Source organism: Clupea harengus, chromosome 5, assembly GCF_900700415.2.
Source record: "Clupea harengus chromosome 5, Ch_v2.0.2, whole genome shotgun sequence".
Lineage (NCBI taxonomy): Eukaryota > Metazoa > Chordata > Actinopteri > Clupeiformes > Clupeidae > Clupea > Clupea harengus.
The window spans coordinates 20,774,390-21,062,747 of record NC_045156.1 but is presented as its reverse complement, the minus strand read 5'-3'; the positions used below and the strand labels follow the sequence as shown (position 1 = coordinate 21,062,747).

The 288,358-nt window shown below is 41.8% G+C and overlaps 11 protein-coding genes, 1 long non-coding RNA gene and 1 other non-coding gene across 23 annotated transcripts; 6 read left to right on the top strand and 7 right to left on the bottom strand.

The window, feature by feature from the left end:
• Window positions 1-8,732: 8,732 nt before the first annotated feature.
• On the bottom strand, window positions 8,733-25,035 carry nr4a1 (nuclear receptor subfamily 4, group A, member 1). 2 transcript variants are annotated; one of them, XM_012824939.3, is made up of 7 exons: window positions 24,691-25,035; window positions 12,121-12,941; window positions 11,808-11,937; window positions 11,495-11,658; window positions 11,187-11,389; window positions 10,849-11,027; window positions 8,733-10,690 (listed from the first exon to the last, which is right to left on the bottom strand). In XM_012824939.3, exons 1-7 carry the CDS (start codon window positions 24,722-24,724, stop codon window positions 10,428-10,430), a joined length of 1,794 nt encoding a protein of 597 aa, XP_012680393.2. In that variant the 5' UTR covers window positions 24,725-25,035; the 3' UTR covers window positions 8,733-10,427. The 2 variants fall into 2 exon arrangements, with proteins under 2 accessions (XP_012680393.2, XP_012680395.1); XM_012824941.3 differs by lacking the exon at window positions 24,691-25,035 and adding an exon at window positions 14,633-15,011.
• Window positions 25,036-30,265: 5,230 nt separating this feature from the next.
• On the bottom strand, window positions 30,266-44,329 carry dgkab (diacylglycerol kinase, alpha b). 2 transcript variants are annotated; one of them, XM_012824922.2, is made up of 24 exons: window positions 44,222-44,329; window positions 42,268-42,371; window positions 41,938-42,014; window positions 41,363-41,495; window positions 40,967-41,041; window positions 40,792-40,841; window positions 40,317-40,391; window positions 39,455-39,571; window positions 39,136-39,253; window positions 38,842-38,930; window positions 38,584-38,694; window positions 38,375-38,473; window positions 38,120-38,191; window positions 37,868-37,941; window positions 36,496-36,570; window positions 36,162-36,247; window positions 35,867-35,956; window positions 35,440-35,600; window positions 34,739-34,803; window positions 34,336-34,426; window positions 32,540-32,720; window positions 31,985-32,105; window positions 31,811-31,871; window positions 30,266-31,172 (listed from the first exon to the last, which is right to left on the bottom strand). In XM_012824922.2, the coding sequence occupies exons 2-24, from the start codon at window positions 42,344-42,346 to the stop codon at window positions 31,092-31,094; spliced, it is 2,181 nt and encodes a 726-aa protein (XP_012680376.2). In that variant the 5' UTR covers window positions 42,347-42,371; window positions 44,222-44,329; the 3' UTR covers window positions 30,266-31,091. The 2 variants fall into 2 exon arrangements, with proteins under 2 accessions (XP_012680376.2, XP_031423910.1); XM_031568050.2 differs by lacking the exon at window positions 44,222-44,329 and adding an exon at window positions 43,849-44,197.
• Window positions 44,330-44,678: 349 nt separating this feature from the next.
• Window positions 44,679-51,734, bottom strand: LOC105897930 (E3 ubiquitin-protein ligase NRDP1). Its single transcript, XM_012824924.3, has 6 exons — window positions 51,457-51,734; window positions 50,548-50,662; window positions 48,541-48,812; window positions 48,109-48,244; window positions 47,733-47,836; window positions 44,679-47,462 (listed from the first exon to the last, which is right to left on the bottom strand). The coding sequence occupies exons 2-6, from the start codon at window positions 50,635-50,637 to the stop codon at window positions 47,108-47,110; spliced, it is 957 nt and encodes a 318-aa protein (XP_012680378.1). The 5' UTR covers window positions 50,638-50,662; window positions 51,457-51,734; the 3' UTR covers window positions 44,679-47,107.
• Window positions 51,735-51,794: 60 nt separating this feature from the next.
• Window positions 51,795-53,870, top strand: nabp2 (nucleic acid binding protein 2; the record flags this gene model as incomplete). Its single annotated transcript, XM_031567184.1, has 6 exons — window positions 51,795-51,961; window positions 52,457-52,597; window positions 52,802-52,940; window positions 53,052-53,123; window positions 53,533-53,608; window positions 53,763-53,870. Coding segments are annotated over exons 2-6 (474 nt in total), but the record flags the coding sequence as incomplete, so codon positions are not given.
• Window positions 53,871-53,876: 6 nt separating this feature from the next.
• LOC116220537 lies at window positions 53,877-55,666 on the top strand. The gene is made up of 2 exons (XR_004163729.1): window positions 53,877-53,967; window positions 54,430-55,666. It is a non-coding gene; the product is annotated as an uncharacterized LOC116220537 (long non-coding RNA).
• A 583-nt stretch (window positions 55,667-56,249) lies between these two features.
• LOC105897827 (SAM pointed domain-containing Ets transcription factor-like) lies at window positions 56,250-63,498 on the bottom strand. 3 transcript variants are annotated; one of them, XM_031568048.2, is made up of 6 exons: window positions 63,189-63,498; window positions 59,679-60,098; window positions 58,526-58,723; window positions 57,927-58,007; window positions 57,615-57,746; window positions 56,250-57,200 (listed from the first exon to the last, which is right to left on the bottom strand). In XM_031568048.2, the coding sequence occupies exons 2-6, from the start codon at window positions 60,094-60,096 to the stop codon at window positions 57,022-57,024; spliced, it is 1,008 nt and encodes a 335-aa protein (XP_031423908.1). In that variant the 5' UTR covers window positions 60,097-60,098; window positions 63,189-63,498; the 3' UTR covers window positions 56,250-57,021. The 3 variants fall into 3 exon arrangements, with proteins under 3 accessions (XP_031423908.1, XP_012680261.1, XP_031423909.1); XM_012824807.3 differs by having other exon boundaries at window positions 57,927-57,974; XM_031568049.2 differs by lacking the exon at window positions 63,189-63,498 and adding an exon at window positions 60,708-61,588.
• Window positions 63,499-65,225: 1,727 nt separating this feature from the next.
• snrpc (small nuclear ribonucleoprotein polypeptide C) lies at window positions 65,226-67,928 on the top strand. Of its 2 annotated transcripts, none has more exons than XM_012824846.3 (6): window positions 65,226-65,370; window positions 66,019-66,061; window positions 66,677-66,785; window positions 66,934-67,023; window positions 67,155-67,259; window positions 67,457-67,928. In XM_012824846.3, exons 1-6 carry the CDS (start codon window positions 65,363-65,365, stop codon window positions 67,579-67,581), a joined length of 480 nt encoding a protein of 159 aa, XP_012680300.1. In that variant the 5' UTR covers window positions 65,226-65,362; the 3' UTR covers window positions 67,582-67,928. The 2 variants fall into 2 exon arrangements, with proteins under 2 accessions (XP_012680300.1, XP_012680299.1); XM_012824845.3 differs by having other exon boundaries at window positions 67,137-67,259.
• Window positions 67,929-68,543: 615 nt separating this feature from the next.
• ankrd52a (ankyrin repeat domain 52a) lies at window positions 68,544-99,617 on the bottom strand. Of its 2 annotated transcripts, XM_012824873.3 has the most exons (28): window positions 99,391-99,617; window positions 95,102-95,185; window positions 93,800-93,878; window positions 93,617-93,687; window positions 93,314-93,514; window positions 90,978-91,065; window positions 90,516-90,658; window positions 89,925-90,137; window positions 89,290-89,368; window positions 88,765-88,879; window positions 88,362-88,444; window positions 88,082-88,199; window positions 87,387-87,455; window positions 87,143-87,283; window positions 86,596-86,655; window positions 86,288-86,399; window positions 85,987-86,058; window positions 85,638-85,839; window positions 85,344-85,431; window positions 84,687-84,804; window positions 84,236-84,455; window positions 82,968-83,055; window positions 82,777-82,860; window positions 82,435-82,580; window positions 82,253-82,335; window positions 81,318-81,400; window positions 80,769-80,860; window positions 68,544-80,523 (listed from the first exon to the last, which is right to left on the bottom strand). In XM_012824873.3, the coding sequence occupies exons 1-28, from the start codon at window positions 99,415-99,417 to the stop codon at window positions 80,306-80,308; spliced, it is 3,177 nt and encodes a 1,058-aa protein (XP_012680327.1). In that variant the 5' UTR covers window positions 99,418-99,617; the 3' UTR covers window positions 68,544-80,305. The 2 variants fall into 2 exon arrangements, with proteins under 2 accessions (XP_012680327.1, XP_031423907.1); XM_031568047.2 differs by lacking the exons at window positions 68,544-80,523; window positions 80,769-80,860 and adding an exon at window positions 80,954-81,020.
• A 3,674-nt stretch (window positions 99,618-103,291) lies between these two features.
• Window positions 103,292-109,779, top strand: coq10a (coenzyme Q10A). The gene is made up of 5 exons (XM_012824875.3): window positions 103,292-104,039; window positions 104,837-104,983; window positions 106,989-107,181; window positions 107,324-107,425; window positions 108,103-109,779. Exons 1-5 carry the CDS (start codon window positions 103,906-103,908, stop codon window positions 108,268-108,270), a joined length of 744 nt encoding a protein of 247 aa, XP_012680329.1. The 5' UTR covers window positions 103,292-103,905; the 3' UTR covers window positions 108,271-109,779.
• Window positions 109,780-120,051: 10,272 nt separating this feature from the next.
• asip1 (agouti signaling protein 1) lies at window positions 120,052-121,502 on the bottom strand. Its single transcript, XM_012824806.2, has 3 exons — window positions 121,263-121,502; window positions 120,823-120,878; window positions 120,052-120,572 (listed from the first exon to the last, which is right to left on the bottom strand). The coding sequence occupies exons 1-3, from the start codon at window positions 121,426-121,428 to the stop codon at window positions 120,405-120,407; spliced, it is 390 nt and encodes a 129-aa protein (XP_012680260.2). The 5' UTR covers window positions 121,429-121,502; the 3' UTR covers window positions 120,052-120,404.
• A 12,543-nt stretch (window positions 121,503-134,045) lies between these two features.
• LOC105897949 (eukaryotic translation initiation factor 2, subunit 2 beta) lies at window positions 134,046-146,497 on the top strand. Its single transcript, XM_012824947.3, has 9 exons — window positions 134,046-134,220; window positions 134,997-135,177; window positions 135,285-135,391; window positions 139,604-139,730; window positions 139,932-140,032; window positions 140,236-140,384; window positions 140,464-140,520; window positions 140,841-140,926; window positions 146,151-146,497. The coding sequence occupies exons 1-9, from the start codon at window positions 134,206-134,208 to the stop codon at window positions 146,324-146,326; spliced, it is 999 nt and encodes a 332-aa protein (XP_012680401.1). The 5' UTR covers window positions 134,046-134,205; the 3' UTR covers window positions 146,327-146,497.
• Window positions 139,218-139,353, top strand: LOC116220625. The gene has a single exon (XR_004163787.1). It is a non-coding gene; the product is annotated as a small nucleolar RNA SNORA47 (small nucleolar RNA).
• Window positions 146,498-154,150: 7,653 nt separating the features above from the next.
• On the bottom strand, window positions 154,151-227,158 carry raly (RALY heterogeneous nuclear ribonucleoprotein). Of its 5 annotated transcripts, XM_031568044.2 has the most exons (12): window positions 225,719-227,158; window positions 221,859-221,937; window positions 220,701-220,775; window positions 174,430-174,705; window positions 167,985-168,057; window positions 167,498-167,545; window positions 162,760-162,917; window positions 162,469-162,546; window positions 162,069-162,185; window positions 156,524-156,663; window positions 156,331-156,375; window positions 154,151-154,390 (listed from the first exon to the last, which is right to left on the bottom strand). In XM_031568044.2, the coding sequence occupies exons 4-11, from the start codon at window positions 174,683-174,685 to the stop codon at window positions 156,334-156,336; spliced, it is 912 nt and encodes a 303-aa protein (XP_031423904.1). In that variant the 5' UTR covers window positions 174,686-174,705; window positions 220,701-220,775; window positions 221,859-221,937; window positions 225,719-227,158; the 3' UTR covers window positions 154,151-154,390; window positions 156,331-156,333. The 5 variants fall into 5 exon arrangements, with proteins under 5 accessions (XP_031423904.1, XP_031423902.1, XP_031423903.1 ...); XM_031568042.2 differs by lacking the exon at window positions 220,701-220,775 and having other exon boundaries at window positions 154,152-154,390; XM_031568043.2 differs by lacking the exons at window positions 220,701-220,775; window positions 221,859-221,937 and having other exon boundaries at window positions 154,153-154,390.
• Window positions 227,159-288,358: the final 61,200 nt, after the last annotated feature.

Sequence of the window (288,358 nt, the reverse complement as noted above, 5' to 3'; positions counted from 1 at the left end):
GAACACGCTGTGCATTTATCAGAACTGCACTGCTGGATGGCTTAGTTCTGCCTGCAAAACTTTGAGGACGAGGTAAAAGATATATGAGCTGAGAACTCTATGTTATGACAAAAGTAATGACAATTGCAAAAAGGGATGACAATTTACAAATTAATTTCGTGAATTCTCACACACACCCCTTTACACGCTAATTCAGTAACATGCTATAACACACTATAACTATAACACACACAACACACACAAACAGAGATCCGCTTTGAGCAGGTGCCAGTGCTGTCCTTCGACACCTAGAGTTGGAGGCCAAATGTTAAGGTCTTCTACATGGCAAAATGGCACCTGATCCCAACCTGCTGCCTGACCCCAGCAGGGATACAGGGGCTTAGCATTCTCCTCAGAGTACTTTGGGATGCCTGGAGCCATTGTGCACAAATCTCCCCAAATATAGCATCTACGCTACCTCACTACATTCCAAACCACATATGATCTACCCCTGTAAACAGCAAACATTTCCTCACCAAAGTTCATAATTATGTCTTTCAACGCATTATGTGTGGTCTATCTTTTACTACTGAAATGAACATGCTACCTTCTGCTTGACTGAAGCTTTGGATGCCCCACAAGCCAGTTGTGATACCACTGGATCAGGGCCTAATGATCTGTGCAGCCTTGTCATAGCTTCCATAATAAGTCACATTGCTCACTTCGTCTGTAGCTTGGAGCCAAGGCTGCCGCGTGCTTGTCAGTACTATCAGGAACAGAGTGCTTGTTTTAAAGTCACTCACACTTTGCAGACAATGTTTTCCCCCCAAACATCTTTCTACTTAGAGAAATCTCTACTCATGCTAAGCAGGCATACGCATACTGCCAGTATGATATTACATATTATAATCTAATATTTACCTTAAATATGAATATTGTTTATTGGGTCAACATTCCTGTTCTGACCTTGAAACATCAGCATGTGAAAAAACAAACACATCAGTGATGTAGTACGAGAGCATAGCACATGTAGAGGGCCCAGAGCTAACGCAAGTCCTCGAGTGCAGAGGGTTTATTTTTGTCATGCATTCTGATTTATGGTCACGAGGGAGCCTGGAGTGTGGACTGTCCTGCTTGTCTTGCACAAAATCATTCTTGGACATACTATATCTCCTAAGCAGTACACATGTGTGCCTTCATAAATCAATTTGGCTGTATCGCTTGGACACCTGAATGTGTCGAACACAAAGCGTGTTCCCTGACTCCACACTGTCCCTGGGGTGAACCGGGTTAAGAAATTAGGCTTGGTTATGACGGACACATTCCGGTCCTCACACCAGATGTACCACACCAAAAGCCGAGCCTGTGGACCTCAATTGTTATTGTAAGCATACCTAACGTGGCATTCGCGGTGCCCACGGAAGCGCAATTAAATCAGTGTCCTGTGAAACCCAAGCTGCTATCCACCTGCACTCCACAAATAAAGCACGCTAGCCTTTGTTCGATGTGCTGTACAGAGGGGGCACTGTTATGGCATTGCCTCATTAGACAGCCATAATGCAGCTTCATTATAGTTTCCCCCAATCTATACAATCAGTCGCATCTGCAATGATATTTCTTTCAGCATATTGTGCATAATGGCATAAATTACACAACTGCACAATCTTTTTTAATGACCTCTGCTGAAACTTTTGTTTGCTGTTTCCGACATTTGCGTCAGTGAAACGGCAACACTCTCTCTTGTCACTGTAGGAAGAATTCTTTCCCTTGCTTCTGCTCAAGAGCCCATTCAGTTGTGCCTTTCGTCTGCAGCACGCTCCAGTGCGGGACCCGCTGTGCCCACACTCTCAGAAATGTCTCCAAACAAGAAAGGAGGGGAGCGAACAAAACCCTTAAAAATGACCATTAAAATGGGGGAGGGGGAAAAGACTAGGACCTCTGTGTCTGAGACAAGTTCTCATTGGGGTGTTGTGGGTTTTCTTTTTTGTAATGTTACTGTGAACGTGACCTTGATTGTTGGCCCAGGCTGTTTTGTGTGGAGCCCCTGTTCTGTAGTTACTGAGGGATGGCGTGATTTTGGTGAATCAAGCTGTTGTCCTACTACGTTGGCCCTGTCTCAGGCCCCCTAGATCTTTCCACTGAAAAGACTAATTTCAGACTCAAGGCTAAAAAATGAAATTTTGCCTGGCTAATTCACATTATGAATTATTTTGGATTCCAGCATAATTCTTGATTGACTTTAACTAGATCTATCTTCTAACCTCTTCTAGGTTAGAAGCTCTTACACACAGGTATATACATGCATCAGGTCATTTCTGAAGTATTTTGAAGACAAAAAGAGTCACACAAATGTTATGATTGCTGTTTAAAAGACTAGGCAGAACAGCCATTTCCGTTCGGTATTGTCATACCAGATTCCATAGTACAGACTTCTGATCCTCTCTGTCAACCCCTTCATGTCAAAATTCACACAGCTGTCTGGCCATGTTCATCATCCCATCCAGTGAGCACCAATTACGTCTCACAGTTCATGTTCAGACAAAGTCTCACCTGCACCTGATATAACCCTTGCTCTGGGCCCTCTGTTTGGTCAAATGTTGTTGCATAAGGTTTAATCATGGGAGAGGTAGTGCTGTCCTCTAACCAGCACACATTACATGTCATGTAGTTAACAACACATATTAGACACTTTTATTTCGAGGTAGGCTAAGCTCAGGATTTCTTCCTGTTAAAACTAGCAAGCTATCTAGCTAACAGCCTACAGGTTTGCCTTGCAAACTTCAACAATATCACAGTTTGCACTGTTAAAAGCTAGCTAGCTTGCTAACCAATGTATTTTCTTACAACATATTAGTGATGCCATGTGGTAAAAGTGTTTCTTTAGAGCTTTGTAGGGTTTCATGCCTGGAACACAAAACCACATAGTGACTACAGGGTGGTCAGAATGACAGGTGGGTTTATTTTTCTTTTACATGACCATCAAAATGAATTTGAAGATATGAAAACTAGCTACCTTCAAGAAAACGTAATTCTTATCATCTCAGAAACGTGTTACATTAGATACATTAAAAACATGACATTGTACTGCTTGTGCACCATTCAGTAGTAGTAGTAACTTTAGATGGACTAATATGAAGATGTGATTTCTCTTAGTCTTGGAAGGAAGTGAGCCAACCTCAGGAGTCACACAGAGGTCAAGGTCAGTTTTGCATGTGTGTGTGTGTGTGTGTGTTATTTGTGATCATGTGTACATGTGTGATATGAGCATACGTTCTCATGTAAGTGTGTCTGAGGGGGACTAAAACAGCTGGGGTTGCAGGGGACATCCATCCAAAATTAGCCGGGTACTTCCTGTCCCTGGAGAGGCATGTTGCCGTAGCAGCACAGACGCTCCTATCCTACGTGAGTTGGTGTGCGTGCTCTTTAGCAGTGATGCTCACACGAAGCACATGATTTGATTAGATTATATGCTACTTTGTTGTCGTGTGGAGTACAGGTATGTCACCAATGCAGGCTATGCGACTTCAGGAAATGAATATAAATCTTGTCTTTGAAATAACAACAAATGTGACACTATCTAACATTACTTATGTACTTTTTAAAATAAGAGGCTCACAGAATATTTATGAATGAAATGAAATATGAAATATGAAGTGTCATTCGGAAACAACAATGCATGTTAATTGACTTGCAGAGCGATGATCCCTCTGCAAGACATTTCTATTGATTAAGTAATTGAGATTAAAATACTGATGAAGTTTTCACAGATACACTTTTAGCTGGTAGCGCCTGATTGCTCTGACCTTGCTCTTCAGTCTGGGATTTCAGGAAGGTGGGGATGGTGGAATGGCTGGTGCTTAGGGGGTGGGGGAGGTTGGCGAGAGGTTGCCACTCTGTAAAAAAACTCTCAGGCATACAGCCAAAACCTGTCATATTCTAGTGACACCCAAGCCATCCTGTCACTCTTGTTTTGTAATTGTAACATTATCATGTTCTCATGAGTTAGGAGGATAAAAGTTTCAAGTTCTGTGTGTGTGTCTGTGTGTGTCTGTGTGGTGTGTGTATGTATGTGTGTTTGTGTGTGTGTGTGTGTGTGTGTGTGTGTGTGTCTCTCTGTGTGTGTGTGTGTGTGGTGTGTGTGTGTGTCTGTGTGTGTTTGTGTGTGTGTGTGTGTCTGTGTGTCTGTGTGTGTGTCTGTGTGTGTGTCTGTGTGTCTGTGTGTGTGTGTGTGTGTGTGTGTCTATATGTCACTGTCTATGCTCCTGAACCAGGCCTCAGAGCTGGCAGAGGGTAAGGGGGTTGAAACATAATCTGTTTGAAGATTAGAAATCTGCAGCATGTCTCACGAACTGATCAGGATGACAGGGAGAGTTGAGAGGAACATTCTATTTTCTCAGCTGCAGCTCACTCTCTATCTTTTTTCCCCCCTGGGTTGGAAGTTGGGGTTGTCCTCCCCTGGTAAGCCCCGGTATGAAGAGGAAGGACAGTGTGGACAGGGCAGCAGGGTCTGGAGGAGTTTCTGGTTTCCTGGGTGTGTGCCTTTAGACAGATTGACCGTCAGGTCACCTTGAGCTTCACACCTCCCCTCACCCAACTCTACTCTTCTGCCCGGCCTGTGCCATAGAACTATTGGTTCGGATTTCTACCAGAAAGGGTGCTGGGCATTCTCTGAGTGGGAGACTGGGACTGAATTGGCAGATTGGTCTGATAGTGACCATCTGTACTAGTCATGCCACCATGTCTGTCAGTTTCTATGTCTCTTTCTAGGTCCTCTTTTCACCTCACACCCTTCTTCTCGTCTTTCTGCACAGCCTCACCTGGGACGCTTATCCACTCACTGTAATCCACTGCAGGTTCATGTCCGTACTTATAGCTTGTTATAGTGGCAGATAGTTTAGTTTAGTACCATTACCTCCAGTGGGTACATCTATCTCTGAATCTACAAAACAAAGCTGAGCACGTCTCTTCAGTCAAAATAGCAATTCCAGTGGGTTGTATATTTATATTTAATGTATAATATTTAATTTGTTGCTTATTGAAAGTGTTTCTGTTCCTTTAATAGTTCTTAGTGTTGAGGATCCATAGTTCTTTTAATAGTTCTTAGTGTTGATCTGGGGCCTGAGATGGGCACATCCAGCAGTATCTGATCTATTAGCACCAGGAGCTTAAGAAACAGATATTGGTTCGACAGTGACCATGGCTGTGGCTATGGAACAGCAGAGGGTGTGTGCCAAGCCAGTGTAGGGACTCAGGTTACGTTTCCATCACCCAACAATGGCCAAGGCTAAAAATACCCAGCAGGCCACACCAAGTGCCCCCGAAAGCTGGGTACACTCTCTCTCACACACACACACACACGCACACCCACACACACACACACACACACACACACACACACACACACACACACACACACACACACACACACACACACACACACAGACACATACACACACACAGAACCACAAATAAACATGCTTATGGGACACAGTTTACAAATAAAATCTTACATGCAAACACACAGTCATGTCAAGAGTCTGAGTTTGCACAAAACCAGTTGTGTGCTGAAACATACATACATTAATTTGCTCAGGACCGACACAATACACAAACAAATTATTGCACCACTCCCCAATTCCACACACACACACACACACACAAACAGACTCACGCACGCACACGCACACACACACACACACACACACACAAACAGACTCACGCACGCACACACACACACACACACACACACACACACACACACACACACAAACAAACAGACACACACACACACACACACACACACACACACACACACACACACACACACACACACACACACACACACACAAGCACACACACACACACACACACACAAACACACGCACACGCACACGCACACGCACACGCACACGCACACACACACACACACACACTATTTGGGGTTACATATAGAGTTGGCCTTACAGGGACCCATAAAGTAGCCTGTTATTTACAGTGAAATCTTTCAACCAATAACAGGTGCTGCATCCCTACAAACATGGCTCTTCATTAACTCTCCCATCCCATTCCCCCATTCTCTCACACCTTATCTGTCTTCCCTCTCTGTCTTCTCTCTCCGTCTCCATATGTCTCTCTCTTTCTCTCTCTTTCATCCTCTCTCACTTTGTGCTTGAATATCAGGCTTAAAATTAATATAACTAATAAAGTGCAGTTCTGCAAAAAGCACTTAATAGTAAAAAGGCATTTGCTCCAAAGTCAAAAGGACTTTCTTTCTTTCTTTCTTTCTTTCTTTCTTTCTTTCTTTCTTGTCACACCCCTCTTTATCAGTGTTCCCTCCAGTCCTATTAATGTCTTTGACCACCCATACAGAGTATCATGTAACATCAAAGAGCACAAACACATACACCCAAATGCTCGTACACATAACACATTAGCTCATCCCCATCACTTTGCAGTCACGTGACATGGTACATGTGTATGTGTATGCATGTAGTATGTTAATAACAAAGTATGTGCATGCATGTAGTATGTTAATAACAAAGTATGTGTATGCATGTAGTATGTTAATAACAAAGTGTGTGTATGCATGTAGTGTGTTAATACCACTCTGACAACTGATGAAAGTGAGTGGACACACCGCAGGAGATGTGAAGCTCAGTCACATTTGGAACTTAGTGATCGCCTTGTGCATGTTAAGATTGCCAGTGCTTGTACTTTAGACCCTCTGCTCCCTGGCGTCGGTCACCAAAATGTACACCCTGACATGCGACACACCATTCCCATGTCATGTGTAGGTAACAGCAGCTGCGGTCTTCAGTGTTTAGTGTGTCATTTTCCCCACCCGTCTTTGAGACCTAAGTGTGGGAGGATCTGACATAGGGTCACAGGCCAGGAGGCTTCAGATGCTCTGGCTAGCACATCTCCAGATTTGGAATATTTCAAAGAGGGGGAATGGATCACTCTGCCCAGGGAAGATGGGGGAAGTGCATACCGCTTGTATTTTTGGCCACAGGAGGTCAGGTGGTTCACTGCATTTTGACTAGTCAATTTATGACAGAAAGCACACAAGAACACTGTTCTGTTCTCATCACATGTTCTCACATAGACCTGCCAGGGCACATGCCTATGACATGGGGTTGGTGTGGTGGGAATGGCTTGTATTGGTGACCAAGGTCAGGGAAGTAGTGATCCTGCATAGAAAACACGGAGCACTGCACAGAGATATCGCAGAGGTGACGAAACAACACGCAAACAACTTGATGACTTACTATACGTCTAAATCATATAAATAAATAGTAAAATGTTTTTTTGTCCTCTTCCATAGCCCACAAATGCACCAAAAACCTTTTTGTTTTCAAAAGAATGAAAATGCTTCTGTTGATAATGTAACTATCTGAAGACATGGTAAACAAACTAGGTTTCCCACGTCTAAACAGAAGCTTAATTCCCTTCTCATCGGTTTGTGCTCTCTTCCAAGACGTAGTAGATTAATAAATCCAACATTGAAGTTTGGTGTGTGTTATAGAGGGGTAGGTATCTGGACAGGGCAGCCTGGCTGTGCACACGTGGAGATGGGCAGAGTGATGTATGATATCAGGGGCTGGCTCCGGCCTCAGTGATATCAGCCTCATTGCTGCACCTGCCTTCTTGTAAGCCTGCCCCCCTCAGCTCGGCTCGGCTCGGCTTGCTGCTGTTTTCCACTCCCCCTGCCAGGGCCAAGAAGCCCATTGAATTCTGCCCTGCTCGATTTTGTATATTTTTGTGATTTGTTGGGCCGTCTCAAAACATCTGCTGAAGAATGAATTTAAATTTTTCAAAAACAGTTAAGACGCAAGGAGTCTCTCCGTCCAAAGAGTGTGGAGCATATGCTTTGCTCACTTGAGTGCAATGGCCAATAAAGGGAGAAACTGAAGACAGATATTCTCCTGTGAACAAGATGTTGATATTGAGTGGAACTCCTCCTCCAAATGTTACTGATGCGGCCCGCAATAGCTGTTAGATTTCACAAGCAAATCGACTTGCTCACATGTTACTCCTAGTTTAAAGCCATTTCACACCCACTGTATATTTTTGAAATTACAACTGGTCTCTGACGCTGCCAGAGTTGACACATTTGCAAGTTGTAGACTTCCAAAAATATTTGGCTCAGTGAACTCCAACCTATCAGGTTTCAGTTGCTACCAAACCCTGTATTACTGTGGCTGAGTATTATGCTATTCCTCATGGAAAATTGTTCCACCAACCAGCAGTAAATTATTTCCTAAATAATGAGACATACGTCACACAGAACATACAGGATAGAAGCTCTACCTTCATCAAACTCTGCAGATGGCTGCGGTCTAACGGATAGCAAAGAGAGGCTTCCTTTCAGTGAGTCATTGCCTCCTGCCCTTTGACTTCAATCCAGACTAGGTAAATCTTAAAGTCTGAATCTAGCTACTGTCCCCAATAATGACGATCTAGTTTACTGATTCTGAACACAATTTTCTTGTGCATTTTATGCCATAATAATAAAAAAAAGTTTTTTAACATCAGTGCGTTTACTCACTCTGAAAGGGAGACAGTGAAGCAATGAGGGTGATATCTGGGCGGCTTCAAAACAAGCAGTGGATAACCTGTTTTCCACAAGGACAAGTACTAATGGATACGGGATGAGTGAAGACATTCACAACAAGGCGCCAAATATTGCATTTCCATCATTTTAATATGAAAAACTCTAAACTCTGAATATAATATCAGAATATAACACATTATAAAACTCACAAATATAAAGTATTTATTTTATAAGTTTACATACATACATGACAAACATAGAAAAGGGAGTAGGAATAGCCCGTCTGGAAACACAATAGAGAGTAATGGCAAAAAATCCATAGCTGCTCATATCTTCACATCTTACAGTGAAATCATTTGAGTAAAATTGTCTCACTAAAACTTAAAGTAACAAGATAGTACATTACACAGTATGTCTTCATCAAGGCAAATACAGTATTGTAAGGCAAACGGACCAGAGATTACACTCTTATGCACAGGAGGGTGCGGTATGACCCTGCTCATTGGGACAAACCACTTCATCAGTACCTTAGAACCAGTCAGTGGAGACTCACTACAGAAAACATTTTCTTTTCTTTATTCAGAAAGACAAACAGAACTTCATACAGTTGTGATAAAATGCAATGTCAAGCACCGGATGTGTGGAATAATAAAATTAAATGCCTTGAAGTATTGAAAAATGGCAAAGGATTTCGTACCATGCACATTTTCAATATCCACTATGAGTTGGTTTGTCACAAACAGTTCTGACGGGTAATGCTCTGCATTTGAAAAAAAAAATACAATTTAAATGTAAAGATAAACATAATGCAATGAAATGCCGTAAATGAGCCAAAGTATGTGATGTGTTGGTAAAGGCACGGTACTAATGGGGCTGGCAAAAGTGTTCTGTCCAGACTGAAAAATAGAATGTGCTCAGTTTTAGTGCAGTAACCTTTGACTCATAGCTGAATAGCTGCCAGTGGGGAATTATGTGCCCTTTATTCTAAATTAATAATGCTGGCTAATTAGCAGGAGGTCTGTCTAAGGCTTCTGGGTGTTGCTGTACTCCATCAGTGTGTCAGTAGATTTATGTACCATGTCAAGTGACACAAACAGCTCTCCTTTGGTCCGAGAAATGTGATGTTGTGTGAGGCATCATGGCACATATATGACCTACAATGCCACCTTGTGAAATGAGGGACCAATTTGTGTTTGCTGCCATGGTTTGAGGAGACTTCTTTTCGTTTTGGTCTCTACTAATGTAGTTATATGTCTGCACTAATAGTACAACTGTAGGCCTCTACAATATCCCGGGATTGTAATTCAAAAAACAGCATTGTGTTAATAGGTTTCCATTCCTATAACCTCAGAAAAATCCAACGTGCAAAAAGTATACTAAAAGACATGAGCACATTTTGCATAGCACTGAAGCCACTCTAAAATTACAAACACGCATTCATACAAAACAGACAAAAAAGTGTAACTGAAATGCCCTTTGATGTCACCATTTGCTGTTTTGAATTCGCACAAAAAGGACGAGTGACAGAAAACGCACTCTTGGTGAACAGTATGCAAAGGAAAAGAAACTCATTTGTAAAAAACAGAAAAGGTCTCAGTTCACACTTCTTGTTGTCTCTGGGACAGGAGGCATGATCAAAAGGACCATCTGTCAATCATTCAATGCACTGAAACACACTAGAGACGACACTAAAGTACTCCATGACCTATTTGGCTGTGTTCGCTTTCTTTTCTGGGGGAGATTTTTTTGTGTGTTTTTTTCCTTGCAACCAAGTCCAAGACAAAAGTCCTTTCCCATCATAGGGAACATACATTAATATCTCCTGTAAAAACACAGAACTTTCATTCCTTCTCACTCCTTTCACTCTCTGAAGTGTTGTTCTGTTGTCTGTCCATCAGAAAGGAAGGGTATCCATGAATATTTTGTCCACAATGGGTGGTGGTGGCACCAGGTCTTCCAGCTTTAAGTAGAAGATGCGCTGCAGGCCCTGTATGCACAGTGTCCGCAGTTCCGGAAGCTTCCCTAGCAAACGTGACAGAGAGCTGGGCTGGGCTTGGCTGGAGTCTGCATTGGTGTTGGAAACATGATCTCGGAAGCATGCTAGCAGGCGGTTCTGAAACTCCTCGATACGCTTAGGTTCTTTGAGACCATGGCGATCTGGAACAGACAAATAGATTGAATTACAATTTTGCAAGTGCAAGGGGCAAGGGGTAATTCATAAAAAGCAACCGGCGGCACAATATTTGACATGCTAACTGAACTGAATAAATGGACCAATCAGTTAGTCCATTGGGGCAAATCACTTCGGTCCTCACCTGTAATAATGACTAGGGCAGCCAGGCAGGAGAAGGAGGATACATCCAGGTTCATGCGGTGAAGGCTCTGGGAGAACTCCATGATGGAGTCAATCCAGTCACCAAAACCACGAACACACTGCAAGCGATGCAGCACCACACCATTGCAGAAGATTAGCTTGTCTTTCTCGGGATTTGACCTGGTGGAACACATAAAAAGTCAGCCTGTTAATGCTGTGTTCAGATAATGACCTACCACAAGACATCTTTGAGGACTTTATGTGTTTATCATAGCACATGTCTACCTCTTCAGGCCCCTATGTAAAACTTAGTCAACTGTTTGAAACTATGGATCGTACCTGTAGGCCAGCCGAAGAATGAATAGCTCCACAAACGCGGACTCCAGGAGTAGCTCCTGGTCTTCAGGGCAAAATGCAGAGAATCCTGGGATTGTATCTGCCCATTTTCGTATGACATCCATAGTGCTTGTGAGCAGATCATAGAACTGTTGGATGTCACTGGCATCTTCTTTTTCTGATAGTCCATCCACTGCCTCCTTGTACTGTTGAGGAGGAAAAGAAGTTTTAGATTAAACCTGGTCACTTTACACCAATGTGGCTTATTCTCTAATCATCTGAGGTGATTTACGAGTGTGTTTGATACATACCCTGGAGTAATCAAGCTTGCTCATGGTGGGGTTGGAGTCTATGTGGGCTCTGACCAAAGACGCGATGATATTCACAGGAGGGTTTGAGGTGTTTGAATCCACAACATTCTTTGGCTTTGAGGGTAAACGTCCCCGACGACCTTTAAGACTGTCTGTGCGCACCACTGTGGGAAAAGAAAGAGGGTTCTCAGTTTACTTGAGTATCCTTAACCAAGTCTTCCATCATCACAGAGAGCAAGAGTGTCACCATCTGTTCACGGGTGCTTATGTTAATGCCTGTAAATGTGACTGAGGTGCAGATGCATGTTCTTACCTTCCTTCACCATGCCAACAGCCAGGCACTTCTGGAAACGGCAGAATTGGCAACGGTTCCTCCGCCGTTTGTCAACTGGGCAGTCTTTGTTGGCTAGGCACACATACTTTGCATTTTTTTGTACTGTTCGCTGCAAATGAAAATAGAATGACGTCAATACAAGGGAATGGGAGGAAGAAGATGACTAATCACTACTTACTTACAACTACAATTGGATGTGGTATTGACAAAAATTACTCTGAAAAGTAATACAAACATGCCAAGAGTCGGAAGATGTGACAGAGGCCAAACTTTACACATTTGTGATTCTCACCTTGAAGAAGCCTTTACATCCCTCACACGTTCGCACACCATAGTGCTGGCAGGATGCGTTGTCCCCACACACTGCACAGCGCCCTTCGCTGGACCCTGGGCTTCTGGTCTTGGGGGAGGCATGGGAGCCCTCCATAAAGAGTGGGCTGTCCAGGGATCCCTGCTCCAGTCCCAGGTGGCCGAAGGGCTGGGGCGAGGTGTGCTGGGGTGGCTGGGAGAATGGGTCCTCCTCCGCCAGAGAAGGCTGCTGAGTGGTGTCCAGAGGTGAGGGTTGCTCCACCGGAGTGTTAAAGGTGAAAAATGAGGGGGCCTGCGGCAGGCTGGGCTTGTCTGATACCCAGCAGCCGGGGCCAGGGGAGTAGGAGGTGAAAGGAGAATCCCAGGCAGACACTGGCTGTGTCTGGTAGCCTGGGGTGGGGGGAGAGGCCGCTGCCGACAGAGGACTGCCGTAGTAGTCGGAGCCACAGGAGGACAGGGTCTCATCAAGGTAGCTGAGGGCAAATGTTCCTGGGTAGCAGCCGTACACCTGGAGGTCATCCAACTTGAGGGGGGACTGCTGGTCATGGGGGCTAGAGGCCCCAGCGCCAGCCTGGGCCGAAGTGGAGGTGGCAGGTGGGATCTGGCAGGCAAAAGCGTCAAACTCCCCGGAGTAGTCTCCCACCAAGGTGTTGATACTAGGGAGAGAGGCAGCAGAGAGCTGGTCCGTATGACTGCTGAGGTCCATGACCAGCTTGGCGGTGAAATCTGGGTTCAAAAACTCAGAGTTGAAGTAGGTATTTTCATAAGGCAAGCTTCCATACTGAGTTTGAACGCAGGGCATTGCTGTAATATAGTAGAGAGAGAACGAGAAAGGTCCATGTTATTACGGTACGCTTCAGTCTTCAAGTTATAACAGGGTCAAAAACATCAGAATATGTAAATGCGGTGTTTGTGTTTATGCACAAATTGTGTTTATATATTATTAGACTTTTATGAAAGTGAGATATGGGGGTGAGTAAGACATGCGTAACAGCAGTAGTCAGGGAACAGCAGATGGCATGAATATCCACTTGCCACATTTTTAATCTCTTGAATAAACAACACGTCCGAAAACATCGACATCAAAGGAGTAACCATTTAGCGCCTATGTCTAGCATCTCTCTTCCACCTGCTGCGCCCCCTCTTCCGTGCTCCACCACTTCCCTTGCACCTAACTATGGGTCTTTCTTCCTCAGCCCTCTGAGATTTTGAGAAAGGCTTAGCTGGCAGTCTGTGGGAGGGCAGTCTTGCTGAGAGATATTGCGTTACCGCCCCTTAATGCCATGAAAACCCTTTCATTTATAAACACGGCGACCCAGCCCCCTAAGGACTGACAGTAATAAGGAGTAGAAGGGGCTGGATTTCATTGACAGGCATAGAGCCAGCTAAAGTAGGGATGGAGGGTGTGAGATAGCACAAGGTGTGTGTGTGTGTGTGCGTGTGTGTGTGTATGTGTATATGTGGCTACGGGGGGATCCTTATTACATATGAAGCAATACTCTTTCAAGGATTACTTTCTAGAAACTTGTAGCGGTAACTGTGGTACTAGTTCTATTCTGCTTTGATAAAAACTGCAGAAAACTACCAGAAGTGAAAGTCAGGAGGTTGTATTAAGTGAATCATCTAAAAGCTTACTTTGAATCTGAATAAAGATTTAAATGTTTCACTCATATAGAAGCAGGCCTTTTCAGTGCAACTGCCCAGCTGTTATTATGTTGTCTTAAACAGACCACGGGATCCCGGTTTGAACGCTCGTTTCTGTGGTGTTGGCTTGCATATCCAAGCAAAGAATATGCGAACTAATGTGAGGCACCTGTTGCACACTCACTAAACTCCAAACTAAGGAACATCATTGACCTACGAGAAAGGCGCGAACATCATGAGGTGACGATTTCTCCTTTGCACCTCACAAGGAACATAGTCGAGCACAAATATGTGAACACATAATAAGCTGAGGACAAGAATGACACGCGAGAAGGAAATCCGATGCTGCCGTGTCCACCTAGCTAGCAGACAGAGAACCGCCCCCTCGCACCACCTGTCTTCGTAGGGAAGATCTAATGCTTGAATGATAACACTAGTATTTGTTTGTCTAATGTCCAACAGTAGGCCTGTATTTTAAACAACGTGTCAAATAATAATGACGACATTTACAGTGAAACCTGCTATATAAAATAAAACCAAAATGAAAAACGCTCCCTCTCTACAAAACTTGCTCAGACAAAATCTGTTTATAGAGGCAAGTGGTCAAATCGCATAGCCTAACTTCGGTATGCTCCCCAAAACAAAACGCGATTAAAAGTAATAACACGAATGATTAAAAGCAGCAGACTTTTACAGGATAAACAACAAAAGCCATTCTTAGCATGCACATACTGTGTACGGTCTACTTATCAGTGTATAACATACACACCCCCCTTCTGTCGAGCATTGACACAGTACCAGATCAATTGGAAACAGATACAAGAGTGTTTACAATAAATGCATTTACTAACCTGCTTCATGTATATCCAATTTTCAATGTAACTGTCTTTTTACTTTCTTTTATTCCACGAAGGCAGTAATCATAAATTGCACCAAGGGCTCACTGTCATCTCCAAACACAGTTTGAGCTCCTTGACTGAAGTAACCAGTGAGATATATAGAGACAATTTTATTTTGCCGTGACGTCTTCAAGGGGCGTTTCTTTCCCCATATAAGGTGATTGGGGCGGATAACTTTCCGGCCAGAACCACGCTCTCACGTCCTCGTGTATGACGCACAGGGATTCCATTGACGCAAACGCGAGCGGATTGTGTGATCTAAAAATAGGCTCCGAATGACAACGCTACTCGCGGTGGGCTATTACTGCCTGGAATAGACTAAAAATAGACACACAATGATGACATTTATGGCTAAAGCTAGGCAAAAACGTCTGCTATCAATAAAGAGGAAAACTAAAACAACTAATTTGTGAAATGATCAAATAGGGAAATTAACTTTTTGTCTTGTACAGCAATAGTTTTGGTCTTACATTCCCACAAGACCTGCCTGGCATTGTGTGGAAATGCTCTCTAATGTGTGTGTGTGTGTTTGCGCAGACACACCCACTCACGCTTGTGTGTGTGTGTGTGTGTAAGAGCGAGAGAGAGAGCAAGAGCGAGAGATGGATTTACCCAATGCCTTCCATCGACAAATCCACAGAAGGTGGACATCTTCAGCACAATTAGCCATGAGATAGGAAGTGTCAGATTTAAAATATATATATATATTTTACATAACATATTTTATATAACATATTTGACACAACATTAGCATATATATGCCCCAGCCACCCCACTGATAGCTTTAATAATGGTATTAATGCCTTTACATGGTTTACAATTCCTCATGGAAACTAATGATGCAGGGTCTATGATGCAGAAACTATGATGCAGGGTCATCTCTTTTGTCCTGACCGCTACATGCACTTCCCTTTTAGGAGCAGAGCTACCCAACTTCGGCTTCCAGTATCTCTCGCTAATAATCACTCATAAAAAGTTGTGTAATTCTGCCACTGTGGAATGCGTTAAGCGCTCAGCCTTTAGTGCAAAATCTCAGAGGTGTGACATGGGTGCGGAATGCTGCCTCTCTCTCTCTCATTTACGGGTAGCACTGGGCCTAGCCCAGGAGCCTGGGGCATCAGTGGTGTGTATAGCATGCCAACCCCAGAGCTTGTCAGGACAGGTAGGCACGCAACCATTCAAAGAACCAAAAAAGGAGAGCTGGAACATTATGTGCCGAAAAAGCAATTATAATCTGTTTAACACGTTTCTGAAATTGCTTATTTGAAATAGCTTTAACTACTTCAAACGTTAAGTGAAAGAGAACCACATTGCCAGTTGAAAGCCCCCCATAAACAATTATGACAATCGATCACTGTTTGTATTAAACAAATAAAACAATATATTACTATATAATACTATAAAGTGTGTTGGAGTGTGACTGCTTTATGCTGAGCACCAGGCACGTAGCTTGGGAAATGATACATAAGATGTTGCACACAGAGATGAACATGGCAGAGATGAAAAGATAATGTAGTTACAAGCAGCACCAGAGGGGATTTGGCTGAGGGTTAGGAGACACACCTGCTATATCTGTCTAAGCCGGTACAGAATGTCTCTCAAACTCATTACACATAATTAATGCATGAAATCCCTGCATACTGTAAAAGGAAATAAATGCATCTGAATATCCATGTTTGTTGCTATTCAGTGAGAGTGAGAATGTTCAACACAGAATAGATTATATTAATTCATTTATTTGGGTGAATTTCAGAGAGGGATCTCAAGCTGTTCTGTGTGATTGTAAGGACTAATTAAAAACAACCAGGAGAAGCCACACTCACTCCCTCCTCCTCAACCCTTAGTTCCCCCCTCCTAACTCATTAGTTCGGCCATGTTATGTAAAGTTAGCTGGACACCAGAATTATTGATAGACATTGCGATGAATCCCTGCAGCGATCCTTGCAAGGCGATTGGGACATTTAGTCTTATAGTAGCCTGGCTACTCATGGAGAGAGCAATTTTGTCTGCTTTACTGATAACTGTCAGAATGTCTAACGAACACATACTGAAACTAGTAATTATGGTGCATTCAGAAAGTATTAAGACCCCTTTACTTTTTCACATTTTGTTATGTTGCAGCCTTGTGCTGAAATCATTGAAATTCATTTCCCCCTCATCAATCTTTACTCAATACTCCATAATGACAAGTAAAAACTTTATATACATTTTTAAATGTATTAAAAAGGATAAACTGAAATTTCATATTGACATAAGTTTTCAGACCCTTTGCCCACCTTTGGCAGTGATTACAGCCTAGAGTCTTCTTGGGTATGACACAACAATCTTTGCACACCTGGATTTGGGGATTTTCTGCCAATCTGTCATCTTGTCAGGTTAGATGGAGACCGTCGGTAGACAGCCATTTTCAGGTCTCTCCAGAGCTGGGTCACTCAAGGACATTCATCGAGCTGGCCCAGTCTGAGGCCCAGTCTGAGGCCCTGAGCGCTCTGGACCAGGTTTTCATTAAGGATATCTCTGTACTTTGTTCCGTTCAGCTTTCCCTCAACCCTGACCAGTTGCCCAGTCCCTGCTGCTGAAAAACACCAACACAGCATGCTGCTGCCACCACCATGCTTCATGCCAAGCTTAAGCCCAATTTATGGTCGTCCGTTTACGGAGACACGGAGACACGGAGACACGGAGAGCCCTCTCCGACATTGCAAACCCTCTCCCAGCACCTCTCCGTGGCCTGACGTGCACCTCCCAAATTTTTTAACTATCCGACTCCGTCAATCCATCGCTGTTTACCTTGTGGGTAGTAGTATGCCAACATTAGATAGCTGTCTCAGACACCTCGCAAATCCCCTCAGACGTATTTTTCAGTAACAATAACGGGGTTTTTACATTGCGTGACTTTCAGACTTGTCCGTTGCAATGCGTTGATCCAACGGATGACACAGGAGGAATCTGGCGCATGGGGTTGTGTTGATAACGGAGACGTTATAGTGAGATTTACAGGTCAACAAACCAATCACGGTGCTAGCGAGTTGTTTACCTTGTGGGTAGTAGCATGCCAACATTAGATAGCTGGCTCAGACACCTCGCAAATCCCCTCAGACGTATTTTTCAGTTACAATAACGTTTTTTTTTACATTGCACAGTGTCTATTTCTTGGTAACTTAAAAAAAGTAAAACAAAAAACTAGGGCTGTCAATAGATTAAAAAAAATTAACTAATTAATCTCACATTTTGAAATTCATTAATCTAGATTAATCGCGATTAAAAGTTTGTTTGTCTGGTTTTTTTTTTTACCTCCAATGAAAAATATCTCAATTTCCATACATTATCAATCAAATGAGCTGTGACACCCAGGTAATTGTCATTGCTGACTGATGTCCAGTGGTCACCAGTAAGGGTGACGGTGGCAGCTTTCTCGAGGAGCTGAATTTTTCGTGCTCTCTCGCCGTCATAAAAGGAATGTATGCGTGACACACTGGTGCCCCTCGACAGTAAATCGTAAGAGTTGTCTCCTGAAGCAATTCGAATCACCTCAGTCAGCCCAACATCCTTAACTATGTTGATGGTCCGACAGTCACCGGCAACCCAAACTGCTAAAGCGTTGGTAACCTTTTCACGGACTGGTCTAGTTATTTTACTAGAGAAGTCGTAGAGTGTGGGTTGGCGACCATCTAACCTGGGACTGCTTTCTGTCGGGTGCTTTGCATTAAGGTGATAACTTAAAGACGAGCTGCTTCTGTGATAGCTAAATTCAATTTGACAAATGCTACATACAACTTTAGTTTTGTCGATTGTTCTGTAATTTTGCCTATTAAACAGAAACTTTCCGCCCAACAATCCCTCAGCTCTCTCCATTTTCAACTACCGCAGTGGTTGTCAAACTTTTTCTGTCATTCCCCACTTTGAATAAGGGGGGCTATTGGTAGGCCAAGCCCCCTACTTACATTGCCCGAGGGGACACAGGTTCAAGTCTGGCCTGATGTAATTTCCCAATCCTCTCCCCACCTCTTCTCCGCATCGCTTCCTGTCATAATTTCATAACTATCCAAATAAAGGCATTAAAAAAAAAAAAATGTTTTTAAAATCGCGGCCGCATTAATCGCATAGATTAACGCGTTAACGCTGACAGCCCTAAAAAAACCTTTATGTACAAATACGACCATCTACAGAGTTTGGTCTGCTGCCTTTTTTTTTTTATTATTGCTTTGCAACACCCACAACCGTCGGAGAACCATAAATGAAAACGAGTCCGTCGAGGCAACTACGTGACCACGGAGTAACGGAGTCGTAGAAGTATATTTCGGCCTTCAGACGTGACCGTTGCAATGCGTTGATCCAACGGATGACAGAGGAGGAGTCTGGCACATGGGGTTGTGTTGATAACCGAGACGTTATAGTGAGATTGACAGGTCAACAAAGCAATCACGCCGCTGGCAAGCTGTTTACCTTGTGGGTAGTAGCATGCCAACATTAGATAGCTGGCTCAGACACCTCGCAAATCCCCATAAACGTATTTTTCAGTTACAATAATGGGGTTTTTACATTGCAGTGTCTATTTCTCGGTAACTAAAAAAAAATCTAAGCAAAAAAAAGGAAAACAAATAACTTTTATGTACAAATACGGCCATCTACGGTGTTTGGTCCGCCATCTTTTTTTTTGGAGCTTTGCGCTCTTGAGACGTGAGCATAAACGCAATCTGATTGGCTAGCGCCTGTGCTGTCGTATTTTCATGAAAGGCGATTTGATTGGCTGACGCATGCGTTGCCTCTCGAAGAGTTGAACATTTTTCAAATCTCGCCGCAAGCAACGCAACGGAGCCCTAATTCAGTTCGGCAACAGATGACGTCACCCCATTCAAAGTGAATGGGGATCCGTCAACGATAACGGATCAACGCATTCCAATGCAACAATGTGAGCCAAGCGTCACTGTTGGAGTGGTATTGGGCACGTGATGAGTGGTACCTGGTTTCCTCCAGACATGACAGAATTGAGGCCAAACAATTAAATGCTGGTTTCATCAGACCAGATAATCTTTTTTCTAACAGTCTGAGAGTCCAAGCAGGCTTTCCTGTGTCTTTCACTGAGGAGAGGCGTCCGTCTGGCCACTCTGCTATAAAACCCAGATCGTTGGAGTGAAGATTGGCAGGGGAAAAATGTATTTAAAGGATTTCAACATAAGGCTGCAACATAACAAAATGTGAAAAGAGTGAAGGGGTCTGAATCCTTTCTGAATGCACTGTTTATCTCTCTCATCGACTAATTAAAAATGCACTGTTTGCTCACCGTGTCTGTCCCAGTGTCACATATCACATTTTACACGGGCACATTATTGCACATGCAGTGCTGTGCATCAGACCACTTCCATAGACAGCGGAACACCTCCTAATGCCAGTCTCAACATTAACCACTCTGGGTGAGGGAAGCATCCCACAACATCTCTTGGAAAATCAGCATTCTCTCTTAAAGCGATAAAACAAAATAATGGAATAGCCTACCAACCAAACTCATAACATGCACACATTTTCACACTTTCATTATACAAAACATGACATACATGTCATATAGAACAATGGATTTTAAACCATTTAATTTGCACAGTAAATGAACTGTATTGTAAGCGATACGTGCTACTTTGTTTGGGGATAGGGGTAGGTTTTTATCATATGTGACAGTGTATTGTTACTGTCTATATATGCTGTACTTATAATGTCTTCATGACTTCTGTATGCCTCCTTGTGCAGGGACTGCATTTGAAAATAAGCTATTCTGTGCGGTGCAGTTCCCCTCTTCTTGTGTCTATGAGATTAATGCTTTTGCCATATTCCCCCTCCTAAATGAACAACTACACTAAACACACAGAAAGGCTCAAACCTTTATAATGGTGAAAATTTCAATTAAATTACAGGTTTTTAGTACAGCACATACTTTACTTAAATGCAGTTACACAGTTTAGAAGACCTAGGGTTAACACGCAACTGCAAATTAAAAAGAATGCCTCAAAGACAAAAATATTGACTGATTTGTTCCCCCAAAACATAGTCAAGATTCAGAAATGTAACATGAAAGATTGACATAGCTGTACAAGAATTTCCCTACATTTTTAAGCACTATGATTTTTTCCTTTTAATTTTCTCTACTTTGAAGTGCCACATCTGAGTACCTTCTCCAGTGCTCTGCAATATACCATAGAGTACACACACACACCACCTGTTGCATCAAGTTTATCAGCAGGGCAAACCTGCTGGTACTTATGTAAGTGGCCGTTTACTACCAATAGCAGGGCCGGAGGCACTAATTACCTCTTCACTCAAGAGAGGGTCCCCACATGCCGAGGCTGAGGCAGGATCTTATTTTTGTACAATGAGAAGGGCAAGACATCTTCTGTCTAAGGAGATGTTAAATATACACACAAAACACAAACACACTCGTGCATACTAGTCTCTGAGGTGTGTGGCCTGGTCAGCCGGTTGTTCCCCAGTGGCTGGTGAGGTAAGACACAGGGATAGCATAGCACCCGTGGCTCTGAGGTTGGTCCCATCCGGCCATGACTCTGGCTACAGACAGTATTGTTTGCACTAACATGTCAGCACACTAAGCATAGACTGAGTGATACATGTACACACAACAGCTGCTATAGCACAGACCCTCTCAGTCTCTTGTAACTACTTCTCTCTCCCTCTCTCTTTCTCTCTCTATTTCTCTCTCACACACAGAGACATGCACGCACCCACACGCCCACAAACACCACCTGACTTAAATCCATTCCTCCATGTAAATTCTACAGGAATTCATTAGGTGGTGCATATGAAGGGCAGTCATATTACAGATCCCCTCCTCCCATGATGCATACAACTAATGAATAAGTAAACTGAGAATGTCAGAAAGTCATGCGATTCATACACTGATACATGACCTGATAAAACAAATCAGATTATAATTGTACTTTTTAATAATGTAATAATCACAATTAGAGAGCTAGTAGACAGTAGACATATTCACCATAACATTCAACAAAGCTGTAAAAAGGCTGCCTATTTTTACACAAAGCTTCAGCTGTTTTACACAGAGCCTTTCCCAGCCCCAACTGTATCTTATGTCTCTGCTCCTCTGGGGTCTTTGTTTTATAATACTGTTTTCCAGACTTCAGAGTCCGGGGCGGCCCATGGCATAGGTCACACAGGCGGTTGCCTAGGGCGCGAAATATCCGTTGGGTGTGCCACAGAAGGGTTTTTAATCTTTTTTTTTGGAAGTACGCCCTCTCATAACAACTATAGAGTAGTGTTGCCCTTCTACTCAGTTACTGAGCTAAAGCCCATTTCTATGCATAGCCTCTCTGCTGCGTGTGCACACTACCCCTTCTGAAGACATTTTGAAGGGTTTGTTAATATTAGTCAAGTGAGTGACTAAAATCTAGGATTTGCTGTGTGGTGGGTGGTCTGGAGGGTTGCACATCATGGCTTACACCTCCAGAGACAAGAAGGCCACTAATACATGTTGTGAGCCTACATGTGTGCTCGATAACTCCAGATGGCCACGGAGTTTCTCACGCATCAACAATGACAGGTATGCATCCTTATACTACCATGTGTCTTGTGTGCTCAGAGTAACAAATGCAACGTTATTCCACACCAGAAGAAGCTGTTAGGGGGTTACCACCAACAGTCCAGCAGCAAACTGCCTCTACCTAAAACCTGAGCTTCCCACTGGGCCCAACAGCCACATGAAACCCTTAAGAAACAAACACCAGAACAGAAGTCTTGGAGTTGCCGTACACACTATGAGCTCACAGACCCTCATCCAACTCTAAGCTATGTTCAAACTGTCCACTCGTCCACTAAATAGTGCACTGTATAGCGAATCAGCCATTTTGTAGTGCTGTTCGAAATCACAACTATAAATGTACTATATAATGCACTATAAAATTACCCCACGTGGGGTTATTTTATAGAGCCTGTCGTTCTACAGTATACCACAATTCATTGCAAGATGAATGAATTGAGTAAGACCAGACATTTTTTGGTTACATGTTTAGTCACCAGTTGGATATGCCTAAATGATGCCTGAAACTTTACAATTAAGCTTTGTCTGAGAATGTTTTGAAAAGAGTCCACCACAAATTTAATCGTGCTTTTTTCTGTTTTAATTTGACTTATCTTATCTAAATGAAAGCCACATTAAACCTTTGAAAATCATGGAAAATATAGACTGCATTTTAGCTAAATATCACGTTTGTTGCCTTGTAATGGCATTTTATTTATTATAAAGAAGGTAAGCAGCTCCCTTGCCATGTTAGTGTTACTATGTTGCTGTTACCGATATAGAATGTAGTGTCCGGAGTCTCCCCTTGTTTCTAACGTCTGATTCCCTACATGGTTATGGTTATAGTATTTAGCATTACGAAAACAGATAAATATTAAAAACATAAAAAAGCAGTAATACTATTAAATACTGTTACATTTTAACTATTGACTACATGGTGAAATCAATAGATTTTTCTATATAGTAAATCAGTGAGTGAGTGAGTGAAGTGGAGAATCCGAACACAGCTTAAGCCTGTTGTCCGGGTGTGTGCCACAGGATAAGAGAACACAATGCTAAGAATAGCCTCTCAACAAAGTGCAACACCTTCACATACCACTGTGGTGTTAGTCTGCATGGTTCAACCGACTGGCTTTACAGGTCCAAACAGGAGTTCTCCACTAGACAGAAGTGATGTAGCCAGTTGTTTTTAGCAGCAGCCAGTTAAACATCCCCAGCAGGTGCTCACAGGGAAGTGGTAAAGCATAGCCATAAAACAGGCTAACTGACCCTTTGCATACATCATTATTAAGTTGATGGATGATGACAGCTATGCTGACCTTCCCAGGTTTCACCTGTCATTATTGTGGTATCAATTCAAGATATTCATGTGAGAATTATCCCTACCATTTTACAAGGATAAGCCTACATCCACGATGGTTTGCATCAGTGCACAGTGTCTTTCGGAGTTAAACAGTGGCTGTCACAATTCAATGTATCAATATAGGGGTGGTCATTGGTCACACTCCAAACATTTGATACAGTCACATTAATTTACAGGAGGAATGGAGTTCGTACGATCAATTAGCCTAAACATGGTATTGGGTCTAAACATTATTTTTGGTGTTTGGTATCAACAAGTCAACAATTAGCCTAAGTGATATCCACAGATACAGATTTCTGGTAACCTTCTGCAGAGGAACTTGCGCATAGGCCCTTTAAGCTAGTCTATACCCCATGGTTATAGTCCTGGTTAAATTTTGCTATTTTATCTGTCTGTTTTTTTCTTCTTTGAATACTTAGTCTAAATTTCTAAATGTTTTAATTCAATCTATTATAGTGTGCAGGGAACAATTTATCTGTGAGAGATTACACACCCTAACAAAAAAAAAACAGCATGAGAGAGACTTCTGTTAAATCTGATGTGTCACAAATGCACCTTTACAGTGGTCTATCTGTCTTCAGGGAGGGGGCTGAAAAGCCATTAGTGGCAAAAGAATCCCACTCAGGCCAGCTCTCCAGGGTACAGGGAGCAAAGCCTCAGACCTTACTCTGGTTAAAGAAGTCGTTTATCCAGGAGGAATTAGTCTTTACGTTTTTTTCCCAAACCAGCTGAGTTCGTACTGAGTAGCCTACCAAGTCAAAATACCACAACCACTGGCAAAACCCAATGTAAAGAGACCCGTAAAACCATCCCTTTCTGTCATTCACCTCGTCACGCCTCCCTACTTTGGCCACCTGCAACAGACTTCCACTGTCGTTTTGTAGTGCAAAATACAGTAAATGTTTAATCGTAGCCCAGCCTATTTCTAGGGTATAATATCTGAATATATTACGCGTAAAATAGGCTATTCAGAATAATTCGTAATACAAACCAACAGTGCGCTAGACAAGTGGTGCTGCTCTTTTATTTATTGAGGACTGATAACATTTTGACGTCTCTTATTTCGAGGTCGTACATCCATAATAATAATCTATTTGAGGGACTTACCTGCGTTAGAGACACCTGTCGCACGTGCTTTCATCAGACTATCCCTTCACGCTGAGTACTTTGGCTGCGCGCCGCTCGTTCTCAATAGCAGCCTTGTTCATCACCTCAGTCCAGCACCATCTCATACAAGCGAGTTCGACTTTGTGATAATGACCGTGTCTTATATGCCTCTCCTTAAATTTCGAGGCCATGGCGATTGGAATCACGGGGAACCCAGCTTACTTACAGAAACAGAGTGGGCTTTTTTCTTCCTAGAAGCCCTCTACGCAATGCGATACCCGTTTTCCAGCCAGATCTACTTCCCCCCTTGTTCCACTCGGCTATTCACTTACCATAGAACAGCCGATGCTTGTCTCGAGCAGAACAACGGAGGCAGGTCCCTCCGATGACGTCAATCAGAGGTACCCATTGACGTAGGTGGAATCCCTGCCAGTGACGTCAGTTCAAAACGAGAGATCCGAAAACAAAGAGGGAAAGCGGGCTTCTAAAAATAGAAAGCGGAACAAAGGACGGATGAATGAGACCTCCATGTAGTTAAAATAAGGACTGACTCCAGGCTTTGTAGAGCAACTTTAATATGTCTATTCCTAGGTCTAGGCAAAGTCATTTCCGTTAGTTGTATTTGTCCAAGAACTTTTAGTCTGAGCTTGTAACAAAGGTGTTACACAACTATGGTCTTGTAACTTCATAGCTCCTGCATTTTCTTTCAAATGTAGACGTTGCTATGGCATAGGCCAAAAGTTGTACTCCTCTGGTCAATTTGGCTGCATAACTTTTTTGTGCCATTACCTATGTGAGTCACTTTGAATCACTGTACCTGGAGGCTAGTTGTGCAGAAACAACTATCATAATAAGTAAGAAGATAATCACGTGGGCTAATTATAATATTAGTTTGCATTATTCAAAACCCATTCACTATAAACTCACCATGTCCACCATAAACATGTCAGTTATGAACATGTTATACATAAGTTGTCTTCCTTTTCTCTCCATGATTTCTCCTCTGTCTCTTCCTTGAAATACATGTTGGGATACTGGTAAATAAACACTTTTACAGACCCGTCGCCTAAAATAGAATTGAGGATTGAGGGGCTGTTCTTACAAATCAGAATGCTTGTACTATGCATACATCTCAAAGTGTTAACTGTGTTGAAAACATGAAGGGTCCATTTAAACAAAAGACATACAGTATCATGAAGGATGTTGCTGGGGGTGGTGGTTGTCTAAAATGGAATTGCAGTCTATGCCTAAGCATGTGTAAATCAGGCAGGTTGATGGTCAGAAATGGGCAGCTTTGGTTAAAGCAACTTCCCAGTCTGAGCACCCGATACTAGCTTGGTAGAACCGGACACAAATACGCTTTGTGAATATACTCCCAGCAATAACTGCACACGTGCAGATGCAAATAATCTTGTTGAAAACAGAGTTGTTTCCGATATGGGGCGGCCTGTTGCTGGGGAAATAGAACCATTCTCCATGTATGTATCACATACATACAGTGACAGCATCTTTAAATTGAAAAAGTGGGGGCATTATTATTGATCTGGGCAATGTCTTTTTTTATATACGGTCATTTTTCTCATGCTTTGCATTTTACCTCACTTTAATTTTATCTACACACTTTATAACATATTTGATGGTAAGAAATATCACAACAATCCAGAAATGGGATCAAAACCCTGGTGCATCATCAGGGGCGAATTTAGGTTCCCACTTTTGGGGGGGCTAAGCCCCTAGATAAAACCTAATATTTGTCCTGTGACCCAGCAAAACTAGGGGGGTTTGGGGGCATGGTCCCCCATAAGACATTTTTGAAAATATCCTTTTAAATAGTGTCCTCTAGTGGGTTTTAGGAAGAACAATTTACAAATTAAGATTTAGAAATATGGCACAACAATAAACATATTGAAGACATCTGCCGACATAGGTGCTAATTCTACTGTAGCACAATAATTTCCAATGGTAGGGTGAGTAGGTTAACGTTGTAGGGTAGGGTAGGGTGAGTAGGTTAACGTTGTAGGCTAGAGTTCACTAGCTAGTTATAGCTGGCTGAGCTACTGAGTAGGCTAGCATACCCACAGGATCAATGAACTGGCATGATAAAAAAGAGCCACGACGACATCTATAATTAACTCGTGATGATTTAACCATTTCGTTTCTTTTACTATTTTAAACTTCATGTGCTATACCTTTATATCCAGCAGCTGATTATGGCAGCTTATACCAGCTTGGGTCGGACAGTCGCTCCCAGTCTATTTACTAGACGTTATCACCGTCTGTCTGCACGCTCGCGACCAAACAGAGCCGTGCGCTTGACACCACAGTGTCGAACAGGCGGGATTCCTGTGCTACTCGAGACTATTTTATTTCTAATTCTAAAAATGAAACAAAATAAGTTCACTAAATCGGTTGTTTGGTGTTAATTTGACGATCTCAAAAAATAGGGCTAGATACGCCACTGTGCATCATGTAGGATTTGAGAACACTATCTGGGCCTGGTTTGGACAAACGTCATTAATAGATTTGAATGGTGTTTTAGCCATTTTTGTCAACCACTTTAAGTCACACAGCCTTTTGATTTAACCCAAGTCAGTGTCTTAATACAACGCGTATTTGTTTGTAAAATATATTCCTGTATTTGAATAGCCGTCACGGGAGGTCTTATCATGGGGGTCTGGCTAAATGATACAACTTCTACATGACCCGCTCCCAGCTGACCACGGTATGGATCGAACGTCTCAGAATGCTCTCTTTTCGTGCTACGTTCAGTTTCAGTAGCTCAGCTAACAGGTGCAAGTCATATCAATCATGTTTGTGTGGATTTTAGTCTTGGAAAACTGTCAAAAAACGAATAACTTCGGCAAATAACCTCTGTATCCGAAATATTAACTTCTTCTTGAACTATATTGACACCATTGAATGCACTGTATTCTAACGCCCATTCGGTGTGTATTTCACCTCTTTACTAGAGCCCGACTTACCAAAAAAGCTCACACTAGTTCCGTATTGGCTATTAGAGCCAGATGCGTTCCAGACTGTGTGTGGTTAAATCAGGATGCCCAGCGCCCACATGAGTACAATACAAGTACTGAAGCTGTTAAGTAAAGTTATCGCCCATGGATGTGGCTTTGTATGTGGAAGTTTAGCTGGCCAATATAAATTTAAGTCAATGTAATACAAATGAAAAGGGAATGCCTCATTATAATTATAATTTGTGCTCACCGAACCTAGCGAAATGTAGACTAAAATCACATGAAATCACTCACATGAAATATGTTCACACATATAGTGTGGGTTCATCTTTCCAGTAAAAAAAAAATAGGCTATTGAAATAATAAAAATAAAAATGAAATGAAATGAAAAAGCAAACACCTAGCTTAGTTCCATTTCTTTCCCTCAGCAGTTCAACCTGTCAAAAAATGAAAACCTCAAAACTCACTCAATGAAAGTGAAACATATTGTCATATCTAAAATTTACCATGATAAGTCAAATTGAAAAACTATCAAAGGAAATCAAATTCAACCTTTCAAAAATAACATGAAAACCCAGCACTTGCATTCTTACTTTACATAGGTTAGCATTAAAAGACAACCCAGGTAAAGTGCGTTGTGGTATGAGGCCCTACGCTAATTGTGGAATTTCAGGGAATGGCATACATCACCCATCACCCAGGAAAGTTATTGTCTTCCAAAATTGAAAATCATTCTTAGTCAATGGCTACATTTTTTAATTGAGCTTTTCATGTACTACTGTTAAGATGTCGGCCTTCTGGCTCAGAGATTGTGAAAGTAAAGTACAATTTTATGTTTGCAAAATGTTAAACTATTGAACTAACACATGACTTTTTAAAGTTTTAGTTATACCGTCTTGCTAGGACAGTGTATACATTTTTTTTACAAAAAAAAAAACCTGTCTTATTTACTACAGGCTAGTTGACCTCTGAATAACCGGAACCTATTTTGTAATGCAGCCATGCTTGAATGACCACCCCTGACCATTTTGGTGTATATGGCTGTATAGTGCAAAGTCAGTAAGCATTTCATGTGTAATCCAGGCAGTGATTGCACGAGGTACGGATCTTACATTACACAACTGGGGGTATTTCCCTCTCTTCAGCGCTCCTGAAGACGTGCCAGCGCTCGGCAGGCTGGGAGGGGGGAGTACAGGGTGTTGGTTCCACATCACATGATCCTATAAAAGCAGTCCTGGGAGTGTTGGAAATGTTAACCCTCAGTTAAGCGGCGCTACACTCTAACCTCAAAGGCCTTTACTGGCGCGGCGAGATGAGATCTGCGAAGGGGCACCTAAAAGGGGTCTGGTTTCCTTCCAGGACAATCGTCATTATTCAGACGGACACAAAAGTAAATCAAAAAAGAGTCTTAAAAAGAGAAAGAACTCTCAGAGCTGCATAGTCTTTCAGTTCCAACTAGACGTACAACATAACGGAGCGTAATATGACCACCGCTTGAGAGAATGAGCAAGAATGAAGTGAAATAAGATATTTTCCATTCCAAGAGAAGTGTTATCTTGAATGGTTACGTTTCTGCCCAACAATAGACTCAAAAGTTTGTTGTTTATCTTAGTTCCTGAAAATCTAAGGAACTAGGCCTATTGTTTGTGGACATGACGGCTGTGCACTGATAGGGTGTGAAGCAGTACCTATGAGTTAAGATATATTCCTGTGCTGAATTTGAGCATTTTGTTAAGTTTATATGTTTACATAATCAACAATAGCCTATGAGCTTCATTGCATAACTGTACTTGGCATTTCTTTACATTTTGAAAAATATGCATGTGTATATAAAATGTGGGATATTAGTTGAAGACAAGAATATGTGTGAATACAATAGTAAATGTAGAGTGAATGCTACATACTTTGGGAGATTTGAGCAATGTAGCCAAGTGTAAGCATACACTTAAGCATACATTTTAAAAGTTTATCTTAAGCGGTTCTTTAGATATTGAAATGTGTCAGTTGCATCGCCCTCTATGGATGAAATTTCACAAAATCTGGCATGCATCCAAAGAGTATGGTAGAGATGCAGGGTAAGACATTTTGTGGAGTTTGAACATTTACATCACAGGATATTGGCTAGAGATGTTCGAGATGTTTGCTTTGACCATTACTCAACAGGTAGCGCCACTCCACAAATGAATCGTAATGAGCTTGGGAAATGCTTCCTAGAGGCAAGCTTGCCATCAAATTTGAGAATTTACGAACTATTGTCCAAAAAGTGTACATATAGGATATCGTCGACCAAAAATTGGTGGGCAAAAAAAGCAAACCCCTACATCTACATTTAGGAATCAGGAATCAGTAGAACCTGAGAGATTAAGTTCCACAATAGTTAATCAAAATAAATGAAAAAATGGTCTTACAATTAAAGATAAACTTACTTTCTTTTAGTAGTATTATAAAATAAAGCACCCCCATATTATGACGGTCATAATACTATTACAATAGAAAACAACACACCATCAATCTGATCATGAACTAATGAAGATTCCTTAGATTGGGCTATTCCAAATGATCGTATTGTTTTGAATTATAATAAACACCTATGTATGTCAAAATATAGTTATCAAAACCACTTCAGTATCAGTTTATTATGAATGTTGAACACATTCCCAACCTGAAGATTAGTAGGACAGACTACACAGGTTAAAACAGAATAAACATGTCTCTGTGCAAATACAAACAGCAAACCTATACATCATGTTCACAATGTGACTATGTTAATAAATACTTTCTGACCATATTGGGGAAAAGCATGCCAGAATTAGTAAAAATTTAAACATTTGTTTGTTGCCAACGGATAATACAAAAAATTAGAGCGATAATGGAGTCTTAAGCCATCAGAGTGGCCTCATATGTTTTAGTGCTAGTCCTAGACTTACCACAGAGAGAATTTGTCCCCTCCCCTTCAAGCTAAAATTATATGTGCCAACAAGTAAGCCACAAAATGTTAAATGCAATCCATCTGAAGAACTGAAATAGGATATTTCTCCCTCTTTAACACCAAATGGTATAATATAACACCTGTTGAAAATTGAATTGAAAAGTACATTGAAATTAACCGTGCTTGGAAAATGCCTGTTGAGGAGTGACATTTGCGCATGTTTCAAGTCAAATCAATTTCTCAGTGGTTATTAAGAGAACAAGGAAATTGTGGTTGATGATGTGATACTTCCTTTTCGAGAAAAGAAGCATGAAAGTCGTTTGGACAGACAGACAGACAGACAGACAGACAGACAGACAGACAAACAGACAGACGGACAGACGGACAGACGGACAGACAGATAGACAGATAGACAGGGTCGGTGGTTGGGGGGGTGGGGGGGTCGAAGCAGAAAAAGCAAGATCAGGTAATAGACTTCACAGGGCACTCAAGTTTCTTCTTTATTTGTGGTGGAAGAAGCCAGATGATTTCACAGGAGCCGCCATCAGCATGTTTGCTTGGTTCTTGTGGCTGATGTGAATCTTAGGTGGAGAGATTTGGAGAGATATAAATAAACAGAAGATATGTCATATCCCTGTATTAAAACATTTAATCTCAACAGTCATGGAGTATTGTTCAAGATTTTCTTTTTCAAAATCCCTTGGTGCTGAGAAGTCCTTACATTTTGACTATGCTACTTAGATATACTCCAGACAACAGTCTATTTGCTCCTTTCTGACAGGTATGTCATCCTGTGTTTATTCCAGACAGTCTTATTTGTTACTTTTATGCATTAAAGCAATACTATTCAACAATTTGCCTCTTTCTGAGGTATGTTTTTATGATTTTTGGTATTATCTTCAAATTTTGATTGTATATGGTCATGTGAAGGACAGATTAAATGTACCTGTCATTCCCACGGGCCGTTTAGGCTGTGCACTATGTAGCTCTGTGGTCTGGGTCAGAGCACCCCGTGAATATGTCAGAAAAGCTTTCACAGCATGACATCACCCACATTAAAGGCATAATAAGACGCAAGTTAACATGTTAGCGAACTTTTAACTGCCAACTAGGCGGTTGGTAGTGTTTGCATGCTTTTTAGGCAGGTAGCTTGCTAGTTTTAGCCAAAACAACAAAAAAACTCCATAATGCTGCATTAAGCTGTTCCCTTTCAACTCACTGTACTTGGTGGCTGCATCCATGGCTCTCCGTCTATCTGCATGGGCAGAGCTTTCAATGTCCTGTTGGGGAAATCAGAGATGGCCGGAGTCAAAGAGGGCTTAAGATAATCCTACAAAGGCACATCCAAATTGTAGCTGTGAAAGGAGCAGTGGCTGCTAGTCTGCATGAGCACCTGATTGTGAGGTGGGCCGTCTGGGCCAGTCTGCGGCCCATGCTCTTCAGGCCCGAATAGATCTGACCCATCTCCAGAGCTCCCTCCAGCCCAACCACCTCCAGGCGTTTATCACTCAAATCTGGAAAAAACAGGACCGTTTTGAAGTATGTCCAGTATGCCTGTGAGTAGACCGAGTATATGTTCTAATGCATGTAATAGTCTAGCTCAGTGCAACACTGAATCACACCTCTAGACAGAATTAATAAACTGTCAAGGAATAGGGTGAGATGAATGAAGGGTAATTGGAGTATATAACATTGACAGTGGAGTATATAACATGTGCCATAGTAAATGAGGAGCCGTACACTGCGTACTACCTCTGCTCTCTGTTCAGACATATTCTGATTCCAAATGGGACCCTCTATCAAGTCAAAATCAGCTTGTTTTACTGTGGTGACACTAGAGTCCTGCACCTTTGAAAGTGACGTGCGTACGTCTAGAGCCACTCTTTTATGATATACTTCCTGCATACATCTAAAAGACACCTCTTTAGGATATATATTTCATGCGTACCTTGTGAGCTACTCTTCAGAGTGTCATGATCTGTAATGACTTCGGGAACGTTTGTGTCGCTCTCTGCCTCGTCCTTCCGTGATTCCCCCCACAGGTTAGAGCCACCGTGCATGCTGGGAATGTTTAGAACAGCAACACCCTGTAGGTCCAGACTACTCAGGTCCAGTGGAACCCCACAGCACTACCAGGGAAAGAACAGAAAGACAGAGAGATTACTGACTGTCAGGAGGGGGTGGAGTGGGGGGTTAAACCAGTAGGAAGCTTGCAGTGACAGTGTGGTTCAGTACAGCAGAACCACATCATCATCATCATCATCATCATCATTTATTCAGGGAGAATTGACTGAGCACAGGGCTCTTTTTCAGCAATGCCCTGATTGAGGGTACATAATACAGATGAACAATCAATAAACAAACCATAACAAAACAAAACAGACAAGATAAATAAACAAAACACATTATACAACTCAGAAATTAAGTATAAAAAAAATAACATATAGTAAAAAATTAAATAAAATCAGAGAATCATTTAAAACAACAGCACTGAGGCACATCTTTAGCATCTAAAAGGCTCTTAAATTGGTTGACAGATAAATACTTAGTTTCAAGTCCTCTTGAACAGTGTTCCATTTATAGGAAGCAAAGAACTTAAAAGCTATTTTACCTATATTAGTTTTGGTAAGGGGGATTTCAAGGGAGATGAGGCTCTGTGATCGTGTGTTATGACAGATGGATTTTAATTTTAAAAGTGACATAAGATAATTAGGCAGTTTTCCCACTAAGGCTTTACAAACAAATAAAAGACAATGTTTTTCCTTCCTGTCTGCTGGAGGGGACCAACCAACCTTCTTGTATAAGTTACAGTGGTGGGTCCTGAAAGCGTCTCCTGTGACAAAGCGAATAGCACTATGGTATACAGAGTCCAGGTGTTTTAAGGTAGAGGGTGCAGCATACATGTAAACAATGTCACCATAGTCAAGAACTGACAAAATTGTTGATTGCACTATTTCCATTCGGTTTTCAAAAGTAAAACAAGATCTAATTCTATAAAGAGAGACCAGTTTAATTTTAACCTTCTTAGCTAGGTGAAGAACATGTGATTTAAATGACAGCCTATCATCTAGCCAGATACCTAGGTATTTATAGCAAGGAACTTGCTCAATATTAGTTCCAGAATGGGTGCAGATCCTATTGGTGGAGGGGACATTATTTCTACCATTGGAGAAAATCATGAATTTAGTCTTCGACTCATTCAGCATCAATTTGAGGGACTTTAGGGATTCCTGTACACAATCAAAAGCATGTTGAAGGTTTGAAACGGCTTGATCTATAGAGGGCGCTGAGGCATACAAAATTGTATCATCGGCATAAAAATGGGCTTTGCAATGTTCTAGAGCAGGGGTTTTCAACTGGTTTTGTCCCAGGGACCACCATTCTAACTAGAAAGTAATTTGCGGCCCACTGATGTGCCTGCACGCTCGTGCGTGTTTGTAACCGCCGCCGCCACGCCCCCTCCCCCTGCACAGATATTCTGCCTGTAACACTTAAATATGTGAAATAATCAGGGTAGATCACTAACCGCCGTCACCACGCCCCCCCGTGTTCTATCCGTGAAATAGTTTTTGAACCATCTAAGGGAGACATTATCAAATCCCAGGGAGTCCAGTTTGCCAAAAAGTATCTCATGGTTTACTGTATCAAAAGCTTTTGACAGGTCAATAAATAAAGCGGCAAAACATTGTTTTATAATTCTATGTTAACATAATGTTGTAGCATTTAGAAGTGGCAGTCTTTTACCTCAATAGAGAGACAATCCGACAGTTTCTTGCAAGAGGCAGAGATGGTCTCAGATGTGGCCAGTTCGAAATAATACAGCTTGTTTTTTGCTCTTAAAGACAAAAAGAAAACAATCAAACCATTTCTGTGGTGTCTAAAAGATGTTGTCTAGACTTAGTTTAAACTAGCTTTTACTGCCGTTAACCCACACTATAGTATCCTTCAAATTATCCAGTTAAGAGTATTTAGCCCACAACTTGTATCTATGCTGTGATTTCTGTCACTCTTCAGGAGCAAATACTGCGTAATTTTGGGTTGACTTCAACATTTATTTGGAACATCAGCATGACCTAGGACATCAATCCCCCCCATGACCCGATCCTCCATTTAAAAGATGACCAGAGATAAAGAACTGCAGACTTACCTGCTATTGAACTTCTGTGGGTTCTTCTCCCTCAACGCGTGGAATCGATGGGCAATGGATGCATCCTGAACATAGTAATACTGTGTTAATACCATAAAACTATTTTTTTTTGTATGACACCTCTACCAACTGTCAGGGAATTCAAGCATAATCCTCTATCTAGTCTATGTAAACAGAGCATGGGTTCAACTGGTAGAGAAAGTAGCAAATCTTGAGCAGAAATAAAGGAAGTCTATCTGCCTCTTAAAGATAATAATGTACTGTGAAGGAATATTTTGGCATTTCTCATCCAAACCTTCAAAAAAGCTTTTAAAATATCTTAAGAATAGCTTATCTCACTGTGTCTATTCATTCATGACATGACTGCGTTTTCTGGAGTATCTCACCAAAAACATTTTTTGTGACGTTTGAAGATTTGAATGGTAAAATTCTCGGTCCAAATGCAATTGGTGTACCTGCCGCTATACACAAGTACAAATAATAATAAATCATTTAACACTACAGATGTGAAAGAATGCGGAGCTATTCCTTCAAGCATAATGAAACTGTTCTTTTTTTAGAACTGTTTCCTACTGAGGGGCACGGGGGTTTCACTGGCTCACTGGAGCTGCTACATTTGGGAGGACAAAGCGAGTTGTGTCACCTCATTCAGCTCACTGATGTGTTTCTAGACTCCTTCCTCTCACAGGGCCTAAACTCACCACCCCAATAGAGAAGTAGTTGTTGATAATCTCGTAGGGCACGGGGTCTCCTTCCTCCTCAGGGTTGTCGGGGATGACCTGTACACTCCAACGGTCCATGGGAAGCCCAACCCCCCCTTCCACCTCCTTTAGGATATCACTGAGGTCTGACCCTTCATATCCTTCACACACACACACACACACACACACACACACACACACACACACACACACACACACACACACACACACACACACACACACACACACACACACACACACACTCAAACACACACACACACACAGACACAGACAGACTTTTATCAAATCCAGCCTATACCCCTGCAAGACTTAATTGAGTGCAACATCCAGTGGGCAATGAATAGATATTCAAACGACACACACAACCCATGTTCTACAGAAATGTGAGAGACGTGATGTGTCTCACCTCCTCCCCAGCGCAGACAGCGAGCGAGGTCATTGCCTGTGCCAAGGGGCAGCACCGCCACTGGGGGGCACACTGGAAGGTCGGCTTTGTCTGCCAAAAACACACACAACAGTTAAGCATATTGCTGGCTTGGCTGAGGAACATTAATATGTAACTCTCTTCCACATCAACAACATTTGGACATACATACACATGCATTAGATACTAATCTAGAGTACTCTATTTTAATGTGTCTGCAGGTATCACTGGCATTCTGGCATTTTGTGCCGTTGATGATTATGGCAACATTCCTTACCAATAGCGTCTAGGATCCAGCCAACTGTGCCATCACCACCACACACCAAGACTCGGTACTGCTGAACGTTTCGGAAGAAGTGAAGCCTGACAGTCCAGCACACAATAAAATACAGCAATTGATAAATATATAAAAAATAGCAGTACAAATTAGTGTCTGACTTCCACTTGAGCTCAATACTCTGAGGTATAACCAGCATGTGGAGCAAGGATGAACATAACTTTAGGGTAGGGACCACCCTAGGATGCACAGTGCAACCCAATGCACCATATGCTGACTGCTTATATAGGGACTCATATATCAAAATGACATTGTTGGTTTATGCATGCCTCACCCAGGGCTTGGGCCTCCATTGTTGAGGTTGAAGACTTGTCGTGGATTCAAGAGGTACTGCAACTTCCTCATGACCCTTATTTAGTAGAGATAAACAAAAAGCAGAACAACAAGTCATGACTAATGTAACGACTGATATAAATCATTGTGAAACTCTGACTATAATCAAGTATGTCTGTGTGTTAATCATATGCCTTTGTGTGCTGAAACATGGCTTTTCTGTTTCTGTATGCCTTTAATTTTTAAGCGCTGAAGTTTCTATCTCTGTATGTGCGCTTTAAAGCGTACCTTCTGTGTGTACATAAGCGAGGGCTGATAAGAAGAACTGGTAGTCATTCTTTTCTGCCTTGCTGATGCACACGTTGCAGAGAGCATAGCGAGATGACCTCGGACGTGGAGTTAACCCACCATGTGGTTATCTCTGCTGACATAGTGCTTTGGTGTCAAATGCCAAATTTAACCTATATAAACCTTGTGTGATGTGTTTAACTTTGCTTCACTCTCATCTGCCAAGTTGTGGGTGAGCCCGATAAGCTTATTGAATAAAATATACTTATACACAACACCGGAGTCCGAGGTAAACTTGAGTGTGAATTTTCACCTAACAACGACTTTTACTGAACTGAGCAATTATAGTGCTACTTGTTTAGAACACCTTCATATCAACATTAAACATGGTATAGTACCACTACTATATTAATTCTATAAAATCTCTTAAATAAAAAATGCAGAGTGGTTTAAATAGGTCTCAGCCGTTTATCTTCATGGTCTGAAAGGTCAAAACTGGTTAAATTTGACTGAACTTTGAGCACAGTGACAAGGGACAAATCTGAATTGTGTACAACGCCCAAGACATATCTTGCAGGTGAAGCGATATCACTATCTTTAAAGGTTAAAGGGCTTCACCAGTACTCAATAGCACCACAGTCCTCACAAATAACTAATCACTTTGCTACAACACAAACAGGGTTTTATATATACTTTTATAGAAAAAAAGTATATAGAAAGTGTATATAACTGTACTTTGAAACACATCAATGCTGGTGTTGATATTGACAAAATTAGCATTTCTATAAAAGCATGTTATTGGTTGAAAATGGCTCAACACGCCATCTGCCAGGCTGATGCTGATGCTGACTAACAGTCGACGATTTGGGACTTATCCGCGTCATGAAATGGCTACCCACCTCCCCCACTCCCTGCCTGCAGTATGAGTCTCATTTTCATCTGCTAATCAGGACTCATCATTCACAGGAGTTTATGACCTGATGAGTTTATGACTTTTTTTTATAAATGATGCAGTGGGTGTAGTTAGGCTCAGAGCTGGGGGTGAATCCTTTAGTGTGCCGTGTGGAGATTTCATAATTTCTCACCTCTCTCCCTGTTTCCCTCCACTTTTTGGATTAACGAAAACTAGGAGAGGATGAGTTTGTGGTGGAGGAGTGATCTGAAAGAGATAGAGGGTAAATTCATTTTCCTGATGCTTGGAAGTTGGTTAAAAGATGTTAACAAGGCCTGATGTTAAACATAACTGCAGCAGTCAAAGGGGTGTACTAATGTTTCAGCTAGCAAGCCTGGCAAACTAATCAGTGAGCGCCATATGAAGTGTGGAGAGGGAACCTTACGTGTAATTGGGTTCCTTCTGATGTCATATTCATCAGAACGCTCTCCCCACATGAGCTGTAGCCCTCATCCTCCTGACAGACACACAGACACAGACACAGACACACACAAACAAATTTGTCACAAGGTCACTGTTACTTATGTGCCACGTGTAATACAATGATGTTAGAGAAAGCAGTCCCAGATGCAGACACTCATTTAAAAGTATGACACTGTCATGTCTGGGCGTTAATTAATGATCAATAATTAATAATTACCTTGAGAAGGGGGCTGATGCACCATGGGGGCAGGATATGGTCTCTCAGAGGTCCACAGTCACACTCAGAGGAACCCTGAACCGCACACTCATCATGTCGCTACAAAATAAAGCATGTCAGGTCCTGTTCTTCATGTGCATTTAATCTTTCTAAAAAGATCAAGAATCAGAATATACAGTAGCATCAACATAGAAACCCTGTCTCCTTACTATGAGGTGGCACCACGCACAGCGTTTCCCTGCCAGAGTTTTAATCTTCTTTTGGCAAAAGTCACATTTACTAGAGTCACTCTCTGTCCTGATCCAGTCATGAGCGGGGACCTGAGGAGACCATACACAGCCAGAGAAAAACACACACACACACACACACGCACACAAACAAGTACAAGGTGATGTGAGATACAAACCCACAACCCCCCCCCCCCCCAGAAAAAAACAACTTTAATCAGTTCTCCCCTGCAGCCTCACCCCGATCTCAGCCTTGCTCTTGACGTGGGTGCGCACACAGGGGGCAGTGCTCTTGTTGGCACAGCGACTGTGGACTGTGTACTTGCAAACTGTCAGCACAAGAAAGAACAGAACACATTTGAACCATTTCAGTTCACCGTGGACCGACGACAGTCTTCACCGCCTAAATAGTTATTATCGCATACAGTATAACGTAAGCAGGCAAATCATTTTAATTCATTTAAATTAAGTATGATGTAGTAATGTAGCTTGTGTCTGACATAGAGACGTGGCCCTCTGCTGGTGGGAACTCACCACTGCAGCAGAGGCCCTGTTTGCGGAGGCCCATCAGCATTCCATCACACACACAGCAGTAGGTGGGCTTGGTGAAGTTCTTCATCCTCCATGTGTGCTGGCTGTCCTGCTCCGCGATCTGACTCCAAGCCAAACAACATGTGGACACATTATTTTACAGGCTGGCTTGGTGTCAGGTTAGGGGCTTGTGGCTTTCTTTAGAAAAGAGCTGACGCAGCAAATGTCCTGTGGAAACGCTGAGCCAGGGCTTCTGAATTTCAATGCAGCTTTCCGGGTATAAGTCAACACAGCGCATGAGTCACTCAGTGAGTAAACTTGCCTTTAGACCAAGCAGCACTTGGAGAGGAACGTTGTTCATCCCTCCCAGAATCCACTCCTGTTGGGTCACTGTCCCGCTGCTGTCCGCATCTATGGCTGTCATTGTGTCCTCTAGAACCTGGGTATATTACAGTCAACTGTGAGCAACCGTGCACTCACACAAAACAATGAGAGGTCAGAGGTCCTGTTTCTGACCAGTAATGATAAACAGTAAGATGGCCTTTGGAAAAAGATTTTAAAGACACTATGTATTCATAAAGCACTTCCTTCCACAATGAAACATATTCTGAAACAAAACAAGATACTTGGTTGAGAAGTAACTTAAGACAGGCCTTGATGTTAAATAAAATCACTAGTTGATAGAATTTGTGCCACTCTGTCTTCACTGCTCAAGCACAAGAGTTGTTTTTTTTTCAGAGGTGGAAAAAAGTAACTACATTTTGCAAATCTATGAAGAAAAACACCTATATTGAAAAAGCAGAACTCAAATGTGAACTGATAACTTTTGATTGAATATTAAAGGTACAGTTCGCGATTCTGGTCGAAAGGTTGTTGATATTTAAGCTCAATTGCCAGTCAATTTACACCCATCCCTTCTGTGCTCGTAAAGCAATGTGTTGATTGGCTGGAATTGTTTATGGCCTGGTCTGAGCCACTGTTTGTTTCCAATTTCGAGAGCCAGAACTGTGTACGAACACCAGAGTTATTTTGAGCGCACACACAGAAAGGACAGTTTAAGGAGCGTGAGGAGAAATTCGCTGAATTGGATTACAATTGCAGACTGTACCTTTAAATATGAAATTAACTTTTGCAAGAACACTTTTTTTCCAAGTACGGTCGAAGGAAATAAAGCGGTCCTTTACCGGTCTAAGCTCTGTCACTTCCCAACCCAGGTAATCTGCTGCACGCATCATCTGGGTTATTATAGCGTCCACTTCCTGGAGTAATTCACACGTATTTCAGATCAGTGAATCAAATATCAGATAGGATTTGCATATAATTTGCAAAGGTAAATGTACAATCAAAACATTAGCCTTAACTAATTAAGTGCCTTAACTGACCTCCTTTGGAATCTATGCGATTCCAATGAACAGTTCACTGTGTGAATAGTTCACTGAGCAATATGTGTTCACATTATTTGGATGTAGACTATCTACAGACCATCATGTATAGACCATGTATAGTCCATCTACAGATGTTCAGAGTATAAACAAACCATCTGTAATTGGTTACCTCTGTAGGTTACCCAATACGTTTAGATTATAAACAAACCATCTGTAAAGTCTCTGTACGTTACCCAATATGTTTACCACTGAAAGGAATTGGGATATTACTTACTGATTTATCCAGATAGCCATTGCCATCTTTGTCATATAGTTTGAAGGTAACTATAAGAGCAGCGAAAAGAGAAAAGACGCGTCTTTCATAAGTTGCGATTAGTACTACGGCCAAGTTCTATTTTTTCCCACCTAACGTCATATGAAACAGTCATTAACACCATATCAAGACTCACATTCCAGTTTATCCCTCGGCTTGCCCTCTTCCAACACAGAGAAGTAGCAAGACATTGCCTTAAGACAAACATAATCTACAAGAGAGGCACAGAATGGGCAAGACAGACAAAGAATCAGCATCCACTCAATACACAAGGCTATAATATTGCATGATTTATCATATTTCAAATGTTCATTAGCTATTCATCAGCAACTGCTATCAAGACTGTTTAAACTTAATTAAGCCTAAACCTTGGTGGAGGCAATTAATTAACACAGTAATGCATGACAACTTTGGTGGCCTAATGTCTAATGTCCACAGAAGGAACAGAAACTATTCTTGAGGAAGGATTGCAAAAGCTATGTGTCTACAACAGACAGCTTTCATGGCCCAACATGGTTGCTAGATATTTTACCGTCTCTAGGCTTTCCTTTGCACAGCTCAGAGTCCTGGAAATACTGAAAGAGATGTTGACAGAGCTCGGTGGGTAGGTTGTCTGCTTCCAGGTAGCTCTTTAGGAAGAGAGAGAAACCAGTCCTGTCGACATGCTGCAGCAGAATGTGAGTTGGAGGGAACATGAGCCGAGAGGAGAGGAGAGGAGAGGAAGGACAGGAGAAAGGAGAGAGGAAGGAGAAAGGAAAAGTGAAGGTGTGAACAGAGGAGAGAGAGAGAAAACAGAGGAGGAAGAGGAGAACGAGAATAGAGTGTGGGAGAGGGGGGGACACACACACACAACGGACATCAATTGATCAGACACTAAAAACAGCTCACCGAAGCCAGACCTTTCTGTAACAACAGCAATTTCATTAACTTACAGAGATGTTATAATAACTGAGAGAGAACACTATGTTCTAAACCTAATCTGGTGATTCTGCCATGTAATGCCCTTTAGAACATAATGGCAGTTTTATGATAATTACAGGATTTGCCAGAAAATGTTTGATCCAATTTTGTTCAAAGCAAGAGAGCAACAATATGTAATGTACTTACGTCTCCAGACTTATGCTGGACCAGCTTTCCTCCTGCATTGAATTCCTTCACAACATCTTTCACCCTCATGCTGCTGTCTGTTAAGTAAGGCACATGCAAATGCCAATTACTCCATGTTTCAAACAAACAATATGTGGCATCAAATGACTGAAGACAAGCTTGCTGGGGGCACTGCACCTATGATATATTCACAACTAAAATGCCTTGATACGCAAATACCCTACATATCAACATGCAGATGTGAAGTGCCGGCTAGATGAGAGGCGTTACGCCCACACAACGCACAGAGTGCTGTCATTATCACAACACTGCGACAGGAAGGACACTCACACTCCATGTACTGCTGCAGCTGGATGAAATCAACAGGATTCACCTCGGCCCCGCAGGACTCAGCAGCCAAAGAGGTCATCTCTGATGTCCACTCTGACTTAAAGCTAAGAGACACAGAGACAGATAGGGAGAAGAGACCAAGAAAATCAGAAACTGTGAGACAGATAGACAGATAGATAGATTAGACATATACTGGTACAGAGAGAAACAGACATTAGCCTCCTTGCCTATATCCGAGAGTATATAAGGTCATGGAGAAGAAATGTGTGTTACAAACAACTTCAAAAGACAACGTTCCTGTTTGGGAATGGTTCTGAACCTTTCAGCCACATCCTTCAGCCCATGAATGACACAATAGCCTGGAACAAGTTTTTCCCCATTCCAGCGGAACTGTCCTCGGAGTGGAACGTCAATTTGCAGATAACATATACCACATGGTAGATAACACTGCAACAATGTCTACATGAAAACTTCCTTGAAAACCCTCACAGAACCAAGTGACCAAGGCAAACAGTGCTATGCTTCATATCAGAAATCATTAACCCAATTCCAAATCAATATTCATAACAGCAGTATTGAAGGCACACTGGTCTGCACTTAAGTAGTCCATATTTTGTCTCACTAATTTTGATTGACAAGACTCAGAATTTATCATCGAGCAACCATAAACCACAAATGGCAATTATATATGGTTTCCTCCATATGCCAATGGATTTGTTGAGATTTCTAAAAGGAAATTTCTCCTACAGAAATGTGGCCTTATATAGTAGGCTACTGTACAGTGTGAGAGCATGTAGATGACCTGAACTGTGAGGTGGGGTTTCAACCTCACAAGCGGAACAGGTGTGGCCCGCTTTAAGCAGGCCACACATGGTGTCTTTGGTGTATTATGTGACTAATACTGCAGGATTTAAGATGTGGATGTTTTTATCTGATGCTGAACATCAGAAAATAAGAGATACAATTAGGAAAAGATTAAATGAGAGAGATTAAGGTACATCAAAAAAAGATGTATTACTAGAATTTGAGGTTATCTTTTTGGTATTTCCACAGACCACATTGTTTGGTTAAATATAATTTATCTGGGACTAATAAAAATGTCATGCCGATTAGATTTATGGGCCTAAACCTGCATTAGTCATTTATGACTGCACACAAGGCTAAAAGTATTCGCGAAACAAACACATTTGGAATTTCAGATTTCTCCAATCTGTGTATTGCAAAAACAGAAACAAATCCTTTTTATACTGAAAAAGGTTCATTTCTGTGCCAAACCGTCTACGGCTGCTGACTCATAGATTTGGCGAAGATCTGTCAAACTCGATCCAGAATCAGCGGCTGCCTGAGTTATCGTCGTTACGCTTTTGACAGCAATTATTTGAGAAAATAAATATACATTTGTCAAGTCCTACCGTTTTACTACTTACTACAGAGGATCAAGTTACAAAACTAAGAAAGCATGAACTGAAACGCATACGCAACCTCTGAGATCTTATCATCCTGAAGTATGACACCTGATATTTTCCGTGAGCTCTTTGTCAGTGCCCTTTACAAAATGTTATGTATGGATATTAGCCTTACCTCATTAGAGTGAATGTAAAAGCCCAAGAGCAGTAGACCGAGACACTTGCTACAACGGCTATGAGTGAAACCAACCGATTCACAAGTTGAGAAAAACAAGTTCACGATGCCGACTGACACGTCCAAGCCTTACTGAAATCGTCGGTTTCAATCAACCTTCCTCAATTACTGCAACGCTTAGTAGTTTAATGAGTCTTTTCAACAACAACAACTCTCACAAGAGTCAATGAGGCGTTAAGTGACAGCAAAATCAGCTTGCTGCAAACGCTTAGAGATGGCATATGATCGAGCAGAAAACGAAAATACGAGAAAATGTACATTTTCTTTACATGAGTTTCAAATTCAAGATAGGCGAAAAATATGAACTACTTACGGAGACAGTTGTGCTCCGACGTTCAATAGGCTAGTGACATGACCGGCCTAGCCCGAGTGTAGGAGGATTAACCAAGCATTAAATGGGCGGAGAAAAATAGCAGCAGAGGATCGTCACAGTGCAGAAGCGCCCTCCTTGAATCTTATCCAATTCATTTAAGAAGACTTGATTTCATATGCTGTAATGAATTGTGTTGGAAATTTAATGAAAAAGCATGTTGTTTTGAAAAACGGCATAATGTGATTGGTTTGGTCGGAAGTAATGACATAATCCCATGAACATTATGTCCCGGCGCTTTGACGCGGAATAATCGATGCTGGGTGTCTGTTAGCGGTCCATTAACCCACTTTCAGATTCAGACCTCTGTATTTTTCTGTAGTCATCCCAGATAGCAGCTTTTTACACGTCATATTTCAAAGGACTGTGCATTCAAATATGAGCACAAAATGGGACTACATTCACTACTGATGTTTTTCTTTTAATTCTGACGGCACATACAACAATGTAAATCTCGACACTGGTATGTCTGTACATGCACTGCCATCCAAACATTCTTGAGTGACTTTCCTCTAAAACAGAGACCTACTGGCCCATAGGGCTACAGAGAGCAGTGTGGAGAAAGATCAATGTCTTTACAAAAGTATTCTGTAGGTCTATCTGTTAATAGGCCCAATGTTTCTGCTTCAATAGAATTTCATGTACAACACATATGCTGAAAATCCTTCTAAAGATTAGATGAAATACTCCACTAGGTCCACGTTTGGGCCCCGAGTACGAGATCAACACTGGAGCCACCCTCACACAAAAATAATGTCTCAATGCTTAGCACGTACAGATATACTGAACCTCACAAGCTGTGCCGGAGACCAGGAGAGCTTGCGAAAAATAAGTTGGCTTCTCTCTTTAATTGCTGAGCTTTCCACTATGGCTGCAATCCCAGAATTCAATAGGAGGTCTTACTGGCAGGACACACTCAGACCTGAGCTAAGGCCACACAGACCGATCCAATTCTGTGGATCCATCAGTCGCTGTACATCTGGACTGTAGTAATTAACTTAGCCTCTCCTAGTAGAGGTGGATATCAACACATACACACAAGAACACAAATATAATTCATATCGGAGTGTTTACAGGGAATATCTTCTTCAATGGGTACACAGACATTATACAATATTGTATACAATATTCTGTATACAACTTGCAACACTGTCACAGAGCAAAAATACTGAAAGCAATCAGAACACTCAAAGAAAGCAGGAAGATAAGTAAACAAAATCTTGGATGAGTGACTCATCACTTCCTGAGAGCCATTTTAAAAACCCACATTCATTAATCATGCATTAAACATTTACCGTCAAACCATTAGAACACTTAAAATAAAAATAATACATTTTCAAAACCATTAACAAGTTAGCCATTAATAAATCAGACCACTGCAGACCTGAACATTCTACTGCATTTCAGGGAAGTCTAAACTGCTTCACTGTGTATAAAGGTGTGTTAATACATCAAAGCAACACTATTCAACAATTAACCACTTTTTTGAGGAACTGTTTTATTGGCACCTACTTTTGGTATCATCTTCAAATTCCTTATGATAGTCTATGGTCATGTGGGGCACAGATAAACATACCTCTCATCCCCACTAGACGCCCAGGCTAAGCACTACATCGTTTCTGAGTTCCGAAACAGAACACCCTGCGAAAAATGCAAGAATAGCCTTTACAGCACCACGTTGCTAACTCTAAGGCCAAAAGACATCAGTTAGCATGTTAGCAAGCTTATCAGTGCCAACTGGGCTTTTGGTGTGTTCACAAGGTTTTGGGATGTTTTTAGGTAGTGAGCTCGCTAGTTGTAGACCAAAACTCCACAATGTTGCTTTTATATTGCTTAAAACGTTTTGTTTTTGTTGGCTCTTACAATGAACGAGAAGAGGAAGAAATACTTCACTGAAGTTATTACAGTAAATCATTTTGTAAAAAATAAAAGAATGTATTGAAAAATTAAAAATGGAAATTTGATCATTGAACATAAGGACTAAAAGCAGACCAGGTCAAGCTTTGCTGAAGCTGTGTCCAAGGAACTACCATTATAGATTATGCTGCTGAGGAGTTGGCTAAGATGAGTTCTAACTCCTGGGAAAATGCATGCCCCCAACATTGAAAAAAACTTCATAACAAAAATAAGTTCAGCACACCAACTTCCATCCCCACTTTTGGTATACTGTCTAACAATGACCAAGCCTCTATTCTAAAAAAAAATCACAAACCCTTGGATTGCCTTGTCCAATTAACATTGCACATTTTTTTGTGCGAACCACACAAAAACATAGTGAGAAATATGTGAGGTATTCTAATGTTTGCAGTGCCGTATTTGTTGTTAGGAGACAAAGGCTATTTGAGATGAACACGATTATGTTTAACAGCAGCTTCAAATTCTCCAACCCTTTTGCTTTTTTCACAGCACAGAAGTTGTCAGTTGTGTGTCAAAGTACATCAAGAAACCTTAACCAGATACAGAAAAGTTGCAGAGTATGTGTTAGTGATCTGAGGACTTCAGCAACTTCAACCACAAAACACTTCTGCATTTCACACCAGCCTGTTAAACCAATATCTCACCCAATGCAACCTTAACTGTTGACTGTACAGCTCTAGCCTATAAGTGGCAAAAGAAAATGAGCATTTACCAGTAGGTCAGTCAGTTTAGCTGAGAAACAGGGTAAACTGCAAATGCCGTTAAGCCACACACTTGCAGCGTAACTACATAATCAACTGAGCGACTAAGGCCACACTGTCCTCCAGTGTCTTCCAACACAGGTTAAACTAATACCCTGCTCAGTTTACCCTCACCATCCAAGGGATGGCTTATATTGCTGTTGCACTCAGACTATAAAATGTCCTCCACTCCGTGAGCAAAGACCATGACAAGCCCAGGCTCAAGGATCATGTCTTCAGCCATGTGTTGGTTCTCACAAGCCAATATCACGACTGCCTGTTTCCCAGGGATGCGCTTTGCCACATAGAGTTCGTAGTAGTGGCGGTTCATCTGCCGCGTTTCCAGCGTGGCCAGTCCACCTGGCCAGTTCCGCTCATGTGCGTTCTCGATTAGGTCAGCAACGATGGATGGAGGGCAGCCGCTATCTAACAGTGAGCGTCTGATGACCGCTTGTAGAACAGCGTCTGGTGTGGAGATCATACCTCCCCATCGGGTCACACGGGCCGGCTGCAATGAACCTACCCACCTGCAGGGGGCAGTGTTAAAAGAGAACAAGTCATTTTAACAATAAGGTCACTACACAAGGGTCAAAGAGTATTAGATGGGAGCAGGGGAAATTACACATTAAACATATATTGTAAGTTATTGTAGAATTTAGGTTTTTTCCAAGTTCAATTTATTTTGCTAGTATAAGATTAGCCAAATACTTTAATGTTGAATTGAATACTCAGAACCTGAGAAGCTGAACAGCACCTTAAAACTTTCCCCCTCACTCGAAAACAGGTGTGATACTCACTCTAGAATCTCATTGTACTCAATGGTCTCCTCCAGGTTCTGTAAGCTAGGGTTTGTCGTGCGAAGGGCTCGCATGTAGGCCTTCAGTAACCGGATATCACGTTTCTAAAACATAACCATAAAAATCCTGATTTAGGAGCAAGGACACAAAATACACATTTCCAGCTGGACTGTGTGAGGGTCAGATGCTCCCCACCTATTATATACTACCTTCCTTCAAGTAATGTTTCTTGGCTTTCCTGGTTTTAGAAATGCCATTTATGGTTGAAGTTGTTCTATAACTACCTGCCCTATAACCTAGTATTTAATAGTAATGTTGCACTGCTAATCCATTATAAAAAGATGATTTGCCCTGCAGTACAGGCCATGGACCAGACCTGTTCAGTCAGTTGATGTTTCTGTTCCGCTGCCATTTTCTCAAGGTCTGCGATCCTCCCTTGCTGCTGCTGGACCAAAGAGCGCAAATGTCCCACGCAGTTGTGTTGGGCCTCCTCATCCTTGGGTATTTCCAGCCTGCAAAAAGATCATGGAAAGAAGACGGATTACATATGAGAACTAAATGGGGCGGATCTCTTTTGAAAGCAGGAAACAAAGCAGAGCTTCCATCAGACACGATAACTCTGTGTTGTCTTGACGAGGGCTTGATCTTTTAAACAGACTGCCAAATGACATTAATTACTAATATTGATCTTCTTGTCAATGTCAATACCAGCATACAGAGTTAGGCTGAGTCCATGTCTGGGGGAACCAAGAGGGAAGTAGTTGAGGATCTGGTCACTAACCTACTTCAAACATGAAACGCTACTTACCCACAGCCTCGCTCGCACATGACTGGTCTCTTGGGGTTGTGTTCGCACTCCCTGAGATGCCCCCGCAGCTGGCTGAGACGCAGCACGGCTGTGCAGCCAAAGGCACTGTTGTCACAGGTCAGCAGCAGCTTGGACAGCATGTTGCGCATGATGCGTGGCACGGGCCGCAGGTGAGCCAGCGTGACCTGGGAGCGATCCACTGGGCAGGTGCTCTGCTGGCAGATCCACTGAGTGATGCAGGCATTGCAGAAGGCGTGCTCGCAGTCTGAGGCCTGCAGAGGGTGACACCAGAGTCAGGCATTTCTGTGATGTTTCAGCAACATCAACAGTTTTTTTCCCCCGTTTCTTTTTAAACGCAAGGTCTCCACAGAAAACCTGCAGTAGAAGCATCCCTAGGTTGCAGCTCCTGTTATTCTAGGTGACTAAGCCTGTCAGTCCTATATCACTCAGTGTCTTCTTCCAAGCAGTCTGCCACTCAATCATTTGGGCACTGCTGTGCTGCAGTGATCACACCGTGTGGTGTTTCTCACAAACCTGCAGGGATTTATCTTATCTTAGCATTACATCTGTCAATCTGTCAATGCTACCCCTCACAAAGGGCAGAAGGACGCATTTGTACGTAAACACACACACACACACACACACACACACACACACAGAGACACACACAGACACACACAGAGCACAAATGCACACGCATGCGATCCCATACAGACACAAGGTCGGATGAAGTGCGCTGGAGCAGAAAGTCAGTATGCGCGTCTCAGTTTCAGCCCATCTCTGCACAGTGCCCCTCTGTCTCTGGAGGTTTAGAGCATTATTGATTGTAAGTGGTGGCTGATGCCAGAACAGTATATAACACTCAGCATATATACATGTGCACAAACCAACTCTCCTCTTTATTAACCTAAGTGCAGCTATAAAGGGGCCAGACTCCATCCCACTGATTTCCCAGGGAAGTGCGACTGTGCTCTGCAATCAGACTCCTGTATGACTGCCAACCCACTGCGCAAGTTCTCATACTGTTTGAACGAAAGGGATCATGCACACACACTGTTAATGCTCTAAGAATAGCATCAAACTTGATGGAATTCTTGACCTATGCTCATACACACCCGTAAACAAACACATTACCCTGTGCACACAAAATCACAAACATAAACACTCACCTCTCACTCACTTACTTACTCATACCTATCGAACTTCAGATGTTATCACTGTTGAAATATTTCTGAGCAAACAGTTCTTGCATCCGGATAGCCGTTACATGTCTCATCAACCTTCTCAAGGATGACTTAGCCCTGCACTCAAATCTGCAAGGGAAAAGCCATCCCTGTCGGCCACTTCTCATCCTCTTCCTCTCCTTTCCTCTGCAACTCTGCTCTCCCTTCCCTTCCTGTGTCACTGCATCCCTATTAAAAACGACCCGTTTCTCGCTCCTCTCCTTCGCTCTCCCTCTGCATGAGGACTCTACTCATCTGTCAAATGACCCGGTCGTTCTTTTAAAAGCTTTGAGAAGCAGAGCTCTACCCATTATGACCTGAATAACATTACACCCAAGAAAGGGATGAAAAACATCTCTGTGGGACAGAGATACCTACAGCTGGCAGTTGGCTCAAGATATGCTGAGTCACATCATCATCATCACAACCCCCCCCCCTCCCCCGCACAAGCAGGTGTCTGTGTTTAAAGGGGAATTCATTCCATTCTGCTTTATTCACACAGGAGGCATCACAACTCTAAGGAAACAGATAGAATGGCCATATAATAATTAGAGCATTTTAAGTATATCAATATCATCAATGTGTATAATCTTGCTACCCAAAATGATCTTGAAGTACAAATACAATTAAAATAAAGTTCTGCTCAAAATACCAACTATGACTGTCTGTACATGTAAAGCCTGTGTGTTTTGAGTTCCTTTGCACACTGAGATCAGAGGGACATCTGGAAAGGGACATCTGGAAGGGGACAGAGGCAGGGCAGGGAGGTAGAAAGGGGCTATACCTGCACAGGCTCCTCCAGTACGCCACTACAGATAGGGCACAACAGGTCTTCATCTACATGCCCCTCGAAGCGGCTAGTGTCGTAACCCATGGCACATCACTTGGGCTGCCACAGCCTAGGAAGACAGATACCGAACACATTATTATTTGAAAGCAAAGAAAAATCAGGAGATCGTTTACACTGGTGGCGATTTAATGTGACTACGATTTAATGTGTGGACAGTGCATGAGTATATGCAGTCTGATTCCTCTATGGCACAAATGAATTCAGATTCAGCAAAACAGAAGGCAAAGGACATGTAAATATATCTGAAACGTGCCTTACTCTATTCATGGTTTTTAACCTGAATATCAAACACCTTCATTAATGTATGTGTGTGTTCATTTATCTAAAAATCTACCACACATGATTTGTATGCTGTAGTAGTTTTCTGATCTGATGTCAATGTATTTACATTTTCTGAAGGGCCATCACTAATCTTTTCATCATCACCCAAGACACTCCACGTGACTGATGGTACTGATGGTCCAAATGGTATAATACGATGTATCTTTCTCTGTCAAAGATCTACGATATTGACAAGCTCATTTCTGGTAGGCCTAGCGTTACAGCTTCCACAGCATTTATTGTAATGATAAAAACGATCGTCATTTCAATATCGTTTTGAATATAAGTGTTTTTAGAAGAAAAGATACTTCTGTTTCTTTCAAACCTTACTTAACCGCCACAGAAAGGATGACAATAAAGTCAGAGTACAGATAGGGTTAGCCATTTCATATCACGGTTCAAACGTTTGTCACATTATTCCCTGACCTGATAGATCAGCAGAATTAGCTAATACTGGCAGAATTAGCTAATACTGGCAATCTGATTATGCAATTTATGGTCAAAGTTTAAACCATGTCTTACCTTAACTCGTGTAGTTGGTGTTTTTGAGTTAGCCACTGTCTGTATCAAAAATTGCCTCATCTGCATACTTGGAGGCAGTAATTGGTTGTCATAAACAAAGTAGTCGGAGACGGCGCTAAAACCAAATTGCCAGGGAGTCAAGCTCCTTTGTGTATGCTGTTGACATTTAATGTTGACTGAAAATCCAAGCCTCGTAGGCTTTCTTTACTAGCCTGTTTCCAAAGTTATCCCGTTATGCGTCTATCCTTCCTGTTTGCTTAACACTTATGCACACGTCCCTAAACACATGATCAGCTTGAACCATTTTGGTTGGGTAATACCTTTGATGGACATTTGGTTTGACCAGAGGAAGTCTTCTGCCAGATGTTTCCGGTAGTGTAACATTATTTATGCTATGAAAAAAGAATAAACATGATTTCATCAACGCACTGTAAAACAAGAATTACTTTGGATATCTTCCACTAACTGTACGAGTAGGTTAAAATGTACCATTGACCTCAAGGAAGTGAGTGTATTTTTACTCTTACGATTGAACGTTTTAGCTAGATAAATTGCTTCAGCTCTTTGCACAGCAATTGGTGCTAGCCTGCTTTCTGCCTAGCTAGCTAACAGGTTCCAATCGCTAGCATAGTAGTGAATGCAAACGTTACTAGGTAATTCAAACCCAGTTTGCAAACATCAGCCTATGACATGAAAGGTGCACGGGTATTCCCGAACATGTTAGAATGCTATCACCAATATAATTTTTGTTTTACTATTAACGGGTATCAAAATACGAATACGATATTCAAATATGTGTAGCTAACCAGCAATTTGACATTGCCAATAGCATTTGCTAGCTATGTCAAAACAAATTGAACTAGTTAGCAGCTAAGCCAGTTGTCCTGATGTACAAGCAAGTCAGTTCTGTCAAAGTTGTACTATTTGAATGCGTTGCTTGGCAGTGACCATTTAATGTGTTGCAACCTTTGAGAAATACTGTTTCCCTTATTTTTCGAAGGTTTGGCGGGAACTTGACCACAACCTCTGTCATCTCTAGAACTTAAATGTTGTTCTGCAAACATGACAACCGAGACCTTCGTCAAAGACATCAAGCCAGGACTAAAAAACCTAAACGTACATTTTATTGTATTGGAAACAGGTACTTGTTTGGGTTGTCGTCTTATGCATATTGTCGCATTTTATTCTTTATTGATTGCTAGGTTCAGTAAATACATTTTTGTTACCATTTTGATTAATTTGCATGCTGTAAGGCATTCACTCTGTGCATGCCGTATGCTCATAAATACTGTGCATAAAGTAGTAAGTAGCAATGTGTTAAAGAGTCACACCTATAATTTTATAGGACGTGTAACCAAAACTAAAGATGGCCATGAAGTGCGTACCTGTAAGGTGGCCGATAAGACAGGCAGCATCAGCATCTCTGTTTGGGATGAGGTGGGAGGACTCATTCAGACAGGCGACATCATCAAACTTACTAAAGGGTGAGAGTAAGACTGTTTCAGAGATTCAATGGTTCAAATGCTGTGCGAAATTTCATCTCAGTCTTTTGTATTGACGTAAGGAGTGATGTGTGTATGTGTGCTTGCTTCCAGCTATGCCTCTATTTTCAAAGGCTGCCTAACGCTCTACACTGGAAGAGGAGGAGAGTTGCAGAAGATTGGAGAGTAAGCTGATTGCATGTGGAATACTTGAAATGCAAAGTGTCAACACAATGCTACACATTGTACACAAAAACAAAATTGCAGTGCAACACAATGTCAACAGAAATGTAGCTATTTTAGAGTTTACACCACTGAAATGATAATAGATTTTACTGCAATTAATTTCATATTGAAAACAAAGAATCTTTCAGAAATCACTATTCTTTTGAAATATATATGTAATTTGACTGAATTTACAAAAATGTCTTGTCACATTAAGATATACCGTGCATATATAATTTGAAATTCTCAGTAGGTCAGAGGGTCATGAACAGCCATTGTCCAGTTACATCGGAAAGGGTTTTAACAACGTGACATGATTTGTACTCAAACTATGGCCTGAGGTCGGTAACATGCACCTGGGCTATTGCAGGTTCTGTATGGTTTACTCAGAGGTGCCAAACTTCAGCGAACCTAATCCTGAGTACCTTGCCCAAAACAACAAAGTGGTAAGAGAGATCATTCCTGTGTTCCTTTTCATCTGTCCTTATCATGGTTTCACTTCTTGTGTGGATGATCTAAAGCTTTACTCTAATGTGTACAGTTCAGTGTTAGCTAAGTGTAGCCATCCGTGTCATTGTTCAAAGTTGCTCTTTTCACCAGGGCTTAAATGACAATGGGAACAACAGTGGGAACAACAGTGGAACCAACAGTGGGAACAACAGTGGGAACAACAGTGGAACCAACAGTGGAACCAACAGTGGAACCAACAGTGGGAACAACAGTGGAACCAACAGTGGGAACAACAGTGGAACCAACAGTGGAACCAACAGTGGAACCAACAGTGGAACCTCTGCTGCCCCCAGTGGTGAGTCTGTTTGCATCTGAATGATCCTGTATTGGTTGCTTCATCATTGCGCTGTGAAATTCATGTTGTAAGTTGTGCTTAACCAACCTCCTGATGAACAGGGCTCACCACAGACAGCTGAGACACTTTACAATGTTCAGATTGTTAGGTGTCACATTAGAGTCAACTTTATGGAGCTTGAAGAGGAGAATAAAGGATGCTATTTGATGCTACTGAGAAGACGACAGTTTTTGTATCCCTTCTTAGATACTTTTTAGGTCAGCATCCACCTTCACGTTCTTGTTAAGACAGTTAAGCATTCATTAATATGTAAGATACACAAAAATAATTACAATATTGAAACATGAGAAACACTTAAAAATGTTGTTAATAGTTATGAACAGGTTAATGAATATGCTGTGGTAGGTGGGTTGTCTCAGGCTGCTTTTTTCAACCATTTGTGACTTTTCCCTCTTCTTTAAGGGAATGAGATAGCAAATGGAAATGGAGTAAGTTCTCAAACAGCTGGCAGCTCTACTACCTCCCAGACAGGAAGCCGGGCAGGTGGAACCAATGGTAATAAGGTAGTCAGTGCTGGAGGCAACTCTATCAGCAATGGGAAGGAGACTCGACGCACAGGCAAAAGATGATCATCTTGCTGCACACTCATCACAGCCATAGACTGAGAAATAAAATGGCCACCTCAACAGGTTTTATCTTCAGTTCACCCCATGGATTGGTCTGTGCAAAAGCGCTGCTAAACATGAATGAAAGTTTGGACTACGTACATTTGTGATTAAAATGAAAGCAGATAGCTGTTAAACAGCTTCTAAGATGACCCAACCATTTGTCTGGTTCTCTCCAGTGGTTTGACCTTGGCCTTTGGTTCTGGATATGAGTCACAATTTTGGTTTGCTTAGAGAAAACCTGCAGATGAAGTAGTCAAAGTGTGCTGTGGATCCAGCTATCTCTTCCTCATTCTTTTCCATGGAAAGCATTACATAGGCCACTAAGAAAAAAGCTCATTCTGTAGCGAAAAGTAAAAGTCATTGAAGGTACAGGTTTTCTCGTTGGAGTGAGATGTCCTTCCTTTGTATATTTACCCAAACATGTTGTAATGTATTTACACTGTCCGTAACAGATACATATTCAGTATGATTCTTTTTCTGTTGTATGAACTACCTGCTGATGCCAGGAAAGAGTGTAATGTGTATATTGTAAACAGTGAGAATGGTACATCCATGTCATATATCTGAAAATACATGCAAATGTAAATATTAATTTCTTTGATATGAGTTCTAGGGGGATTTCCTTCTGGGGAATATCCTACTCTATGATTTGAGGAAAGGACCCCAGAAATAATTGACTTTACAAAACTGCATACCAGTTTATTTTTATAACCTGTTTCAAAATATGTTTTGTCATTTGTGAAATTTGATCAAATAGTAATTATATCTGTGTAAAATACAAACCATTTTCAGCTGAAATTGAATGTGAATATGTCTGTCTGTTATAGGGAATATGTAGTATTTGCCAGAATAATGTCAACATATTTTATATTAGACTCCTTTAAATGTGTAAAGAATATAGTTCTGCATATAGTAGAAAACCATGAGATCGATCTGTTTCGGACTAAATTATGCGGCCAAGTTAATTGGTTGCTAGTGTGAAAGCAAAAGAACAACATGATTTATTATTTTACTAAAGATTATCTTAAACACATATTTTCTTCATTCACTGTGGAATAATATCTTTGCCTTGTTTAGATTGTGTTTGATCTTTGCAACTAATAGATCTAACTAGCCTGGCTAATCATGGCTTCCGCCTAATAAATTAAACTAATAAATAAGAGCACTTAAAGACAAATCAGACAGCTTACAGCAAAATCAAGGCATTCATTTGATGTCTGTGTAGTGTGAAATATACACAGCAACCCACAGCAACCCCCTTGAACTAAACTAACTTTGTAGGAGGGAGTGAGGGCCACAAAGCATTAGGAAGCTAGCAGCGTGTTGTGTTGGCTACAAGTGGAAAATCTGCTGGGTAGAGCCAAAAAAGACATACGATACAATGGTCTATTCAGCTGATGTTCTTTTAATATCAGATACTTGTATGACCATCATTCACGAGGCCTTAATTTCACTGCACACATAGGAACTTGAGCCTTGACTTCCACCAGTAGCCAGAGCTCAACCACAGGGCTGGAACTGGGATGACCCATTGTGGTCTGATCAAAAGTGAACAAATGAGCACGTTTACAAACTTGGAAGTTGTGTACAGTAAAAGCATGCCATTCGCTTTTTTTTCCATTTTCCTTCATGAAGTAATTTACAAAAATTAAGAAGGACAAAACACGTTTAACAGCAGTTTTCATTGTGTTCTTGTTCTCAGAAGTATGCCAGTGTATCAACTACTCAAGGTATCTACTAGACAAGATCCTACAAGATTAGTAATAAAACAGCTTCCTAGGTCTACATAGCGAAGCAGATTAAGCCATAGGTGTGTAAAAGTAAAACATGGCACAGGATCTTTTCTGCCGTGCAAATAATGTTTATAATGTTTAAGGTGTAAGCTCAATAGTTCTTATTGAAACTATTTTGAGTTTACCTGGATGAACACAACTATTTTAGCAGATAGATTTGAAGCAGGTGTTTTCGCATGCAAGTACTCACTACCTTCATAAAGTACTGCACATTTTTCCATTTCACTCTTTCATCACTATATCAAACATTTATAAACCTGGCTGAGACCAGTTTGAGTGATTGCACCTCCGTGCATTTGGCTGCTTGTCATCTGTATAAAAGTTATACCTTGTCATTTGACTATGATACTAACGCAGAAAAATAAATTATTTGGAAGAAGCATAGTTCCAAACGACTTTCATGTTTATGAGCACACAGGGTAGATCCACCGAAAATACAAAAAAAAAAACAACAGCCATGAGTGATAGTCTGAGCTGAGTGAGTTCTCCTGTGGCTCACAAGTCTCTTAGGAACGTACTGTCAGTGGATCTGTTGAAGTGTCTCCTCCTCGTCCACCCCCAGTAATGGAAATGGCTTGCTCCTTGTGATATACTCACACAGGATGGACAAACTGATAGACCAGTCTTTGGGACATGTCTGGCTTCCGTATGATACCCTTCTTGTAGTACTGCCTGATGCTGCGACTTAGCTTGTCATAGTTCATTGCTGGCCGGTTCTTCCTTTGGCCCCATAGGCGAGCTACCTGAGCAGAATCTTCAATTTTGAAGATACCTGGTAATGCCAGAAAGGGGAGAAAAGTTGACCTCATCTGCCTCTACTGAACCTCCATGATTTCACAAAGAAGGCATTCCACTCTCTTTTGATTCTTGTGTCAACTGATTTTTTTCTTGGAAAGTCAGACATAAAAGCAATCTTAGGCTAAATCAATCAAAATACAAAACACTTGTATGGCTCTGTTAACTAAATCTATATGGTTCATTAATTACCACTGACCAAATAGCAGTTAACTTGCACACAAGTGGGATGGTGTCTGTATTATGCTACTAACATTGACATCTAATTGAAAAAGTAAATTGATCGAAAACTACATTGTTTCAAAATATGAAATCTTTACACCTAACTGTAGGTGACAGTATTATTGAAATTGGTAGAAAGTACAGCTACAGCACTGAATAGGCCTCTCACCCTTGTCCTTGTTTTGCCAGCGGATGTAGCGGCTGTAGTTGTGCGGCTTGAGCAGCAGCTCTCTGAGAAACTGCCACAGGTGCACTGGCTGGCCAGAGCAGGAAGAGTCTGCCTCCGGCCACACGTTCTGACCTGAGAAGAGAAGCACAGAGAAGGCCTTAGACTCCCCAGGCTGTACAATGTTATGATCCAGGCTCATAATGGAGCTTGATTTTAGGAGTCGGCATTACCATTACATTTATTTAATGATACATTTAATTTAAATTGCCCCCATGGTACGATATGTGGCCGGTTGGTAGAAAAAAGGCCTACCTGTTGTTGGGCTCTCAGTCACTGAAGACCGTCCATGCATCCAAGCAGCTGGAAGAGGCGAAAGATGACATTTAACAATGACTGGGTGTAAAAAAAAAAGGGAACGGTTAGAAAGCTTGCAAAATGCTTGTACTAAAATCCCACCAAAGAGACCGCATTGCCTGAAAGTGTTGCTTTGATGAAGAACACACACAGGGCACATGCATACCGTGGCTGCAATGAGACTGGGTCCACTGGACCACCTCTAGAGGAAGTATTATTTACAACTATTTACAACTATAGACACAATCCATACAGGGACTGGAAAATTGCATTGCGTGCATACTGCCTGTTGCAAGGTGGACAAGACACAATGGAGACAGTGTGGACAATGAACACAAATATTCAATGCTAGGTGGATAAGCTTTTGGCTCTCCACATAGAGGTTGCACACTTAAGTAAGGTGTGAATGGACCTGATGTGCACATCTTACACAAAACATTCTAATTGTAAACATTCTAATTCTAATTTCCTTCCATTTGAATTAAAGTGCTAATGGCTGTAATCAAAAGAAAAGTATAAGTGTTGTCTCACACCCCCACACCTCTGCCGGACTGTACCTGACTTCCATATGTCCAGATGGGCGTAGAGTGTGTCACTGCACCCTGGGCACAGTTTGTGGAAGTCCTCTTGACTCATGGCACACAGGTCTTTACCGTCCAGCTGCTGGAAGGCCTGGCCCACCGAAGGCAGCTTGTATAGGTGCTCCGTCCACAGCAGCCACTTCTGGACGTTCCCCATGTTCCAATCTACAGGGTCTGAGGAGAGTCCAGACTGGTGTTCAGGTATTGTCCCCAAGACATTTCCCCAACTGCGCTCGCCATGACTTACACCATCATTTTTATGAAGATATTACAGTACAAACAAAACAAAAGTGGACTGGGGTACATTTAATTACAGACCCAACCATTTGTTGTGGTCACAAAAAAAATATTTACTAATCCTTAACTGTCATTTAATCCAGTGTTTCCTAAAATTGCTGTGGCAGTGATTAATTTGAATACCTCCTAGCAGTCCACAACTTTACTTAATATGATTACAGTATAAATGATAAATGATAATAGGCTACTCTCAGTGGTAACTTTGTTTTTAAAGGGGGTTATATGAGGTGAAAAGAGTAGGCACAGAAAGGAGAGAGTAATCCAACTCTTGTTTGCGCAGGGCGGTACGGCACACACTGGTCTTCATGGAGGGCAATTTGCCATAACACTCCACACACACACACACACAGAAACACATGGACCATATGTTTAGCGTGAGGCTCTGCTTGCTTTGTGTTTACAATTAAAAGGTGTAGTGCATCACAGGCCCAGCCTCCCAGGCCATGGGATGGCAGCTCAACATGCAACCAATATTCTGAGATATTACATCAGTTTTTCACTTAGCTTGAATTGAAACCGTGAATGCATCTCAGTGTGTTAGTCGGTGCTAATATTTTCTGTTAGCCTCTCAGCTTACTTCTCTGATTCTGTGTGGTGAATGGTGACTAGGAGATCCACCGTTATATATCTTTTTGAATTATATCTACATAATTGACTAAAAATCTAAAAATATCACACCTGTAGTCTTAAAGGATAATAGCACCAAGCAAGTGGTATCCAGAATTGTATCCTTTCACAAATGCACAAGGTATATGACAGTATACAAGAGGGTTTATCATTGAATAAAGTTGAATGAACACATGTAGTGTCACTCTGCAGGCTGGGCCTTTACCTGGTGGGATGTTGAGCAACTTGCAGGCTGTCTCAATGTCCTTTAACACCTCCTCTACAACCATGGTCTGCATTTGCTCTAGGGAGCGTTCATCGTCCTGTCCCGGTTGCAGAGCTGAGCTGTGGACCTGCGGGCACTGCTCTGGCTCCCCGTGACTTGTTGGTGAGGCTGGGGCAACCTCAGGGGTGGGAGTGGGCTCCCGGACCTTTCCCAGCCAAGTGGTCTCATCAATAGACAGAATGTCAAAGCTGGGCAGATAGAGGACCTGAAGGCCTCGCTCGTTCAATTCCAGGCTCCAGGTCTCCGTGCTGTCAGACGCCACGCTCGCTCCCTTCTCTGTGGTCCCAGCTCTCTCAGACAGGGTCACATCAGTCAGGCATACAGTGCTCTCCACCTGGCTTTCCTTTGGACTTGACATGTCTAGACCCCAAACAGTCAGCCATTGAAAAGAAAAAGGTAACTTAGTAATTGAACAACTTAAATCGCATTCAGTTCCTCTGTTTAGTTCAGTTTCAGTCAGGTCAAACAATTAAAGTCGGCAACGATGTCTTCAAATTCGAGTTGAAATGAATATGTGGCTGATGTGTGTTACAATGATAAATACTCTAACTTTGTAAAACAAATTAGAAGGTAATAAAATGAGTGCTTCCTTATGTATTTCAGATAAAAACACCAGGCAGCCATGACGCAAAAGGCAAGAATCCAGGTCAGCATTGTTAAATGATAAATAATGACTTTGAATTACACCCAGTGTATGACCTCAGTGTTTATTTATCTGCTGTGTAAAAGTGCATCATTGTTTAAATTAGCTAATATTTTTACCACCCATTCAGTTTCACGTATTATTCAACACTACTCAATCACTTATCAAACTGTCTATGTTCCAGAAAGTTCACATTAAGTTCACACTTCGAGTGTAAGCTTTCCCAATATAAAAATGTTACATCATTTCATAATAACCTACAAGCATCTAGGAACACATTTGGTAAATAAATTGATTTTAAAAAGCTGGAAAAATATATACTCTACCTTTTACATAATCTGCAATAAGGCTGAGATGACACACACCAAAGCGTTCACCATGCACAGTGTTATCTCCTCCATTCTACGGTGAACACTGGTCTTAAGGTTTCCTGGGAGAGTTGTATTTGAGGGGTCTACTGAATGCTTAAAATGCCCTGAACCCGACCAATAGTAGGTAGAAGAGGAGGACTCCTGAAGGAGTCACGGTAGAGCAGTGGTTGGCATAAGGCAAACTGGATTTTCCTGAGTCACTTACTTGCGGGTCAGTACTCTAGAATAGGGTGTGACGCCGTGGTAAGTGACAACGCAACACCCTGATCTGGCTTTTCAAAGAGCCGCTTCTCCCCTGTTCTTTATCAGCGTGAGTTTTTAATAATGGAGGTGAGCATGATAGAGCGCTCGATTCAAACGCAGCATGACATCGGCACCCTTGAAGGCCAATCCACCACTGGCCAGGAAAAATGCTTTTTTCACTTTTCCTTTCCTTTTAATGTCCCACAGGCCAGTCCCACAGGTACGAATGAGCTCATATCGATCAAAGCTTGGAATTGATATACTGAAATGGGAAGGTGTGCTGTATGGTTTGTGGTGCCATCTCTTCTGACGTGTGTCACGTTCTTGCTTTTACACACAATCCTCTAATGCTGTTGAGGGCAGTAATTAAAAGACAGCTGCGTGTAATAGGCTGGCAGATTACTGTTTTCCTGGTATATCGGCATACACAGCTGGGAGGCGAGGTGAGCTGTCACGGTCGTGACTGTGTGGGGCTGTCGCATTGCACATGTTCAGGAAGAGATTCTTTGTTTGTTTGGCCACAGAAGGCATCACTGCCATTCATAAAATCTTACAGCACCACACCCTGAGAAAGCAGCAGAACACTAGCGCTATCATGTCACTATTTGCCTGTGCTGATTTGGGCTTTAAAACAACACAGGATGTGCTTTTCAGATTATTGTCATGGTGGGTTGGATCTCTTCCTCATAACGTAGTGAAAAACAAAACAAAAGGCTGAGCGAGGCTAAAGCTTTGATGGAGCTACTGTGGCCAAAGCAAAGAAGATGAAGTTATCCTTCAGGATGACTCCCAGAGTGTCTGAAAGGCTCTCATCACCTCATGTTATGTGTGCTCCCCCTCCTTCCAGCAGCCCCTTCCACATTCTCACTTTCATCTCCTGATTCCCCATGAAAGGTCTGGGCCATCCACGGCCTCTGCATTTATCGGGGGTCAGATTAGAGTTGCTGTGTGTTCACTCCCCCCCCCCTCCTCTGCAACAGCTTGCGCTAAATCCATTACCCTAGCAAATTTAGTTTATTTCCAGCAGAGAGGAGGCTTTAGAGAAGGGTGCAAACATGCCCCCTTAGCAAAAGGATTTAAAGCTCCACTGATCTCTAAATGAGTCTGTTGAAGACTTCAGTGCTCATTTCAGGAGAATTAGGAAACGGCAACATTTACGGGATAGTTTATCCCATTCATTGTTAAGTAAGAATGTTTCAGAACCTCCCCCATTTAAAAGAAAGAGAGATGGCACCAAGAGGTCTGGTTACTCTGAAGTGAGGACTTCCCTGTTGTCTGCAGTAACTTATATTTAAATTAGCAATCATTTAGTCAAGGGAAATAAAACAAACTGCATTGGAATTGCATAGTTTCGCAGAAAAATGCTTTGAAACTCCATTACTCTACCTTGTGTTGGGTGTTCCTCATAGCAGATTTAGTAGCCTGTTTGTAACTGTTCCTTATTTTCACTGTTTGGACATCCAGAAAATGAGCTGATTAATCAGTTCATTCACTGAACTATGAATATGGAAATACCAGGAGAGAGGGTGACCTTTTTTTAAAAGTCTGAGAAGCCCATGTCCTGAAACCTTTATTAAGCAAACACTTTCATCATATTTGGTCGGTCTTTAGCTGTTTAGAGTTTAGACTTTAGTTGTCAACAAAGTGTCTAAAAACAAGATTTAGGATTTAAGGCCAAGAAAGTAAACCTGGTATTTCTCAATGCTCTATGTGTGATGTAAAGCATATCAAAACATGAGTGCATGTATATTACATCATATCATACTGCGACAAGGGTCAGCCCATGCTATGTCACCTCGAACATATTTTACTTGGATTGAAGTCCATTGTGGAATGGAAATTTATATTCCCTTAGCCAGATTTTTTATAAATGTTATTTCCGTTTATTTGTTTCCAAAGAGGTGAACACTTTGGAGGATATTGTATCTGAGGTCAGTATAGTGTTGATATCCACAACATGTCTGCGTTAGTCCACTACTAGAGCACAGGGACTCTTTGGTTTTATTTCAAATTAAAAACCTGTGAGTTAGATTTACCTCACATATTAGCCGGTTAAGAATGGGCTTATAAAGAAACAGAGAGACACAGGTGAGTTATAGACCGAAACAGAGAGACACAGGTATGTTAGAGACCGAAACAGAGAGACACAGGTGAGTTATTCAGAAAACATAACTGTGATGGGCTAAGTCATACCTCACTGGCGACTTCTGGGATCCAGTGCTGATTACTCTCCGATGGTCACAGGACCTCGTCAGCGGTAGATTGGCAGTGAAGACCCTCCACCAGTTCTTCCCATGCAGGTTACTATTACACAGCAAGCTGATATTCGTGCTGCTAAGCTTCCTCAAGTAATTTCCTGAAATTCAAGACATTCAATAGTCTAAAGCCAGTTTCTCGGAATTACGGTTCTTAACTGGTCTCTTTCACAACTCTACTGTAGTGGTGACGGGGTTTTCTTCCCTATTACACCTGCTCTGGGTGTGTACCAGTACCCAAGTGACTGTGTGTGAAGGAATGTCTGCTCCATTGACCATGGGGTTATATTTATAAGGAGTTCTCATTTACTTAAGTAAATATTGGATTGGTGTGTGACCACAGGTCACATAGCCTCAGTTATCCATGTGCCCACTAAACAATCACAAAGAGATGCCCGATTTCTGCAACAAGATTACTTAACACATTAAAAAAATTATCTATTATTTGGTATATTGTTTTTGTGATAAGACCAAATATTTTGAGAGAATAACGGAATGGTACAAGTGCCCAAACCTGATGCCATGCTTACTTGAGGTCATGAATACCCTTAAAAGCAAAGGAACATCATACAAAGGTACACATGATGAACTTGTATAGTCTTTTTGAGTATGTAAGAGCATATCTACTGGTATATCCCCTGGACTCTTGGACGTCCCTCTGTCTCCTTCACAAATACTATGCCTAAGCATGGTGACTACTGTAGGGGGAAGTTGTAACCATGTAACCATGGTTAAGGCACTAGGGTTGAGCCTCCTGTTAAAAGAAAGAACCAGTTGGGTCTGCTTTCTCCACAGAAAATAGGATGCTGGAAACGTAATGCTACACAAATATTTTTCTAAATAATTTGCGTATTTGAAAACAAACAGAAGATTTGGGGGCAATGTGGCATACACAAGTAGGACAGCAGTTAAGGAAATGGGAATTAAACACCTTAGACACAGAAACCAAAGTAGGGGGACTGCATGTACTGCATACCGAACCACGAAGGACACTGAAGACACTGAGAGGAAGTACAACGTTTCAATTCCATCTGCCATAAAGTTGTTCTTTCTGCTGACAGTCAAGGGTTAAATGCAGAGGACGGTCAAAGGAAAGAGTAATGAGAGACAGAACATTTTGATTCGTTTTCAAAAAGTGAGTGTTCATATGAAGCCTACTGCCATGGAGCTTCTTCATGGTGACTACTTTATCACATTCCTTTAATGAATGAAGTGCATTATTAATATCATTGATTATAAATAGATAGATTGATAGATTGTTTATTAGCCTCACAACCAAGGCCGGTGGAATTTGTTTTCAGTACAGTATGCTAAACTCTGCAGTACAATGCATACATGGACAGCAAACACTTCACATATTATCACACTTATTACATACAACACATACATAGGTGAATGGTATGCATGACAGTGGTGTGGGGTGAGAGGGCTAGAGAGAGGAGCTCAGAGTCCTGATAGCTTTGGGGGGAAAAAGCTATCTGTGAAGCGTTGCCTGTGCCTCCCTGATGGAAGGAGCTGGGAGAGGTGATGAGCAGGATGTGAGGGGTCTGAGATGTCCTTCTTTGCTTGCTTTGCAGGATAGTGAGTTCATAGAGATTCAACTGAGGGGAGTGGGTTGCCTATGATTTTCGGAGCCTTGTTGACAATTCACAGTACTTTTCCTTTGTTTGATTGTCCAGGCTGATGGCTATGAAGAACAGGTGATTGATGATGATTGACTCAGTATATTTTAAGCGTATTATTTATAAAAAAAAATATTCTCTATGAGTTATTATTTTTTAAGCTTTATTATTTATAACAACATATGAAATAATTATGTATTTTATAACATAATGTAATAATAATAATTCATATTTCAGAAACAAGAAACCTGAGGAAATTTGTGATACATTGTAACCTAATAAGATTGAATGTGGCTACTTTTTCCTCTGAATGGCAGATTTTCAGGTGCACGTGATAGCCTACATATTACACTCCGCCTTGAAAGGTGGCGGTAATGCGCCTGGGTAATTTTATCACTCCACAGATCAAGAGGGAGGAGAAGAACAACACTACAACCGGTTATTCATTTAGCTAACCAGCTAGCTGTGGCAACGTGTGGGGTTGTGGAAAATGCCCAAGTATGTGTCTTTTATTTATGTCCAACCATCGTGTTTGTTTAGACATTAGGGCATAAGCGTGTGTACGTGTTTCCTTATGGCACACATTTGCCATGGAATCATAGAGAACATTGTGAGCTGCCGATGCTTTAACGTTATGTGAACTTAGCATTATCTAGCTAGCTCACTGTGTCTGTAAGATACAAGTAGTGGTGTTTGCTAACGTTATGTAGTTAACCAACGACATATGATAATTGAGCTAAGGTTACTTTTTACAGTGGACAGATAAATTCGGTCAGATGATGTATTCCACCACAGCCATTTGAAAGAATTGTGGAAAAACGTGACTAATACAAATACGCTGTGCTCAAGATTATTGTAGTTGGCTAGCTAGCTAACGTAGTCTGCTGGAGGATTTTACCAGTTAACGTTAGCTATCCTGGTTTAGTACCGTCGAAACGGGAACTGTTAATATTCTGATTCGTAATTAGTTATTTTTACTGTCTGGAGTAACCTTGTGTTAGTTATGGAAATGGAAGTGCTTTTACCCTATGGTTAAGCTAGACCGGCAGTGCCTTTTCTCTTTAAGATGATGTTAGCAGGTAGCTAACATTCGCTAACATTACTTTATGATCACTTAACTAACCAGTGTTTCTTCCCTTGTGCAAGGTTTTACTGTGACTACTGCGACACATATCTCACCCACGATTCGGTAAGAGGTTATATGTTCTCCTTCAATGCTACAAACTACTAAAATAACATCAAGAATGTAACAGTAGCCAGTTTAAGAAAGTCAGCTACAGTGCCTTTTTTTTAACAACAAACCAAAATTGACACACATTCCCTTTGAGTACTAGTCGTCCGTTGTCCAGACAAGTTTGACTGACTTATTTATTAGATTCACTTATCTAATTTTATGAATTGATTTCGTTTAATTTATTAATTTATCTGTATTGTTTATGTTCCTTTTTACTGTTAAGCACCTTGAGACAAATCTGCGATTTTTTTGTGTGTTTAGAAACTAATTTGATCCTGTTTTCCCTTTTGGTTACCTCCTTTATGGAGAGGAGTCCCAATAACTGCGTTTGTCAGAATTTTGAAGGCCATGCAAGTTGTATTGAAGCAGTTATTAGAAGTGTCCGGGTAATGGCATGGAAATCTTAAATAATTTTTCAGGACCACTGAAATGCCAGCACACAAGATAAAAACTGCACTGTGCGAGGCTAAGCTGTTTTTTGCAAACTGTACTGTTGTTCCCCATTGAAAAGAGCTGTTTGAAATTTTACGTTATGTACTTATGGATAATTATCTTACTTGCCTTTGACAGCCGTCAGTGCGGAAGACTCACTGCAGCGGTCGCAAGCATAAAGAAAATGTGAAGGACTACTATCAGAAATGGATGGAGGAGCAAGCACAGAGTCTTATCGATAAAACAAGTGAGTAGTGCTTGCCAAACTTGATTGTTGGGCTTGGTTGTTGTGGATTATGAATTTTGTGAAGGTCTATTGTGTGCAGATCCGTGCGTGTGGCAGCTTTATCATCCAGGCCTTGTGTGAATAAAATTCTACTTTTTTTCTTTTTCAGCTGCTGCATTTCAGCAAGGCAAGATCCCGCCCACTCCGTTCCCAGGAGCACCTCCACCTGGCGGCTCACTGCTTCCTCATCCAAATATAAGTGAGTCCCTTTACTTAAAAGTGTATTCAGCTGTGGTTGCATTCTAATCAACATCTTCAGTCATCTGTGTCAAACATTACATGAGAATGCAGAGGCTTTATGCCGTTGCGCTGATCCTCATCTCCTTCCAGGTGGACCCCCCCGGCCGGGCATGCTGCCGGCTCCCCCGATGGGTGGACCTCCCATGATGCCTATGATGGGTCCTCCTCCACACGGAATGATGCCTGGTGGACCAGGTCAGTGGCCATGTAGCAGATTTGTGGAAATCAAAATTTAGCTGAAGAGTACTTTGTGGAGGAAGACAGTGCTGTTGTATCTGGCTTGATTGATGGAGTGGAGATGGTTGTATGTTGGTTAGTTATTGAGGAGTTTGAATGTCAAGGTTCCGCTAAGTTTTTTTTTCTCTTTAACAAACGTCAAATTGCCTTAACAGGTCCTGGTATGAGGCCTCCAATGGGTGGCCACATGCAGATGATGCCTGGACCCCATATGATGCGCCCACCTGCCCGCCCCATGATGCTTCAAGTTAGGCCAGGGATGGTGCGGCCTGACAGATAAGAACGAACCTTTCAACCCCTGAAGTAACATCCTCACCCCTCTACCCCGTCAGATTATGCCATTGCTCAAGGTCATGCATGTGGAATTGTGGACAAAAGTTTTTGTTGTTGGGTTGAGATTATGGATCACTGCTTTTATTTTTTAATTTGATTTTAATTCTCAGTTGGCCAAATTTGTCCTCCTCCTAATGTCTTTTGACGGCACTGGTCTTGGCAGACAGTGACATCATCGCTGGTGCATAACTCGCAGATCTGATGTAATGGTCCTGTAGATTTGTTTTCCATATGAGCACGTTTTTTTGTAAGCTATTGTATGTTTGACATTTTATTAAATACAATTTTAGGAAACTAAATGTTTGTACATTTTCTTAATGGTAATTCATCCTAGTAGTCCAAGCAAACACTCAACACTTACAATCCAAGATGCTGAATCTTGTAATCTGTAGAACCGGTGTTTAAAATATTGAATGGTGTTTGAATGCCAAATGTCTGAGCACATCTCCTTTTTTCATTTGTTGCTTCTGGACATGGTTAAAACCTACATCCGACACTCTGAACATAAGATTTCAGGAAGTATTTCTTCCATTACGTATGCAGCCGTAGTTTATTGTGGACTAAGATCTAGTTCACCTCGACTGAAGAGATCAGTCATATTTACCTCTGAAGTTTGTGTAAACCTTTTGATTGTCACTTGATCAAAGGTCATGTAGGCCTTGTGGAAGTGAATCATTTTTTGCATTCTGGGCTCTCAGTTGAGTGTTGGATGTAAATTAAGCAAAAAGTAGTTCACCCACCATTGCAGCTGGAGTTGCGTAGTAGATTTAGGAAATGTCTTTGAGGGCCTCAGATTTGAGATGAGCATTTTTAATTAATAGTTTATGAAATTAAAGACAAACTAATTTGATTTCAAGTATAAATCCAATTCATCCAAATTAAACAACTGGACACAAAGAATACACACAGTTTGATATTAAGCGATAGCACTTTATTTAAACATAACCAATTCTAAGCCACAATACTGAATAACAAGACTCAATGGCTGCAGCATACATTGTAAAAAAAAAAAAAAATCAGGTTTGAATGCCTTAGTTAATGGAGTTTCTCTTGTCCTGTACTTGGAGGTCAATGCAAATTTGAATCATATTTAAGTGTCTTAATCAAATTATAGTTCCTTTCACTTTTTTTTTCTCTTTAAAAACACAAATGTAACATTTTGCAACATATAACCATTCACTAGCACACGTTAGGATTTAACAAGGCAAAGTGCTTTCAGAGATTGCATTGTCACAGAAAATCATGTACGGCTTGTCTCTTTACCCATTTCTTTTAGGTGGGTTTGGGGAAGGGGGGGGGGGCAGGGTTTGGGGAGGGGTCTGAAGAGGTCCTTTTGCTTAGTGGGAGCCCTGCCTAACATCTGACCTCTGTGGTGGGATGCATCTGGCGGTTTAAGGCTGGATACGATAAATGTGTTTCCTTCAGACGGAGCGCACCGCATGCACCCTTACTCAGCCTGAATTGAACCAGAGCTGCTGTAATTTTGTTGCTTTTGGAGTTATGTTAGTTTAAGACGCAGACACATGACACACCAACTCCACAGTCAGACATTTCCTATAACACAACAGCTGTAAACGTGGTAACATATGGCTTGATGCGCACACACACAACATACACAAACACACCGTCAGGATGTGGAAAAGGTGACGTCTGCTCACTGAGTAAAGGGTGCTTTTGATGGGCTCATTGAAGCTGATCTGTCTTTGATAAAAAATTCTCAAAGAAACTGCTGCACTAGGACCTAGGAGATTTTGTCGGTCTACTTACAGCTTGGCTTAGACATTCCTGTCGTTGGTTGTGACTAATCCTCAACACTTGAATATGACAGACACAGTCACTCATTTTGAACTTTTTTTTTTTTTAAGATAGAAAAAATGGAAATATTTCTCCATCTTTTTTTTTCTTTTAACCTACAGAAATAGGTGGCTATGCACTTAGCAGACAAAGATGACCTGTACAATATGGAGGTAGGCACAACAGAAAAACCATACTCAGTATTGTAATACTAATACCTTTTTTAACATTTTTTTTTTTTACAATTCCCCAAAATAGCATGAATGTGTGTATTACAAATGAAGCGTAAATCCACTTGAAGATGAAAAGTGTGGTCAGTTCTGTATTTATTTCTGTCATTGACGTTTTGAGGTAATTAGGGTTTCATATTGGATCTACTACATCGCTGCTTACGTCCTCTAAGCCTTACTAAACACCTGCTTTCTCTGACAACAACAACCAGACACACACACTCACTCACTCACTAGTAGGTGGCAGTAGTGAAACACCAGTGTGGGTGGGACTCGGGTTACTGCCAGACTTCAGGTATGGCATGTTCTCTGCTGCACTCCAACGCCTGTGGGCTAATGCTAACGCTAACTGGTTCACCTCTTCCAGGTCTCTACACACAGCTGAGCAGAGGGGAGGGGAGCTGTGAGGCTCACTCTCTCTCAGGCTCTTTGGGAGGACATTGAGAACTTCTGATAATGTATGTTTTAAGGCAACCAACAGCCTTATTCCAGATACAGATTGGAAAAGAATTCAAGCTTTCACTCAAAACAGTGTTCAGATATCCTCTTCAAAGGGTTAAGTTCACAAACATGTTAGGACACCAAAACAGTCTATCAAACTAAATACAAAAAAGCCCACAAACTTTTAAAGACTAGAAGTACCACGATCTTACCATAACTAGAAGGGAATGTATTTTTTTTTTTAAGGATTGACTAATTGGAGAGCAGAATCCTTGGGCTTCTGGTAGTGTAAACTAGTCGTGTGTAAAGTATGCCAAGACATGGAAAAATACAAATTTCTTACAAAATATTCAGCGCCACGTAGTGAGGAGCACATATCCTCAGTCTTCAAATGGGAAATGCTTGAGTACATTAAGTCATATACACACACACACACACACACACACACAAAAACTCACATAGCACATGGATACGGACGTCCTAGTACCAAAAGGTAGTGATTGCAAGGTGGTTTCCCTTAATCCTGCATTATAGTATTCCACTGCAAGACCAACTCATCGTCCACACACATCCGCAAACATATAAAGCCATGCCAAATGCATCAAACACATCCCACTGATTATCATTATTCACTTTACTTTGCTGTTAATTCAAGTTTAGTTTCCAGGTTTAAGGGAAGTAGCAGGCTGCAAAAATGTTCTTATAAACAATGTTAAACTCCCTTTGCTACTCACAGTTGATCAGTCAAATTTCTGGATAAGCTCAGATTCAATCAAGATAAACCCTGCGTTAAATTAAACAAACATGCCATCCCTCGTACATGCAACAATCCACGCCTAGAAGAGCTACTCTAGATAAGATCAATAAAATCTACAACACCCTTCCAGTAGAATGCATAATGTTTCCTTATTGGTGTGTTGGAACAAATAGCTTTTCTTTATGCCACTTACTTACATTCGAAATCACATATTTGTAAACTTTAGATGTTGGGATCCGTTTGCAACCTTGGCCAGTTCATTAGATCTAATAGGACATGTTTTCAAAGCTGCGGACAATCTTAATTACAGCCCAGCTATTTTTCAGTTGTACTTGTGCTTGTGAGCGAGTCAAGGTGCAATCACAAATGGAAATATTGCTTTAACGGAATGAACTACGGATTACTTGACCATGGCCAAACCTCTTTTTCTACACAAGGTAATTTACCCAATTGGAAAAAGACCTTGAAAACCAGCCCATAATCAAGCCCGGAGGGCTGAAGTGTCATCTTGGAAGGTTACTGTGAGCACAACTGGCAGGCCAGAATTTGGGGACTTGGTGTTCAGAACTTCCTCTTTGGACTTGTGCTTTGAAAAATCTGTCAACACAAACTCTGTAGTTTTGACAATTCTGTCCACAGAGATTCATGTGGTGACAAAATGAACTAGCAGGTCAACAAAATGGCTTCCAGTTCCTTGGGATTAATGGAATTTGTGACAGCCTAATGCTACAGGTGGTTGGACCCATAATGGACCCTGTGAAACAGGACTACTCAGTGGTAATTCATAAGGCTTCAGACTGGTTTGAATGGAAGACCATTTACAGAGACTAAACAAACAACTGTAAATAGATATTTTGATTCAATTTAGAAGCTCTTCAGAAATTATGTGACCATCTCTCTTGAAGTAACACACACTACAATTACCTATAGAAATGAACTAAATAACCAGCAATTCTCTAAACTGAATGCATAATCAGTATTCTTGGTGAAAAATGCCACCATGCAATATAACCTCTCTTACAATTTAATAGCATTTATAGCTTGCACCAAATTAATCTTAGTGTGGCTACAATTGAGAACAACACAATTCCGTGGAGCAAGAATGTTCAATAGAGTCCATGGTTTGAAATTAATCTTGAAAAGACGTTGCACAAACCAGGAAAATCGTTTAACGTAGGCCATTCAGGTTTCCACATTCCAACTGCACAGCAATGTTCTCACAGCGTAGCTCCACCATGCATAACAGGACCTCCATCAAACATGGGAATTTGCATAAGTTGCCATACATGACCTGAGCCTCCAGTTAGGTCCATTTGAGAAGAATTATTTTGAGACCTTCAGCCTTCAAAAAGCAGCAACTGTCCCTTCTTAGGGCAATCCAGCCAAATGCAGAGGACCACTAGATCATCCGCTTTCAGATGATCCCACTGGTGTCTCCATAGACCCCTCTGCCGGAAAGTGTTCTGACCAAACACTACAATGAACTGTGGCTCTCCCATACTTATTATGGGTAGGTTGGGTGAAAGGCATCGGATGTTCACCAGGCTGAAATACTCTCTAGGACTTCAAAGGATACTGAGGCACACTGACATAGAGCTCGCAGGTCTTATGGATGCTAACCATCATCTTTAATGGCTGCTTCTCTCAATCTCCGCTTATCCAAAGCCAGAGAGGTAACGCATGGTAGTGACCTCAGATTACTGAGAATAGCCTTAAAACATCAACAGGACAAGAGGTATCAGATGAGAGAAGGTCATTAATATTACTTCCATGACACACTGTGATATATAACCATGAGGACAGAGGTCACAGTACTATGGAGGCAACCTCAGGCCAGTGACAGACATCAGTCTACGTTTCATTTGTCTGGAGCTGTTAAAGGGTGCAGGGATTCATGCAAAGAGGAGGATCTGTAGATGGATTTGTCACAAACAGCTCATTCACATGGGTCGGTACATTTAAAATGACAGATGTACAGCTATCTGAGTCCTGGGACTGGCTAAATCCCTGCTATGCCCATTTAGAATCTAGAGGTTGACAAAAACTTGAAAAACACTTTTTTTTCTTACATAGATGCATTATTATAATTTTTTACAATATCAACATAGACTTTGTTATATATTAAAACAAGGTTATCTTCTATAACTGCAGCCACTATTGATATGAAAACCTGTACACCAATTATCACCAGTAAGGTAACAAAGACGTTTTTTTTTTTTTTACTTTACGTTGAGGGAATTCACATGGTGTACCCTTAAGTTTAAGGCATGCTTTCTATGGGGGGCAGAGGGGAAGGTGAAAACATAAAATATTCTGCTATTGCCTTTCACCGATGCTTCAAGTAAAGAGGGACACTGGTGTCCTTGGAGGTAAGGCTCAGGGGAGATGTTGCTGCACAGATGCTGACCTGGGACCAGCTTCTCTCCCCTCTTTCGCAGTCTGAGGAGTAGAATAGAACATGACAACTGGTCCACAGTCAGCACTTTTCAGGAGCAACTTCTACCAACACCGGAGGTAAGTGGGAGATATCCCAGTAGACCGTGCTGTGGACAGTATCACTGTAGTTAATATGTGACACGACAGCTATGATAACTATAATATAAACTAACTATTCAAAAAAAAAAGAAATCTAATTCCAGCTTTCCTATAAACCCTCTCTTTATCTTCAAATCATAATAAAGTTCTGGATGTTAAATAATCACGGATATATATTTTACGAAAACAAATACTATTCAATCTTACAAAGAGCTGTGATCTCTCACCAACAAAACTCTAAGACACAAATGAGAAGCTACATTAGAAGTGATTCCACCACTCCTGTCAAATACAGACCTACGCCCTGTACGAGACCAGATAGAGAGCCAGGACCACAACTAGTACTTCAGTACCCTGAAGAAACAAGGAAAACAAAAACTCACAAACGTACAAAATCACTAGTCATGCCCATTTTCTTCAATGCTTGTTTTTTTTTTTTGACGCTTCGTGTGTTCTGTGTGTGTCAACTGCTACCATCTCCACTAGTTTGTGCAAGTCTATCTCTCCTCCTCGAACTGGCCGACTGCAATATTGCTTTTTAAAAACTCAAAACATACCTTTCAACAGAGAGTGTACTTGATCTGTATGACAAAATGCACATTCGCTATGGGCTTGATGCTATACAGATGAGTAGAGGACAAGAAAGAAAGAAAAGAAAAAAAAAACAAGTAAACTCCAATCTTTCTCCTAGAATACTCGAGCATTTTAGAAAACGTAGTCTTACCCACCATTTGAGCCAGTTAAGGACATTATTTCTGAAAAAAAGTATTTCCCCATCTTGAGGAGTGTGATGAACTGAGTCTCTTCAAATATGAACTCTGAACTGAATTGTTTTATACGGTCTTCAACAGCTTATACCCTAGCACTCTCACTCATACAGCTTACACGATTTCCTTTTCAGTGAGAGCAATACAAAGCTGGTTATCTGCATCTTAGTGAAGGTCTAAGGGGATCAGCACTATTAAAGAGTTTCACTTGTGATAAGGACTTTGGGAATCAATAACTGGGTGGGGAGAGAGATGGCCTTTGATGAAACAAAGGCAAAAGAAAAGGTGAGAATCACTCTTTGAACTTCTTTTGTGCCGAACCCCACTGGACAAAGGATGACTTCAACAAATTGTTCTTTCCAACAACCATCGAGAACAAACAAGAGAGACGGAAATTGCTACGGCACTTACGGGTCTAGGTAACAGCATGGGGCGTCATTAAGGTTGAATGCTTTTGATATGCTATCAGTTATGAAACAAAGACGTACACATTCCAAACAAGTACAGAGACTATGCAGGCTTGCGCATCACAACACAGGAAGAACATCAGGAGGTAACTGTAAGGCAATTGCAGTAGAGAATATGGCTGCCATTTTGTAACAACAACCACTTTGAGCTAGGCTGCTTCACAGGACAGTGCAGAATGGAGGGGCCCTAAAGGACCACATGAGCAGTGCTAAAGATGACATTGGTGTGACATTTGTGCTGAGAACATAAGGCATGTGCATCGGCTACATCTAGAACCCTCTACCCTGCTAAAAAAATAATGTCCAACACTGGCTCAAATGAGAAGACTGTTTCAAACCTTTGCCCATTTGTCTGCAGATGTAAGCAGATGTGGAAAAGGAACAATCCTAAAAAAGGGTGTCAGACTTTAATCTATTACTTTTTGTCATTTTGTCTAGAGACAGTGCAGTAATGTCAGCTTCACAACCCCACCTACTCAAAATTTAGACCTTACATTCACTTTTAGTCAGCAAATTACTGGACTATGGCTCAGCAGAGATGTCTGTCAATCGACGTATACCTATACATAGTTTGTGTTCTTCATCAAATGTCAGTTTTTGTCCTCAATTTTCATTTTTTTTTTTAAACATCCTTGCTTTTTGGCAACTGGTTGAAGAAAGGCAGTGCAAATAGAGGTCGTTTTTTTCTGTTTGAAATGGACTTTGTGCTACACACATGTGCACATTCAGGTGCAAGCTTTACTTTCATTGCTACCGAATAGTGATCCCGACAAGAGAAACCATCCCCTCCTCATACGTAGACACAAACACACAAACAAAACACACGCACGCACAGCACACCTGCTCACCAGTGAAAAGTGAGACACCCTCTCACCTCTTTTGCTGAAGAAAACTGTAACCCCTAACGTTAATATCTACATAGGTAACATGTATACATAAATACACACATACATATAGAGATATTAAATATACAAAAGTGCCTATTCATTCGATAAGTGCTTTTGGTCTGGGCTGAGCCGTGTCCTCTGCAATGAGCTAATGCTTGACGGGGGGGGGGTGGGGGGTGGGTTGGAGTTAGGACCTTCAAAGCAAAAGTCAGGCTTTTGTTTTGTTTACCAAAGCAAGCCTGTTTCTTCCATCCCTGGCCCAAACTCTCCAACCTTTCACCAGACCAAAGTCTGGCCAGGGGGCCTGTCAGCACTTTGCACAGCTCTTGACAAGACAAGGTGGTTTGCATCGGGAGCAAGTCCCGTTCGCCCAGGCCAGCCAATCTGTGGCAATTTATTTAACTTGCACTCAACCCACTTTCCAAATTGAATGTAGTACGGTAGTCCAATTTTGAGAATCAAAAAAAAAAAAAAAAAGGTTACGCAGGTGTTAGAGCAGGATGTCTTTCTCTCTTGCTTGCTCGCACACTCTTTAGTTTGAACAAAATGTACAATTTCAAATAAAAATCCCTTCTCCTATTCAGCTGAATTAGATTATTATTAAATGGCTTATTTGTTGATGTGATATCTCCGCACCAGCAACACCCTTGTCTGACATCATAGAAAAAGGCCTATGTAAAATGCCACAAAAAGTTCAGGTAGCTTAATACAATCATTTCTTTCAGCATACTAGTACAAATATGAGAAATAGCAATTACACTGATTTTGGCATTTGCTATTCCTGCATATAGTAAAGGATATTGACTTTTTTTTCTCCTTAAAGGCTTTAAAATGAAATACCTTGTGGAACACCGGTACTGGCCACATCAGGGTGCAAGATAAGCATTTGCTTTTTTCAACTTTTCCTGTTTTTTTTTCTTCTTTTTTTCCTTTTCCATTTTTTTTATTTTTAACATGATACCTTCTCATCCCTGTTAATGCACCATAGACCTGACAATAAAATCTCAGTCTGCAATGAACTTTGAATTTGATGCATAAAAGTATGTGTTAATATATATATATCTATACGTATATATAGATAGATAAATATATGTGACTACCAATACCCCATGAACATTTGTGGTACGTTTTTCTATATTCTGTTAAAAGAGAACAATTGTAGGTATTGTGGAATTTATGTAAAGAGTAGTAACTAATAGTTCTGATGTTACAATCTGAAAGTTTTTTTTTCTTTTTTACAGTTTTTTATTTGACAGTGAATTTTGCTAAGGTGACGGGGAAGCACAAGATAATCCCTTCCCCCCCCCCCCCAAAAAAAACAGTAAGCACACATACCAAGCAAGTGCGCACTCTGGGCATGACGGCACGCATATGCCGACTTTTAAAAAGGAGACTAGTTTGGGTGTCAAGATGGCAACATATTTGCACAAGTCCCCATAAAAGTGTTTCCTTACAAATAAAAAGCCCTTAGTAGACTGATTGTCATTTCAAAATGAAACAAAAAAGAACAAACAAACACACACACTCTCACACACACACACACACAAAAAGAAAGCGAACACAAGGAAACGTATTAGTCTACCTCTTCAGCTGCTCTTTGAGATAGAATTTCTGATCCTCTGCCACTGATGGCAGTACTCCCACAGAGCCACACAGTAAGAAGAATGAAGTGATTCATGTTGCCTGATCACCTGGAGTGCAAAAATCAGTCAATAATACACTTTTAAACTTAGGCTTCACGCATTGTTGTTTGTTTCACGATCCAGGCCATAAGGGAGAACCTTATGGTGCTCATTCCTGCTTAATGGTCAAGTAAAATTGTGCAAATCAAAAATTGAAATCGAAATGCTAACACACGAAATGCTAGTTTGGATATACCTACGTCTCCCGGTAACTACACAAAACACAGTTAAGGCCAAGGCAGCTGGCACTAACACTCAAGATTTTCTAGCCACAAACTGAGGACACACGATATAAAAACACTACCTTTCACTAAAAAGCTTAACTGACTGATATAGTATTTAATACTTTTAACTATGGAATAGATGGCCGGCTGTGCAAAAAAGCATGGAAGATAACACACCTACACAAATTATTTGCAAAAAAGGTCGAAAAAGTCGTCTTATTTCTTGTTCCATAGCACCACGCAGCCTCTTCCACAATCATTTAGGAGCACTTTTTTGAACCTCTCGTTCAGTGGCGCGTAAATTGGTTGAAGAACTGAAACCGGTCAAACCCAGCCTGTGTACCAACAGCTACAGTAAGGCCAGGAGGCGAGGAGAGGAAGAGCAGCAGCTACCGAGGCTAGCATCCCAGTAGCCGACAGACAGGATAGCTGGAGCATAAAGCAAGTACATTCAGGGAGAGGCAACGCCGTTTAAAGGTCGATATGAAACAGGTAGAGGACGCCAGCCCAACAGCTAGCGAGCTCGACAGAGATCAGCAAGAACATGGAGATGATTATCCAGGTCCAAAGGAATCATTAGGGCACAGTGTGAAATGCTGGCAATTGGCTGGATGAGATTATAAGGGAGATAAAGCCATCACTGTGATGCACTGGCACCAGGGGTGCTGCTTTTGAGTCTTCTAGCAGAGCGATCATAATTTTGCATTGCAATGGACTTGGGAAGCTGAGGCCAACACCTGTGCTCGGGGACAAACCGAAGGACCCGAAGCCCTGGAAAATATTTGGCCGTACCCACAAACCCTGGTTACTAGACAAGTCTACAGTGATGCCGTACATGAGGTCATTATGTTGTAGTTTTTTATGTTTTTAAAGCTTCAAGTGCATTGGACCTGTAGATGCATTCAAATTTCTTATTTTATTTTTTTTGGTGAACTATGATTTGGTGGCAATTGAATACATCTAGCATGCAAAAATGATATGTTATCTTCATAGCAGGTGATGGGCAACATGTAATACCAGGCAAAGGTAAGGGGGGCTCTTCAGTGTGGCTTTGTGGGAGTAATCATCTTAGCATGAAACATGTAACACCTTTGGTAGCTTTCCTTCTCCAACAGTGCATATTCCAATTATAAAGTGTATATATATTTTAGCCTTGAACTGGATAACTGTGTTCATTTCTTTAAAACCAAACGCTTCCTTGGCAGAGTTCTACGGAAAGTGAATCTGAGGAGTATTAACAACCAAAATCCTTTTAGGATCAAGCAAAATGTGAGGTAAGACATTTTGAAGGCTCTCTTTGAGTATTGCTCTTAAATAAGGATGAAGGAAAAAAAAAAAAAATGAAAAACATGAAATAAGACCCGCTTTTAAATACCATTATTACAATCTACCAAAAAACAAAGGCAATTATATTTTAGCAGCTATATTGAAAACAATTTTTTTGTCTTTTTTTTTTTTTTTAAAGTCCTTGACACCCTATTGTGCAAACATCAACTTACTCATGTAATGAATGTTCCAGACAGCTGTCTGTACTGGGAAAAAATTGGGAGGTGGAGAGGAGCTAGTCCTCGCTTCGGTATGGGTGCTTGTCGTTTCTTTTAGTTTTTAAGAAATTGTATTGTATTGAAATTTTTTTTTTTTTTCCCCCAATCTGAAACTCCTAGAATTGTTCTCTTTTGAAGTCTCAAAAACCATTCCACATAGTTTGGGAGGGGTGTTGGATAAGGGAGGTGGGTACATCACTGAAAGGGGTACTTAATGTGGGTCAGGGAGAATCCCGCCCACAGTAATTAGCATGATGAGTATCATTAGCTGTTTGAGACTTAGGCACAGCACTGTAAGACATCTAGAAATTTCCAGAGAAGCCCAAAAGATGGCCATATTTTTCTTGCACTCAAATACGCATTTCCTTCATCTTCCACTTCTGTGAGTAGAAAGGCTGACAATTCCTTCATATCTGAGCTCACTTTAGGGTAGGGACCGGTGCAGACAGCCCCTCATGCTATACACTGAAACTCATTCTTTTATTCATGTGAAATAATTTGTTTTCCATCCACTTAAAAGGTAAACTTTGTCAAAACCAACTAAACGACCTCACCCAATTAATACCGGAAGAGCAAAGCCATCACTGTGTTATTAATGTGACTGCTCAAGCATGTAAATAACGAGTGAGTGGGTGGGGCTGGGTGCAGTTTCATCATAATTGGGCCCCTTCATTAGAATGCGTCATGTGAGGTCTGTCTGCACTGGAAGTGGTCCCCCCCAACCCGTCCTGTGGCCGTGCAGTCAAACCTGTTGGTTGGTTCCTCTGCCCTGCAAGACTCTCATGCAGCACAGACTGGCTAACCACTTCTTCTGCTCGAGGGCCAAATTTGAGGTAACTGTCTCACACCAATAGGGCAGGTGAAGCCGTTCAAATGCTTCTCCACACAGTTTGTAAGGTTGCTTTAGGTCTTTTTGGGAAATGAGAAAGACACAATGGACATGTAGAGACAGAAAGAGAGAGAGAGAGAGGGGCAGGAATATAGATTTCGAGTGACATATTTGCATATAGGTTTGACTGCACCCATCAGGTTAAATTCTGCGCACTCGCACACACACACACTATTGCACGCATACACACACACACACAAATTAGTATATTCCTGCGTGTCTACAGTGTGAGGCGAGGGGTGGGGGTTGTCAAGGTGAGAGCGCTGGGGAGGGGGTTATAGGGGGAGGGGGTTAGGGAGCTCAAGAGGGAAGCATGACTGATACTTCCTGTGTGTATTGAAGCAAGGGGGTTGGTCGGTGTGCACACGCGCTTTTGTGTATGTGTGTGTGTATGCTTGTGTGTGTGTGTGTGTGTGTGTGTGTGTGTGCGTGTGTGTGCGTGTGTGCGCGCGTCTCACTCGGTGAGGCAGCTGTCCTTGGCGTAACCGTGGCGCAGACTGCCGTTGGCAAGTGGTCGGTGGGCAGCAGCGATGCCGCAATGCTTGAGCAGGTTGAGGCCGTAGTGGGCACTGCTGGACTCTTTGGGGGGAAAAGGCTTCATGGTGGACAGTATCAGAGCCAGGCAGTCAGCCACGTCCTTGTTGGGTGCACATGCCAGGGCTGGGGTGTGGCCTAAGGAGAGAAACCCACGTGCACACAACCTGTCAGTCAAGTACCATGTGCATACAGCTCAACTACACTTTTAGAATAGAATTCTTATATGAATTTGGTTGTCTAGTTAGTATAATAACTCAAGTTAGCTAGTTCTGACCAGTTTGACGGTGTAACCAAAGCAGTGTGTGTGTGTGTGTGTGTGTGTGTGTGTGTGTGTGTGTGTGCATTTACATGCAGGCCAGTGTGTGTTTATGTGGGCTTACCCTCATCATCCACTGCCAGCACTGTGGCTCCACGACTCAGCAGCACCTCCACCACTGTGGCCAGACCGTTGCGAGCAGCTATATGAAGGGGCCTGGAGGGCATGTTAAGGTACTAGTTAGCAATACTGGTGGATGCTGGCTGATTAGAAACTCCACAGTTATATGAAGGGGCCTGGAGGGCATGTTACGGTACTAGTTAGCTATACTGGTGGATGCTGGCTGATTAGAAACTCCACAGTTATATGAAGGGGCCTGGAGGGAATGTTATGGTACTAGTTAGCAATACTGATTAGCTGATTAGAAACTCAACAGCCAAACAATCACATCCCCCTTTCCGTCAATGCCACTTTGGCTGTGACATCAGGCAGAGTTCCTAAAGTTATCCAAAACCGTCCCAAATGTGAAAACTTATTAGCCAAATATTACAATGTGAGGTTACCTAGTGTTCTGAATTGGCATCACTGCCTGCACTTCCGATAAAACAAGATGAGTAGACATCCAAGACAGAAAAGACCAAGAGGAAAGAAAAGAAAGTGGGCTGAGCCTCACATTTGCAGTGCGCTGTTGGTGGCATTGATGAGGGAGGGGTCATCTATCTCTGCCAGGATCAGGAGTGCACACATCTCGTGGCCCTAGAAGAAACACAGTGTCAGGAAAAAAAAACAAAAGAAACAGACAAAAAAAATTCACTGTTGCCCATTCATTTCCAATGACAAATGGCCGCCGCGGACAGTGGCATTGGTCTTTGGTGAGGTGGCAGTTGACGCCGGGCGACAGCTGTGTACGTGAAAGTGTTGCTCGTGTTCCATGTAGCTGTGCTGCCATGGAGTTCAGCAAAGTTCAAAGGTGAACTTTAAATAAAAAAATTAAAAAAATGAAGTTGCGGTGCAAATTTTTGCACAGATAAACCGATCAAAGTAATGAAAACACTAAGAACCAACAGAAATAAATAGTTGAAATTAAAATATTGCTAAATTATTCTGCATCCTACAATTTACAATACGAACACAAACTGCTCACAGCTCTATTGTTTAAACGGTGACTATGACAACCACACAGTGATGACTGACAGGCAATGTACTTCTTCCACTGCCTGAAGGCGCCTAATACAGACATTTATGATGTGAGTAATATCAGAAGACGTGTGTGTGCAAATGTGTGTGTCATGATCCTCTGCATCCCCAACTGCTCAGGAATTGGCGGTGCACAGGCAGTGAGTCCCAGGGTATTGTCTGATTGTCCACAGAAAAGGGGAAGCACCTTATTTCTCTCTTTATTATTTATCTTTTTTCCATTTGGGACTTCTCATGAATACCTCAGCTCAAATCTACACTCCATAAATCTTGTCATTTTAGACAACTGTGATAGGTCACTCTTTTATGCTGCGGTTCCTGAGCAAGCTATATCAACATAGTGAATGTGTGTCTGCGTAAATCTCTCTCTCACACACACACACAAGCATATATGCGTGTTGGTGGTTGTACCTTGCTGCAGGCCAGGTGAAGCGCGGTATTGTTGTTGATGTCCAGCAAGGTGAGGTCTGCCTTGGCCTGGTGCAGCAGGATCTCTGTAGGGCAAACAAACACAGAAATGAATACTCAAGTCTTACAATGAATCAGGAATGGTAATCACTTACAAAAGCTGCCTATAGCGGCCTACAACGCACCAACGTGGGAAGTGTGTCCATTATCAGCGGCAACCATGAGTGGTGAGTGTCCAGCTTGATCAACAGCATTCACCTCTGACCCCTGGACTAGGACCAGCTGTAGCCCGGCAACACTCTCGGCATGGGCCGCAGCATGCAGCGGGGTTCTATGCACAGGAGAGGTGAAAGGTTATGGCCATAGGCTGGGTGCATTTCAACACATGAGTTCTACTGGTGCATTATTAAAGTTGTTTAATATGCCACAAATGTTAACTTTTGTTTTTGCTTGACACATGAAGACATCACAGAAACACACACACACACGCATGCATGCACACACACACAACCTTCCCACCCACCCACCTTCCTTTAGTGTCCCTAAGGTTAACCAGCTGTGTTCCCAAGGTTTCCACCAACAGTTCAGCAGCACCATCATGGCCATTGATTCTGACGAAAACAGACAAACACGATCAAGGACAATCACGGGCACCATGCAATACACACGTGTTAAATGTTATTTAGGGTACTGTAGAGGCAACGGTGGTTGTACTCACAGAGCACAGTGCAAAGGACTGAAGGGGTTGCCCTCCTGGATACTAAACGGTTTGTGTTCAAGTAAAACTTCCAAACAGTCCTCATGCCCTAAACACAGATAAACATGGAAAGACAAGACAAAGCAAATGTTCAATGACAGCTCAGTTTGCCAACAAAAAGGTATTTTTTTTTTTTAAACGTGCACGCCTATGACCACTGTTTTCTCAGTATGCCAGTCCAGAGTGTTAAAGTATCAAGTGTTAATAAACTCAAGTTTATATTTTCCTTTGACAAAAACTCCATGCCGTGTGCATACAGTGTCGGATAAGCCTGAGGGGTAGATATGTGGACACATATGTGTGGTACAATTCCCACACATTGAAAGCTGTTTATTTGATGATCATACTGGCATCATGTGAGAATGCAAGCCATTTTCGTTGACATGGCAAAGTTGGACCGTTAATCAATCCCCAGGCGACCTAATAGTATAAATGACAATCTCCTGTCACGGCTCAAATGGTAATGCGATCCACATGATTCCCGTCTTCGGGAAGGGGGACCTCTCCCCCTTCATTCACTTCATTGATATAAGAGTACCCCCTTGCCCAATTGATGTCCTATTATTTTTCTCCGGATTGTTTAATGTCTATGTGAAGCCATTTAACATCCGTAAGTGGTTGTGGCGGTCTTGTATTGGTGAGCAAATTTTGAGAATTCAGGTTATGCAGCAAACGGCATTGCCAGGTTAATGTGGTTGCTTAGTTGCTATGATAGCTAACCAGCTAACCAAAGAAACTTTTAAATAATCTTAAACAGTTTAAATGGTAGAGTTCAGTTTGCATGTCATAATAGCTAGTAATTTAGCTCACGAAAAGGTAGGGAACACTCAGCTGCAGCTTCGCTACCACATACATAACTTTAAATTAGCACCGAATTAGTTCATATTAACACACCTTAGCAACTGTTAGGATAGCTAGGTTGACTAGCATGAGACTTTAACTCTGACTATTTGAATCACTACACTAGAAATCTTTGCTGGCAGTTGATGGAGATAACTGAGTCCTGAGGTAACTAGGGTGAATTTTCACCTAACAGCAGTGCTGACTGTCTCACCTCATGGAGGTTCGCACTCACTATTCCGTAACCAGGCGTTTTGTGCGGGAATGAAGACATGCAACTTTGCTGGCTTAGTGAGTTATCGATTACGGATTGTTTTTAATCTCACATTGTTGCAGATTTCATATCTGAAGGAGACTTGTGTTTTAATGTCGAGTGTGTACGTGCTTACCGTTGTAGGCAGCCCAGTGTGAGGGCGTGTAGCCACTGTAGTCCAGCAGCGAGTCGAGCGGGTCGGCATGCAGTGCAGCAGCCAGCAGGAGACCCAGCAGCTCACGGTGGCCGCGTGATGCTGCCAGGTGCAGCGGAGTGCGTCCCCGCACGTCACGACACAGAGCCTGCGCCCCATGCGCCAGCAGTGCACACACACACTCCCCGCCACCCAAAGCCGCCTGCAGGGTGCATCCACATAGGTCATGTTTCAGGTGATCCAATGACGGCAAGAAAGTAAGGCATTCCACATATACAAATATCAATGTGAAATAATCTAATGCAAACCATCATAACCGATTTACGACTGACTGACATTCATTTTCAAGGACTTTCCAGTACTGGATCCTGGAGCACATGGAAACGCACGCTCACTCACACACACACACACACACACACACACACAGACTTACAGCTCGGTGCAGTGCTGTGCGGCTCCACTTGTCGCCGATGTCAGGAGTAGCTCCTCTCTCCAGCAACAGGTGAACAGATTCAGTATGGCTGCCCAGCGCTGCCAACATCAGAGGTGTCCTGCACACACAAACACTTCATTTTAGGGTCATCAACGTCAGCAATAGTCCCCCATAGCTTACTCCCTAGAGAAAGCATTACAATTTCAGTCTCCACTTGCCCTTCTCGAAGACGGGAACCTTGTGGCTCGCATTCCCAGTTGAGCCGTGGCAGAAGTCGTTAATGATACTAGGTTGCCAGGCGATAGAATTAAGTTCCCACTTTGACATATCAATGACATTGGCTCCTGTTCCCACATGATGCCAATGCGGTTAATTAGCTTCAAATAAACGGCCTACAAAGTCAAATTAAATTTTGGCCCTCCACTGCACAATGACCTATTTGTGAGTTTTAATGGAGTGTTCAATATTTCAGTGGACTACTCAGTAAGGTCACAATTCATCCGGATATCACCTACCAGTGCTTTTTCGGCTGATATCACCTGTTCATATATATCTACTAGCTGATAAGGATCAAACATACAGCACTCATAACAACCAGGTGCCTGTTGGAACACCTGAGCCCCCATGTGTAAACACACGATGGGAAAATGCACTTACTGTCCCTTGGCATCTGTGACGTCAATGATGTCAGCAGTATTGGCCCGGTTGACCAGCATCAGCAGGCAGTCAGCATGACCATTGGCCGCTGAGGGACAAACAGAGCTTGGATCAAACATATATACTGAGGCTGGGAGGATATTTAGGAAACCATGCTACGGCAAAGCCACATTTTTTGGCATCGACACCTCAATTAGACAAAGTTCAGACAATAATCCTCTGTGATGGTGTCCGATGAAGCCCATTATACAATCAGAATCACACAGGCAAGTGCGCGCACACACACACACACACCTGCCACGTGCAGCGGGGTCCACTTGCGGCCTCGATCCTTAAGCAGGCAGGAGGCCCCGTGAGCCAGCAGCACCTCCACGCAGGCTGCATGGCCTCTGAGGGCGGCCAGGTAGAGCGCTGAGCGCCCCATGGTGTCCCGCACGTCCAGACTCACCAGCGTCTCTGCCAGAACCCACAGGGCTTCACAGTGACCATAATACGCCTGGTGACACACACACACACACACACACACACACACACACACACACACACACACACATTAAGATGGAGGACTTCTCATCTTCACAAATCACATGCTATTGTGACGCAACAACAAATTTGAACAAACTAGTGCGAAGTGAATACTCACAGCTAAGTGCAAAGGGCTGACAGGGACACTACTCTCCACATCTCCCAAACAGTTGAAAGACATCTCTAACAGCTGAGGGAGAGAATCACAAACAGACCTCCATGTGAACATTCTATGGGTTTACTCGCACAAAGATCACAGGCTTGTGTATGGTGTGGTGAAGGTCATCAATCTGCAGTAGCATGGTGACTGGTACAGATCACTGAATGTTGGAGACATTTCGCTGGCTTCAAATTGTGATTTGTTTCTGTGTGTGTGTGTGTGTGTGTGTGTGTGTATATATGTGCCCTTGCTCACTCACCAACTCCAGGTTCTGCTTATTTCCATAGGCAGCTGCATAGTGGACTGGGCTGTAGCCTCTGCTGTTGCGCAGGGACGGGTCTGCCCCGTTGTCTAGCAAGTACTCAAGACACCTGCATATCATTAAGATCACCGGACATTAGCTCACACACACATCATTCTACATTCATAGTCAAACATAAAAACACACACACAGAGCATGTAATGATGAAACAAACTTGACACTTCACACACTGCCTGAAGTCTTAGGAACGAGGCTTTAAGAAATGATGGCTGTTATTGTTCATGGCTACAAAGGGTGAGACTTACACCAGGCCTTCCTTGTCCCTCTCCTCACTCTGGCAGTCAGCAGCGTAATGCCGGTCCACTCTGAAAGCAGAACACATTCATCAAGTAATGCTGCAGAGGCTTCAAAACACACACACACACACACACACACAAACTTGCAGCAAGGGCTTGAAATTTAGTTTTCCAAGGTGAACAACAATTTTCCTCAATAGTGTGTTTCCTGTCATTTTTCAACGTAACAGTCAAACAAACAGAACTGTAAATGGGGAACTGTACTCTAAGTTCTAGCTCTGGTTCATATTCAACAGCCACAGTAACTTCATAATTGCAACCTCAAATGCTAACATGTAGCATTAAAGCACTGTAAAAAAACACCACTAGGGAACAATACAATTTTCATAGATGTGCTAAACAATTACAGCTAGCTTGGGGTTACAACAACATCAAAAAGAAATGTACACTTTATAACAGAGCTAGCACAGCACTAATACAACTTCTATGTAATCTTGCTGCAGTATAGCTGATGTATATCTGTAGAGGGTGTGCAAGGACATGAGTGAGTGCGTACCTGCGGAAGGTCTGGGATGCAGCAGCAAAGTGCAAAGGGCCACAGCCTTTCAGGTCCAGCTCGTTGACCTCTGCCCCAGCACTCACTAGAGCCACCACACACTGGTAATTGCCGTTAGCGGACGCATAGTGCAAAGGAGCCCTAGGGAGATTGTGGGAGTGAGATGACTGGATATACTTCTGATGCAGGGATCAGAGTATGAATGTACTTAATATGGAAAAAGAAAATTGTGTATACATCTTACCTTCCCAATTTGTCCTTTTTACTCAAGTCAGCACCACTGCTCAACAGCAAATTAAGACATTCAACATTCCTGTGAAGAGAGAACGCACTCATCAACCACTCCAGGTTCTCCAAATATTCTAGAACACAAGTCAGATGTATTCAACAGTATTTTAGCGAACACACATTAGGTATTATTTCTGGAACAGGCCTATGCATTTAAAACCATTTTTCTTGTAAATTCATACAAACATGCCAAACAAAGGGTTTATTACTGGCACTATAACTTTCTTAAATCTTTTATTTTAGTGTAAATAAGAAGACCAACTGAAACTCTATGACCAATCCTTATTTATCTTTGTTGCAGGCCAGTATATTTTGATAATGATAGGTTGTGGAAAATATAATCCACTTCAGGTTCACAGCGATCAGAGTACACTGTTTATGTAACAAATCCTGAAAGATTAGGTGAATTGGCTTCTTGGGTTAAAATCTGCTCTTGTGTGGATCATCCTAAATCCACATTCCATCCATATGTTCTACAAATAGAATACAGTCGAGTAGAACGCTCACAGCCTTAAGAACCCTGCTAACGGCTCCAGCTCTACAGACTTAAAGGACAGGAGGCCAGGGGAGGCAAGAGGTGAGGGGTGAAATGTGAGCAGTAGGGTAAGCTTATTAAGCCCAAGAGAGGTGAGGGGTGAAACGTCTCCTTACCCCCCAGACGCAGCAGCGTGTAGGCAGGTCCTCCCCAGGCTGTCTGGGGTGTTTATGTCAAACCCTGCCGACAGCACATGCTCGTTACTCAGCGACGACACGATGCTGTACAGCTGACCTGCTCCCCACGGACACAAATGAAGAAGACACAGCAGGGAAGCAAGGGATTAGACAACATTAAAATGTTCCTTAGAGAGCACAGAACCAGCACAATTCCCTAACAGTCAAGCAACAAACACATTCTACTAATAGGCTGATGTTACACAGTGATGAATCTCACCTGAGGAAAGTAACTTTCGACAACAGTCTGAGAACCCGTAGAGCACGGCCAAATGCAGTGGAAACATACCATGGATCCCTTGCCTGCTGACCCAGTGAAAGAGAGATGAACAAAGAGGCACACACACAACTTTAACTCCATAACCAGTAGATATCTGTTGATGTGGACGACATCCACTCACTCACACGCACTCTCTCTCTCTCTCTCTCTCACACAGACACACACGAGCGCACGCACACAGACACGCACGAACGCACACACACACACGCACACACACAGACAGACACGCACACAGACACGTACGCACGCACACAGACAGACAGACAGACAGACACACACGCACACAGACAGACAGACAGACACGCACACAGACAGACAGACAGACAGACAGACACGCACGCACCTGGCTGTGTCAGCCCCGTTGGTCATGAGGGTACTGATGAGAAGCTCATGGCCGTGCTTAGCAGCTACATGAAGAGGAGTATTGCCATATTTATCCACACAGTCAATCTCCCCACCTGCACAAGGGGGAAGGACAGGAGAGCCGTGAGCCAAGAGCACAACCCCACAGCAACAGCAACAGCATGACACAAGCGCACAGCCATTTCAAATTTCATCCGTGTACAACTCTTGGAGTGCAGTGACGATACGAAGTTGAGACATAACACCTTGTATGAGTTCATAATCTCAATTTTCTCAATGAAAATAAATCTCAGATTGTGGTGTCCATGCCACAGATATGCACTGATTTACATCAAGACATTTGTCTTGTTAGTGTAACGATGAATTGACAATGAATCTGTAGGCATAAAACAAACATCTTTCTTTTATGTGCCCGCATAGGTTTGGGACCAACTTTCTTTTTAAGCCTGGACCCAATACTGTTGAATAGCTCAGTAACCTCAGGACTGTGTGCATGTGTGTTTACCATTTTGAATAAGGATCTGGGAGCGCGTGAATCGCCCGTGAATGGCAGCCATGTGCAAGGGGCTCTTCCCTTCTTTGCTCTGAAAAAAGAACAGCAGAACAGAATGGAGTTTAACACACTTGTTATTCACAGGGCAAATCAGCCTGCACCGGAGGCAATCGAAAAAACCCTCGGTTCCCACACAACTCCAAAGAGAGAAAAACTTTTTCAAGGGTCCTTATTCAGGATTTCAGGGATAGAAGTGTTTAATTAAACACACAAGCAGGAGCTGACGTTAGATGGGCCTAATGGTGGCATCAGTTACAGGTATGCCAACACAACAATTCGGCAGTAGTATAAAGTTAAAGCTGGCTTTATCGAATATTGTTTTTTGACACCAAAAGTAATTAGCACTACAATTCTAGTACTTGTCACAATGCCTTTTATTCCTTGATTCCAGTGTTTCCCAATGTCTGTAGCAAAACAAAGAACTTCAGTTGTATTGACATACCTAATGACAACAGGAAAGGAGACGTTAATCATTTGTAATGAACTCCAGTCTTGACTACATCCAGTATCTACCCAAGATTGATTTTCGGATCAGTGCAAATATGACAAGCAGCCCTGAGCTGAACCGCTGTGGGATTGGCACTGACCTGCATGTTGACATCAGCTCCATTGTTCACCAGCAGCTCAAGGCACAAGGCCCCATTGGTGGAGACGGCTGCCAGGTGCAGGGGTGTGCAGCCACGCTGGTTGGGCTGGTTCACGTTGGCGCCGCGGTTCACCAGCTCATTGGCCACTGCCTCCTGACCCGTGTAGCACGCCATGTGCAGTGCGGTGTTGCCGAAGGCATTTGGCTCGTCGATCTGCCCAAGAGAACGAGAGCGGAGACGGAAAGAAAGGGGAGAGAACAGAGTGGGGCAGATAGCAAAAGATGGAAGAAATCGTTGTTTACAAGGAGATTATTTAATGTTAGAAGATAATATTTCACAATGTCTCCAGTAATAACGGCGGACCATAAATGAATAGGTTTACAAGTGAACATGCATATTTTCGAAGATATCCATCTACTCTGGTATGATTAAAAATCATCCCTGCCTGCCTGTTCTACACCATAATGTATGCTGCTATTCTTCTATCTATACTGGAAGAGACTAGTTCAACCAACTGCAGTGCAGATTATGCACTGCAAGTAATCTTTTATACTGTGTGGGGGAAGAGGAAGATGATGGTCAGTGTCTCACCTCTGCACCGAGTCGCAGCAGGTACTTGACCACGTCAATGTGTCCGCTGGCAGCTGCCGCATGCAGAGGGGTGTAGCCCCGCTTGTCCCGACTAGAAATGTCGGCACTACGGGACACCAGCAGCTTGACGATCTCCAGATGCCCTGGATAGACGAGGGAGGGACGAGGAGATGGACAGAATTAATTTAAACTTCTAAACAGATGGAATTCTTGTTTTTTCATGCGGTACAAAAAAGCAGTAAGAAAATGAGAATGTACAATGAGGTAACTATAATACAAAACGGTGAGAAGCACCACTATGTCCTGGTAAACATATTTCCTAAATTTCCTTCGGGATTAATAAAGTATCCATCTATCTATATTAAACCGATATATATCTCAATGAAGCAGATCCGATCCTATCACCACACACACAATACACTAGCACGCATGTGGAAGAGGGCCGCACGCTGGCACACTCACCCTGGTAGGCCGCCCAGTGGATGCCCTGCCGGTCTTTCTTGTCACTGGAACTCAGGTTGGCCCCGTGGTTCAGGAGCAGATTCACCATCTAACAACAGCAGAAAGCAGAAAACAAAGTTGGGGAAAAGGTTAATCCTATGCAAATGACGAGGGAATTTCACCAGCAGCGGCCAATCAGATTGTTTGGTGTTGTCTCTGACGGTTTGAAAATTGCAGGACTATGGCGTTGTTCGGTCGTTTAATTTGCTAAAAAGAAAGGCTTGGATGGCCTTGTAAGGGGTTGTTGTTGTTCCTGGTATGTTAGATATTTAATCCTGGGCTTACTTTAACAGAATGACAGTTTTGATATAAAGACAAGTGACTAGATAGCCTACTAGCTGGCTAGCCTGCTAACTAGCTTGCTAGTCCAGTCTGTTATGCAGTCTGTTATGTTACAGCACCAACTAACTAAAGACCGTTACGTTGTGTCATGAATATTTATGAGAGGTCAGCAGCAGCAGCGCACCGCATGTATGCACTGTTTTTAAAACCACTTGCAACAAATTCATCAATGACTTTAGTAATGTATTTATCACAAGGCTGCTATAATTCTTAAGACGGAAGCGTGTAAAATATATTTTTCAATGTAAAATCACAGAATTAATGTAGAATTAACACAAAGGAAGTATATTTAAATTAAAATACTATCGTCTCATAACATCTTTTTAACTTTGAACACATATTCTCTCCTGTGGACTATGGATTTCTAGGCCAGCATAATCAAGGCCAACAAAATTGACTGTCAGTTTGAAAGACATATTTCTTATATGCACCAAAAGAAATTATAATTTCTGTTCAGTTTCCTTTAAACAACAGTGCAGGATTGCTCATGATAACTGTTCTTACAAATATTCAGAAACCACAAAATTTGTCATTTTGATCGCAAAAAAAAAGAAATGCTGGAGGAACTGACTAGGTGTTACAAGTGCAAATGCCAGTTGAATTTCAAAAAGGTACATGCAAATTTGAAAAAAATAAAATAAATAAAAGAACAAGGGAAGATTCTGCTGAGAATTCACTCCCTAGAAACAGTTCCGCTTATCCCTTTATATTCAACCAGTAACTGAGACAGACCAGTCTGTTTACATTGCCAGGAGACAAAGCAGCTCTCTTCTTTTGGACGCTGTGGCCTGACAGGGAGAACAACCTCACACAAGGCACTGTGTTTGAAGGGGTTGATAGGTACTTGAGTGCAATGAGTGCCAGCCTGGCATGTGCTCCTTCTCTCTTTGACCACCACTGTAGTGGACACCCCTCCATGTCCATTTTGGGCTCTGCTGTGTAGGGGTAAAGACATTGACGGACGGACATCTTGCAACATTCTGCCAGGACACTGTCCACTATCATGAAGGGAAACCGTGACCGTTCTTTGCAGACTGTGAGCCATGCAGAGCAGGCTTTCAAATGGAAGTAGTCTTGTGGCTGTAACTATGTTATGAGCACGGTCAGTGCCAGGGGTGGTTAACCTTTCCTTGAGTTTTCTATTCTTTTGCGGCATCCAGAAAATGATCAGTAAATGCCTCATCATAGTGTCACTCTTCTGTTTAACTTACAGTTAGTGCGAACGGTAGCAGATTCCATTATTTATTAGTGAAGTGCGCTGTGATGCCCAAGTAGTTGTCATTGCTCACAGAAGTCCATTGGTCCCCTGTGAGAGCAACGTCCTTAGCTTGCTCAAGCATGTTCGTCCTCCACACCCTCTCACCGTCATACGAAGTATGTAGTCTTGACAAGATGGTTTCTCTCCAGGGTAGATTTTAAAATAAGAGGTATCTTGCAATGCTATTCAAATTATTTGTCTCAGTCCATCGTTAACTATCCAGTTAGCCAAAGCATTAGCTACCCTCTCACTTACAGGTTTCGTTATTCATCCATGAGTACCACACTCATGTAATGTGAGTTGGTGAGGCCCCGTAGAGATAGTTTTTACGTTGAAAATTTCGAATTAATTGGAAAGATTAACACATTTATTTTGACTAAATTAATATAATGGTTTTTTTTTTACGGTTTATTTGATCTGTTTAATGAAATGGTTAGTGCACAAATCTTGAATCTTGAAATTATTAAATCATATGAGAATTAAATTTTCTACTCAACTAATCGATTAATAAAATAAAACCTGGAAGTCTGGGCTGTGGACTATTTGAAGCTAGCACTGGACACTGTCGTCATTGAATGCATGTAGGGTTAGTATCATCACATAGGTTGTGGGTATGGAGTAATCACTTGTGTAGTGGATGTGCTGGTGTATGAAAACAGTGACAGTGGCCGTGTGCGTTCATGGGCTGGTGTCTGACCTCGGAGTGTCCGCTGAGTACGGCGTGGTGCAGGGCGGTGCGTCCCGAGCGGTCGGCCACATTCAGGCTGCTGAGCTGCGGCAGCAGCATCTCGGCACAGCGCGTGGCCTTGTTGGCGGCCGCCACATGCAGCGGTGTCTGCCACAGCTTGTCCCGTGCATTCACTTCTGCTCCCTGCCGCAGAAGCAGCCCCACGGCCCTCTGGGGAAAAGGAGGCACAGGAGAGATTCGCTTGGTAACAAGCTCAAACAAAGAAGCGGTGCTACACAGGCAGACCTCAGAGAGAGCAGTGATGGTACATACTTCATTTCTAGCGGCAGATGCCCGATGCAGAGGAGTCAGCCAGCCTTGGTCCTTAGCGTTGACACTAGCACCTGGAAGAGACAGACCAGGACAGAAGCAAAGTGTTGGTCAAACGCATCTCGATGGAAGCATGTGTACATATATAGCATCACCAGTTTGACCAAGGTCAGCGCTCCAGCGTACCTGACTTGATGAGGAGGTCCATGATGTGAACATCCCCCATACATGCAGCAGCATGCAGGGGGGTGCGGCGCTCTTGGTCCTACACAAACAGAAAGCAGAGGCAAATTAGCCCAGTTTAAATGCAATTCCATTAGATGAGACAGGCTAACAGAACAACTACACAAGCAACAGGGTTACTGACACACTGAGGAAGCCAATATGCTGAAAAGTTTGTTGTGATGCCCTTGTTGCTAAAAAAAGATAAAGGAAATATTAAAGAATTTTGGATTGCAGACTTCCTTTCACGTATACAACACATGGTCAACACCAGTATCATGTGTACCTGACTTCAGGTTGAGTTAAGTGGCTTCAGCACGCCAGTTACACAGACAGCCTCTAGCTATTTGTTGCCAACAGACTGAGCTCAATCTTATTTAGCCAATTAGTTTGACAAACGGTCAGTGTAAGAGTGTGCTACGGAGATCAGAGGAGGGACACAGTTCTGGACAAAGCTTTGCTCCTGCAGGATGTGACTTCCTCACAATGTCTGACTTTACAAAACTCTCCTTAAGAAAGCATTAAATTAATGAACTCACAACCACTTTTAATTGGAATGGAATGGCTGTCAAATCAGGCCACTATAACTGTGGATGTCTTCAAAGCTAGTGACAAGGTCATTCAGGGGTGACTAGTTCTTCAATTACCTCACATTTTTTCAAACCCAGTGCACTGCCTAAGGTTATACGCGGACTCAGGTTCTTTTTATTTATTTCAAAGACAATTACACAGAAAATGCAGGCAAACAGTCAGGAAAATTTTGCAAAATATAGCAAGAATATAGTAATGAAGAGCCTGTTTTTCCCTTAACCTGTGTTCCATATGTGTACATGTGCATTGTGCTGTCTGTGTGAGTAAAACAAGTGAGAGTGTGTGGGATTAGCAGAACGATGTATGAAAACACAGACTGCAAGAGCAGACCTGGTAATCCTGACAGCGAGCATTTGGTCAGATTAGAGTTAAGGGATGAGGGAGGTCAAGGTGTCAGGATGGAAACGTGAGCAAATTGGACTAGCATCCGTATTTAGAAACGTGCATGGCCGTCTAAATGCTAGTTCAGCTCATGTCTAACATACAAGGACATGGATGTGAAGGACATGGATGAAAAAGTAGCAACAACCACATGGAGGCCTGTGCTTAAACACTTGCAAAAAGAAGGCCGCAATCGGGAGAGATCAGTCCTGCTCACTAAATGTAACACAAATTCCACAAACACAACCACACACTGAGATGAAAGGCAGAAAATGCAAGACTGCTCGCCCTTACCAGTGCATTGACTTCTTCTTTCTTGTGCAACAAAAACTTCACGTCTTCTACATTTCGGTTAAATATAGCCTGGACCAGAGGTGTCTGAAAGAAAGAAAAGCAGAGTTAACAGTGAATGGTCTCAACATCTGTGTGTAAAATACCTTGGCTTTACCTGGTACTACCTGGGGGTATTCCAGGTACGTGGTTCCAAGTACCTCCTGAAAGAAGGGCTTTGTTTTTCCAGCTAGGAGAATGAAGCAATAGGGATCTTCTATAAGGAGGTGTACCACTTACTCTGAATTAACTTACCCAGGTTTGTAACTAAACCAAAAACTTGGAATAACCCCCCGCCCCCAGTCAGGTGATTGAACTACCTCAGTTGGAACGCACTTCATGGCACATCAGTAGGGTGACTAGACTGTTTTCCTTAAAGTGTTATTCTACTTGAGGTCACATCCATTTTGATTTGTTGAGAGACCATTATTTTCATATTTTAATTTCACTGAAATCACTGCAGGGCCATGTAAAAATGCATTTGATCTTCAGTCGTAGTGGCAATGTTACACAATGTATAATGCACCAAGAACTCACTCACAAAAATGCTATTAAAGGCATTGTGTTTGTGCGGTACTGCAATGGGACTGTAGTCCATTCACTTCCACAGCACTAGACAGAAGGGACCTATTCCAGGATTCAGCTCTTCAGATACAGAGGGACAGGCTGCGAAACCAGACTAAAAGAATGGAGCCATTCATGGGGCTCAGTGGTCATTACCAACATTGCTTAGGGACTTTGAGACTGGTAGGGTTAAAAGAAGAAGCCTGATAGTGTTGCTCGTTATAGGAGGCTAGTTGCAAATTATAACTAATTCAGAGTTTATAGAAAGACATGTCATTGTTTTGTTTGCAAACATCCTGTACACTCATGCATAAAAACATACGGCAATTTTTTTTGTATGCACTAAAGTTAGCATAATGTTGCATCATCTAGGTTTATAGAAAGTTAAACTAATCAATGTAAACTATGATTATTGTAAAATCTATAACTTTTTAAAGGCATTTCCATTTATCCAGAATGGTTTATGCTAGTCATTTCTTGTGAAAAGCCTGTTGCAGCGTGGCTGATTATTTCAATTTGTTATTTTAAGCAATCGTATGTACGAATTCATCACTTTTTTTGACAATTTTTGACCATGCCCAATTCTCCTGTGAAACTGTAATAAAAGCTCACGTCACAGCATGACATATCCAACTGTATTGCCAGAAAACCCAGGTTTGCGTAGCATCAAGCTTTTACCATTGCCAACTGTGCTACTGTTGGTATTTAGGGTTTTGTGTGCCTTTTAGGTAGTTAACTTGCTAGTTTTAGACCAAAACTCATTTCATCCACTTAAAAGATGTTAACTTTTGTTGTGAAATGGCTTCTGGGTTTAGAACAATAATGCACTTGTGTTCATTTGCCTGTCTTTCTATGGTATTTGGCTAACTATATATGATGTAAGACAATGTTCATAATAGTCTGCTATCCTATTAGATCAAAGGGACTTGAATGTAAGCTACACAAGCTTTGATCGACTAACAACAAAGTCTTTGCAATAATGAGCAACCGACTTCATGGTAGCAGTTTTGTTCGATATAACTTATGTATTGTGATTTTCTCGATAATTTTTTAACAAGTATTACGAAACAAATGACTGGGGCTACGTTTTTTATGCCGCAGAAAATGTCTTCAATATCCCTTGAACTCGCTGGTATGTGAGACTTCTGGTATAGATGTTGGGGGTGGGAATTACCAGAGGCGATGACATGATAAAATCATGATATTTGGGCCACCACGATACAATATTATTGAGATCCTTTACATTTTACGATACGTCAAGTATTGTGATTCGATTTGAAGATACGTTGTGATTTATTTCCCCCACATATTATTTCAGTATAGTGGGAATCTCTTCAGCCATCTTGGCATGGTAAATTTGTTCTCGACTCTGACTTCCTTTCCCATTTCTGATGTGACGCAAGAGAGGAATGAGATATTGTGGACTTCAGAAGCAGTGTTATCAGAATAGACATTTGCACCAAAATAAAATGAAAATAATATTATTAAATAAATAAATATTGCAATATAACGATACAATACTTTGGTGGTTCTGTATCAATAATATCGTGCTAAAAATATTACAATAATATCTACTACACTATATCAAAAAAAATTCTCCCACCTGTAATAGCTATGACACTCGCCTACAGATAAACCAAGCAATAATCACTGCTTTGAAAGCAAGTTATGGTCACCTGTAAGCTATGCAAAACAACCAGTCAATTTATCCTACTTGCTGGAAGACTGAAAATGTTTGCATCCCCCGATTACAATATCCGTACCAGTGGCTTGATACTTCACATTTTATTCCAGAGCTGATTGAGCAAATTCATGGTGCAATGTGACTGGGCTCATCAGAAGTCACTGAGGGCAACATGTAGCCTGACATCAGTGACAAAGCCTAATGAGTGGCTTTTAAACTAAATTCAACACTTAAAGGTAATGTTGATACTTCTTCTAATTGTGGGTGTTCTAGATTTGAATAAGTATCGTAATTCAAGTAAAGTAATAATCTCGTACATACAAACATAAACCCCCAATAGGCTCATTCAAATGTTCTACACACCATGTAGGTTTGATATATACAAGCAATGGCATCAGTCATACCAAAGCAAGTTAAAGTATTCGATTACAATGGATTAAAAATGAGTCCGAATCTAAATCTACACCATATAAAGCGGAATATCAACAGCAGCTAATTTGTTTCCCCCCCTTATCGGCACCATCTAGCTAATTTAGATGTTTATCTCTTTCTGTAAACAATGACGATTATAATGGTATGGCACTTCACCCAAGTGCGACTGATTATATGCTAACATTAAAACTAGGGTTAACTTACAATTCAAATCATTTCAGGTTAGGTAAGGGACGACGACGTGTCATCTTTGTGCAGTTTTTTCAGTCTCTTACTTAATGTAAATTCCTCTTCGGTGCAATGACAAATAGTCCTATTTTGAGAAGTTTATTCGGCTATATGCTTTGCGAATAGGCTTAATGGCAAGTTGACACAAGATGACAACAAAAAGATATAATCGCATAGAACTGACAGTAAACTAACGTTAGACATTTTACACGCCCTAGAAATATGCATCAAACTGTTTCGCGAACTAGCAGGGCATCTATGCTACAGCACTCAACTGATGTCCAGTCATGCGATGTATTCATTAAAAAAAAAAACTCACCTAGCGATAACACAATTATGTCGTGATTAAAGATGGTGTCAGCTCGCTCGCGTACAGTTACTGCGAACTAGCACTACGTTCAAAGCGACCAGTGAATTATCATATTATGTTTACCACAGCGTAAACTAACGCGAAGTGATGTAGAAGGATGGTTATTGTCGCTAACCTTAAAAGTATTTGACATTTTGAAATAGCCAACTAGGTAGCACAGATGAACGAAGCCAGATTGCTAAATCAGCTAGCGTAGGTTAACGTTACATGTAAATGCACCAACATTCGCTCAGCATGAGTGTCACAATTTATTAGCTGGCAATATTAACAACAACCAATTCGTCATCTTTAGTCCTGGACATAAAATACCGTTTATATGCAACAGTCAATGAGCTAACATTGCGCACATCAACGTTTGTTGACCTAGCTGTCGAAAAGCATGCTACAAAACAGTGGTCAGATAGCTTGCTAAATTCCTGTTAGCTGGCTTGGCCATCTTCTAGTAAAGCTTAAACTGACGCTAACATTAGCTGACGTTGTTCAGCGTCGCAGATTCATTGACTCGGCAAATCCAAAATATCACTCGGTGCATATTCACTCAAATGAATAGCCACTGCAGAACGGGGCTATCGTGAAGTGTTCATTTGGGACTATAGTAAAATTTAAACGTGCTGTGTAGTTTAGCTAGATAGCAAGCTCTTCGGGGCGTGCTACAAAGCACGGTAGCACCATGTCGTTATTAGCCAGTTAGCTAATCTAAGGCTCTAGAGTGCAAATGATAGCTGCCCATCTAAGATACCAAGCTGCGATGTATACCTTCTTACCCATCAGACTTACACTGATAAGTACAATCATGGTAGGTCGTTCAAAATGCATAGCTTGTATACAATAATCATGCAGCCAGCTAGCTAAATTAGGCCCTGAATTGTGTAACGCTATGCTAGCTAGCAATCAAACCCGCCCTCATTTGGAAAAGGGGATAAAGAAAGCAGCGATATGTAACCTTAGCTAGCTAACATTAGCTGTTTGACCTACCTGGTCGGTTATATTTAGTATTCCCATGTCCCTTGGTCAGTCAGGGCGAAGCTCCTTCATTAGGATCGGGGAGAGAGGTAACAGGGATATTTTTGTTTGATTATGATAATTTTTAGGGGAAGGGTAGCTCTGTGTCCGTGTGTGGTTCGGCGTTGTTTATTGCTCTGATAGACAGTCGGCGCGTTGAGCTGAATCCACCTACAGGAACGGCGGCAGTACGGCATTGAACTGATGAGGAAACAGCGACATGTGGTGGCGGTGGTTGGGGGTGCAATGTGTCCCGAACCCTTCTAAAGAGCGCCACATCTTAAAACGCCATGAACATTTCTGTGCCAAGTGAATCCTATCTCCACACCTGCCACACAACACAACCATTACCCATAATGTACTCCACCATGTCCATGGTCAGACATCTTTCCACAACACTCCCAAGAGCATTCTGTTAGATCCAGATAACGTACCCCCCCCCCAACATAAAATACATGTTTCATATGCGACTGAATCAGTATGCCGATCTTTTTAACCCTGCCATCACTGCATATAATGGCACACTAGGGCCATTTGAAGATAAGGTGAACATGGGCCCTGTTGAACCACCCCAACGCAAAGGTTGTTATAAAGGTCATTAACCCTCGCGTATCCACACTTGTCAGATGTGAACAACCAAAAGACAATGGGAGGCACTTCATTGGTGCATTCAAGGTAATGGCCTGTGTATTCCAACACTGCTCCCCTGGACGATGCTATTGCAGGGAAGTCATCACGAGAGAACATTACCTGGACTGATGAGTTACACAGCGCTTTTACTATGGCTAGACGGGATCTCTCCTCCATCTACTCAACCACACTGCCGCACCCCGATGACGAGTTATGGATTGTAGCTACTCCGCAGCTACTCTGTACATAATGCGCGACAATAAGCTTGCACTAGCTGGTTTCATCAGTGCCAAGTTTCAGAATCATCAGTTGACAAGGCTGCCCTGTGAGGTGGAGGCTCCTGCCATCGACATCGGCCCCTGAAGACATTTTATCTGATCGTGTGAAGCTTATTTTCCCAAGCAGAACTGCATGGAAGTCCCTGCAGTCCGACTGCACAGACTTGCATCACACCCATGTTCACCTTGCCCAAGAGATACGGCCATCAAAGAAACGTCAAGGATGTCAAAAGATATCACATTGTTGTCATCATAGCAGTTGAATGAGGTTGATTCTCTAATGTTCTGTGGGAGATGGTTCCATTCCGATGCCAATCTTGCGTGGCCCTAAGTCACACTCTTCAAGCTATTGTAGAGCCATCATCATCTGACCCTCCTGCTTCTGTCAGCATAACTTTTAGTTATACTTTTATTCAATTATTAAATGTGCACGTCAGTTGATATTGGTGGTGCAAGAGTGTGTGGTATCCTTTACTGTGGTCCTGCTTGTGGCAGATGAGTAAAGCCAAACACTGTGGGCCGGGCTTATTAGGCTTTGTGTGGAGCTATGCCCTCTGGAAGGGCCATTTGCTGTGTGACAGACTCAGCTCCTGCCTTTAAGGCCTCTCTGTCTGAGAGTTGTGCACACAGAGAAATCAATTAACCTGCACCTAATTGCTCCTGGCCGATCATGAACTTATATGCCTACAACACATTGATCGTTTGAAGAATCACCCATATAGAGAGAAATTCAGAGCCCCCTGGGGGAAGTTCTGTGACACCCCACCCCACCATCAGGGAGACGCTTTAGGACCATCATAGCAAAAACAGACATGCTGAGAAACAGCTTCTTTCCCAGAGCCATCATAGCACTTAACAATGCACAAAACTGACCTGTATTTGTCTCTCTGTTGTGTTATATGTCTTGTGTTTTTATAGTGTAAATATGTATATATATATGTTCAATCTATATTTTTCTTGTTTTTGTGTCTGAGAGCTGCTACCCTAATTTCGTTGTACTTGTGCAATGACAAATAAAATATATTCTATTCTATTCTATTCATCAGTTGATGTTGGTGACCTTGCCTACCTGCACGCAGACCGAAAAAAGACCAGTAGCGGCAACCGATACCTCGTCACCACTGTTGAGGGTCTCTGGTGTGGTCTGAGCATGAGGCTGAAATCCCCCCCCCCCTAAAATAACTCAGGACTCTGCAACAAAACTGTCTCTTGCACTTTTATCACTTACGTTCACCATAACCACTTACTGTTATACTTGCACTGCTAATGTAACAAACACATCTTACAGGATGTCTTTTTTTGTTGCCATTACCAAATTGCCTTTTTTGCACTACCATAACCTCACTTGAAAGAAAACTTATGCTGCTGTACGTGTATCTGTATGTTTATATCTATATGTATATCTATATGTAGGACATGTCTTGTCTTATCTGTTGTTGTGCCTGTGCACTTTATATGTTTCACCGTGGGAGAGTGGGAAACGTCCTTTCAATTCTTTTGTATGTCTTGACATGCAAAGTAATTGACAATAAAGCTACTTTGACTTTGACTTGACTTTGACAAGTTTGTGGAGTCCCAGTTCAGGGACTCCACTTATTGCATCAAGAAAAGTGACTTACAAAGTGCCTGTCGCATGCTGTTATTCGAGCCGTGCCGCCAGCTACAGTGCATCTGAAGATCACAATGTGGATTCCCCAATAATAATCCCTCCCCAGCCCTATCCTCTGACTAGTGTGGCCTTCCTGACCTAGATGCTCCACCAGGCCGAACCATCTGCCTCATCATCTGAGTGTCTATGTCATGGACTTGTGACGAACCTTTTGATGCATATCCCTTTTCGTCCCTTTACCAGAGTGACCATGGATACTTCAGTGTCTACTTAGTTTAAATTGGTCTACTGCACTGTTGATGTGGTCTATCTTTGATGGTAGTTTACCGATCATACATGTTTTGGGTTGTACAACTGTAGTCTGTCAACGTACTCTCTCCCACAAGATAGTTGGGTGTGGGGAAGAAAGGTGGTCACGCCAGTCTAATGGTAGTTGATAGTTATGCTACACTAATGACTGTAGGAAGTTTCGTTCTCCTTTGTCGGACCTACTGTCCGGAGCTGTCGCCCGGTGTGTTAATCTATTATTAAGTTGATGCCAACATACCCTCTCGGTTGTGGGTTATTCCTAAACGATGGCGTTGCATTATTATTGGAAAGCAGTTTACATGTCAAATCTCATAGACCCAAAATCCCAATTTCAAGCGATATTTTGCCTACTTTCAAAATTTTGAAATTGTTCGCATCATAAATGGACTACAACCAATGTCACGTGCCCTGCTCACCATCGCTATGCCTTGTCCTTCATGTTAGCCCTTATGCCACTTACAAGCTCCTCCGGCACTGCTCCACATGCCAATCACATGCAAATCACCACGTGGCACGTATTTCTTGTTACTATAAAAATGTTCAGCCAACCAAACAATACAAATCGGCATTTTAACCAGCTGGGTGAGACGCGCAAATGGGTGACGTCATATATACACTGTAGTTCCAAAAAAAGGGCTGAAACTAAACTATGATCACCAGAATCAAAAAGGTTTTTCTCAAATCATATATCATAAAAGTCATTGAGTTATTTTGATGTGGACAGCGATATTTATCTAAAAACATCTTTATGAAATAAATCACATTCATTTCGCCCAGCGTTAGGAATGCTACCGCCAGGGGGCGACTCAATTACTTCCCCACCCCATGAGAAATTGTTTATAGTATGTGTATGTTCAATGGACCGAGCGAACGTGTTGAATATTCACTCCTATGTCATCAAAACCTAGCGTCTGTTTGTGCCAATTGTCAGTTAATCAAATGCGAAAAACTGTTGAGTGTTAATGCAAATCCCCACTGACCTTTAAAAGGTTGTTGATATGTGTATTGTCTCGCGAGAGTTAACAATTCGGCATTACATATGACGTAACATGACGAATGACGTTCTACTCTGCTATCTGCTAGGCTACTTTCCCTGCAATGACAGTCCAAAAGCAAGCCGGGCTAACGTCAGTTAAACATATTAGAACTAGCATTGTGCGGTTCAGTTGACCTGTTACATAATACAACTTTGCTTGCAAGTCCTTGGAGTAGTAGGCGGTCTTGTACTTTTGATTACAAAACCATAGGACGGAGAAATGCTGTCGGACAACCACTTTCTCCTGCTGTGATTGAAATGATTTAACGCTACATGGCAGCTACCTAGCTGGCTAGTTTACCGAACCTGTATAAAGCGTGAATGCTACAAGGCGGTCACTTTCACACAGATGGAATAAGTGCACGCAACTAACACACTATTTCCTGGTAAAAATATACGGCTTGTTTATTCTACTTGACTTATTGCAGTTAACTAACAGTAGCTTGTATACCACCACCCTTGACTCCTAAGGCAGCTAGCATAGCTGACGTAATAGCAATATTTAGCTAGCCAATTAGCTAAGGTAGCCACAGAGTTGGCGAAGCTGTCAAGTTAGTTGTAGCGTTACAGCTAGCTAAAATTACTTGAAACGGTATTATACACTATTGTTGGATCAAGTCTACTAGATGGCCTTTTCTTTAGCCGCTCGTCGGCTACCGATGGGAGTACGAACATTCAGTGATTTTATCGAAATTGTGACACTTGGCTCGACCCATTCCAGATCTTCAAGCGCAAGGGTCCTACGGAACCAACCTATCAGGTGAGCGAAATCATTGACCATTGAATCATGATAGAAAGCTTGTAAAAAGCCATTACAACTAGTTTGAACCATCATACATGATCAGAAAGCATAGACAAGGTTGCCAAATAACGTAATTCACAGGATCCAGGTTAACGTGTCCTTATGTATGAAGACATATAACTGGTTGTAGTATTAGCTTGGCAGCTTTGTTGTTGAAAGTATCATAAGGGCTTGTTGTATGGTTCAAACTATATTTAGTTTTTGTGTCGGTTTGTTGTGCAACAGCCAACACGTTTCGACAAAGTTAGGGACTAAAGTCTAGGCTAGTGTGATTTTGATATTTACTTGTTCCAAAGTCATCTTGGACCACTGTGAACATCGACATTTTGTAGATTTATTGGTTTTCACCTTCAGTTGTTGGTACTGTAATCAGAGCAGGGAGTGATAAAACACTTGAATTACTTGTTGTATTATTGAGAGCCAAGGCAACTATTACATTTTCAGTTGGTCCTTAAAATGGACAGCTTCATTAATGTGGGACATTATTGCTCAACCATGATAACTGGTGTAGATCTGGTTGGTTTCCCTACCTTTGTTTTTTACAAAACACTTACTAAACAATGGGTGTACTATTGAGAGTACCCCTGAAAACTTCTAGAGACATGACTGTTAAGGGCTGTTTGGGGGCTCAAAAAACACAACAGCAATCCTTTTATTTATTTATTACATTTTAGGAGTAAGCTTGCTCTAAAACCTGTCCTCTGTAAAATATAATGTTGTTAGGTAACACCTTGCCCCCCCCCCCATCCATTCAGATACCTAGCATCATGTGGCATCCTTATGACAAGACACCCAGGACTGTTGTACCATTTAGACAGAAACCCAACTGTCATACCTCCAAGCCGAACTTTCTTCAGTCTGACCAATAAAAGGAAACAGTACTCAGAGCGCAGAATTATTGGGTAAGTAAATGTGACCACATCTGTCTTTCTCCCTTGTGTGTTTTTGTGTGTCTCTCTTTCAAACATGCACAATGACACTGATTCATCAGCATTTCTGTGAAATATTTCATAGTTGAGCCTCTTCATCAGAAATGACTGAGCCATTACTGGATTTAGTATAATAACCAATCAGGAGGATATGCCATATGTCTGTGTACATGGGTTATGCTATGTGTAGATGGTTATGAAGATAAAGCAGATTTGTTCTCATGTGAATATTTTGAAAAGGCATGTTAAAGTTGGTTCAACCTTTGGTACTTAATAGACCAGGGGTTCTTAATCCTGCTCCTGGACCCCCTCGCCCTCCATGTCCTCTCTCTTCCCCGTGTCCCAAGCATCACACCTGATTCAGATTAATTTGAAATGCTCCTGATTAGCTAAAAGCAAGTTCAGTCAGGTATGCAGAGCAGAGAAAGCCGGAGAACATGGAGAGCAAAGGAGTTTCAGGATGTTTTTGATGCCCAGCTTAGCAGTATACAGAGGCTATAAAACATAATCGCTATTAACGTTATCAAGCTAGTTGTTAAGTATTTTTTAAATTAGATAAAGAATGGTAAATAGGCCTATGCAGGGCTTAAAACACACAAGTAGGAATTATCATCCTTGTTTCTTTGGCCCAATTCCCACTGAGATTGAAAGCTGTTTATTTGATGCTAATTAACCGTATTGGCGTCATATGGGAACGGGACCCAATGTCATTGAAATGGCAAAGTCGGACTACCAATCTATTCCCTGGCGACCTAGTAACATGAATGACAACCTTCTGCCACGGCTCAAGTGGGAATGCTTGGCTTCCAAATACGTAAGTTTAACATAGCAGTTAATTAATTCATATTAACACAGCTCGCAACTGCCACCTGTTAAGATGGCTCCCTAAGCAAGAATTAGTTAACTTTGATAATTGTGGGTAGTGTGTGTAAACTAGCATGAGACCTTAACTGTTACTCTATGCAATGAATTATTGCTCTATTTCAGTCACTACTCTTGAAATCTTTGCTCGCATTTCCGACTCTCTCCTCTCACGGTGGTCCGTGCTCACTATCCCGTAACATGCTGTTTCATGTGGGAAAGAAGACGCACACAACTTTGCTTTGATTGACGGCTGAGTGGGATTGGCTTTAAATCTGACATGGTTGTGGATTTCATATGTGAAAGAGACTTTTATTTTTTGTACTGTCATTTGTAGTTATTTATACACATGTATAGCGAGCTAAACATTACAGTTTTATTTTTTTTACAGTTTACAGAGCTGCACACACAAAATGCAAAACACCTCACATCAAACAGTGAATTCAAAACTTGATATTCTCTTTTCAAAATCTAACTTCTGTGTCAAATGGCAAACCTAACATTGATAGGCGTTTTCAATCACAATACACTAGTGTGATAAATCTAAAACACCCCTGTCTGTTAGGCTAAAGCCTTTTTCAGTCACTGTGACAGAACTACTGTCATAGAATAAACTGACGAAAGCAGCTACAATAGACTGAATATATAAATGCACAAACAAAAACAAAACACTGGATCCCAGGGCTGCACATACTGTACAAAATACAAAATAGTTTTTAAAGGAGTTAATTGCAGCAAACCGAAATATATTTAGTCAACACATGAAGGTCAGGATATTTAGGATGCATTATCAGGGTTGTGCATTACCAAAACAGTATTTCAAAGTGTTCAGTAAGGAAACACATCACACAAAATGTTGTATAGTATGTAAGACGTATAAAACAACCAAATCGAGTATTTGTACACAATACCACATCCAGCCCCCTATTTGGGTTTTGTCTCAGCTACTCATCAGTATCACAACCGATGTCCTACGATGTCCTGGAACTGGTATATACGTCTTGGTATATATGTCTAATTACTTAAGAAGGCACACAAGTGATCAGTGTCTGTTTGTTGCGTCTTGGAAAGTAACGTTTTTTTTTTATGAAATTGAAAAGTCCTGTCCTTTCCCCAGCTACTCCATGCTTGAGATGTATGAGGTGGTGTCCAATGTGGATGACTATAAGCACTTCGTCCCTTGGTGCAAGAAGTCCCAGACCATCATGAAGAGGGCCAGTCATGCTAAGGCCCATCTGGAGGTGGGCTTCCCTCCCGTAGTGGAGAAATACACATCCATGATCACCAATGTCCGGCCTCACCTGGTCAAGGTACGCATTACATATTCTGAGAGTTGTTCAGCAGCCTTCAACAATGTTATATGAAATATTTAGGGTTCACAGTTTTTAAAAAGTATTCTCTTGCTATAACCAGTGCCAATGGTGTTTGTAATTAATGTCTACCTCCCTCTAGGCTATATGTACAGATGGCAAACTCTTCAACCACCTGGAGACTATATGGAGGTTCAGTCCTGGTCTTCCAGGGTATCCCCGAACCTGCACCGTTGACTTCTCTGTAAGTGATGCTGTCATTGGTCAAATGTTTTGAAGGATGTTTTAAGGATTGTGTGACTGGCTGATGGGATTGTCAAACCATACAACCTCAGTTCAATTCACATTAAAGCACTGCACATTTTTGTCCATGGCTGGATAGGTTATTGTTTCCTGTTTAGGTTTTTACCAGTAACGTGTGTGTGTGTGTGTGTGTGTGTGTGTGTGTGTAGGGTCCAAAATTACACTATTACTTTCTAATATTAATGGTTCACTAGGTTGAGATGCCAGTATTTCATTTATATGGCATTTATATGTAGGTGATAGGCTAGTGTTTTTGTTTTGGCTTTATGTATGGGATTCTGAAAGAAGTTGGTCATGCAGGCATGCAAGAGAGCTACCATTTTTTACAAGAAGCTTCTGAAGTTTGAAGATTGTCTCAAGAAAACTTTGGAGACTGATGTGTCAAAGGGTAGTTTAATATCTCACAAGTAATAAGGATGCAATTTGAGTGTGTCTCAAAGAAGGGGCAAATTGTGGCATTTCAAAAATCACAATTTTTTTTGTTGTAAAATTCATTATTTGTAGTCTTGGGCTGCTGGCGTATTTTAGCATGCCTTCATTATGCATAACTGTCATATTCAGAGTGCCATTTGTTTTTATTCTAACCTGATACACGGACCCCTCCTCTGGTTCTCTTAGATCTCCTTTGAGTTCCGGTCCTTGCTGCACTCACAGCTGGCCACCATGTTCTTCGATCAGGTCGTCAAGCAGATGGTGGTGGCCTTTGAGCATCGCTGCGGCACGCTCTACGGGCCAGAGACGCGCATCCCCCGAGAACTCATGTTCCACGAGGTGCACCAGACGTGAGCCCTGTACGGGACCTACTACAACATGGGCACTCTCGTGTGTGGCTGTGTAGATGTGTGTGTGTGTGTGTGTGTGTGTGTGTGTGGTTGTTGTTGTTATTGTTGTTGTGTGTGTGTGTGGTTCTTGCCTCTCTGCATCATGTCTCTCATCATCTGCAGCAGCAACAGCTGCCAACACTACTGCAGTAACTGGATCACAGTTTTGTGAGACACTGCGAGATCCGTGCTGACTAACTGAGACTGAAAAGCACCCAGCACGGCAGATGAACATCCCCTCTCCTGCAGAGATGACATAGTGTTGCTTCCATGCACGCTTGTACTTTAGCTGTTCTATTTATTGAAGCTGACAAAAATGTTTTAAGCCACATTTAAAGAGGAGTGAATATATATATATATATATAATATATATTTAGTTCTATATACTTAGTTAGTCACATATTTTGGGGGCGTTTGCTGGGTTTGAATATTGGGCATGGAATGGACAATGGACATTTTTGGATGTGTTCAGTTTGGGCTTTTACATTTTTTAATTACATTTCATGTTTTAGGTAATGTGCCTATCTCTACTTGGACTTAAAGGAAGTAGAGTGAAGAGCCGTATTAAGACAAAAGTGCAATAACTTCACCTAAACAGAAACACTCTTTTCTCCAAACACATTGGTCTGATGTAGTTTATTTGCAGGTATTCTGTTAAACCTTGTGGCCTAATTCTGTGTTGCACATTTCAGTGTAAACTGTGAAGGAGATTGTGTATGGTTACACCTTTACTTAAAAGATTCATGATATAATAAAAAAAAGAGAAAAATACTCCACAAATATTATATACTATTTTGCATCTATACTGGGTTTATTTTTTTATGTTTTTTTTTTTAATTTAGATTATGACTATATTATTTAATAGAAATGAAACATTTTGTAAAGGTATTGTGTTGGAGGGATTCACTATTTTTATTCAAAATAAGTCTTGGAGTAAAACATGTTATCTAAGCGCGTGTTCAAACTGCTTGTTTGAAAGGTCAAGTCATTTTTTTTCTCTCCACAGCATCGAGTTACAAGTAGAATATAGTAGTGTGAAAACGAGTGTGTGTGTGCATCTGGGGGTGTCTGCATGTGTGTAGGTACCTGTGTGTAGGTACAAAATAGCTTGTATTGTTTTCCGTGGCCAAAGAGTGTGTTAGAACAATTTGAGAGAATTTTTAAATTTGCCTATATTTGTGCCAGTTTGCTACAGAAAGGCTGTGTGTCTGTGAGTGACTGAAGGAGAGACTGTGTGTTTTTGTGTGAGAATGAAAGAGTGAGTGAGTGTGTCAGATTATAGATATGTATATTATCTATGTATATGTAAGTCACTCTCTGTACATCCTCCTGTGGTCCATGGTGGAAATGGAGTCTTTATCTTTTATATTTTGGAAGGAAAAGGTAACGCATAATGTGAACTCTTGTTGGATGTGACCTGACAGGTGCCATGAATGGCGGTGATGTGCTGCTAATAAAGATGATGTTTCATGAATTGGTCATAGCTCTGAAGGCCATGTTAAGAATGAAAGACAGGAATAAGTTTCAAGTTCCATGCGCTATTGGCAGGCATTTATAATCCTGATCCTCCTCTCCCCCCCCCCCCCCTTTTGATGTGTGTGTTATTTTTATTCCTGTCTCTATCCCATCTGATTCAAATAAATATTTATTAAAACAGTCTTCATTAGCTAAATCAGTTGTAAAAGTAAATCAAGAGTGCCATTGACCGGTTCAGTCAGACACTCTTGCATTCAACTGTTTCAAGTTCCATGCACTCTATGTGTCCCCAAGCTCTGTTCAAGTTTTTGAATAGGACTTGATTGCAGTGATTTACGATTTGGGATGTCCACCTAAGAGTAGGTTTTGAATTGACGTTGCCATTGCTGTTGGAATGAGAACAACAACATGGCCTCTTCTGTAGAGAGGTCCTGTCTGTTAAGTGTGCAAGCTGCAAGCCAACGAGGAGTTTTTTCCCCAACTACATTCAACCTCTTTCTAAGGTTTTAAAGGCCTACCACTCAACTCTGGCCTGTCCTTGATTGCCTTTAATAACAGGCATGTCGGTTTGAAACATCACACAGCTTTTTTCCTGCCCTGTGTAATCTTTCACCTCTGGAGCACCCAGTAGAGCTATCATGTACCACCCAAGCTATTTGTAAACCTATTTAAAGAGCTTGAAAGTAACAAGATTCTACTAGTGGCATGAAGAGACTATTTATAGCATACGAGAAGGAGAGGAAGAGAGAAATAGCTTTCATATTTTGTGGAAACAAATATACAATGGCAATATAAAAGACTATTTAACCCTTGCTTATTACTCTTTGTATTGATAAACCATTATATATTAAACACGGGTATTGCCAAACCTTGGGAACCATCCATGCCATTCATGCCTTTAAGAGCTGTAAATGAGCTCAGCTGCTGGAGGCTGTTTGGTAGTCAAAATGTCAGAGGTGTTGACAGGAAACACTTCAAGCTGCAGATTGTTTTCCAAGATATCTCTCAAACTATTTTAAATATTTACTAGATAACAGTTTGACAAAGATATATGAAGTTAAGTCAGAATCAAGCAGAGGGTCTGCATGTCTATCTGTCTGTGTGTGCATTTGTGTGTTTGTGTGTGTGGGTTTGTGTGTGAGGGTTTGTATGTAAGTTGGATGTGCTGGACAGATTTTAACGTCTTAAAGCAAATTTGGAATCCAAACAGATGTCCTGGAAAATGTGTCACCCCTGTTTGTACAGCACCCTACATACACTCAAATATATCCAAAAGGGGGTTGTTTGAGCTGAATTTATTTCTGTTTTAAGTTTTATTATGAATAGAAATGGGTGCTGATGAATGGTCTGTGAGACCAGAAAAGACCACAAGGCTGAACTGCTCTTTCTATCAATTGTTTTAGGGATTTCTGACATGCATTTTCTGACACAGACCAGTAGATGGGAGCACTGATCTATACAGACGATTGCATTTTTTATTTTTACTCCATAGGCCTACCGATGAGGCTAACACATTGTTACAAATATTACATTTCTGTTATATATATCCAGTTTAATTCAATATTGATATAACATACATTATATTTGTTCTCATCTGAGATACAATAATGTTTGTGTTTGTTAGTCAATATTTGTCTAGTTGTACTATTGTTGTGTTATATGTTGTTGTGTTATATGTTGTCCCTCGTCGCACCAACAGGAGCAGCGCTCCAAATGTTGTTGTATGCGAATACAATGACAATAAAGGCTTTTGATGGGGGAACACATGTAGAATAATCTGACACTACTAAAAAATGATCGTTTATTTCAAAACTTTAGTTTTTAGTGTTTTTTAACCTCGCAGAGTCAGCTAGAAAGACAAAAAAAAATGAATTAAAGTCAAATTTAAAATAAAAATAAAAATAGAATCACCGCACATTTTTGCCGCGGAATGTTTCTCACAGAGGAACAAGAGTTGCCCCCAGACACTTTATGAACGTTTGTAGGGCTATGGACAGCTTGAACAGACGTAGTTGATATTCGTAGACTGTGCCCTCGAAAGCAACTCTGAGGAAAAGCCTGTGAGCTGGATGAATAGCAATGCAATGTCCGTGAGATCGATCTAGGTGAACCAAACCCTGGACCGACGTAGTCTTAACATTCTAAATGAGAAAACTCTCAAATGCTTCATCAACACAGGCAGATGTTGAACACACGAAGCATTTGTGAAGCAAGGTGACCTGTTGGTAGCAAACTCCACAAGATGTTGGCACCCTCTTGTGGAGACAGAAGGTGCTGAACACTTCATGTAGGCTGATTTGGCCCGAATCTGAATAAACTTAAGGAACAAATGAGTACTTAGGCACTGAACAAAAGATGCGTTGCACGTCTTGGGTGGCACTGAGGTTGAGGCTGTGATGTCTCCCGAAAATGACAGCCCCTTCCATGTTGACGCCATAGTTAGGAAGAATTTGGAGGCCAGATGGGGGAGGCCTGTGCCAGGCAGACTGACGAAGACCCTTGTCCAATGGCTGCTCCGGCGACACATTGGAAGATGCAGGTGGAGCGGCTCTCATAGGGGGTTAGAGAGACACGACAGGTCGCCAAGCACCCATTGGTGGTGTGAGCTTAGCATCACATCTGGGTAGGATGCTTCGTAGCGCCTCCGTCTGCTTCCTTTTGAAGTGAAATGATGCCTGAATAGTGTTGAGTGACTGTTCAAACAGGTCACCAAGAGAAACAGGTGAGTCTGGGTAGGTAACTCTGTCCCATGTCCATCGGCGTGAGCCACAGGTGTCGCTGAGCCAGCGGTGACAGCTATCCCTCTGCCCATGGAGAGCGATGCACAGCGCGACATGCAAAGAATGTAGTCTGAGGCCACCCGAATTTCATTTCATGGAGCAGGACAGTCATTGGGCACCCCGCCAACAGCATGCTGTCAAGCTTGGCCAAGCACATGGCCTGATAGGTCTGCAAGAGGGTAACCGACGACTAGTGATGGGAAGTTCGGATAATTTTACTGACTCGAATCTTTGAATGTCGTTCAGTAAAATGAACGAATCTTTTTTCGAGTCATTCGTTCATTTCAACGGGGGGGAGGGGGGGGGGGGGGGGGGGGTGTTGCTCAACATTTTATAGCCAAGTCCCTGGCCTAAATACTTCTACTGCAAACACGTATCATATTCTCATGTTAGTGCATGTAAACCAGCAGATACTAATTTAAAAGACATTCCTGCATTAAAAATAATATATCATGAATGTTTGGATGAAATGGATTGGATGGATTATCACACTAGCATTTAATTATCACGGCAAACAATTACGCTGCACTGAACTGTAATTAAAGTACAAAAAAGTTACAATAACAAAACCTGTAATTATTACTTGTGAACAAATATCATTCACGTCTTACTAAACCTAGTCACGCGAAAGTGAACGAGGTTAACAAATCCTTTCTGTTTCCTCTTCTGAGCCTATGCAGGTTACGTGAAAAATTATCCAAAGATCCGTATCCGAAGACCCAGTCAAAATGAACGAATCATTTCTGTTTTCTCGAGCTACCAGTGCTGAGCCTATGCAGGTCACGTGAAAAATGATCCAAAGACTTGTATCCGGCAGATGAACAAATCGTTCACCTCCCGACCGTGTCTTTGGATCAATGTTTCGTTCTTCTGACAACCGAGTCTTTGGATCAATGATTCGTTCTTCTGACAAACCGAGTCTTTGAATCAATGATTCGTTCTTCTGCCAACTAAGTCTTTGGATCAATGATTCGTTCATCTACCGGATACGGGTCTTTGGATTCTTTTCCACGTGACCTGCATAGGCTCAGTACTGGTAGCTAAAGGAAACAGAAATGATTCGTTCATTTCCCGACTCGGGCCGTGTTCGTAATGTCTTAAAATGCCTCCTTCCTTCCTTCCTTCCCATTAAGAGAGCAGGGACTGTTCGAAATGTCTTAAACCTTCTCTTCCGCTTTAATAAGATACCTTGAAATACGTCACATAACGGTCATTTTTCAAGAGAGCATATGAGCTGCCTTGATGTCTCGATGGCAGCAGCTATTACCCATAACTCTCTGCGCCATTCCCAAACCAGAGACAAATAAAAAAAAAAGATGGTGGATGAAATCGTCGAAGTTCCCAGTATTCACCGATGTACGTTTCTTTGCTTTTTTTGGTCATTTTTTTTTAAGTTACCGAGAAATAAACAGTGTACTATGTACTTATGTCATGATTGATTAACAAAAATAGTCTGATTTCGTTAGCGATGTATCCGTTAGCCAGGTCGCTAACAGTAGCTGCTAGCTAGCAAATAAGCACACACAGCGTGATGACCCAGTGTCATGTTGCCGTACATGCTATCTTAATAGACTGTTCGAAATCAACGGTTTTTGAGATACCTTCCCCCGAAAGGACCTGTCTCGTCAGACACCTGTCCAACAAGAGATCAAGGATTAAGACAGCTACCATATCTAAGAATCCGAACACGGCCTCGGTCTTTGTACGAGTCTTTTGGATCCTTTTTCACGTGACCTGCATTCAACGAATCATTTCTGTTTCCTTGGCTGAGCCTATGCAAGTCCCGATGCGCGGCCACGAGAAAATGAACAAATCTTTTTTTGAGAGGACTCGTTACTCTCGAGTCCTTGTAAGGATTCGTTCAAAATGAACGACACATCACTACCGACGACATAGGTTGTGAGAGGGGGCCAGGTAAGAGGTGAGGGACAGCTCCTTTGGAGGAGGGTAAAAGAGCCCCAACTTCTCAGCTCCATTGTGGTCCAGGAACTGCACTGAATCGGGCACAGATGCATGGTTAGACAACGACTTATTACAGGGTAATGTTAGCTCCATCACGAAATCCCGAAACAATGGCAGACATTTTTTCACCATTGTAGGAGTCTGGGGTAGGAAGAATCATGCAAACCTGGTGGGTCTCTGGGCTGGAGGCGGGGAGGGCCACTCCACGTTTAGCGTCTGAGCAGCATGACGGTAGAGAGCGAAGAAGAAATCATCGCCACTTGTTTTTGTTATTCCACCATTAGCAGTGACAGGACTCTTAAAACACATTGCTCCTAAATACTACTCACCTTCCTCCACTCTGTCTCACTTACATACATTTCTGTCCTATAATATTTCAATGAATGTGTGTTTAATAGAACCCTAGACCAGCGGTTCTCAAACTGGGGTCCGCGGACCCCTTGGGGTCCGCGATGCCTTGCCTGGGGGTCCGCGAAAAAGTCTGGCTTCCAAAGGTTTTTTTTTTTTATTATTATTTTTTATTGCAATACAGTATACAAAACATGTAGACTAATGTTACACGCTGTACCGATACTAGACAAGTTTTGAAAGGTATAAGTATAGTTACTTCATTAAAATAGCACGCAATCAGAGCGCACTCACTGTTCCGCTCCCTGTCAGGCTGCCTGCACGCATTGACTGCAAGGGCGGGGCTGCCCAACTCTCACCCATGCAACAGACAGCCTTCACTCATCTCAGGGGAGACATGGCCTCATGTGCAGGAGCTCTGGCCGACCGTCCTCGGCTTGTTTTAAAAAAATAAGTGAGATCTGGAATTACTTCGGATACGAAGCAGACTGTGAAGGAAAGCCCATCGACACACAGAGACCCGTCTGTAAAACATGCTTAAAAGCCACTCAGGCAAAGGGAGGTAACACGTAAAATATGGCTAAGGACCTCTCAGACAGACACCCCGAACTTTTCAGAGAGTTCAAAGAACGACAGGTTAGCAAATGTGATTAAAAACATGAACACCCACAAGGTCACCCATATACAGCCTAACACGAGTAGCCTTAGCCTAGTTTAGCGACAAGCGATTTTCCCCATCACATAATTTTGACTATGCATAGTACAATGATCATAATGCAGTGTGGTTAACGTAACTAAACCGCACTTTTCACGCTAGTAATGTTAACTGCCATAATCTGCAAGTGATGCATTTAATCTTCCATCAGTACAGGTCGTGTTTATCGTTGCAGAAGGCCCTTTTTTAAAGATAGGTTAGCCCTATTGCATGTAGCTATTCTCGTTTAAGACGTTGATCTAGCTTTCAATTTGGCTGCAAGAACGTAGCCCAGTTCATTGTCAAAATTAACCTCTAGAAAGAAAACGCTATACGTGTATAATCAATGCAGTGATGTCACCATGTTGTTTCCATTAGTATGTTGCTGGAGGATAATACTATAAATGCCATTTGTTAAGTGTTCGTGACAACGCTAATACAGACAAGTGCTCATCACATCACCCATAAAACAACTGCAGATTTCTGGTTTCCAAAGGTTGCCATCGTTCAGTGACAACAAGACCGGGTAAATAAACTGCACTGGACAAACTATGCGCTGAGAGACAGGAACACCCTTCTCATTGATGACACACACACACACACACACGGAGTTTCAGTCTGGGATACCAGTTTTGGATAACATTAGGGGGATATTTCATGTTTGTTAATGTCTTTGTTAAAAATAAATCTTCAGAATCATCTCCGTTGGAAAACCCTACAATCTGAGTTGTATTGGAAAACCCTACAATCTGCTTTGATAAAAGAAATGTATTTCATCAATATTTGGTTTTTATGTAAGGTAAACATTATTTAGCTTCTCAGCACATCTTCCAAAAAATAATTTACAAATCTATCCTACAGACTGTCAAGTAATGCCGAATGTAATACAATGATTATTTAAAACTCTTGTAATATTAGTACTATATGATTTTAGAGTAAAAGAGTCCAAAAGCATAAAACATTACAAATAGCTATAAGCCTATATGGTTTAATTTGGGATGTGATTATGAGGGGGTCCTCAGAAAATTTTCTACCCTTTGAGGGGTCCCTGGCCCCAAAAAGTTTGAGAACCCCTGCCCTAGACGACATGTTTTTGGTGGTTTTGTGGAATTCAAGCTGAACGCTGCCATTCAGTAAGTTAGTCTTTCTGTGCCTACTGTGACGTCATGTGCATCCCCTCTGTAAAGGTGTCTTCATCCAGACACGCAAGCGTGTGATATCCCATACTTTCTGTGTTGTACTGAATTAATCGACTGAAAGGGAATTGACAAGTCCTAACACCTACCAGAGTCAACAATGGAAGTTAGAATAACACCAACAGGGTAAAAAATAATAGTGTGAAACGACATCAACAATAAGGAGTGTAATTGTCAACACTGGTGTTCTTGTGTAGCCCTGTAAAATGACCTCTACATATTCAACACTTCAGAGTAGTTTATCCAATGGGACCATATATGCTCAAAATAGTGTTAGAATCAACTCTTAGAAAGTTAACTGGACACTATTGATTTTGCAGTGTACTTTCAGTTTGCCTGTGGACAATTAGACACAGTGGAACATTAAAGTGTGAGCCAGAAACCCTCTCCTGAGACACCTAACTACTCAATTTACGTTTGGATTATTGTTTTTTTTTTTTCTCTCTCTGAACTTTGAATAGAAACCAGCTGTAACATCTGGTACCTAATGTGTCACTGTGTTTCTGTGAATTCTTTTCTGTACACAGCCAGTTTTATTGGCCATGTTGAACGAGGGCTGACCCATGCTTAGTGCCTCCTCATTACCAGATCTCCGGTCCTGAGCACTCTTGCTGGAAGGAAGGAGACAGTTTTTAATCTAACCATTAACAAGGGTCCCACAGTTCAGCCTGAGCCCTTACTTCCAGCTTGTATGAGCTAACCCAGTATCTGTAGTCAGCACATATTTCCACACAGATCTAAAAATGAAGGGAACTGTGTTGAATGATCCATTGCCTCAGATCAAGAGCCATGTTCATGGGAGAAAATCGTCATGGTAACCCGTTCATTTCATGGCTTGTTTTGAGACAGACTTGCGGTAGCTCAGAGACTGTGCATCCACTCTTGTATGCGTTCCCTGCAGCTTATGCAATGCATGTAAAGCTGAACGCAAGAACTCCTTCAGATCTTTAGCAACTCCACGGTCATGTCATATGACATGACTAGGCACATATATAATGTAAACACTGAACAGAACAGTGAAGTCATACAGATAACATATAATCCTATTCTCATGTGTATAGATTCATGCCAAATAATAGTTAAGCCACCTTAATACAGTTCTATTCTATTGTGAGGGTCAGGAATGAAAGATTTTTTTTTACTGTGTCCACTGAGAGCCTCAAGATTCATTAATCTCAAGAATCATTATTATTATTATTATTACGATAAATAATAATCAACAATGCACTCAGGTTCCTGTGCTTTAAATAACTCAATTTGCTGAAATATAACTTCTGTATGTTCCTAAATACATTAGTCGTTTACGTGTTAACAAACAAACAAACAAAAAAAAGCCGAACAATGGAATATGTATGTGGGCTTTCCTTAGTATCCTGTTTTCATGCAGAAATATAAAACATAGCTTCCCACTCATCACATTTTCCAAATTCACTCACAACAACAAAACCGTCTTGTCCTGATTTTTGAAAGCAGCACCCATGGAAAGCAGCATCTGTGGAGGTCCATCCCAGGAGACACCATTATTGAAAGGATGCTGCTTTAAAGTGCTTTCCTCACAGCACCAGAACAAAAGCACAGCGGCCGGGAAACCTTAGCTGGAGGCTGATTCATAGACTCTGTCACTTTTACAACGCATAGTTGGCCTCACTCAACTACCTCGAGGACACGCAAAAAACCATAAAGGAAAACATAAAGGGAAAAAATAAAACATAAAGAATGTGTATATGTTATTTTCATAACAATTTGGACTCAGGGGGGTTGTTTAATTGAAATACTTAAATTTGGTTCTGATGTCTTAAAATAAAATATTTTCTTTGGTGAATGTGGCAACATAAAAAAATACAAAAAAAACTTCAAAATTATCAGGATGTTCAAGTAACTTGATTGATCCGTTTTGGCTCAGTGCATATTGAAGTTTGAGGTTACTGCATACCTTCAAATTAAATTACACAAACGCAAAATGCTAAGGTTCAAATAAATACATTTTCTTCAAGTCTGATGGAAGACTGGTTCTTTTACACTGACATTTTTTTGGTCAAATTGGCTAAACCATATTACATTCAATTACACAAACTAGTCTTGTTTCTTGTCTCAATTACACAAACTAGTTTTGGAATATGATGATATTACGTTGAGCTAACTATTTCCAGCGCTGCATTCAACATATCCAATTGAATCACGTAAGATAAGTGAAAGGAATAAAGTAAGTATTAGACTGGTTCCCATCAGCTATTGCAGAAAGTTTGAAATACATAAGTTTAGTAACTAGTATGTGTTTGTGTGTATGTGTTAATGTTAATGTGTTAAATGTTAGTTTTACTTAGATAGCAAAACAATTTGGCACATTGGTTGTACCATTGTGCGCAAGTATTGACACAGCTCATGATTTCAGTGGTCCATTATCCATTACAAAAGTGGGAGTCTAGGAATGTAGACAGAGACCAATATGAGCATATATTTGAAAGTAAACCCTTTAGAAAATATATTGTATCATTATTTTAGAAATTACAATAGTATTAATTGATTAAGAAGTCCCTATTTTACACAAACAAATGTTGAAAACCTGAATAGATATGCTGTGTTGAACACAATTTGTTCATGTAGAATCAATGTACATGTTTCAATCAAGTAAATCCAATGCATTTTTTTAGTGACACAATCAGATGTCATATTAATTAATTTAACAAGACCGATAAGACAGACAACAATGTCCTAGTTCATTTGACTATACTTACTAAACACAAACATTTGGATTCAATGCAGAGCAAATGAATTGTAAAATATTACATTTCATCAACAAATGTATGTTGTGTTGTGAACATAATCAAGACAGACTAGTTTAACTTTATTCAATTAGATGGAAATATGTTGCATGATTAAATTGCGTGTACTTTTATGGACCTTATATCTATATAAACCTATATATCTATCCATATATATTTACATATCTATATAGCTTTCTTTCTTGTAAATGCCATTACACCTTCATATGTGGTATGCAACCACATCAGGTGAATGATAAATTACAATTAGTTAAATGGCAAACAGTAACTAGCCATTTTTTAATGCCACAGCATTTAGAACCTATTATAATAACCATCACAGAATAATTAAATAACATTGTCCAAAAACTACTTCAGTTAGGATCATGCAAAACAGTCATCTGCTTAAATTCATTATTTAGGTTGTCTGTGCGACCTTAGTGCCTTAGTGTATATAAAACATCGGTGCCATGTGATAGGTTAATTGATGGTTAAACTTACCCTAAACCAACCAAATCCCATAAGTTTATCACATGACAAGATATTCCATTCACAATCTTCACAACTTCTATTTTCATCTGGGACATAGTATCTTACATATGGATCCTAATAAATGGTGCTTTTTTGATTAAAAAAATATTGCAATGACAATGATAATAAATAAAAATATAATAATGAATCTAGTTTTGTGCAGGGGGGTGTAAAGTCTCTGTTATCATGTGCAATGCTTTTTTAAATAAAAAAAGCCTTTTTATTCTCTACTGTCAGTCCATCAGAGGTCCACATAATCCATCACTCCAACTGGATCCAAGCAGCCAGTCCACTTGTGTGTACTGTAGAACCACTAAGTCTGTGTTGAAACACATAAGTTTCTGTTGTGCTCAGCAGCCTGGGTAACCCATGCGGCAGTAGCAGACGGTTTTGAAGATGCGACAGTGACATTGGGCGCAGTACTCGCAGCACACAGCGTTGGGCGTCTTGCAGCTCCCCCACAAGGGCACGCAGTTAGCTGGTGGAGTGGGCCGTTTGCTCTTCGTGCTATACTTGTTCTGTAAGGTTACATTTTATACAGGCTGTTGATATAATCAAACTGTCAATAAGTGCACATTTCAGTGCTTAAAAACACATGCATATGAAATCTGGATGTCAATCACCTGATGTTCTTTTTCCTCAATTTCAGCTGTTGGAAGAAACTTTATACGTATACCAATATTTGTACAATTCTGTACAAATCTGTAGATCTTCCTAACATTTCAGCTAAAACACATGAGTTTGTAAGTAGAGTGTATTGGAAATTACCTTCTTTGGCCTCTTCTCTGTTTTTGTCTTGTTTTTCTTAGCATTTTTTGGTAATTCTATAAAAGATAGACACATTTTCAGAAGGCAATATCCCCAATGCATGGACTAGCACCGAACAAACAGCAGCACTTGGCTCGCTTGCAGCAGGAGCACGCATAATACGAAGAGTATGAGCGCTGACCTGAAAGGTCGCTCTGAGCCCACTAATAACAAAAACTCCTCTCAGTGCATACTTCCTGTGTGTACGCACGGCAAAGCCAGAGCATCAGATTCTGTTACTTCCACGAAAGAATTATAATGGATCAGTGCTACTTTTCCCTCAACCACACCACAATATATATTTATATATATAAATATTTTGCAACAAATTAAGTATCTCTATGAAAATAATAAAATGTGGAGCTGCAGCTGGAATTTAAGTGGACATTAGCCAGGATTACCGACAATGAGGACTGGGGGAGTCTGGGAGTGTGTCTGCCCCTGCAGCATGTCCGTAGGAGACTCATTGGTGTTTCTGACCCGCTCCTCGAGCAGCATGTGTGCGTACACCACCACATAGCCTGTCGAGCTCAGAACTAGGCAGCACAGCAGGAATCTGGAGTCCATTTTAACCAAATCTGTGGGACAGATGGAGAATTATCGCAATGATTACTATATGCAAAATATAAATGTCACAGATGCTTCACTTTGAAATTGTTCATATCCAAAAATACAAGACATAGCTAAGGGCAGATTTAAAAAGAGGTAAGTGGTGGGAATGGTACCTGGTGATTTTGTGGGGTACTTTTTGAGATGCACACTTTGCTTACTTTTTGGTCCACACAACTTAACATTTTCATGTATAATTTTAATGTGAATTTTGACAAAAGCAGATGCTTGCTTTAACTAAATAGATATTTTGAAAACAAGATCTGAAATCAAAGTAGACAATTTCAAATGATTGAAAAAAGTAACGCCAAAAAACTAACTTGCGTTATAATTTAATCCATACATTTTTGTGTTCATGTAGTTTTATCAGTTATGAAACGGTTTTCTTTAACATTTGTATAATGTTTGGAAATATGTATATTGTGGAATGTGGAACTGTTTTTTTGAATGCATGATAAACATGTTTTATAAAAACAAACTTAAATACACTTGTTGATGAGCAATCACAGCAGCAGTTTTATGATGTAAAAAATTCTTGTAAAATTATCCATACTAAATATGTAATTATTGAGAGAGATAACGTTGTTGAAATAGTGCTGTTTCATATACTTTTTTTTAGATATTTCAAGATAGTTAACAAAAAACAACACAAAAATAAGACCAGAACCAGAATAAGACCAGAACAAAAAGCAACTATTTTAAAACATTTTCGTAAAACTGAAAACACAGAATTCAGGCTTTGGAGAAAATTAGAAACATGTCGAGGAAAATACTATGGAAAACAGAGCAGACAGATTTCACATATATTTGAAACACACTCATTAATCAGGTAGACATCAACTTTAAAATGCAAATGTAAATCCAGTTACTTTGTAGGAATTTATATTTTGCCATTATAACTAGCAGCAATTAATCATGCATGTATGTAATTAGACATGAATAAAGATTGAACTGAGCACAAACTGAAAAGCGAGTGGAAACTTTTTTCACAGGTACCTGTTGCACAGATGTCGAGCCAGTTCCTCAACTGCCCTTTCCTCAGTGTTATAATCAGATGCTCCCGCCACTGAAGAGAGACAGAAATGTCAAAGAGATATTATAACTCAGCGATTCGTGAGACAAGAATCAACTTCATCAGAATGGGCGGAGGAAAAAAAAGAAGGTCGGGTTTTTTCGGGAAGAATCGTTTTTCATCTATCTTCAGACTCACACACATCATTCGCATTTCTTACAGCCTGAAAAAGGGTCTATTAAAGGGTCTATTCTTTGATAACAGAATATTGTTATTCTGTATTGTATTCTTTATAACAGAACTTGTAAAAGGCAGTTCCTTGGCTCATGTGCTTCTGTGCATCTACACTGAGCCACGTATCAGTGATATTTAAAAAGGATGTTTTAAGGAGTCTCAACATCATCATTATTATTATGGTACGTTTCATGAATACCCGACCACATCCATATCTGTCATTAATACCTATGTCCTCAAAATAAGAGCACTCAGAATATGTTATGTAACCATGTGATGTGCTCAGTATAATACTAATACTTATTATTATTATTATTATGATTATTGTAATTACTCTAGGGATTTTGTATATAATATTTCACTCTGTGATTGTGTGTCCTGGGTTTTTGGGAAGACCTGGTACCCGCTGGCTGTTGTCATTTACCCATGACGCATACACAGAATCACCTATTCAGGCACTTATTCATCACTTAATGACACTGTTTTATGGGTTGATACTGCCTATTGTTTATGGAAAACATAAGTAAGTTGGGCGGTCATTGTGTGAATCTTACTTGCTAGATAAGGAGGGCACCAGTCAGTACTTCACTAGTGCCCTAACACTGGGAAAATCTAGATAAGGAGGGCACCAGATAGTACTTCACTAGTGCCCTAACACGGGGAAGATCTTGAATGCTCCTGCTTCTGTGGAATGGGATATGCCTTTAAAAAGACACATGGATGAGATTAGACAGAGGGGGGAGTCATGAGAGATGTGAAGCTGTCCTAAGTTAGCGAGTGTTGGTGTGGCACACGGCCTATCTCCACCACAGGATAAACGCAAAGAGCAAAGCTTTGATGTGAGCACACCCCACACTTGCGGGGGGAGTGTGTGTGTGTGTGTGTGTGTGGGGGGGGGGGGGGCAACAGGGGCCAAGACAAATTGCTTCATGCTGTGAAGGAAAAAATATATATGTGAAAACCTGAATGACTGAAGATCCTTGCCCTTGTTTTTGTGATCTCACTTGCTTCTGTTCAGCAACTAGTAAAATTTGGAATGTGTGTGTGTGCGCACATGTGTGTGTGTGTGTTTGTCTGTGAATGTACGTTTTGATCACAACTCAATGATAATAATAATCTCAAATCTCTTTAATTTGCAATCTCAGGGGGAGAGGCATTACATAAAGTGAGACCACAGCTTTGCTAATATTGATTTTATGGTCCATAAAATGAAATAAAAAAAATTCATAACATCAGTATTACATTTGCCAGCACTGTTGGCACCGACACCAAACGTGTGTGAAACAAGTTCCTAGACCTGTCAGTGTGGTAAGAAGTACCCCTGCTGGGGCTGAGGAGACCTTCCTATGGTCTGGGGCCTGTTCTAGCATAACAGCACAGCTGCAGAGAACAGTGCAAAGAATTTATGTGAAAATTCTATGACCTCACAGGCTGCTGACAGATGGGAGTCAGCCCAACACAGCAAGCTCTAGCCCTCCTGTTGTGACAAAGGATGTCCAGTAGCACATTTGTAGCCAACAAGTAGCTTTCTCTCTTCTCTCCTCGTGTCTACACTGTACGTATCAATCTCAGGGCTCTGGTCATAATCACAAAAATCACGAGGTAAAACTACCGAAGTCAGACACAGGACAAAAAGCTTTATAAGACTTTACTTAAACCCAATATCCACAACGCATTATAAACACATTCATAAAAGATTACAAGGTCTCATAATGATTGACATAAGTGTATATAACAATTTATATATAGTAATGAGTGCACTCCTAAAGCATATTGTGTAAGCCCTTACAGATTTTTGATGATGGCACTGATGGATGTATATTAAACCCCTTGATAATGGCACTGGTGACATCCTTGCCTTATGTCAAATGCTGTTTATTCAGCAAATGTTCCTTATGGAACCATATTTGACTCCATACAAGCTTTCATAATAATAGTTGTGTGTGGCTTATACTACTGCATTATAAGTCTTAATTAGCACTGTCATGTATATTTTTATAAATATGTCAGTCACAATGATGCATTATGAATATATTATAAACATTTAGAAGTATGTTTATAATGCTTTATGGATACTGGGCTACCAAATGATTTTCTGTTATACAGACGCATTTCATCTCTTTAGATTTACTTTAAGGAAGCCAGGGCTTGGTTAAGATTTCTGTCCAACTCAGATTTGCTTGAACTACTTTATCATGAACTTCTTTTAGCATGATCAGCTCATTGACGTGTGCAGTAAAGATGCAGACAAGTGTGTGGAGGCATGTGGAGGGAAACAGTCAGATTACTGATCACAATCAACATTTAAACTAAACAGCAGTTACAGCAGGGTGTATATCTTTATTTTTTCTGCATCCAGTTTAGATTATCTGATGTTATCTTGAAGACCTCAGCACTCAAGATAATCAGTTGATCTTTCAAGAAAAAATTTAGCTGGAAGCAAATCACACTGTTATTAGAGTTAAATAGAGCTGACGACCACACACACACACACCACACACCAGTAGCGTTACAAAGCATACTTTCTCTATCTTGTGAAAACACTGAAATATAATTCATAATGTTGGCAGATTTTCCCTTTCATCTGTTTTGTATCAACATTCAGCCTCTGTTTTCCATTTACATTCAACTTGTGTCACACAGTAGAGGCATGCAAAAGAGTGTGGTATGGACAGGACATAGAAATAACTTGTGGAATTCCCGCAATATATATGATGAAATAAAAATAGATTTTCTGTTCTTAAAATACAGAATGTTATTCATGTTTGGGCAAGAGCAGCAAGAAATAAACCATGTTTTATTAAACAGGTGCAAGTGTAACCTTCATTGTGTAGACAAGCACAGTCCTACACTGGACCTAAACTCAGCCATGGGAGGTGGGTGTGCTAGCAAGGAAGCTGTAGCCCATGAGCACTAGCGTCTGTCGCTAGCACGTCTCTTAAGGTGTCAGGGAGCGAGGTCTACTCACTGCATAGCACTGTACCCGCTGGTTACACAAGGTTAGTGTTTTTTAGTCTTGGCACATTTTCAGATCCATCCCATATAAACGTCCACATGCGGCATTTTGCGGGCGGAAGCGGGACCAAACGTGAAAGGTGTGGGCTGGAACGAGGTAAAATATGATATAGTTTTACAAGAGCAGGACAGGATCCTATGGGAGCGGAACTGATAAATCCATCCTGGGCAGGGATCTACAAAGTTACTTAAGTTATGGAGATTTGCATGGTTCAGCCAAGAGGATAATCATTATTGGGGGCCAAGTAGTGAAGCTGCGTAGACCTGATTGTGGTTCTACATTTTCTCATACTTTCTTTTGCAATTGGAGTCTATGCAGCCCCTAGAACCCTATGGTAAAAAGTTTAATGAAAAATCATCTGCAACTGTTTGATATGTTAGGTTGTACAACTTAATCCGGCGCTGCGCAGCACTGACTTTCGCCGGTGCGGTGGAACATCATCTTGTGACATTAAAACGTAGGTGAAGCAAGGCATCTGCTGTTTTTGAAGTCAGGTGCTGCAGTTTCTCTCCATCCGCTGCATGAGCTAGAACATGTCTTCATGACATCAGAACATCACCCTCATTCGCAGGAATCTCCCATGACAAACATGACGTGTGTTTCTTTATGCTAGCATGAGTGAATCGTTTTTAAATGTAAGAAATACGTGGATCTGTATGTTATTTCTGCTACAATGGCACTGCAAACCTTTTGTTACATATTGCATATGCTACAGTGTAGGCCGATGATAAACACTGACTCTACGTGACCTGCAGTGCTGACCAACAATGATTTATTAAAGGAATACTGTAATTAATTGTGTCAGTCATCATGTGATGGAGATCATTTCCAAGCACTGTTAATGACTTAAGAATATATGAATCAAGTGCCTTGTATTAATAATTACTTTGTATGAATCATGTGCTTATGTAAGCAGGGACATGGCTTTTCTGTGATCCTGTGTATATGTGTAACTTTGATTATTAAATATTGGCTCCACTTAGTCTGCATATGTGTAAGATTTACATGCGTAAGTGAAGGAACCTCTGGTCTATGTTTGGGTGAGCTCAGTGGTGATAGGGAGGGTCGAACTGTGCCTGTTCAACCCTGCGTAGAACTGACATCCTTGTATCTCAGCAGTTGGGATGACGCAAAGAGACTTTTAGTTGAGCGTGGCTATTCCTGCTGACGTTAGAATGATGTATGGCGTCGGTGTTAGATACAGAGCAGATAAATTAGATAAATCCTAAGTATATAACCCCTGTGCAATGTTAGTGAAATTGCTTCACTTTCATCCTTGTGCTGTGAGTGAGCCTGATTGCAACTGTTATTGAATAAATATACTGATCTACAACTCCAGAGTCCTGAGATAACTTAAGAGTGAATTTTCACCTATCATAATTGGGGGCTCGTCCGGGATAATTTTAATTAATTAATTCAATTTTGTATTTGTTTTTAATGAAAAGTAAAGGGGATTTCAACTGTAAACAACAATAAAGAACAGGATTCCGCAGGATCTCCCATGCGTCACATCAGTTGCAAACTACAAAGGAAAGGAGAAACTGTCCAACTGCCGACTAATCCAACTCCTCCCAGAATGACACCAGCAGTTCATGATGACCACCAAGTTAGTTGAAGCCAGGCAAAGTCAGAAATGCGTTGATTAACATGAACATTGGTATATTGACTCCTTTCTGAGGTTGTAAGCAAAAATCTTCTTTTCCTGTTACTTTTTGATGTGTTGGCCCTTTTAAAGTGTTTGTTATGTCTGGTGATACCTTCATGACATTTTCATGTCCCATTCTTGTGATCTCCTATCATGTCCATCAAATTTCTGTGGACGCCACGTTGGATTAAATCATAAACCTTTAAAAATGTTAAGCGGCCACAAACCTTGTCAAATCATCACCAAATGTACCACAGATTATCATCAGACAAAGCCTCACGGAAATTATTTGACAGATTTTTTATTTTCAAAACCATTTGTCCAGGACAGCCTATCTTGATGCTGCTAAACAGGAGGTAAGCGCATATCTCGTTCAATCTTTGGTCAATTGACATGAAACTTGCTGTGAGTGCTAAGAGACAGGCCTTTGACACAATTACATCAATTTTGTATGGCACTTATGCCCTGCTGACTGCTTGGCCCCTTCATCGCTGCTTGCAGCCACATTTTAATTACAGTTATTGTCTGCAATAACTACATTCAGGTTTCAAGCCTTATTTTGTCCAAGGGAGTAAGTATGGTTTTAGTTTTCCATGTAGCTATCCAATGCATCACTAAGAAGCTGGTCTCCTCAAGGAATTCCTCTCATTTTTTGCTGGATTTGTTTGTGAGAGTAAATGTGCGGGGGTCATGACTGAAATATAAATGCCTCCACTCCCGGGAAGACAAATACCATAGTTACAAAAACTGACACAGAGGAAAAAGAAATGGTGCATATGTTTCCGTTTTAGGCAAATAGGTGAAGCCCATTATGTAGTTCTCTTTTCATGCCCATGCTCTCAATATGTTTTGAGTGTTCAGTCTCAAGCCCAATGCATTATCAAGTTACAGCCACACAAGCAATGAACTAATTTACAGATAGATCCTGAGAAAAAAAATCACAATCATCCCAAACATCACTTCCTGAGTGCAAAATCATTTTCCAGCACACCAACTTTTTTCATCTGTTATTGATGCAGCCACCATGTTGAAACCAAAGATATTGTTTTTGAAATACTATACTGACAAGAAATGAAGAACAGAGTGGAACATTAGAGTGGACAGTCTGTTTATGAGCAGTTGTAGCAGATACATGGTGGTGGTGTGCAGGGGGGGTTGAGCTTTTTTGACGGACAGCACACAAGCTTGAAGTGGACTTTAAGGTCAAGGTCAAGGTCAACACCATGCATGCTTAAATATGTGCATACTCTTTTCAAAGACTTGCAAGTGCTCTTGGTGCCTCCCAACATGTTTATTTGAGCTGAAAGTCAAGTTTGCTATGTCTACATGGTCCATGTCTTAATTATAATTGCGGCTATTCAGCATCCACTCAGTATAATTAACATTTTCATATCCATGTATTGATTTGATAAACACTCATATTGAAAATCACTTTTGCAGTCTTCTAGGGCAAACACATTTGTTGGGTTCTATGTTTTGGCCTTTCAACCTGTGCTGAGCATTCTGCTACTCTGGACAAGTGTGTAATCCAGATTATTGCACTTAGTTCCCAGAAATTCACAACATCGTTCAGCAAACCATCTCAGGAAGAGTTGACTGCTCCAGCTGCTCTGACCAGGACCAGGTTTGAAATAATATTTTTAGATAATAATTTCACAGCATGACAGATGAAACACAAAGAAAAGCCAATGTTCTCTCCACTGTCATGTAAAATCCAGGCTTGTGAATTTACAGTCGATCATAAAAAAATGCAGTGGATATAAATTGACATCTGATGTTGTATGGAGATGTTTAATGCCTTACCAATTACCTGTGTGTTGTTGGCTGTTAACATCTGTATGTGCCGTGGCTGAAGACTTTCAAAATAATTCTAGTCTTTGGATCATAGTTTAGGAAACCATGTGGGTCTCTCTACCCCCCTCCCCCTCTTTTTCTCTCTCTCTCTCTCTCTCTCGCTCTCTCTCTCTCTGTATGTTATCAAAACAAAATAGCTTTGGCATGCCTATTAGGTTAACCTTAGCCCATGCAGATTAGATATAAAGTCAGATGGGAGATGGGGCTAAATCACATATATACATATATATATATATATATATATATATATATATTGAAATCTATATAGATCTGAGAGTTATATGTGTCCATGCCCTAAGGATTGTACATACTGGCAAATTCAGAATAAATCAGGAAGGATTTGGTTGTACTTCCCAGATAATTATCCCAGATAATTGTCCCCTACCCCAGCCTGCTGGAATTAATGGTGTGGTCCAGCTTAACAAATCCTATGGTCTCCACACCAGAATACTTTACAGACAATAGTTTTGTAATGGTAGTATATGTGGACCTAAAATCTTAAGTTAATGTGCCAATTATCAGAGAGGAGTGAAATACATCTACCACACTTAATTTCAGTTCAAAGTGATCATGCTAAACATAGTCTTATGAGGAGATTTCCCCACCTATTCAGTAAGAGCTCTGCTCTTGAATTTAGTTGATGTTTAAAAATAAAATTGCTGCTGGATGTTATAACCTTGAGCAACTAAGCAAATGAACAATAAAAAAAGATGAAGCAATCTGAACTCCAAAAATGAAACTTAACTAGGTCTAGGCTGTAAGACTTCCCACCAAATTTGTATCAGCAAACCAGAATTGTACTTGTGTTAACCGATGGCACATTTCACCATTTCCCTGTGATAGAACAAATGCACACAATGGTGTGATTTTACAATGAATCAGTGATTCAATCAGGTGGTCTTACCTTGTTAATTGAAGAATGGAGATATGTTTGCAGTTATCAACCTTCATAAAAGAGTGACAAGAACCAGTGTCCAACCAGCAGCAGCCGCTGACCAACGATAGTATGTCCTCAGACAGGAGTTATGGGTTCCTTTGCATTATTTTACAAGTAATGAGCTTCTTCCTCTTCTGACCAGATAGCCCTGAGTCCATCTATGAAGATGAGAAGTAACTGAATGATATTAGACAGAGCAATGGTGCTGCTTGCCAGATAATCCTTCTTGATTTAATTTAGTGCAATTACGAAGCCAAAGTATTTTTGCCAAAAGAATAAAAACCCAATGTATTGAAAGAATTGGTGCCCCTCACTCAAGCCAATTGTTTTGATGTAGCCAGAGAAACTATAAAACCAATTCAAAACCACAGATTTGGACTTCTGCATAACCAATTTTAAGTGAAAAAACAACTCACCCAGCACATAAAAGAGAAAAACAGCAAGGTTACTTACACATCCATAGCTTGATGACTAACAGACCAAAGCAGATGCACCCTGACAAGACCTCAAGAGAAACGGAAATGGTGGATTCCAAGATTTACTTGAGGAGCCGGTTGTCTGCAGACCAAAAATCCCTCTGCAATTTTGAGCAGATTAATGGCTCCATGAGGTTAGGGGAAACAGCAATATTATTATGGGAACATAAGGAAAACATGAAATAGCACTGAGCCATAAAGAAATTCTTCGTTTATATGAGAGCCAACTGAATCTAGTTAATGAGATTCATCCTCACACCACAGCTCTTACCAGTTCTCAATGCAAGCATTTTCAATAACAGTGGACTGCCCTCCTTCCAAAAGGCTTCAAGTTCTAGCAATACTAGTCTTATATTAGTGTCTGGATGGAAGATTGTACTTTCAAACATGGTCAAGTGAACATGGGAACTGAGAAAAAACATCCAAAGAAATTCTGTATGCATATTCTTAAAAAGGCCAATCTTCAAGTATGATCTAAAGTACAGTTGCTTTATTTGTCATTTTGAGATAAAATTGGTGTGGCAAGCCTAACACAAACAAATCTGCATGGCCTGATATGCACCAACAGACTACATATTTAACCCAACTGGGTGCGACATTTGCATGCTCCTCAGATGCCGGATGAAATGATGAAATGCATCGTGATTCACTGAAATTCAGGTGGGGAAGACAACATTCATTTATTTATTTTCTCCTTTTTAGCCTCTTCACCACAGTAAGTTGACACCTTTTATGGTGGAAGAAATCATAATGTTCATTGGGTGTGTAATCATGGGTATTCTTCAACTGGTCTTGCTCACCGTGTCGTCATGGAAACAAACTGAGGTTGTAGTGCCAGGATACCTTTCTGACTACCAAAAACACATGATGGGTGTGGATTTGCTGTATCAGATGGTTGTATTTGATCAGTTCAAGCATCACTCAAAGAAATGGTGGAGGGCGGCTCTTCTTTCTGCTGGATGTTGAATGCTACCATGCATACATTGCTGAAAGGTGTGCTGGAGAAAAAGCATTCACAGCCAAGTGCAAGAGTCATCCATCCACATCTTCACTTTACAGTAGATGATGACTTGTGATACTTTGTTTTTTAAACTGCCACTTTTTTTTTTTTTTTAATGTTAATGATCATTAGGGCAAAGGCAATAATTTCATGTTAAGGCCAAATGTTTAGTGAATGTTCTATCAATTAAAAAAAATATATATATTTTACGAGGTTTGTGAGTAGGTGAATTCCCCCTTCTCACCGCGTCGCACTGGAGAGGCATTTGGGACTAATGTGGGCAGGTCTCCCCCACTACTATGGTTGGGTCTGGGTTCCCCCACATCAATGGTTGAGTCCAATTAGGGTCATTGGAACAATTTAGCCCAATGGGCTGTGATATTTAAAGGGTGCCTCATTCAATGAGGGGAGAGCATTGAGAAAGCATTGGAGAAGCTTGAGAGGCATGGTGAAAGAGAAGGCGCACTTTCCTGATGTGAGGGAAAGTGAAGCTAATGTTTAGCTGCGTGAACACAGTTTTGTGCCTAGAGAATTGTGTACCTAGAAAAAATGTGCCTAGTTAAAATTTGCCTAGATAGGGCCTAGTATGTGCCTAGAGTTTGCTGTATTTAGATGCGTGAATACGGAATGTGCCTAGTTGAAATGTGCCTAGATTGGGCCTATGTGCCTAAAGTTTGCCTGGTTTTGTGAGTACTCTGTGTGTCTTTGATTTAAGTTTTGTTTATTTTGTGTTCTCATGATTAGGGGTCAATGGAATAGATTCCCCTTGTAAATAAATAGATATATTTTTTATATGAAGCCACCATCTCCTGCACTGTGTTCTTCCCAACTTCACCACTAACTCCTGTCAGCCTACATCTCAATACGTGAGGAGCTTCGGTCCCTCACAAGGTTGTTTTCAAACAATATCTAATAGCAATACATGCAAAATATAAACACCAACAGAAGCATAGTTGGCACTGAAAAGCCTTGCTAGCATGCTAACTCATGTCTTTTGACGATGGTGGCGATGATTTTTTTTTTTTTTTTGCGGGGTGGTCCAACCCGCACAGAACTGTAAAAGTGTGTTTATGTCCTTCACGTGACGTCTTTGAAGATGACACCAGTACTAGTTGACTATAAAAACCATGCTTCAGTACTGGTAAGGTATGCATTTTATTAGTAAATATTATCCCTGGGAATCAGCGCCATGACCTTTGTACTGTTTGTCCCTTCTCCTATTTCAGTGACAAGAACATCAACATTTCCATACATGTATATATATACAGTAAAGAGAGAGAGAGAACCTGTCCCATGTAAGTACCCATGTTAGGATGCAGAGGAGTTCTGTGTTTAATGATTACCATCTTTCCCAAAAGGGTAGCCACCCAGCTCTAAAACCTGAGTGTCCTAACATCATTATGCTACTGGATCATGAACATCTTGACCAACCATTTCCAAACTGTCATAGATAGACAAAAAGCCAGTACAGTACAGTGCTGCCCAGAGCTCAGACACCACCATGAAAAGCTGCCGCATAATGGGGCTTATGCCTCATCAGGTGAAGGACATGGTGGAGTGATGAAGTGGCGCAGTGCCCTTCGTGTCCTCATGGAGTGACAGACCGCCACACATTTCAGGCCAACCCACCGTTCCTCAGCTCCTGCACAGCTCACCTGATCCAAAAGCTGCTCTTGAAAGTGTAGCCTACTGATGCTTTAAAGCATAAGATATTAATGGACATGTTGTTTTAAAATGGCTTTTCAGCGGCTCTTTAGTACGAACAAAGGGAACCGAGTCGTATTTGAGAGCTGTTCTTTTTATTTCTGTGCCCAAATTTCACTGCCTGGCCTAAATTAACTTCTATCCTCTTTAAGTGAACAGTAAGAATCAGCCAGTCACAAGAGGTAGATGTCGCATTAGGTTCCTTAAAGGCAGAATGAGTAGGATCTGTTGGCTGCTGGTAAACTCATCATTCAAAGGTGGCCCTCCTCCCCAGTGAGAGAAAAAGAGAAAGAGAGAGAGAGAGAGAGGGCTGAGCATGAATAAAAAGCAGAAGATACAGTTGGAGTGAGAGTTAGCGCAGATACATATGCAGAACAATCTGGACAGTATTAGGTCCTCTTTTCTAGTAGTCCCCAAAGACAAGGAATGGACCGCACCTTAACATTTATTCTAGCTATATGTGTGAGAGAGTAACCCCTGGTCCCTAAGAAAAAGAAAAAAAAACGATGAGCCTTTCGGAAGGAAGCGAGGCCATAAGAACTCCCTTCAAAGAGCTAATACTAACTAACTGGCGGTAATTGAGTCCACCTTCTTTGGTTCATTGGACACACCATAGACATAGATCTTCCGCTGTTTATGGGACAACCAAGATAATTTATAGAGGGGCGCTGGAGTCTGGACACACCCATTCACCCGTGAACCGGAAGCTTTTCACGCATGCGTGGAAATTCTGCCGGTTTCCTACCATGTCTACAATGTCTATGGTACCGACCTAACTCAAGTCATAGAAAAAGACATCTGTCAAGCCAAATATTTGGAAATTCTTGGATTAGAGATTTACACCGCAGCTTCTTAAGATGTCGGACGACGAGGTATGTTACTTTTATTTTGAATGCATTTGCGGTGACTCAATTATTAGAAATGAAACGATTGTGCGGCCTAGCTGAACACACGTGAGCAACTACCAGTACGATGAATAAGCTAACATTAGCTTGTCGTGAGAGCTAGCTACAGTCCATTGTCACTAATTTCAGTGCCCTAGCCAACTCGTTCACGAATAAATGTTGTTCTTCATTAAGCTTTTCAAATCCTCCTTACTTTGTTTTTTTGTGTTCATATCAATTGAAGATACTAGACCGATTGTCACAGCGTAAACTTAACCATCATGGTTGGTGTGCTGCTTGCTATATGCTTCGCTTGCTAGCCGGTTTGTACCAAGTTACACCAGACGACTCTAGCCCTTGCTGTAGCTCAGTGGCTGAGCAAATGCCTCTAATGCAAAGGGCTATTTTTCCCTACGAGCCTTGTACTAATATTTTTTACAAAATGTGTTGTATGTACGATGTAACATTGGCCTTGTACAATCCTGTTAAGGTTACTCTGATTTGAGTCTGACATGAGTATAACAGGTTAGGGTAGCTTGCTTAAGCCATTGCACAGGGAGCGTAGTTCTTAATCGAGGGACTCGGGATGATTAAATGTGACCGTCATAACCAGCTTCTAGGCAGTGAAATGAGCTTTCCTAAAAGCCAGTAATTAGACAAACTCAGCGTCTACGCCTCAGCATGGGCCCTACTTATACCAGCAGAGGTGTTTATGACGCTCGCAATTGTCTGACACTAAATGTATTATTTTCTTCTTTGTTCAGATGATATTTGACCCAACAATGAGTAGGAAGAAGAAGAAGAAGAAGAAGCCCTTCATGATGGAAGAAGAGGGGGGTGAAGGGGCAGCTGATGAGCCCCAGCCTGAGGCCAAGGAGGCCGAGGTGGATGGTGGCGAGGAGAAAGACCTGGACTTCGATGATGATGATGAGGGGAGGAGAAAAGGTGAGAGGAAGATGTGGTAGAGAGACTAGATGTGGCTATGCAACAACTGTCTGTTTTCTATTCCTGCTTAAATTCCTTACCACCATTGCCTTCTCTTTTGATTAAAGACATGTCAGATGATCTGGATGATCTCAATTTCTTCAACCAGAAGAAGAAGAAAAAGAAAACCAGGAAAGACAAGATATTTGAAAATGAGTTGGAAGAGGGAGTGAAGGTAAGAATGTTCCAACATATGTTGTATCATGGGAATGTCTGAGCAGCTGACAGTTTGATTGCTTTTTAGATGTCTTTGAAAGGCCTGGCATACAGCTGCATCATGGGTTCATTGTTTTTCCTCAGTCCTGAAACAATAATTGTGTGACTACGTTTTTCTTATTGTTCGTCCAAAATGTAACACCCTGTCCAGCAGGCTATCAGAAACCATACGACACTTATCCTAGGTCTGGTTTAACAATTGCCATTCCATCCTGGCACAACCCCACTCAGACTTTCCACCGCTAGTAATCACTCTGCGTTCAAAAATCTTTAACCGTTGAATTGTACAGCGTCAATATCCATTCATTTTACAAGGTTACATTTGACAGTTTTCCATTGAGGAATGGAATAGGGTGAAGGGGGCTGTCCTGCTTTTTTACACAGGGGAATCTGGTCATCCTAATAATACATACGTTTTTATTTAAGGTTTTTTTAGTTGAGCTAGTCTATTTAATTTTGGGCAACCAAAATCTAAAGAATGCCTGTTCCAGTTGAAGCTGCAAAGCCAATCATTTGCTGAAATGAATTGTTGAAAAGGGTAATATTGCCTTTTTGGCCATTACAGATCCTTGCTACCTTTTCACTTGCTATTTTGGCTTTATACAATTACTTAGATAATACTGTCTTCGTTCACCAAGTTAGCCAGGGTCAAGAGTTAATTGTGTGTGTAACTCGGGCATGTTGGTGGAAAAAGGTAATGTGTGGTGCCAACTGGTTGATTATAACATCATATAGGCTATCTGTTGATGGATACATATTAGGGGTGGGCGATATGAGCTAAAATTCATATCATGATATTTTCCACTGTCCAGACGATATCGATATGATATCACGATATATGAGAAAAAAAAATCTGAATCACATTTTAATAGCCTTTCTTAGCTAAATGACATTAGTTAAGGCAAAATATGTCATCATGAAAAGTAAAATATGATAGATATGTATCTACTGATAAAATAGATATGTATCTACTGATATGTGCTACAAATGTAATTTCTGTATGATTCCGATCATTTCAAGCATTTTCATAACCAAAAATCGCGGAATTTGAGCATGTCCTGTTCAAACAGAGAGGAGACATGCGAGGTGAGGCAGCGACGAGCAGTGCCTCATCTCAGATTGTGCGCATGCCTTTTGCTTTCTCGTTGTTTGTCACCACTGTAGTATTTGTGGACACTTGTATTATATGTCCTTTCTATCCATAGAATAGGTAATGTATTTCACGTGTGTGTAGAACCTATAGTCTTGCTGATCTGACATAAACCCGCATAACCGTGAAAAAGCACTGAGGGGAGGCAAACAGTACCTCTGTCTCAATGAAGGGGGCGTGCGTGAGAGCCTGAAACTAGGCTTTCAAGAAACGTGAAATGTTAAATAATGGGACACCAATGCCGGAGCTAAACGGTATGCTTCAAACGACGATCGAATACTCGCATTCAAAGCCAAATTGCTTTTGAAAAATGTTAGAACCTCAAGAATAGATTTGGCTTTGGACGAATATCGGAGACTAAATATTAGCATGATGCTACGTTTCAATTAGGACGTTATTCGTCCCGCTCTCATTGGGAATGAATGGAGACGATATCCCGTCTGTCGAGCAACGGAACGTCTCCGCCTCCCTTCCAAAGTTGACAAATCTTTAACTCTTTGCAAATGCAGACCAGGCGTGTGTGAGAATTGGCAGCTGAAGTTGTGCAGATGGGCGGGAGTAATCAAAAAAATCAAAGCAAGATGTCACTCTACATTTCCATTCAGGCGAATTATCGGCAGCCGGTATTCCGTCTAGGGGGCATTGTCAGAAAAATCAAGTTTCTCTGTTAAGTAGCAGGTTCGGTTGCAGTGCAGCGCTAATATAGCAGATTAGCTTGTGAAGTCATGAAAATATGATAGATGTTGCGGCTGTCACTCGTGCTCTGATTCATTTACTTATCCATTAAATGTATTCCTTTATACATTTGTGTTCTCTGATTCATTTATATCAGCCAGTTAAATCACGATATCACACATACCAGAGGCAAAACGCACCGATGAGGCTACAGGTTACAAACCAGCTAGCTTCTACATTGATCTTCAATTAAAGTGTTAGCAGCAAGCTAACAATAATGTTCGCGAGCTTCAGATAAGACCTACAATATTCTGTTTGCCCTGACAGTGTTCGTGTAGTATATAAACAACAAACCGAGTCGATGTAGACATATAAAAGTCGTGTAAACACCTGTATTCACCTTTATTCACACAAAATATTTCCCAGTAACAGAATCCCGAGACTCCGCCATCTTGCTTTGATTTTTTGGATTACTCCCGCCCATCTGCACAACTTCAGCTGCCAATTCTCACACACGTCAAACTGATTGGTTACCGCCTGGTCTGCATTTGCATAGAGTTAAAGATTCGTCAACTTTGGAAGGGAGGCGGAGACGTTCCGTTGCTCGACAGACGGGATATCGTCCCCATTCATTCCCAATGAGAGCGGGACGAATAACGTCCTAATGGAAACGTAGCATGAGCAATATTCGCTAACATTACATTGATATCAGAGTGAGCCCTTTGTCGATTTCCCATTATTTCTCTTAGGATTGTTTATATCTATGTGAAGCCATTTAACATCACACAAGTGCTTGTAATCACTTTGAACCCAAGACCGCTTTTTAATGGTGAGCTGATTTTGAGAAATTAAACTTTGCAGCTAAAGATGTGTTTCCTGGTTATGGTTGTCGAATTGCTGTGCTAGCTAAGGAAACTTTTAATAACCTTAGCATAAACGATTTAAATGGAAGAGTTACATTTGCATGAAATGATAGCTAGTTATCTAGCTGATGTTATAGTCTCCTCGATTTAACTCATCAAATTATAATGGGAAAAGGTAGAAACTCTCAGGGTGCCTGTGCAACTTCGTATGAAAGAGTTCATATTCACACATCACGAGTTCATCACAAGCTAGCAGCTGCCAACTGTATGTACCTTACCTATGTGGGTTAAGAATGATGATATGAAATATGATGAACAAACAGTAGACAATGCAAGCTGCCAATTAAATGGTGATTTAACAGGTTGCTGGTGCTTATACCTTTTGGCTAAAACAACACGGCGACACAACTGTCTATTATTCTTATTTGGTCGAGGTCGGAGATTTTGAACCGAAACCAGTTCCTAACGACAGAGGTGCCCCCTTTCTTTTGAACCAATTCGTCATCATCCTGCTCTTGAGCAACATCACTTTCTGCGTGTTCGCTTATCCTCGATTGTTCACTTATGCACTTATAATAAGCGATATATTAGTACGTAGCCTGCCTACCAACTTCAGCTGCCTGCACGCTTGTTTGTTGCTAGCACTACATGCGCGCAACAAATGCATGCGCCGTCCGCTCATAAAAATAGGTCTACATATTAACATACATTCCTTTTTTCGTAAGAACCAAGAAAGGTTAGATTAAAATAAAATAAAAAGATGTAGATACTTAGTACTATCACTCAGTTGAAATTTGGAACAAAACAATATGAATGCCAAATTCGAATTTATGAATTATGAATTATGAATAAATCGCGGTATCCACGGTATTGCAAAATCCATATCATGGCGTGGCACAATACCGGTTTTTACTATCAAACCGGTATATCGCCCACTCCTAATACATATACATAATCAGTAGGTAATACTGTCAGTTTATAGCATGTATGGCTTGTGTTGATCTCTAAGCTGTGTCTAAATTTTTTTTCTTTGCAATAAGTTACATTTCTGTATCTAACACTAGTCTATTTAAATTGTATAAGATTACTGAGAGTAAAGGAGGATTGAGAAAGTTTGGCAGGAAGATTGGTTCTGCTAAAACTGGTTATTTCCTCCAAGACTAATGACTTGACACTGCAATAGTACCTGTGTTTTTATATTCAGAGTATGTGGTGGTGGTTTGTCTACATGTCAAATGAGCCACTGAATATGTGGATCGGAAGCCTTTCAAGGACCAACGTTTATTAAAACTGATGAAACTAAAAAATAAAAAAGATTACTGAGTCAATAGCACATTTGTGCATCTTGGCTGGTGTTTTATTAACCTTCTGGAGGTACTGTCCTCTCGGATGGTTTTCATTTTTGACTAAAGTGTGTATTTCTGTGTCTCTCTGTCTGTGTGTGTGTGTGTGTGCGCGATCTGAAATGATTGTGCCATGGCAGGAGCTGAAGATTGAAGAAGAACCTTCTGAGATGCCAGAGGATGATGACTTTTTGCTGCCGGCCAAGAAGAAGAGGTCCAGAAAGGTGGATTTCCTGGAGGATGTGGACAGCCTGAGCAAAGAGGGTGGTGAGTGAAGCTGTCACCACGGTGACCTCCTTGGCCAATAATCATAATCTGATAAAACCCTTAGACACTTGATCACGCAAACTTGGAACCACAACTTATTCAAGAGTGTACGCATTGTATTTGGATAAATTGGTTTCCTCCATGGAGAATACTAGATGATTATGTGGAATAATAATCCCCCACCCCTCTAATGGTCTTCAGCCCAGGAGGATGAGGAGAACAAAAACAATGATGACATCATGTTCAGCACACAGACAGGCCCAGAGTGGGCCGGATCAGAGAGAGACTACACATATGATGAGGTAAGATGTGGCATCCATTTTATACATCTGTTGGAAAGAATCTAAAAGGAATTGAAAGTTTTGGCAAGTAATGTTAATAAAGTATTTACTAGTGTTTTATAAGTTTTTGCTGTGGTGCACTCTGCTATGTGTGGTAGTTTTAGTTTATGGTGTGGAACCTGATGCCAGTGTGGTTTGACTCTTGATGCCTGATTGGTTCTCAGCTCCTGATCCGGGCCTTTAACATCATGCGAGAGAAGAACCCTGACATGGTTGCCGGGGAGAAAAGGAAGTTTGTGATGAAGCCGCCTCAGGTGGTCCGGGTGGGCACGAAGAAGAGCTCCTTTGTTAACTTCGTAGACATCTGCAAATTGTAAGTGGCTCAGTCACAGTATATTCCTTGAGGGTTTTTTATCAGTGTAACTTATGTGATCATTTTATTTTCATACCAGATTGCATCGACAGCCTAAACATCTATTGGCCTTCTTACTGGCTGAGTTGGGAACAAGGTAAGATTTAAAAAAATATTTTTTTACATGGTTTGAGGCTTGAGCAGAGATTTTGAATGCTTCCAGAAAACACAGCTTTGCAATATGCCATAAAAGCTGTGCATACAGCACATATCATGTAGAAACAATTAATGGTGTTTTAATGAGACATGCAGGATGTCTTTCGTAAACTAATCCAATCAATTATGCGTCTGTCTGAGAAATTCACTGAATAAGTCCTGCATTAGTAGCCTGCACTCGGTCATGCCGTTCTGTCAAGTGATTAATTGTGTTGTTATGGTAGTTACTTCTGGCTCATTGGGGTTTCTTTCATCTTTCAGTGGATCTATAGACGGGTGTAATCAGCTCATCATCAAAGGCAGATTCCAACAGAAACAGATAGAGAATGTCTTAAGAAGATATATAAGTAAGTGCATCTTCATGTTTTTTTTCCACAAGTAATGAACCATTCTTAAAAACTAAAATTATAGCTAACATTCAACAAGTTCATGGAACAATAAACACTTCGTCACAACAAACACTGGGACATGTGGTCACGGGTTGCTGGTGTGATCTAGTAGCATCAGATGGATCATTAAATTTGGTTGGCCAAAATTATAGTTCCTCACTTGTATGTGAAGCGATTTGTATTGAGTTTCGTGGAATTACGTGTGTTGCTGTACTTTTTTTGACTTATGTAAGTGGAGGGCATCTTGCATCAATTTAATATTCTGACTACATGTACTTGAGTCCAGGCATTTTGTTTTGTTTTATTTAGTGTTTAAACTCACACCATTACTGAAACTTGAACTGAACATGTAAAACCACCTGGGATGGTTATGTAATGGCACACATGTTCCTTCTGCCCGCCAGGAACCTTTCTGCTTTTATACCTTTCTGTGGACCTCACAGATCTACCATTGCTGCTTTTAGGGTGCTTTTTAGGCATTGACTGGTGTGGCTAAGGGTGGCCGATAGCCAATATTTGACTGAGATTTAGGGCTGATATTCATTTATTATTTTTGTCTGTTGCGAAAACAAAGAACAGAAGGGGAATTCTAATGGGTTAATTTGCAAATACCTTTTATGAGAAACAACAGGTAATGTGCACCACCTGGGAATAATAATTGTTTTACAAACTTGAAATAGAAAAATAGTGTTTTGTGCTGCTTCATGACCCCTAGCCTGCCTTACCTATCTACCTTAAATTCCATTGCTGATAATCAGTTAAGATTCGCTGAAGCGTGAAATAAACGTGTTTCATTTTATTACTGGATCTCCAATGCGATTCAGTTTTATTAATATAGCGCCAAAACAATAAAATAGTCTCTAGGCGCTTTATAGAGCCCAGGCCCGAACCAGTAGTTTTATTCCAAGGGAGCACACATACTGATGGAAATCTATGCCGCAAATGACGTTGGATAAAGGCAAATGCTTATTAAATAAATACTGTGAGGATATTTCTCTTCTCTTGACCCTGAGCCAGTCCTCTTAAACCTGCATGCACCAGTCCCATCAGGATTTTGCCATCTTCATCAAAGATTTCCCCTAGTAGGAATTGCGAATTGCAGTCTTTCTCTTATTATATTATTATTATTTTTTTTATTGAACTCAATCACCTACAATTTTAACTGTACGTTTTGAGAATTCCTGCAGCAAATTCAGTCACTTTTGGCTGCAATTAACCCTCGCAAGATCCTGGAGGGACTGATCCACATGTGCACTCAATGCGCACATGTCCGCTGTAAAAGGCAAATGAATGGCACCAACAATGACTTTCACTAAGGTAGCGATTTGGCCACCGGAGTTGGGGTTAGTTGGGGAGCGGCTGACACATACTTTTCATAAAGCACGCACGGAGGTATTGGTACATGGTTGTGCTGCCACCTCATAGTTGTTAGGCAAGACTTCATCTTTGTCTGAAAAAGGTAAGTGGTAGTGTCCGTTCTTGAACGATCTGAGTGTCCAGGTCCATGAATCTCCTGTCCTCACATGACATCTCTTTCTTCTCTTAATGTTCCTTTACAGGGAGGTCCTGGGTGTGTTGCCTGATTAGCAGATCCCTCAGATTCTCCTTTGAAATGCGATTGAATGTCACTGACACTGGTCCAGATTCCTCCATAACAGAACAAAAGTTGAGCGGGCCATTGACCCCCCATCCTAGTAATGTCTTGGCTGCATTTGGTCCATTCCCTTGACTGATTATGTGCCCGGGTTTCATTGCCTTAGGAACGTTCATTCCTATCAAAATCTCAATGTCGGCATCAATCTCTTTCACTGCGATTCAGATGAGGCCATCTTTTCAGATCATATTGGGCTTTAGGCTTTGCAGAGTTCACTGCTTTGAGTTTCTACAGTTTTCTTTTTCACTCTTTGCTCATGTTACCCTTCCTTTAGCATCCAAAGATCTTTTTCAGACATTCAGAGACATTCAACACTACCTAAACAATCTGAATAACTTCTACAGCAGCCACCGATATAACATTGCTACAGCTACTACTACTGAGGGGGTGAGACAATTCAGTGTGAGTTAGTGGTTGCACAGAGTACTCGAGTCTTTGAGCAATTACATTCATTCTCGAGTTTCTGCTTTAACATTGAGTACTAGTACCTAGTTTTGTAGTTCAGTTTTGTATTCCGCCAGTTTTGAATTCCAGTTTGAGCCCCAAACAGCTTCGTACGAATGGCGAGCAATTAATTATTTTTTCATTGGCCGGAAACAAGGTGACGTCAGAGATCCAGCCTCCAATGTCCTTGTTGTTTTCAATGCAAATCGTACGTTTGGTAGGTGGACGTTTGTGGAAAATGGAATAGAAAGTGGAAATGAGTAGCAATATCCAAAAGTACAGCAGCATGTCTTTGTAGGTAGAACAGCAGCATGTCTTTGTAGGTAGAACAGCAGCATGTCTTTGTAGGTAGAACAGCAGCATGTCTTTGTAGGTAGAACAGCAGCATGTCTTTGTTATAGTTTGTTCTATCTCCAAATAGGTAGTTCTTCATTGTTTTGCTTTTAATTATGCAGATTTTGTTTCCCAACTGACGTCGTGATGAAAGAAACATGCAACTTTCATCATTGAGTCAGTCATAGCCTTACAGACTATTACGCGTACACAGCTTCACAAATTAATGTAATTCACAGATTTAAAGATGACGAATTTCATATCCAAGTTGGTTAGGTTTACTAAAAATCACCAGGATTCAAATCAACAAAATAAATCAGTTGAATACAACAGGAACACACTTTGGTTATGGAATTTTCTATCATGGACTACTGTAGAATGATGGTGGTAATAATAATGATAAAATGCCACTGGTATCATTAATACGTCACCATTGCGTAAGGTAATACCAAGTGTCATCTTCATATCATTCATTTTATGGTTTTCTCTATATCCAAAGATGCGCTACGCACTCGATTATTTATACCTCCCACACACAATGACCTCCGCCCCCACTCCCCACTTCCTCCCTCCAGTACTTGAGAACTTTATTTTTTCAGGCAAGGAGTACTCAAGTTGTAAAATTATATTCTCGTGCAGCCCCTAGTCTGAGGTGGCTTACAACAGTTTCTGGGGAGTGGAATATTCCACTGGTTCAGTGCACTGGAGTGTTTGTAGAGGGGTCACAAAGGACAAGAGGAAGCACAATTCTTTTGTCGTCGGCTTGTCCATTAGGCCACTGGTTAATTATGTTCCCTGATCAAATGCTTGTATATGTTCTAGGATATGTTCACACATTCATTGACATGATCAACATTTCTACCCTCCACAAGCAAAGTTTTATTTCATTAAGTTTGTTTCATTTAGTAGTACATACTCGAAGTTTACCTCTGCAAGTTGCAATTGGTGATTTAAAAATAGTGATTTTAGGTTGTTGGGTCATCTTTATTTATAAATTCTTTGCAGTTTTGATTAGGAGTCACTATTTCACCTCCATAAAGCCACTTTTGTGTTGCATTTATTTGCACAGATGTCTTTTGAAGACCTTAGATGTTTTGCTTAGCTTGCTTCAATTCATGGCCTCATTAACACGTCTGGTAATTGCGCCTTTCCATTTCAAGCAAAACAGCAAGCATCCGCATTCCTTTTGTTAGTCCTTTGTGAAGTAATCCAGCCTGTCAGTCCTTTGCAACCAGTCGTCCTTAGTTTAGTTTTTCGACTTCTATAGTGGCTAATCCAACAGGAGTTTGGCCACTGGAATTTAGGTTGGAGAATTGCCGATACACACTTTTCATAAATCATGCACAGAGACATAGGCTGTTCAAAACAACTAAAACTTAATCTATACACCACAGTTGACTCTTCCAGAATAAAATCAAACAGGATTCAAAATACTTCCATGACATTCGATGTGGTTGGAAAACTGTTGCTCTTCACCATCAAACCCACAAACAAATATTTCAGTTATGTAATTAAAGGCTACCTATTGGTGCCCTAGTGACAGAATCCAGGTGGAGCATCATATACCGCACACACAGTCATCAGGTAAATGTCAAATCTCAATCTCTTTTGGGCCACACAATCAAGGGCAAGTAAACCGTTTTCATATTAGTATTTCACAAGTCAAAATATCTCTATCAAAATCACTCCATCTCATTTACAGGTTTTCTTATTAACATTCAAAAGTTCTCAGTATGGCTCCAACTCAGTCATGGTCTAATCCAAATAACAAACAAAACAAAAAAAATGGTTATTTTAAATTTATTCAAGCGTCAGCTATGGCATACATTCTATCCCGAAACCACAGTGGATTCTAAACATGTTTTCATTTAGTGTAATACTGCCTTCGAGGCATTTTGTACTTTCAAGGAATTTTTCTTTTCTTTTAACAGCACCCTCGACAACCGTCTCATCCTAATACTATCACTACAGTAAAATGCTCGCAGATCATTTCCCAGTAACCATAAAACTGATGGTCTGGCAGTAGGAATGGTCCCACTGTGTTTCAGTGGCTGCTGGGTAGACATGTGCTCTGCTGTGCTTCTCTCTCTCTCTCTCTCTCTCTCTCTCTCTCTCTCTCTCTCTCTCTCTCTCTCTCTCTCTCTCTCTCTCTCTCTCTCTCTCTCTCTCTCTGTGAAGCCTAAGAGTGACAACAGCTTGATTGAGTGCTGATGGCAGGGCTGATGTAATCGCTGTCATACAGAAGTGGGCCTTCTAACCGTTCCTCAATAAATGGCTGCAGAGGATCATTAGCATAATATTTTGTCATTTTCAATGCCCCCGGGGACATGGGGTATGAGCTCAGATCACTGTCAGCTCACTTCCAGCCTATATCTCCTGCTCCTTTGGGGTTGCGAGACATACAAAGTTATGGTCTGATGGAGGGTCATAAGCATGCTTATACAGTATGTTTTGTCTTTGGGAATGTACTCCGCTATGCTGTTGCATTTGAAATGGGTTTAAACTATCAAATAGGTACCCATAACCATGCAGTATTTCTTTGGTTGTGTTTTTTTATTATTTGTTATATTTGTTTTTGTTTGTTTAATTAAGGTATTTAACCATAGGCCCTAGACTGTGACAAATTAGTTTCTATTGTTTTATTAATTGGAATTGCTGTCTTTGTTGCACAAACTGTTCTAAACTGAAGCTGTTCTAAACTAGGGTTGTTAACTGTCTGTGTGTGTGTGTGTGTGTGTGTGTGTTTCTCAGAGGAGTATGTGACTTGCCATACGTGCCGCTCTCCAGACACCATCTTGCAGAAGGACACTCGGCTGTACTTCCTGCAGTGCGAGACGTGCCACTCCCGCTGCTCCGTGGCCAGCATCAAGACCGGCTTCCAGGCCGTCACTGGCAAGCGGGCACAGCTAAGGGCCAAAGCCAACTAATCCCCCCAACCCCACCGCCTTTTTTCCCTCCATCACCTCCAGGTGTGGGGGAGAGCATGTGGCTGGGCTGGGCTTTTTATGGACTGTTGATGGATTCATTACTTCTGCCTTGCCTACAACAACAGTGTCTAAAAAAAGAAAAAGGAATCAATAAAATGCTTATCAGTTGGATGACATGTTCTGTGTCTATGTTCTGTCTGCAACAACTTTAATTGTCTCGTCCAACTTCATACATTTTTCCACAAAAGCTTCTTTGGTTGAATAGCAGATAGGCCTTGCATTCCTGCCAGTGTCACTCCAGCAGCAGCCAGCTCTTAACGCATATGCTGAGAAAGCAGGAATGTATGCAGACATGCCACTATGAGTCTCTGGGAACTGTTAGTTCAAGGGAAGTGGAATCTTGGGAAAATACACTTGCTGTCGCCATGGTAATTGCAGTAAATGTGTCCTGGGGTTTTGGGGACTGCCATCCTCATTGATGTTCAAAGGCCACGCTGATCAAGCCTGGCGAAATTAAAATTTGGGTTAGCCTGGAAAAATAGCTGTGTTTTTACACGTGTTACGTGTTTCTGTACTCGAGTGACAAGCCCCAGAGTACATGCAACAAATAAAGAGGCCTACGTAAAGCACAAAGGATCACCTTTAACCCCATTCTAATTTGGAGAGATGCTGTGGAGAGATGTCAGGTCTAGAGCAGGGGTGACCAAAAAGGAGCAAATGTTTCTATGATTCATATACATAATTAACAGATGCTTTCCAACATATACATAATTAACAGATGCATATCAACATAATTCACAAAATACAGTTTAAAAAAGGGAAGGTTAAAAATATAAAACATTAGAGTAAAATTATTGTGTTATCTGAAAATGTCCTGCAGAAAATCATGCCAGGCTGTTAATACAGCTTGTGCAGCACTCTAATGCATTAACATAGTGGAAGCATTATCCAGCTGTGACTGGAAAGCAGGTCTGGATTGCCTGATTCCTTTTTTTTAAAAGCTCCATCGCTTCAAAACCCACATACCTCCAGCCACATGCGGAGGAAAAACTAATCTGCAAGTGGGATCTGAAGTGGGTGTCTGTGGTTGGTGTTCATCAAACCAAACGGGACACTTGGATTGGTACTACTGCAGCATTAATTATACTGCAATTACATTATTACTGATGTAGTGCAATACACCGCAAGATTGTAACCGCTACTGACTGCATTGTCAGTGCTGATTAATCTATGATCAATTCTTCATAGCTGATGTTGAACTATGTACTTTTAAGGAGTTCACTCACTAGACATAAATGGAATGCCATGTTGCAATAGCGATGAGAAAATGCTGCTGGACCTGGTTTGTGTTAATAGCCATTGCCACTATGTCTATGGAGCGCTCTATAAAAATGTCCTGAGTGATGTCTAACCATAAGCTAATTGCCAGGCAGCTATGATAATGCATGTACTTAAGGATATGCTGCCCAGTGTGTGACCTCAATGTAAGGGCTGACTTAGAAAACATGCTGGAAATATCCATTTGTGGCTGCATTAAGAGTCTCCAGTGTAATATAGCAGAGAAGGGGAAAATGGTTCCTTAGGACAGCAAACAAATACTGTATATAATATAATAATATGTAATTAAGTTAACTGTATACATGCAAATACACATCTTGGTATATTACCCATATATAATGTCACAGACACTGCTAATATGAAAGGCAACTAATAGTATGGTCAGTAAATATTTAGTAAAACATATTTTTTCTTTATATAGAGGTAAGATGGCTCTGAGGTTGTATGCTTGTTTTAAAAATGTAGAATGTCTTACAATACATTCAACACACCTACAAACTAATGTTACTCTTTTTTTAATCTTAGTCTCTCCTCTAGTCTTGCATGTAGAGGTTATAAGTGTGTGTTTTGTGAGCGTTTGTTCAGGGCAAGCCCATGTCTGACGGCCTCCTGCTCAACATCACCGCTCACTCACTGTTGAAGTGGCCATGAATAATGGCCTGTTTTTTGGCCTGGCTTGCCTTTGGCTTGTGTGATTTGTGAGCATTCCAAAAACCAAAGTCTGTGTTCCCTACCAGAAGCTGAGGCAGAATGCGTGGTACCAAAACAAAGGGCTGTGAGTAAAGTGTTTGCCAGCTGTACTCTATTTCAGTGAATGAGCTGTCAAGACTTCAAACACAATGTGTTCCTGCAGTGTTTGACACTCCTCAGCCTATAATTGAGTACATTTCATGGTGTGGTTTAAGTTATTATTCTGTCGCAGAATGACTATGCACCCCAAGGTACAGGTCACACTAAGAGACAGAAGGGGTTTAGCAGACATACTAATCATCGGAGGGGGGAGGGGGGGGGGGATGTCCTGCAATCAGAGAAGTTTGGTGTCCACCAGTTGTGTTTTGATGGATGTATACGACCGTCTTCCAGGTGCAAACCTTACTATGTCCTCAGATGACCTGGGGTTGGACAGCAACGTGAGCAGGACTGTCATAAATTGTGAAATTAATCTTGCTGGAGAGAACTATCAGGTACAAGATTGTAAAGTTTTTTTCCAACTTTTTGTGGTACAGACTAGACTCAAGGATTACTGGGTTGTCCAGGAAATAGGAAATAAATTTCGCAAAGAGAAAGGCAAAGGAATCTTGTGTCCAGAAATGTGCAATTGCAAAAGTGCTACAATAACTTTAAATGGTTTACTATCAGTGTTTTTCACATAAAGTTATCCCTTGAGGAAACTAGTTTTTTTGTCCTTGTAACACAGACATCATGGAAACTCAGATATGAGGTTACCCTTGGCATTACCATTGTCCATATTATGTCACACTTTGGTAAAACCAAGACTACAAATATAACTATGGCCTGAACAAAAGCTGTGTACCTCTACTTGTCCCGAAATAGTATTCAACACTGTCACCTTACGACCCTTTGATGGCGATGGGGTTTGTGCACCCTACAGCATGTCGTCCCAAGTGACAACAGGCCATTCAGACAGGTCACAGCTGGGATGTATTGAAAAGATTTGCTTATTTTTTTTGTCACCAGGAGGCTTGGGTGGTTTTGTACGCCATCAACTTGTATCATGCGGTCACAAATGTCTAAACTGAAATAACTTGTTGCAGTTGTGCATAGAATACAATTTACACACTGGTTTTGGGCCATATTCCAAGGAGGCTGGTGTTTGTGCATTCAATGTGGTTGTCCCTTAAAAAAATGGATGTACAACATCTCTGCCATGGGCCTCCCATTCTTCCATGAACTTGAAGTATTTTGACATCTTCCAATGCACTGCCCAGTGTGATACTAGCTCAAATACAGAAGTTCAGTCCTCTCACCTGACCCAGAGAGTCCCTCTCTCTGGTCCCTCTCTGTCAGTGTTTGATGTAAGAGTAGGCAGTCTAACAGGATGTAGAGAGAAGACAAAATCCTCAGGTTTGGTCATGGCATTACAGTTTGAGACTCAACTATGGCATGCATTTTGTTTATGTCCTATGATGCAATATGGCTGATATCTAATCCCATTCAATGAGTACATGATGAGCAGCAGACTTACTGAGCGGGATAGATTACCATCACAGGTGGTGGATTTATTTCTGTATGCGCATCTGGCATCAGGACTAAGAAGATGTATGCACTGCAGGTATAACCAATGTCTGCTGCAAGTAAGTCAGGGAAATGTCATCAATAAATCTGATCAAGTTGCGCAGAACTAGAAATATCAGGTTGTCTGGGACAAAACATCTCAGGGAGAGAGCACAGCCAATCAGAGAAGATGTAGGGAGAGACTGGACAACACTGGTATATCACATATCAGCAAGTGGAACCGCAAATCCATGGGCACTGTTGCCCTAACAGCCTGGAGAAAGAGAAAAACACACATCATTTAGATCTTTTTTTATTGATTAAAATAGTTGTCAAACACTGTGCAATGTCTAACATGTCTGTTTACGCCACTGTTCTCTTATGCTGATAGATTCCCTGTGTCCCATGGTGATTACTGGTTTCATCTGTTATGGCCCAGTGTCATACAGAAAGCATAACAGAACGCATAACACAGGGGACATGGCCACCAGGTGAAGTTTAAATGAGAATGTATTAATCTTCAGAGAAAATACGAATGTCTGGGGGATTATGGATGTGGGTGCATAGGTAAATGGCAGCAGTGACAGAGTGAGATTGGAGTATTGATGTAATGTCAATGGAAGAGAAATCGGTGTGTGAGTGAACTAGTCAATGGAAGAGAATGCGTGTGAGTGGATATGTGAGGGTGTCAAGGGTCGGAGTGTTGGTTAAGGGAGAGGTCTTGTGGCCTTAATAGTCCTCTCCCACTCCAAGGGTAAGATCATTAGCCACCTCGCGGCCTCCTTCCAGTCAATGCACGGCCGCTACAAAGACTGCAGGGGGTCCAGAGTGGGCTGATACTTTTTTGTATGTTTTTAAATTTTACAGTTGTCCTTCTTGAAGACTTTGCTTTTATGTGTCAATTCCCTCATTCTATCAAGTTTCAGCTTTTGCAAACGATACAATGCACGTATTATAGCCACAATAGGAATCACTGCCTAGATTTCCACACACCTAGATTTTAAACACTGCCTACAAAATACCACATGTACTTCACAAAATCCATGAGTTCAGCCAAGTCTAAAAACGCCATTCTGACTACTGCGGTATACATGCCATACAACAGACATGAGTACACCCCAATAACACTGCAGTGTCAAATTATTCACAATTAAATACCCTTACAGCAATGGCATTACCTGCAAGTTGAACAGTGGGGTCACAGTTATGTCAAATTAAAAGCGAGTATGAACTCAATGCAACAAAAGTCAGTACACCTTTCATTACCCAGATTTTTCAATACTTCATAAGGCCACCTTTATTTTTGACGACAGACTCAATCCTCCTCCAGTGTTGCACACGTTTCTGGAGAGATGTTCTGCCATTCTTCAGACAATTTTTTTTCAGCTGCTCTTTGCTGGAGGGGTTGTGTTGCTCTACCTTTCTCTTTAAAATATCCCAAAGGTGTTTTGTTTGATTCAAGTCAGGTAACATACTTGCCAGGTTATAGTTTTCATTTTACTTTTGAAACTCTTGTGAATTTGGCAGTGTGCTTTGGCTCGTTATCATGCTGGAATATTCCTCTTCTGCCAAGCTTCTGGAGACTTCTTGTCAGCCAGTATTTTGGTATATCCATAAGCCTTCAGGCACCATCTATAAATGTCTCCCTCATTAACACCTTTTGCACTCATGCAGGCCCAGATCACACCACCACCATGCTTCACGGTCAGGACTATGTATTCACTGTGGTAGTCCTGGCCAGGTTTCGCGGCAAACATGATGGACCCCATCTGAGCCAAACAAAGTTATCTTGAGCTCATCTGACCAAAGAATGTGCTCCCAATATTTATCAGGCTTCTCTTCATGTTCTTTAGCAAAGTTGAATCTTGCAGTTTTGTGCCGAAGAGCAGGCAAGGGTCCCTTCCTTGGATGCCATCCATAGAGGTTGACGTTATGCAATGTCCTTCACACTATTTGAGCAGTCACAGAAACTCAGATTTCCATTGATAACCCCTGTGCCAAGTCTTAAGCACATACTCTATTTTCAGAGCTAGACTGTAAGTAGCGAACTTTCCTTAGCATCATTTTAGGAAGACGGCTCCGATTAGTGGCACTATGTCTTGCTCTATACTTCCTGATAACTGCTGCAACTGTGTTTCAAATGATTTTTAGTTGGTCACAGATCTTCTTATATTGGGCCACCAATTTTTCATCTTCATGTCGCATAATCAGATTTTCCAATTCCTCTGGCAATCCTTTCCCATGTGGAGCCATAATGCAGATAGACACAGCCCAAAATTGGTCCAAAATTGAGGAAGTTCTGGTGTTCACAGGTCATTTTATAAACATGTGCATGCAATTGGAAAACAAAGGTGCTCAATTTGTTTCAATGATCACAGGTTTTCTAATCACAGTGATCACAAGAGTGTTCACATTTGTTGAATTGAGGCCTACTTTGAGGCCTGTACTTTCAATACAGACTTTCTGAAGTATTTGTTTTTGATTGTTTTCCTAAGAAGAGATACTCTACTTGTCAACTTAGAAATAATTATTACGGGGTAATACAATAATTTGACATCTAAGTGATATTGCACAGGGCTGGATACACTTCCTTACTACCCAAAAACATGGCACTCACTTCCAGAGGTCAAAAAGTATCCATCACTTTGTTTGGTCTAATGTTCTTGGCAACTTATGTAGCCATACGGCCTTGATTACACAACATAAAATATCAAAATGCTCCACATAAAATACTCCAAGTCCACGTTTTCTAGAAACTAAAATGTTGAACTTGCCCACATAACTATGCGTTCACATCAGATACCACGCAAGAGGGGCAGAGGGATATAAAACAAGAAATCACCAAAAATTCTCTAAATTGGATAATATTCCTCATTTTACCTAGCATGGCGATTCAAAACAAACTGGCTCAGCTGTGGCAGAACCACACCATCTCTACACTGAATAAAGGAATACTGCAAAGAATCCGAGCCTATCAGAAAAACACCAACCCCCTGACGGCATGTTCTACTTGTGGTTCTCACAGGCCCACTTATGGTGAACGAAAGTGTGCAGAGAGTGACATGCATCTTCTGCCTCGTGAGTCATGCTTTAACAGTAACTTCAAAATAGTTTCAGAATATGAGAACTCGAATGTCTCAATTATGATCTCGAGGTTTGTAAATCAAAACTGGAGGCAAATGGCGATTTTATTATTTGCTGCGAACATGGCACTGATCTTGGCACAGCTGACTCAGGCACAGCTCTTTGTGAGGGCCAGATTGTCTCCAGAAACCCCCCTTTGATCTTCTAAGGGCTTCAGCTAAAAGATGGAATGGTGGAAATAGGTTTGTTCTGACAAACAGTGCAACACATATCAACCTTGACATCAATCACGAACAGCTATAAAATGTGATGTTTTTCTGTGCAAGAATGTCCTGATGGTTTGCAGTCTGTGCCTGAAAGCTAAATTCTTAAGGCCAGGAAGTGAAAAGTAAAAATAGCAAAACTTGTAATTTAGTATAGGAGCTACCTTTACCTGTGGGGCACTGTGATGCATTAGTTTGGATTTTTTTGTTTGTGGAAAAAAACAAACATTTGTGTTGGTTTCACAACTGAGATGCTTTTGTGCTATCCTTTTTGTGTTTGTGTGTGTGTGTGTGTGTGTGTGTGTGTGTGTGTGTGTTTGTGTGTGTGTGTCTGCATCTGCATGTCTGCCAGTGTTCACAAGCGTTTTCCAGGCTCATTTTAGCTGCCAGCTAAACAAGAAAGGATTGAGAGATCCACGGTGTACCATGCATTTTCAAAAAATTACATCTGAGAGATTTGAGGACACTGTTTTCACAGAACACAATCAAACAGGCCTTTCACAAGATATCATCATCATTTATTTACATCTGTAAAGATCTCTTGCAGTCTTGAAAGTGCAAGCTGAGGAGTATGCACAAGTAATTAAAAATAACCATTGTCATCTATTTCGATTCGCATATAAATAAAACAACATATACTGGAAAAACACACAAAGAAAACAGATGGAGAAGAGAGTAGAGAGGGAGCGGAGGAGACGAGAAGAGACATAACAGTACAAAATGTCAGTCCTCACTTCAGGTACAGTTTGCAAAAAAGTTAGAAACGTTCAAAAACACCCTTGGAGTAGTGTTTGTGTGTTTTGCCTGTGGAATTCTCACATCACAGGCAGCATATATTTGAAGCTAACCCCCACCCCCCAACCAACCCACCAACCCATTCTTCCCAATTTAGTTTGTGTGTGATGTCAGGGCAATGAAGTTTTAGGTTGCTCCCCCTACCCCAATACTCCCCCTCCCACCCACTCCTACCCCCACCTCCAGTGATTGGTGGCCTGCCTGTCTGTCTCTCTCTCTCGCTCTCTCTCTCTCTGTCTGATGGCTAATGTTGAATTTGACGGCACCCCTTTGCTCTGGATGTCCTCCTGCAGAGTTTGTGGTACTAAAAGGGTTTCCAGCCAGCCATCTAGTCCAACTTCCCTGCTGACTGAACACAAGAAAGATGAAGAACAGCATTAAGACATGAAGGCAGATGGAGGAAAGACAAGCAACAGGAGGACTGGCTTTTGTGGAAAGATTTTTAGAAGTCAGAAGAAGAAATGTGCTGGACAACTGTCAGTCTTCACATGTGGTTTGGTTTCCACTTGATTGTTTATAAAGGGGAATGAGTCAAATATATTTTCCCCTTTCACTCAGGGTAAAGGAGAAAAAAGTTACCCAAAAAAAAAGAACCCAGCCACACTTTCAGACGTAAATCTAAAACTCTTTCTAGCTGCAATGGGAGTGCATGAAAGACTACAATTCAAAGCATATGTCAAATTGCACCAACAGAATGATTACCTGGCAGTTTGGGAGTATTGCCATCATATCTGAACAGCATCTGTATACGGTGTCATGCTAATAAAATTGTTGAGGTAGCACCATTCCCCTGGATTCATCCAGCATACACACATGTGTGCACACACACAGATACACAAACACACACACACACACACACACACACACACACACACACACACACACACACACACACATATATATATATACTGGAAAACACACACACACACACATTCTCAAATTCATACTCTGCTGTTCAACATCCCCCAAAATCTTACATTTACTTTTGGTTTGTTCTCCCACTGTTTCCTTTAATTCCTGTTGGATGGGCCAAATACACAGCTGGATCTTAGCATGACATGGACTGGACAGTATAAGAATCAAAGAGGTTGCAGATTTGAGATGACAATGTTATCTCTTTTTAAACTTCTTTGTTCTCTTCAAAACACCGGGCTGACACTCGTCACACCACGTCAACATGACAAGACATGGCTGTGTGGCACATGACTGTGATGTCACTTCCTGTTGAAGGCATAAGATTAAGAGATTGTGAGATGTGCACCTTTTTTTAAGTTAGATTAAGTGGACATGGATAACAACTCTCTCAGTGTCTGGACTGTTATCTTTTATCACGGCTTTGTGCTCAATTTATCTCTACACAGACCTGTGACTGTAGAGGGTGCATGCCTACTGAAAGGATACATTCAAGGGCAAGGATGGACACCCAGTGCAATCTGAGTGTGGCCTCACCTTCCAGAGCCACAGGTTGGTGTAATTTAGTAATGGGGGGTGGGGCAGGCAGGGGCTGTGTGGAGTGATGAGCCAAGGTAAGTGGTCGCAATAACGCTACTCAGCTCCACAAACAACGCCAGGGATCAGAGAGGAATGAGAACCCGAGCCGTTAACACAGAGCGCTTGTTTGTCTTGAGACATACAGTCCCCTACTGAAGCGTCCCTGCGGACGGGGAGGCTCACGGCAGGCTGAAGCTCGAGCCTCAAGGTCTTAAAAGCAGATTAGGCCGTAATCTCCCTCGTTTGGACCCATTTTCATAAACTCTTGGCGTGACGGTCAGATTTGACACGGCCAAATTCTCTGCAGTGCCTAACAAACTTCCACTGTGGAGGAGATGAGAGTAGGAGAGTAATGTAGACAGCAGAGACGTGTTGAGCCACACTGCCAAGGCCACACATACTGTGTCTGCTTTCTAAACCCTTAAGATAATATTTGGTATTGCACTTTTGAACTTGACAATTGATTTGCCTTTCATCTTGAGGCAGTGTTTTATTTCATCCAAGGAATTCTGGTGTATGTGAGATCGAATAAAACTGATTAAAAAAAACATACTAAATTAGTTGATAATCCAAAGCATTAATTTGGCATGGCTACACTTAGCCAAGCATTTTTTAACAAGGATGAACCATTTAACTTCTTACAAAGTTCTAAAACGTTAATGCTAAAGTTTAGAACAGCTTTAGAAAGGTATTTATTCAGGTTCACAAAAATACAGTAGCTCCCCAAAAGTGAAACACACACACACACACATTCATACACACATGTTATCATGTAGGCTACTGTAAACTGAAACTTGCCTTTTATTGCAGGATGGATTCCATTTCTGATAAATGGTTGTTTTCCTGTTGGCGGACAAAACACATCTTTAGCATGGGACAGAATTCACCTCTAGTTCCATGCAGGCCACTCAGAAACATCACGGCTAAACCCTCGCCCTCAGCACTCATCCACTCTTACTCCCTGACTGCTGCCCTTGCTCTCCACTCTCACCATGTCGTCGTCACATTCATCCTGTGTCCCCTCCTCTCCCTCCTCCACCTCGATGGCCTGGCTGTCGTCTGCGAGCTCATCTGTGTCTGATCCCGAGTCATCCTGGGAGACCTGGCTCTTACAGTCGTCCTTCCTCAGTTCTACACACACAGACACACAGACACACAGACACACACACACACACACACACACACACACACACACACACACACACACACACACACACACACACACACACACACACACACACAAAAAAACCAAACATGCATATACATTTAATCATTTGACATCTTTAAACCAAATGTCAAATGGATATATAATCAAGGCAAACATTTCTTATTACATTGCATTAAATCATTCTCCCTGGACTCAAAGTCATTATGCATAGCTGAGACTCGGATGTCTTTCAAACACCACAATTTCCTATAGGTCTGGAGAAATAATACAACCAGACAACTGGAACTTGACATTGTGTAGAAAATGTTCTAACTTTACTTGAATGCATACAACTAACATCTGGATAAAACTGAAAAAGCATGCCCTATCAATCATATTCAATGTGGTCCTAGCACAAGATAAATGATAAATACAAAGTTGTTCCTTCCAAAAATCCCTGCATATGAAGAACTGTTTAGGTGCAGACCCCACATATAATCATTTAAGATATGGCCACATCCTTTTCAAAAGCCAAACAAAATTTGCCACATGTCAAAAACACCTTCTGTGAATGTCACTGGATACACTTTGCAGCTTTTGATGAACCCTTCACAGTGCAGAAATGGTGTATAAAAATATGCAAAAAACAACCCACAGGCACACACAGAGACAACAATAAGTAGTTACATATGTATTCCAGGCGCATACAGTACAGGTGGTCACTCTGTCAGTGGGGAGAGTGCCTTGCTAGAGGGTAAATCTGGACAGCCAGGTTTTGTAACAGTTTGTGGCTGGGATAAAAGTGGGTGAAAACTAAATCCACAATGCTGTGAGACTTGCTAGCATTGTTAGCGCACAGAGAATGCCCAGGGTGAGGGCTGGAAAGACAGCGAGCTAACGTTTGGCACTGAACAACGCTAACATTTGTGTCAATACATATCTCGTTTGGAAGAACCTCACCATATGTGAGTGCATGGAAGTGGTCAGAGCGAGAGGGAGGAGATGACAGAAGGTGAGAGGGAGGAGCAAGGAAAGAGCAAAGAGTAGGAAGGGCAAAGGAGACAAGATGATGCACCCTTAAGTGTGTGTGTGGAGGTGTTTATGTGTGTGTGTGTAGGTTTTTGTGTGTGTGTGTGTAGGTTTTTGTGTGTGTGTGTGTATGTGGGTGTTTGTGTGTGTGTGTGTGACGGCCCTCACCCCTGTGTCTTGTCATTTGTCAGTGATGACAGTTTGTGATGTTCAGTTATTAGGGGGAGGTGTTTGGGTGGGAATATTTAGGGAATTAGATGGGTCAGTTATCAATATATCAGTTATCAATATGGGGTAGACACAAGTGGGGTGAGATACGAAGATACTTTGGGGGAGCTATTGAGTTGGCCATTGATTACAGTTTGGCAAGACATCCTCGGCCTTAGCGAGTCCCTACCTAGAGGTTGTTGGTTTAGTGTCACCTCCTAATATGTAATTTATCCCCTGGCATTTTGTCTTCCCTTTAACGGCCAAGGTGAACTGAAGCATGACGTTCACTGCTGTGAATGCGAGGGATGTCAGGCGCCCAAGCTGAAATGGTTTATATATTTTCACATTTTAACAGTGCAATTAAAAAGTATATACAGTGGGGAAAATAAGTATTTGAACCCCTGCCGATTTCGCAAGTTTGGCCACTTGCAAAGAAATGTGTGATCTATAATTGTAATAGTAGGTGTGTTTTAACTGTGAGAAACAGAATATCAACAAAAAAATCCAGAAAACTGCATTTTATAACATTCATGACTTAATTTGCATTTGATGCAGAAAATAAGTATTTGAACCCCTAGCAAAACATGACTTAGTACTTGGTGGAATAACCCTTGTTGGCAAACACAGACGTCAGACTTTTCTTGTAGTTGGTCACCAGGTTTACACACATCTCAGGAGGGATTTTGGTCCACTCCTCTTTGCAGATCCTCTCCAAATCCTTAAGGTTGCGTTTTCAATGGGAGGGAATGAGGGAATGAGGTTCAAGCCCAATATTCCACATTACATGGCCCAATCCATAATCCCCTCGATGCAGTGGAGTCGTCCTGTACCCTTGGCAGAGAAACAGCCCCAAAGCATAATGTTTCCACCTCCATGCTTGACGGTGGGGATGGTGTCATATTCAGCATTCTTACCCCTCCAAACGCGGCAAGTCGAGTTGATGCCAAAGAGCTTGATTTTGGTCTCATCTGACCCCATCCTGTCTCCCAATCCTCCTTAGAATCAAGTGTTCATTGGCAAACTTCAGACGGCTCTGTACATGTGCTTCCTTGAGCAGGGGGACCTTGCGAGTTCTGCAGTACTTCAAACCATTACGGTGTAGTATGTTGCCAATGGTTTTCTTGGTGACTGTGGTCCCAGCTGCCTTGAGATCATTCACAAGCTCCCCCTGTGTAGTTCTGGGGTTATTCTGCACCTTTCGGATGATCACCGATACCGCACAAGGGGATATCTTGCATGGAGCCCCAGACCTAGAGCGATTGACAGTTGTTTGGTGTTGCTTCCATCGGCTGCTTGCCGATGGTTTTGTAACCCATTCCAGCCTTGTGCAGGTCTACAATCTTATCTCTGACATCCTTGGTCAACTCTTTGGTCTTGCCCATGGTGGTGAGGTTGAAGGTGTGAAGTATGATTCTTTGGACAGGTTTCTTTTATACACGTCACCAGTTGAGATCAGGTGTACCTTGTTAGGCCTAATGAGGACTAATCTGTGTGCTTCTTGGGCACATAACTGGTCATTGGGAGCCAGAATTCTTGCTGTTTGCTTGGGGGTTCAAATACTTATTTTCTACATCAAATACAAATAAAGACATAAATGTTATAAAATGCAGTTTTTTGGATTTGTTTGTTGATATTCTATTTCTCACTGTTAAAATACACCTACCATTAAAATAATAGATCACACATTTCTTTGCAAGTGGCCAAACTTGCGAAATCGGCAGGGGTTCAAATACTTATTTTCCCCACTGTATATGGCTAACTTACATTTAGCAACAAAAAAAAAACAACCAACAAAACAAACAAAAAAGCCCAATTGTACGAATCCCAAAATTGAAAACCAAAAAACGACCTAAAGAATGATTATCCAATTAGTCGAATAGTTGACTATTGGGGCTCAGCCCTGATCTTTTCATAGTTATCCATTTTTAAATCTCCAGAATATTTTTTATTTCCTCGTCCATCCCTTTGCAAATAAACAATTACTTCTAGGCTTTAAAGTCTTTTGACAGCTCCTCACAGCTACACAGGGAGAATGTATTCAGCAGTAAAAAAGCTCTGCTCAGACGAAACAAGACACAAAAAATATGGCATAAAACAAAGAGAAAAAAGGCAATGTTTGTTCTCAGCTCAAGGGACGACATCAGTCAAGTACACTAATGAATCTCTCAACTGCTGCCCCTCCTTCCCTAGAAGGTCTTTGTCTAATGTCATAAACACGGATGAGTTATGTCCTCTCCAAAGCATTCATATTTCTCCATCACCCACACATCACATCACAGTGAACATGTTCTTGTACAGATTTGAATTCAATTAAGAGATTATTGGATTACAATTCGATATTGATGAGAGAATGCCATGAATTGAATATCCTTAATGGTAACGGTTACTTCTGGCAGCGCAAAAATAGCTCCACTCAGACGAAACAAATGTGACAATTTTCTGCTGGGCTCTGGGGAGACGCGTTGCTCAATGACATCAACTCCACGTCCAGTTCTCACATTCCACCCTGGAAAGCACACCGCAGGGACCAATCTCACCAAAGAGGGGAGAGCCGAGGCAACCCAAAGCCAAGCCAAATTATTGAAACCTGGAACATGTGTAACAGCAGTTCACAAATCATATCTGGCCCTGGACGGCCTCCACCGGGGATGGATCATGTGGAACATTACTGAAGTCCTAGACTGCAGCTATAAGAAACGCAAATATTTGTGTTCCTTTAGGTTTTAGTCTGCAAGGCCTGGATGACCATCTCTGAGGGAGCAGCACAATTCCTTATTAGCATCAACATATGTATATCTGCGTGGGTGTGTGTGTGTGTGATAGAGAGAGAGAGAGAGAGAGTGTATGTGTGTGATATAATGTGCATACTTGTGCCAGAGGTGAACAAGTTCACAGGGTGTATTTAAATATTGTTGAAAGAAGTGATAAGGGGGCCAAGCGGCCCAGCAGGGCAGAGTCAAACCTTATGCCAACATGTCAAGGGCACGGCTGTTAGCACTCACAGCAAGTTTCATGTCATTTGGTCAAGATATGAGGTCCCTTCCTGTTTGTCACCAAATTTGATAGGCTGTAACGGGCAAACTGTTTTGAAAATCAAAAATCCATACGATTGTGAGGCATTTTGTGAGGCTTGGTCTGAAGATCCCCTTTAACAAATTCAAATATGCAGCTGTGTTTAACTTGGTTTGATCCAAGGAATCCAACAGTATCTCATTTTTGAAAATCAGGCATCCAGTTAAAAAGTTATGTGCTTAAATGCACCTCCAACCTTGATCCGTTGGTGGCGCTAAATAGCTCGAGGCATAGACATGGGCCTGTCCCCAGTAAGTGTGCCAATTTTTTAAACGTTTTACCAAACGGTTCTAGGGACTGCCATTGTGTCCCTAGAAGATGATGATGTACTGTAGGTATTACAGGTATAAACACAGTGGATGTCTACACAGCTTTGCTGCTCGGCCCCCACGATATTAAACAAATACTGAATAGCGTTTAAAAGGTATTTATGTGTTCATCTGTGAACAATGCGAATACTGAATACTGTTTAATAGGTATTAATGTGTTCATTTGTGAGCTGTGTGAATACTGAATACTGTATAATAAGTATTTATGTGTTCATCTGTGAACTAAATGAATACTGAATACTGTTTAATAGGTATTTATGTGTGTATTCTGTGAGCTGTGCAAATAGAGTGTCCACATATATGATGTTTGCCTCCTTGTCATCGACACCTCGGTGTGGGGCCTGTGCTGGCAAGACAAGGTTATTTAGAGGAGCGGAGGAGTAGCATTTCACCATCACAATGCAATCCACACGCACGGTGCTGCGGTGGCAAAACAATGTATTTAGATCAGACTGAACTATGAGAACAGTGAGTGTCAGTGTCTGGTCAGTGTCTGTTTAATGGTGGGGCTGCATTTGCGGAGACCGCAGAGGTAGGAACTAATCTGACCTTCTGTCTCTTCTTTGGCGTGTCGTGTCTGACTGACTCTTGGAGACTCTGCCCTCTGCTGGGCATATACGCCAGAGAGGAAAGGTGAGGTGGGACCCTGAAGCTCAAAGGTTAAAAGTAAAGTTAAAGTCTATATAGTGGGGGTGGTATATTCCTGTGGGGAAATAGGGAACATGCTTTGAGCCACAGCTTGTGCCTACCTGTGCTTGTATATTTGTCCTCTGTGATTTCCTCCAGTCGGCCAAGCAGGGCATCAATGTTGCACTTGATCTGTGTGAGCTCAGACTTGATTGCCTGCAGCTCATTGGATTTCGCTGCTGGGATGCCATAAGAATCACACACAGTACACACACACACACACACACACACACACACACACACACACACACACACACACACACACACACACACACACACACACACACACACACACACACACACACACACAAACATACACACAAACATACACATACACATACAGACAGAGTATTAAAGGCTAAATACACAATATTATTTACAGTTAACTGATATTGAGATTATTCCTGTGTAAGTATGATAGCATTTATATGCAACTAAACACCTAACTTTTGAGCCACCTACGGGTAGGGGTGTTTATCCTTTGTCTTAGCGAAGCACCTTGAGACAATGTTAATGGTGCCGTACAGGTGGAACAAGGATCTGCAATTGAATTATATTGAGTATATGACAACCCCTTACACAAGACATTGCACTGTCTACAAGAGCAATTGATAAAAATGCAGCGGAGTGAATCAACAGTGGGGTAAGCGTACGGCTGAATGGGAAATGATCAATAGACTGCAGAAGAGCGGGGGAACGAGCGATAGAGGAAAGGCAAGGGAAGGGAAGGGAAGGGAAGGGAAGATAACTCACGCCTCTGTTTAATGGAGGTGCTAGGGAGCACAGAGGACCTGGCCAGCAGTTTGACGGGCAGAGCCTTCACCCTGCGCACGAGCGGCATGGCCACACGGGGGCGCTTGACTGGCACCACTCTGGGCACCGGGGACACTCGACCTCGATATTCAAACAGCCTGCAGTGGTCAGACAGACAGAACGAGGCACAGGGCTTCCGATTACACTTTAACATAGGATCACATCTTACACACAATCAGTTTCAAAGCATGTTCATACCTTAGTGAATGAGAAAAAGCACACACATAGACAAACACACACTCAAACAGACACACACGCACACACATACACAAACACACACACATGCACACGCACACCATATATACTGAAATTTAACAAAAACATACACACACACACCAAATACACACATTCACATTAAACACACTCATTCAGAACACATGTTAAATTAGCCCACGTGGAGCCATTGGGAATCGGCATTGAGGGTGGAGGTGTAGGTTCAACAAACTTGTCAGGTCGTAAAATTCCTTTAAATAGCTTAATAACATAGGACCACAGTGTGAGAAATTTCACATCTCAATCACACATTTCACAGAAGAATCACATCCCAAACTCACCTCTGACATCATATTCATGCCAGAAAGAGGAGATAGAGGTCCATAAAAGAACACAGAAATCTAGGGCGTGGAAAATCTCCCGAGTCTTTTAAGATTCTCATGCCTTCCATGTGTGTCTCCTCCATTCACCCTGAGCACATGTGGTTCACTGCAGGCAAGGCCCTCTCCCTGTCTGTCTCCTTGTTAGGAGGACCTTATCATAAATTCTGTAACTACATTAGGACCATTACATGGAGTCATGTAGAGACTTACTTAATGTTGAATGTAAATCCTTTGTGTTCCTGCAGTCTTGTATTAGGACTTGTCATTTTATGTATTTCTCAATCATAGATGTTATGTTTAAGCATTAATCACTCTTTACAGGAAGTGTTGAAAAATGGTTATCATGCCGGCAGATATGCTTAAACCAATGTCAAAGTCACTTAACCAAAGTCAAACTAAATTACCCATCTCATTGATCTGGACAATGTGTGAGCAAGAGAGGCACAGAAAGTAGCAGTATAAGAGAGAGAGAGCGAGATAGATAGATAGAGAGAGATAGAGATAGACAGAGAGTGTGAAAGATAGATAGAAATATTTATTTATTTATTTGTGTGTGTGGGGGTGTATGAGTGTGTGTGTGTGTGTGTATGTAGGTGTGGGTGCATGTGGATTTGTGTCTTTGTGTCTGTCTGTGCGTGCATGCATTTGAGCGTGACAATGTGTTTGTAGGTGTGAGCGACATGAATGAGCTGCAATGTAATCCTCTCCAGGCTTCAAAGAGATGATCTGCTGTACAGCCCAAGAGCAAGCAAGCTCTGCAGCTGCTGCTCAGCCTCCACGCCCCCTTGCAGCCCCCCTCTCCCAAGCGGACCTGGGGCTTTTGGAGATAACTTGAAAGCGGGCCGGGAATTAAACCAGGCATCCTTCCCCCAGTAATATATCGATCCAAGTCCGAGTTACACCTGAGAGGCTCGTAAGTCAGACGCGGACATCGTGTTGAGTATAAATACAGCAGACGTGGCCTCGCCGAAGGTGTCCCTCATATGGAGATGATGTTCTAACAGCTGGGAACACAGGTTTCCCACAGAGCAGAGCCACGGGGGTTTCTAGAACCGCTAAAGCACAGGGCCAAGCCAGGCCAAGGATCTGCCAAATTTCAACTTTCTGGGTCAAGTCACATTTATTTATATAGCACATTTATTTATTTAGCACTAAAGCGCGAAGTAAGAGGTCATGCATGAAGTGCTTCTAGAATGAGATGATTGTACTGTGTGTGTGTGTGTGTGTGTGTGTGTGTGTGTGTATGTGGTGTGTGGTGTGTGTATGTGTATGTGTATGTGTATGTTTATATGTATGTGTGTGTGTGTGTGTGTGTGTGTGTGTGTGTGTGTGTGTGTGTGTTTGTGTGTTTGTGTTTAGGCGTTTGTGTACAGTTGAATGCAAAACCCCTGAGCAAAATCCGTATTTTGTTGATTTTTGAAGTGAAAAGTAAATACAACCCTGAAGCAAAATAATGTTTAAAAAAGGATTTCTTTAAACATTTGTGCACTGTTACTTTTTATTTAAATCAATTTTGGTAATTGCAAAAGTTTGAGCGCCCTTCCACTTCTAAGTCTAAGAACATAACATTAACCAACCTATATGATGCCCACAAAGGAGCAGATCTTTTTAAAAAGATATCAAAGCATTTCTAGCTCGCAATTTCCAATGACTGAGATGTTATTAAGCAACGACTGTTAAGGGTAACTGTGGAAGTCGAGGAGAGATCTTAAGGATCCAAGAACACTAAAACTGCACATCTGCTGGAAAGAAAGGCCAATCAAACCCCTCACATGACTCAAAAGACCTGCAGGAAGATTTATCTGACACAGGTGTGGTGGTGCACTGTTCCACAGTGCTGCTTGCACATTATGTACCTAGAAGGGCCATTAGAACGTAAAACTGAAACTACCAATGACATAATCATACATGTTAATGTCTGAAGTATGCAAGGTAAAATCTAAATACACTAGGGTAATTTGGGAAATAAGTGCTGTGAGCAGATGAAGTAAAACAAAGGTGTAGCATTTGATAAAAAGAACTCCTTGACAACTGTAAAGCATGTGGGTGGATCTGTTCTGTTTTGTGATTTTCTAGCAGCCAGTAGCTGAAGAGAAGGGAGGAGAGAGGGAGAACAGAGAATGTCTTTTTCAAGTTTGGAACTAAAGAAGTAACACAGCATTGACATTTGTTCAATGTCTCTTTGCTACAGGGGTTCTATTTACTAACCAAATCAACTAAATCTGTCATTTATATGTGTGTGTGTGTATGTGTGTGTGTGTGTGTGTGTGTGTGTGTGTGTGTGTGTGTGTATGTGTATGTGTATGTTTATATGTATGTGTGCGTGTATGTGTGTGTGTGTGTGTGTGTGTGTGTGTAGGTATGAGAATGTGTACGTGTACAGTATTTGTATGTGTATGTGTATGTGTATGTGTATGTGTGTGTGTGTGTGTGTGTGTGTGTGTGTGTGTGTGTGTGTGTATGTGTGTGTGTGTATGGGGTATATAGTATATGACATATGATATGTGTAAAAAAACAAACGTAAAAGCTGAGCTGCTGGTAATAGAACTGTAGCAGGTATGACGTTGTCTAGCCTACAATGATGTGTGTCTAATATGCAAATTCAATTATATCAAATTAGTCCTGCATGCGAGTGGTCACCACAAGCCAACTTTTCTACTTCAAAATAATTCTTCTGTGGTCTAAATTGGCTCCACATCAGTTTAAGAGGATTGTCTGTATTTTAGACCGTATTGAAAATCAAACCTTCGGAATTTGTGAATACCCCGGTACACTGTAATACCACCAGGGTGACCAGAGGCAAACAGACAACATGTGGAACATGTTACCGATGCTGAGAGGTAACCTAAAACTTTGATATAATGTGTATATAACTGAATGCGCATAAAATACTAAACTTGTCCTCTAGTTGATTACACAGCACACCAGTTAGGCCATAACAAATATACAGGCTACAGCTTTTGCTAGCCTATATGAAAGATATGATGAGTGTCACCTGGTAGCTTTTCCCTTATCTACAAAGTTTGTATTAAATACACACAGACTTCAATCAATTATGTTACAGCTAGGAAATAATCGAACTAGCTTGCATTACTTATGTAAAGATTTGAGGAAACCTGACAAATTGACATCCAGTCAGATTCCTTGTCAGTTTCTGACCCATTTATCTCCATACTTTGCCATCCATCCATCAATCTCTCTGGCATCTGCACCGTTTGACTGACGAAAGAGAGGGGTTGATCTGCAAGGTGGTTTTTGAGGAAATCCATTGACAGTAGAATGAGAAACTCCATGAAACGTCATGACACTTCTGATGTTCGCCAGTTGCTACACTTTGTATACTCTACAGCTACATACCAGTCGCTGTAAATAATCTAGGGTTATTGGACCTAAGGGGAGGACTGTGTTATGGTCATTGTTTGTATTTTTAAGAGAAAATATATTCATTGTTGAAACTGGATGTGTTGAGGTTGAGCCTCCCCTGATGATCGTATGAGGTATGTGTGTGTGTGTGTGTGTGTGTGTGTGTGTGTGTATGTGTGTGTGTGTGTGTGTGTGTGTGTTTGTGCATGGGTATGTGTGTGTGTGTGTGTGTGTGTGTGTGTGTTTGTATGTGTATGGGTATTCCTGTTAACATGTATTTGCCTGTGTGAAACAGAGAAATAGAGTGTGTGCATGGATTTGTGTGTGTGTTTGTGTGTTTGTGTGCTATTTGCGGGTGTTCTACATTAGTTTTCTGGGATTTGGAGTCTCTCCAGTGGCAGAGAAATGTACCACATCATTACCAAATTTGTGGTTGACACTAATCTGACTCCAAATTGCCCCATTAGTGTGACAATGTTTTTTGAAGTTCACTCCAAGAAAACTCCAAGGCACTCTCTTTTTTCAACACTTAAAATGCCTTTATTATCGTGGCATGGTCCTATTAAAATTTTAAAATGTCAACATTTAGCCTTTGTCAGGGAGTCAAACTTTGAATTGCAACCTCAAATCCCCATGTGGTCTCACTGGTGAGAACACATCAGTGTTATTATGCAACGCAGAGAACAGAAAACAATGAGAACATTCAGCAGTGCACTCACCTGTCATAAAAATCATCTCTGTAGTAATCGTAGTCAAAGTCATAGCCACTGTGAGACAAAGGACACAATACACAAAAACCCATAAGGATATGATCTCATAATTAACTAATGAACAAAAAGCTATAGCTTATGACTGTGAATTGGCAGAGCTCTCTCTCTGTTTAAGTCGCTAACTCCATAATGACTTTAAGACAAGTTACTTCCGTTGCTAAGCAGAAAACCCAGATCATGTTTTGGCTGATAAATGCATGTAATATGTAGTTAGGGTTTATAAAACACAGACTGCAGATTGATTGGATACAAATGTGCTTGTTACATTTTTGTCAAACGATCATATCGTTGTTGTCAATGAGGGTTACCTTCATATTGCACAGCTGTACGGAGGGTGAGTGTAATAGTCAGTAGACTAGTGGTTGTCTACTGTGTTTATGAACTTGTTTACTGATGTGTTACACAGACGTAAAGGTGTTGTTAATGAGTTTCTCACCTGAAGAGAGCAGCAGCCGATCTCTTCAAACCTTTGGGTCGGTTAGGTTTGGGCTCGCCTGCCATGTTTATATCTGTGAAGGAGAGGGGAGAGGAGGAAAGAGAAAGGAAGGTTGTTTACAAAATGGCTGTTTCTGAGCTCGACTCGGGTTCTCTTTGAAGCAGGACTTGTGCTATGCCAACAGGAATGTTTGCTCAATAAGACTCAATCTCCTTGTCAAAGACCAAAATAGACAGCGTCCATTGTTTTAATGCCACAGAGTAAACAATACTGCAGTTTGGCACACATGCACCTCGCCATTCTGGTCGCCAAATGGTCACCATCTCAATGGAATTCATTGCTTCATTGCATCTGCTAACCACAAGTGATGCAGAACACACAACCCAGCAGTCAAATATTATAAGGTAAGGAAGAGTGAAGGGGACAAATGTGTGTGTGTGTGTGTTTGTCTGTCTGTGTATGTGTGTGTGTGTGTGTGTGTGTGTGTGTGTGTGTGTGTGTGTGTGTTTGTATGTGTGTGTATGTGTTTGTGTGTGTGTGTGTGTGTGTGTGTGTGTTTGTGTGTGTGTGTGTGTGTGTCTGTGTGTTTGAGTGCGTGTGTGTTTGTTTGTGTGAGTGTGTGTGTGTGTGTGTGTGTGTTTGTGTGCGTGTTTGTATGTGTGCGTGTGTGTGTGTGTGTGTGTGTGTGTGTGTTTGTGTGCGTGTTTGTATGTGTGCGTGTGTGTGTGTGTGTGTGTGTTTGTGTGTGTGCGTGTTTGCATGTTGCAATGTTTCAGTATAAACACCTACAATGAATAACTCCCCATTCTTCACACAGAGCAGATAGATTTGGTTTGTCCTTCACTGTAAGGCAAAGCGCAACGGCAGCTCATTTCCCTCTGTGAGAGAACAAGAGGACTCACACCTACCCCAATATTATGACCTCATTTGCCTCAGTCCTTCCCATACATCTTCTGCTACCTAAGTTATTTCCATGCACCTCAAGGCTAGCTGGAGCTTCTTTGTGTCAGAGGTAGCATTGCAAATTTAACTGATGCTGCAGCAACATGGCTAATGTGAAAAAAATGCAGTTTGCGGTTTTCCTGCATCTGTGATATGACAAAATCTATAAGAGAAATGCAAAATGAATGTTAATTAAATGAAAAAAAAATAAAACAGAATGCAAAAATAAATATAAAATACAGTATGAAACAATAAGATCATTTTAAAGTGGGGAATTCCAACTGACAGCTGTAAAGAGGATGGATCTAATGAAGACAAGCAACAGGAGAAAAGTAGGAGTAAAAAGTGTTCAGCTGGCAGCTGCAGGCGGTGGGGTAAACCCAATCATTCTCGCTCAGACAAACAACATACATCATATACATTAGTCATCTCTATGGAGATGACTAATCTAACCTGCTTCCATGTTGCAGAAGTATCCCAGTCATGATAAAGCGAATGCCAGAAGGCAACTCCATTACTGTGAGCCAAGCATCTTGGAGACCTTTTGATGAGTGTAATCCACTATGGCCTACAGCAGAGGGCAGTGTGCCCACACTCAACAATTTCCACCTGGCTTCTCCTCCCAATAACCTCTGCATGTGACTGACTCCAGGCACCTTTTCCTATCCCAGCCACTGCAGGTTGTCCAGAAACATACACACCTCACATCGAAGTGAAAGCAGGGGGGACATCCTGTGTGTGCTAAAAACAATGAGGCATGCAGGAAAAAACATTAGCAACACGTCCCATAAAGACAGAGAGCACTGGTGCCTAGCAGAGGCAAATCCATGGGTGCTCTTTGGCAAAAAAGTAATGTGTTATCAAATAGAAGAAATAAATAAAAACTTTTTGTGCCGCGTTCTTTTCAAAGAATTTTCGGAGCCTGATGGAAATCAGTTTAAGTATTGTTTCAATTTACCATTCTCATCTTCCATTCTTCTTGATCTTCCAAAGGATTTTAATTGGATCCATTGAGCGCACTGCCTTTTTAATACGTTGGGGTTTATATACTCGTCACTTCTGATTGGGTAAAACCTCTGACACACCCACCAAACAAGAGACAACGTACCTCAAAGCCGGCTGCAGACCGTTTCACACCATTTCGAGGAAACATGTCTTTCAACCCGGAAACCGTAGCAAAACATTTGAATGTGCCCCTAATAAAGCAGTTGAGTCATGGGTGTGGCTACAATCAATAAATCAGCTGTCTACTGACAAATCAGTTGTTGTGCAGATCTTCATCTGACCAGTATAACAGTTTTGGTTTTACAAATAAATCACTAGAGGGAAAAATCCCTCTAAACCAAAAAATAAACCAATGACACTGTTCAGAGATACAAATATGTTCGCACTCCTAGACACTACTCATGGCCTGACAAATATACATTACAATAAACTGGGCAAAAAACAATTTTGGCTGATAAATGCATGTAATAAGTACTTAGGGTTTATAAAACACAGACTTCAGATTGATTGCATGATGCCAGAATGTTGTGAGCTTTCTTGTGTGTGTATGATGTAAGTTCACCCATACTCCTGTGCGTATGTGCTGTAAAAATGTTCATGTTAAATTCCATGTTAATAGATCTTAGAATGTATTAGTGTCCCCCATTTTTCTATTAATGTCAGTAATTAGGAGTCAGAAAGTAATGCCCTGGTGTGTGCCCATGTGTAGTTCCCTTGTGTGTTAGCGTCTTTGTCCACCATTCCCCACTGTGTTGTACCAGCGTATAAGATCCCTGCCATCCTGCCAATATGTATGACTTTGACTGAATGCATTGTTCCTGGCAAAGAGCCAAAGAAAAGCCTCTTGTGCAATAGATATAATACAAACAAATGTGTATACCTGTACATATCTAGATATACATGGACACACAAAAAGCCTCATCTACAAAAATGGCGTAAAATCAATTTCTTCATTAACGGCAGGTGTAGTTGTGCTTCAAAGGCAATAAATCCAATACGTTTCATGATGTGATAGTTGCTTCAAGCTGTCCCCCCCCCCCCCCCCCCCATGGACTTGGGGATGGCCTCAATACCAACCACTCTAAGGGAACTCGAACTGCTATGGTAAACCTCCTTGTATAATGTTTTGCCTTGGAATACTGCAAGTTAACAGTTCTAATTGCATATTTGTAATGATTTATATTCACTTTTAAAGTAGCTTCCGAGAGAATATGTGGGTCATTCTATCTGGCAACATTTGTGGCACATACCACTCAGCTGATTTTCAAAATCCATCTTTGAGTTGCAAACTCTTTTAAGCTGTTAGAATTGACCAAATGGTATGTGCTCAATGAGCCAGGGTGGATGGATGTTGGCTCTAAGAATGGTGTTGCGGTCTGTTGGTTTTCTGAAAATAGATGTGTGGAGATCACAACTAGGGTCTTTGATTGGTTGCAAATCAAAGAGTGTATTTCTGTTAATGAGTAGTCCAGACTCAACTTCAAATTATTTTTGGTACCATTAATAACATTATGAAAAATATGAGGGCCTGACCAAATCATAAATATATTGTGATATATTATGTACCTGCCCCATCATAAAATGTACCATGAATTTTTAATGTATGAATGTCTCTTCCCACAAGCCAAGGAAAAGGTTTGCAAAGTTGGAAGTGAAACAAGCACCCATTGCTGTGCCTTTGACCTGTTGATGAAGTGTCTCTTAAAAACAAAAATACATTGTTCTTGAGTCCACTCAGTCAGTTGTAAAATGAAGCCAGCAGGGGGCATACTCTCAGGTGGCCTAGAGTTCAAGAAATGTTCAATTGCTTCAAGTCCCTCTGTGTAAAAACATACACTGCAAATACAAATACTTCTGTGCTAATGCAATGCTGTTTGAGCTGTTATAGGTGCTGAATGTTTTTATTTCATCTTCCACCACATTAAAGGCAGAGTCCGCGATTCAGTTTCAGTTTCGTTAAAGGTTGTTGATATTTTATAACTCAACAGCCAATCAATTTACCAACCATTCCGTGCTCCCAATTCCCTGTGTTGATTGGCTGGGATTGTTTATGGCTCAGTCCGAGCCAGTATGTTTGTTTTACATTTACAGAGCCAGGACTGTGTACAAACACGGTTTTTTGAGCGAAAACATTGAACAGACAGTGAGGGGCAATTCGCTGAATTTGACCAAATGTGTGTGGGATTGGAAATGCGGATAGTATCTTTAATTACTCATAACTAAGTATTTGATGCAGAATCAGATCAGAGAGAACAGGAGAGGAGAGAGAGAGAGATAAAGAGAGGCAAGATGACCGAAAGTGTGAAAAGATAATGCGCAAGATGCCAATCATGGAAGTGGGCATGGTGGCCAGAGGTCAGAGGTCAGGTAGAGTGGAGCTGTCATGGCAAAAGGTGTCCGGGCGCCAAAAGGGGTCCGGGTGATGTAATATTGGCTTTCGAACGACTCTTGAGTGACAGTTGCTATACCAACGCTAGCATTACGTGACCCGGACACTTTTTTGGAAGTGACAGACTAGCGCTGCATTAAATACCTCAATAACGCGATTTACCCCAGAGCATCTCGCATTATACTTCTCTACCTCGCTAGTTTGTTATAGTATCAAAGTAATCCAATTTTGAACGGGTTTCGCGCTAGCATCTTGTTATTCCTTCGTTGTGTTGCTCTAAGAAAGCCCTTAATGTGTTGTGATTATTAGACATATCTGACGGCACCCACAATACAATTTTCACATAACAGGGAATTTTTTGCAGCACCTTTAACTATAGAGCACAACTGAGTAATTGCTAATCGCTAACGAGATGCTAGCGGCGAAACCTGTTGAAATCTGCTAACTTACAGGATACCGGCAGGCAGGTGTAGCAAAAACGGAATACTTCATAGTTTAGGTACAATATTAAGCTAACTTAATGTAACTTCTGAATGGGTCACTTTTTGGCTATCAGTCAAATAGTCTCAAGAGTTGTTCGAAAGCCATCAGCTACTTTTTAGTCGCTTAATATTGGCTGCCGGTCTCCTGTAAGTAAGCACATACATTTGGTAGGTTTAGCCGCTAGCATCTCGTTAGCGATTAGCAATTCCCCAGTTGTGCAACAATATTAAGCGACTAAAAAGTAGCTGATGGCTTTCGAACCACTCTTGAGACTCTCTGACTGATAGCCAAAAAGTGTCCGGGTTACATAGTGTTCGTTTAGGCACAATATTAAGCGACTAAAAAGTAGCTGATGGCTTTCGAACGACTCTTGAGACTCACTGACTGATAGCCAAAAGGCGTCCGGGTTACGTTATGTTCGGGTTACGTAATGCTAGCGTTGGTATAGCAACTGTCACTCAAGAGTCGTTCGAAAGCCATTATGACATCGCCCGGACCCCTTTCAGCGCCCGGACACCTTTTGCCATGACAGAGCCATACACAGAACAGAGCAGAGCAGCAGTGACCCAGTGTTGTCCTGACAGAACCTCATGTCTGGCCTGCTGCGCTTTTGGAGGTGGAGGGGGGATGAGGAGCACACAGAGAAGCAGAACCCACAGGGGAGCTGAGGGCTGAAAGCTGCTTAACCAGTCCATGAAAGAGTTAAGGTGGTTAACCTGAACTCAGCATGTCTCAGGGGGCTGGCAGCTGGTTAACCGGTCCATGAAAGAGATAAGGTGGTTAACCTAAGCTGAGCATGTCTCAGGGGGCTGGCAGCTGGTTAACCGGTCCATGAAAGTGTTAAGGTGGTTAACCTGACCTCAGCATGTCTCAGGGGGCTGACAGCTAAGGGGGCCATAGAAAAGAGCAAGGCCCACATGCAGCTAATGCACCTGGCCTCTCCCCCTACAACTCCTTTGTGTTTTCTCTGTCTCTGGTCCCTCACTCAAGTCTCCCTGTGACAGGTTTTTAACGACTGTCTTCGTCTGACTTCCCTGCTTTAGAGTGGCTGTGTAGCGCAGAGATAGCGAAGGGAGCTGTCACCGGGCTAACCGCGGGCCTTTTACATGATTCAAACCGCAGCCAGTGCTGTGAATTTCCTAGGGCACCTGACAGCATGCTAATCTCAAAGAGAAAGGCTGGGAGGCTAATATCAGTGAAAAGATCTGCACTTTGGTGCTAACCCACTCTTAAAAGAGCCGATAAGCTTCTGGACAAGCGCAGGTGCTTTGATTCTTATGGCCCAGGAGGCCTGCCATAGCCCAGACTCCTTCCCACATCAGACAGAGAGAGAGAGAGAGAGAGAGAGAGAGAGAGAGAAAGAGAGGGAGAGAGAGAGAGAGAGTAATTGCTTATATGGATGTTAGGTGTCACAAATGCATAAATGTAACTGTCAAACATGTTTCCTCTATTCATAGCCCGGAACCCCGCTTAGAGCTGACATCCAACATCTTTCAAATCTAATCACGTTCAGTCTCAGACAGGTCTGAAGCTGTCACATATTCTTCAAAGACACGAGAGAGAAAAAAAAGACGTGATGAACTGAACTGGTAAAAAGATGAAAGGAGATGGTGATTGACGGCTCACCCAGAGTCTGTCCGGCGAGAACGCGTCCGTTTTCGCCGATGACGGCGCCACGGGCATGTCTTTCGCCTGCGTACTGCACGAACGCGAAGCCCTTGTGCACGGAGCAGCCCAGCACGCGGCCGTATTTGGAGAAGATGGTTTCGACGTCTGACTTCTTGACCACGGCGGTGTTCAGGTTGCCTATGAAGATGCGGGAGTTGATGGACTTAGGGTCGTTTTTGTTGGTGATGTTGCTGGTCTGAACCTTCAGTGACATCTTGGCTCAGTGAAGAAAACCTGCAAAAAGAGAAACCTAATAAATACAAATGCTTTCCATCTGAGCAGATGGATTTCATTTCAGATTAAATACCCACAGCACTACGTGCAACCCATGAATATTTCCGAATGGACCACTTCTTCTGCTCAGTGAGACAAAAACTTTGAATAGCACTGTGTCATGTACACCCGATGACCCAATTATGATAATGACTGTCATTTAGGTTGGATTTAATAACGGTTGTGGCCTTGTAGATTCCTGACCAGATTCGGTCCATTTAAACGTGAACTGTTGAAGGACATTTGCTGCCCACACCTTATGTACTGTGTACTCTTTCATTAAATGCCTTACTGATTCAAGGACTCTTCAATGGCTTCGAATTACCTCCCTGATATCTAGAGAGACACAAGTACCCATGCCTGTTCGCCTTTACACTCCAGCCACACTGGGATGCAGAGGGCCGCAGAGCAACAGCCATAGTTCATCTCAGGATTATTTATTGTCTGATGAATGCCCCTAATGAAAAATAGAACATGATCGTTGAAGAACATGACAAGGCTGTTCATTATCCCTCTAAAATGATCGGTATTGCATGTTAGCACGATAGATTGTAGGCTGATCACACACATATTTCATCATGAGTGGCCTTTGCCAAGCAAAATGTTGATGATTTTCATTATGGAAAGGGCTCATCAGATAATAGCGAACCAGGCATTTTTAATGTAAAAATTCTGCCTATGCTATCGGGTAGTCAACTGGTATCCAGCTGACCAATAGCTTAAATAGCTGAAATAAAACACTGATGAAATATGCAGTTTATGTTCCTCCCCTGTGCTGGAGCTCGAGGGGGGCTTGAGACAATCCTGTTGTTGTGGGAAAAATGTCCCCTTTGTGCTTCGTGCACCTCTGCAGTGTTTTCTGCTGGCTCTCACTCATACATGATTATGCAGCAGGAGTAGTTCTGTGATGACCCTTAAGAGCCCTTTTTTATAGCTGAATGGGCAACAGCCTTGACCTTCAGCCATAAGATGTTCATGTTTGTTCCCAAGTATGTGTTATGTCACTGTCATTGATGGCAATATCTTTACAGATCTCAACAAGTTTGGTTCTAAAGGTACAGTCAACGATTCTAATCCCATACAGTTTTTGTCAAATTCATCGAATAGCTCCTCACAGTCCTATATCTGTTCAGTGTTTGCAATCAAAACAATTCCGGTGTTCAAACACAGTCCAGGCGCTGGAAATGGGAAACAAGCATAGTGGCTCGGATTGAGCCATAAATAATCCCAGCCAATCACCATGGTGCTTCAGGAGCACTGCAAGGGAGGGGTGTAATTTGATTGGCTAAAATATCAACAACCTTTTACGACACCAGAACCAAATTGCGGACTCTGCTTTTAAAAGGAAGGAAGATATGTATGTAAAGTATGTATGTAGGCATTTATCCCTCACATCATTTATCTCTGTCAAAAGTACTAGTAAACTAAAATTGACCCTTCCCTTTCTTAACAGCAAACAACAACACAAACAATTGGGCATTCATGACACATCCTGGTGCAGAATCATTTACTGTCAGTTTGATAGAAAAATGTAATACACTTGAACAAAGATTCCCTTTGCTATTTCATTCCAATAGTTGTATGTTTTAGGTAAACTGGCTGTGGTTCGCTATTAAAGTGGCAAATTGAGATTACATTAAAAGCAAGAGACTTAGAGGGACAAGTAGAATGAGGAAAGGTGACAAAATAATTTTGGAAAAGCAGAATTGGAAACCTATTTTTGTTTTCTGCAGCACTGAATGCGAGTGCACCATACAATAAAAAAGTGCCTAAATGTTGCAGAGTCTTACATTGCATGTTACAGCTTTTCCCAATGTGGCTTTTGACATCAGTTTGAACACTGCATGAGTCAGCTAGTGCCACTTTGAAGCATTTCAACTGTAACTGAATGAATGAGCCTTTGCTCAAATGTCAGTGAGTGCAATGGCACTGAGGATCCTAAGAATTTTTTGAATCTCATCACTTGCACTTTTCTCCCTCCTATGAGTCTTGTTCACCTTGACTACATAACCAACTGTGGCACTGTGTTTGCAGTTAATGACAAAAATACAATTAGCAAGTGAAAGTATGGCAAGCAGGAATTTCATATTGAAGACTGGGACAAAAGCCAAGGCAGTCCCTGGAGGTCACAGGTTTGTAATGTAAGCTGGCTTTTGCCTCTGCCATTGTTCGGCCTAAATTAATTATCACAGCCGATCTGCATAATACAATAGAGTGCTTTTTAATTGTCTCAATCGAATTACAATGAAGCAGGCATGCTGTTTCTGCCTTGCGCTTGGTGTTCAGGTCTCGCCAAAGCACAGTCACAGCAACCATCATCTCTTGCGTAGGAACGGCTCCCCCTCAGAGGAGTTTGTTCAGGGGCCCAGTGAGAGACAGCCACTTCAGTCTGCTTGTCAAAGAGAGCCCTGCCGTATAGGGAACATGGCAGCTCCTACCCTTGGGATGCTGACCGGTGCACCTTGGCAGCACTGTCTGTGGGGGAAAATCCTGAATGACAAGCGGGAGAGAGGTGGCACCCTAGCACATGGGTCAGCTCACAGCTGAATCCCGTCTGGAAACTCCCAAGGTGTGGAAAGCATTTTGATGTTTCTGAAAATCGGGGCAGTTAGGAGGAAAAAGCCTGCTGGGACTGTGAGCAACTTGAGCGTTACATAACACACTGTAAACTGTTTCTGTAAGTGAGCAAACGCAGACTAAAGTTCAACTTCTTGAATTAATTACTTGCTGTTTCTGGCAATGCAGTTTTGTTTGGCTGTTGACAGGCTTGTGTATCTGCAAAAGTCTACAGAAGTAACCTCTATGTATTTCTGTGTATGCCTGTGTGTGTATATGCAGCTTTGTATCTGAAGTTGTGTATGTGTGTGTGTGTGTCTGTCTGGATATGTGTGAGTGTGTGTCTGCATTCTTACAGTGTCTGCCCAGTGAACACCACAGGCCCTCTGCAGCTGAGGCACTCTGCAGAGGGCAGCTGGGTCTGCGGACAAGCCAAGGACACCCTAAATAATATTGGTTCCCTTCCGCTGCAGAGTCTCACTTATTTGTTATTTCTCCCCTCTGCTGCCCCTCCAGGACTCCCCAGCCTGCCAACCAGTCACCTGGTATACACACACACACAAAATAATACAGAAACTGTGGATCCAACATGCTTCTTGTAAACAAAGCCGGGTGGTGTTGGGCAAATAGGATTACAAACCAAGGGTGGGGGAATAATATCTAGATTATCCCAATATTCCTGCCTCTGTGTGTGTATGTGTGTGTGAGGGGCTCTGTGTGTGTGTGTGTGTGTATGTGTGTGTGAGGGGCTCTGTGGGTGTGTATGTGTGTGTGTATGTGTGTGTGAGGGGCTCTGGTGGTGTGTATGTGTGTGTGTGAGGGGCTCTGTGGGTGTGTATGTGTGTGTGTGTTAGGGGCTCTGTGAGTGTGTATGAATGTGTGTGTGTGAGGGGCTCTAGTGGTGTGTGTGTGAGGGGCTCTGTGAGTGTGTATGTATGTGTGTGTGTGTGAGAGGCATTTGAGCGGTGGTCTGTCATGTTGCCCTGATGATTATGAGCACTGCTGTGTCTGCCAGTGCAGGAGAACACTGGATATGACATGAAATGACTGGAGCTGCTTGGTTGCTCAGCTGTCCTCTTTTACATCTCCTATCTGCCTCTCTCTTTCTCTCTCTCTCTCCCTCCCTCTCTCTTTCTCTCTCTCTCTCTCTCTCTTTATCCCCCTCTCTCTCAGTTGCTATCTGCCATGGCTTGTCTTGTCTTGTCTTTGTTGGTGATTTTCTTCTTTTTTTCTACACACTGCTATGTCTGAATCTTTCTTCTACCTTTTATTTTTTTTGTTCTTCCTGTCATCTCTCCCTCTGTATCTCTTTTCTTTGAGCGCTCTCTCTCTCTCTCTTTTGGTCTCCACAGCTCCCCTGCTGCTACCCTGTCCCACATTTCCTTTTCTGTCCTACACAACACACGCCTTGCAGAACCTTGACGCTACACAGCGCTGGGTGTCACAGATGGATCATAAACTGACGCAGAATTTAACATGCCTATTCCTCCTCTCGTGAAATTAATTTATGGCGAGATTCCCCTCAACATGTGCTCACTTTATCTAACTCAGTTACAGGAACTGATTAACAGACCCGAGATTCAAGTGTGAAATGTGCATAGACTGCTTTTGTCTTGCTCGTGAGATAACCTAATTTATTTCACTCCTGTTAGATTGCTCATGTTGTTCTCTGGCCTTAATCAGATTGTCAGTATTAAACAGGAGAGAGCTGTGGCTGAGGCGCAGGCTTGTAGCCGAGGGCGCGGGTTGGTGTGAGGAGCGGCGCTTAGCGGCAGAGCTGCCTGGCCGGCCGAGCGTCTGCTGCTCTTCCCCCTAATGGCATTTCACAGTCCAGCTAACTGCATTTCTCCCACTCCCTGTGGCAGGCAATGGGAGAGGCACAAAAATGCAAATAGATGCACACACACTCACATAAATACAAACACAAACACACACACACACTCACACAAATACAAACACACACACACACACACACACACATAAATACAAACACACACACACACACACACACACATGAATACAAACACACAGACAAATTCAGACACACACACTCACATAAATACAAACACACACACACACACACATAAATACAAACACACACACACACACACACACACACACACGCACACACAAATACAGACACACACACTCACATAAATACAAACACACACACACACACACACACACAAATACAAACATACACACACACGCACACACACACACACACACACACACACACACACACACAAATACAGACACACACACTCACATAAATACAAACACACACACACACACACACACAAATACAAACATACACACAAACACACACACATAAATACAAACACACACACACACACAAATACAGACACACACACTCACATAAATACAAACACACACACACACACACACAGACACACAGACACACACACACAAATACAAACACACACACACACACACACACACACACAAACACAGACACACACACACACACAAATTCAAACACACACACACACACACACAAACATGAATACAAACACACACACACATAAACACACTAAGGCTTCCTCACATATACACACAATGGCTCAGTCATACTTACATAAAGACACACAAAGCCATAGAAGAACATAATTGCACACACAAGCACAGACACACATATGCACGCAAAGCAAGGCTCAACGTGTTGCAAAGACACCAATCAACTCATCAGTTTGGTCTCCTGGCGGTAGCCCAGAGGTGCAACACATCTGTAAACCCGCGAGCAGCATTCGTTCCAGTAAGCTGAGATCTGAGAAGCCTTCTGTCCCGCTGTTAGGCATCTCCTCAGAGGTTCAGTTGTGGACGGCTCTAACTAGCTGCTCGGAACTGCAGCGTCTTTCTTCTTTCGGAGCAGGAGAACCAAGATGCACCGGTGCAGGTGGCTCTCAAGATAAAAGCCCACTCTAAACAAATATGTAATAATGAGGTCATTCTTTATCCTCCCCTGGCATACAGTGGGAAATAGCGAGAGAGAGAGAGAGAGAGAGAGAGAGAGAGCGAGGGAAGAAGACATAAGGCAAAGTGACAAAGCAGGAGAGAGGGTGCAAGCGAGAGAGAGAGAGAGAGAGAGAGAGAGAGAGAGAGAGAGAGAGAGAGAGGGAAAGGGAGATAAACAGTCTAATTTGCTGTCAGGATATGATGTCTTCTTTATTACTGTCCTCCTCTGTATCATTTGCACAGTAATTAGCAAGATGGTGACTAGACTGGAACTATGAAGGTCACAGTTTGTCATATTCCCCAGCGGGGGGGGGGGGGGGGGGGGGGGGGGGGTTGGTCTTGCTAGTGAGTGGGTGTATATTGATTGTTTTCCCCTTCACTGATAGAAGTGCTGACACACAGACTGGACTGTTGTCGGCTGGTGGTGGTGGTGGTGGACAGGGTCCACATGGGCTCTGGCCTGCAGCTGGCCCTCTGGGCTTTCAACACTGTGCTGTGCGCTTAATAGGGCAGGACAGGGAAGGAGAGAAACACAAACACAAATAGCCTCCAGTAGCCCTCCAGCTGTTCCTCCTATTCTCACTGGTCCACTACTACATACTCATTACTTATTGTAGCATATATCAAGCCTGGGTTTAACACAACCTTAAGCACACTCCAGCACAAACAGTACAAATATTATTAAGTATATAGGGACACATTTTGTGTATATTACAGATCTGAAGATCTCTAACACATTTCCCTGTAATGACAGGGATAATGTGTTTGTCTCTGTGTTCTTGTAAGAGTATATAGTGTTTCTGTGAGAGAAATATTAAACCTCCTGCTATGCCATGTTTGTAATATATTAGAGAGCCGCCTGAGGCAACTGTCAGGCACACTCTACCCAGGGTCTACATTAAACCACAATCAAAAAGAATAAATAATACAACATAGCCACTCACAAGAGCAGCAACAACAGCACAAATAGTCGAAAATGTTAAAACAATGCAACAATACCAAACAACATGAAGAGGAAAGCGATTTAAATATGGAAGAGGCTTTTAAATGCCCTCCATCAAACTTCCAAAGAAAAAAAAAAGAAAAAAACACTTCACACCTAAATTGGAACACAAGGCGCTCATAGATTACTTGGCCCTACGGCCCTAAACTCTATCTAAAGTCAAATTTGTTTCTGAACTGGAGAAGAACGTTATTTTTAACAAGTTTTACTTCTAGCCCACCCATCCTTCTATTATCTGTTTTGCTGTCTTGGTTCTCCTTGTTTTTATTTGCACCTGTGAGCTGTGCTCTTTCTCCTCTCATATGCTGAAGTCCTGCCATTACTAATTTTCTGGTAACCCTTTCATCTGACATTTTTGTGGAGATGTAACGTCAGCGCGCAGATAATTCCATTCTAATAAGAATCAGCTATTTAAACACATATATGACACTGCCATCATCATTCAGTTGCCAGAAACTACTGACAGTTTCCTCCATAGGGACTGATATTAGCAGGGGACAAAACTTCTCAGGGAGTTCCATGTGGTCAAGAGCAAAGAGGAAGACACCCTTGCAGCTATTTCACACTGCATCCCATAACACACCTGTGACTATAACCGATAAGGCTACCCGCATTTCACCTTGCTCTGGAACGACAGTGCAGGAACCCCACCCCCACCACCATTAAAAAGCATTTATTTAACATTATCATATCCCAGCATGCCCTGGGGGAGGGATCTTTTTCTTTGGCACTCCTGGCATGAGTTGCCGGTGGCTGCATCTGCTGAACTCGATAAGGACCGGCGCGGGGCGGCACGCAGAGTGTCTCAGCAGACAGCTGCATAATTAAGGGCCGGTGCAGCCGCAAGGCTACTCCAGCCCCGGCTCCCCTCCACCTAGTCCCAATCACCAGCAGCTCTCCCTGCACTGAGGCAGTGCGGCGAATGGGAAAGGAGAGGATAGGAGAGGGGAGGGGAGGAAGGGAATGAGGGGGTGGTGTTGTCGTTCTTTTGCCAGAGTTTGTGCCTATGGTCCTGTCTGATGCAGCTCATTACTCCACTTATTTGGTGTTCATCCAGCGCTGCTGATGCATATCTGCGTGTGTGTGCATGTGTGTCCGTGTGCGTGTGTGTGTGTTCATGTGTGTGTGTGTGCGTGTGTGCATGTGTGTCCGTGTGTGCATGTGTGTCCGTGTGCGTGTGTGCATGTGTGTCCGTGTGCGTGTGTGCATGTGTGCATGTGTGTCCGTGTGCGTGTGTGTGCATGTGTGTCCGTGTGTGCCTGTGTGTCCGTGTGTGTGCGTGTGTGATACTCATACTACGTACATATACAGCATACAACCAGAGACCACCCCTGTGCAATATCACTTAAATGTCAAAAATGTAGCACCCCCATTAGTTGCATTATCTATAAGTTGACAAGTAGAGTAGTTCCTCTTATGAACAATCAAAAACAAATACTTCAGAAAGGCTATATTGAAAATGCAGGCCTCAAAGTAGAAAGTGAATACACCTGATACACATAAGTCAGAAAACCTGTGAACACAATTAAGTACACCTGTGATTTTCAATTACCCTAATTGCATGAACATGGTTATGAAATGGCCTGTGAACACCAGAACCTTCTCAATTTTGGACTTAGGGTTAGGGCCGTCTATGTGCATGTCTCTATCATGGCTTCACGTGGAAAAGATTGGTGACCAACTAAAAGTCAGTCGAGGCACAGTTGCAGCAGTAATCAGGAAGTACAGAACGAGCCATAGTACCACTAATCAGAGCCACAGTGGCTGTCCTCCTAAAATTATGCCACCGACAGTCCACTATTTACAGAATCTAGCTCTAAAAAAGACAGGCAAGCGCTTTACACTGGGGTTATTAATGTAATGGAAATCTGAGTTTATGTGACAGCTCAGACAAAGTTGCCAACTTTCAAGGCTTGGCTTGAGACAAATCGGTGAGATTGACCAAAACAATCTTTTTGTTTTGGCGTGACATGCATTGAAGTCAATGCATTTTTTTTTTTTTTTCATGCTAGCGTGAGACGGGACATAAAAGCGGGTGTCTCATGCCAAAAGCGTGAGTTGGCAACCCTGCTCAGACAGTGCGAAGGACATTGCATAACGTCAACCTCTATGAAAAGCATCCAAGAAAAAAAAAAAAAAACCTTGCTTTATCTTCGACACAAAACGGCAAGATTAAATTCAGAATATGAAAATGTGCAACATAAAGAAGAACATGAAGAGCAGCCTGGATTCATGATTCTGGCCCAGGTCCTTCCATGTCCTGATCCGTGTTTTCATATGTATCCCTGTCATGTTGTGTTTTGTGTGTGCCATGCTTCCTGTTTCTCTGCTCCATGTTTTACTTGCATCCTGCTCTTTCTGGTTCTGGAGTGTACTGCCGCCAGCACACCTGTGATTGATCTCATCAGCGACCGCATTTAAACTCGGCCCTGTGGATTACTCGTGTCTTGAGTTATCTCGCCACTGACCACACTGTCTTGCTCATGTGCGCGTGCTCTGGTGCCTTGCTTGTTTTCAGACTCTGGGTTTGCTTTTGCTTATTGTGCTGGAGTTTGTTTTTCTGGGATTTTTGCCCTTGTGGATTTTTGGACTGTTTACCTTGTCTGGTCTGCGAGTGCCTAACATTAGAGTTCAGCTCCTGTTTTCTGGCTACTGTTTGTTCTAAGCACTCTGGACCCATGGGTTCTTGTGCCCTGAGTTGAATTTCTGGAGATTATGAACTGTGTGTTGACTAAGTCTAATACATTTCTGCTTGTCTGTAAAGAAAGACACATTAAACTCCACTCTCATTTTTCTCATTGTCTTTTTTTTTCCCGTGTGCTTTTGGTTCCAAGCTCACATCTCTGGCCTCACTGGCCGTGACATGATGAATATTTGAAGCCCATTCTTTGGTCAGATGAGACCCAAGATAAATTGGTTTGGCTCAGATGGGGTCCAGCATGTTTGGTGTGAACCTAGCCAGAACTGCCACAGTGAATGAATAGTCCTGACCGTGAAGCACGGAGGTGGGAGTGTGATATGGGGCTGCATGAGTGCAAAAGGTGTAGGAGATGACATTTATAGATGGTGCCATGAATGGTGGTGGATATACCAAAATACTGGCTGGCAAGATGACTCCCGGTCTCCAGAAGCTTGGCAAAATAAATATCCCTACATGGTTAGAATCCAAAGCACACTGCCAAAATCACTTAAGATTCTAAAGAAGAAAAAAATATGACCTGGCCAAGCCTGTTGTCTGATTTGAGTCCAACGGAACACCTTTGGGGTATTTTAAAGGGAACGGTACAGCAACACAACCCCACCAGCAAAGAGCAGCTGGAAAAGAAATATCTCTAAAGAATGGCAGAACATCTGCCCAAAGATGTGTATCGTCCATGCCAGGGATGATTGATATGAGGTATTGAGAAAAAAAAAAAAATTGAATCTCATTAATGAAAGGTGTACTGATTTTTGTTTCATTGAGTGTCTATTGTGTTTTTAATTTTACATAGCAGCAAATAGGGGTGTGTCTAGCTGTTGAAAAGATCAGAGGCTAAGGCAAGGTTGAGGAGGTATATCTACCTAGATATTGAGATTGCATGTGTGACAAAAACCTCTCCCTATAAAGCCTATATGTATGTGTTTTACACTGTTTCTTATGGTCCTTTGAACTTGTATTGAACTGAGAGAGAGTAAATGTCACTTGACAGACTTGGTCATCAGTTCACCGTAATTATTGATGTAAGCTTGGGTTGCTATATAGTTTGTTTTTTTGCATCAACACAATTCGATACATTGTGTAATACCCACGCTCATTGATTTACCTTGAGTTGTCTTCTTGAAAAAGCCAAGAAAGCTAGATTGTTTTTTTTTTTAAAACCAGAGCTTTTCATCTGGGTTAGCATGTCCTCCAACTTTGTGTGCACTGTGCAGCGCTTGATTACTCCCTCCTCTTTCAGACACTGCAAGTCCAGCTCCACTCTGCTTCACAGCAGGCTTATTCTGCTGTAACCACCTCCGTTTCCACGGTGAAAAGAGTCAGGGCATGGCTTAAATCAGGTCTATAGCTCTGAGTGATCGGACCTAACAATGACATTGCGAGCAAATACTTTACTGTTGAACTTAGAAGTAATATAATTACTGTAAGGTGATACAATTTTGAATCATTTGATATTTAAGTGATCTAGCACAGGGGTGTACTCACTTCTGTTGAATACTGTATACACATACACACACACGCACACACACAAACAAACCTACCCTGAGATATGCTTCACACATATACACAAAGGAGCAAATCCACATCTATAGCCCTGACCCTTCATAAACTCATGCACAAGTGCATGCACATACACATAAACATGTCAATCACTCTGTTGGGGTGCTTTGTACGTATGAATGTATGTATGAATGTATGTATGAATGTATTCTTTAAAAAAAAAACAGCCTGGCCATCAATCATCCATTGGCTCCTTCTTCCCCTCCCCTCTCTCCGTCTTCTTGACACTTCTTTCATGAAGTATGCTCTCCACATGCATACCAGTGAAATTAAGTATGCTCTCCACATGCATACCAGTGAAATGAAGTATGCTCTCCACATGCATACCAGTGAAATTAAGTATGCTCTCCACATGCATACCAGTGAAATGACTACAAGGAGGCTGACATGATGGAGTCAAGTCGGTGAGAACACTTGACATGGCTTGAATCAGGCCTGAGCTACACACCTGAATATATCTAAAAAGAAACTGCAGCCACAATGCTGAAATAGACCATTTTAAATCACTCCAAAACACAAAAACAACCAACAACCATATAACATCCCTTCATTATTCATGTCCCTATGCTATTTCAATACTCGTCTCATAACACGTCTCATTCAGTGTTGAAATTTAAACACCTGTTTGTTTTCAGATATCCAGAGTCTAAAATGCTGGTACAGGGCAAACAGTGTATCATTTTGAAATGTCTTGTCAACCCAGTCATACCTCTGTTTCTGCTCCAGCACAGGCCTCATTGACAGAGACCTTGATACATTGCCTGTGCGGTGTATGGAATAAATAATGAATCAGGGTCTATATAAATCCATCTGTTCTCTCGGAAAAGCTGTAAAGAGTATCTGGTGTCTTAGAGGCTGGAATTAGAGTCAAACCCATTAAGGTTTGCTGTTAACTGCTGTGTGATGAGAGGAGGGGGAAACTAATTGATGTTTGCCAAACCGTAAATGTAGGTCATTTAAAAAGGTATCTGACAGCCTTGTGTTCCTGCCTCATGACATACTGGCAACTCGGGAATCCAGGGAGACATGAGCTGGTACAGATTTCAGTCCCTGCATTAACATGCAACACCCACATCCAAATCTGAATTAGAATCCTATGTAACTATTATAAGAGTTTGAAAGACTAATTGAAATGTATAGATACCATATACAAATACATATACTAACATTTCATATGTATATCATGTCATGGTTGGTCTTGTGGTTTACGATCAGCAAAAAAAAAAGGTAAAATTGCTCCCCTTGACGGAACGTTAATACCACACTTGCTCTTTCCTTGATGAATTATCTAGCCTGGTGCCAAAATGATTGGTCTCCAGGTGTTGCCATGGTCACCCATATGCTCCACTTGGTCTAGTAATGAGTGATTGACAGGCTGCTCTCCTTGAGCTAAGCAGATGCTATGCAAATGAGCCGACTGTTTGAATGCTCTGCGGCAGAAACTCAGATGGAGGTACTCATGTTGCCATGGGCAGAGGTCACCGTAGTAACACCAGTGCCCATGAAATATGGCCACTCCACTTCGGGCAAAGAGAAAATTAGATTTCCGTTGTCACATTTGATTTTATTCATGGAGCTCATCTTTTGGGTGAAACAAATGAATCACAAATGTTAATTAGCCCGCTGTTTGAAGTAACTGGTAAAAAAGAACATTTTGCTCAAAGATCACACACTTCAGTGAACAATAATGCTAATTTCCTATGAAACAAACAACAGCAAACAAGCCTCCAGCCCTCTAGCAGGACACCTCTAAACCTGTGTCAAAATGATGTCCCCCTGCTGACACGGGCTCTGAAGTACTGATGGACAAGAATAGGATGTAAAATATCAAAGTAAAACATGATAAGAGAAACCACAGGACCAGCAACAGTATCCTCTTTATGCGTTAAAAGACATAAGACATAAGACATGAGACACGTTATTTGTCATTGCGGGCTTACAACGAAATTTAGTATGAGAGACCAGCAGCAGTACAGAGGGAGATATAAACAAGATAAAACAAGATAAATAAACAGATAAATAACAAAATACTGTAAATATGACGAGGTAGCATCCTCTATATAATAAATAAAGGCCCTTGAATGAGGCAGGTAAACACTGACAGTATAAGTGTAATATAAACTCAGTCCTAACAGCTATGGGAGGGTGTGGGGTGATAATGGCTACAGCTCTGGGGAAGAAGCTTTTCTTCAGTCTGTTAGTACAGGCTTTGGTGGCTCTATATCTCTTCCCCGATGGTAAGGGGACAAACAGACTGTGACCTGACTGGGTTGGGTCCTTGCTGATGTTTAGCCTTATTGTGTAGACGACCAGCATACGCTGTGTACAGGTTTGGGAGCACAGTTCCCACAATCCTCTGTGCCGTTTTGGCCACCCGGACCAAGTCCTTCCAGGTGTGGACAGCGCAGCTCAATGGTGTTCCTGAAAAAGTTTACCAGGAGCTGAGAGGGACGTTTGGCCTGTTTGGTTTTTCTTAGGAAGAAAAGCCTCTGTTGAGCTTTCCTCACCAGGTGGGAAGTGTTAAGGGACCATGAGAGATATTTTGTTAAATGGATTCCAATGAACTTGATGCTGTTGACACTCTCCACTTCCTCACCATTTATTTGGAGAGGGGGATGTGTGGTCTTCCTGGATGTCCTAAAGTCCACAATGATCCCCTTGGTTTTTGTGGTGTTCAGGACCAGATTATTGTCCGAACACCACTGGACCTGATGTCGGACCTCCTCTCTGTAGTGTGTCTCCTCATTGTTGGATGTAAGTCCCACTATGGTGGTGTCATCAGTAAACCTCACTATAGTGTTAGAGGAGTGGATGGGGTTGAAGTCATAGGTGAAGAGAGTGAAGAGGGCCTGTGTTCAGGATCAGGGTCAAGGATGTGTGCTTGCCCGTTCTGACATTTTGTGGTCTGTTAGTGAGGAAGTCCATAATCCATCAGTAGAGTGAAGTGGCAAATCCCAGGTGGTTGAGTTTGTCTATCAGGTTATGGGGGATTATAGTATTGACAGTGGACCTGAGGTCGACGAACAGCATCTTGACATATGTGTTTGGATGCCCCTGGAGGGACAGGGCTGTATGAACTGCGATTGAGACTGCACCCTCCGTACACCTGATACGGACTGGATAGGCTACCTAGGCTGCAACATTAAGCTACTTCCATCTTCCATCCAGATGGTTCTGCTGCATTGAGCATGATTGAGCATCTAACTTTGCCAAAAGAACCACACAGGGTAGAGTTCCATGTAAAACCATGTTGAGGTTGGAATATTATTAGGATGGTCTCTGGCTCAGATTTGTTTGGCCCTGTGGCAGAAATCAGACTTGACTAATGAGATTTTAATGTAACCATTTACCCAAAAAAGACGGATCTTAAAGGACCTCATTTAAGGGAAAGAAAAAAACATGAACTTAAAGAAAATCAAGTCAACAGTTAAGAGTTTTCTAAAATCCTTCAACAGCCTCATGATTTAATGTGGTCAGTATTTTTTTTCTGCATCCCTTCATCTAAGCCTGACATCAACGGAGCAAATTGTGTAAACCGCTCGCGTGCGCACACGAGACAAGAAAGAACTACCAGTGTGAGCAATACAATAACCATTGTGTATTGACCCACAGTGTACAAACCTTTAATACAGTGGCTTACCAAGTATTTCAAGGATGATCAATATCTATGTGAACCCCTTTGAGGAAGCATCCATCTTCAGAATTAAAGCCACCTTAAGGCTAAGTAGTGCCTCGTGATCTAAGGTCCAGGATCTCACCCCTCACCCCACCCACTACCCACCATGATTCACCGCTCTCTCCTCCTCTGAGGTCCTCCTCTAAGGTGACTGTAGAGAATTACAGACTGTGTAAGTGCAGTGCAGCAACTTCAATCAGGGGGACAGCTAAACCTGAACCGTCATGCACTGGGTAAACATCATCACAGACACAGACAGCTTTGCTGCTTCGCCTCTCCTCTCCTCCAGTCCATGAGTGGAAATAGGCAATAGCCTACCTACAGTTGAGCCATGTCCCATTATAAAGGTAACAAAACCTGCACATTCATTGCTCAGTCTTGATAAAACAGTTCAATGCCACGTTTTTCTTTAAACATGTTCTCTGTCCGTTTTGGATCAGACTGTATGTATTGCCAAGGGGTTTGTGTATCTGTTCTTGCCACAGTGCAACCACAAATTCTGACCAATTAGAATTATAACACCTCTGGCTGAGGCGAGGATTTAGATACTCATTGGAACTGAGTTTTACATACACCAAACCAAACACTTAACCCACCACATGACTTCATCCTGTCCAACCATTTTCAAGGAGGTGGTTCCTCTTTGTGCAAAACCACCAATGAGTCTACTGTTAAGAGCAATCGTAATTCCCCCACTGGGGCCCAGGGTAATATCCCATTGGCCGAAATTAATCACTGACCTCCCATTCAACATACTCTGTCACTGGCGGGCTACAGCTAACCACATCTGTCCTCCCCATTCCCCAAAGCCCCCTCCCCCTCCCCCTTCCCCTTCCCCCAATGGTCGGCATTCATTATTGGCCGCCGTCACTGCCCGTCTCAATCACTGTGCTTTCCGCCCCTTGTTCGGCCGGTGATGAACGAGCTCCCGAGCCGCACATCCATCTGTAAGGCAGGTCCATTTATCCGCGCCGCTGAAAAATAGATGCTGTATGAAGTGTAATTTGGTGCTGCTGCCGTGGCCCTGTCCCACTGGATGTGTCAGGGGAGTTTGATTAAATCCCCTCTATAGGAAATCGATACTTTCTTCATTAGGCCCCTCCGTCTACCACTCAGCTTCTTCTTCATAAACATCCGATCCGCAAGGTGAGCAAGGGGGTGGGGTGGGGGTGGGATGTTGCGAGGGAGGGAGTGAAAGAGGGCTAGAGAAGGAATGAAGGAAGAGAAGAACAAGGGACAGTAGAGATGAATGTACTGAAGAGACGAGCGAATGTGTGAAAAAGTGAGAGGGAGACGTGGGATATTGAAGACGTGGGATACAGAAATGGAGAGAAAACACCAAGTGATATGCATGAGGATATAATAATAACAAAACCAAGAGAAAAAGAGACGGAAGCAGTCAGATGAAGCCAAACGAGAAAGAAGAGAGACCAGAGTATATGTGCCGCCTCCCTGCCTCACCTCTAGTGGATTAAACCAAGAGGTACACGATCAGCAGATGCTACAAGAAATGCTAAATAGCTGGCAGCGGCCAGGACCCAGTACTCTACGGCCGCCCAGCCTAGATCAGACACATGGCACACGTTAATGCTTGTCACATCATGTAGGGGAAGAAAGAGGGAGGAAGAGGGAGATCTTACACCTAACATTAGACTTCCAGCCCCAGCACAGCACAGCCCAGCACAGCCCAGCCCAGCCCAGCACAGCACAGCACAGCACAGCACAGCACAGCACAGCACAGCACAGCACAGCACAGCACAGCACAGCACAGCAGCTTGAGTAGTGATATGAATGAATAAGTCAGCAGGAGTCTGGATGGAGCTGCAGGGACTAAATAAGGGGATGAGAGACAGAGGAAGAGAGAGGGAGGGAGGTGGATAAAGGAGGGAGAGAGTGTGTGTATGTGAGTGAGAGAGACAATGCGAATGGGAAGAGTTTGGAGCAAGTGGAGAGAGAGAGGTTACAGGGCGAGCCAACTCGTAAATAACACACATCTCTGAACTTTGGTTTGGCTGGCCGGCCCGGTTGGTGCCTCCCCAGGGGGAGAGGTTGTCTGAGCTGAGCGACTGGCAGGGCCAGGCATTGCCAAGCTGCTCGTCCAATTAGACGTGTTATTTATCTCTCCCTGGCTTCGCTTGAATGACTAAACATTGTCCAGTGCTGGTTTCTCTCCATGTTATTTTTAATGCCACGGCCATATTTTAATGAGTCTGCGAGTGTCACCTGCTGTCAATTTCAATTTGAACGGGCTGATCTCCCAGGAGGCTAATTTGCTCCAGTGTTCACTGTGCTCCACTCAACCAACAGAAGAACTGCCTGTGTTCTTTTTGCACACTGTGTTCTGCAACACACACACACACACACAAACACACACACACACAAACATACACACATACACACACACACACACACACACACACACACACACACACACACACACACACACACACACACACACACACACACACACAAACATACACACATACACACACACACACACACACACACACACACACACACAGACACACACACACACACACACATTCTCTCCATGGTGTGTGGTAGCACATCAGGGGTGGAGAGTGGGGTGGGGTAGGGTGGTGTTCATTATCCTCCCTCTGCATCTGCAACTCAAGGTTCCTCTCCCATTCATTAGCGCATGCCTAGTACCATGCCTTGGTCCTGTCAGCAAACATAAACACTGGGATGCGCTCAACAAAGGAGAAAAACTAAAACTAAACAGAACTTTTTCCACATCACTTCAAATTGTCTCTCTTCAACCTCTTCCCTTCATCTTAATTTTCTGTAATAAACTACATGGCTCTTTCATCAGGACAGCAGCGTAAATAAACAGCTGAAAGGGAGACACGGAGCCTCCGAAGATGCCTCGGAATGCGACAGCCACCAATTACCCTGCCAAAGACAAGCAGCGGCGAGGAGTGAAGAGCTCTTTTCAGAAGAAACTTCCTATTAAATCTCCAGCCGCCGCTGGCCTCACTGCAACCCCCCTCTCCCCTGCTGAGGACTCTGAGCTTTACAACTCCACACTCAACGCCACAATCTGCCAGGAGCACACACACTCACACTCACAGCCTTTCAGAGTTTTTTCTTTTGCAGAAGCATTATGCAAGGTGTCAAATGGAATGCTCTCTTATGTTTCCCTTGGCAGGGCCTCATTTCAGCTCTCGAGCGGCTCTCTCACCGGCATGCAGAGGATTTTGGGAGAAGAGTCTAAACAATTTCACTTTGGGACAGGCATCTCGACGGATTAGGGACGAGAAAGATGGTAGGAATCGCTTATTGTTTAGACAAGCACATTTTTTTTGTTATTTTGATGTTTAGACACTGTAAGTTTGATTAGACCTAGGCTATTTTATAGGGTTATGCTAAGCAGCCTTAGCCTACATACCGATGATTCTTAATTTCTTCATATTCAGCAATCTGTCGGGTATTTTTTGTTTAATGAGTGTTATAAAATCTGGACAGAGAGAACTGCATGCAGTGCTTGGCTGTTTTGAGCACGTTTAAGAGTGGGAATATAGGTAGTGGTTCAAGTAAAGGTTTATTTACTTTCATATGAACACCATGGATTTGATCTCCATATTCGGCCATTGGCACTGTATCCAGCAGTATGTCCTTCATGGCCCACACCCAGCAACCACAGGTAGCTTACACTAGAGTTCAAAATCAGCAGGCTGAGCAGAATCAAACCTAATTTAGGTCTCTAACAGCTCGCTTTTAGTGGATATTTTGTAGAAATGTCACTAAAGCACAGGTACAAGGTGCATAAAAGCAGCTACAGGCGATAATGTTTGGCAACAACATGTGTCTGTAAGCCATGTCTCCAGCCTTATGTCACCTGTATCCTTTACAGGTTTGAGTGAAAATAGACCTTTCAGGCAAAAGTCAAAAGAAGTCCTAGACTACAAAATTTCCATAGCGCTGAGTAATACTGGCCTTAACTTGAAAACTATATCTGTAATATATGCAACAGAGACGCTGACTATGCCTCCACCCCATGCAGCTGTGCTCTCGCAACAACTGTGAACTCTAATGTATGTCAGTGTCTTCACATTACCCAACCAAAGTTTTATGTCATTTGTTTTGATTGTAATTATACACAGGTCCTATTTTTGTGGATGGACGCACGCACGCACGCACGCACGCACGCACGCACGCACACACACACACACACACACACACACACACACACACACACACACACACACACACACACACACACACACACACACACACACACACACACACAGACTGATGCTCAGCTGCAGGACTGTGTAGTGGCAACACATAGCAAAGGATATGCAAATAACTTGAAGTGGGCACAACTAGAGGCGAGGGATCTGTGATTCACATCGTGGGTAGGCATATGAAAAGACACATCTGTGGCTGTGGCTGTTTGAGGTATAAAAAAAAACCATATAAAGCTCATATTCTGTTTTCCTAGTGCAGTTTTCAAGCGAACAATCAACCGTAGCTGTGTAGGTGTTCCCAGTGCATCTATATCGGAAAAATCACGGAAGGACTGCAGCACTGAACGAATAACCATGAAATAATCGGATCAGATTGGCAGTTTTAGTCATAAAAGTTTTATGGCATTCAACAGGTCTTAAACTGAGTGGGAATTCATCATACGAGAAACTAATGAGTAAAGCTTTACAACGCAGCAATGAAAAAGCGATAGAGAAATATTGTGCAACAAACAGAAGTTGATGCCCAGTCGGTGAAGAATTCATCACATGCACGACACATTCAGAACATATTTATAAGTGATGGAGCAATGACCGTGATAAAATTGTCTTTGACTTCAGACAGTATTACATCTATACAATTCTATTCAATATGTTGATGTGATGCATAACAGAGATGATGATGCCAACCATGAATGAGCTTAATCATCTATTATATCTGCATATCTGCTAACGGAATGGCACATTAATGAGTTGTTAAATGACTCTTTAATCTTTAAGTCCTGATGAATGTTGCGCGCAGGGCTGTGATTATGCCTGCGCGTGCTCGGCGCGTGGTGCAGGGGGTTGACAGACTGAAGGGAGACTCTGTACTTTTCCCTTTGATCTCTCACGACCCGAGGAGCAGCCAAAGCTCTCTGAGTCTTTAAAGGCTGTCGTGCTGCAGAGGAGACGACAGAAATCAAGAGAAACTACACTTTCCTTCTCTCTCTCTCTCTCTCTCTCTCTCTCTCTCTCTCTTTCTCTTTCCCCCAAATGTCCCAATAAAAGCATGACAACAAAAGACTTCTTAAGATGTTTTTTTTTTCTCATCCCATAGATCTCTGGCTTCAACCTATCACAGGGAAAGTTGAAGGAGGAAAGATTAAAAATATTTTTTGGAGGTGGGAGAGGTTGTAGATGAGAGAGGCTGCGGATGGATGAGAGTGCATTTTACTGTGGTCCAATTGTCTTTCTCATTTAGGAGGTCTACTCCAGTCTGATCTCTTAGCACAAACAAGAGGCGGTATAAAACTGAGTCATGTGAAAACCAAATGCAATAAATTTCATAATGCAAATGAGTTCAATTTAGGCTTAGCGAAAAAAAAAAATCAATAAGGCCAGACCTGATTTGATTAGCTTGCCTGCACTCTCCAATACCGCTTGCATATGCACAAATATACATTTAACCACTGCCGTTAAGACGCAGGCGCCACGAGAGTCATCTCCGTGTTAATTTAATTTTAATTGAAAGGCAACACTTTACCTCACAGACAACTGGGGGGTCACAATAAAATCTGTGCATAAGCATTTCCAGCTCTCATTTCCGTCCTGGCACTGCAGTGATGCTTGGATTGAATTTGGACGGGTCGATCCTTAACCTCACCTCACCCGTATGTGTTAGTGTTCTTACTGCAGTGACAGAATGGAAATCTGAGAGTGGTGCCCTGAGAATAATAATAAAAAAAACACCTTTCTGAATTGAAGGAGAGAGAGAGTCAAATACCGCTGTCTCAAAATATATAGTATGTGAAACATCTTTCCTAAGGATTATCGCTTTCATGTAAATCAATGTACAGTCTGATGAATGCTTGCTGATATATGCAGTTTCAGTTCTTGGGAATGGATTCCAATGACCTTGGCGTTGTTATCAACACCAACAGAGCAAAGAGCACATATCAAATATCATCCTTTTGGACAAAGCCACATAATGTCGTGTTTACTGAGCTCAGACGAATATCTTACAGTGGAGACTAAAAATGTATGCCTAGCATATGAGATTTACATAGTATCTCCCAGCTGAGCGGCTCAGCACTGATTTTCGGTCTGCAGCTCATCCTCATTCTCCGTTTCAGAGAATAATACAATAATTGCATCTCTTCCGAATCTGAGGGGAATTCTTTGATTGTGATTAATTGGTTTGATCACAGGGTGTTAGCAGCAGATGAATAGAGGAGGAAGAAAATGAGAGAGACTCTTTGTGTGTGGTGATCTGAGAAATCACAAACTCAGAGATCAAGCCTACGCCCAAGAAAGAAAAAAGAGAAAACAGCAGAAACCCTGAATCTTTGCTTCAGAAGAACAGAAGCACAAATTAACACAAGCGCAAAAAAGGAATCCAAGCTCTTTAAAACCTCACACATTCGAAAGCTGCTGAACATGTACTCACAAGTGCAAAACAAATAAGGGTTCAGAAAAGCACATACTGTATGTCCTCATTAAGGCATCATGAATGTTTTATGCAAAGGACACAATCTGATTTATTCAAACATCAATAACCGTGTTTTCACTATTGGACAACCTCAATTTGCTGATCTGAAGAACTAGAGTAGGCTGCCCGTGGTTTCTTGGGTTTGAGCAGCTAAGGATGCACTATCCCCAACAAACTGGTCCACTGATTGTTGATTAAATTATGGTGATTAAAACATGGTGATATTGCATTAAAACTCATAAGCGTTACTGCTAAAGCGCATGGTGAATATGTGTAGTGGGCCCTTTAGACATGTTCTAATTTAACTGTACTGAAACCCTACTTTTTATGTAAAGTGTGCAATAGGGCTGAACGATTTGGGAAAATAATCTAATTGCGATTTTTTACCAAAATATTGCGATTGCGATTTAATATGCGATTTTTTTTTTGTATCCTCTTTTTTTCCCAACAAAACAAAATGAATGATTTAAATATGACCAACACAATATTAGATACATTTAGTGTAAAATATTCTTTCCCACATTTTACATTTTTATTTAACTGCTCATTACAGAAACAAGAACAACAAATAGGTGGCGTTGCCACTGTGCATTTAAGTAATTTAAAAAATGTAATTTTAAGTATAAACACTAGGCATGCACTTTTTAAACACTGTGCAAAATTTACCATCTTAAAAAAAAAAAAAAAATCGCGTTCTATCATATCGCGATTAAATCGCAAATGCAATTAATCGTTCAGCCCAAGTGTGCAATGGAGTGACTCTAAAGGTACATTTTTTAACCCATGGGGAACAAACAATACAACATCATACAAGAGAACGGCGACGAGTTTGACAGCCTTGGGGAGTGGACGCAGGCTGTGGCTTCTCCCTATTGAATAACCGAAGGAGGTGACAACACTGTCGCACTCGCCACACAGGCTCGCCGCAGTGCACAGAGAGGCACTTTCTTCGTCCAGAATAACAGGACCGATGGGTTGACTCACAGGAGCCCAAGGTTTTTCCTTTATGTTTTCAAAGCAGCAGTATCTTGTTTTGTGCATCCTTTTCAACTGGCTTGGCTCACCCTATAAAAATCCATTCTGACATGATCAACACAAATTCGTGAAGTTTTGCAGTGATAGACCACAGTGGAATTAAGCATACACAAGAGCAATTATGGACTGATACATTGGAGAAAATTAAAACCAATTTGGGCATTGTGGCCACTGCGGAAGGGCATTGTTGTGTAAATGTAATCCTCTAATAGACAACATCAGCTTAGCGTGTCGCTTTTGTTTGGTGTTTTGTGCACTGGTGTTTTAATTAGCTACGTATTTAGCGTTGAAAGGCAGTCCCAGCGGCTCATCGTAAGCACACCATTACTGAGCTCTAATTTGGACACAAGCCTTTAGACGGAGGGAAAAGCACAAACTGAGAAATGGCTCATTCTTGCTACAGTAATTACACACTATTCTCTTCAACCAGCCACTTCCATTAAACCTTAACCTAGTTCTCCCTCAAGCTTGCTGAGAATGCGTCTTACCTTAAGGCTGCGTACCCATGCTCTGCCACTGAGCTCTATTCACGGTTAATCATTTCAGCAGCCATCTCAGTCAGCACAGCAGTCTGTGTCAACCACTGCCACGCACACACACACACAGGCACACGCTCACACACACACACACCCACACACACACATGAATAGGATTAAAAAAGACAAACATTGACGAGGCGAGGTGTTTCAACTAACACGCTGCTCTGCTGATCTAGCAGTGAGATACATGTGAGTACATGTGCAAGAACTGGTGGGGAGAGCGAGAAAAAGAGAGGGAGAACCCAGTGCTGTTCTCTTTTTAATTTTGAAAGCTGAAAGTCAATGACCTCTGAGTCTCCAGTCACTTGTTAGCAAAGATCAAACCACCACTTCAAGTCTCTGGGAGGCGAGCAAGACATTGAGCAGTACTCACTCCAGGCAGACGCAGGACCATTAACACACACACACACACAGACACACGCACGCACGCACGCACGCTCACGCACACACACACACACACACACACACACACACATACACACTTGTGTCTTGTGGTCTTTAAAGAGCCCGGCCCCTCTGGGTGCACTGGCCTTTTGTAATCATCATTTACTCCTGCCGGTATCAGGGATCCCTTAATTAGGCCTGCCTAGATCTTACACATCAGATAATCATTCACCAGTGGTTAAAAGGGATTACACTTTTTTTCCTAATTAGCACAAAATATCCAGAGCTCCCTTTGCATCTGCTGTTTTTCAAATGTTAGCCTGGAGGTACCATAAGATCCCGTAGTACTAAACCACGGCTTGCATGTTGGGATGCATGCGGGTCAACCTGATTATGTGGTGATTGGTGAGCCTTTTCCATGTTCCTTGACTCTCTCAAACACAACAAGGTGTCAACGAGACACCTTTGGCCCGACAGAAATTAACCTCTTCAAAAGCAGTGGCAAAACTTCTCAAGGGTGACCATTTGGTCACCACCCATTGCCTCCCGTCTGAAATCAGCACTGCACACACTGCTCAGACACACATTCATTTTGCGTCTCAGTTAAAGCAAATAACTGTCTGTGTCAAAGGCAAACGTTTTTTTTAAAGCTAAACAAACAAGGTTGCCTTTTGTGTTAGCGGTTAGCTTGCTGCTGTGCTGTGTCGTAAAATATTTCATGGAGTTACGTATGTAGCTCACTTGTCAATTTAAAAACACACTCAACAGCCAGGCAGAGATTTTTTACCTTCTGACTTTTCTTCAACTGGGCCAGACAACCGGTAACCAATAGCCCCCAAATCAAGCCTTAATGCTGTGGATGCCCTAAATCAACTCTGCTAGTCACTGCTTCAAGTGGCTTAAGCTAGCTTTGCTAGGTTGAGCTCACTGTGAAAGATATGTGACAGATGTTAGCAGTTTTCCCTTCCACTAGGTTTAGCCACAGTAGGAAACAGAAGCAGTCATCAATTGAGGGTGAGCAGGTGTTCAAGAAGGAATGAAATCTAAAAAGTCAAGAGCAGAAACAGAAAGCAAAAAAATAACCTATTTTTCTCATCATCAACACACAGCAGGTGGCAGATATTTGAGTTGCTAACTTCACCTACTTCTCTGTGCGTTTCCCTCTTTTTAAAATTCCTTTGGTTAATACAGGTGATTAGAGATGGAATTTTCAGCTGCTGATTACGGAACGTAGGAGAATTATTTTTTTATTTATTTTCTTTTTGCTGATAGGATTAGGGATTTACAAACAGTTTAGTTGAAGTATTCCCATAATGCATGAGTAAGTATACTATAAAATGTGCACTGAATACATTATTATTAATTAATTCTACTTACACATTTTTCTTTTTAGACATTTTTGGCATTTTTCTTTCAGAATACTTGTTTTGACTAAGGGGTTCTTTGTAACTATGAACTCTACCAATCATCCAATATGAGGTTTTCACAGCTATGGTCTGTCTACTGCTCTATGTGATCACCTGATTCCTGTCATTACTGATTATTTATCAATCAAACACATCTGAGATTCAGTGCTTATGTATGCAGAAACCATTCTGCTGTGAAGTGTTGCTGTGACTGCAAATGTGTGTTACACTATGTTGTAAATGATGACACATGATTGTTGATATGGAGAGCATTAAGACCCTGAGAATGAAAGCACTAGCTGCCAGTGGCTGCAGTGTGAAAACGACTCTGGCAACGTTCCTAAAGCTCTCCTGATTTAGGATGCAGCAGACTCTGCTCTGCCAAGGTCATGGAGTTCAAGCTCCAGGGTGCATGACCTCATAAAAAGTTGCCTTTGTTGGGTTGTAAGTGGCTTTATTCATGAGTATTGCTGAACGTCAATAAAAACAAATGCAGCCTGTATACTTATGACCATCAACTACAATGGACTTTTAGCTGGATATGTTTCCAAAATTGTTGTCACGAATACAAACACAGAGTTTTATATTTGCACAACAGACAGCTGGAAATGTTAATGAGATAGATGATGGGGCTACAACAGAGGGCAGCTTGCCCACTGTGCTGTATATTGGCATATTTTATATAGCCTGTCAGCATTATTGTGAATATTTCAGAGGTCAAACATAAGCTGTTTAACTGTGACCCTGATGTGGAGGTCAATGTTTTATTTAATGTCATTTGGATTTGCAGACTAACCCAATTATTGTTCCAGTACTGGAATGCTGCCAATGAAGAGGCAATGGGATGCTTCCAGTGGGCACACACAATGGTTGTAAATACAAGACAGGTTTTTTTTCTTGCAGTAGAGAAACTGTGATAATTAATAAACCTCTTGCAAATTGGGTAAGGAGAAAATGCAAGATTAATTGCATGAGCACTATAAGATGGTGCCAAGAGTTGAATTTAATAATTTGTTGTTCTTCATACTTCAATAATATAATAAAATACTGTATCTCAATACAAAATTCAAAAGACTAAACAGCTTTTGTATGAGTTTTGGAACCGCATTGTATGTGTTCATTTCATTGTATGCGTTATGAACTGCCTTGTGGACTATAAAAATATCTATAGTTTTTTTTATCTGTGCCAGTTGTCGTTGACGTCTGATCTTTCTCATCATCTCTACTGCTCTATAAGTTGCATTGAAGTTGTTGCCTTGCTGCTCTGACTCCAGTGAGATGCACAAGTTTCCTCCTTCCATAACCTTTTCCTGTCCTCTTATATGCCTGTTTTGCTATTCAAGGAATCAGGTTGTGTTCGTGAAGCTGGCTCACATAAATATGAACGCTATGTAAAAAAAAACTACAACTATGTAATAGAAAAACTAAAGTTAAACCGGTAAACCCATTCCAAATAAGACATGTAGATTTTGGAGAGAAGAAATTAGCTTGTCAAGTACACCACAAGGGAAATATATATACATTCACAAGTTATATGAATGTTTTCAAAGAAAAATATTTACCAGTGTATAAATTATTAATTACTGTAAAAGAATAAAGAATATCAAAGGCTCTGTGACTTATCAAGATGTTGACTTTGCAGAAGATCCGTGGCAACCTTGTTTAATGGTAGACCAGCTTAACGTGGTGAATGCAGGAGGAGTTCATTAAATATCCATTAAGGCAGAGAGCGAGAGAGCGCGATCCACGGTGCGAAGTGTAATTCTCCCTCACCAAGCCTGATGAATATGTAGGGCCATGCAGCTTCTTTAAGAGCAGCGTGAGATCAAACAGAAAAACCTCTGCTACATCAGGAGTCTCCCCTGGAAGCAGGACGCACAAAAGCCCGTGTTAAGTTCTCGGGATGTGTTCGGCAAACATTTGTGTGGGAACGCAGTGTGTCAGGATGTGCGTTGCCTCATTACATTCAGTCCAAGATGAAAGGCAACACTTCCACAGTGAAAAATACTAGGCAGATTTATGCCATACCTCTGCAGAACGCTCCGAACAGAGAGCAAGCAAACATCTGAGGAATTTGTCGGGTAAATATCAACAATGACGAGCGATGTGGGTGAACTTTATGTGCAAGATTAAAGAAGAGTAATCTTGCTGGAAATGAGAAACTGATGTATTGGTAAAATATTTTATGGCAGCAAGGCACAGGAAAATGAATACAAAGAGGCATTACATAGTAAATATTTGCCTATAAAAGACATAAACACCAGAGGTGTGTGTTTGTTTTTTGCAAGCCTAATGAACAAGGACAACTTAGATTGCCATGCCACACTTGCCAGAGAATCTTACTACAATTGATTTTCAGATTATTTTACTGCTGTCCTGTGATATAATTTGCAGGAAGACATTTCCTTCATATTCTTTTTTTCCCAACACTTCTCTGGATAATGTTAAAGTAAAGGATTGCGCCGGAAAAAGGGAACGTTTCTGCCAGGTTTTGTCTGCTAAGCAAATTTTTGTGGCAAGGAAGGACAGCTCAAAAGGGAACAAAACACAACAGTTCCAAATTCTCTACCTTCAAGAACAAAACGATGATGACCAGGATCTCCCTCTCTTTCTCTCTCCCCACCTGACAATGCATAACGCAGGGTACTGTTGCCTATGTCTCAGCTCCTTTATATCATTTATGTAGGTCACACACATACACACACATACATACCCACAGACACACTTCAACTCTACACCCTTTTCTCCCTCCTTGAACCCTTGCTTATCTGTGCTTAGTCAGAAGCATCCTGAAGGGGATCTGAGAGGCTGGGGAGTGTGGTGAGGGTGGTGAGGGTGGTGAAGGGTGGGGAGGGTGGTGAGGGTGGGGAGGCTGTGGAGCTAAGAGGCTCAGTGCAGAGACTGGTCATTTAGCTGGCTGTGGATCATCTGACCTGCAGGGGATTAATACAGCCGAAGCAGCGCTGTATAAGCAGTCTGGCAGGAGGCCTAACCTCCCTGTAGCACAAGCTCAGTCCTCCAGCCCATCCCAGCCCTCAGTCAGAGACACAGAATACCCTCTGCTCATCCTTTGGCTCACTGTATATGTACACTGTATATGTATATATACTGTATAAATATATATATATATATATATATATATATATATATATATATATATATATATTTATATATGCTACATATACTGTATATGCTGTCACTCTCTCTCTGTATACATAGCTATATATATATATATATATATATATATTCAATGAGAGAAACAGCAACAGAGAAAGAAAATTGTATGTATTTATGTATGTATAGTATATAACACTGTATGTTTGATATACTATACATACATAAATACATACACCACCATGTCCCATTGTTTTTCTTAAACAATTTGCTTTCTCTGTTGCTGTTTCTCTCTGGGTCACTCTCTTTAAGTCTTTTTTTTCCTCCGCCAAGGAGGTTGTGTTTTCGGTACGGTTTGTTAGTCTGTCTGTCTGTCAGCAGGATTACGCAAAAACTGTTGGCCCGATTTTCATGCAACTTGTTGGAAGGGTGTAGCACGGGTCACAGAAGAACGGCCATCAATCTTTGGAGAGGATCCGAATCACAGGGCAGATCCACAAATAATTTTTTCGCTTTCGTTAACATTGTGAGATAGGGCATAGGGAATTTGGAGGAGGTCTGTGCTCTCCGAATGCCCCTTTTGTTTCTCAGTGCGATTCTCTCTCTTCCGCTCATGTTTACAGCTCAAGTCTGGTGTTCTCTCTCTCTTTGGCTCATGTTTACTGCTCAAGTCTGGTGTTCTCTCTCTCTTTGGCTCCTGTTTACTGCTCAAGTCTGGTGCTCTCTCTCTCTCTCTGTTGCTGCCCCCTCCCTATTGGTTTCCTCTCGCCCGCTCTCTCTCTCTCGCTATCTGCCTCTTAGTTTCTCTCTTTTGTGTTCCATCTCCCTATGGTCCTTTCGCGTTCTGTGATTCTCCTATGGTCCAGCGGGCTTTAAACTTGTACGACATGAAGTTAGTTAAAAACACAGATGGTCTCTTGACACTGACTTCTGGCACTCAGTTTCCCCTCTCCTGTTTGCTGCTCCAGACCTCCACACCCCTGACTCAGCGTGGCTTTGTAGTAAACTTTGTACCACAAACAATTCTTCCTGTTCAATTTCAAAGCTCTTTGATAAATAATAACAAGATAACAAGACATGTGTGTGTGTGTGTGTGTGTCTGTGTGTCTGTGCGGTGGGAAATACTGATGCAAAGAAAAGCTGGAGGATCTGCTTAGAGGGGCCCGCAGAGGGAAGGAACACAGAGCCGAACATGCATATCTAATACCGTTGGCACCTCCACTCCTTCAACACACCTCCCGTCTTTTTTGACGATGTTCAGACGCCGTTGTGGCGTCTACTCTTTTCTGCAGGCAGACAACTTCAAACTGACATGTACATACACACACATACACAGCAACATGCACACACATGACTGCAAAAAGTGGCTACAATCAAAGTGATATACACACGTACACATACAATTCCCCACATGCGTACACACGCAAACACACACACAGGCACACACACGCCTGCAGAAGCACACGGGCACACACAATCACAGCTATAGACACATACACACACATACAATTACCCACACAGACACACTCAAACACACACACATGCACACACACACCTGCAGAAGCACACAGGCACACCCAATCACAGCTATAGACACATACACACACATACAATTACCCACACAGACACACTCAAACACACACACATGCACACACACACCTGCAGAAGCACACAGGCACACACAATCACAGCTATATACACATACACACCCCTCTCCCCACACACATACATCCACTGCTATGTGGAGAGGATCCACTGAAAGCATGCATTCAGCACTAGCAATCGATGAAACAACATCCCTGAGCACGCAGGCAACACCTCAACACAGCAGAGCCCTGGCCGCCTTTGATGAACAGCATCCTCCCACCCCCATGTGTGCTCCAGAAGGCCTGAGTCAAACAGAAGCCGGCACGAGCACAGCTTTAAGGGTAAAGTGCTCACAAGAGCTCCCTCATCTCTCACCCCCGGCTCAGCTCCCTTGTCTCTCTCTCCCTCCTGTCTCTTGCTCCCTCATTTCTCGCTCCCGGCTTTGCTACCTCGTCTCTCCCGTCTCTCGCTCCCGGCTACCTGCTGCCCTGCTACCCCACCTATCAGACATTCAAGGCATTCTGCTGCCGTAAGAAGGGCTATTCACACTCTCCTCACAGGAATGATCTACTGGTGGAAGGGTGTGCTTACATAAGCCATACCAACATAGTCCTGGGTACACCCAAACACCCAAGAACAAATGCACAGACAGTAGACAGTAGTGACACACATGTGCCAATAGGTTCAGCATGTCTTCTTACACACATGCAGGCTTACTGACTGTTCTTGATCGATCTCTTGCTCCCTCTCTCACAAACCCTCTGCCTTTTTCTGTCCTTTCATTCTCTCACTTCCCAAGAGAGGTGTGTGTTTGCGCTGAGTGTGTACATGAAAAAGACAACACGTACGTTGACTGTGTGTGCGTGAGAGAGAAAGAGAGAGAGAGAGAGAGAGAGAGAGAGAGAGAGAGAGAGAGCAGGAAAGTAGGAGAGAGGCAGAGAGCACTCATACTGACACGTGCCCCTCCATTAATCAGCTGGCGGGTGGATTTTAATAAACGGCAGCCTGGATTGGCGCTAACTGTTTGGCTCAGCCTTCACCCCATGCGGGGCCAGGGGGACAGAGCAGATGCAACTGGGGCCAAGCACTGCCAGCAACAGCACCATACCTGACAAGCACACTGTACTCATCTCCATGTACTATGTATCAAATTGTATTGTATTTATGAATTAATGAAGTATTAAATGGTTATTATGTCACGCCTATGTATAGTGGGGGCTAGTAAACATTCCACTCAGAATACTTTATATAAAACAATAGAATTTATATTTGTTTTTGCCAAAGGGCGCCTTCAGGGCCAAAGGATGGTTCTTCACAGATGAAAACCTCCATAAAACAGTCAGTCTATTCCACGGAGTCAAGCCGAGAACTCACTGCCTCTCAGGTTAACCACAATATCAATAGAAACAGAAAACCACAGTGCATTTATAGATGCTCTTTACTTCTAGTTGGGGTAAAGAAAACAGATCCATGGTGGGAACATGATTAATCATTCACCAACTGATGGAAATCCATGCTGTATTTTCAGTCCTTCTCATCACGTAACACTTTGGTGCACATGTGCACTGTTCTCAAGCTAATACGCATACAAGTTATAATTGTGAGTGTAGATAATTTATAATCGTAGGCTGGCATAAATAGCCCTGGTATTTTGGCACTCACCTATGTGCTGTGGTCTGGCCATGTGGTGAATTTGGCATGGTTTCTATGCATTAGAAATGTGTGAGGAGTGTACGCAAGGCTGTGTTAGTTTCGTTGACTGTTTATGTGTATGTGTATGTGTATGTGTGTGTGTGTGTGTGTGTGTGTGTGTGTGTGTGTGTGTGTGTGTGTGTGTGAGTGTGTGTGTGTCTGTGTGTGTGGTGTGTGTATGTATGGAACTTGGAATGGCGTGTGTGTATGCAGTGTTCAGCTGACAGTGAAGGTCAGCTCTCTCCGGCCCTCCGATCTGCTAAGCCAGCCTGATCCACATGGCAAACATGCATTGCATACCTCGATTAAACACGCGCGCGAACAAGTGTGTGTGTTTGTGTGTGCGTTCCTGGAGAGCTTACTGCTCACTTCCACACTGAATACAAACACATAAGAGAGAACTTTGACTCCATCTTCCTCTCCTTCTATCTACACTTTATTGTCTATCTGTTTCCTCTCAGACAGGCCATCAGTATTGATTTACATATTTATTCCACAAACATTCAATAAAAAACATTCCAAACAGAACGGACATGGTTCCATCCAGTTCCTAAGTGTCTTAATAACAAAAACAACTGTCTAGGCATGCATTCTCACTCTCATTCACACTGTCACACACACACATAGACACACATAAGACTCAACATGGATGGACATACCAACAGAATGGACCCAAACCAGGACTACGATTACGAGTCTACGATTCTGGCAAAATGCTGTTGATGTTTGAGCTCAACAGTCAATCAAATGACACCCTTCCTTTCTGTGCTCCTGAAGCACCGTGTTGATTGGCTGAAATTGTTTGTAGTCTGAGCCACTATGTTTGTTTCCCGTTTATAGATCCAGGACTTTATACGAACCGCTGCATTTTTGTGAGCGCACGCATCGAATGGACAGCAAAAGAACTGTAAGGAGCAATTTGACAAAAAGAATGTTTGGATTAGAATTGCGGTCTGCGTCTTTACACTAATGGTCAGTTATGTCACATCTAAACTCCTGCATAAATGTATTTACAATTAGCTATTAAGAGCTAAAGAATGAGCAAACATTCAGAAAACGGGCCTCTTCCAGTGCTGTGGGAATGCATATGAATAAACCATGGCATATAACACACTGAGACTGAGTGGAGGGTATCCACAGGAAGAGCAGAGGCTCCACTCTTACAAATTACCTTCCTAAAGAAAATCTCTCCTGCTTAATCACACTCGGGTAGCGGCACCACTGGCATTAGCCCACTGACAAAATGATGTGCTTTGACCCTTCTTGAAGGACCCTGTAAAAAAAAAACTGCTGTAACTGCTGCTGTAATCTACTCGATTTGGTCTGCTCATATCATGGCGCAGTCTCCACACGCATTCATCCCGGGTGAAAAAGAAGGGTCAGCTGAGATGTGGCCAATGAGATCATTCAGACAGAAATGTGTTTACCAGCCCAAAAACATGGTTGCAGTGCCAGTGTGGTTTTTAGGGCAGCTGCAGCAAAGTCTTCCATGTCTCCCCCCCTCTGTTTATCTGTCTGCTTCTCTGGCCTGTCTGTCTGTCTGTCTGCTTCCCTGCCCTGCTATCTCCATCGCAGCTAGCCTGACGACCCATCTGTCTGTCTGCTCATCTCGTCTGCCTGATGGTCTCATCTTGCTGTCTGTCAGCAGCCTGTGACCTCATTTCCTGTTTGTCTACCTGGCCATCATAGGCACTGACATGGAGAGGTCTGTGGCTGTAACCAGTATGTGGGAAATGCATTCAAAGTTTGCAATGCCTACAAGCTTGATATATGATTTTGTGTGTCGCCTCTCCATTACAGAAACCACTCTTTGATTTGATTTGTTCGCATGCCAATACTCTACAGCCAATTCATCCCCAATGCAATGGCACGCAGATACAATATTTAAATCTTGAATTTGTTTATTTGGTATGTATGTTTTTTTTTATCTAATAGATGCAAACAGGGTTTCTGGGACAGTGAGCAGACACTGACAGGCATCAGAATCTGTTCTCATTAGACAAGGGTTGTTTTTATGTATTTTTGGAAGACAGTTGTAACTTCAATCCGATGTATCCCTCGTCTGTTTTGTGAATGCAGAGGTGTTCTGTTATTTCTTTTCATGATCTTTCCCCCTTTTTGCTTGTTACCTGTCTGCTTTTATGCTGAGCTCCTAAGACTTGGCCAGGAGAAGCCAGGGTTTAAATGTTGCTTGCCTCCTTCATCTGAGGGAATGCGAGAAGAGGAGGAGGAGGAGCTGGGGAGCTTTGGGTACCAAGGTCTCTGAACATCATAGTGTTTTAGATCTTTATGTCTTTCTTTTGTGCAAGACGGGCAGAAAAGTGGACACTAGGCACTTACAAGCAGTACTGGCAAATGGGGAAAAAATTGGAGAATGCTGGCTGATGTGGGAAGGTCGGAAGACGCTAGGTTATTTTGTCAGCAGCCACAGTGAGAAGGATGGTCAGAGAAGTAAAAAAATCAGAGTTTGGTTGCATCCTGGGGTCACCGTGTCTCCAAATCCACCGTAAGACGACACCTCCATGCCAAAAGGTATGCCAGAGAGAGGCCTTTCGTATCTTTTTGTTTGCCAGATGCCACTGGAAAAGGGAGAGGGTGCTGTCGTCAGACGAGACAAATATTAAGCTCTTTGAAAAAAGCCCCTAATTGCAAGTGTTAAATATGGTGGAGGACCTGTGAAGCTCTCCTCCAAATACCCTGGCAGTATTGTTCGCATAGATAGCATTGTGAATTCCAGGAAGTACCAGGTGCTTTTAGACCAAAATCTGTCCCTACTCTGACAAGAAGCTAAAACTTGGTCGTGGTTGGATGTTCCAACAGGACAACATAAATCCATTACGACACATTTTTCTGGATACATTTTATTTTGTTATCATCTTTTGTCTTGTGGTAATGGGCTCATATTGAATTCATATATGTTGTTTATTTGTTGAGTAAAGACAACAGTTGATAAACAGTAGGGAAGCACAGCAAAGTTCTCCAGAGCCCTGGCATTCTCCAACAACCATTTTGAGACGAGAGATGCAGACTTTCTGAAGAAGGAGTACAGTATCCTAGCCTGAGTTCTAGAGAGTCCTAATGTACACTGCACATTTTTAACCATTATTTATTTGAGAACATTTTATTATCTTTTCTGTGCATTTGTACTGTAGGGCAGTTTTATTCAGACACATTACAACCTACAAATTAAGGCAGTAGGCAATTTTCCTCCAGCACTCCACTTTGGTTAAGGCATCAGTCACATAATAACTTATTAATAGTCTTCATATTACCTCACTAAAGTCCACCTGAGAAATAGAATAATGATGGAGTTGAATGTGACTGAATTTGTTACGCTTCCTGAAGATGATATCCTGACAATGCTGAATATGCTTTTTCTTCTTCAGTCACCTGTACATAAGAATATCTGTGCATAAATCTGCTTATTATCTAAACATGAATTGAGCACTGTAATCTGCAGCACTAAACTAATTTGATGACTGTGCTGTGGTGTTGCACTGCTGAGACGAGCTCTCTCTCACGCACGCTTTTCTTTCTCCCTCCCTCAATACACTCCAGGTTGTTGCCATGGCGCCACCTGGCCTATGGGCCCCTGACATTTCTCTGCATCTGTAATTGCTTTGCCGGCTCCGTTCCCCACCGTTCGCTTCATGCTGATGTGATACTAATTGTTGCTGAATATTCCCAATCACTGGAGTGCCCCGCGCAGCCATTAAAAGGTCACAGCCACAGAGCAGCGCGTCCTCAACGTCATTTTGCCTCAGAGTCAACATGTCAGGTTGCCTTTCCATCAGTTCCCTGCAGACAACCAGCACAGAAGGCTGGGAATCCAAGGACCCAGACCCTCACACCTGCTCTCTTTATGCGGACATACTGTGTCTGTACCTGATCTCCCCGAACCCCTACTTTCATGTTCACTTAGGCCAGGTGTTTGGGCTACATAGCATGAGAAAACTTTCATATTGCAACGCTAATGCCAAATAGTGAAGCTACCACACGCAATAAATGACAGGGGTTAAATGTTTTGATTTTCTGTCGTAAGTTCTAGCCACATCTGCTGTCGATCTGAATAGTAAAAAAAAAAAAAAAATGATATGAAATGAAATAATTTAATAATAAAATGTTAAAATATAAAAAAGTATTACTCCAACAAATAAAAACACAGATATAAATAATCAACTTGTTGCATACCTGTGGTACTGGCATTGCAATGTATACATTGCCACATATATCATAATGCTTACACTGAACTCAACTAACTCTATGTCTAGACATGCCTGACCCATTTAGCATACATCTAAATATGCAACCTAATCACCACTTATGAGCCATTGAAAAATAAATGAACTACTCCTCTGACAGTGATTTACGCCAACAGCCCAACCAACCTTACTGCTGGAGTGCCTTGGTGGTCAAACATCATCCACAGGTTGTGGGGTGTGTCCGCATGGCTCCAATTTAAGGAGGAGATGGTGTTCTGCAAGCATGCGAGCATAGGCTCCTGCAGCCTCATGGTAACTCAGTAAAGACAAGCACTGGCTGTGCACTGATATACACAAGACCTGGAGTGAATTGCAATTCTAAAGCCTCTTGAGGTATTAATATTATGTGAGTTCATACTGCAGTGTAACTGTATTCAGTCCTCATGTGAATATAGTGAATCAGAGGTGGAAAGCAGCTGTTAATTGGCCAGATGTCATTTTTTTTCTCATGTACACTTTCACATGATGACAAGAGGCTGGTATTGATCAGCAGGCAGGTTCTGTCATGCCTATCCTCAGAAAAGACTTATGAGAACTAGGAAAAGCCACCTGGTCATTATGTAGAGCATACACTGGAGTATTTTCAATTGCTACAATCACTCCTCCCTTGGGTTGCCTGTGTGCTGAAAGAAGTCAATGAGAACAAAATTGCAAAATGGAGTTTGGCAGAGTGTTCCAATGTCACAGTGTACGTGAGACACCCCTTGACCAGGAAACAATAAAGTAAATCACCTGCCACAAATAATTTACGTTGCTACACATCTATCTCTCTCTCTCTCTTTTATCCATCTATCTCGCTTTCCCTGTGTACATTTCACTTCACTGACCTCTTTGTTCTTCATTTCACTATTGTCGCACAAAGTCCATGCATACCTTGCTGACAGGGCAACACGGTTCCATTTGTTTGTTTTGACAGGTGCAATGATATCAGTATGTCTGTGGCATCAGAGAGCTGAAGACAAAGGTAGCCAGGGGAGGCCTCAAGACCTTTCTGAGGGCTGTTGGCTCCTCGGAATGCACTGACATTCTGAGGAAATAGAGAGGACTGAGGGACGCTGAAGGACCAGCAAAAAAAAAAAAGAGAAATGATCTGATGACAGGTGGGCAATTTCCTGCTATTGATTAAGAACAACAAATTTAGCTGACAGCTGTTCTTCCCGCACCACAGCAGGAAGTGTGAAGATGACCCTGTACCACACGCACAAACACCCACGCACACAAACAGGTGCAGGAGTCAGTGGCACTAATATGTAGCCAGTGATTATGGCTTCTTCTGCGTTACTGCATTCAAGGGACATGAATAGTGCACAGTGTTTGGGTGAAGACAGACTGGCTGACAACTGAAGGGGAGGCTATGTTAGAAAAGACAAACCTTTACAAAGGACACCATGACACAGGCCTCTGACCAATTACTTTAAAGAGGGCCTATTAAACTCATTTTCAATGTGCATCATTTTATTTTTGGGGTCTATTAGAATACATTTACATGCTTTGATGTTGAAGAAACATTTTTCTCATACTATTCATCTCTATTCACCCTCTGTCTGAAACGTTCTGTTAAAGCTCCTGTGTCTTTAAGCCAGAAAAAAGGGGGGAAAACGGAAAAGCATAATAGGTCCTCTTTAAGCCTCGTCTGAGGGTGTCTGTGTTACAACTGAATTCAGTAAACAAATTAGTTCAGATAGTTGGTTCAAAATTGATTGTGTTAGTTGCTTCAAATGGTCTACCTGTATGCAATAATATTATACTATATATTGTGCAATATACCAGCCCAATGTATAATGCACTGTTTATTTTGTTCAAATAACACTAACACTGGTCCTATGGCAATAACACTAACACTGGTCCTATGAATTCATTAAAAATCATAATTTTGGATCATATAATATTGGATTGGATTTGATGATTGATTGATTTTTTTCCTTTTATTGCAACAAAACAGAATGTGAAGTCAGTGTAGAGAAAACATGATATTGGTCCCTTGAGCAAATGTTGTTGATGCCACAGGTTAGATATAAAGAAAACTGTTTTATAAATATCAATACGCTTTTCTTTTGTAAGTAGGACTTCATGTTCTAAAAATACATTAATTCATTTATCCTCCCCTCACTTTTGTAGGAACTATTTGATGTGTTAAGGAGACAGCACTGAGGCCTGAGAGCATTTTCTTCAAACGGTGTGATGTAATTTCTTATCCTGTTTGAAAGATTTCAATGATAAAATGGAATGCTTTATGCCATGTGATAAATGTGGTTCTTGAGTACTTTTTTGCATCAAAAAACAGAAACTGCAGATATTATAAAATTATAAAATGGTATTTGAAACAAGACAGTGAGAATTACTCACTCTTCATAGACCTGTTAAAATATGATGCCTGATAAAAAATAAGTGGGTGATAATAGCTTTACACAGAACTACAGTTTCCTCGTCACAACACATTCGGCTTGCCCCCAGAGAGACTCATGGCTGTCGATATAGAACTCTTATTTTGCTGTCTGGTTGAGTCTTTCAATACAATAGTTTGAAATGTCGAAGAGCAACTTGGAGCTTTGGAGTGACAGGTGAATAAAGTAAAGCTGTTAAGTGCTTTTTTGACTTCTATTCCACTTGACATCTGCCATAATTCGTGCAGCCCATCCTAGTCATGAGTCATGACATGAGTGTTGTTATAAAACCAGATTACGCAGGATTATCACCCGACCTTCAGATGGTCATTAAATAAAATGCCCTGAGAACACATATGCTTGTGTGCTTTGGATTGCATCAACAATCAGATAGCTCTGCTAAAACTAGTCAGGGATGGCACAAGAACTACTGATTTTCTCTAGAATTTAGAATAAATCAAGATATGCATTATTATTATTATTATTATAGTGGTAAGAGTAGTACTAGTAGTAGAAGCAGTATTGTAGTAGCATTATTAGTTGTGATAGTAGTAGTAGTAGTAGTAGTACTAGCAGTAGTAGTACTAGTAGTAGCAGTAGTGGTAATAGTAGCAGTAGCAGTAGTGGTAGTAGTACAAGCAGTAGTAGTAATGGTAGTAGTAATAACAGTAGTAGTAGTAGTGGTAGTAGAACTAGCAGTAGTAGTAGTATTAGCAGTAGTGGTAATAGTAGCAGTAGTAGTAGTGGTAGTAGTACTAGCAGTAGTAGTAGTAGTAGTGGTAGTAGTAGCAGTATTGTAGTAGCAATATTAGTTGTGATAGTAGTAGTAGCAGTATTAGCAGTGGTAGTAGTAGCAGCAGTAGTAGTAATGGTAGTAGTACTAACAGTAGTAGTAGTAGTGGTAGTAGAACTAGCAGTAGTAGTAGTATTAGCAGTAGTGGTGGTTATAGCAGCAGTAGTAGTAGTAGTGGTAGTAGTAGTGGTGGTAATAGTAGCAGTAGTAGTAGTATTAGTAATGACTCAGTGGTTACTAGGATGTAGATCACAGTAAAAGGGCAGCAGACGGAGGCAACCAGGGGAGACGGATGCTGACTGGGATGTGCCGTCTGTTTGGCACAGCCACTTCCTCTGTGTCACTTCCTGCGCTCATCAGCTTCTGCCTCACTGGGAGGAATGAGCGTCTTGCCCCCCTGCTCATTACCATACTGTCCGGCCGACCACTGAACCCTTCTGGCTGCTGGCGAGACATGAGGTCGGTCAACGCGGAGGGCAAAGAGGTGCTCATTACTGGGATATTTCTGTCCCTATCATATGGACACAAATATTAATGTAGCAATTGCACTGACAACTTAGTGACCGTGTAGTGTGGGTACATGAAAAAAAAGCTGTCATGTACCCACCCAAAAGGCTGACACACATTCAACCCTCAGCTCTTATAAACCAGAATTCAGTAGTAAATTGTTGATGAAACAGAGTGGTTTGAGTAACCACTGCTGTGTCTGTTCACATGTATTATTTCTAAGTATTCTTGGGTCCTCTCTAAATGTCTTTTCATGATAGGCGGACATTCCAGACTACAGTAGGAATTCATAACACACAGGTAGGCTTTGGACAAGTACATTGCACCTACCTAAAATCATACAAAAGCCTATTTACTCAGATCCTAGCATGGGAATTCTGCATTTCTGGTCATTACTTTTCAAAAGTCTTACAAAACAATTACTATGTACCTACATTAAATGTATTTGCAAGATTAATCTTTTCTTTTTCTCATTTCTGTTTTCACAGACAAACCAATATCACCTTATACAGACTATGTTAGTGGTCTGATGATGGCTTCAGCCTGGCAAATTGGTGATTCATTCATTATAAACCGAGACTTACCATATATCAATATCTATGCAATAATTAATGCCATCTTAACCCTTGTACTGGGTTAAATTGGCCACAGGTGATGCACAGCACAGCCTTTAAAATCTACCTTCTGAATATTGCAAAGGTTTAAACTTATTAATGAAAGATCAGTAGCTTTTTTCCTTTCACTGCTCTCCAGGAAGCATCCTCGAGTGGATAGCGTGTCCAGATGATTGAATTATCAGTGATCAATATCGCAGCAGATCGATATTACCACCTCACTGCAGATACACGCAGTCTGAAGTGAAGCTTGGGTTAACAAGATTGCACTGGCCTCAGTGCTCCATTGTTAAAGCCAAGTGTCAGACATTTATGTACGGGGTCAATTCTAACTGGAAGACTCAGGCAAATACTGGGTTACTGGGCAACCTGTTTACTGCCACGGCCCGCGTGTACAAAAAATCGTTCATAGCTGAGCAGATGGTCAGAGCAAGGACTAGACAAAGGCAAGACCACTTCTGCCACTGGGGACGCTCAGCTGAAATTAATTTCGCCTTCTTGCGATCGATCACAGGAACCGTTTTCCATGAAGAAAATCCAGCACTATTGAAATTGATATTGAATTGTGCTCCAGTAATTTTGATGATGCAAAAAGAAAAAAAAAGAGGAGTAAGAAGGAAAACTCATACACAGGCAGAATCAGATTTGCTCAGTTAAGTGGACAGACATTCGTCTCATTTCCTAAAGCTCTCCCTGGCTCCTAAAGCTTTTCCCCCCATGTGGGCCCTCAAACGTCTTCAGCATCTCCCCACCAGATAAGAACTTATCCCCGCTGCTCGGAGAGTCTCTCGGAGACCCCCGAGGGGCTTCATTAAGTACGAACACAATGCAGTTCCGGCCCGCTTTAGTTTCCTTTCACTGAACAAACAGAATCCAGGCCCAGGTCGTTTTCTCACCTTGTCGTAATTACAGCTAAAATCAGGTGTGAAAGAGAGTTGCGGGAGTGAATTGGGGACCTGGGTCCTTTTTTGTGAGTGATGACAACATGGAGAAAGAGGGCTGGGAAGACTTTGACATCACTCGCCGAATGACTTCCCATACAGCCGTGCACTAACACCGCTCCTCTGCTTTTAGGCCAATTGGAAGTTAATTGAGTCATTATTTCCCCATTATGTGGTGATTTGCCCCTCAGATTATGTGGTTTCGGGCAAGGAAGGACTCCATTATGCCCTGTGTGTGTGTGTGTGTGTGTGTGTGTGTGTGTGTGTGTGTGTGTGTGTGTGTGTGTGTGTGTGTGTGTGTGTGTGTGTGTGTGTCTGTCTGTCTGTCTGTCTCTCTGTGTGTGTTGATACATGTATAGCCATCCAGCGTAAACACATATACCATTATAACATGTGCCAAAGTGGAAGGAAACAGGCATTTTCTAACCAAAGGTCATCATTCATCTCATCCAGGTCTCACAACATTTGTTTGAGAACTGAGGGGTTCAATGCCGCCTTCTAGTTTGGTTTGACCACCTTGGTTTGATTATTTTGATTTTTGATTATTTTGCAGGACATGGCCTTGATCCTTGACTATTTGCTTTCTTATGGCAGGATTTGACAGCACTGTTTGTTCAATTGTCCTGGCAAAGGAAAAAACAATACTAAATTAGAGCCATTGTTTTTGTTGAGGCTGAACTGCTATGCTTTTTTTCATTTGACAGCTGCGAAAGACAGCTTGCAAACACAGCAGTCACGTCAGAGCGATCAATATTGACTACATTGGACTGTAAGTTTCTCCAGCTGGGAGCTGGTCAGGTTTCAAGAACTGCAACCTCATACAGAACAGGTGGAATGCAGGACAAACTGGGTGTGAAACAAGTGTTGGCTAGAAATGCTAATGGTTTTCTATAGAGCCTGTAGTGTTGTTTATTAGTGGCTTAGAACAGCTTAAATTGTGCAATTATTTTATAATTAAAATCAAATTATCACATTTACTTCAAGCAGACTAAGCATGTAAATTAAGTTTCAACAGATATGTAACTGCTAGTTTAATCATTCTCTTCTGATGGCTTTGGGCTATTTGTATTATTAGATAGTGGATAGATATGTCACTTTTACCAATGATTATGTTATGATTGGTGAACAAATCAGTCATTAATTATTCTAATACAAATTTTACCAGGACCAGAAATCAATGTATAAACATTGACTTTGCTGCTGTAGGGATGCCTCTGGTTTTAAGGTTAAAAAATATATACATAGGCTGTTATGTCATATAACAACATGAGACCTGCCATGACAATGACCTAAAATGGTAACACAATACTGTTAGATCATTGCACATTAGCTATCAGGACAGTGATGGTACGGATGGGATTTATGGCTGAGAATTCAAATAAAGTTTTTTCCTGTTAGTTGGCTGAGCCGTAATACCATAATACCAATGGGAGCACTCTGAATCTGATGTGCTGAATTGCAGTGAGCCGTGCACTGGACCACGATCCCAAAACCATGAACTGGCCTTAACTTTTGAGTTTTGAAGACCGTTCCACTGTCAAACATACTATCGCACACTATCTACATGTTTAGTGGTGGATTCCTGCCTCAGAAAACCACTTTTGTCTGGATGTCCTTCTGCACCTCTAGTAGAGAAACACAGACACCGCAAACCAAATCCATTTTGAAGCAAAAACCACCGACATTGGCAGAGAGACCCCCTTCCACCCCCCCCCCCCCCCCCCCCCCCCCACCCCCCAAAAAGTAGAACATCTTCATGCTTTTGTACAGTACAGTGAGTTAAGGATTTCACTGCCGCAGCGTAAATGCACTGTAAATGACTCGAGGATCAGTCATGCTTCATTTTGTTCCTCCGAGTTGCGGCTACGCTTGAGCTGGAGGATACTCTGTGTGGCAGAGTGAAAGCCTGCCAAACTGGGCCAGCAGACCACTAGCGCCAGCGATGGCTGCTTCTGCTCAGCTGGGGCTTATCCTGGGAGCTCCAATAATAGGCTTTCATTTGATCCTCAGGAAAAGCATGTAATACTCCTTTCTTTATCAAATCGGTTCAGACAAAATTACACAATGGGTCGCACTATTGCATGATGGGATGCTGCTCGGGCAACGATAGCCGAAAAGGAGATTGATTTTTCCTTTAATTGAGACAAGACAGGGAGCCTTTCATAGCGCTCCAGAATAAGCCACCAACACAGGCCAGCAAAATAAATAAACAAATTCAACAGCCCACCAAAAAAGAAATGTCAGCAAAGCAGAATGCAAGATTTACAAAAGGATTAGAAAGGTTGCTGAAATAAAAGTGCCTCATTAATGTGGTAAGCTATACCTCTATTTACCCTAACTGTGTGTCTGCCATGATGGACAGCAGGGCATCGGGGGCTCAGATTGTTCAGATGAGGGAGTGAAGTACAGTGGGAACGCCCAACACTGGACCTTTAGCCCGTAACACATTCTAATTAAGCACAAATTTTTCTATGGACTTGAACAGGGTAAGCAAGGGATAAGCTGAGCGAGGGAATACAACAGCAACTACCCAGATGGGTAGCTCTCCAGGACTGGCAGCTACTGAGGCTGCTACTGTGTGTGTGTGTGTGTGTGTGCGTGTGTGTGTGCGTGTCTGTCTGTGTGTGTGTGTGTGTGTTGGAGGAGGGAGGGGGAGGTGGTGCAAGGCCAGGCTGGGTCACGCTGTGGAGGGAGTTGCAGCAGAAGCAGAGTAGGGGTGTGAAGCACGTGGTGTCTGAGCCCTTATGGGAAGTGACACTGTACCAGCAGCACGGTGGCCATCATTAATGTGGCACAGAACTCCCCCAGTGGGGCCGCGAGCAGCCACGCCTGCATCAGCTATGCAACATGACACGCATGCAAGCCCTACTTATCAGCCATCCAGCCAGCCAGCCAGCCAGCCTCACACTCCCGCACACATTAGAGAAGACTCACCATACGTAAAAACAGCCCATAATAGAGGGATCTTTCAAAGTAAGATACTATAAATTATATTGTAAATGTATGCACAGAGGAACACAAACAAAAAAAATGAAAAGCAAACACACAGACACATACATGCATAAATAAACTCACACACACGCAACAGCTGGTGTTTCTAAACCCAAACTACAACACTGGCAACGCTGTTTTGAGGGCCTGTTTAATTCAGGCTTTAGCCTCACCTCCAGCACGGCAAAGAAAGTTTTCTGCAGCACCAATCGCACACAGTTGAAGAACAGTGTGTTCCCTTCGCCCTCTGAGTGAGGTTGGATAAGGGAGTGACCGAGTTCAATTCTTAATAGCAACCTAATTACAACTTAATCAGCTGGATCTTTGAAGATCACATTCATATCACAGCATAAAAATAGAACAGACCTTCAAACGCGACATCCAGGCGGCACTGCATCTCACTGTAATGAAATGCAATCACCCCCCCCCCCCCCCCCAAATTTCCTATTATCCTGTCCTTAACCCAATACGATCAATTCTCAGATTTCTCTGAGTACAAGAGAAGCATTATTTTAGATGCGATTGTGGGTTCACACCTGATCCATGTAAATCGGCCTAACCACCACTGTGTGAACGAGAGAGGTAATGCCAAACAAAGAAGCTTTGCAGCCATTTTGAGATTGGCTTTATTCATAGCTAAGTACTGTTATTTTAAGGAGAATGTCATCTAGCTTAGACCTCTCTTGGGAGAAAAAGAAACACTGTCACTCCCTGGCACGGGCCTTGGGTTTCTGCAAGTGGCTATTTTCAAAGCTAAGGATAAAAACAAAGGTTTCATACCCACAGACAAATATATTCTCTAATGAACTAATGAACAGTTATTTTACACAGCAACATAGCAGGTAGTCAAGGAAATTGTTTTCTTTATTACACATTCTAGAGCTTCCCTACATTCCCTGAAGATAGCAGAATATTAATATTTGATTGCAAAATAATTTGTTACTGGGCCTCTTTTCATGGACTGCTTCTGTGTAGAAGCCAAGTCATGAAATTAAACTATAACTCACACTAAAGGTCACACAACATCAGCATCTCATGGATAGAGAATACCTCTGGGCAAATTGTGAGGCACAAAAAAAGCTTTTTGTCTGAGTCTAACCCCATCCACGATAAAACAAACTGCGACCTTTCCAAGTGCAGAGGGAGGCAGATCTACGACAAAAACATAAAACAAGATGAACTGTGCTGTACGAGGAATCAATTTACACTATGTGTACACAGAAATACGTGTCTTTAAAAAGTATCAGGCTGTCTATTTATGGATGATACGACAAGATTTATCCGGAGAGAAAACAAGCCCTAATGGAAAGTATCTGTAATCAGTATCTACTAATCTGTTTCTGTACAACCACTCCGGGTTGGTTGGAGGTCATTAGTGACACCCGGGGTTGAGTGTGTGAAGAGACTGTTAGTAGGCTGACAAACAGATGCCTTCCTTCGTATCTTCAAGCTTTATCTTTCAAATTAGCAATCTGAGACATAGGGCCACTATGTGAGAAGATGACATGTGGTACTTCACCCCAGAGAAGCCAAATCTAAAACCACTATGAAAAGAAACTCTACTTCATCATACAGAAAGCATTGTCCGACTAAAGAATGCTTCTCAAATAATTGTGAAAACATTTAGTAAATGCCCATTCATTTCAGAATTATCATGACAGCAGTTATCATTTCAAAGCCTTCAAAAGTTCCATCATTTCTATTTTAACAAAAATTCTGCATGCAGTAAGCTATCCTTTTGGCCCTTGACTCTCTCGACTGTGGGAATATGTATCTGGGATGTTCGACATATTTGAATGCATGAATAACATTTTCATAAAATTTTCACAGAGGTGCATCTATAATTCACACTGCCTACTCTCTTAACAATTATTAGAGCCAGTGGATACACAAATCAGTGCCAGAGAGTGAAGCTCCTTTTTTTTCAACTCTGCCATCCACCAGCACGATCGGAAACAAGGTGTCATTATTTTATCTCCTGTGATACCTTATTGCCTGAAAAACTAGAAACATCACAGTTTAACAGAAGCTCTGCTAATATTCCCTGGGAAAACACAGCTCTTTGAAGACGTCGGGGGACAAACAAGAGCCTCTCCAGCCTTTTTGCTCTCCTGATGGCGGTTCTCTGAATGTTTGAGTTTGTGGTTTTGTGCTGATTTTTTAAGATCTGGCATTCCATCCGTCGATTGAGTCCATGCACCCGGGGAGATTAAAGCGTGTGATAAATATTTAATATTCAACTATACAGCTACGCGTAGCTATAGAGGAGCGTTCTGAAGCAGAGTTGTGAACTGGGTTCAAATTAGGAGGGATTAGGGTGAAGGGCTCAGGATTCTTTAATGAAAACCCAAATGTACTTAAGCAGCTAACATGCAAATTCAGAATGTACACTGTTTAATGACATACTGGTTGAGGATGCCTCTAAGGCTCCAGCAAATATAATCCTGTGTATGTAGAAGGGGCGATCCAGGGACTAACTGCATACCAAGTTTCGGAAAGAGGAGGTAACGCAAAGTTTCTTAAAAAAAAACAGAACATTACGGGTCATTCTTCAACTCACTTGTTCAAGAAATGTTCTGGTTTCTTGTGTGCAGGACTGGATCTGCTATTCTACCCCGTCTTCCCTGCTCTCTTCCTAAAGCAAGGGGGACAGAGGGGGACATCTATTCCATTCCATACCGTGTATACATACCTGCACATATAATAATGCTATGTACTGTATATATAATGGTTGCACAGAAGTAAGAAGTGAAACAGGCATCAAGAACACAATACCTGATGCGTATGTGTCTGTGACTATTCATACTATTCTCTTAACATGGTTAGCATCTGCCCACCATGTGTATGAAAACCAACAGCTGAAGGCACGGTAGTGTATGCTTCAGTCAGTTTAAAATTCAGTGAATTGTCCTCAGAACACCATGTCATCCTACACTTGTTAGTAGGGGTGTACAAAAACATAGTTTGTAATGTTTATGGATCAAACCCCCCCCCCCCAGTTTTCCAGTCTTAATTTACTGTTTCATTTTATTTTAAAGGTAATCCTTTGGCCTTCCGTTTTCAAGTAGTTAGCTTGTGAATCATATTCGAATCCAGCTGGGGCATCTGTGCCAATAACCAGCCCTACTGGTTAGGACATAATTCAGAAAAACAGACACAAACTCAGTCAAGCATGTCAGCGGATGAATGCCATTATTAGTGGCATTTAGCCGTTTTGATGTTACCATTTTATTTTCAAGTCTTATGAAGTGCACTGTGTGGTGGACTTATCTATATGATCTTTGTTTATTATATCCATATTTGCTTTTGAACCTGTGTGTATTCATATTTACAGTTTAGAATTGTTGATACCTATAGTATATATTGAATTAACACAAATAATTTGTATTATAAATTACTCATTATTCACCCCTAAAAATAGACTGCTAGACACTGTGCTACCCCCTGGTCCCTTTATGCACAGGCAGCACTGTTGCCAGCCCCGCCTGCCCACAGAAAACAGATTGGCTGGCTGGTTGTCTCTGACAGATTTGTCAACTTTTGACTGAATGGAAGAAATGACAAGGCTCTGGCCAATGGGCTACACAGAGAGCAAGAGAGAGTGAGAAAAAGAGACTGAGAAGAGAGGAGAAAGAAAAAAAGAAAAAGAGGGAATTTTTTTCCCGTCTCGTTCATGGTTTGTGTTCAGTGCTCTGGGTGGCAACGAAACTACACCTACCTGTCTACTCTGACCAGCGGTGATTTGGGTTAATTGGTGCTTGGTCCCAGTGCTCACAGCCTGAGGAGTACAAGGGATCCTGCAATTTAAGAGAAGGTGAATAACTACATGTGACATGATCTTACCATCCGCCTAGCTCCATTAGCAGGGGATCACTCGACACAGCACAAAGCAAGCCCTAACTGCCCTCACTGGACAGTTAGAGATCAGACTTAATCAGAGGCCATTTCACCAAATACAAGATGTTGAGGGAAAGGATGCACTCTTATGGAACACTGACAGCGGTGAGATAGTGATGAATGCTAATTGTTAGCAGTCTTGTTTTGAAACCCACAGCTCCAGCTGAGTCCATGCATACATGAGAGCTGCAGGTACTCTGGTGAGGATCAAACAGTGATACAGGGAGAAAAAGGCCCTACAGCTCTGCAATGGCAATGAGGAAGCTAGCCTCAGGCAATGCAGCTGATCTGACCAATGAGAAATAAGTCTCTAGCGGTTTCAGTGACTAACACCTTTATCACGCAACAGTACTCTTGCAAAGTAGACCTGTGCTAAAGAATGTTCAATGTGCCATGGCAAGAAATACAAACAAAACAACAAAACCTGTTTGAAAAGACCAACCCGTTGACAATACTACATGGACACAAATAGGACCGTCTGCAGTATGTAATCATTACCTTGTCTAATCAGCTTAGGTGAACACTCAATATATTATAATTTTATTCAGTCATACCGAAAAGTTCATACTGTGGCCCTTTCAACTTTTTATTCCAATATGGTCTCAGGCAGGCTGGTGAAATTTTTTTTTTTCTGAGTGGGACCTTAGAGAGTAATTCGTTCACTTTCACTGGCTGCTTCTGGAAATGCCCCTGGGCCATAGCAGGGGTGAACCCTGGGTAATTTCAGGAGCTGGATTAAGACGTGATGAACATGAAAGTAGAGTTGCAGCTACACTGTGTCACGTCACCGTGCCTGCATGCTGAGTGCATCTGCGTGACTGAGTGTCATGTGAGACATATACTGTGCACACACCACACTATATATCACTCCCAGCAGAGCTTCAGGTGAGGGGAGAGAGAGGGGGAGGGAAAGAGAGGGAGGAAGAGAGGGAGAGGAAGAAAGAAAGAAAGAAAAAAAGAAGGGAAGAAAAATCTACATATTTTTCATGTTGTAACAATTCCTACAACCTGAGTTGGTCAGTAGAGACTTTGAAGGAAAGCCTCCACACGCAAGGATGACTTGGTATATGCTAAAGTCAACTGAATCTGTGCAGGACACCTCTAAAACCACTCAGATCTATGGTGAATACGTCACTGTATGATATAACATTATTCCATTTCAGTTGTGATATCCAATAGCCAGGTTTCAATGACTGTATACACATGTTTAGGGCTTTGACCATGAAAAATAAGTCTGTCTCGTTTAGTCTCAAAAATACCATGCCCACCCATCAGCAATGACACTAAGTAACAGTAATATGGACAAAGCACTTTCTTGTAAGTCTGCTTCTCAGGTCTATGTGTTCCATCAGTTCTGACATTTGTCCTTGAAGTGCTAATGCCTGAAACAATGACACTGACAGTGTTGCAAACAGGCTGCAGAACACAAGAGTCTAGTCATGCACCTTGACAGAGACTGCGTCTGGGCACAACCTGTGTTGTCTAAAGCACATCAGAAGAGACTGTACAACAGACACAACAGTGAGGCCTATGGATGTTGATACAATCAATCCACTATCTGCAATCCTTCGCAGGTTTATGGGGGAAGGCAATGACTAGTGCAAAAACATTAAATCAGAGACCAACCTAAACGTTACCCAAGGGACAAGCTTCATGCACTCAGCATCATTTCACACAGTATCTGAATACACACAATTGTAGATGTACAATTATCACCTCCTGATATTTCTAGTGTTACAGATCACAAGGCAGTGTTCAGTCCAACATCAACTCTTTATGACCTGATGAATTTTTCAGCTGGAGCTCACCAGAAGAGGATGTTTGTGTACATGAGATTTATGGGGAAATAACACGTGATGTTTTGATGAAAGATGGAGACAGCTATAACCAGACATCCTCACAATCAGACAGCATAGCAGAACCCCTAGCAGCTTCCACCACAGCCTCAGATCCAACACTGCTTGGAAATAATTCCCTGCTAAATATCTGAGATGGTTCTGAGGATATTATTTTGATCTATATTATCAAACTAAGAGTAGTGCCACCGGTCAGGCAGTCTTCCCTTGAGAACAGACCAAGTGGACCACACCACATAGCATTTTCTGTAACTCAAATCCTGAATTCATAAAATAACTTCTTTGTAGTTTATCAGTCTTCACTGATGGATTTTAACATCGCAGACTGCAGCTCATACAAATCTGTGTTAAACCATACCGCCATGATGAGTACTGGGATATTTCAGAATATGGTATTTCTGTGATCCTATCTAGCTCAATTTATGTAAGAGCCCAGGCCAAGCCTCTTCTAGTTATGCACCTTATCCTGAGTATGCTGGCATGCAATATTTTGTTTTGTGGATGGACACAGCTGTCTGCAAAGCAGAGTTCTCAAACCAAGTTTTATAAACATTTGAAACATTATAAAATAATATATAACATGTACGTATAGTCATGATCCCAACACCACTGCACACATATGCCAGTTTTATTTATCAGTGTAGCAACACACATGTGGTCAACAAAGGGTACAATCAATTTATGCAGATGAGCAGTCAAATAAACAATGAAGCTAAAATGTCCAAACTATTTCATCAGACTAAAATTTCTAAGGAAGGTCACATTCTTGCAGATAAGGCACATCACCCTAATGTACTTTAGATGAAGGGGCAAAATAGACAAATATAATTCTTTCGTTTCAGTATTTGGTTAGGAAAAGGCCATTAACGAATGTATCATAAAGGTAAGATTCTCTGGGTAGTCTATATTACTTATGGTTCAGGTTCAGTAAAGCCCCGACGACTTGTGTTTATCCCGAATCAGCATCATATCTTTTCAACAAAACAAAACAGAAACAGAAGGGAGAAGATGGCAAAAACGTGTTTGCTGTGGAGCGCTCGTTACATATAGGTGGGTTGCTAATGCCATCAGGTCGAAGCCCTTGACATGCGCGCAAAGCTCTGAAATCTCTCAACGGAGGAAAAGTAAAGTATTTTCCGTCGTATGAGAAGAAATGTCCAAAGCGCAACCAGAAAGACAGGCAGTCCCGAGAACAGACGCATTTTCCATTCCATGCGCAAAATTCCGCTCTGTACGTTTTCAATATATGGCATTCTTTCAGAAGAAAAAGAAAAAGAAGAACGGACAAACATAACAAAATGAGTTAACAAGTCGGGAACCATTCATGAAGCTCCAATCTTTTCGTTAAACAAAATACCACAAATGCCGAAAAACCAAAGAGAAACCAAAAGAGAAAAATATGTGGATATCGCTGCGATTTTTGAAAAGGTATCGGGTGGCGTGGCTGTGTCACGCCGCGGTGTTTTTAAGTTATCTTAAAAAATATTGGCTCTTACTGGAAACGCAGTCTTCTCTCAACCGCATTGCTATGCGCTCGTCTGCAGGCGCGCGAGCGTTGTGAAGCCTGGCGGTATGTGTTTGTGTATGTCGGTTATGAGTGTTTTAGTGTGCATTTGACATTAAGCCTAGAATAAAATATGCACAACAAAATCTTCACGAAGAGACACCTTATCAAGCATTTGTCATTGTGAAAATGTATTAAAAATCGGTGTTAGAAGTGAGGCACGTAAATGCAGAAAAAGGGAAAAGAAAAGAGGGAGGCATAAACAAAAAGAAGAAGAAAAATACAAAGAAGAAAAGATTAAGAGGTTGGAAAGTTACTCACCAGGGAAAATCTGAGAGAGATTAAAAATGTTGAAAGAGCAACAAGAGAGCGACAGAAGGAGAACGCAAGAGACGGCGGAAACTGCAGCGCATGAACAGGCATATCCCTGCCCAGTACTCAAGTACTGTCGGGCTGGGGCAAACCATTACAGCCAGAAAGGGGAGGACTGGAGCTGGAGTCAGTGATTTGATTAAAGCTTGAGTATTTACGGTCAGTGTCGGGACCTTGTTTATTTTTGTTTTAAATTCCGAATCAACCTAATTTTAACCTCGTAGCTTTCAACAATGTAACCTTAAGAAGAACCCCCCTTGTTTATTCACAAGCCCTCTAAGGTCCAAACGTTGTTGCCTTCTCATTACCAATTTCACCTTAGCAATAGTACAAGGTTTAAAATCACTATTAGTGATCAGTATTTGTCTTTTTAACACATCAAAGTCACAATGGACTCATTAGAGAGACTTCTTGTGTACCTAGCACTAAATCCATAGCCATGGCAGGTAGGTTACAGGCTTAAGGTTTATTACAATCAAAGGACAATTTTATGGCAGTTATTCTGACAGCCTCATAATGATCAACTTCAAGACTGTTCAGAATTGTCACTCAGGATTAGAGCAATTTTTTTTTTTTTTTTACATTTTATGGGCATATATTGTTAAATCAGCAGAGGCCAAAATGGCTTTAGGCTAAAAATGGAATAAAGAGAAGATTGTAGTGTTTATAGCGGAATATGCGCTCTGTCAGGGTTGCCTATGAGACATGCTTCATTGTTGTTCAGTTGTCATTGACATCATTATGTACCACTCATTCTATACATTTTCAAATCACAGTAGAAGAACTGAAGATAAAATGGTTTTATGTGTCTCTACAATCGGACCACCACAGTATTCCAGTCATAGGGCTCTTTATAAGATCACCTATTTACTGTGACCCCCTGGCCACCAGGAGGCAACTGCCCGTGGTTTTTCAGTGGCAGAAGATGAGAGGCACGCTGGCTGACTGAGTGAATGTGCTTGTTACTAGAGCACTTTTATTCTGATAAGACACAGGCACAGTAGGAGTCAGGTAAAAGAGAGAGAGAGACAGCAAGCGCGGGCGAGAGAGAGAGAGAGAGAGAGAGAGAGAGAGAAGTGGGGGGAGGGGATTGGAAGGGAGATAGTGAAAGAAAGCATGAATATGTGAGAGACCAAAAGTTAATATATGTACACGAGACTGAGATAGAGAATGAGTGAAATGACAGAGAAAGAAGGAGGACAGACATAAAGTCTTCATGTGTGTCAAAGAATTCAAGCATCAGTAATGCACTGAAGATTTCACACATCTGTCTGAGTGGTAGCTGTGCCAGCTTCCCAGCTTTGCATTGCCCCCTGAGACCTCTCAGTATCTCCCAGCGATTCCCCGATGAGCGGAATCCAGTTAGCTGTATATCACCCTGAAAAAGACATCCCATTAAGAGTGACGGAGAGAATCCTGAAGGGAGGGGAAGGGCAGGGCAGGGCAGGGTTATGTTGTTCAGAATGTAACCCTTAAATTAAGACGGGTAATTAAATGAGGGGAATGTAATCACATCCACAGTAAAGTTAACCACCCAATGCCACGCAAACAGATGTGAATTCCATGTACTGCCATGTTTTTTTCACACTTATTATCTGTGGCCCTGGCAAATGTGCCCATTTCTCAGGCTTGCCATGTGCATAGCCACTGATAGGATAAGGAACTGACTTTTTATTACAAATAACGATCTCCACTCTCTGAAGCTAGCTCCAGTAAAATATAAAGCCCTTTGATAGCATAAATGCTGCCCTAAGTAAAGAATCCCTTACCAGCCTTAAAGGGAAAGGTGGATACTGGTCTGATGTAGCACTCTACCAGTGAGACTACAAAGAAGCAAGACAGGCAAAGCAAAGAAGGCTATTCCCAGGACAGTTTAGAGTCCGACTCAAACAGCAATAGGTTTTCAGAATAAACCATGTCATTTTCCACAGAACGCAGTGATTGCATGGAGGAGAGTGGAAAGCTGTGTAAACATCTGCAAAAGTACATGAGTGTAGTCAAACATCAACAATCTCCTAAATATTAGACTGAGCTTTTCAAAATTCAACCAAGTCACTCAGCGAAAGCTTTCAAAAAGAAAATGGCTATTGTCAAAAATCCCTTTTTGATGGCTTGCTGTGTCGGTGCCTTTGTGGATCAGCATGGATCACCTATCATTACCATCAGTATAATTTTGTTCCCTGCTTTCAGAGCCATAAATCAGAGTTGCTATAGATACACAGGCACAGGCAATTTGCGTGATATGAGCCTAACACTCTACCTGAAGGCCGGTCCCATAAATACCGGCAGTTTGGGTGAAAGGCATTTTGCCTTGTATTAAATTACTTTGCATGAGAGTATTAGTCACCTGTCAGACACTGTTGTTGCTGTAGTGCATTATCAACTCTGCATGCTGAAATGGCGCAGACCTACTTCTGTGATAGCCACTTTCTTTTTTTATATACCAAAACTCATCCTAGCATTCGCATTCACTATTCTTTTGATACGTTATAAGGCTCTGTTGAAAAATGGCCACATACTGTATGTATATTATTTTAGGGTATCAGAAGTATAATCTGCTTTGAGTGGCAGAATAACGTACTGCCAGGTTGCACTGGTCTATTCATCTTTTAGTGATATTCTTACACTGACAAGTGAAATATGTCAAAAACACTAAAATGTATCTTTTTAGGTAATGAAACTCTTTTGTTACAATGCCCAGCACCTAGCGATTAAAAGAAAGGTTCATTGGGATATGAAGACACATTCTGCAGGATAGACACACAGACACCCAGGCATGCAATAACTACAATAAATAGAAGGAAATCCATAAGTAACCATTACATGTAAGGGTTGAAAGTGATTTGTACAGCAGGTTTTAATTTTTTGGGAGAAACAGGATGTTTGAGATGCTCTTAGCCAGTTAAGCACATCTGTAAATGTAAATATAATACATATACAGTACATGTATCTAGTAGTTAGGAAAGAGTACTCTGTGCTAAAGACAGTCTGTAGTGATGAAGAGTTTGCCACTAATCACTCTGGATATTCCTCCCAATTAATTGACAGAGTTCTCTAGCAGGCCTGTGGTCCCATACAACTGTGCTCCAACTCTAGCTCTTGTCTTCCTCAATGGTAAATAAATCATGATACCTTGGCTGTGTTGAATAATGGGGCAACTCACAGAGTATTAGCATTTTAATGGTTTGGTGTGGGGCGGAGTGGTGAGAGAGATGAGCGAATGCTGTTAACATTGGCACACTTGCAATGAGACAGACCGCCTCTTTAGAGAAGTTGCATTGTCCTCGGGGCTCTATGTCATGTAAAAAGGAAAAGCCTTAGGACTTAGAGAAATAATAGCCACGGTCAGATGGAAGTGCATACAGATTGCCAGGCAAAAATTACATTATGTCCATCCATAAATGCTGCAAGACAGTTCAAGCCTCTCGAGAGTTTGCAGCTAAGGACTTGGCAGATGTTTGGCCTTGTCTTACTACTCCCATCTTTGGGTTTCAAGCCCCAGGAAGGAACAGTGGCTAATGCAGAGTTGAGGGAAAAAGCACTACTGAGTATGAAAATAGACCATGAGTAAGAGCCCTTAAAGCACCGGAGCCTGCTAAAAAGCCAGCTCCCACACACCAATAATTACACTACCACATTTAGAGGGAGCGAGTGCTGGAGGTGAACTCTCGGTTAACGATGTATTCAATAATATATTGATGTGTTCTTGTGGTCAGACTTAAGCAAGGCTTTTGCTCAATGTCGCCCCGGTGCCAGGGAGAGAACGCGAAGAAATGATGCATCTCCAGCCATTCCACTGATTTAGGGCTGTTGCCTTCCATGAAGAAAATATTTCACAGCCCACCGGCATATATTAGACAACATGCAGGGGGTCCCTGAGAAGTGGAATTGCAATGATGTGTGATCATCAATAAATGGAGAGGTCTATCTAAATTTCATCAGCAGGAAGGTAGGAGGGTAAATGACGTGTGTGTGCCGTCGATCTTTATTTGTCCACATTTGCTGTTCACTGGATTCCAATTAGTGTCTCTGGTTGGATGTAATATGAATTGAAGTGTGCATGCGTGAATGCTTGCAGATGCTTGTCTGGTCCTGTGGCACTGAAACATAAACATGGGAGCAAGAATAGTTTGAAACTAGGAGGAGATCTGATTAAATGCATCTAAGTCAATTTCAAACTGACCGTAAACTAGCTGGACATTCCGAGAGCATAGAAAAATAGAAGACATTGGCAAATGAGATTACAAAATGATGCCTTGATCACACCGATCCCAGGATCATTGTAACCTTTAAAATGCGACTACACCAGGTTGCTGAATTTGGAATTTGGAGCTGACATATGTGGATTGAAGAAATTTACAAGAACACCCAATGCAAACAATATTAGAAGAAAGTGTGACCTAAAGAATCAAGAGACTGCTAAATAACGGTCAATCTGGTTGAAACGGTGCTGACAGATTTAAAGATGAGAAGCAGGTTATCGAGTTGCCAGTCATGTCTGATTTTTTTCTCTTTCATAGCTGAGCTTGCAGGTAGAAGAACAAAACATCAACAAAAGACCTTTTCAAGAAGAGGTCAGACCATAATGGCCTTGGCTAGGGAAGAAATTGGCTTAGAATGCTGTATGTCTATTTTCTCTCCTCATCATTATAATCATCACCATTCTACTCCAGTTTCCCACTTCCAGTGTCTCTCCTTTATCAGAGAGATGCAAGCAAGGCTACACTGTCTTACAGGGATCAGTGCATAATTCAACAGACTTCCTACTGAATATTCAGTCTGTGCCGTTAAAGGTGTAGTGCATGATTTTAATCCAATACACTTTTAACACAAACTCAGCGAATTCCCCTTCACTGTCCTCTAGCTGTCCGCTCTGTTTGTGCGCCCAGAAAGTTCCAGTGTTGATGCACAGTCCTCGCTCTGTAAATGGGAAACAAAGTGGCTTTGACCGATCCATACACTATTCCATTCAATCAACACGTTGCTTCTGGAGCACTGAATGGAATAGTGTAATTTGATTGGCTATTGAGCTCAATTATCATCAATCTTTCGCCAGAATTGCAGAGTGTGCCTTTAAGTGTTCGATGAATCTCTTTATTCAGAAATGAATAGGTAAGTGTGAGGACAAGGAAAAAGACAAAATAAATATTACATTACATTTATTCATATAGAAGCTTTTATCCAAAGCGATTTACAGTCCAGTACAGATATACATCTTTTATCAGTAGGTGTGTGGGATTTTGGTGTTGGTAGCACCTTGCTTAACCAGTTGAGCCACAGAATACTAATATATAATATATATAAAATATGCAACATATAACATATATACTAAGATAAAATAAAAAATAAAATATATAGGTTTTACAGTGCTGCAGAAAGTTTATTTAGTCCTTCAGGTGCACTTAGATTGGCTGTTAAAACCACTTACTGAAGGCTCTGTACCTCTCACTGCCAACCTCCTCTTCATACATCAGTAGCCAGCAGACCCATGTCCCATGCTGTTGTTAACATGTTTCCGTCCCATTAGTCTGAGTCTCAGTCTTGTTCCTTTGTGTTCAGACATGTTTTCTGACCTGCAGTGAACTTTGAGAACCCTCTGCCTTTCGAACTGTTTTGAACTCTTCTGTTGCATTTTTACCACATGGTGAATGCAACCCAATTCCGTTTTGCTCAGAATGGGGCATAGATTGCATACGTGACAATGAAAGCACATGGAATTGGGTGTCTTCACATGGATATGCCACATTCATAAGTGAAAATAAATTGGATACCTTCTCATGTGAGTGCCAAGTGCCAAGATTGGGATGTTACGGTAAATATGATTCCAATACCACTCTCTGGGATCTCACATTGCTAAGATGGAGGAATCACACTTGTCATGTACAATACTTGCATGATAAATCTGTGGTAAAGAGCGTGCACATAAATTTCATACTAAAATGGCAAAATGCCCTTCAACATGCAAGGAAGGTCATCTATAAAACATACGTTTTTTTATGTTACTGTATATGAAAAGGGCCGTAATTATGTTATAAAAATGAACATTTAGGAATGTGACAGACTTTTTCCATTTGGGAGGTTATATTAACTTTTGGCTGAGGCACTATGAGGTTCTGGACCCCAGAGCTTCTTACTCTTATAAGATGAATTAGAGGATACAATGTTCTGTATATTCCACTTGCCATACTTGGACTTCCTTATAGTACATTGACATTCAGCAGACATATTTATTTTATCATTTTTAAAGCTTCTTACATTATTGTACGTATACATGCACAGCACATTTTTTATCAGTATGTGCTCTCTAGGTATAGAAACCATGATGTGTTGTTAGCACCTTGCTCTACCAGTTTGGTTGACATGCTCCACAGAAAACAGGGGACCGTGTGAGGACACAGGCTAGCACAGTTCTCTTTGCCACAGACTCAATCAAGTTCTGTAGTATAATGCAAATAATTCATTCTTCATGTTAATAATCCGATGCTTTGGGGAGCCAATCATTTTGGGGGTGACACTGAAAGACTTCTCTACATCATGCATAAAGGAATAGCTGAAGAACTGGAATGGGAAAAAATTTGATTTACTTTTTGCTCCAAGGGACAGGTGTCTGGTTTCATGGTGTCCATCACACATAAGCATTACAGATCTTTTCATTCATGTTCAATACCATATTTAATTTTTACCTTTCAAATTATGATTAGGCCACCGCTCATATCTAGAAAGGCACAAGGTACTATGCTACCAACATTGTGTGCCGACAGCATAGGAATTTCAGGGATACCACTCACTAAGCACAGATGGCAAGCAATCACATTCAAAGGAAAATGGCCCCTGCAGTTCACCATGGTAGAGTAAACAATATGCATAGCTAATTTTATGGCCTGTGCTCTGCAAATTGTGCCACGAGAGCCCGTCTGTGCCCAGGCCTTTTAGAATAACAAGGCCTATGGGAGAGGTACAGTTGATTTCCAGTTTAAAGGAAGTGAAGATGAAGAAAAAAAAGTCTCATCTGTTCAGTGATATGCAATGCATAATTTACTCCAATAACAGAGAGAGCAGAGAGGAAGGCTTAATGGATGCATGTTAATGGATAGATGATGGATGGGTTCTCAGACACTGCATTAATCCATCAACACACCACACACGTGTACTATGTAATACATACAATAATGTACCGCTGCAGTCACAGCATCTATATTTCGAACTGTGGGACAAATTCAATTACTTAAATGTACAATGTAGCACTGACACCTTTTAAGAAACAGAGCAGTAACCTTCTAACCTTTCAATTGTGTGCTTAAATGCCAAATGTGTCAGTGGAACAAATGTCATCTTAAACATTACGCTGCTTTGCATGTCACACTTTTATTCCTATCTAGTCCTATTCCTAGGTCTACCGTGGAGTTATGTCACAACTTTTTGCTTCTAATGGCAACATTTGCTTCCTCAGAAACACTCTTATGTAGACAGTTGTGTTCAATCTCTCTCTCTCTCTCTCTCTGTGTGTGCGTGTGTGTGTGAGAGAGAAAGACAGGGAAAGAGAGAGAGTGAGGGAGACCTGGGTGTTGTTGACATATATTAGTAAATCAGACAATAGAATCAATTCAGCAAATAGCCGAATTCTCAATCTGCTCACTGTGGGGGTACCCCCTTCTCCAGCAGGCTTTCAGACTACAACAGGAGGTAGTCTGGGACTCTGACCAGGGGTGGCATGCAGTCTGAGCACTGGCTTCCAGCATTATTTGTGGTGCTGTGGATAACTGTTTTTCTTGCCTCGCCTTCACACAGGAGGATATCAATCTCTTTCTGTGAGCAACCCCGGCATGAATCTCACTTGTCTAGCATGGTCGATATCCATTTTCTGGGTCGGCTGAGTGAGCCTGTCTCAGATAAACGTCTAACAGGTGGACACCAGTAAAAACCCATCACGCAGCAGTTCTGACCTCCCTTTCACCCGCTTCAGTGTTTGTGTGTGTGTGCATTTATTAGTACATCAAGGTTTGTATTTAGAGGGTATATCTCAATATTGGTCTCCAGGAATCTGGCCCGAAACTGGGGTTAATCCATGGCAGTCATTGCACCTATCACCTATTAGAAGACATCTGTAGAAGACAACTTTGTATTATCGTTGCAATATTTTTTCTGGCATTGGTTTTGGTAATGATTTAAAATTAAGCAGTCAACACTAAGATGTGGCCTGCAGCTCAGTTTGTGACCATGTTGTCAAACTGTCTGCCATGTGAAATAAAAACAGATATCCGGGATGCAGTGGAGATGTTCAAAACAGAGCCTTGGGCTGGCAAGTCCGAGGGGAATGTGCAACCCATCAGTGGCCTTTAGATAGACAGATTTGGGGGATTTAGCAAATTTAGAAGGTTTCACAAGTTTCAAGACTTTAATGCTACATCATCCATTCATTCATTCATTCATTCATTCACTCACTCATTCATTCATTCACTTGAGGAATGAATCATTAGGATTTATCCTAACCAATAGCCTGTCTACACCTGTCCTATCTATGGTCAGCTAAAATACCTTCCTTGCTGCTTTCAGCGCGCTGTCTTATTGATTCCCCCTTGTCCTCCCCACCACCACCAGTGTGGTCCCTGTCATGATGTCTGGAGTTTGGCTCCGGCCCTGCAGCCTCATTCTGGTCTGTTCCTTGAGGGTGTATGAGTACCTTAAGCCAGACCATAGACAGGGCCTAAACCAAAGACTTAGTGTATCTTCCTGTTTGGATTTAACTGTTAAATTTTTTTTGTCTTTTGTTGTAGAACTGTGCTTGACCTGTGAAAACCCAACATATTCTGCCCAAAGTAAAGCAGACACGAGCTTTGGCACTTGTAAGTGTGAGTGTGTGCTCTATGTGTGTGCTTCATGCATGCATGCATGCACTGTGTTTGTCGGATGGTGCTCGTGATAAAAATGTTAACAAATAATACCGCAAACCCGCAAAAAGTAATTGAAAAGGTGGAAAGACGGAGAAAAAATAAAAAGAGGTGGGGGTGGGGGCCAAAATGCTCTTTCTGTCAGCTGCGGTATAAGCGATTTGACAAAACACCTTGTTCAATATTTTATTTCATTTTGCTCACTTCTCGGGTTGGTAGTGTCAGACGGAGATAGGAAGCAGAGCGAGCAGCAACAACAGCAGCAGCAGCAGCAGCAGGCATGGGTACACCCCTCTTCCTGTGAGGGGCAATTAAGCCAAAACCAGGATACCAGAGAGACCCTGGTAAAACGCCTTTGGAGTGTGATCCATTCTACACGCAATGTCAGAACTCATGCCTAACATGTGAATTACACAATGTAGCCGCAGGGGCGTGGGAGATGGAAAATGGAAGGTCTTTAATTTAGGAGGAGGCGAAAAAACAATACAGGTGTTTCTTTCAGGTGGACATGTGACAGCCAAGCCGCCAATCACATCTGCAAGTCTGGGTAACATGTCTGGAGTCTGTCAGGTGCGCAAAGTGAAATAAATAACGTTTTAAATTAAAGAACGGACATGCCAGCATTTCTGCACTACTAGTGTTGTGTTGGTCAGCCCAAACTGTCCAAAGGGCAGCACTCAGTAGCTTCGGTCTGAAATAGAAACATTTTCTCAGGTTTGATTTTTTTGTTTTGTTTTTAAGCCCATTTGTACAATCAGTTGAAATAATGACTATATATACCTTTTTGTCCCCATACGTTCTGTTATTGTGGATTATTGTGGACGTTTTAAGAGAATCCTATGAACCTGAATAGAGTCTGTGTAAAATTTCTCAAAGATGTCTGACTCTTCTCACTCAGTCCTTCGTCCCTGAGGGATTCCCTGGGCATTCATTTCCACACAATTAATAAACCCCCGGGGTTTATGCAGTGTTAAACCAAACATCCGATAGCGGCTCGAACCATTAGCAGTGTTTTACAGTCCGTGTAATCTTTTCAGCTCATTCATCTGTGTCACCTGCTCTCCAGTTTTTAACCACCTTCTCATGTTTCTAGGGATTACACAATGTTATAATTCATAAATATTACATTTTCATTTTCTACACACTCCAGAATATACAGAAGAGGGGCCAAAAGACCACCCAAGAGCTTAAAATGAAAAAAAAAGCTGAGCGCTGTGTACGACACAGAGGGGACAACAGCCTGGAAGGCAGGGTGGTGAGTCCGTTAACGTACACATTAGCAGCTTGTTTGTGCTTGTCTGATTTCCCACTCTGTGACTGATTATTAGGATTAAGGGACAGCCAAGCCTCCCCACACACACTCAAACACACACACACACACACAGACACACACACACACACACACACACACACCTCCTCTCAGCTCCTTGTAAAAACACATGGCCACTCTCGGCTTGGCAGAAGAGTGGCACCAGTGCTAAACTTCAAAGCACTCAGATAGGAATAAGTGAGCAGGCATTTTGGTGAAACTCTTTCTGGGTGAAATTGGGTGGTTGAAAATTCGCTCTCTATTGGCTTTAGAAAATTCTAAGTCTGGGTACATACCTGATACAAAATAATGGCCTATATATTATTTAAAAAAAACATACAAAGATAGAATCATGGATTCAAATACAGCAGATGGTTCCATTGAATAACTACAGTAGATAGACAGACAGACAGACAGACAGATAGATAGATAGAAAGATGGATGTTATTATATCTGAGATAATGAATGAATATGTATGTGATTATGTATAAGACAGACAGGTAAAAATACAATTTAGAGTCAGTCTGGGATGTCAAGCAGAGACCTCTCAGCACTGAAAGACTGCTGGTAATAACATCCATGCCAGCACAGCGGCTGCTGAACCTCCTCAAAGAGAACTGAGAACTAGCGGTACCATTTTCAATCAGATGCCTCTTTCATCTCTAACCCTTCACAAAAATGCAGTCCTTCAGGGAGTCCTTGACCAGGGCCCAACTAATGTCATGGTACAACAGGGAGCAAAGAGAAAAGGCCATGTCTCACCCCGCGAGACGTAACCCAGAGGAAAAAGGTTCCTTTCCCATGGCAAGCCTTCTCTAACTGCTCCTCTGGCCTCAGGATTGATCTCATTGCTTGAATGACAGATGAAGCTCCCATGTACCGTACCACAACAGACAGACAACAGCAGGCCGCAGACAGGCAGGCCAGCAGAGAGAGGGTGAGAGAGATAGAGAGAGAGACAGACAGAGACAGAGAGAGAGCACAAACAGGTAGTGGGGAGGTGGTCATATTTCCAGGCCTCCTAAGCAGATTGCAGATGTCCTCAATTTTTAATTAGTGTTAAAATATTTTTTTTATGTTTTAATGTTTCATTTTTGCTTCATGATGCAACATAGTTAGTTTCTTGGTGTTACCCAGGTACTAACAGATTCTAGTTAGCATTTGCAGTGCAATGGCTATCATACTATTGTTATTATTCAAAGATTTAAATATAATATAATGCATTTCTTGCATTACTTATGGACCTTAGAATGTGATATTTAATTTCCCACAAATTTTGTCTGTAAATCTTCAATTAATCAGCGTTTTAAAGAACAAATGCTTTGATCCAATTGGCCGTAGTTGTGTGATCTCATTGACAGTGTAATCAAATGACATGACATTCCAAAAGGCAAAGTTTTCACAACTAAGCAATGATAGCAGTAATAATTATTTGATACTGTTATACGTCAGTGTAAGCAAGAAACTGTGGTGTTTTGCACTGCTCTGAAAGTCACTGGTGTAGCAAAGATGGTCGACGGAATGAAGGTGATGCTCATTATATGTAATGAGGGTTTGCCTTAGTGTGCCCCCCAACTGTGCCTGGGTTCGAAAACATCACCAAAAGAAGTACAAATATTGTAACTGGCTGTTTTTTAGCCAATTCATTCAGCCAAGATGCTTCCTTTCTACAAGCATAGACAGATCACACACACACACACACACACACACACACACACACACACACACACACACACACACACACACACACACACACACAAGCACACACAGAGATACACAATACAAATGAGAATGTAATGTCCAAAGACATAACATATACTGGGTATGTCCTTTTCAGGTAAATGAAAAAGCAAACAAATATTCCATTCCAGGCGACCAAACAAAAATAATTGCATACAGTGGTGTAATGTGTTTACAAAATGAAAGTTTTTTATCTTTTCAGAACTGACAATAAAATGTTCATCCTTTTAAAGTAGCAGCAGAGATGCAGTCAGCCTCTCAGTATTCTCTCTGTGTCCTTTCTTCAAACCAACCCTGGGAAAGTCATTTTTTTGGTGAAAATGAAGGCTTCAGCTTCAGCGCAGAGGTCCTCTAAGTGAGTTTTACATTAGAACTGTCTGGGCGAATGACGCTCAGCTAGCCAAAGCTTGCCGTTAATTGAGTACCTGCGCTTTAGCTATAGGACTACACGGCAATCCAGACTATTCTCATTTGTAGTTCCACGTTGGTGGAACGAACTGCCTAGTACTACCAGAGCAGGGGCGTCCCTCTCTACCTTCAAGAAGCTTTTGAAGACCCAACTCTTCAGAGAGCACCTCTCGAATAACTGCCTTAGTCGGACTGAAATCGCATTATCCGTTTCATGTAAGCACCTTAGTCGGATCGTAGTCGGACCGCACATAGTCGGACTAACACCCCTGGATAACTCGATCCGATCCAGTTGATAGTTCGACTATTGCGGCATGTAACGGTGAATTGGATAAGGAACTGGACTTTGCGTCTTTGCGCATGCTCCCTCTCTCCCTGCCAGGTCGTGACCCGGAAGACGAAAGAGGGATAAGTTGTCTCAACTGTTCATACTAATCACACGGTTTTTCATGAATATCCTGCAGACTGTCTCACAAGCTTATTATTGTTGATTATGAACAAACATAACAGAAGAGGTCCGAAGATATGAGCACCTTTACAACCCCTCCTTAAACACGTATAAGGACGTTCCACATTTCATTTGCTTAAAACAACAGCAGTACTGTCAAATCAGCTGTCACTCGGCTATTACCTGACCAAGGTTCCATGGCAATGTTCCGAAAGCCCATTTTTCCGACAGCCCGCTGTTCCGAAATTGTGAGTACAGCAACGTGAACCACTATAGCCCACATGCACATCCCAATGAATCACACAATCATAAACATATAAATGCCTTTATTTCACAAGCATTAACTTGAATTCAGAATATTATTATACACACATGCATTTGCATCGCGATGATACAAAAATATTTTTATGATTGCCTACGCATGCATGCTTTGTCAGTGCTTGACAATATCTGCATAATGTCCTGCGACAATCTGCCGGTGATTTCCTTCGCATGAGTGGTAGCCTACCCCATATTCAAAACCAGAGTAGGCTAAGTTAACAAATATTGCCTAGGAAAAGTTATATGCGTGATAGCCCGGTGAGCGTCTCCGCTCTGCTGTGCAAACGAAATGCTGTGTGTGTTTTGTGCCACTTAAAATATTTCTAAATTTTGCCAGGGGGACTATTTTTCGTAATATTGAGATTTCGGAATATCGGGCTTTCGGAACACTGGGCCGTCTCCCCTGACCAATACCTGTCAAACTCGGTGATACTATTCACAACTAATTTGTCCTTCATTTTATCAAATATGATGAAATTTGGTATTGTGCCCGCGAGGCACGCGTGAGTTTAGTTTTGTTCAGTTATCTGGCGCTGAAAAAAACCACGAATAAGTACTGTCAAATCAGAAAGCAAATCAGCTGTCACTCGGCTATTACCTGACCAATACCTATCAAACTCGGTGATACTATTCACAACTAATATGTCCTTCATTCTATCAAATATGATGAAATTTGGTATTGTGCCTGCGAGGCACGCGTGAGTTTATTTTTGTTCAGTTATCTGGCGCTGAAAAAAACCACGAATAAGTACTGTCAAATCAGAAAGCAAATCAGCTGTCACTCGGCTATTACCTGACCAATACCTATCAAACTCGGTGATACTATTCACAACTAATATGTCCTTCATTCTATCAAATATGATGAAATTTGGTATTGTGCCCGCGAGGCACGCGTGAGTTTAGTTTTGTTCACTTATCTGGCGCTGAAAAAAACCACGAATAAGTACTGTCAAATCAGAAAGCAAATCAGCTGTCACTCGGCTATTACCTGACCAATACCTGTCAAACTCGGTGATACTATTCACAACTAATTTGTCCTTCATTTTATCAAATATGATGAAATTTGGTATTGTGCCCGTGAGGCAAGCGTGAGTTGAGTTTTGTTTGGTTATTTGGCGCTGCCCTCTAAAGACAGAGACGTGACAGGTGGATCGAGATATTTTCCCGTAAATACCTTTACCTAAATACCTTTATAGACAACATCGATCATACACTCCCATTGCACTCAAACAACCACACTCAAACGAGGAGATATCAATTAGCCTATTATGTATTGTATTAATTGCACAGAGTTCCAGTGGCGCATGCAGCCGTACGCACTGTGCGTACCTTCTGCTACGCGAGAAGAAAAAAAATATATCATGAACGCATATTTATTACAATGGGGAAACTATAAAATCGGAGTACAGACAACTAATGCCCAGCGTTGACGATGCAGATACAGAGCTGGTAACAGCTAAATGAGTTATGCAGTGAACTTTATCAAGCCCTGGAAAGTTCGGCAAATTTCTACCCAAACATTCATTGCGTCCTGAAGGTCTTGTATCTATCTACGAAAAGACTGACTGGACTTGCTCTCATGAATATTCACACAGATTTGGAAATCGACAGCGAAGAAGTACTAAAACAATTTGATGCAACTGGCAGAAGGGCAATGCGTTTAGGCTGTAACCCATTATTTGCGCGCGTGTGTGAATGTGCGTGCGTTTCTCTCGCCTTTTATCTTTCACCTTTGAATAATGTAACTTATAAACACATCGGCCCGGCAGAAACAAACAAACAAACAAACAAACAACCCAAGAGGCAACACGCATTTCTGGACCGATGAACAGACGCGATTCATGCTCAATCAACTGTTGTTGTTATTGGTAGTGGTGAAGAGGTCAAGCGGAAAGGGCTGTATCACCACTAGTTGTAATGAAAACAGCGCCACCTATTGTATCGGATATGACATGCTTTCGGCCAATGATTCGATTTATTCACTGCCATGTATATTGGGATAATAGCACTTGCCCCAAAAGATAGCATAGTCCGACTAAGCAAAGATTCGAATTATACCATCATGTAAACACACTGACTGGTACAGGAGGTAAAGAAGTAGTTTAATAATCAAAAGGTTGCTAGTTCGATTCCCTGTCGAAGCGTCCTTGAGCAAGACACTGAACCCCTAATTGTTCCTGATGTGCAGTGTGCCATCAGTGAAAATGTAAAATGTGTATACATTGTAAGTCACACATATGTAAGTCGCTTTGGATAACAGCGTCTGCTAAATGTAAATCCATAAAAACCTACAATTGATTTTCTAACCCTTTTTTTAAGGTTCTCTCTCTCTCTCTCTCTCTTTCCTTTTCTCCGCTGCACAGTAAATGCCCTTGGCTGTGTCTGCACACTCAGTGGCCTTAGGACGATCTGAAGGATCCACATGGACAATGACGTGGCACAGCTTTTCATCTGAGATGTGTTGAGCATTTTCCCCCAAGTGCCACAGACTGCAAGCGTCCGAACTTTCGAATACCAAAAGACAATGATATTTGATGAAATGCCACAGTTTAGAGTGCAGGCCCTGCCTTGATGGCAATGGAGTCACAGTGACAGCTGTGACCCTGAATCTCAGTCCCATGTGAGGCAGCATTTTAATTTAGCTGATTTGCATGCAGTAACGGCTCTAAAAATCTACAAAAAGATCTCAAAGATCATCTCAGAATGGATGCAGGCGGGACTTCTACTCCTCTGACTGTTATTGTTATGTTATTGTTATTGTTAAGAGTGAAGAGTGATGTTCACAGCACATACAGGTTGATTTAGAGAGCAACACACAACATGCATCTGGATTTACTCTGCATCTTACTGAACACTAAGGCTCGATGTCGAAATACGTACATGAGCTAAGAGGACAAGATAATGAAGTCAGTTTTAGGCTATGGAATGTTAAAAGGAACTAGAGATGTCTTTGAAGTGTGATTGCTCAGCAGCAGCAAGGGTTCACTAACGGTAACGGCACGGACCAGACAACGGAATAAAAACAGTGCAGAGGAAATTTTGACAGAACACATATATTGATGATATTGATGATAGACATCTGTTGTCATCTTTACTTTTTTATAGTCACTTACCATCATCAGTATCTCCTCTGCAGGGACAGGGTTACATACGCATGAATCACAGAAATGTGCATTCTCTGTATCTCCAAAATACAGCAGATTTTTGTTAATGAATACATTTTATGTAGACATGAGAGAAGTCTGTTGGTGTATTCTTGTATATTCTGTTAAACAAAGTATGTGTGCGCAAGTGGTTTGAAGACAAATGGGTGATGGACGCAGTTTTATTACAGGGAAAGTGTACCAATTAAACAGAGTTGGTAGTGAGCTATCACATAATTAACCCCAGCGCCCTCACTTTCTTAATGTTTCTGTCATAATGTTATCGCTACACCCTTTCTGCAATAGCATGGTGCACATTTCCTAACAATATTATATTGTAAGTTTATCAGCTGTTGCATGCTTTTGTGTTCACAGGAGCTGCAGCTTTCTCCATATCTCTGTCGTCCATAACAAATAATGTAGCCCCACAGAGCCCCACAATTTGTCACCACACACATTTGAAAGAGGGCGGTTGAACATCTCTGTGGTTGCCTGTTTCAAATATTTCTTAAAACAAATCCACAGTTATTGGTGAGGTTTTCAGCAGATGTATTGATGTGTTGATTCATGAGTAATTTGCCAATTTTAAATCACAAGCTTTACAACACATCATGTGGCCCTATAAAACATGTTAATTTTGTCACTAAAATGAATTTGTTGTTTTATGTATTATTTTAAACATTAGAATTTAGCAAAGTTACTGGCGTGAAACATTTCCACTATTTTTTTTATTTCATAACTGACTTTTGATGTAAGTTAATGTTGATAAAGGTAGGTTTGAGCATACAGATGTTCACAGGGCTCATTGGTTAGCTAGCTGTTGGCTTGTACATAAGTTATACTGCAAGACTTCATCATCATAGCTAACTATAAGGTGATAAGACAGGAGTTACACATATTTGATCATGCATCCCTGTTTTGTTGTGTTGGTTCCGTTAACTAAATACATGAGTATTTCTCCAAAGTTTTCCAAAGTGTTTCCCCTTTCATTTAAGTGTAGAGGAAAAGTGGGGCCAGACATTTTTACAAGAGCACTGCAGACTGCACACTGCATACTGTCAATTTGCGTTCCAGTAACAAGTTAGAAAACAAATGCAATACCAATTGTTGGTGTTAGCAACTGTTACCAGATGTTAACAATACTGCCCAGCTAGCAAGAAGACTAGGGCCGAGACTAGGAACTGTGCGCGCCTTCGGTTAAGACTCGGCATCGGTCAACCGCAATCTGTCCGAGAGTGGCTTGCAACTTGACAGACCAGGACGTCAGCAAAGTTCAGTCGCGCCAATGCCGTAGGTGTTTACTCGGCCCAGATGCACGTCATCAACCCATGTATGCCGCAGGTAATGGAAGGATTACTGATCACCTCAGCACCTAACTTTAATAAATTACCTTCAGTATTATTCATTTATAAATCTATTTATCATATAAATATGTACATTTACATATCTAGTTGAGACTGTTGAACTAGTTTTATATTGTTAAAAACATAAATAAATATTAATATTTTGGATTGGGTCTGGTCTCCAGCCACTGCTACAGCACCCCTGTGATGAGGGGTGCTTCAGGCAACTGCCCTGGACCTCTGCCTTTATTTTGAACACTTGTGTTGCTTTTTGCACACACACACACACACACACACACACACACACACACACACACACACACACACACACACACACACACACACACACACACACACACACACACACACACACACACACACACACACACACACACACACACACACACACACTATCAGCAGTTGGAGACACTCCATGATCCCTGGCCCCTGCTATAAACATTACAGCGCCTGAATCGAGTCTGGTCCCTGGTTCCTTCTACACAGACAGACCATCACAGCACTTGGGTTAAGTGGTCCCCAGCCCCTGCTACACACAGTACAATGACTGGATTGAAACCCCCTTTTGTCTCTTGTTTATATACATATGTACACACCACAGCACCTGGAGGTAGTCAGTGGTCCCCAGTCCCTGCCATAAAAATGACAAATATATAATATGACAAATGTGTCTTGGTTGTGTCTAATCATTAGAAGGCATTGTTATTTAGAGTTTTACATTACTAATAATCATTGTTCAAAAGCACAGTAATGCCTGTAACTCAATCATTAAGGACTTTGTTTAAAGTCAGAAATAGCAGTACACTTATACTGTTGTAGCTGTAGGCAGCAGAGGGTTTTCAGACCAAACCAAAGGTAAGCAGCACCTGCTCACTTAGGTTTCTGGTATTAAGGCCGAGTGTGTGGCAAAGGGTGCTTTATTGTCTGTGCCTGAAGCCGTCTGATTCATAAACATGTGGTACACACGGGCCGAGCCGAGGTTTCTGGCTGGACCAGGACCTAGATTCAACATCAGAGTTCGGCCGAGTCGGGCAGGCATAAGCCAACCATATTCACTTCGACTAGTGCGTAACTTGCAATTACAGCAGTTACATTTCTGCACTTCTTTCTTTCTTTTTTATTTCATTTTGTTATATTTCTTATGTAAAGTAGTATTTATTTATTGTTACACCAGGTTCTATTGCTCGTAGCTTGAATATTCTCTCCCTTGTACGTCGCTTTGGACAAAAGCGTCTGCTAAATGACTAAATGTAAATGTAAATGTAAATGTTATGAACTACCCAAGTAGCAAAAAACCCGTGGGCTGAATATTTACATTTACATTTACATTTAGTCATTTAGCAGACGCTTTTGTCCAAAGCGACGTACAAGGGAGAGAACAGTCAAGCTAAGAGCAATAAAAAGCATGGTGTAACAATAAATACTACTTTACATGAGAATTAGAAAAACAACGACCTAGAAAAAAGGAAAAAGAAGTGCAGGAATGTAACTGCTGAAGTGCAAGTTAAGCGCTAGTCAGGTGCCAGTTAGGAGGGGAGGTGCTCTCTGAAGAGTTGGGTCTTCAAAAGCTTCTTGAAGGTAGAGAGGGACGCCCCTGCTCTGGTAGTACTAGGCAGTTCGTTCCACCAACGTGGAACTACAAATGAAAATAGTCTGGATTGCCGTGCTTGCACGGACGGCAGTGCCAAACGACGCTCACTAGACGAGCGCAGCGTCCTGGGTGTAACATTTTTGCAAGCATAAGTGACTTGAACTTAATGCGAGCAGCTACTGGCAGCCAGTGGAGCTCGATAACAACGCACTACACAGTATTTTGCACATACCACACACAGACCATAGCAACATGTTCACAGTCATACTACTGTTACCTTCCAAAACACGCTGTCTGAATACCTACAGCATAATAATGCCAAATTACTCAGTGATGTATGAAAATGGTTAAAAATGTGAAAAAGACAGCAGTTTCATAAAACAAAGATGATAATGAAGCCAGACATCAACTGTGACAACCTCCCCATTTTAGCAAGTCTGAGTGACTCATGCATAAAATGTGGGCATTAGTCAGAGATGTTTAAAGTGCTGTTAACATTTCTTGCTAACTGCAGCCAGACATAGTCAGTGTAGGAATTCAGCCCTGCCCTTAAAGCAGCAGTAAGGAATTTAAAGTCGAAAGCTAGGATCTAAAAACTATTGCGAAATCTTTACAAACAACAATATAGCTGGCACTGATACATTTTTTGGTGATATAGTTGGCGAGATCATGCTGCAAACGCTTTTTTTTTTACATTTTCGCAGGGTGGCCCAGCTCGAACCACAGAGGTGCATAATGCACAGCCCAGGCAGTTTATTGGAATGACAGATGGGTTTATCTGTCCTTCATATGATCATTTACCATAAAAGTAAAAGTATTCCATAACAGTACTAGTTGCTTATAAAAACATGCTTCAAAATGTGGCAAAAATACTGTATTTTTAACGTGGAAGCACATAAATAATAAGGACTGGGATGACCATCTACCAGGAATTTTTCAGATTTTTCACACAAACAATTTCCTTACAGCTCCTTGAAAAGTCGACAGAGTGGAGGAAGGATCACTGATAATGTGGGTGTGTATGTGTGTGAGAGAGTGATAGGGAGAGTTCAAATGTATCAGTATTAGTCTTTTGTTGTCAGTGCTGTTGTTGAATTGTCCCCTTATTGGTCTGACCGTCTCCGTGTTTTGGCAGTACTGCATGGCATTACAGTCATGGTAAGAAGGCACAGGAATAACATATCAATGTTAATAACATATCAATGAGATCTCTATAAGGAGAAAGAGGAAGACAGGGCACAGTTGGCTGTGCAACTGAGAGCTGACTGTAATGCCTGTAAGGAGGTTAAAGACTGACGCCCACCTGAATATTAGAGGCCATGCTCTCTCTGGGACCTTCTGCAACCTTGAGAACTATTGGCTTTATCCTTAGCAACTGCTTGGTTATGATATTTTGCCATGGTGCATTATATTTCATTTCCTTGCTCCACCGAAACACAACCAGCATTGTATCTTTATGAGCATTTTGTTTTATCTTTGTATGTAATTGAATATTTAGATATTAATGACTAATTCAATTCATGAATGAATGAATGAATGAATGGTAGCAAGGAGTTGGATCCCTATAAAAATTCTGATCACTGTGGGCAGAAATTGTGAGGTAGAGGGTTTCTATTTGGGGTTTATTTGTGTACCAAGTGTTTTTTAGATAGCAGATTTGTTTGTCATTTATTTAATTTGAGTCTCTCTGAGTATGTCTGATCTTAGCTATTAGGGGATGACGTGAGCGTGAGTGCACACAGAGCAAGCCAAGTGGGTGAGGATTATGAGATTTTGTGTATAAGTGTTTTGTTGACAGTGTTTCATCAGGAACCTGTGTTGACATTTTGTTTGTTTCTGGTCTAGTCTGTTTTTCTTTTTTTGTATTTTTCTTTTTGGACGCACATAAATATAAAAATCAGCAAAACATGTGGATTCACACAAAACACATGCCTTGCCACAGGCACAACATTACAGGTAATATTTCCCCTACCCATCTTGACGCCCAACCTGATATTTCATTATATTTGTATTTCACTCATTCACTTTGCCTTACTTCTAGCTCTCACTCTGGTTCTGTCTTAAATTAGATTTCCAAAGCAAATCCAGAATGTACATCAAAATCCTGCAACGGCATGTTGGAGGAGAAAACTTTTAACCTGCCATGTCTTCCCTGAAACTCATGCAGATTTCATGATGGAGTTGCCAAGGCCAAGTGCAGAGTTTTCACTGAGTACTATCAGCCGTTACATTTGGGTGTTTAGACGATGCATTGCCATGCCAAAAGATTGCACGGGTGACATGCAAATTGCAGGGAGATCCATGAATCTCTCAGAGGCATATTGAATTAGAGCTATTCAATCAGTGAAAATATGCAAAGCTCTGTGGAGCAGTAAGGCCTCTTCGAGATCCAGCTGGACTTATAAATACTGCTGCAGCCAAAAGAGACACCTAAACCTTGTATTGACAGCTAAATGGGAAAATTTACATACAAATATGAATACAACATACTAGGGATATGAATGAATCTTTAAGCTTAAATTTGCCTTTGAAATGCACATAGGCAAGGCAACATGTTTAGAAATCCAATGCGGGTCAGCAGAGGTGCACGGTCCAGCCGCTCAAAATTTGTAGAATTCAAAATATATACATGTATATTTTTTGTATCTCTTCCATGTTAAAAATACTTGTGCAAGCATAAAAATCTAAAGGACAGGATGACTGGTTTTGTTTCTGGTAGTGCTGTCAAACGATTAAAATATTTAATCGCGATTAATCGCAAATTTGTATCTATTCTAAATGTCCCTTTTTTCCATCATTTTATTTTTATTTTAATGCCCTTATCAACATGGAAAAGTGGTTTGGCTTGCTTTATGCAAATGTTTTATTTTATTGAAAACCAACATTGCCAAACAGGGCGGTACAAAATAAAATTATAAAGTGCACATTTCAGGTAAACAAGGACTCAGCCTATAGTGCAGTTAAACTATGGCTTAATATTTTCTTTTTTCCAAGTTTGCTGGGAACATAGCAGTCAGGCCTCTTATTTCAGAAACAATGAACTGTAACAGTTAGGTTACCAATAAAAGGTAAGTCTACTACTTCTTTGCTTTCAGCCAGCTGCCTGTTGACATTTTCAGACAACAGTGAAGCTCGCTTCTTTTGCACAACACAACTTTTAAAAGTAAACTTTCCATTCAGAAGCTTTTTATCATCCATTTCGCCGTATCGCGCTCACCATTCACTCAAACCGTAACGTTAGCCTACTACACAGTTTGTGAGGCCAAAAATAATGTTAATCTAAAAAAAAAAAAAAAAAAACTCACGTTAATCTCACGATAAAAAAAATTACGCGTTGAAATGGGTTTGCGTTAACGCCGTTAATAACGCGTTAAACTGACAGCACTAGTTTCTGGACATCATTTTTGTTTGTGTTGTTCGTGCGTGACAAGGCGTTGGATTTCTGTTCAGCTTTCAAGAAATACGTTGACTACATCTGGTCTTGGATGCGCATAGAGGGCTCTTGGCTCGGTGTGTGCCAGGAACGCTGTGTGTCTTTGACGCTCCCGTCCCAGAAACTGCGGGCTTGTGAAGCTCTGGCCTCACAACAGATTGGAGGAGACAGTCAGCAGGTGTGGCCAAGCACTGTTTAATTAACGCCGGCGAACTGGGTGTCTCCACCCGCTCTCCCTCTGCCAGCGCACGTTTGTGTCGCCCATAATGAGCAGTTTAGCCTGGCTAGTGTCAGCACAGAAGGCTGCAGCTTTACAGGGATGGGCACAGCCCCTTAAACTGATAAAGATGAAAGAAGACGGGAGACAGACAGACACAGCGAACAGCAGAGAGAGAGAGGGAGAGAGAGTGAGAGAGTGAGGCGGGGGGAGTGTGTGTGCAAGGGAGAGTGCCGTTTCTTTCATCTTTCGCTCTCTCTTTCTCTTTCTCGCTTCCCCCTCAGTCACCTTCTCCCTATCATTTTTAATTGGTGATCTTTCCACATCATGCTTTGTAATTGCTTGCAGATTGCGGTGCAGTGGAGATTGAGAATGGCTGTGCATCTCTTTTGGCCAGGCATAGCTAAAGAATAATGAGTCTAACCAGACAGACTAGACACCCAAACAGACATGCATGCACAGACCTAAACACACACACACACACACACACACACACACACACACACACTCACACTTTGCACACATATTCCATCACCATCACCTAACTGTGTGTCTGTTTTTGGCCCAGTAGCATGTTGATCATCATTGCACTCCCCAACACCCCCACCCCCACCCCCCCGGCTAATAACATCAGAGTAATTGCATGTTTCTATAGCTGATGCTGCTCTGAGAACACACGGATGGGCTTCAATTTGAGTCAACCAAATGAATGTTCATAATTATAAGAATCCTCATCACCACTGTCATCATGATCAGCATCATCATCATTATCAACATGTGAATCATAATCTCTGTTATTTGTCAAACAAAGCCAGTTGACCAAGAAAAGGCTAAACTTAAATAATATGACCAACTGGCACAGTGATTACGTTCTGGCAGGTTCCAGCACACATGAGATGGAATCCTAACTGTGGAGGAAGGCGTCTCCTTGGCTGCACAGGCTCTGCGCTGCTAATAATTGGCAGGAATAATATTGGAGGGATTACGTTCTCTCTCTCTCTCGTTCTCTTGCTCTCTTTCTCTCCTTCACTTTCAACTGAGGAGGTGCAGAAAATACATGGATGTCATGGTAGGAAGGTGTGGATGCATCTAAGTAAACCCTGATGGTTTTCAAAGACAGACATGCTTTGTTAGGTGTCTGAGGGACTAATGTGTACAAGAGTTTGAACGTGTAAAAGAGTTAAATAAACAACCTTGGGAGTTCATGAGTGGAGTTACCCTCGAAGTCAAATGTTGGATCCAGTCCATATTTTTCCACTGGTATTTCTACAGTGAATCGACACACACACACACACACACACACACACACACACACACACACACACACACACACAAAAAAAAAAAACACCTTGAAATGCTGAGGGTTGTTCTTACCATGGGATGTCCACAGATTGCCTGGTATAGAAACAGCCAAAGGAAAAAGGTAAAATGACAAAAAATGACATTTACGACATTTTGACATGACATTTTTGTTAGATAATGTTGCAATAATAATAATAATAATGATAATAATAATGCTCTCTGAAAGAAGTCTAGGTGAGTGATTGAAATCTTTTTTTTGTAAGATAATGACAGAATGACATTTTTGTTAGATAATTTAATAATAAAAATAATGCTCTCTGAAACCAGTCTGGGTTTGAGTTTGAAAGCAAAGCATTTTTGGTCTTGGGTATTGTTTCAAAACCAAATAAGCCAGTGAGGAAGTGAAATATTGGTAGGATTTAATAATAAGATGTTTTACTTAAGGACTCAAATAGAGTGATTCCACAGTCAAAGCAGAGCTATGTGGGGAAGGGAATTATGAGTTTGATTTAGCACTGACTGCTTCAGCTACATATTGGTTACAATTTCTACAAGTCTGAATACTTTTACTCTGCCGCTGTAGAGTGAAAACAAGGGAAAGGAGGGATTGCTGAATTTACTTAACCATGTTTGGAATTACCCAAATTAGTCTTGTTTCTCTTTGAAACATGATGTTATTACATTGATCTAACTAGATTTGACACAGCATTCAACTTATCCAACTGAATCATATGAGACAGGTGTAAAACAATAAAGTAAATTCACAACCGTGCAGGCATGGCATATAACACCTAACATCCCATATCTGCCTGCTCGTCAGTCTTAAATGAAATCTTAGCACATCATCAATATGGGGGTTTATATGTCTAGTGCATGCACACTGTAAACCTGAACAAGTTCAGAGTACTTAAAACTTTTGATGTAACCGATTACATAATAAAATTTGAGTACATATATTATTATTTTTAAGTAAACTTAACTGAAAAATGATACATCGGCTATACTGATTTATTTTGTTATCGTTTTCATAATTTTTAAGTTCTCTGAACTTATATTCAAATATTTTTATACTTAAATCTTTTAACCTCTATGTACTAAATTATTTTCACTCAACAACACAAAATAAAATTAAGTTTTAAGCCTTAAAAATTAAGTTCAGTGCACTTAATATTGGTGAAAGAGTTCAACTTAATTATTCTGAGTAAATAATACTTAATAAGCTTACTTTATTTAAGTTAACTCCGCTTGATTATTCTGAGTAGGCAATACTTAAATAGCTAACTTTTTTTAAGTGAGCACTACTTATTTTCAATCATTGACCACATATACTGATTTTCTGGTTCTGTTTACAAACTGACTTTAAACTGAAAGTTACTCTACAAGAAACATTCAAATCTATGTAAGATTTCTATTAAAAAGAGTGAGATGAGAAAAACTTAAGAGGTATCACATCATTTATATTTCTTGTAAAACAACTGACAAAATAAAAGATTACATCAAAGCTTTAAAGAACAGCGTTACAAAGTTAACAAGTCAACAACAAATCGTTTATTTCAACAAATATTTTTTTAAGGTGAGTAAGGACGGTTTCAGAGGTTTGTTGTCATCCAGACACATAAAAAGGTTCTGTATAAGAAGGTGTGCGTGAGTTTTTTGGGATATTCTAAATTGAAAGCATATGTCAGGCCAAACAACAACATAAATGCCTCAGAAATCCTCTGCACCCAATTTTAAAGATGTTCTCGCAGCTGAAGGGGTAGGGACCCGATGTAAGGAGAGCAACAGGAGCATCATCAAAATCTGGCTCCTCTTCCTCCTGCAAAACACCATCAATACAATTACCAGGAGAGTTTCAATGGAAACTTACAAAAAAACTGGCAATTAATAATACATAGTATCAACTAATATTACAGTTTCAGTAACAAACAAAATGTGATCACTGTTGTGCAGTTAATCCTAGACATACCTGAAGGTCATAAGCCTTGAGGATCACCCGTAGCACCTGTGCTGTCTTGCCAGTCCGTGATGCCTTCTGCCTGTACACAAAAATATCTCCTTTGGTTGACTCCTCTTCTTATATGTCTACATCAAATCGGTTTGTTGTTTATATGCAACACGAATGCTGTCGGGGCAAAAAGAATATTGTAGGTCTTAATTGAAGTTCTCGACCATTATTGTAAGCTTGCTGCTAACACTTTTATCCATCAGATCCATTAAAACACATAGAAGCTAGCTAGCTGCTAAAAAGTTACATATAACATTAGCATGCTGATATAAATTATATGGTGTTTCTGTAGAACATGAGTTGTTTTCAACATAAACAATTGATTGTTGTTTACTTTGCACATGAACATATTTGGGGGGAAATAACCCACTAACTAGCTCTTTAGCTTCCTAGCCGCCAGCGCCAACAGTCTTGCAACTGAACTTGCTACTTGACAGCCAAAACGTGATTACTCAATAATAATTACAAAGAGGGAAATTCGCCACTTTTTTATCGCAATTTCACTTGCTACAGCAATTTTGTCGCAACAAACACCTAAAACACTGTTTACTTACCAGATAAGGACGCTTAGCAGCGACAGGATTACTAAAATATCTCCTTTGGTGGGGTGACCAGACGTCCTCTTTTACCCGGACATGCGTCCGGCAGTGATTGCAAAATCGTCCGGGATTTTGCCTCGTCGGATATTTGTGTTTCTCTGGGTCCTTCACAAACTAGTTTTTACGCCCTTACAAGTTTAGGAAAGGGTATCTCCCTTACGTTTCACCTCCTAGCACAAGCTCTGACTGTAGCGAGAACTGTCATTGGTCGACCGGCCTCTCAGTGTTGCCAGATGCACGATAATTATCCTCCAAAGACGATCATTTTGAGCATTTAATACGATACTTCACCATTTCCAATCTGGCAACACTGAGCAATGTGTCGCTTCCACTAGTTCCATTGTTTACAACAGCACATGGCATCTGCATGTGGAAAAGATGTCAAAATTCCGTCGCGGGGGGAGGGGGCGGGGTCATCTGTATGCTACACACTACCACGCCCCTCCCCGCGACGAAGTGTCCTCTTTTTCACAAACTCAAATATGGTCACCCTACGAAGTTGATCGACTCCTCTTCTACAGGAGGAACATGCTTATAGAAGTCTAACTGATACTATACAATTAATAAGTCTGCTGTCTCCGTCTCTCATCACAAGATCTCTCATTCTGTTCTGAACTAGTCCTGCAACGACGTTGATGACGTCAGACGTCACGTTTGAATGAAACTAAAAAAATATGAGTTATCAGGCAATGTTTACTCAAACAAATACATTCTAATACAATTAAAACGTCTTCACTTGTCAGAAAACTAATACATTTAAAGTTGGGTCAACTAAATGCCAGGTTTTAAGTACTGAATACATAATGTTAATAAGTTAGTAGAACTGTTTGGGTTTACAGTGCAGTGCAATATACACTACCATTCAAAAGTTTGGGGTCACTCAGAAATGTTCTTATTTTCCATGAAAATATACATGAAATGAGTTTGAATAGGAAATATAGCAAAATGAATAGGAAATATAGTCATTGACAAGGTTAGATAAATAATGATTTTTAATTTAAATAATAATTGTGTTCTTCAAACCTTGCTTTCGTCAAAGAATCCTGTTTTCATGTTTTCATGGAAAACAAGGAGATTTCTAAGTGGCCCCCAAACTTTTGAATGGCCAATATCTATGACCGCATTTACATAGGCAGAAAATATATCGGGGATATCAGTACATTGCAAATGCACTGACCACGGCACATGAAGTAAGACTGCATGCGTTTCTTTATCTTTCAAAAGAGTCTCGGCCTTGCTTAGCTGCCTGCATCTGACTCAATATTCATCAAGTGCATTCATTCTGGCACTCTCTGACAGCCTATTCACCAGCCTGCCTTATTTCCAATATACTCCCATAATAACTAATCACCGGATAATCAGTCTCAAGTCAGCTTTGCAGTCATGTAAGGTCATTAAGGTCATGGATGTTCATCCCTTTACTTCTCAGCGACAGCAGAGAGAGCGAGAGAGAGGGCGCGCGAGAGAGAGTGAGAGAGATGAGGAGTATTTAAACATCCAGCCCATGACAAGGTTATTGTTGTACGCCATTCCGAGTGCAGCTCTGAAGAGAATATAATTGAGTACCTTGGAAGGACATGCATCCAGTGCAATTACTTCTCAGATATTACACAAAGTGATGGACTATGGGGTCATCCATAAAGATGTCCTGAGGAGTGTAAATCAAAGGCCAGCGCTATAATCACTGGGCCCTACTCGCTCAGACACTCTCTCTCTTTCTCTCTGTCAATTCACCCATTTTCTCTGTGTCTTTTAAACTATTTATTCCTGTATTATTTTTGCTCTTTCCCTTTTCATCTTCTCTTTGCCTTTTATCTAATCTTGCTCTCTTTCCTCTGTCCTCCTCTCTCAGTCACCACAGATGTCACAGTGGGAGGAGACCAGTTTCTGAAAGCATTTGGCTTTAAAGCCGGTGACAGATACTCGTGTGGCCCCATATACACCACAGCCACCTCATTCTCATCTGCCAGCATAAATGACCAGCGAACAATAATTAAAAAACGAAATGACAAAGCACACACACACGCTCTCTCTCTCTCTCTCTCTATCACACACACACACACACAAACACACACACACACAAACATAATAACCCTACTCCTCTCTGATCGAAGCTCCCGGCTCAGTGCTGCAGCCACACCCACAGCTGGCAGTCTCCAGCCTCTCCTGCCTGACTCCTCGCATTATGAGCCCCAAACGTCCCTGCCGCAGTTCATTCATTATTCCCCCCCGCGTGCAATGCTGCCCTTACTTGACAATGTGCATACTGCCTTGAACTAATTTATGACTTGATAGCTGGAAAAGAGCCGGCGAGGTGGTGGTGGTGGTAGTGGTGGTGGCGGTGGGGGGTGGGGTCTTGCCCACCCAGAGATGCAGCCTATGGAGCGAAGTGACGCTCAGGAGATGCTATATTTAACTGATGGATCACAGCGGAAAGGAGGGCGGGGCGAGCGTGTATACCACAGAGGGTCATGTGACACAGGGCAGCTAACAGGTCACTGGAGCAGAACATGGCAGTAATAATCACCTCGCCTCTGTCACGCAGGCTGTCTGCATAGAAAGGTTATCAGCTTTTGCCGACAGAAGTGGCAGGCAGGTGAGCGCTCGCTCCAGCGCGCTTCCCTCTCAGATGCTCTCTGCTACTGCTGCAACCGCTGCTACTGCACTGCACCGTATGGGATATTAATGAAGCCCTCTGCCAGGCAGCGCGTGATGGATCTTTGAGCACAAAAGCATGAGAGGCTCTGTTGACAGTGTTAAATCAAAAAAGGGCATTCTGAAACAAGTCTTACATCAACAATTCATGATGAACTTTTGATCTGAGGTAGTTAGATTGCATCCTCTCAGGTAATGCTGGTTTATGAATAACTTCCTTAAGGATTATGTCCTGGCAAAACATTTCCTGCTTTCAATTTCCTCCTGCAAGCCATAGAAAGAGGTAAATCTTTGTTGTTCTATTGCCTAAGATGGTTGAATAAAAGACCATTTGTAGTAGACTGTCTGCCAACCTGGCCCTTTTCTTAGTTGTTCAGTTCCTCCCTACATCCCCTCTGTTAATGACAGGGGAGAAAGAAAGCCTGTCTTTCAGTATTCACTATAGGTCATTATCCCTAATCAGTGCTTTTAGATCAAACTGTAATACAATTACTGGAAACCAAATGTCCCTTCAGTAGTAGTATCTCAGACTGGCATAAAATTGCCCAGTGAACCACCATCAATGACTGCATTGTTAAAACAGTAAAAAAAAAAAAACATTTTATATCAGTTATCATGCAAGGGATAAAAGCCGCAGAGGTGTCCCATTGTACAAAATTATTACTCCACTGTTCCACTGTTCCTTTAGCTTACTAGCTGTTTCTGATTCTATGCTCGCTACATTGCTAATTATCCAGATAACATGCTATTTAAACGCGAAATTCATAGTGTGGATAAATGGTAAAACAAAGGTCAAGTCATCTAAAGCTGCCGAAAAAAGTCTGAATAGATATTTATGTTAGTGGCATGGCAGGCTTATGTAGGCATCATGGGGCAGAATGACAGTAATAGATCCTTAAAGGATCGTGTAACTGAAATATTTCATTACATTTTTATTTCAATATAGCATGTAGACCTAGAAAACATCTACGTGATGGACTGGTATTTTCTTCCTTACGAGAGGAGCAATGGCCTATTACTTAACAAGACAAACCTATTCCCATCAACGCTATTATATAGTGCAGGGAAACAGGATTGAAAAGGACTGCAGAAAAGATGATTCATTCTTAAAATACAGTCTAGTGATTTTCTCAATGTTAAAGTATATGAAATTCACCTGTGCAGAGGGTAATGCCAGGTGTACCTCTCCGTAAATAGACACTGAACATTTCTCTGAACCATCCAGGAAAAGACAACAAGATCTACCTAATCTGTGAAAATGTGCCAAGTCTGTACGATAAACTGTTACAGCTGTCAACCCCAATTACCTTAATTTCTCCTATTAAAGCTTACATTTAAATGATATGTAGGAATAAGGGACAAGACTGGAATTGAGTGGCTAACACAGGAGCAGCCTGCTTTCTTTTCAACAGAAAGTATTGGGTTGAGTCGGCTTTTACTGAGTTTCATATCCAGGTACATGCTGGCTTTTAGTCTGGACACATCTGCTTGTTTTCTTATCATGGTGTGTTATTTGCTCTTTCTATGAGCATACTTGTTTGTTTCTGAATGTGTGAATGTGTGTGTCTATGTGTATGTGTGTGTGTGTGTGTATGTATGTGTGTGTGTGTATGTGTGTGTGTGCATGTTACAGAAATTCTGTGAACAGCTGTAGTTTGGGGGTAAGATGTTATTCATGGCCTCTGTGTGTGTGTGTGTGTGTGTTTGCGTGTGTGTGTGTGTGTGTGTCTGACTGCCTCTGCACTGAGCATTAGGGGCAGCTAATGGGTTTGTATTAGCACCTGATTGTATGGCTCGCCCCAGAGGAGAACTATGTCCGGACTCCCGCAGCTGCTCTGAAAACAGGCAGAGCAAAATAATAATCAAATAAAAAAACATTTGAAACAGCAATACTTTGCTGTAGTTAGGTGGACAAATGGAAACAAGAGACTGAGAGACTGAATTAAACACAAATAGGTGTATTCAAACATGTAACATGTGTTTTATGTGTAAACAGACTAAACAGACAGACAGACAGACAGACAGATAATTAGACAAGTTGTTTTGATAGACATTGAATGTGAATGAGAATGAAAGCGTTTAAGAGAGAAACAGGCAAAGTGTAAGTGCATGTGCCAGTAGTGAGAGGGTATGCCTTGTGCATGCGTGTGTTTCCACTTGGCTCAACCCTAGAGTAAATTAGCGGAGCCATTCCCCATCTCTTGGTTCATCTCATTACTGTTAATTAGTGATTGGTGAGCTGTGTGTAATTGCCGAGAGTGAATGAGTGTGACTGAGGCCTTCCCATTGCCTGAAGTGAGATGGATCTCCTTAATTACTTTGTCCTTTGATCTCTGCATGACACGCATTGGCAGAGGCAAGAGCAGTCAGCTTAAACCCTCCCACCGAAGATACTTTATCGAGAGGAAGGTTTTTTTGTATGTAAATCCCAAACTCAAATATATCTGCTAATGCCTGAGAATGTAAAAAATGTCACTTTTGATGTTTTCCTTCCACTGTAGGGACCCCCATTTACATTTAATTCTTCCACTTCAGGTTGGTCTGGACTGAGAACCCGAGAGGCTGGACTTCTGTAGCATTATTAATGGCAGAGTCTCTGTGAGAAATGGAAAAGAGAAATTGTTGTGAAAGTGGAATTGAAGGAAAGAGAGAGTTAGAGATGTCTGAGTAAGGATGGTCCATGTCCAAACGTCTGCTCTGTTGACATCCTGAGAGGGTCAACATGACAACCTGTATAATGGTTCTACGTAACAAAAAACAAAGTTTACCCACATGAAACAACTGAAAAGTAAATATGGTTAAAGCTTTAGGTCACGGCCCGTATTACCGGATAAGTAAAAATGCCTCTCTTACAAGCTGTGAAATTTTCGATTTGTTCGTTATGAATCTGATTACGTTGATGGAAGAGATAGAGACAAAGAAGGATACAGGTAAGCATCTTAAAGATATATAGGTGAACATGTAAGAGATAATGTATAGTCTGCCGGGCAGTATAGGAAAATAAATCCTGACGGGCAGCATGAACATTTTATGACAATTGGTAGCACTAGTTACAAGCCTGTGGTTTTCCTCTGTACTCCTGCATGTAAGAACACTGTTTCTTGCTGTTAGATGTTGAGGCCATGGCGTCTTTGTAGCAACCTCTAAGTGTGGCCATACAGAGGAGAACCCCCCCCATCCCCCCCACACACACTGAAGTCCTGTCAGGCAGTCTTGTATCATGGCCACCTTCAAGGTTCAAAATATAAGCACATCACATGGCAGCCATAGGTTGATGATACCACAACCATGACCTTCCTATTTTTTTTTACAGCAGGGACACGTGACTTCTCGGTGATGCATGGTGTAGGTAGCAAGGGTCTGAACAAACACGGGAAGGTTCAATAGGCCTGCTTGTTATATAGCCTTTTCTGGTAGGTCCCCAAGTGCACTGCCACATACTGATGTGCCCTAAGATGTCTTTAGTCCTCTGTTGACTATTCATAACTCACCACTAAAAAGGTCATAGCAATTACCAGATTTTGGACAAGACTTTACACTCGCTATACCAACCGAAGTGACTTTACGGTCGCTATACCAACCTAAGTGGTGCGTTAGCGCAGGTAAGATCTTTCTAAACATGGCACCTCCATGTGAAAACATCTCTAACAGTCGGTTTGGTAACCGCTGCTATGTCAAATGTTGCTATGTGCACACAAGCCACAAAGAGAGGCTTGCCTTCCCAGAGGATTACCACTCAGCCATGCAGTTAGCTGCTGATTTCTTTCTAGGGGCGTCTCGATGATTTGAAAACATTTGGGGCACTTGTATGAGGTCTGAGGGACACCCCCCTGGACAACAGCTGCCCATTCCCACCAAACACCAAAACACACTGTGTGCCATCCTACTTACCCGTAATATAAACATATGCCACCATTGACTTAATTTTCTGCTTCATTGCTCTGCTAATACTTATAATAGTAACCTCATGAGGACACTGTATACCCACTAAGCTGTTCTACAACCAATACTTTGAAAGCTGGCTCTGCCCATTTTTACATTTTTATCCACTATTAATTCTGTATATTTCATGTATATACCTTCTTTTCTTGTTTATGGAATCATGTATGTATCATGTACATTTGCCGTATGTGTGCTAATATGTTTTATCCTCTGGCATGTGGATGAATCAATCTGCTTGCTCCTGATTCTCTGTTCTCCTTCTCTCCTCACTTCCTTCTGCCACACACATACGAGCATCCCAGTAACCAAATAACCAACATTTTAGTAAGCCATGTTCTTTGATCCATGTCACAGTCATATAATCACTGCAAGAAAATGAAGTTGTAACCAGTAGCATAGTAACTGCTTGAATTTAGCTACTCAGACATCCCTGACCCTGTGATTGCATTAGATTGCATACAATTGCATTAGAAAAGGTTAGCTTGCTGGTAACTTTATTTCAGCGCTATCTTGTAATCTAAATGGTGCAGTAGTGGGTATAAACGCAATAATAAAGTGCCATGCTACCACACTTGAACACTTTGCACTGTGACGTAATTTGTAAGCTTCTTGTTGCATATTTACGGTGACATTTATGGATGGGTCTAATGATTTCTACTTCCCTGACTATGCGTACATTCTTCTTGGATTACACATACGATCCTATAAATGGGCACTCTAAATTGACTGCTGATATTTTGTGAACATATAAACAATTCATTTAGAATATGCAATCAGAATTAATTTATTCAGATTGAAAACATCCTTTGCATGTAAACAAAGTCATAATTTGAGGGACTCTTACAAGAAAACAGAATACAGTGCATGAATGCATGAACCACAGTATGAAAGAGCAATGCCACAGACATTTACCCTCAGCCTTCTGCTTACATTGCCATCAAAATGTAAACACTGTTGTCAGTATTTGACCCACAGTTGGACATAACTACAAGTGTGTCCTGACTTCTTTTTAATTTTTTTTTAGGGTTACACATGGCCACGGTGGTAGATAAGGCCAGGCCCCCAAGTGTACATTCTGTTGTAGTCTCTTTTAGCGGCTGCCAAATGCACGTCCCATTTTTTCCCCAGATGCAATCAGACACCTTGATAAACATGTTCCATCTAATCAGGCCAGTCGGGGACGAGATGCCACTCTGAATGCACGAAAATACCAAGCTGCCATCCTGTGAAGAGACAATATCCACTGAGCAACAAGACAGTTAATCAACAGGTGTTTACGCCCATACTCTTCATCACAAAAACATACATCAGTTTCAGGACAGAAACTAGTGGACATTGTCTCTCCCACTTGATCTGCATTTGGTGTTTGCGGATTTTACAGTCTATCAAAAACTGTATATTTTTGGATATACTGGTATAGTTGTTTTTATCTCACTGGCTTATCACACATTTTTCCTGACAACCAAATTATATGTATTTGTGATGGAAAGAAAAATTCTTCTGAGCAGACTGATTTTTTTTTTTACATGTACTTGTATTCCTACCAAACAAATATGTACCCCTTGAATGCAAGGTAGTGCACTGAATGTGTATATATTCCCAGGGAAATTGAAATGTCGCATCAATCAAGGCTCAGTCAAACAATGCCCACGACTCACATCCATCAAAGACAACCACCAGGCTGAATCAAAAAGCTAATCAATAGCACCATCAGACATACAGCATTCTAACCACAGAGAACAAATGACAACAATAGAGAATGTACTGCACAAGCAGTACTCTCCAACAGCTACAATCAAGACTGATGCACGTAACAAACAGCCACAGATGACAATAGCAGGGCAGTAGGATATCATGTGACTCTACCACTCCTCTCTTGGAGGCCCACCTCTTGTAAACCTGGAGAAAGGAGAGCGGTGGGGTGAGAGTGCTTACTGGCTTCTGAAACAGAGATTAATTTGGCCCGAGTTGCAGCAGCGAGTTCCATTAATCAGCCCCTTAGTGAGTGCGTGTGTGTGTGTGCGTGTGTGTGTGCGTGTGTGTGTGTGTGTGAGCCCTGTGGCACAGTGTATTCCCCAAAGAAGAAGGGATTAATAGACACCCACACAATGCTGCAGCCGCACTAATGGCAAAACAGCATGGAGGTGTACCAAACACCTCTGACTTCACAACACCCTACAGCTCTCTGTCACAGCTCAGCAATGTGGGATATTGAATAGTGCTTCATCTCACAGAGTGTAGCAAAAATGGCAACTCAGCTAGCTCTAGCTAGGGAGTTTGATGAAGACAGGTATCTTAGGTCAGCTTTGGCTAATTCCAGTTTATTTCAGACCAAGAGGTCCCAGGAGGACCAGAGACACAATTTAGCCTGAAATTAGTCCATACAGCTATTGAACAAAATGTTCTGGCTTGTGTACAAGCAATTTTAAAGGGCTCCTATGGAACCTAAATCGTGAATAAGTCTCAGAGGTATGCAATTCACAAGCTTAATGATCTGCAAAGCACATCAGAAAATGTTGCGCATTATTAAATGCGCATTCAAAGCACAAACACCTACTCTCCTGTAACTGAAGAGAGTGAAAGAATAAGAGAACAAGAGAATAAAAGAACAAGACAGAGGGTTCGTGAGGTGGGCAAGGTTTTTGTAAAAGGTCAATGCCTCCTTTGCCCTCTTCGTGTCATGTCGAACATAGTGGAGTGCTGGAGGGGCAGAGAGAGGGAGCTGCTCCACTCTCGAGGCGCCTCGGGTTTCAGCTGTGAATAGCTGGGAGACCTTGAGCTCTATTCTAAGCCCTGGACAGCTGAGAGACAAAGAGAGAAAGAAAAGACAGCGACAGAGACCGAGAGTCATTAGAAAGCAGTATCTGGGTAGAGAGACAGATAGAAAGACAGAGGGAGGCAGAGAGAGTGAGAGAGAGAGAGAGAGAAAGAGAGATGCACAGAGGATACATCTGTCCACGGCCCATTAGACCTCTGCAGTAGCGGTGAGCAGTCCCCCAGAGGCGGTTGGCCTTTGAGCACTCCTAAGTGATGATGCTCTGTAACGGGCGTTCACGGTTGATCACCAGCCATCTCTGCACTCGCTCTCTCACACAGCGAGGAGCTGCGTCATCGCCAGCCAGCTCACGTCCTGCTAGCCTGAGCCGGAGTCCACTGCAAGAGGAGCATATAGCACAAGTGCATGTCAATATGCTCAGCAGACTTACACTGCAACTAATGCAATGGGAAGGTCACAGTGTGACATGACAAAATGTATTGGGTATGTATTATATGTTGAACTCAATTCTGGTTTAAGCGGCTTAGATCCCTGGGGGCTTTAGATCCTAATCCAGACCCTATCCTGAATGATGTGTTACATCTAAGAAACCCTTTAGATTTGATGTATAAATGCTGGTATGTATAAAGATGGTCCGACCCACAGCTAATGAGTACCATACACTCATAAAAGTCTATTAGGCAACTGTTATATGATATTTTTGGTTTAAGGCAAGCAATACAGTATTTCCAGAACCCCAATCTACAATAGAGGAATCAATAGTAGTTAATATTTTTAAGTCTAACATCCAAAAATAAACATTTTTTGAGTATAGTCAGTAAATCACACAGTGAATACTCACAATATAAAATGACCAAAGCATCATTCTGCAAAGTGCTTGATATTTTTTTTTGATTGGGACCCTGTCAATTGAAAGTGACAATATGCATTTTACTAGCAACAGTCTATGATATCAGTCTTCACATCATACCTATTCAGTCTGTTATTCTAAATCCTTGGCTATATTTTTCGAAATCCTTGGCTATATTTTCAATCAAATTGTAATCTTACCCTTTGGGAAAATGTATTGATAGACGGCAATGCATTATCACCTCTGCAAATATGAAACTGGTCAGATAAGCTGATTAACACATTTAAAGAGACATTTTGTTTTGACAAAATCTTCCTCACAATTTTCCCACCCAATCCTCCATATATATATATAGTATAAAGTATATGTATAGAGCATTTTAGCAGGCTGAGATTGTGAGAACTATGATATTTCACTGGAAGAAAACTGTAAGGAGCACTCCTCGGATGTCTCTGTGATTGTCTTGACTGTTTCTGGGGTCTCCGACGGCGAAGACAATGGCATAACCACAGAAATAGCTGTCTGCTAAGGTGCCTGCAGATAGCGTCTGATGGAAGCGAGAGGAAGATGAACTCGCCCCTGCAGCTTTATGTCCCCCCCCCCCCACCCCCACCCCTCACTCACTTTCTTTCTCATCGCTCTCCCACATACCCAGTCCACTTATCACCATGCTGATTCCTCTCCTGCTGTCCTTAATCCCGCAGATAGCTTCAGATTTATCTGAAGTGGGCAGGAATTCTCCTTTAAATCCTACAGATATTTTCAGATTTATGTTAGGGAGAGCTTCATTTAGGCACAGCCTCAACACAGTGTCAGACCTAAATTACATTCATAACTCTAATGATGGTGACAAGTCTCTCTCTCTGCCTGTTATCTGTACTGCACTTCCTTGCTCATGAAGGAATATAAAATTATATTATACATCAAATACAGGATATACACAATATGGAATATGGAGTTTTGTACAATATAAATTGATACATGATTTGAACATACATGCTGTGAACATGAAATTGATGGGGAAACCAAAGATAAAAACTCTGTCATTTCTGTGTCCCAGATGTGCCCTGAATTAGATTTGTTTTTTTTTAAGAGAATCTCTACAGGAGTTAGACAGCAGAGGGTCTCTTCCTCTACAGCGGAGCTTAGTGCTTTAATACATAATGGAAGTGAAAAGTGGCCAATTCTTTCTGGCCAGTGACATTCTGCCTGATAACTAATCTTGTGCTGCTGACAAGAAGCCCTTTTATTATAGGAGACTACTGGCATGAGGTTGAGGATTTTGTTTTTCAATTTGTGGTTGAACTCTCCTTGAAATATATGCTAACATACGTCCAACCTCAGTCATAAAATAAATCAGGTCAGGTACCTTACTGTCTTTTGTGTTACACTGAAATAGAAACCTGATATGAATTTGGTTGGTATGAGGATGAAGAATGTAATGGCAGAATTTTCATTTTCAGAGTCCTATAGTTTTGAACACTCAGGGAATTCATTCCACCACGAAAGGCCCTGTTAACAGTCATCTACTTCTAGCCTTGAATGTGGAACTGCCAGAAGCTTTGAAGCAAGACACTGGGTAGCAGGTAGTTATGGTGTTACAAGTGAGATTATACAGTACATTTGTGATCGAAACTTAAACACAAAAAATGTATATCTTTTTGTATGACTTGCTCTGTTTTCATACTGATATGTGTTATGGCCCACTAGAAACCTTCCAACACTTGTATGATGAGGGTTTAAGATGTGCGAGGACTTTCACATTTCTCTTATGTTTTCTTCCTATCCTGAAATAGAGCTGTGAACATAAACTGAGAAGAGCTGCTGATGAGGGTGATAAAACTCCTGCCCCAGCCTGTTGTTGGACTATAGAGGGCTAAAACAATGGGGTTCCATTTGAGCTTTTCTCCTCAGGATTCTTTTGTATTGCCACCAGCTGTGAAAAATATTGTAGCGTGCAGCGGGTGAGCTAGCGGAACTTCCATGTGGGACTGTTGTGTAGCCTTCTCCCAGCATGCCTTGGTGTTGGAATGTTTTGGAATTACTCGTTACCGTTCAGGTTGTTTATCCCTCTTGTGTCCAGTAAGAGTGTAAGTGTTATGTCTGATGTTATCATTCTGTCTGTGTTTTATGTGGATTTCAGCTTGTATTCATTTACTTTGCAGCTTGCACGAATCTAGCGCTATCTGCCCACCATTAGCGTGTGTGTCACTGTGAAGTATGCCTTGCCTCCTGTTTCCCCCATTCTGTGTGTCGTAAAGCCAATAAAGTGGCACTCATGAGGTCAGTATATGAGGACCAGGAGTTACTTTAGAATTGAGATTTCTGTCTCCGCAAAGCCTTCTCCACTTCTAGCTGGCCTCAATATTTACCCTGTCACAGATGCAGTGGAGAAACAAAAAACCTCATATCTGAACAGCCACTTATCCCTGAATTTATCATCCAATTGAAGTCATTTTGTATGGGATGGCTATTTGAGCACGTTTCTATTTTATCTTTCAAAATATATCCCTGATGCAGATGGCTGGATCTCTGATAATGCGCCAGGCCATTGTTGGGTGTTTTGTTCTGGGGGACAAGCGCAGATTCCCCCCTGGGTGGCTGACTTGTGCTGAGTCACTGGCCTGCATTGACTGCTCTCATGCCAAATCAAGTCTTCCTCCTGTGCACGAGGTCTGGGGCCGACAGCTAGGAAGTGGACCATTCTCTCAGCATGCTAACGGTGCGGTGGCTGAGACAGAAGACTTGGCTTCATATCAAAGCAATTTCATAGAGTGAACACAGGAGCTCAGATAAGACGAATCGTTCACCATATAAAAGTGACAAACACAGCAGAAGACTACGAAGGACTGTCAGCAAATACACATGTTGCTGTTAATTGTTGAATTTGTTTTAGATCATTACAGTTTTTTCTAATCATTTTCACACTTGTCTCAATACCATGTACACTTCAGCTAAGTGTTTCAAAACACTTTCACCATATACTGTAAGTAGACTTTGTGAACTAAACTGTGGATGCTTTTGCATTGCTTAGATACTAAATGCATTCAATTACCACTTCTTCCGAAATTCATGGATACCTGTCTCAGTCAATGTTAACCACCAGCAAAACTTTGTGCAACTACAGCAATTTTTGCAGACAATTAGATACTCTGTTCAAACAGTTAACTTTCAGTTCAAAATGTAGATCACTGTAGATGGAAAGGTGCTGTATTTTGACAGACAAATTAAACTATACATTTGAGATGAAACAGATTATTCAGAATTTTGTGGAAATGTATTCTGTTTTCGGCTTTGTTTTGTTTGTTTGCACTCTTGTTACCAACTATACAAAAGTGGTAATGCAGCATTTCAGTGAAATGTGTATGTATGGAGGTTAAAATATAGATATAGTTGTCGCTGAAGACATTTCCCCACTATTACTGCTGTATATGTAAGTCATGGGCTATCAATGAGACAAAGTGACCTAAAACTGCAACAAAGTCTTTCATCCAGAGTGACTTACAATAGCATCTTGCATTGCCCAGGAATTGAACCCAATTTGCTACACTCAAGAGTGGTATCTACAGAATTGTGACAGGCAAACCAAGAAAGTTTGTTCTTGGTGTCATGACAACAGCTTGCCTTGAAATATTTGTGGAATATAGGGAATTTTAGGGCTGGATAAGATTTTTTGTAAAGGTTCAAGGCAAGGGAGAATGTTGCGGTACTTTAACTGAAGTTTATAAAAAATTCACCACGGATCAGTATCAGGGTTGCAGAACACTTCTAGTAGTAGTCTCTTGTGTTGTTGTTTCACTTACTGTACTGGAAGAGAAAAGTGTCTGCACACTTTGTACTATAGTATACCACAGAAAATGTACCGTAGCATGGAGCTGTCTTGAGGTATATAGCTGAATTTCATATTTATTGTTTTTCATATTTTATTTTATATTACAATATGTGCGAGGTGTCATAGGTTTTTCTTTTCTTTTGCAATGCAGCACTAAACTGTGCAAAAATAGGATAGGATACAGCTAAACATAATATATAAATTTTGCAATACTTCAAGTTGTCTGTGTTTTGTAGTTCATTGTACATTGAGTGATAAAGTAGTTTAATGGGAGAGAACATACTGTATGCTATCGTTATGGCAGCATGAGTGTTTTGGTGGTTGTAGTGCATTTTGCACCAAAGGTTAACTGATGTGCTGAGGTGTGTGTCTGTAAAGCCCACTGTGTGAAGAGTTTTGAAAAAGTGGACATGGTATTGAGACAAGTGTGAAAATGATTGGAAAAACTGTACAACAATTAAGTTAAGGATTGCGCACAATGTGGTTGATTCATGTTAAATTATGTTTTCTAAACAAATTTCGGGAGGAGCCTACATTGATGATTGACAGCTGTCACTCACTCCACTTACACATTCTAGGAGATTTCAACCTGCTGTACCTGTCCACTATGTCATGCGCTCTGGTGTAGCATATGTGAGATCATATGGTGTGATTATACCTACTTTATAGTCCATACTGTCTCTCACCAACTGATAAGCTTGTGTGAAAATGCTTCCATAATGCTTGATAATTCTTGACTGACCTGAGGGTGATGTTCCCTTCAGTTGTTTTGGATGTGTTTCAAATGCCTAAGATTGCCAAAATAGTCTGCTGAATGGACAACTATGACATCTCAACAGATTAAAGACTGTTTAAATCAATTCAATTCAATTCAATTTTATTTATAAAGCGCCAAAACAATAAAATTGTCTCGAGGCACTTTACAGAGTCCAGGCAGTGCCAGGGCACAAGGGAAGGCGCATAAAGCCAGTAGAGATAGACAAAGGGGAGAGGGTGCCAGAAGGGAAGGAAGGAGAACGGGAGGAGGAGGAATCAGAAACTTGGCAGATGAATTCAAACACGTATCAGGATAAACATGCTAGCATACATGTGGAAAATGTGCACGATACATACCAACACAAGATGGTGTATATTTGATACATACAAAATTGATAGTGGATTAGATGGGGAGAGAGCATTGAAGTATTGTAGCACAGCTTAGTAGGTGTGCTCGTAAGGCTATTATTAAAAGGGTAAGTAGCGCAGTGAAACAGAAAGCTATGTTGATGGTGGTAATTGTTCACATTACGGGTAGATAAGCTAGCACAGTGTATGTAGATGTATCATTCGCTTGGTAGAATTAATGCATGACAGAGTGGTGGGGATGGATAGGTGTAGGTAGAGAGTTTCTGCAAGTAGATCGGGTGGAGAGACTAAAGCAGCATCCCACAGCAATGATTGTCTACAGTAGGAGGGGAAGAACTTGGCTGCCTAATATGTGTATGTACTTAATGGTTATGGTGATGAGGAACAATGTGTTCACAGCCATCTGCATTAGCGGGGCAAAAGTCATGCTATAAGAGAGAGAGAACACACTACCTAGGCTGGGGCCTTCTTCAACCCAAATGGCATGCCATCAAATTCATAAAAGGCACACACCATGTTTTTAAGACCACATGACAACTTCATGTCCCAAGTGCCAAACAACAGTGCCTTTTTAAATTCCCAATACCAATTGTATACTAGGCAGAGCATATGTAAGTGTGCGTGTGATTAGAAGGGATGTATGATAGTATGCCTGGTTATTATTCCATTAACCCATTATTATGAATGCCATCTGTTTGGTATTCCCCCTATTCTGGCCAAAGGGTGTGGTATTTTTCTATTGAAAAAAAGGGGTTTATCTTTTTCTAAAGAAGAGTTCCATCCTGTGTATCTGTCAGAGCTCCCCTTTTGCCCTAGGCCTTAACCAAGGGGTGGCGTACTATCTCATTCCCTACAGATATATTCTGGCAAAGCTGCTGAGTCCTGGCCCAGATTTGTGACCTGCCCACCTCCACCTCCACTACTCTAATGTCATCCATTTTCAGGGCAAGTTCTTGTCCTGGACACACATTATCAGGGTCGATGCCTGTTACTTAGGGTGATGAGTGTCGCTGGGCAACCTCTACCAAAGCGAGGTTGGGGTTGAACGGTTGCACTGCAAAAGAAAAAATCACTCTCTCTGCACCCCCATCCCCCCTCAGTAGACCATTCACTGACTAGACTGAGGAAAGGAGCACATTTCCCCAGTGAAGACTCAGGAACAGCAGTTGTATGTATTATATATTATACCCTCTTTTATGTTCCATGGAATCATGAATGTATCATGTACATATCATGCTGTATGTATGTGAAGAATATTGGTGGTTTTCATATATTATTTGACATCACTTGATTTCATGCTCCGCTCCTGCCCTTTGTCTCAGCCATGCCAAAATGGTTGGAGCTGGGCCTTTTAGCATTCAGATAGTTAGAGCAAACATGAGCCCTCCTGACCCAGTTGTATGCATACACCTTCACACCTATCACGTTAGGGTCAAATTCCCCTCATGTAGACCTATTGCACACGCTCCTTCCTCCCATGGAAGAATGACACATTTACATAAAATACACTCGCATCAGAGACCTCTGCACAGTAATTAAAATGCCTCTAGGTGACACAGTTTTCCCCCCTCACCCAGGTTATCCCTTCCTACCAAAAGGTCCCGAGACTAATTGGTTTAGCTCAAACCTTATATTCCCCAAGGCCATCCCTCCAGACAGACACCTGTGGATAACCTTTTATTTGATCGTTTTAGTGTGTTTATTCTGTAGCCCTATAATAGTTGTGGAATTCTGTTATGTTTGCTTATTATATTATGTGCTTACTGTCCTATGCTGTGCTGTGCGTTGAGGAATTCAGAGAACATCATACTCTGGAGATATTGCTGTGCACTGAAGCTTTGCTAAACTGTCATTGTGGAATAAATGAATCTCTTTGCCAGTTGCCTTTTTTGCCTTTACTCAGATAGGACAGTAGGTAGAGACAGGAAGCGAGCTGGAGGGAGGGATTGAGAAATGACCACAAGTCAGACTCGAACCTGAACTCTTACCTGTGTTCCCATCTTACCCATTCATGGTGCAGGGTTGCTGCCGCTTGCGCCACAGCTCCACCCCAAAAACAGTCATCTGTTGAGGATATTGCCATTTGTTTTGGAGAGTTTTGAAGTCAAATGCTCTTACCCGGTAGGAAGAAATATCTTGTCAAACAAAAAACAAGTATATATTGCCTTGATTTAAGATATTTCATCTTACTAAGATGGTGTATCTTAATAAGGTACTATGACCTGTTACTGAGATTTTATTATTGGTTCTGAGCAAGTTAGTGCTTGGAACTAGTTTCATCACCACTGGCAAGCACAAAACTGCTTTGTCAAAGTCAGAATCAAGACAAATGTACTTGAATTTGAGCTTAGATGCCCATTGTTTAAAGAAACAATGTTAAGACTCGAACCACATACACATATGTCTGACCATTGGACCCAATGATTTGATCTCTGATGGCAAATTAATTACATAATGCTGTTTAGGTGTAACACTGCGGTCTCTATTATCTCAATGATCAATTGCACATATGCGTTGACTTCAAAACTCTCCAAAACAAATGGCAATATCCTCAACAGATGACTGTTTTAGGGATGGAGCTGTGGCACAAGCGGCAGCAACCTTGCACCATGAATGGGTAAGATGGGGATACAGGTAAGAGTTCAGGTTCGAGTCTGACTTGTGGTCATTTCTCAATCCCTCCCTCCAGCTCGCTTCCTGTCTCTACCTACTGTCCTATCTGAGTAAAGCCAAAAAAAATAAAGCTTGAAAAATAATAGTAAAAACTTAAAAATAATTCTTACAGTATCTAGGCAAATGTACTTGGTTTTAGTGTAGCTGTACTGATTTCAAGATAAATTGCCTAGCATGTAGACTCATTTCAAGATGATGGTGCTAGCATTTGCTGAATATAAGCACCTTTTTCTACATATTGAGAAAATAATTCTTAAATATTTTGGGTATATAGGCAAATGTACTTGTTTTAGTGTAGCTGTACTGATTTCAAGATAAATTGCCTAGCATGTAGACTCATTTCAAGATGATGGTGCTAGCATTTGCTGAATATAAGCACATTTTCCTACATATTGAGAAAATAATTCTTACATTTTTTTGTATATAGGCAAATGTACTTGTTTTTGGTGTAGCTGTACTGATTTCAAGATACATTGCCTAGCATGTAGCCTCATTTCAAGATGATCGTGCTAGCATTTGCTGAATATAAGCACGTTTTCCTACATACTGAGAAAATTATTCTTAAATATTTTGACAAATGTACTTGTTTTTAGTCTGGCCACACTAGTTTTAAGATATATTTGGGTTCTTTGAGGCTAGATATTTTTACTTTTTTTTTACAAAGTCTTGGTAAGTAAAATCTTCCTGTTCTGTTGGCAGATAATTTAGCTTATTTTAAGTGATATATACCCCATTTTTTTTACTTTTTTTCTTGTTTTTGAAGGCTGATTTTTTGCAGTGTACCATGTAATTTACATCCATAAAAACCTACTAACATATCCAGATAGCTTTCTGACTGAACTGCTGAAGTGACCTTTTGTTGTTACTCGCTCGGAGTCTATAGAGGGATAATAGACGACGCATCAAGTGTAGAGTTAAATACGCTGTCTACACACTCTCTAGTGACATTACTAGTGACTTTATGCCTGACTGTATGCCTGACAGAATGATGCAAATGATCTACTTAATTCATATTGTAGAACTCAAGTCAAAAATGGAAAATGTATTCTGTATGAATGTAGCCCATATGCTCATCTAACTGTTTATGAGCGTAAGTGAGGTGTTGGGGTACTGCATTTTTGGCTTGTACTGTGGATTGCCAGTGGTAAATCAACAGGCCTTGCTGACATGAAGTAGGAAAGTTCTGCCGTTGCTTATTCATGAATAAACTCCCACACTGAGCAATTCATTTTTCTTGTTATTTTCATTTAACCCTCAAAATGATTTCATAACTGCATGGCCTCTACATGTTTTATTTCCTCTCCACATCTGTTTTTCACATTTTCCCATGAGACCTAAAGCCATTCAAACCCCCTGTCCCCTTAGTGTTTGCCTCCCCCCCCCCCCCCCCCCCCCCACCAGAGAGAAAGAGAGAGAAGGAGAGTAATACAGCGAGAGCACAAGAGATTGAGAAAGAAGACATGACAAAAAGCATTTGTGTGGGTGTAGCAAGGGCTTTCTAAATGTATACTAACAAAAAAGCAAAAAGATAGAAGGTCACTAGAAGGAATCTTTATCAATGCATGCTTCCAGTGCTTAATGGATAACTAAGGCCACTGGAGCAAGCGGTACAACAGGAGGCAGAAGGTCGTTTGTGTGTGTAGAGATTCCTCCACCCTGGCCAACACTCCATGGAAAAGATATAAAAGGTTAAACTTAACAACAGAAATCTCCCTCTGAGACATCAGTTATAATTATTCTATTCATTCCAATTACAAGAAATACTTGTGAATACACATAGCCTTTATACTGACATTTGTACTGTTACTATAAAGAGGTGTCAATTCCCCTTTTCCACCTTGATGCAGGTGTATAAGAACTTGGGCAAGATGTAGACTCTTGTCCACAAAGCGCTGCTGTTTTCATGGTTTGCACAACACATATTTCATGAGAGATGAGAGACTGTTTTGGCAAAAAACTCATTTAACCTCCATAAAACTATGAAACTATGCATGAAATCCTTTTTAAAACCCCAAATTGGGTTCACATCTGGTATGTGAGTGCTATGCAATATGGATAACATTGTTATCATGCTCATCGAGCCATCGGCTAACCACACAGGGGTCTGTGGACCGGGACATTGATATTATTACTCATTGCTTGGGTGAAGGGTGATAGGCTGTTTATTATTTAAGAGGCGAAATTACTGTTTTTGTAACTCTTCCGAGACACTTCAGAGACTACACTTCCTGAGAGTACTCAGGGAAAACAACCTAGAGTGCAAACTGATGGTTGTCTTCTACCATCAGTTTGATCAGTACACTGTCGAAAGTGTACTGACCTACTGCATCTCGGCGTGGTACTCCGGTTGCAGTGCAGCAGGCAAGAGAGCCCTCCAAAGAGTCATCAACACAGCCCAAAAAATCACTGGCTGCTCACTGCCCTCCATGGAAATCATTGCCCGCGACCGCTACCTCGGCAGGGCCAATAACATCATGAAAGACTCATCTCACCCAGGCCACCACCTGTTTACTCTCCTGCCCTCGGGCAGACGGTACAGGTCCTCTAGACTAGAGCAAGGACCACACGTCTAAAGGACAGTTTTCTCCCGATGGCCATCAGAACATTAAACACAGACATGCACTAAACGTAAAATTTAATTATGCAATATTAATTACACTAATCACTTTATTCGACTGCAAGTCAATTATGCCATCTTAGTCACCTTACACATGTGTATAAACAAAATGTAACTGTATTTATTGTAAACGACCTCAGGGAAGTACGTGCAATCTATGCCACCGCACTTTGAACTCTTAACATATATTTTCTTTAGCCATTTGCACTATTTTTAGCTATTTGTACTATTGTTGTGTAATATGTTGTTGTGTTATATGTTGTCCCTCATCGCACCAATAGGAGCAGCGCTCCACATTTCGTTGTATGCAAATACAATGACAATAAAGGCTTTTCGATTTCTATTTTCTATACAGACAACCCAAGAGTATTGAAGGATTTTGTCTGCGTGTGTATGGTTCCACAAGTATGGACCATACACACCACACCACAGAGAACCTCTGCAACAATGTAGTTATTTATGCAGTCCAATCTAATAATCTACTAATTTTAGTCCAATCTAATCTACTAATCTAATCATTCACAGTGGCTCTTCATTGTCTATCTGGGTGGCGTCTCCAGTAAAGGAAACAACACGTAGGGCCAAGGGAACTTACTAATAATTTCATGAAGCACATCCGATCTGACAATGGAGGATTTTCTGCATTATTTGTATTGTAGAAATACCATGAACAACCTTTATTAGCAACCTCCACTGGTCACAGAATTTTTCATCATAGCTGTAGATGACAAGCCATCTTCTTCCTGTCATTGTAGGGTCTCATCTTATACCTGTGCAAGCCATAGATTACAGGTGAGCAGGTCTGCCGAGCGATGGCTCAAAGCAGGCTGTGATGGTAATCTGCTTCATTAAATCAAAACCTAGGTTCTCTGATCTATTTGCACGGGATGCTCCAGGCTATTACAGACTTTCAATACACACGAGAAAACACACTAGACCACCCACACACACACACACCCACACACACACACTCACACACACTTTCTCACACACACACACACACACACTCACACACACACACACTCTCACACACACACACTCACACACACTCTCTCACACACACACACACACACACACACACACACACACACACACACACACACACACACTCTCACACACAGACACACGTACACACACACACACTCACACACACACACACACACACACACACACACACACACGTATACACACACACACACACACACACACACACACACACACACACACACACACACACACACACACACAGACACATACATATACACACACTCTTACACATGCACACACACTCACACACACAAGTGCACACACACAAACATGTGCACACACATACTCACACATACACACACACACACACACACATACAAACTCACACACACACATGTGCACACACATACACACTGACACACACACACACTTACACTGACACACACGTGCACAGCGCTTTAATTGTATATCAGGAGGTCCGGGAGCCCAGGGAGGGTGCTGTTCCGGTGGGTCAGGGGAGATAAAAACAGTCACGGAACGCATAACAAAGTCCACAGTGCCTGGAGCACATTGGACAATGCCTGGGTGCCTGCTGTTAAAACTAAACAAAACAAAACAAAATCAAACCAAACTGTCATCACAAACAAAGTGATCTTGATTTACATTTTATAATGAGAGCATTCATAACAATCACTCAAAATCAGTAGGGGGAAGCGCAGCTCTTTCTCTCTCTCTCTCCCTCTCGTTGACTTTCCTTTCATTGTCTTTTTGACATTTTACCAGTTCCTTGTTGCTGAGGCTCAAATTGTTGTAATATTAGCTCAGGCGACAGGCGCAAAACTCTACATGCTTCAGGCGTCACTACGTGTACTTCAGTGATTGACATCTCTCTCTCTCTTTAAGGATATTTATGTAACCTCACCAAGGTCACTATTCCCCTGTGTTCCGGTTCTTACTTCCAAAGGAATGAAATGAGTGGAGGAGACTGTGTACCACAATAAATATATCTTTAATAAGTAAGTGATGGTTTAGATGGTTTATCTACACAAGGCAGACAGTGTAAATGAGACTAGACAAATGCCTATAATTGATAATGACGGTGTGGTATTCACTGATAATCCAAATCATAAAAGGAAAGAAGTACAGCCCTGTTCAGGGCAGACATTTAAGGGCGAGGGTAAGAGTAGGTCAGTCGCGGCTAAAGCCCACCCTAGAGGTAAGACTAACTAAAGGGTTTGTATCAAGTAGCCAATCTTGATACTAGACCACTACACACCACACCAACGGCAAGTCACAATGGCTATCCACTACACCACAAATCACACACTTCCCACTACGGCCCCTAGTAGCGGGCGTTGCACAGCACACACAAGTTGCAAGCGGATAAGGACTCCCCTCTATGATAGCCCCAGCTACGACTGACCCAAACGAATAAAACAGAAAGAAAGTAAAACTCGCCAAGACAACAAACAAGTAAACGGAAGGTGCAACACTATGCAGGCTAGTAGCTCAATACAAGTGCTTGTCTTATCATAAATTAGCTATGGGAAAAACAGTGATATACAGTGTTCCTAGAACCAAAGGACAAAGAGCTATAATCATTATACACAGTAAATATTCAAATCACAATTTATTGTAGCCATTTCACAATTCATTGTACACAGTAAACATTCAATTCACAATTCATTAAAAACAATTCATTATATACAGTAAACATTGAGCCATTTAATATAAAGACTGGTTCTTTTAAAATGTATCCCAAATACCTCATAAAGTCCTGCATGTGATGTTAAGACGCCAGTGTTCCAAATGCGTTGTAGGTGTGAAAACTACAAACAAATGAAGTTGCTAATTAGATGTATTGCAACGCGTCTCATGCCACGGCATACACAACAGTGCAAACAATGAGTTACCTGTTCGTCTGTTAGAGGCAACACTTCACAATCCTACTGGCGTTATATTCCAACGAACAAGCAGATCCGTATTGTGCTTAATATTCACCGCCGACAGAGCCAAACCAAACATGCTGCGTTTGCCGCGTGAATGGCATTTAAAACAAATAGGAAGTGCGGGTCACTGTGAGCTACCGTGTAACGTCACGTCACGTGCACCAGGCACAATCAGGTGACGGGCTGTACACCTGTTAAGGGCAACCCCTTCCACCCGTCACATATTCCCCCTACTTTAAAAGGCCACCGTCCCGGTGCCTGTTAATCCCAAGGCCTATAATAGCAGTTTGGAGAGACATAAGAAATGGAGTGTTGTTGAGTCTCCAGCTGTTGGGTGGCAGACCGAGGCAACCGAAAGGGGTTTGAGTGCTGGCCGGCTTGTGTTCGCCTCGGCCGTCTTGATGGGTCTTCCTGAGGGCTGCTTGGACCTTGGGAACGTTCCTGTTCCTGTTCCGTGTTGGGGAGGGTCCAGTTTGCACCAATGTCTACCTCTGGCGGGGTTTGGTTCTCTTGAGTGCCATCTGTTTGGGACCGGAAGGTGAGTGTTTGTGGCTGGTTCCAAGTCCCGGCATGCTCTGGTATATCCTTGGGTATGGCCTCGGATTGTGGATGAGGTAGCAAGTGGATCCATACTGCCTCCTCTTCCTCGTCACTACCTGGACTTCTACTCCCCTCATTACTCATGTCACTTACTAGCTGGTCTGAGGGCGCTTGGATTGACTGTGGGGCCTGGGAGGGCAACACCCTCAGCTCTGAGCGGTGGATGTTTTTGTCCGGGCCCCGTCCATCTTCCGGGGTGATGTGATAGACCAATCCCTTTTCATCAAAGCATTTCACCACCTTATATACCTTGGGATCCCAATGATCTTGTATTTTGTGTCGGCCCTGTGGATGGCTTTTTCTGTACACTCTTGTGCCTTCTGTGAGAAGAGGTGGGGGTAACCCAGGTCGTTCTCGTGATGCAGCTGCTGCGTCCAGATGGTTCTTGGCACTAGTGTACACCTCCGCCAAATTTTCTGCATGGGTGGTGACCCAGTCTTCAGGATGAACACTCGTTGGGTCTTCTCCCACTAGGCCCAACAGGAAGTCCACAGGCAGTTGAGGTTTCTGCCCAAACATTAAGTGATACGGCGAGTAGCCGGTGGACTGGTGGACTGAGGTATTGTAAGCGAACAATAGGTGTGGGAGTGCTTTAGGCCATCTTCTTTTCTTCTCTGGAGGGAGAGTCCGCAAGAGGTCATGGAGTGTTCTGTTGAAGCGCTCACACTGCCCGTTTCCTTGAGGATGGTATGGGGTGGTCCTGCTTTTTTGTATTCCATACAATTTACACAGCCGTTTCAGTAGTTCCCCTTCAAAAGATCGGCCTTGGTCAGAATGAATCCGTTTGGGCACCCCAAAGGAATAAAACCACCTCTCTGTGAGCATATGGGCTACTGTCTCTGCCCGCTGATTGGTGGTGGGATAGGCTTGCGTAAATTTTGAAAAAACGTCAGTTACAATGAGGACATTCTCATAGCCATCACTTGCTCTGTCCATCAAAGTGAAGTCAATTGCTATGATCTCCAGAGGCCTAGAGGCTAAGAGATGACCGGAGAAGGTGCGAAGAGTTGGAATCACTCCCTTGGCCAAAACACAACGGTCGCACTGCTTACACCACTGTTCAATATCGTGGCGCATCTTCGGCCAGTAACAGCGCTGTCGCACCAACTCGGTCGTTCTCTCTACCCCTTGGTGGCCATGGTCGTCGTGCAGGCTTGTTAATACCTCTTTATGCAATGCTGTTGGCAGTAATAACTGCAGCTTCACTTCCCGTGCTGGTGGCATTTGGACTTCTCGGTACAAGATGCCGTCCTTCTCTCGTATCCGGCGCCATTGTCGGGCCAATTCCAGTACTAATCCTGCCTCCTTGGCCCTTTCCTGTCGCGTTGGTGGCTGTGCTCTCCTCCAGTAGGCCCGGAAAGTCCCTATTACTGGATCTTTGGCCTGTAGCGTTCTTAGATCAGCTGGTTGACGAATGGGGACAGCATCTATTGTTGAGGCCACTGCTACTGGTCCGTGCCGTTTCGTCATTCCTATAGAGGGAGTTATTCCTGAGGGGACAGCAATGCCCGAAGCCACAGCTGTGATAAACTGTGGGCTTAGGTCAGGGGTCTTAGGGGATAGAGCATCTGCATTTCGATTGGCTGTTCCAGGACGATATTTTAGTTCAAAATCGAACGCAGCCAATTGAGAGGCCCATCGCTGCTCCACTGCAGCCAATTTCGCTGTTTGCAGATGGCTGAGTGGGTTATTATCCGTGTAGACCACAAATTTGGCTCCAAGTAAGTACTCACGGAAGCGCTCCGTCACTGCCCACTTTAGGGCCACAAACTCCAGCTTCATTGAACTGTAGTTGGACATGTTCTTTTCAGACGGCCGTAGAGCCCTGCTTGCGAATGCGACTGGTCTTCTTGTTCCCTCCACCTCCTGTGACAACACAGCGCCTAGGCCATGATGACTGGCGTCAATTTCAAGCACAAAGGGCTGGGAAAAATCTGCATATTTTAACACAGGGGCATTAGCCAGTTCTTGTTTTAGGGCCTGGAAGGCACACTCGCAGTGGTTGTCCCAATGGCCCCCCAACTTGGCATTGGAACCCCTCACAGCCTTCTTGCTCTTCCCCTGAACCTCTGCCACCAGCTGATGCAATGGGCCGGCATGCCTTGTGAACCCTTCCACAAAGCGTCGGTAATAGGAGGCAAAGCCAAGGAAGGAGCGAAGCTCAGTGAGTGTGTCAGGGCGCTTCCATTCTAGCACAGTCTGTATCTTTTGAGGGTCGGTCGCAACGCCATTCGCTGATATTACATGACCTAGGTACTTTACTTCAGCCTTAAAGAAATTACATTTATTCAGTTTCAGCTTCAGGTTATGATCTTGGAGGCGCTTGAGGACCAGTTCTAACCGTTGCAGGTGCTGGTGGAAGGAGGATGAAAATATAATTATATCATCCAAGTACAGTAGCAACGAATCAAAACTCTGATCACCAAAAATGCGTTCCATTAACCTTTGGAACGTACTGGGTGCGTTGCAGAGCCCGAAGGGCATACGATTGAATTCGAAGAGGCCAAACGGGGTGCAAAACGCAGTTTTGTCTTTATCCTTCTCTGCCATGGGGACTTGGTTGTAGCCTGAAGCTAAGTCAAGAGTTGAGAACAGCTTTGCCCCTGTAAGTGCGTCCAAAGATTCTTCAATTCTTGGGAGAGGGAAGGCATCCTTCCTAGTCTTTGAATTAAGCTGCCTATAGTCTACACAGAGACGAATTGTTCCATCCTTTTTTTGGACTACCACAATCGGGGAAGCGTATGGGCTGCAACTCAGTCGGGCTACACCTTTGTCAACCAACTCTTGGATATGGGCCTTAACTAGAGCAAACTGTGACGGGGGCAGGCGGCGATAACGTTGGCGCACTGGAGCATCATCCAACAGTGGAATTTCATGCTGGACAAGAGTTGTGCATCCTAAGTCACCATCATGTTGACTGAACACCAGATGATACTTCTCTAGCAGGGCCCTTACTTCCAGTTGCTCACCAGGGGAAAGGTCCGGCCACTGTAAACTAGACAACTCAGATGGGGTCCTATTGCCTGCCTCGGCTGACTGGATAACTGCCACCTGGTCATTCTCAGGGCTATGCAGAAGGGGAGGGTCCACTACATGAAGGGTTCCCAGCACAGTGCGGGGGTAGAGCCACTGGTCCTCCACCCCAACATTGACTACTGGGATATTAACCTTTCCCCGCATAATGGGCAAAAGTGCAGAAGAGATGAGAAGGTTAGCTGGTAAGCTGCCTTGGCCATAGGGCAAAGGTTCCAGAAAGGCAGATGTAAAGGGGCCTACATTAAGAGAACAATTGGCTGGAACAAATTGAAGGCATCCAGCTGGTATACGGAGGGGGGGGCCTGGCGGAGCTGTGGCTTGACCAATGCACCCGTCTCTAGAGATGCGTTCTAGACTTTGACATTCGGAAAGTGCTCGCTTCCACCCTCTACCTGCAGCTTGCACGGGAGGATGTTGAAACATGTCCTGGCCATGTTCGCGAAAAAGTTCATGATAACAGCAGCGAATGGCATTCATCCCGAGCAGGCCGGGTACAGACCTTTTCTGTTGGTTTGTAACGGGGTCGAGGGCGTCTTTGACAACTAGTACTCCAATCTTCGGCAGCACCTTACCCAAGACTTCCAGGTCAAGCTCGAGATAGCCCAGGTATGGGATGGCCAGCCCATTGGCTGCTTTGAGTTGAAGCCAATCACCTGCCTGCATTTCTTTTCTAATGTGGGGCTGTACAAACTGACGGAAAAAACGTTCAGTCACGGTCGTCACCATAGAACCTGTGTCTAAAAGGCAACGCGTGGTCACACCCTCAAGACGTACATCAATAATGGGGCAGTTTCCAATAAGGTGTGAAGTGGATGGATACGGAGCCATATGTTCTGCTGAGCCCAGCAAAACCCCTCCTGGTGCCTGGCTCCTAACACCGGAGGGCGCTAGTTTTCCTGCGGCAGTACGCCACTGGCTGCAACCATGGCCTGTCTCCCACTCATTACATCACTCTGAGACACCGGCCCTGGCTCTGCTGGAAACGCCGCCCTACACACTCTGGCTATGTGGCCTGCTCTATTGCAACGCATACAGATAGGTTTGCCATCTGTCTGATACCTGTAGGATCTAGGGCGAGGAGCTGACGGCTGGTGAGTGGAACTAGAGGAATCACGTGATTGCCCTAATTGGCTCAAAATAGCATCAAGCTGGGCCTGCTGCTTACGAAAGCATTCCTTAAGCTCAACAAGTTCAGAACTAGGTCCGACTGTAACAGCGCTTGTATTGGCACCATGTGAGTTACAGGAATGAGCACGGGCACGAGATGGCTGTGTACGCCTACTGAGCCAATCCATAGCTTCACTGCGTATATCTCGAAAAGTAAACCTGGGGTTGGCGGAGATTTTGTCTAACAAGTCACCTTGAAGCTTATCATCTCGGAGACCTTCAACAAACTGGTCGCGCAAAATGCGGTCGGCCGATTCAAGGTCGTCATCCCTATCCTTGATCTGCTCCATTAGCTCCATCAAAGCATGTGAATATTCCCTAACTGATTCACTTTCGAGTTGTCGGCGGTGATAAAACTGGCGGTACAAGGTATTACGGGACTTAGAGCAGCGAAACATTTTCTTTAAGACGTCAAAAATTAGTTCTGGGTTGTTTCTATCGGGACTAAATTTTATTTCCCTCTTGGCCTCCCCATCCAACAAGTCATACAAATACAAGGCCTGTTCTAATAAAGGCATCGGACGGGCTGTCAATGACCTACGTGCCTCCTCAATCCAGTCCTCTACTGAAATATTATCTACTGCCATCTTTCCAGAAAATCTGGGACATTTTCTCTCCCGTGGCACACACACCAAGCGTTCAAGAGGTGTTGGCCTTGCTGCAACACCATCAGGGCGTGAAGAAGGGGCTGGCTCCTCTGTAGCTTGGGTATCGCAAAGCCGCTGATTATCAGCTTGGAGCTGTTTTACCAACTCGGCCAAAGACCTAACCTGCTCCTCCAGGTTTTCCACAGATGACATACTGAAGGGGAGCTTGATACGCTTGAGTTCGATGGCACACCCTCCTTACTGCAACCACTGTTTTTCCCACCTAGCAATAGCCTTAGAACTAACCACCTTCCAAAAGAAAAACAAACAAACCTTTCAGTCAGTTAACTAATACACAGTCTCCAACCCTGCTCGCAGCGCCAAAATGTAACCTCACCAAGGTCACTATTCCCCTGTGTTCCGGTTCTTACTTCCAAAGGAATGAAATGAGTGGAGGAGACTGTGTACCACAATAAATATATCTTTAATAAGTAAGTGATGGTTTAGATGGTTTATCTACACAAGGCAGACAGTGTAAATGAGACTAGACAAATGCCTATAATTGATAATGACGGTGTGGTATTCACTGATAATCCAAATCATAAAAGGAAAGAAGTACAGCCCTGTTCAGGGCAGACATTTAAGGGCGAGGGTAAGAGTAGGTCAGTCGCGGCTAAAGCCCACCCTAGAGGTAAGACTAACTAAAGGGTTTGTATCAAGTAGCCAATCTTGATACTAGACCACTACACACCACACCAACGGCAAGTCACAATGGCTATCCACTACACCACAAATCACACACTTCCCACTACGGCCCCTAGTAGCGGGCGTTGCACAGCACACACAAGTTGCAAGCGGATAAGGACTCCCCTCTATGATAGCCCCAGCTACGACTGACCCAAACGAATAAAACAGAAAGAAAGTAAAACTCGCCAAGACAACAAACAAGTAAACGGAAGGTGGTTTTACAGCAACACTATGCAGGCTAGTAGCTCAATACAAGTGCTTGTCTTATCATAAATTAGCTATGGGAAAAACAGTGATATACAGTGTTCCTAGAACCAAAGGACAAAGAGCTATAATCATTATACACAGTAAATATTCAAATCACAATTTATTGTAGCCATTTCACAATTCATTGTACACAGTAAACATTCAATTCACAATTCATTAAAAACAATTCATTATATACAGTAAACATTGAGCCATTTAATATAAAGACTGGTTCTTTTAAAATGTATCCCAAATACCTCATAAAGTCCTGCATGTGATGTTAAGACGCCAGTGTTCCAAATGCGTTGTAGGTGTGAAAACTACAAACAAATGAAGTTGCTAATTAGATGTATTGCAACGCGTCTCATGCCACGGCATACACAACAGTGCAAACAATGAGTTACCTGTTCGTCTGTTAGAGGCAACTGTCATATGTGAGTATTATGTGGGTGTTGAGTGACTATGTTTGTTATGATGTTGCTTATTGTGTTGTGCAGTTGCCGTTTCTTTTCATTAGGACCGCTCACTTTCAGAACTCCGCTGGGCAACGCCCCCTTGACTGGTGTGCCTCGCAAACACCTGATTGCATGGTACAGGTGCGGATCATTATGTCTAGATCCTTTTTAACATGAACACTGAACAGTCTGTGAATGCTGGACATCACCCGGGATTGCTGGAGAGGACGGGGAAGGGGCCGGGTCTGTAGCAGAGCGTGTGTGTTTCGTTGGCGTTTACTGGATTACCGGACGTCTGTTGAACGAGATCCGAAGTTGATTGGTTCCCTACTGCGTTGGAGTGGAGGCCGGTGAGATCCCCGTCTTCTACGTTCGTGGGTTGCCAGGAAAGAGCTGACCTGAGTCGTCCGTTTGACTGAGAGAAGCCTGAATGAATATTGACTGAGAGCTAGATTCGTCTGCTCTCGGTTCAATGGTGAGTGTGCCTTGTCCACTAATAAGCTGAGGAATTACGTATTAGCACCATACAGAGTAGAGTTTCACGGACTATCACAAATAGCTATTTTCTTTGGGTGGATTTACTTTTGGTTGATATTATTACCTTTTCGTGTGTTGGCTATTTATTTTCTGTTTGCTGTGAGTGTGTATTGCTACTTGTGGAGATACTGGCGATTTCTCTCTCTCTGTGTGCGTGCGAGTGTGCGTGATTGACAGACCAACGTGAGCAGCTGTGGTGCGGTGGTGGATGCTGACGGACTTTGCTTGCGGACTTTGGATACGGCGGACTCTTGGACATTGTAGACTGTGGTTCCTTCGGCAGTGGCCTACGGCCTGATTCATATGGACTTGTGTTGTATTTATATTTTAGTGCCTGTAATAAATTGTATATTTTTGTATCAGAAACGAAGTCTGGATGAATCTGTAGTGCTGCTCCCACCAAACAAAGAACCTAAACACTAGAACTTTAAACTAGAGGCCCATCTCTATAAACTGGGTGGCGTAGTCGGTCTACACTGCCGTCCTCCCGTCACACAACACTTCACAATCCTACTGGCGTTATATTCCAACGAACAAGCAGATCCGTATTGTGCTTAATATTCACCGCCGACAGAGCCAAACCAAACATGCTGCGTTTGCCGCGTGAATGGCATTTAAAACAAATAGGAAGTGCGGGTCACTGTGAGCTACCGTGTAACGTCACGTCACGTGCACCAGGCACAATCAGGTGACGGGCTGTACACCTGTTAAGGGCAACCCCTTCCACCCGTCACATTTACATATCTACATATTTACTTATCAGCTATACTGTACATATCCAAAAAATAGGCAAACAAGTGATTTACAAGTAACTTCAATGGGAAATCAAAGAATGGCAGAACCGAACACATGAGATGTTGCCAGGGGCAATGATTGGAACATCAAGGCCTGAGCCCAGATTCTTCTAAATACACTATTTCTAAGCATTTTTGTTCTTGTTTGCGAGGGATCCACATGTTAAAAACAAAACAAACAAAAAAATGGAGAGGGAAGGAATGGTTTGGATTTGGTTTACCACACAGGTTACTTCCAAATACTGTTTTCATGCAACGGTTCTCATGTGTGCTTTAGTGTGTTAACGTGAATTTCCAAATCTTTTATTTGATTGGGATCAGCAGCTGAAGCAATATAACAAATATAACAAACAAACAAATAATAAATATTTAATGTTTTGTTTTCATTCCAGAGAGGTGCGGGATCCACGCAAATAGGTACCTGAATGCAGACAGTCCAAAAACACAGAGGTCCCAGCTTCCATTTCCGACTCAGCACGCACATACATACACACACACACACACACACACACACACACACACACACACACACGCAAGCACATGCTCATCACATTGCCCTCAATCTGTGCATTTGAGTGGTGTGCTAATCAGGCTGAAATTACAGTAGCACATTATAAACATTCCCGCAGCATCGGGCACAGATGTTACTCAATCAGAGCTGTATAACTCACCTCATCGGGGAGCAAGGCGCCAGAGAGCATCCTTGCCACCTGCTCTGGATGGTGCCATCACAGTGGGAACATGGCACAGCAACCACCCCCATCACCACCTCAAACCACCTGTGGGCACTGGGGTCGTGGCCTCCTGTTTGTCACACGTTTATTTTTTACTCATTTATTCGTTGATTGTTTACGTTTTTTCTTTTTGTGTCCAGCGTGATGCCATGCTGTCAGAAATCACTAATTGCGCTGCCTGATTTTGTGAATGAATCAATGCAATTTGTATGCTAATTGACAGGGACTCGATTGCAGAAGCAGATGGTTTCAGTATTGTTCCAAGACAGACTCGGGTGGGCAGAGAGTCAGATGGCTTTGTAAGCGTCCATGACGGCCACAGTGCTGGGGCAGACCAGGAAGCTCATGTGCGCTGCAACCCAGACCTGACCTCAGTCCCCACGAGAAGGCACCAGGGTCCTAATAACTCCTAATAACCGTGTCCTAACGATGCCACCGTCTCTTTCTCATCACGGTCCGAGCTTGTGATCGGAGACTCTGCCTTCAATCAAGTGAACACACAGCCTCTCCCTTTTTATTTTTAATCTTTTTTCTCTCTCTCTCTCTCTCTCTCTCTCTCTTTTTCCTTTCTCATTTAAATTGACCAGCAAATTAATAGGCCTGACAAAATGAAGCAGAGCTGGCTTTGGAAGCGGCAGGGTGTTTGCGCGCTCACTCTCCCATCTACACACATCCATCTCATTTAAAACCCTGAAACTGCCGGCTCTATGTGTGCCCCCCCCCCCCCCCCTCGCCCATATTTTGATAATGTCATTGCTTGTGCAGGAAAAGGAGCTTCTTATTAATTAATGAGCGCTAGATCTCATTAACAGTGCCGAAGCGTTTTGCGGTTTCATTAAATGTGTATACATACACAACGCCAAGATCAAAGATTTCTCTGGGAAAAATATTATTGATGATGGGTAATTTGTCTTTTAAATTAAACGCAAAAAAAATATCAGTTTTACTTGGAGGACATTCAAACGCAATTACAGTAGCTTTATTAATCATCTGCTAGGAAGTCGAAGCAAGCCTCTCTCGCTTTCCAGTGGGTTTTTACTTCAGGTTCCTGGCTGGCAGAGGGACTGAAAAAGTATATCATGAACGTATTTTTCATCTAGTCTAACGCCGGAGGAGAAGCACAGATTTTTCGACATTGGGGGAACTATTGTTTGCTTTTTTGGGTATGATTTCTCCTTCAGATTTGGAGCCCTGTGAATACAGAGATAATTTGCATAGGCCAGAAGAACAGGTGAGGTTTGGGTGAAATCAGAATCCATGTGTCATGTTGTGACTGTGATGTATTTTCAGAGCTTATGACTCAGAAAGCAGTTTCAAATTGAAACTCCACACCAATTCATGATCAGCACTATGGCTTATCAAGCCAGGTGAAAACCTCAACACAAATCATGAATCCACTGGGGTTAGCTTTTGAATTTGGTTTGTGTTCCATATTTTACAAACGACTATACTGTTACAAAACTGCTTCATGAATAACTCAAGCTAGAGTCTGAGAAGGATGTAGGATACAAAGAAATACTAAAACCTCTAGAAACCAGGCCATGTCAAGTTGTTTTCATCACATCAGAAGTGGAAGTGGAAGATGGTGTCTCTTTGTCTCAGTTCTATATATGTTTTTTGGCGATGAGGGTGGTAAAGAACTGCATGAATGCTGCCTTCCATCCACAATACAAAATGTGCTGTACAGGCAGTGCCACATACTGTGCCAGGCTTGTACTGTGCCCTGGCTAAAATGGTCTCCTTTGTATGTCCAAAAGGAAGGACAGGGTCCATCTGCTGGAAAAAAAGGGCTTTTATAGAAGTTACAATCAAGGTGAAGAACTGCATGAATGCTGCCTCCTCTCCTCACCCACATTCATGTTGGTCTTCGAGTTTATCTTGTTCTTTCTCAAATGCTTTCTCAATCCCCAGCCGACAGGATGAACACCGCTCGCAGAGGGGGGAGTGGTGGGGGAATGGGTGTGACAAGCTTACAAGGCACTGCCACATACTGAGCCAGACTTGTTTACTGTGCCCAGGCTAAAATGGCCTCCTTTGTGTGTCCTAAAGGAAGGACAAGGTCCATCTGCTAAAAAGGGCTTTTTTAAAGTTCAGTGCTCTTTGATGCCCACACCCCACCCCCACACACACACTTCTTGTGTATTTATCCATCAAAGATCTCCCTGCTGTGGCTATCCATCATCGGCGGATGCTAAAGAAAGAAAAATAATCACTCCTCGCCCCCGATGGATCTGGGTTTGTGCTAAAACTCCTTTGTTGAGAGTGAATCATGAGATTTCAAAGGAGCCTGGTTATAATCAATCAAACCCTATGGTTTGAATAAGCGTGGGGGAGGAGAAGAGTGGTGAGGATGACACTCTCATGCTTCACTCCTCGCCATCGTCGTTAATTTTTCAAAGTCGTTTTGGGGGATGTAGAAGGCTGGGGGGGCGGGGGGTGCATTCTCTGAGGAGAGAGTAAAGTACCTCTCTTTTGCTGGGCGCAATCTCAGGCTCGCGGAACGCATGCTGGAAATCAGGAGATAAATTTCACGCAATTAATACGGTGACACGTGTGCGGGTCTAATCGAATAATATGAAAATGGCTGAAGTCTCTCTTGCAACAGATCACAGTCAGGGTGGGAAATATAAGCAGGCAGAGAGAGGGAGACACACACACATACACACACACACACACAAACACTCGTGCACACATGCAGAGAAGAACAGAGAGACATGTTAGTGAGGGGGGAGATCTTGGTAGAAGTCTGAGGAATGTGTATGCTCCGGGTGTCTTGGGAATGCCAATCCCATCGGGAATCTATCTGCCTGAGCAGAGAACTGAACCAGGAAGAGACACGACTCCGTCACTCATCCTACCTTGTCAAATCTGATTGGTCATTTGGAAGTGGCACAGACAATCAAGACATTCATTGAGACAGAGCGGTGAGCTTCTTCTACACCTGTTTCTGTGCTTGAGAAGAACTAGACTTGGCTGAAAGAGTCTCTGGAAAGCACTGGCAATCTCATTGAAAGTAAAACAGTATGGATGGCCCGGCCTTACGTAATGTATCCAGTGCAGTATTCACATCTCATGCAAATACACTCTTGTGGTGTGGTACAGAAAGGGTATATGAATTATTGTGCATGAAGGAAACAATCTGCTTGATGGAAACACACACACGCGCAGACACACACACTTCAGAACGCTCTAAGGCAATGTATAAAATCCGGTCTGCCTGCCTGGCCCCATCATCATCCTTGATGTGGCTGCCCCATCAGTAAAGGCCTCCTTCAGCCCCAAACCATTTTGACGAGAGGAGAAATTTTCATTGACAAATGCCAGGGCTCTCTTCCCTTCATCCCTCTTTGCATATAAATGATGTCCGTGCTCAAGCAGCAGCTCTCAAATGGAAACCTTACCGCCTTTCCTTCTGGTCTCCTTTGGGTCTCACAGGCAGGAGAGAGGGGAGCCAAAGCCTTGCTTCCCCCAGCACGAGTCGAGCCAGTTTCGCACAGTGTGTCAGTGGGGCTGGA

Bases quoted from the DNA above. Each gene is read 5' to 3' on its own strand.
- raly (XM_031568044.2), bottom strand. From the start codon at position 174,685: ATGTCACTGAAGGTTCAGACCAGCAACATCACCAACAAAAACGACCCT. The intron at 167,546-167,984 runs GTGAGAAACTCA...TTTGTCTCACAG, and splicing joins TCGGCTGCTGCTCTCTTCAG to TGGCTATGACTTTGACTACG. The intron at 156,664-162,068 runs GTAGGCACAAGC...CTGTGTGTGTAG, and splicing joins GGACAAATATACAAGCACAG to AACTGAGGAAGGACGACTGT.
- coq10a (XM_012824875.3), top strand. From the start codon at position 103,906: ATGGCCTTTTCTTTAGCCGCTCGTCGGCTACCGATGGGAGTACGAACA. The intron at 104,984-106,988 runs GTAAGTAAATGT...TCCTTTCCCCAG, and splicing joins TCAGAGCGCAGAATTATTGG to CTACTCCATGCTTGAGATGT. The intron at 107,182-107,323 runs GTACGCATTACA...ACCTCCCTCTAG, and splicing joins TCCGGCCTCACCTGGTCAAG to GCTATATGTACAGATGGCAA.
- LOC105897949 (XM_012824947.3), top strand. The intron at 135,178-135,284 runs GTGAGAGGAAGA...TTTTGATTAAAG, and splicing joins TGATGAGGGGAGGAGAAAAG to ACATGTCAGATGATCTGGAT. The intron at 135,392-139,603 runs GTAAGAATGTTC...GTGCCATGGCAG, and splicing joins AGTTGGAAGAGGGAGTGAAG to GAGCTGAAGATTGAAGAAGA.
- nr4a1 (XM_012824939.3), bottom strand. From the start codon at position 24,724: ATGAAAGCACGTGCGACAGGTGTCTCTAACGCAG. The intron at 11,938-12,120 runs GTGAGAATCACA...TTTCATTTGCAG, and splicing joins GATGTAAAGGCTTCTTCAAG to CGAACAGTACAAAAAAATGC. The intron at 11,028-11,186 runs GTACGATCCATA...GTGTTCCACCAG, and splicing joins ATTCTTCGGCTGGCCTACAG to GTCAAATCCCGAGAAAGACA.
- snrpc (XM_012824845.3), top strand. The intron at 67,024-67,136 runs GTGAGTCCCTTT...GCCGTTGCGCTG, and splicing joins GCTTCCTCATCCAAATATAA to ATCCTCATCTCCTTCCAGGT. The intron at 67,260-67,456 runs GTCAGTGGCCAT...TTGCCTTAACAG, and splicing joins AATGATGCCTGGTGGACCAG to GTCCTGGTATGAGGCCTCCA.
- dgkab (XM_031568050.2), bottom strand. The intron at 41,496-41,937 runs GTAAGTACATTA...ATTCTGCTGCAG, and splicing joins TCCAGCATAAGTCTGGAGAC to CATGTCGACAGGACTGGTTT. The intron at 38,695-38,841 runs GTGAGGCTGCAG...TGGTCTCCTCAG, and splicing joins AGAGCAAGGCTGAGATCGGG to GTCCCCGCTCATGACTGGAT.
- LOC105897930 (XM_012824924.3), bottom strand. From the start codon at position 50,637: ATGGGTTACGACACTAGCCGCTTCGAGGGGCATGTAGATGAAGACCTG. The intron at 48,813-50,547 runs GTATAGCCCCTT...CACCCTCTGCAG, and splicing joins TACTGGAGGAGCCTGTGCAG to GCCTCAGACTGCGAGCACGC. The intron at 48,245-48,540 runs GTAAGTAGCGTT...ATCTTTTTGCAG, and splicing joins ATGTGCGAGCGAGGCTGTGG to GCTGGAAATACCCAAGGATG.
- ankrd52a (XM_012824873.3), bottom strand. From the start codon at position 99,417: ATGGGAATACTAAATATAACCGACCAG. The intron at 93,879-95,101 runs GTAAGGGCGAGC...CTGTTTGTGTAG, and splicing joins AAGAAGAAGTCAATGCACTG to GACCAAGAGCGCCGCACCCC. The intron at 88,200-88,361 runs GTGAGATTCATC...CGTGGGGAGCAG, and splicing joins TCGAAAGTTACTTTCCTCAG to GTCAGCTGTACAGCATCGTG.
- LOC105897827 (XM_031568048.2), bottom strand. From the start codon at position 60,096: ATGTCAAGTCCAAAGGAAAGCCAGGTGGAGAGCACTGTATGCCTGACT. The intron at 58,008-58,525 runs GTACAGTCCGGC...TTTTACACCCAG, and splicing joins TCTGGACATATGGAAGTCAG to TCATTGTTAAATGTCATCTT. The intron at 57,201-57,614 runs GTGAGAGGCCTA...TGGCATTACCAG, and splicing joins CTGGCAAAACAAGGACAAGG to GTATCTTCAAAATTGAAGAT.
- asip1 (XM_012824806.2), bottom strand. From the start codon at position 121,428: ATGGACTCCAGATTCCTGCTGTGCTGCCTAGTTCTGAGCTCGACAGGC. The intron at 120,879-121,262 runs GTAATCCTGGCT...TATCTTTTATAG, and splicing joins TCCCCCAGTCCTCATTGTCG to AATTACCAAAAAATGCTAAG. The intron at 120,573-120,822 runs GTAATTTCCAAT...GTAACCTTACAG, and splicing joins CAGAGAAGAGGCCAAAGAAG to AACAAGTATAGCACGAAGAG.